General features: G+C 39.7%; 1 protein-coding gene across 1 annotated transcript; it reads right to left on the reverse strand.

The window, feature by feature from the left end:
- Nucleotides 1–42,964: 42,964 nt before the first annotated feature.
- fstl4 (follistatin-like 4) lies at nt 42,965–221,571 on the reverse strand. Its single transcript, XM_070843905.1, has 15 exons — nt 221,422–221,571; nt 207,960–207,993; nt 149,625–149,867; nt 102,350–102,540; nt 98,706–98,826; nt 71,101–71,267; nt 66,289–66,409; nt 63,042–63,203; nt 58,738–58,872; nt 57,442–57,468; nt 55,987–56,105; nt 53,884–54,033; nt 49,244–49,351; nt 43,869–43,978; nt 42,965–43,667 (listed from the first exon to the last, which is right to left on the reverse strand). Exons 1-15 carry the CDS (start codon nt 221,569–221,571, stop codon nt 42,965–42,967), a joined length of 2,541 nt encoding a protein of 846 aa, XP_070700006.1.
- Between the last annotated feature and the right edge of the window lie 56,789 nt (nt 221,572–278,360).

The following is a 278,360-nucleotide window of genomic DNA, read 5'->3' on the forward strand; positions in this document are numbered from 1 at the left end:
CTTGGTTAGAGGTAAACTTATCACAGAAAATACATTATAAGGTCATAGATCATTAATCACACAATAAGTACAGTATAAAGAGTACATACACCCAATGGTCCAACATGGGCATTTGGGGAATAGATTAAAAAAAACTTGTTTATAATTGTTTGGTCACAGATTTGATAAAAATGACTGACTGGGAACTTTCCCTGTAGGGGTTACTATTGCAACAGCATGTTCAACTGTAACTAACTGCTGGTGTCATAACAAGAGTTGAGTTTTACAAGCAACAATCTCTGTTTGGGAAGTGGTAGCAGTACTGGGATTTGGTGAGGTTTTTAAAGGATGATTTTAAGTGTTTAGCCTCAAACATAAAAGCAGTCAGTTCTACAAGTTTGAATTGAGCTGTCATTCTCAGCTGCTGGTCCTAATCCAGTAACTTTACCAGACCTACATATATTTTCATCTCAAACTGACTTTTTAAATCTCCTACATCTGTGTGTCTCTCTCCATCTTTCTCCCAACTCTCTGTCCATCTGTCTCCAGTCTCTCTTCATCATCTGGATCATGGGGTTGTGCAGCCTTATGTACCCTTCAAATAATTGGTGTCAGTGTCTCTTGATGTAATATGAATGGATGGCATTGTGTCTGGAGGATACAAAGCACCCTGAGAGTCTGTGAAACTGCACACAGTAATAGAGGGACAGAGGTGGGGCAGAGGGAAAAATCAAAGTACAAAGCTAGAGAAAGATAAAGAGAGGGGAGGAAAGAAATAGAATAAGGGGGAGTGTTCAAATGGAGAGAGAGAATGAGAGAAAGTGCAATAGTGGGAAGCACGTCTGAAAAAGATGCAGTGGTTCAGTGGGAGAAAATTTGAGGAGTCTGTGTGTGAGAGAAAGATGAAGGGAATTCATCTTCCCCTCCAGTTTTTTAAGTAGCCTCTCGAGCCATGTGAGATCTCTTGATGTATGTCTGACTGCCCGTCATTGTCACCATAGAAAAGATATTCAAGCTCAGTGCAAGTTTTAGATTAGATTAGATTAGATATCGTTTATTGATCCCTCAGTGGGGAAAGTTTGCTGTGAGACAACCGAAGTGTGCTACTGACATGTTCATTCAGCCTGACAATAATGGAGTCTCAACATGCGGTATCTGGAGGCATCATTTTGTACTTCTGAAATGAAAAATAATACAGTATGAATTTTTGAAGCTCAATAATATACCTTTTTCCTTTCAAAGCAACTGACATTGACTGAAAGAGATGGCAGGTAATTATTGTTTCCAAGAACTTAATCCTTTGCAGGTGTGAAGGGATTTAGACTATGTGGACATACATTTCTCTGCTGAAACACGTAATACTTACTTATGTGTGTACTTTGTGGCAATGAAGATGAACTGTGATAGATGGAACAGAAAAATAAGTAAAAGAAAGATGATTAAAATAAAGTTTTCCAGACTAGTTGAGATGATGCTGATTGCCAGACTGACCTTAGAAAAGGTTGCACTATTCTTTTTCTGTTCCCATCATGTTTTATTTTACAACAGGCATTCAGAGTGTGTCAGATAACAGCTGTAGAATTGCTTTTCTTAAAGTTTAATCTGAAACGTATGTGGTAATGATGACAGCACATGAGGCTAAATAATATGATCAGTACAATTGAGTATATTTAACAAGCTCAGCTATTGACTTTCAAAACAAAAGCAGACTATTATTGTCTCGTATTCCCGTGCAGAGCATTTGTTTTCTTCTCAACAGTTGGCTAGTTTCTCCTCTGTGTTCACATGAGGACAGTAATTTTCTAGAAAGTGTACATGTTATGCATTAATGCCTCCACAGATGAGCAGTTAGCAGACTGATAGTGAACCTCACCTCTGGTTGCTGAGTCCATTTGAATTTTTCAGAATCTGATGAAGGGTCTGAACTGAAAATCAACAGCACAGGTCAACAACACTAACTAAATACCAAGTTAATACCTCTTTGGTTGGACTCACACTAGTTGCTTTTTAAATAACCTCATACTTTTATAACGACGTCTATCCTTTGATATAAAATGCACTGCTAAAATGTGGTTTCTTTTATATCTCTCCTGTGTTTTTCCTGACCTCTTTCCCAGTCTTTATTGATTGAACAGCATAAATAAACAAATAAATAAACCCTCCATATAATCATCTCCATCACCTTGAGAATACTTCTACCCACAATGATAAAAAAAAACACCCAAGGCAAATCAATAGTCCCATTATGAAATGTTTATTCTGGCATGCCTGTCCGTCTCCACGGTGCTGAGGAGAAAAGTTTTACCTACATGCCTTTGAGACACATCGAAGGAAGAAGGATAGATGGATGGAGGATAGAGGGATGGATGGACAGAGAGATGAGGGGAATACGCCACAGGATGAGCAGAGGAGTGAGGAAGCTGAGGAGAGAGAAAGAAATGCAGATAGAGAGGTCTCCCTGTGGACCGGCTGCTTGTTTTTACTCCAAGTGTCTTGATCTTGGTGTACTCATTAGGGGGAGAAACATTTACCGCCTGTCTTCTCACTGTGAAGTTTGTTTGCAGCTCCTGATTTAAGGTTAGTTTATAATTTTCACTTGCAGCTCACAGTTTAGAATTTCTGCTTTTCCTTGAGGACAGAGGTAGACACTGTTATTTGAATGCTTGTTGGGTACTGATTTCTCAATATGCCGTTAAGACTGCAACACATAAATTGAGACTAAGATTCAACATACATTGGCTAAATCCCATCAGCTGACGTCTGTGCTGATGCACGCCAGCTCGTGGCAAAGCTGATGGTTACTAAGTCATATAGAAGTCATTTAGTGTGGGTGTTCTGACTCAGATCTCTGTCTGCAGTTTTTTTAGACTTGACCTGAAAAGTTGAGACTGAAAAGTTAAGTCTAGACCTCAGTAACCATAGGTGAAAAAAACAACCAATTTCAGCAGCCATCTGGTGAGGAAAATGTGATGCAATCAAAGCTCCAAAACAGCTACTGAATGGACCTTAAATTTGAAACCCAATTTTTAAGCCAATGTGGATGAGAGGTTCTCAAAGTAATCAGAAAAAATAGAAGTTTGAGCACCCATAGTAGTAATCCATGACAACTGGCAAACTCCACCTGTTAGGGAGGTCATTTGGTACAATCAACAGTTGAATAGACCTTCTGGTGACACTGTCGTCTCAACCTTTAAAAAATGTTCAAATGCTGTATAATTTTGATAGCTAGCATTCAGGCATTTGATTATGGGGGCCTGTGACTTCACTGGGACTTGTTTCAAAAGGACTTGAGGCTAGACTTGAACATTCTATATAAAATTCAAAAAATCATATCCTGATCAGGAATGATTAAGGCAACTATCTGATTTGTAAATCTTAGTTATAATCCCAAAGATTTCAGTAATAACTAGTTATTGGCCTTTTTTTTTTTTAGGAGACAACCATTTAATCTCAAAATGGCTCTTCAGCACTGTGCAGAGCAAAGAGAGGACCAAAATCAGATTCCTGTGAAAAGAAAAAGAAAAATTAGGCAGAAAAAAATTAACCAAAGGTTGGATTGTTAGTGGTTATAGTTCTTAATTTATTGGAACATTATGTACATAACAGCGACCCAAAAATACTACATTTCTATCCTCATTTAAACCAACCCCCCTCCATCTTTGTCCCCAGCCCTCTTATTCACTCTCTTGCTTCCTCGACTGGACAAAATAGAGCTCCAAAATGTCCGTGGTATGCCTTTAATAATCCAATATGACATTTTGATAAGAAAGACTTTAGTGAAAAGCTGGATTACTTTCTTATTTCTAAGCTGCCTTGTAGTTTTTCCTTCCATTAGCTGCAGCTCCTTCTTCCTTGTATTCAGAGGAACCCCCCCTGGACTAAACTGTGCACTCTGGGAGAGGGCATTAACATTTATATAGAAACATGAGGCCGTTGTTTGACGGACGATAAATGGGGTATTTTCCTAACTCTGTTTCAAATGGAACAATGGGGACAGAACCCAGCAAAACATTGTCCATTGGCACACAGCAACCCTGGCTAAGAGCTACATGCATCAACACAATTGCCCTTATTAGTCTGCCTCTTAGAACTCATTGTTGGGTTGTTTGTATGTGTGGGTTGGCTTGAGGGGAGCTGGTGGTGGGGGAGTGTTGTTGGGACGTGGTGATGGTGGTGGACGTATATGTCAAGCCTGATTAAGAGGCTCAAAGTCAATGGCAGTGGCAATTTCAAAGTCGCACATGATAAATACAATATGAGAGGAATGTGAGTGGGAACAAACACAAAATCCCAGAGCAGGGCCAGTGCAGTAAATCACATGAATAAATCCACCAGCTGACCACTAGGGAGCACTAATAATCTGAACCCGACATGCCCTCCCTCTCTCTCTCGCTCTTTCTCTCTGTTTTTCTCTGTACCACTCCAACTCTTTTTTTTTTTTATCTCTGCATGCTCTCTCCCTCTCCCTGGTCTGTCCTTTCTGTTGCCATCTTTCCCTCATTCCCTCTTCTGCCCTACTGTTTCTGTCTTTGTCCCCATCCTTGGCTCCATATACACAGCACACACACACACACACACACACACACACACACACACACATACACATACAGTATACTGTGCCTGGCCCTGTAATGAATTAATCACAGCTGGGGCAGCTGTGTATTTGAACAATGCCACCCTGAGAAGTTGGCGGGACTTTTAAGCATCTCTGTGTGTGTGTGTGTGTGTGTGTGTCAGCGGGGGGAGCCCCCCCCCCCACACACACACACTCTTCTCATCCCAAAGTAATATGACAAAAATGCTGTATATGTGTCCGGTGTTCAACACATGCAAAAAAAGATGCTCAAACATTCCTCTCTCTCCATGGCATTCCTCAAAACATGCTTCTGTTTACTCAGTCTACTTTACTTCTAAATCCTCATGACTCTCCACAATATTAAAAATGAACAATTAAAAAAAAAGACCCTTCCATTTACAGTATTATTTCTTCAGTTTGAGCAAAATGGATTACCTTTTCTTCTCAATCAGACTTCCTTATTAATGTACAGACATCAGCCTTTCCTCCTTATGAAAGTAACACCAGCGATTGTCCAGTGAGAATTTGGTCCGACAAGAACTATTTAAAAGTAAAGTTTTTGAATAGTAAAACATCAGGTGCAGTGCATAGCTTGTTCACGATATTAGCAGATATGTTGTCATAGGATTTTGATCACAGCAGTAAATTAGTTTTCAAATTTTATTAAATTGTATTGATAAAGTTTGAGGTGCAGTAACAGCACTACAATGGTGATAATAGAGTATAGGTATCAATACTATGTACTACTGTTCTGATATTAAACAGAACACGGTCTGCTTCCAAATAGACATTCATTGCCAAGACAAATTTGACTATTTGAAAAAGATAACTTGCGGGAAATACACAACAAAATGTCCCCTGATAGCCAGTGTCTGGAACTGAGGTCCATCTGTCAAATATCTCTGAAACAGAGACATCTGCTCAGTGTGAGCACATTGACTTGACTGATTGTGTTTGTTCACACACACTCGGTGAAGAACTTCACCAAAGCTGCTGGCTCCTGTTTACTTTCCTGCTGCTCTGCTGTTTGCTGTTTAACATTACGCATCTTGTAACTGATGCTCAGCTGCAGAATGTCACTACTGGGTGGTTTTTTGGTCATACGAAAATATATGGTGTCCATAAACTGGAGGAGGGGGATTGGGCAAATGATGGAAGAATGATAAAATATGTTCTCTTGCCCTTTGTAGTCGTCTCTGCTTTTGACTTACAAGGATACTAAAACAAGGAATAAGGAAAGGATGCCTGTATATCAAGTCATAGTGGCTACCATGGCTTTTTCTCACTTGCCTCTTTTCTGTCCTGCTTTGACCCGAGCCTCCCAACCTGAGCGGTATATCAGGCTCATGTATCTGATCTTTTCCCCTTGCTGAGGTTTCTTTGTCAATGGCTGTTCTTTCCCGCATTTTATTGAACTAAACTCCAGGCAAGTGAGGAGGATTCCACAGATAAGCTATCAGGACCAGGCATCACACAGAGAAACTATCAAGCCATGAAATATGTGTCTGGCTGTGAGTTAGGGTGGCAGCACTGCATGAGGAGTGGGAACTAGTGCACATGCACGCACACGCACATGCACACACACAAAGCATGTTAAGCACCAGCACCAGCATATGCACACACACATACGCACACACACGCTGGACACAAATGCTGCAAAATGATAAGTGTTTCATATAAGAGCATTAGCAGATACATTCATGCAAAGCGTTAAGGTGACAGAACTAGTGCAAATCAGTGTTAAGATTTATTAACCCAAATTATTTTTGTATGTCAGACACAGTCAAATATCTCAACAAGTATTCAAAAGATTGTGATGTTTTTTTTTTTGCCAATTTCCAATTGCATTATAATCACTTTGGTGACTTCCTAAGTGACTGCCATCATCAGGTCAAAAGTAAAAAAAATTTTTTTAGTGTAGTTTTCACGAAGGGAATGGAGAACTAGTCCTTTAGCACACCTACCGAGGGCACCTTTCATCATTAAGGGAGCCATGAATGTAGCATGTTTGCTGCCTGGTACATTACAAACAAAGCAGTAAGCCTCCTGGAGCATACTGACAGGTGCTGTCAGAAAGAGCCGCAAGCGTCATGACTTAGCAACAGCCTTGACAATGACGCACTGGTTGACTGATTCCCATACGAACCAATCAGTGATGAATTCAGACACATGGTGCATTTATTTATGTTGTGACAGAACATGATAAACGTCTAAGCGCTGAAAACCTGAATAATATTATAATCATTATGCTATCTGTTGGGAAAACAGACAATTTGAATGTTGAAAACTGGGACATTTGATAGGACTCAGGACACCCAGCTTGAAACAGGACAGTCCCTGATAAACAGGAACATCTGGTCACCATATTCATAATCAAATACCTAATGACATCCACAGCTTTACTTGTGTTTGATGTTAATTAGTAAATGTTTGCCACTAGTATGGCCTCTGTGTACTCTGTCTTATTTGTATACAATTTTTAAAATTAACAAACTGTTCAAACTATGTAATGAATTCAACCATCAATTTATGGATCTAACTCCGGGAACACACTTCCTACCTGAGCAGTGCGTATGGTTCGTGGAATAGAGTCTCGCCTATTTTTTCCGCGACACGGGCGCGGTGGACAGCAGAAACAGAAAAAAAAAGATCTGTGGCTGTCATATTGACATCATCCCAGCAACACTATACACCTCTCATTATTGTGTCAATGCCCATACCTGTAGAATATGACATAGACATGGGGAAAAATGACAGTGCAGTAAGTTTCGCATTTCAGCAAGTCTAACTGAAATACAACATACCCATTTCTGCTACTACATGTATGTCACTTTCTTGTGTGTACTAAACTCAGTTATCCTATCTTTGACAGCAATGTATTGTAGTTTTGTTTTCATTTGTAGTTTTAGTAGGTTTGCTGCCACACAGCATGTTTATTTAGTAAGTATGATATAATGATTAGTATGGCAACAAGGGACAAAGACCATTTTACCAAACAAACACTGGCAGTGGCAGAGACATTAACTACCGCATCAGCATGGTGGGATGCAGTTTTGGAGCTTGCAGGTTCGTCTGCTAATGATGGTAAATAAATAATGAATCATCACGATGTTAAATAATGTATTTGTATTGTTTTTGTAATTACTTTTCATACCCTTTAATAAACCTCTCTTGGCTCATTGCCGGGCTATAGGTCAGTCAACCAGAAAAACACCTTGTTTCCCCAGATGGCCAATCTGCCCGTTATAAACATATGACATGAATACTGTATGTCTTACACTTAGAGCCAGGTGCACAAAGACAAGAGACACACTTTATACACAGACACACACACACACACACACAAACAATGCAAAGAGTTGGGTGTCAAAAGTCCAATATTTTTTTTCTAAAATAATAATATAGTCGATATTAGATAAAAGCATTACTGGTTACTGTGCTCAGGCTGCAGTGAGGCTTCAGCAGTCAGAGTTTGTTAAATCAGCGCTGTGGTTAGTTCGTGTTTTTGTGTTTCAAAGCTGAGCCATGGCATTTTGGTGTTATTGCCACTTTTACAAGCCTACAGTACATGTGACTACCAGGGATTATTCCTCCATGAAATTCTACCCTGATTTCTAATCCTAACCCAGTCCCTTTGTAGAAGCGGGAACTGCCCAGAAATGCCTTCATCTTTGAAGGATTTAATTCCTTGTTCCCATCTTGTGAGTGCATTTGGTCCTGATAAGTATAGAAACACAATAAAATACACATTGCACACTCTCTTCTCCACATCTTGCCCTCACTTCATCACCAACTCCTCTTTTTATCTGCCTCTCTTCTTCCAGGACATGTGTGAAAATTTTGAAAGCAGGCCCACCAGGCCTTTAGGATTGAGAAAAACAAATAGCATAATTCAGGAGAAAGCCCCTCAACTCCAGGCTGTTGGACCAAGATTTTTTTTTTTCTGTAAATTGGATAGATTTTAAAGTGAAGCCACAGAGCAGTGTGGAGAAAGGGAGAGACAGACAGATGGAGAAAGAGAAGGTGAGAAAGACAGAAGATATGCTGGCAGGAAGATGGAGAGAGAAGCAATATAAGGGAAGAAGAAAAAACAAATAGACATTGGTATGATTGAATGAGGTTTAGCATGGCTGTTGGACCAACAGCAGTTTCTTTTCTCTCTGTCTGTAAATTCCCTTCAAGGCTCTTCATGATCAATGAAAGACTGCTGATGAAGGGCTGTTGCTTATTCTTTTTTTCCTGGTTCATACTGAAGTGTGAGTCTTTTATTCAGGTCAGCATTAAAGAATGAAATGGTACGCCCCTGCCCATTGACTGCTTTATTTGGGGTGGTCTCGGTGGATGCTCCCTTAAGCAGACATCAAACTAGCATGATTGCTTTTTGCTCATTGTTAGCCCGAAGACTAATATTGTATAAATGGAAAGATCCATGTCCTCCAACATATGGTCATTGAGTGAAAGAAGTTATGGGTCATATACATTTGGAAAAAATAAGATATACACTGAAAGGATCTGTTGGGAAATTTTATGAACAGTGGCTACCATTTTTATCTTACTTTGAAAGTGTGTCTGCTCACAAACTTTCTTAATTTGCATAAGCTCTGTACTCTGTATACAAATCAGTGCCACATAAAATATGTTGCCTAACTCTCTGATCCGGTATAGCCTGGGTGGGGGGTGGGTTTTGTTCTGTTTGTGTTTAATGTTTAACATTGTCAAAAATAAATAAAAAGACGTCGATCAAAAAAAAAAAAAAGAATGAAATGGAAACATGATGTTATATTGTAATAAAGGCATTACTACTAGTGAGAGAGAAGAAACAAAAGGTGAAACATCTTGGTATTATAGTTCTGTAGTAATCTTATCTATCATAACATTTGCACACCTTGAAGTCTGCAAGTGAAGCGCAAGCATATAAAAAATAGCTGAAATGTTTTGCAGAATTTTCCAAATTAGGGTGTACATATATTCTCTGTGTTCCTCTTATTTCTGTTTACTTTTCTGCAGTGCATCCTGCATTGGTCTTCTCAATGGTTTGTGAGTTTAGTTTGTTGACACTTTATTGGCGATTGTTGAACTATATATGTGCGGACGGGCATTTAAGTGTTTTAAATCACTTCAGTTCCGACAGCCAAGCAGTTAACCGCCCGCTCATTTGCCAACACCACTACTGGATCTCTGAAAGAAAGCCTGCTAATATTAGCAAGAGACCTCTCCTTTAACGTACAGTAGGACGGACACAGCACTGTGTGTGCAGGTGCTTGACAATGGTGTTTGAATACTGAAAATTAAAGAATTTGTATATTAGGAATCAACTTCCTGATTTTAGAAAGCTTCCACTTTCCAAGTGGAATACAAATACCCAAGAAGCATCAACATTGTTTCCTTAAATATGTTCAAAAATGGAAAAATATGCGCAATTGCTACAGCTCAGATTTTCTTCGTAAATGGATTACAAAGGGATATATTCTCACAAACATACATATTACAGTTGGCTTTTTAAAAATGGATGTAGCTAATAATTGTAGGAAGTTTAGAGGTGGCCTCACTACGGGACACCAGTAATAATGTAGCAATATATATACCCTCTCACTGGGGCACCAGAATAATGTAGCAAGTTGACTACCATTTAATTAATTCATTAAAAGCTCTCGTATCAATAGGGGCACCACCCGTCATTGGACGGGAAATTCAACTTATTATTTTATTAGCACAGATGGCTTCAGGTCTTTAACCTTAAGAATTAAGCATTAAACATTAAACAGTCTCAGTTCTAAATGTTTAAGTTCTCAGTGGCATTGATCCTCTTAGACCTTGTTATGAAGAAATATCCAGGCAGCGAAGTGGCGGTTAATACACCTTTTTAATTAATAAATGCTAAATATCAACATAAAACACTAATGACTATAAAGGCGGATAAGACAGAAATGACACTAGACAGACAACAATCAAGACAGAAGACTAACATTGCTAATAAACCTTTGGATTGGTGATAGTGAAATGAAACTGAATATGGATTTTACCGGAGGACGGGGGAAACCCGTCTGACTTTAAGAATGTTGTAGTTGTAGAACCACAGAGGATCCACTGACTACTCTCCCTGCAGATTTAGATAGATCTCAGAGCTACACTGACACCAACTTGTGAACTAACACCAGCTGTTATACTTCACGTGGGCCCTTGGTCCAGCAGCGATGCGTCCAGTGGTGGTCCGCAGTCACACAGGCAGGGTCAGCTGTCAGCGTCCCTGGCAGGTTTCCAGGGGAGGAGGAGAGAGAGGACCTCTCTCCGGAGGCTGAGACAGGAGGCTGGAGGGCCTTGGCGATGTCGGCTCAGTTCCCCCCCCCCCCCCCCCCCCCCCCCCCCCCCTTTCCTCTGTCACAGGACAGTCCAGGAGGTCACAGGGCAAGTGAGGCAGCCACACTACTGGTTCGACGGGCTACATAATATACAGCTTGCACTGTCAGTGATTCATTTCATTGTTTTTCTTTTCATTGTTTCATTGTACATAAGAAAAATTCTATTCAGTCATTATTTTTCTATGCATAACATTTCGTCCACTGACGTCAAATCATTCAACTTTTTTTCTTGTATAGTCACCATGTTATCCGAAATTTCCTTGGTGACATTTTCTTAATACTAGCAGAATGATTTATAATGTTTCCAGCTATTGTCTCCTCTTTCAAAAAACAATTCTAAAAATCAATACCAAACTAAATGACGATGGAGATTTTTGTGTGAACTACCAGGTGCACTTTTTTTTTTTCTTTGTGAAGTGATGGCCAATCAACTGCTTTCATCCTGACCTTATCCTACGTGCCAATTTGACATTTCCTCTTAAAAGGCCACAGATAGATCATGTATTTGTTGACTGGATGCAGGAAGACTCTGCTATACAAAGAGTAATGAGCCTTGCAATACTGGGAGGCAAGCTGCTGCAGATCTGTTTGTGTTATAGTTTAGGATTAAGCTAATTTTATGTGGCAGTGCTAAATATTACTTGTGATATCGCACAACTGCACAAGATAACACTTCACCAAAAGAAAAAAAAAAGGTCAGGCAAATACAGATAAGACATTACAATGGCCTCTGCTACTGCATTAGGGAATATGCCATTTAGTGCCAATGCTCAGAAAATGTAAACATTTTTACTAATTCTTTTGATATAAATTTTCTTATTTAGAGATGTTTTGTATTTAAAATAGAAGCACATTAACTTAATGCTCTATAAGAGTAATTACATGATTTCATAGATTACGTTTCTACCAGAGACCAAAAAAATAAAATTGATTTTGTAAAACTCTATGCAGTAACAACCATCAGTAATCATTAAAGAACTGCATTTTAAAGATAACCTGCGCCACTCTGGGAAACACTGAGTGTTTTTATGCACCGTGGGGAAGATGTATAAACTTATGAGGCCCACAGAGATTTCATTCAATTTTCTCAATTATGTCAGCATGAATCAAACTGACTGCAATCTTTTCTCTAATAAGCATCTGGGCCCCAAAGTAACAAAACGCCAAGACAAAGCTCTGTATAAGATCAAAGCAAAGATTAACCATTGCAAGCTTTGTTGTTTTTTATACCAGCAACTTCAAATCCTCCTGTCTAGGTAATTTCCATTTGGTTTCCACATCACCCACCATCTACAGATGCAGATCAGTGTATTGACCTTGGCTCCTCTGGAGTGTGTTTGCACTTGTGGATGAGTGTGTGAGTACAAGTGTGAGAGAGTGGAGAAGTAATGAGGGAGAAAGTGTAACTGTAAGAGAATGGTGAAGCAGAATGTAACACAGCAGATATATAGCTAAGCAGCCTCACTCACTAACCAAAAATCAATTGAGTGTTAGTGGTCTGATTCTCAGTCTTTGGAGATTTGGAGATCTGTTAAGTTGCACTGTAAGCTTGGAACTCTCCAAGATTAGTTTCACAAAAAAGACCATACATTGTATGGGCAGCAAACAGAGAATGTTTTTCAGTCATTAAAGTATACAAAAGTCATGAATTTTGTCGGGCATGTGTAAATCCTTATAAATCCTGCAGAGGGAAATGTTTACAGTCAGGAAGCTCAAGTCCACTTAAGTTCATTAGTGGAAATCCCTCAGCAATGTGATTTTTCAGCAGTGTGTATCAGAATCATATCTGTTGCCATTTAAAACCGATGTGTCAATAAGCACTGGAACACTGTGTTGTTACCTGCCTTGCTGCTTGCTACAGGCAGCAGTTGTAATTGCTGGTGTCTGAGTCTGCATACTTTAAAGTGACAAACTTTGTGGTGTGTCTACTGTCTCTGTTAGTGCAGGTCAGCGCAGTCCTCCTCTCTCTTGTCTATTAAATCCACTTTTGATACCAAAGCAATAACCTGTGATGTGTTTAGCAAACTCAATCATCACTTTTGTGAAGTAGGCTGTCTGTTCTTATAAGACTGCTATGTGATCAGTGTAAAAATATGGCATACATTTTTTTTGGCTGTGATTTAGTTGTTGTTTTGTTAAATCAATTTTATTAAACATACTGTTAGAATGTCTTTTTTATGTAACATGCTGTAGGGACATGTGTCCTAGATAACATACACGTTCCTCTCAAGTCAGCATTCTATCTTCCTTACTCCACTTCGTCTGGACGATGGTCAGCACATGTAAAGGTTAAGTCCATCTTTGGGGTACCCCCTCACATACCTGAAACCAGATCTTGCTTGTGGAATCCTATATATATGTGAAAGCTTTGCTCTGTATTCTTTAGTCTCATTCATGCCTGTGATGTTAGACTCCGAGCTCGTAAACCTACATATACTTCTTGAATGAACCTTGGACTACTCTCTTCATTACTACAACCACAGAAAAGCATCCCTACACATACATACAAATGTTATCTACTTCATACATTATTTCTATTCTCATAAGACTTTTATATGAAGCATTTTCTTGTAGTGTTTATCTTTGTTTTACATTATTTTAGGCTTTTATTCGCAATGTGGTCTGTCATCTGTGTGATGTTAGGCACTTTGTAAATGTGCTGAATGAATAATCACTGTTGTTATTTTTACAGTACGTTACAAGAGCAACAAAAAGGGCAGAAGAAATAGACGGCACCCAAACCAGTGTTGATGTGTGCAGTCTTTTAAAAATTCAGCATTGTGGTAATTTCTTGACATCAATGTCGGCTCACCTGCCAAAAAAGGTTGGGAACCCCTAAAGAGACCCATGCAGGGGTCTGCACAGAGGCAGACTTGGCCCTGCGGCTTAGAATGACTGCCAAGGCTGTCTCTCTCACTCATACACACACACACACACACACACACACACACACACACACCCACAGCCTGGCACACTGCAAAGCCCTGGCACTAAGTGAGGCATGCTGTCTGCCTGTGAGTTCAGATCAGTCCCCTTCCTCCCACCCCCTCATTCTCTCGTCATCCTCTCCAGATCTCTGCTCTCTTGGCTATAGCGCTACGCCACCTTGAAGCAAAGAGGGATAAAGTGGAAATGACAAAAAACAATATTGGAGGAAAAGTGAAAGCTAAAGTGCAGATTGATAGAAAAATGAGAAAAAAATGAAAAGGAAAAAAAAGTGCATGGTAAAGTAGAAAATGACTGACGATTGAGACAAAGTGGCAGAAGTAGATGGAAACCTTTCTGTTTGCTTGGCTTCATTTGAGGGGATGAGTGATTTAGAGTTTTGGGCATGTATAGGGGATTTAGATGCAGACCATAGATGGCCCTGTACAGATCTCTCAAGCATGCTGCTGCTGACAGATTTCAACTGACACCTCTATTTAGTAAATAAACCAACCCAGAAACTGTGCTAGGATTTGATTTTCACCTGCTCGCGACACATACTTAAAATGCATGGAGGAAGTAGCTCTGCGCCTTGCATGCCTCAAGAGACCCGTGACTTTAGATTGGTATCTAAATTTATACTGTGTAAATTTTGTCTGTTATAGCAGTATGCCAATTAAGGTCGAGCCTGTGAGGATGTCAGTGATAACAATAAGGAAAACAGCTTCTTTAAACCTCTGGTGTGCTATTGCAAAAGATCAGCCCTCAAGGCCACACAGAGGAATCTTGTGATAGAGGGAAAAAAAAAAAACATCTCAATCAATTCCTCTTGTTCTTTTACTTGAGTGCATTGTTACTTTCTGTCTTTGACTCTTAAACATTGTTTGCCTAATTGATGAAATGTGTTATTCATTACTATTGTTAGCCCTCACAGTATTCACCATTGTCATTGTTGTAGGCTGATTGTAATTGCAACCTTTCTGAGGGCTCTCCAAAGGAAAGAATAGTCAGTTTCAGCTTTAAATGAACTTGAACTGAGTGACTGTGTAGCTCATATATAACTCACGATAAGCCGGTGAATTCTTGTGCGTGTGTATTAAACATAGAAATACAGAATAAGAATACAGCAAATTAAATGATTCTGATCATTCTCACTATCAAGCAAAAGTATTGCTTTACATAATTTTAGATTAAATATCTGCTGGGCGGATTTAGCACGCCATCTTAAAGATGTCAGCATTTTTCTTTTTATGTTTTGTTATGTTTTTTATGTCTTTATGCTGACAGTTTATAGACTAAACCATAAATGTATTAATTAAAAAGAAAATTGATTGAAGGTGGTCATTCACTGCAGGCCTTTACTGTGTGCAGATAAAATCCAGGTACACTTGAATACTGTAAGATAGACTTAAGGGGCTAAATATAGTCTATGCATCTCCATTAGAAGTTTTCAAGAGCTTGATGCAAATCTCTGCTTATACACACTCCAGTCCGGTAAACCTAAAGCTGTTTTCCAACTGCAAAAAAGAGGAACAAGAAGGTGAATGATCTGCAAGGTGGAGGGTGCTTTTCATTAAGCTAACTAATGCTTCCTTACTTTATCTCTCCTCCTGTATCCCCCTCCGCCATCATGGAGGATCTTCCAATCAATTAAATGCACCAGGAGGAGGAAGGAGGCTCCTGGCGGAGCGCAGAGTGCGAGAACACAGGTGCCTCCTTTGGTTTCTTTGTGCTCGCATCTCTCTCTCTCACATCCTCGCTGAGAGGAACTAAGGCGCGAGGAAAAGATGCCCATGAGAGAAGCGAGGAGACACTTTAGCATAATGAAAAGCACCCACAGTCGATTGAGAGGCATCCTTAAATTATTTTTGGGTGACCTTCTGCTTTCTGTCTACTTCTACTGCGGAAGGTAATCAGTGACAAAGAAGTGCATAACACAATTTCTCTTGAAAAAGTCCTGCAAAGGGAAAAGCACAAAAATCTTACGAATCAACCTGTCATGAGTCTTTGTTCTTTCACCTCTATTTACATTAAATACTTGTCACAAGCCAAACGTGGCATTACACCCTTCATGAATATTGGTGCTAATCAGATTTTGAAAACCACATTTAAGATTATGATTTCGGTATAAGCTACTGTCCATTTTCTGTTTGACAGATCTGTCATCATATCATTTCCACTGAATTTCTCTCATGTTGGGATCTGTTTTCCAACAAAGAATTTGACTAAAGTGACTGAATGGAGAAATGTCAGATAATTAAGAGGGCTACGCTCAAAGCCTGAAGTAAAATGAAGTAAAAGAACTGAAAATATAAAAAACAGCAGCAAACTTGTCCATTGTAAGATTATTCCTATAAAAGCACATAAAACAACATTTTCAAGCCCACAGTTGGTGAGGTCTTTAACATAACCTTATAATAACAGCTCACACAGCCAGTAGTGGGCTGCACATGCTAGTAGATGAGGCTGCTGCCACTAGAGCTTGGCCACCCCTGTCACAATGCTCTTGCCTTTGCAGGTCGTAGTATTCCCTCGAGAGTCTCTTGTCCATTAAGTTGTGCTAAACACATTGCAGCTAGGCAGCTAACAACAAAACTGTCAAGGTAAAATTTTAGTATGCACTGCGGCACGATGCCCCGTCATTACTGTCTGGGATTATCGCATTGACAGACCAGTGGAATTGGCTGCTTCCTCATGACACGTGCTGACATAGTTCTCTCTGGGGAAAGTAAAGTATGTGGCCATCATGTATATGATGACCTCAGATACTGATGCAGTTACATCCTTATAATTTTGTGGAATGTGTCTTACACCACTGTTTGGGACACTTTAGAAATCCAAACGCTTTCCATCCCTATAGCTTCTAGGTTGAATTTCCACTTTTTGATGTCAATAGGTATCCGACCCCTAAGACATCTCCCCAAGTTTAAATGGCTGGTCAAATTAAAGATACAATAAGTAATTTCATTGACTTTACATGATCACCAGCTAAACTTTTGATCGGTGTCATTTTTAATGACAACGAATAATAATAATTCATTGTGTAATACATGCACTGGCACAGTTACATTCATCCGTTTGTGTGTTTTACAATATTGACTACTTCATATCTGGTGTGCCGTGAATTGTTTCTTCCCCATTGTCTTTGCCTTTTGATAACTGGATTGCTCTCTCTTAGTTCTCACAGCATTAGATTATCTTGAAAACAGCAGTCATGACATGCATCATTCTGTAAAAGAAGCCATCAGGGGAGAGAAATCGGATAACAAGCACAGAACTGCATTCATCATTCACCCTCCGTACAAGACAGGCGACACCTGTATTCATTCTCTGATGTGAGGAGGTTTTTTTCATTTATGGTATGATTTTCTAGCCATTTGCTTTAAAGATATCAAAGAAGAAGAGATTTAGACAGACAGGAGTAGTCAGTTGGCATTACGCCGTGAGATAAAATCTTTCCTTCTAGCTAAGTAAAGCAGTGATTTGAGGTAATATGATGATCTTTGTGTGTAAAGGACAGAAACACAAAGACCTTAAACAAAGCATAACTCAGCACTTTCAATGGAAATAAATGTATTTTGAAATTGAATTTATTTTTTAGTAAGATGAAACCATGTTTGATACATCAAAAGACATGTCGGACTCTTTATTAGATTGTTTGTTCGCTTACACTTGTTTATTTCAGTGAACTTTGTAAAGCACTATGAGACACTCTGTTGTGATATTGGGCTATACAAATAAAATTGAATTGAAATTGAATTGAATGTCTGGTAGTGCTCTAAACCTCCATTACTGTCCAAAACACATTGTTGCACCTGCTGACATCATTACCATGATAATGAATAATGTAATTTATTTTTTAGGCAATCCTACATACGCCATCCTGCTGCCATAAATACTAATACACATTATGGACTTTAATGAAGAAACATTCCTACACTGTCTTCACTACATATACTATATGAGTCTGGAGTGACATGGATGTAAACTGCAACGTGACTTGTTGAGGGAGCCATACAATCGCTCAGTGGTAACTCTAGTCAATTTTATGTCACATACATCCTGCAAGACTAAGAAAAATACAAATTAAATGTAATGTAGACCCCTGCTGGCATTTTTACTTCAAATCCTGGCAATCTTTCTATTTTATTTCAAATAAAACACTGTGTTACATTTTGTGATTATCACCTTGTGTAGTGTTCTCTGTCAGTTTCACCTTGAATGAAATAAATTCAGTGTTCAATTACATTGTTTTCACTGTGAGATGAACATCTTGGCTGCTTAAATGGTGTGAATGTGTTTGCATGATTTTTATTTGTTCTTGTTCTTTGTTAAAGGTGTAGTGTGAAGGATTTAGTGGCATCTAGCAGTGAGATTACGGATTGCACCCCTGCCTTCAGAGAGGCTACGGTGGCTGAAGAGAATGCACCCTTCCTTGTTTTTTCTTGTGCTAGATCATTATTCATCAGAATCAGCTTTTATTGGCCAAATATGCGAACGCATACATGGAATTTGACTTTGGTTTTTCCGCTGCTCTCAAGACAAGAACAACAAAGCTGAACAAAGCTTTGTTACTCTTTCTTCATTTTCCAACGGGTGCATTTGCGCCACCAAATTCAAGCTGCGGCTTCCACATGAAAATACAAAAATCTCTCTTGTTTGTCCATTCTCGGCTATTGTAGAAGTGCAGTGCAACATGGTGGACTTGTTGATGAGGACTCACTCTGTAAGTAGATATAAAGGGCTCAGTCTAAGCTAAAGAAAGTCTTAATTTTAGGTGATTAAACACTACTGAAGACATGATTATGAATCCAATAATACATTTCTGCCAATGGATCCCCGTACTGAAGCTTTAAGACAGTTCTCTGAGTTATTTTTCATGAATCTGTCGAAAGATGATATGCTGTCTTTTTCTTCCATCTGAGTGCTAATTACACTCTCTAACAGCAATTTCCTTTTAATGTCCGTAATTTTGATTCACATCTGATTCTGCTGTTGAGTTTTATGTTAATTGTACAGGGTAAAAGGTCAACTAATTGCCCACTGTGTTAAATGTAAATTTAAAACCATTCATCATTATGTCCTGGCACATGAATCGCAGTGAAAACCTCTGAAGATCCAAATGCTGAACACTTCTGCAGAATGTCAATAGACTAATCAATGACAGTGATATATAAACGACTGTGTGATACTGACAAGCAGCCACACAAAAGGTGATTATGACAAGAGGTCCACTAAAATCCACAAAAGTTGTAATAGTTGTTGTACTTTTTTTCTTCCTCAGTAATATATGACTCACATATGAAATATGCAGTCTAAAACCATAATAAAATAAAGCTCCCAGTTACGAAAAACAGGTAACATTTTGTTCTACAATGTGTTTAAATCTCCATAATAGAAGCTTTTACCCACATCAGCTCTGCAGTGCCAGACTCAGTCACTGCGTTCTCCACTGGTTATGTTTGAAAAGGATCATCTCTCAGGAAAGCTACGAGGGCTAACTGTGTCCCTGCCTGACTGTTCTGTTGTCAGACAGGACAAAGAGACCTTTTAAAGGAGGGTTTAGCTGTTTGGGAAGATTTGGAGCTGAGGGAGTTTTAGTCAGCAGAGTTTTCGTCCCTTACTTCCCAGAGATGTCTTCCAATCACTTTGGATTAACACGGGAAGATTATGAATTTCAGTTTGACTGCATTACGTTGTGTTTTCTAGTATCCAGTTTGTGGAGGCTAATCTAAACTTTTATGTATGTAGCTCAAAATTAAGAAGGCGTGTGAAGTGTGAGGAAACAGCACAGAAAGTAAGGAAATGTCGCATTTTTTCTTCTGTAAATACAGAACAAATGTAAGACATCCAACCTGTTCTCCAGCACTGAGGTGAGTCATAGTTTCATAAGTAAATGTCTGGCTTTTGTTTTCAGCTCTTGTGTTTGTAGACAGATTTAGGGCTTCTATTTACTCATTTAATCCAGTAAAAAAAATCCAGCATAGATCAGTATATTTGAGGTTTTTCAGTAGCATTAAGTGTATCCTGTTGCTGTAGTCAATCTTTCACCTTTTTTAAGAATGTGAGGATGCTACCTAAGAGGGTTCTAAACTCCAGGCAAACTTTGCAGACACGCATTTGCCAGTGTTTGGATTTTCTCTGTAAACTCCTGTGAGGATCATTCGGTTTTCTCGGATCATGTGGCCACTGTTTGTTTTGGCGTCTCTGTTATGTGCTGTCAAACATTTGCTGAATTCTGGGATTTCACAATTTACTCATGTCTCTGTGTGTGTGTGTGTGTATTTTCTGTGTACACACGGTAGTGGTGTTCATGTGGTTGCATATATGTGGCCATGCCTGTATTGTGTATTGTGTGTGTGCGAGATGATGTGTAATGGTTATAGGAGTTGAGGTGTGTATGAAAGGATGTCCAGCTGTGCTACTGTTCACAGATGACTGCCTGTTTGTATTTGTGCTCTGTCATTGCTGATGAGTTATTGACTGCTGTATTCAAACCCGTATAAGCTGACACATCCGCTTTCTGGAGAGCTTCCAGGATCATAAGCCCTTGTAATTACAAGGCAGGCCGGACAACATGGATTGTCTTTGCTCTAATTAAATTAAAGAGGTGAAATCTGAAGAAAAGGGGCTGTAAACACGGCTGACACTCCTTTGTAGTCAGCTCAATGTATTTTGATCTGAGTGCTCCTGTTCTATTGAGGGACATTGTCTTTTTTTTTTTCGCAGCCTTTTTGACTGCCTGTCTCCAAATCAATAAACCAATAAGAGCAATTTCTTTTTTTTTGGTTTTACGCAAGCTTTCCCATTTCCTCTCTGGGCTTCGAAAGAGGTGACAGATGGGCAGCTGATTCAAAGCCAGCAAGGATGGATATAAACATTAGGTAGTCAGACAGACACTATGGACATATTTGCAGTAACAATGCATCGCAACATAAATTGTTTACATGGCTATGACTTGGCAGACATTTAGGCCAAACAACTAATGGATAAAAACAATAAAATAACATCAAAGTAACTGTCCTTGACTGTAAAAGAAATAAAATATAATATGATTTGAACAGTCAATGAAATTAGAAGCATCCTGATGGGCAAACGAGTCTATAGCCCTGGTACCAGCTCTGTGAGGCTGTACTAAAGCACAGCAGTGCGTTGAGTTAAAGCAAATGTCTGGTGTGCCTAAGCACTTGTCTGTATTTCCCAGATGTGCCGTTCATTTTTGTGTGCCACTGATGTCTGTCAAAACAAAACCACATGGAAACCAAGTGGCACCGTTAAGGGTTAATGCTTCACACAGTCAGTGAGGGTTCTTGACTGAGCTCTTACAGCACATTGGCACAGTTGTCTCCTCAGACTCCCTGCCTGAGCACCTTGGCTAGTGACATATTAAATCTGTCCTTACATTGCGCTGTCCTGGCACACTGGTACTTTTGCTTGCTATTTATCTTGTCAGCACACATTTTTCACCTTTCTCTCATCTCTAACTGGTCTGGTAAATGGCTCTGTCATCCCTGCTCCCTGGTACCTTCTTCTTAGGTTTCTTCTTAGGAGATCGGCATCTCCCTCTTGTTGTCCCACTTTGTTGTGCCCAACTTGGCCAGTGTCTTTGTTGCGCTACATGGGTGTGGCACTCCGCTGTTAGACCTATGATATTTGCTTTACTGTCCTTTCCCACTTCTTTCAGCTTTCTGTCTGTTCAACACACAGGTTGTCAGTCATGTATAGGAGGGTAATTACCATTGTTTGGTTAGTGGGAGTGGGCTTAATTCCTAATTGAGGGCAGGTGTACTGAAACAAAAGAAAAAAAGAGTAAAAAAGAAAATAAATAACCATATCTAACCATCTATCTAACCATATCTAAACAAGACAAAGAACATGAATGACAAAGGTTAAGATGAGCTAAATAAGAGCTACATGCAAAGCAAATTAAGCTAATTATAAATCCACCGAATTTACAGAGAAACACAAAATCAGGTCTTCATATTGTTCAAGATACTTACAAAATGCATTCAAAATAAACCATGCATGTTCTACACATACAGAATATGAAATCAGTTTTAACAGTCTAATCCTATCAGAAACCTCTAAGTGAATCTCGACAATATTCTCTGAGGTCATTTCAGGCAGATATGATGAGTTGCCTCTCAGCTGAGGAAAAACCTGCAGTGAAAAGTAACCATTAATTCTGAATTTGACGTATCCATATTTAAAGTGGAAACACGATACAACTGTCCAACGTGTTAAACAGTTTGATTTTCACAGGTAATCTGCCAACACTGTTTTTCTTTCTTCAACACACCTGTCAAGCAAATCGGCTCATGACTAATTGATTGTCAGTGGCACTGAATAGACAAGATAAGATTTTAATGAATGAACAACAGCTTGCAGTGATAGCTCATGTATGCAGGACAAACCTAACCCTGCGCAACGAGAAAATGAGACTGTCAATATCATAACTGTTGCACTTCCAATTTGGTTTGTGCAAACATGAAATACCTGCCAATCTTCGGTTAATAATAATACACTTAGCAGCGACGTAACTCAAGAAGGATGCACTTGTCTGCCCCTGTCAATTAGTTTCTGATGCCAGTAAACTGTTTAGCAGCCGTAGATTATTAGATTCTGCATTGTGACAAATGCAATCGCTGTTCACACCTACAAAATGTAAGGTGTGTATCTATTACAAGGTGATAACATTATTCTTCCTGAGCAACTTTCAAGTCTTTAAATACCCGTCTGAGCTGTTTGCAGGCGAGGGCTTCGCTATCTAGCAGATGAAGCGATGTCCAATCAAACCATGTCTGTTTGCCCACACACTGTATGTGTTCAGCCACTGAGGCGTGTAAGATTCACAAAGTTGAATAAACTAACTTGTAAATCATCTGCCCTGTGTGATACTGATGCTTTATACCTTCATGGTAAAGAGCTATGAATGTTCAGTTGCTGAAAATATACTCTTTAAGCCTCACAGAACGCTTTAGCCAGTGCTGAAAGTCATACTTTTTCACTTTCTTTTCCTGAGGTGAGAAAAAAAGGGGTGCAATTGTAGCGGGATTCACTTTGAAGATTACACCTGCTTATGCTGAGTTGTCTGAACAGAAACATGTGGATGAGTCGATCTTGACAGGGAGACACGCCATAGCTTTTCTTGGCTGCTACACAGCTATCAAGCTAGTAGTCAAATTCTGCCAGGGAGATGGAACAAGATTTTTCTTTTTGGCAGCTTTCAGTGCTGTTGTTGGAGAGCTTCTGATAAATTCAGGGGTACTTAAGTACCGCTTCAACCAGCTGCTGTGCAGAGTTCCTGTCTAGAGACGACATCATCAATTAGCTACCGTTTTTTTTCACTGTAACTCTTTGAGAACTCCTCATGTCCTAAAAAGATGAAAAGAAGTGCAGGAAAGTCTTAGAGTACTTGACACTTTATTTTCTCATTTAACTTTATTACAGGTAGAAACTATATCTGTAATCCACACCATATCCCTTTGAGCATCTTGAAAGAAGAAATGAGGGGAAAAATATCAAGTACCTCATTAGGTACTTTGTTTGTAATTCAAATTTTTGCTTTTCACACATATTCCATAAAAATGGCTGAATTTCAAATTACACAAAACATTTAACACAAGAGGTTTTCCTGTCTTGACAATGCTCACGCATGCCTCAAATCCTGCAGCTGTACAATATTAGAAAGCACGAGTAGGTCGAGGTTTTCAATTTTTGTGCAGACCTTCTGAGCTTACCTGTATCACCCTGCTCAAGTGAACTCTTTGGGGATATCTAAGTGCTTCACCTCAGTGGGCCCAAAATGCAATTCTTTTCACAAAATCCATTAGAGGACACCGCTCGCCCCTGTCTCCCTCTCCTCAGCTGTCCACTCTTTTGCTGTTGTGCCTTGTTCCTCTGTCAGAACTGGTGAGATTAGATTTGAAAATGCATTTTATGATTTCTTTAACCCTCAACTGGTGCTTGACAACCAGTGTGACACTGATTTCTTCTGGCATGTTCAGCTTATTTCTACTTGCCCCTTATTCAGCTTTCTTACACTGTGTATCCCACCCCCTCTGAAGTGTTCTTATTTTTCTTATTTTATATCTGCTTCTTCTACTGTACATCTATCTTAGATCTATTTTTATTTCAAATTGTATCATCGCTTTAGTGCTTCCTTGCATGCTTTAGAGGCTGTACAGGTGTATCACTAAGCAGATACATCTAATGCCATCACAGAGATACAATAGAAAGATGTATGTGTGCTAAATACTGTATATAACAGCCACATTAGACTCATGGAGTGTAGTTACTGGTCAGATTACTAATGCAAAGTCTGATTAAAGTCTTTAAATTACATACTGGTAGTCCGTTAGTATACATGTTTAAGAACCAACAACAATTGATTTTTAGAGACCATGGTTCACAGGAAAGAATCTACAGCCATGTTAGAGGATCTGTTGGGAAGCGCAGCAGTGCTTTGAGCTTTGAGTCATTAGAATTCATCCTCAGGGAACCATCAATATCTGTACAAAATTGGCAATTGAAAAAACAGTCGTAGCGATATGTCAGCCTAGACAAAAGTCGTAGACAGACAGACTGCCTAACTGACCAACTGACTGATGGAGCAGACAGAGGAGCATTGCCATCCCTAAAGCCAAGGAGGAGGCTGAGGTGAATGCTCGAGTGTACAAAGCAGCTGACTTTGCCTTCCAACAGTCAACATCGTTTTCTCTTAGCCAATACTACGATCTTTCTGTAACTTTATTCAGGTAGAAATAATTGCCTAAACTAAATTATCTCTCCCCGTTGGACAAAGGCTGTTTTTGTGCAATTTATATACCTCCATTGGTCTATGTCTTCATATCTCATCGCCTTCTGTTTTCTCTTTTACTTATCTCATGAGGCTAAGACGGGGGTAGGGCTGGGAGAATGCCATGCTGTCAGCGTAAACATTACTTTCATTAGGCCCCATTATATCACCACAGACATCCTTGTTAAAATGTCATTTGCTAATTCCTTTCAATACTCATTTCCACCCAGCTGTCCCAGCAGGATTAACATGTCATTTATTGGGATGGGGAGGAAAACAAGCTCAAAGTTGATTAGCAAAAGTAAACAGAGAGAGAGGGGGAAGGAATGATTGGAGAGGGAGGGAGGAAGAGGGAGGTACAGTTTCTCCATCAATTGCATATCCATGGCAGCCATATCTAGTTAAGATGCCAATACAGGAGACACTTAAATGCCAATTCCTCTGTTTTTGGTGTATTCATATACATGTTTTGTTTTAATGGTCACTAAATAACTAATTTTTTCCCCTCCAACATGATGCATTGTTTCAGTAATAGTTCTGCAGAAAAGTAATCACACCATGATGGAAATATAATCAAAATAAGTTTAATTTGATCATGTATTAGAGTTTATTTACTGTGGAGGCATATTGACAAGCAAGGATAAACTGAGCTTGTCAAAAGTGTTTCTCATTCCCTCTGGTTGACAAAAGTTGTTTTATGCTTGGATATGTGAGTATAGGTGGGTAGTGCTCAGTTATGATAATTTTCTATGGCACTCACCAGGAGCTATATACTAATATGGGCTAAGAGACTTCTACTAACTAAAGAGGTTTGAAAGTGTCAGTTAAAAAAGACACCATAGCATCTTCAAATTTATGATTTTCTGCTCCAAAAATAATTTCTCCCTGATGTTCACTTCCCACTGCAAGTCAAGGAACAGACAGAGAAATCCTCAGAAATCAAAAAAGACTGAAAGTCTACAGACACGATGTTGCGGGAAAACTCAGAAGCTCGTTGCAGTCTTTGGGATTCATCCACAGAGCACCATAAATATCTCTATCCAAATTTTATGGCCACCCACGCTGATGTTGTCGAAATATGTCAGTCTGGACCAAAGTGGTGGACCCAGAGCCATGCTGCTTGCCTGGCTAAGAAAAGTAGTGAGACACAGGTCAGCAGTTTGTCTAATAAAAGCCCACTCTGATTTCAGACTTTGAAAAGAATCAAATGAAATGAAAGACCACTGATGAAAGTGCAGTACAAAAGGAATATTGCTCACTGCTGTCTCTCGGATAACCAATAAGGATCAATGCACAGAATTTGTCTTCATGTTGTTGCTTTGATACCAAAGAAGTGTTACAGGAGAACATTTGTGTGTTTCAACACGGTGCTGTTCTGTAAAACTGCACCCAAGAATCTGTGATGGTGGATTTGACTGAAAAATACATTATCAAACTTGAGTGCTGTATTGAAAAAAATGGCAACCGTTGTAAATTCAAAACCTCATGAGCATGAATCCCTTCTTTAAAACTATATAGAGGACTAGATTTGTCTATTCTGGGTTTTAGGATGCTTCTTGTGGATCTATCAGTAGCTCAGTGTGTGTGTAGTAAACCAAACGTCTCTTCTCTTCCCGCCTACGGAGCACACAGTGGACTGCTGTGTATAAAGAAGCTATCTCTCTGGATGGTTGCCTATTGAAGTGGGATAAGCCAGAAGCCTCAGCAGTTCCAAATAGGTTTGGGCCAGTGCCACAGTAAGGCGCATTTCTGTGTTACTGCTATTCTTGAGTTTTACCATAAACTGAAAGATACTCTTTAAATGGAACGGTTTTGCACCATCTGCAGAAAACACAAGACATCATAAAACATCTTTTTGCCTCAGAAAATATAAAATTGGAGACAGTGAAATAAATAAAGTGCATTGGTTTGATTATTACATTTTAGTCCGAGTAAGAACAGTCATACGGAATGATTATAATACTTAAGATCAAAAGCATAAATAGCTCAAATAATTTTGCATATTGAAATGCAAATGAATGTACGGGGGCCCTGGTGACAACACTAGCTGACTAATTATATACTCTACAAGAAGGCTGAATCATGTCAGTCATCCAGTAGTGTCTGGACACATAGATGAACACCCTCTAAAACAGGCCTTATTGATGCCATTAAAAGAAAAAATTCAATCATTTGGCCTCCAAAAAACGTCTGATTTCTGGGTGTTTTATGTCTCCCCCGGCCTAGAAGGCCAGTAATCTCGACTGCAGACCTTGGTCCCATGCCATACATTCTCTTTCTGCACTGCATGCTATCTAATAAAGGCAGGTAAAGAAAATAAAACTTTAAAAAGCAGTGTAATGAGTAGTGATTGTAACAGCTCTTCCTTTACTTCAGGAAGGGTCTTGTGACAGAAACTGGATACAATCATGACACTTCTAATACAGCTGATCTTAATCTCTAAACCCCAGAGAAATGGTAACAGTCAAAGTGAACTTCTCTGTTGAGACCTCTCTAATTAATTGAGTGTGATTGAGTGAGACTGGCTTTGCACCAACAGACTGCATTATTATGCACCTCAGACAGTGACAATAAATAGTGTAACAATTTGTTGTGGCACAATATAAAAACCACAAATTCTTATATTGAACATTTCTATGGGCACGCATTTTAGCTTTTAGTAAAAGATCTTTAAAATAAAGTGAATGCACTGTGAGCCCTTATTGGTGTACTGTGCTGAACTGTGGGTTTCCAGGATTGTTCCACCCGAACAACATTAAAAAGTACAACAAGCATAAGTGTCAGTAGAACCTCTCATATGTCGTGAACAAATCTTTTACACGGAATCCTGAATATACTCAATGATCATCGTCACTGGCTGAATCATGACTGAGATCACAGCTGTGTGCTCAGCTGTTTGATAAAGTAGATTGTTTCTGTGGCTCTCAAAGTCTTTTCAGAAGCTTTAACTGTATATGCAGTACTTTTTAACCAATATGAATGTAACCTCTTGAATCAGCAACCAACTCAACTTGTACTGAACCGAAGACAGTCATAATGCTTTATGAACGGTGACACATTTACTTACTGTTGTATGCGCTGAAGACTATTTGAATGCTGTTGTGGTAGCTTATTAGTTTAGAAAAAAAGCAGACAAACTGCAAAGTCAGTGTCTGTCTTTGAACTGAATAAAGCAAAACTATTCAAGTCAGTAAAGTAATTCATAATTTCCACCTCTAGTCTACTCCTCTTTATCATCACGTTTCCATATGTGCGCAGGTATGCAGATTATATTCATAGAAATGTTAACTACAGTTTATTATTGTATACATGTAGTTTTTGAGAGTAAAGCCTTTTTTCCACTGTCTTGAAATGCTTCCCACTAGCTGTCGCTAAAATGAAAAATCCTTGTTGTATGCGTGAGGCTGTGAGGGATAATAGATCCACGCTTGTTTGCAATTATTGTAAATGGCTCTTGACAGGAACATTAGGCATATGCCTAAAAGTAAATGCAATGCTTTCATCATAACCCCACATCAGTACGGAAATACACTGTTTAATTGTCTGTGCCATTGTGAAACAGAATCAAGTGCTGGATTTGACAAACAGCCCCTGTGCCTCTACTGCTAAAAGGAAATAAAAGCTCACTGTTTTCCTGAGATTTAACAGCTATTACTTATCCTCGCCTCTGAAGACAGACTCAAAGATAAACATAACACAGCATTCCAGTGGTCTATAAACTGGTGTTATCATGTAGGGAAGAGGGATTGCAATCTCAGTGGTCGAGCAGGTTCATTGGTGGAAATTTCATCCATATTCCCTTCAGTCGGCTCGTGGGCCCAGCATGAGGACGTTGGTCCCTACCTGCTGCCGAATGATTTCTAACTGAAATGAAGTGCTGCATGTCTTCACATGGAGACTCACACAATGGCACAAGGCAACATATCAATTATCCCTGGCCAGCTCTGGAGTATCAGACTCAGGAGATCAAAAAATCTTAAAGGAGGTGTTTGTGTGTTTAGTTGGTGTACAGCTGAGGGATAAACCTGAAAACCTGGATGTTTGATTGAGACGAAAGTTAAATCTTCCCCCCCGTTCTTACTTGTGAAGTTGACCTAAAATTAAAAATCTTTTATGAAAGAGTGTCTGTAATCCATATTTCAGTTAGACTGACTTCAGCCAAGTTACAAGTTGTAGGACTACACCTTGATTTATATTTGTATTTATCAGTGATTTTTTTTTTCTCCTTCCACTTCCATGAATGATGTATATATAACACATTAGTGAGTGAGCACACCTTGATTTCTGACAACTCTCTTCATCATAACCATCGTCACATTTAGCACCAATACCTGTCATTATAACTTGCATCTGTAATGAGAGTGATTTGGTCTCTCAGTGTCATATCAGCCATAAACAGACACCGACCACACTGTAGACTTACCTGTGACATTTTATATTTATGTCTGTTGTTTTTTTTTACTTCAGCTCTAATGGCTGACACATTCTTGACAAATTCCTGTCAGAAGATACCTGATTTTCCTTTACTTTCTACATCAACGCCAGTCTCTGTGATGAAGGCATCACTGCTGTGTCTCTTATTAATGATTTGGCCACATGTCACATCAGTAACCAACATAAAAATCACTCTACCAACCTGATGTGTTGGAAGTTACTTTTCCACTATAATGAAATAGATATTCATCACAGACTCCTGAGAGAATCTGTCAGAATTTCTGATTCAGTCTTGACTGTACCAGAGCTAAAAGCCCTCTGACTTTGGTTTTGTTTATGGCAGAAACCTAAACACAGGACAGTGTATCAAACTCTGTACTTTTTTAAGTGCTGACTGAAAAGCATCTCAAATGTTGAACATAAAAAGCTGTTCAGTATTGCCTAGATTGTCACAGAGCCGTGAGCGTGGCTGCAGACTGTAGAGCTGTCATTTGGTGTAGTCAGTTGTGCCAGGCTAAGACTTAATACTGCAGAGAGAGGGCAGTCACCGGGCTTACTACAGGCACACTTGGTCTGAGCTGCTGCCCTCTTTCTCCAGTTTATCTATTTGACTTCAAAAGCACCTTGTATTCACCCGGAGTTTACTGCTTTACAACTGTGAGCACACAATATCACTCCTTTCTTTAAGAGTTAATACTGTTTCCATTCCACTTGTAACTAAAGCCTCTATTTGGTTTTGGCCCCAGTGCACCTGGGAGGAGAGTCAGTTTCTGTCAGTGCTAAACCTTGTCCTGACAAGAGACCACCCTCTCCAGGAAAAAGGCTGCTTGGCTGCTTGTTCAAACATCTTTAAGTGACCTCCAGTGTTGCTGCAAAAAAAAAAGGCCTATAGTTTTAAAACTCTTTATGGTTGTGTCTAACTTCCACGATGGAGACCAGGATTTCTCTTGTAGCAATAGTCAATGTAGATCTCTGTATAACTAGATATTCCTAGACATGGTAGAAAAAACTGATACTGCTGCTGGCTTTAAAGGTCCCATATTGTGAAAAATGCATTTTTTAATGTCTTTTCAACACATTTATGTCTGCGGACTGCTAACAGACCACCAAACTATCAGAAAAGACAGTCTCTCGCTTATTGTCTTGCCCCATCTATTAATAAATGTGTGAAAACGTGGTATTTAGATTTGGCTCCCTTTATGATGTCATAAGGTGACCTGCTGATCTTGTTTTTCCTCAGTAATGACTAATAAGACTGAAAACAGCGAGGAACTTGAAAATAAGCAGAATATGGGACCTTTAAGTCCTACTGGTGGAGGCCACGTCCTTGTGGGTCGTTTAGAAATGCAAACCACCAGAAAACAAAGTTTCTCTGGTTTATTTACAATTACAATGCAGGAATGTAGCTCCACCAATTTCACATTAATCTTAAAGCATCAGCGTTTTCAACCTTCAATGTGTTCATGTCTCACTATATGGATCTATATTAGTGGATTATTTTAAGGCTTGACGTACAATATGTACATGACAAGATCCTTCGAAGGCTATTGGTGTGAATGAACAGCACAGACGTATTTGTATCAAGAGTATTTACTTTGACCTTGGTGGCAATAAACAATAAGCTGATTCACAATTCTCGTTATGTTGCCATGTAGCTCTTGCTGGTTGTGATTGGTTGAGTGTGCTTTATTGTGAAAACACTTGAAAATCTAATTTAAAGCAAATAAAAGAAGACAATTTTTCTAAGACTATAAATATGCACTGTAGTTGTTTGACATTTTTGTAGCCTGATTGTTTTTTTAATATATTCATGGCAGGCTATGAATAGAACATACTGTTCCTGGATATTTGACACTTGAATCCATACAAGTACATCAATACCCTCTGATGTTGACATCTCTTGTTGCCTCTGTGCTCTAATCACTGTGGTTTGCTCTATCAACCATGAGCAGAAGTGGTGCTGTAGGTTTCTACGGATCTTTTAATATTCAGCATTGTTGTTTGTTTGTTTTTTTTTTTAGTTGCAATGAATGATGCATTGATGACAGATTCCTGGCAGAACACACCTGGATATCTGGTTGTCTGCACTATGAAACGCAGCTCTAATGATGAAGACATCACTCTTGATTCCCCTTCTGACGGTCTCAAACGTATCCACATACCACAGCAAAGATGCACAGAAAAACTGACTGTAACACAGCTTTCTATATCTTTAATTGTTTCTGTTTCCGTTAGGCTTTTTTGGATGATGTGAATGATACATGAGTTGTTGTTGCTGAGATCACATCCTGCATCTCACCGCGTTCATCCAGACTGAAATATCTCAACTGCTGCTGGAAGGAGATACATTTACAGATGTGAACATCTGGTATATTTCTTTAAGTCCATCAGTCTTTAGTTTATCTGTAAACACAGCAGACAGTCTTGATAAAATGAAGGCATTCTCTGTGCAGTAAGAGAGCTGCTGTCACACTACAACCAAACAAGCAGTAGTCTGATGATGATCAGCATTTTGAATGGACTGTATGTCTCAGTGGTTTGATTCTTAGCTAATTTCTGCTCTGGGGGATATAAGCATCCTAGAGCTTCCTTATTTAACCAAGACCAGAGCCTTTGCATATTAGTTGCCCAACTCTAATCCTAACATTAATCCTGCTTAAACCAAAAATGTTTACTCGCCTAAACTTTACTGAAATTTAATCTTTTTATGTGCCAAACAAGTGACATTGGCATGTCCAGTCCTAGCTGTTATCACATTAAAACATGGAGTAATTTCATTATCACTTAATCCACAACACATAATCCCTCTCAGAGTCTGTGTTTATTTAATAGTATTTCATTACAGTTGTGGTAACAATTTATAGCGTGTGGTTTACAGTGTAATTTGGTTCTATGAATCAGATACCAATGAAATACACAACGGCTACTTAAATGTACACTGGAAAAAACAATGTAATTCAAAGAATCACAGCGTCATTACTTGGTAGCTCATTAAATTAAAGATTAGCCATGCTTGATCCACCTACATCAATTTGTTATCATATAATATGTAGCTTTATTATGTTGTAGCTTATCCTGCCCGGTTGACAATGGAACACTTGTTTTAGATATATAATACCTCCCCAAGCCCATTTCCTTACATCACTGTACCCCCGCCATTTTGGTTAATAAGACCTTGAAAGTGTTTGAATGAAAAAAAAATCAGGACCTTGATGGTGCTTGAATTTACAGAGTAATGAAGGGGTCCTTCAGTGTGCTTACGTTTATCCTAGCAGCATCTGCGCTGTCATCTCAAAATTCAGTATATACAATACTATGCAGTTGTTTTTTACATACGGAGAGCTGGACCAAGCTTCATATTCTTTCTTCCTGCCTTGCTCTCCATGCATTGTATTCTGTGTAATGTTATTTTTGTCTCTCTGCTTTGGGGCTTTACTGCTGGAAAGTATTTGGCATGTGATGCGACGCACAGACTTTCAATTGTTCCTCCCTGGTAGTTAATGAACCATACCTGTCCAGTATCTACCTGAGACCACGTGTAGCTTATTAACTTCCCGGTAGGATGAAAGCCCTACAGGCTTCAGGACTGGAATGAAACCACCCTGCTGTAAATCAATACCAATATGTATCACTGAAATGGACAGATAGGACACACCTCTTCATATTGGATTTTAGCGCTCCTTGTATTTTACATTAATATTATATTAAATTCATTTTTAGTTTTCAGTAGCTTCCACGTAATGTAATAAAGTGACTCCAAATCAATACCAGAAATGATTACCACACAGGTCACATAGGAAACGCCTCTTCACACTAGATTTCACTGCTTCCTCCACTTTTTACAAATATTTATACAGAAAATATTTTTTGATAGTGTTTTGATAATGTAATGTTTGGCAGTGGCTGCAAATCAATACCAAAACGTATTACTACACAGTCCACATAGAAAGTACTACTTGATATTGGATTTTAGTGCTGTTTGTATTTTTTACAAATATTTTAATGGACAATTCATGATTTTTCTTCTTCAATATCTTCCATGTGATGTGACATAGATACTCTAATAGTTTCAAAAAGTATCTTTAAACTGCATGAATTGGATTTTAGTACTTCTTTTTTTTGTTAAATTGGGGAAAAAAAAGCGGTGGTTATCCTACATTATACTGTATACTGTACCTACATTGAAGTACCGGTCGACAGTGGTAGAAAGTCATTAAGTACATAACTAAAGCACTGTCCTTTTACTTGTACTGAATTAAAATTATGAGGTCCTTGTAATTTGCTTGAGCATTTTTATTTCATTCTACCTTACACTTCTGCTCCACTACAATTCAGAGGCAAGCATTGTACTGATTCAGATGAGTAATACATGGTATCATCAACAAATAAATTGATGTATTATTTTATTATTATTTTAGGTCAAGATAAAACATTATTGATCCCCTGGTGAAATTCACAGGCTACCTGTTACTATATTAAGTAATTAAAATGAGCCCTTTACTACCTGCAACATGAGCAACATGAGCTGCAACACGCAGTACACACAAGATCTATGCAGATCTATATCCAATAACGTAATGTACATTATTCAAAAATTCAAATTCTGCAAAATGAGCACTTTTGGTACTTTAATTATATTTTATTGTCAAATTTTGAATCAATGACTTTCACTTGTAACAGAGTATTTCTACACTGTGGTGTTGCTACTTTTATTTTTTCCTCCACCACTGCCAGTAGGAACTCGTAAGTCATTTATTTGTGTCTGATTCATACAGAACATTACACTGCAAATCTTGGGCTGTAATAGAAAGTGTTGCCACAGTTGTTTGTATTTAATAATAACATATTAGAGCTAAAACTAGCCCCAATGATGAAAACATCACAGGTGTGTCTCAGCTTAAACTAGGCTGGTTTAGCTCCAGTCACGCTTCCACATGGATCTGGTCCATTAGGAGCATAAAGCAGTGTTACGGCTTGTGGCCTTTTCTGTATGTAGTGTTTTGCCCTGTCTCCCCTGTTTATTCTGGAGCACCGCCTGTGGACTGGAGGTGTGTCTTCCTGGACTGCGGCATGCCCACAACCGGTTCTCCCTCCCTCCACCGGATGCCATTGGATGATCGACCGTCCAGTGAGGGAGCTCCCAAACACCACGGGCTCCTTTAAAAGAGACCTGAACCAGCAGTCGAGGCAGCTGTTGTTCTCGGGTGGATGTAGTTTTTTGGTGTGTTAGTCACTTCGTTAAGTAAAGCAGCTTGCCTGAAGGGACTGTGATCCTGTTACCTACCCGACTGTTAGGTGATAAAAGGACTGGGCTTAGGATAGCTACCATTTTGTGTTCGGTAGCTTTGGGAAACGCTGTGTAGCGTCAAGGGTGCTGCTCCCCTGTATTTTGGTTTTGTTAGCATAGAGTAGGAAGTCTTTTGTTTCCTTTATTTTTGAGTGGGGTCGGTAATTAGTTTAGATTAACAAACTCAGGTTGAGTTCTCTTTTGGTTCTGATTTGTTTTTTCTTTGGAGTAGCAGCCAACCGCCCTCCATTTCCTCCTGACTTTCTTTGTTTCCCTTTAGGCACAATGTATCCCCGCCATTTGTAATAAAGACAACTATGAGCCGACCTTTTTGTTTCAACTGGTCATTTAGTTTGCGCCCCTTTCCCCCTAGCGAGCCGGGACGTAACAAGCAGCAAACACACAGCTGTACTCACAGTGCGATTGTCAACTTAGCTCTTGTCTTTGTCTGATTCCCCAGAAGACCAGATAGTAGGTATCTGTAGATGTCTGTTTGCAAACATTACTAGAGTGTCAGAGCTTTGTTGGTTGTTACTAATAAAATATTCATCCAAATAATTCTTGGATTCCTGTGACTTTCTAACAAGTATTGTCAAGAAGAAATTTACCAAACCCCACACATAAACCCCTCTGTTCCATCAGAGTAAGAGAAAAACACATTTGCCAGTAATATTTGACCCATGTCTGCTTTCCAGCAGGTTCGGTGCTGGAGGTTACAACCTTGTTAGTCAGAGTGAGATTCACCCAAATGAGCCCGCTGAGGCAATTTAAACCTCACTGGCCCTAACATGCAGGCATGTTGCAAACTCTCCCACAAAACCAGGCTTCCACTGCTAATAAATAACCTAGTAGCAGTCTCTATATCCGCATGGGATTGGCAGGGTTGATGCCGCTAATAATTTATTTCATTACTCACTTTCCAGTCTGATGTGTTTGTTTTTGCTATTAACTATAAACTCTCTCTGTATGAGTAATAACTCATTTTCTAGCACTATAATTATCCTGTTTTTATACTGAAGAGGGAAGTGCTATTTTAAGGCTGATTTAGTTCAAATTACAGCCTTTTGGCTGTAGAATAAAAGTGAATAGAATAAAAATGATTTAATTATTGTTTTTCCCAGTTAGAGCGTGGCAAAATAAACTGTGATTTTTCCTGAGACCCATACTAGACAATGAAACCTGATAGTAACAGATGCAGCCCTTAAGCTTTGCGGACACAACGTGCCCAGATTATTCCAGTCGATCAGCACAGCTCTCCATCTTTTTCTTGTTCCCCGCTGTGATTACAAAGGCCTTCAAGCAAATAGTCAAAATTGATTTCAGGTTTTATATCTGGGATCAATTTGGGCCATTTGCCTGAAGGCATTACGTTGTTATATTGTTTAAGGTACATGCGACCGATGTGTAAACTGTGTACATGCAGTACAGTTAGCCTTGGGGGAGCTAATGAGGGTTTATATCATGGGCCTGGAAAATAGTCTTTTCTTAACCACCTTTCTAGTTTTCCTCAGAAGCTTTGGACACATCTATTTCTAGGTTGTTTGATGACCATGTAAGATGTCGTCAGTAGTGTTAGTCACTAAAATAATCATGCACATTAATAACCTCATCACTGCGTATTCATGTTATGCATCGGGTGAATCCATAGACTCCATATAAGAAATGGACGTAGCCACAGTGACACCATCATGATGTCACCCACATCTGATCTGATCTAGTTAAATTTAGGTATGACCCAGCTCTGATTGGCTAGTCACAAGATAGCCCACCTTAAAACATACCTTCCTTTATGGTCTATTTTAAATGGGACCAAATTTGCCAAAGGGAATATCATTCTTTGTTGAAGAAGACATACAACTTGTAATTGACACCATAAAATCATCAAGAAAATGTTTACTGAGGTAATAAATCAAGTGAGAGGTACGTTAATTTTCTTAGAGACTTCCATAAAATGTGACCTCTTTTTAGAGTCAGTAAAGTCGACCGCTACTGGTCATTGCAGAAAAATGCAGGTTTAGGGAACTTCAGCATTGGTTTCACTTTTCAGACCCGGAAGCTACGTCCACTTATTTTCTACACTGTATGGGCGAATCGAATAGCTCTCAGACATCAAAATAGCCAAGTATAATCCATCCAGGAAGCATCCTTTTAGATTTGGACTGCAGGACGTTTACTTGTAACAGAGTATTTATAAGCTGTAGTGTTGCTACTTTTATTCAAGTAAAATATCTGAACACTTTTTCCACTGGTATTTGCTTTTAAGTTTGAGCTTTGTCACATTGAAATAGCCTTATGAATGAACTGTCATCATCACAACAATGCAAAGAAAAGCAATAATCAACTTGATTTGTATTTGAGGAGGCACATTCAGTCAATCGCAACTCATATTTTAATACCATAATTTAAATGTGGCTGAAATGAATGGTACAGAAACGGTAATGAAGGCATCTTTTCAACACTGTAGTCTGCGGATATTGGTATCAGATTGTGGAAAAAAATTAGTCTATTTGCAGCAATTAAGAAGTGGGCATGTTGACTTGAAGTGTGATCATGTTGTGGTCTCAATATTTCAGTTAGCTATGAAGGCTAGTGTGTGGGCGTCTTCCTAATGTAGGTGTGAACAGGATGTTAATTGTCTGTGTGATCAAATACCTCACTGATGTTTGGCCCAGGAAGTCTTTTATTCCCTCTTTGACCCGTTCTGTCACTGTGACACTGATGGAGACCGTATTGACAGCGTCCCTCAGTACAGCAGTGTTGTAAGTAATGGTCATGGATTGTTGGGAGCGTGTTGAGCACAGAAAGACAATAGATTACATTACCGTATGTCGCAGCGAAGGCCAGCTCATCAGTGGACTAAGACCATAAATGACAGTGGCTGCAGCGTGGGCAGGGACGGGGCATGAATGTCACATCGCAGACGAGGACTTGTAGCAAATATCCAGTAATTTTCTAGATGCTAAAATTGTCACTCTGTCTAACCTTGTCAGCTATAACACTCCCAAGGTGGAGTGACAAGTGGTAGGTGTGTGTTTTTGAGGTCTTGTTTGAACGATAAGATTAAATGCCAGTAACTTCTCAAGTAGCGCCACAACAAACCCTTATTTTCCAGAATTCAACTAGTTGTTCCTAACATCATAGGTGTAATATCTTCACATACAGTGGGGCAAAAAAGTATTTAGTCAGCCACCAATTGTGCAAGTTCTCCCACTTAAAAAGATGAGAGGCCTGTAATTTTCATCATAGGTATACCTCAACTATGAGAGACAAAATGAGAAAAAAAAATCCAGAAAATCACATTGTCTGATTTTTAAAGAATTTATTTGCAAATTATGGTGGAAAATAAGTATTTGGTCAATAACAAGAGTTCATCTCAATACTTTGTTATATACCCTTTGTTGGCAATGACAGAGGTCAAACGTTTTCTGTAAGTCTTCACAAGGTTTTCACACACTGTTGCTGGTATTTTGGCCCATTCCTCCATGCAGATCTCCTCTAGAGCAGTGATGTTTTGGGGCTGTCGCTGGGCAACACGGACTTTCAACTCCCTCCAAAGATTTTCTATGGGGTTGAGATCTGGAGACTGGCTAGGCCACTCCAGGACCTTGAAATGCTTCTTACGAAGCCACTCCTTCGTTGCCCGGGCAGTGTGTTTGGGATCATTGTCATGCTGAAAGACCCAGCCACGTTTCATCTTCAATGCCCTTGCTGATGGAAGGAGGTTTTCACTCAAAATCTCAGGATACATGGCCCCATTCATTCTTTCCTTTACACAGATCAGTCGTCCTGGTCCCTTTGCAGAAAAACAGCCCCAAAGCATGATGTTTCCACCCCTATGCTTCACAGTAGGTATGGTGTTCTTTGGATGCAACTCAGCATTCTTTCTCCTCCAAACACGACAAGTTGAGTTTTTACCAAAAAGTTCTATTTTGGTTTCATCTGACCATATGACATTCTCCCAATCCTCTTCTGGATCATCCAAATGCTCTCTAGCAAACTTCAGACGGGCCTGGACATGTACTGGCTTAAGCAGGGGGACACGTCTGGCACTGCAGGATTTGAGTCCCTGGCGGCGTAGTGTGTTACTGATGGTAGCCTTTGTTACTTTGGTCCCAGCTCTCTGCAGGTCATTCACTAGGTCCCCCCGTGTGGTTCTGGGATTTTTGCTCACCGTTCTTGTGATCATTTTGACCCCACGGGTTGAGATCTTGCGTGGAGCCCTAGATCGAGGGAGATTATCAGTGGTCTTGTATGTCTTCCATTTTCTAATAATTGCTCCCACAGTTGATTTCTTCACACCAAGCTGCTTACCTATTGCAGATTCAGTCTTCCCAGCCTGGTGCAGGTCTACAATTTTGTTTCTGGTGTCCTTTGACAGCGCTTTGGTCTTGGCCATAGTGGAGTTTGGAGTGTGACTGTTTGAGGTTGTGGACAGGTGTCTTTTATACTGATAACGAGTTCAAACAGGTGCCATTAATACAGGTAACGAGTGGAGGACAGAGGAGCCTCTTAAAGAAGAAGTTACAGGTCTGTGAGAGCCAGAAATCTTGCTTGTTTGTAGGTGACCAAATACTTATTTTACTGAGGAATTTACCAATTAATTCATTAAAAATCCTACAATGTGATTTCCTGGATTCTTTCCCCTCATTCTGTCTCTCATAGTTGAAGTGTACCTATGATGAAAATTACAGGCCTCTCTCATCTTTTTAAGTGGGAGAACTTGCACAATTGGTGGCTGACTAAATACTTTTTTGCCCCACTGTATATTTTTTTTGTAAAATCTAAAGACATTCAAGAATAAGAATCAATATTGTTGAGAATACAACTTGTTGAGAAGCTGGAACCAGATATTTTTGCTGTTCTTTCTTAAAAACATCATTAATTGATAATCAGACAGTTAATTAATTTTCTGTTGATCGACCAAATATGTAATTGTTGCAGCTGTAATTAGAAGAGACCTGGCGTACATCAGAAAAATGTTCAGTATATAATTTGTTGTAACTTGACAGATGCTCTGCATAATTTATATATAATCTTATACTTTGAGATGATTACTCCATACATTACTGAGAGCATTCAGATGTGTTTTTGTAAGGCGAGAGCTCACTTTTCTCAGAATTGACACCACAGTTTACGTAGTTCACTCTTTCCAGAATATTTTTCATACTAATGACATGATCACTATTATTTAAGTATGTCCATAAAATGTCATAAAATGGATAAAGATAATTATTCAAGATAAGATAAGCAAAATAAAGTTAATCACTCGATTTGTAGATTGAAAGAAAATTGATCTGCAGCTGCTTTGATAATCAATGCATCATTTAATTTTTCAAGCCAAACTGGCAATTATTGTTTCCAGTTTCTCAAATATGAGGATGCTTGTATACTTTCTTTTTACATTTAAATATTCAACTGTTAATCCAAAATGTAATATGCAGGCTTATTGTGAAAACAATCATTTCACTGTTACAATCAATGACGCTGAAAAGTGGCTGATTTTTACAATATATTTAATTCGATTTTTTTCTTACAAAACAATTCCCTCATAAACCAGAACACACAAAATGCATAAAGAAAACTGTACAGTCAATTTTGTCATGTCTGAACGTGTTCTAAACATGAACAATGTTATCTACAACAGTGGTTGCTATCAATGTCTATCACACCAAGCGGTTCAGCTCTGCAGCCCCTTACTTGAGGGTTAAAGGAGAGGTACGGAAATAGTCATGTGACACTGAAGGTAGATCCAAACAAACAACATGAGCTAGCCAACAGTGTACTTATTATCAGCAAGCGCAGGTGCAGTCTCTTTGTTCTTGCACTCCTTGGCTCTAGTAGCGATGTCATACTGCTGAATCGACCTTAAGAGATAAGCTGACAGAAGTGACAATGAGAGGGCAGAAAAGTGACTTTTTCACAAGCAACTGTAAACCGTATGTGAGTGTGAGAAATCACTGAGAGGTCAATGATAATCATATTGAAGGTCTATTTTCATTACATGCACTTCTCTGATAGATTACTCATTTAGGGCCATGGGGGAGTGACTTTAGATGGGATCGTGACTTTAGGAAGCATCAGAGCCTGAATTTCACTAACAGTACGATTTTTTTCATTGATACGGTGCGAAAACTGGGCTACCAATTAGACAAGTATCCATCCAATAAACAAATATATGTCAGGTATTATATTTTCTCTCCTCAGTGCAACAGTGGTCTAGGAAACATCATCATCATCAAGTCATTGCCTTCAAAAGGTTCATCGAACAGGCTTTCATGCCAGAATGGGTTTTTCATGGCAGGTTAGCAGCAAATACCTACATCACAAACAAGAACGACAAATCTGCTTCTGTCCTGTGTTTACTTTTTTTTCTTACACAGCTTGGTTTCTAGCCTACACATTGCTTTGCATTGGAGAATTACAGGCACAACTACCTATTAGGAAAGGATGATTTCTATTTATTTTTGTGTTTGTGTTTGTTTCAGGGGGAAAAAACAACTAAAACACATGAGCAGATATACTCCATTCGCACGACTCCAGCTGGATTTACAGTGGTTCACTTTTCTTCCAGGACATCGTGGTCTGTGGATCGCCTTGGCCTTAATCTTACTTCCTTTGAACATGTTTGACATGCCAAAAAAACAAAAAAAGGTCAACAACTGCAAAATCCCAAAGGCTGTGAGTATTTGTGCAGTCATTACATGCAGTATACACAAGGGAGCTTCCAATCACATTTGAGTGTAAGAGAATATTTCCATGCAGGGTTGAGCATTATTGCTATTGTTTCTATAGTCCACTACTTTTAGTTGATTTCATTTCAAAGCAAGTTTGTTCTGAAATATATCTTGGTTTTATGTTTTTCATTCTAGCTGTTTTGTGCTGGCTAGAACTATTTGTAGAAGCTAGCAAATTCTAGAAATAAAGTTTTTGGAAGTTGCTAATTTGGTAAGTTTGAAATTTCTTAATTCTCAACCAGGCGATGTCAAGTAGCTTTAAAAATTATCAGCAAGCTTCTATAAATGGGAATTATTCAAATGTGTACATAGGGAGTATGCACATTTTGGCTGCTAATGGAATCAGCTTATTGAAAAACAGCTCCTGATTTATTATAAAATAAATCGGGAGCTGTGCTAATGAGCAAACATCTATGGCAGATGGTTAAGGATATTGATATTATTAGAGGACATTCATTTTTTTAGCTGCAGTTTGAGGCTGGGAGGCACAGAGAGCTAAAAGAGAAGGAAAGAAAAAGCCATTGCCAAGACTGGCACCCATTTTAGCCCAGTAACAGTGTGTTGTCCATGCTAAGTGTCCACGTCAAGACCTCAGCACTACTGTCAGGAGGCAGGAATGTTTAAGAGACACTATGGATCCAGTAATTTCTGATCACATTATTACATCTGCTGCTAATGGATCATCATTATAATGATTAGTGCAAATGGCACGAGCAAATTACACAGAAGATGATGCAGTTCAACCACAGAGAGAAAATATCTGCTATCTTGGTAGACAAAGAGTTGCTGGTGTTTATTTGGTTACTGCCTCGAGACAGATGATGCCAGGTAGTTCAAAAGTAGGTATACAGTTAGTGTACAACAAGTTTCTACCTGCCTTAGAGTTTGATCTTGACGCACGGCTCTCTGGGAGGAAGTACAAATGCTCACAGCCAGTCAGATAACGGAGTTGATGCCACTTTGGCACGGCCTCAGCATGTGGGTCAGCGTAAACCGTAGTCATTACCCTGAGGGAATCTGCTAAGTGGCATTTTCAGGCTCCACAGCACAGAGTTGTGCTGCAGGTACAGAATAAATGTGAGAGACAGCAGGGGACAGATTAAACCATTGCAAGAGACCATAAGATGTACTGCCCATTTCTGGTTAGGCTTCCTCTGCGAGCTAAACATCCATTGTCGACGGCTAATGGACCAATCGGGCTCTTTGGATAGACAATGTAAATAGAGGGTATTACATATGTGCATAAAGCCAACCTCTGCCGGCATGAGGAGAATGAAAGCTTTCAGAGGGAGGATACAGTACAATACCATGACAAAGGCGAATAAACAGATGGGCCGGTAGCTTTTAGAAGGACTCAGAACACACATACACTAAAGGCAGACAGGACGGACAGACAGTTTGTGGTGATTATATGCAGCACTGGTGAAAACGACAAACATCGTTGAGATAAACAAAATCGGAAAGCTTTTTACTCTAAAAAAAGTGAGCATTGTGCATAGTTCATAGTTTGTTAATAAACCCTCTTCAGGTACCTATTTGCTGTGATAACATGGAAGGAAGTGCAATAATGTACAATTCTGTATAGTTAAGTGCACATAGATCACTGTTGCACTGAACGGCATTGACACTTTCTCCCAATAGAAATATCACAACAGGGTTTCTTAATGTTTTCTCAATTACTCTATTTTTAAGTGTACTTTTGTTACAATAAACCCAGGCATGTATCCCTCTTGCTCAGTCCCAGGGTTGAGTCCACAACTTATGTTCACATAAATCTTTATTATAGGTAATTTGGCCTGATCTTTCCTTTTTTTTCTCATTTACGTCTGTCCCTAATCCTACGTCTCCTGCTTTCTTGTTTTCCTTTTTTACTCATACCTCGCCGACCCAGACAACTGTGTTCCCTCTTTTGATGTCTGACACCTCGCAGTGCGGCGTTCTCTGTTTGCCGTTCAGGACAAAGAGGGACTCGGCTGACGGCGTCACCAGGTACTGTCCAAACAACCCGCTGGAGACCACCACTCTGTTGGGGCCTCCCCAGGGCCAGGCTTGGGGGCCCAGGGGCTCCTTGAGGCTCTGGAGAACCTCAGTGTGGCCCGAGGACAGATCAGCAAATAGCAGGTCCGTGCCTGAGCCTGAGGTGGCTACAACCACATGCTGGTTGGACTCCGTGAAGGAAGGCTGGAAAGCCATATCAGAGACATCTACGGGCTCGTCCAGTTCCTGGTTCAGACCCAGCTCCCCCTGGAACGACACTGTCTGTACTATCAGCTTTGAGCTCTGCGGGTCTGGTGTCACAATGTAGCGGCCGTCCGGTGACACAAAAGGCTGCCCTGTGATGTTCAGGTTTGGACCAATCACTGTGTCCGTCACGCTGTCGATGAGGAGCTGGGGCGGGGCTTGCAGGTGGCTCTTGCTCTGGCACTGGATGAAGTAGAAGCCACTCAGATGTGTGTAAGCCATGCTGAGTGGGATGCAGCTGTAGTTCTTCAGGCTGATGGTCTTGACGCGGTGGAAGGTCTCCAGGTCAATCTTGTGTATTGCAGGCTCATTTTTGAGGAAGACAAAGGCAAACCTAAATCGACAAAGTTCAAAGGAAAGGTTAATAGCCTTTCTAGCTTTTGGGGGGCAGTGATTACCACACATAGAGAATTCTCATTAGAATTCTCATTTGCACTTTTCTCCTTTACTTCAGAAGGACGGCGGTGACGAGCGAACAATGAGGTCGACTGTGTTTTAAGGTCAGAGGTGGCTGAATGCGTGTGTGCTCTTTTACCTCACGTGAGTGATGATGAGGTTGGTTGGAGGAATGAAGAAGTCGTTAACCCTCTGGAACGTTGTGCGGATGGCACGATGTACTTCTCCCACACTGGCTTGAGGAATTACCTGTTGACAGCGACATAGAACAGTGTGAATATTCAACTTCAATACAAAGATATGGAAGGATTACAACCATGATATATACGGAGGAGTTTTCCATTTAGCAAAGAAGAGGCTGCTGGGAACGTGTCCGACAAAAATGATTTTTTTCCTCCATTGACCAATTTTTATAAAATAATTGAAGATGAATTTGAAAATAGTGGCTGGAATCTCTTATTGAGCTATGGTATAAACTTTAAGTCTCAGTTACAATGTTGTTTTGTCAGTCTGAGATGTCATCGCCCTGCATAGAGAACAGAAAAATTTCTGCACATATGACATATGGATTAAGGTTTAATGTAGAACCAGACACATTAGCCAGGCAGATGTTTATCCTGGATGACGCAGCTTTGCTGAGTATGCCAGTAAATAAAAAGAAGTTACAGTGCAGAAATGTTAAGTAAGTGTTACACAGACAATATACAGAGAACTCTGACAAGTTTCAAGTGTAACAATTGTTAAACAAATTATGTGGATACTTATATTATCAAATATGTTTCTGTTAATGTAAAGGAAAAAAAACCCACACAATTCTCATTCATCAATATCATTCTCAGCCAAACTCCAGTATCTGTTGGACTTTGAGTGTCCTCCTCAAAGATGCGCTGCAAACCTGACTGATGTGATCATTAAACCTATGACCTTTCCGCTTCATCAGAATGCTGCTAGATTCAGTAAATTAAATAAAAGCTCGTATCTCAGCTCTTAACCACCAGAGCTTGTCCAGGAGACACATCCATATATCCTAGAGGAGATAAACGTCTACAGTATATGACTTGAGCTGATGAAACACAGCCCCACCGCAGTTCTCTGATAAAGCATCTTATTCCGTGATGTTGTCTTTGGGGCGCACACCACAATAAAAGCCCCATCTCTCATGTCATACACCTGGCACTGAATCAGCATGTTTGTAAAGTGCAAACACTTTTGATGAGCTCCTGATGCACTGCCTTGTCCGTGACACACACTCCATCATGCATGCCTGCATGATCAGGTCACAGTCAAGGACGAGCGAGGTTGTTTATGGAACCTATACATGTGAGGCTATGCATTTATTACAAACAGCCTGTCAACTTCTGCTCTTTAATGTTACCTTAAGAGTAAAACCAGCTCTTTTCCTTCAGATCTTACAGTCTCTACTTTATATTCTTGGAGAAACTTGGCTCATTGAAGTGGTTCTTGGTTTAGATGCCTAGGCAAATGTTGCTAGAGAGGATATAGGGTATTGTTTCTAAAGGAAAGAACTAAGTGTAAAATGTATTTTGATGTCTACGCCTACGCCACTAAAGCTGAACCTCTACTTGATGCCCAGTGGGGGGCCAGACTCCACACTTCTTCCCCAGAACTATCAAATGCAAGGAAATAAAAATAGCACTTTAAGTTGCTACTTTACCACAATGCTGCGATACTGCTTCAAGGCCCCCACTCGTTCTCGTTCCTCCTCACCATCTCATCCATTTTAAAAAAAAAAAAAATAGCTCTGACTGTTTCTCACAGCTTGCAAGACATGAAAAGAATCCTCATTAAAAAAAGTCATTACAACAGTTGCAGAATACAATGACAGGTTTTAATGAGGTTCAATGTAGTATCGCTCATGTATTATTAGGCAGCTGCTGTGGTCTCCAGGGCTGCAGGTGCACTCAACTTAATGCCACTGGCTTCCCTTTGTCATCGCTCATCCTTGGATTTCATATCCACACACTCAGCAACAAGGCCCAATTGAGTTTTACTGTGCCCCTGCCTCGCCGGCTGCCCTAATACCTGAGGGGGATTTGGTTCTGACTGAGGAGCTTTTGCATTTCCACAACATTCACTCTTACAGAAGCCTTGAGAAGCTTTTTTTTTTTCACCTTTCCATCTAAGTACAGAACATCCAAATGAGATGCAGTTCCTCAAACGCTCCCGTGTATTTATGTCATTTAGGGAATTCAATAAATCTTACACGGCACATCAGTACAACCCTTCATATTACACATGATGACAGAAGTTTTTATATACCGTCAGAATTACTCATCTTGTTGCTCCTCGGGAGCAGTAAAGCACATTATTGATCCTCTAGAAGACTCGGAGGCTTGTTGCTTAAGATCAATGCTCAATTTAGAATTTAAAACTTCAATTAATACTTTTAGTGTTTTACTCCCCGAGGCAAATTTCTAAATTTTCTAAATGCATGTATACAAGAGAACAGATACTCAGCTAAAATACTGTGAGAAAATTAATGTAAATCATTTTGATGTCAAACATTCATCTGCATTCCAGTGGTGAAAGTAATTTGTTCTTCCATCAGATCCTTATTGATCTTAGGCTTAAGATGTTTGGACATTTCTAATGATAAAATTTGGATATCTTAGAGTTTAAATGCAATAAAAGATAATGGCCAGAACCAAAGCAGGGAGATTGCAGTTGTACGGTATGTGTGTGTGTGTGTGTGTGTGTGTGTCTGCACCACTATGCCAGCAGATGCTCTTGATTTAAATGATAAATTTGTCATTTAGTTGAGATATTCATTGTATCACCATTCAGCCATCCACCAAACATTTTAAGCAATACTTGGCCCTCCCAGCAATGACAAATGTATTGGGTTGATAAACTGAAATCTATTTTATAAAAATTAATCTGTTCTTTTATGGCAGAACAAAGTTAGAATGACTTTAACAAAAGAGAAATGAGACTGATGAGGGTGAGGTCAATAAGATAGAAAAGCTGGTATAAACCACATAAAATCCAAAACTTAAAAAGTAAATTTTCTGAAAATATTTAAAAGATAAAACTATAAAACATGCCAGCACATACTTGGAGTTCCCGCTGATTAATTCATGAAATCGTAATAATGACTTAATTTATAATAATAATAAGTCTTAAGCATATATTTGGCAAACCTCATAGAGAGATAAATGAGGAGAAAACAGATGGGAAATACACAAATTATCCAAGTGTGTGTCTGTGTGTGTCTGCACGCAAACAGGGAAAACAAAGAGTCAGGAGTTAAATGTCTTCTTGGCACGTAGACGCAGACAGAACTGACGGTTTGAAAGGCCATGCCTCTCTCCGCCCGGCACACATTCCACCATTTGTCTTCTCTAATGAATTGACAATCACACTCCCTCTGATGTTTACACAAATACCTTGAGCCATCCTAAAATTTGGCTGCTTAAAAACATCGCACACATAGCTGAACGCACACCTACACACATTCACATTTAGCGAGCGCACAAATTAACATGCACATACACAGACACACACTCGTACACATGTATGATCCGCTGAGGCGAAGCGGTGCCTCTGGTAGTGACAGGCTGCTGCTGAACAGGTCAATTACTTTCAGTCCAAATGATAATGACATTATCAGACCATTTATTTGTGGTGTGATCCATGTGGACTCCAATCCATTATGCAGTTTCCCTGCAATTGCATTTTTGAGTGATTCATGCCCTGCTCTCTAATTATTCATTACTCCTGAACGACTGCAGAGAGATGGGAGATGACTAAAATGAAAAACACAAAAATTTGTTTTTTGCAGTTCAGGCAGCAGCCACAAAAGGAGAAAGGGAGAACTGTTGTGCAAAGCCGCTTTATGTATTCTGGGAGTTTCGAATTATATGAGGAGAAAATTGTTTTGTCTGTGATGAAAAATATGTTTTTGAAGAATTTTCTGCTTCATGAAAGACTATAACCTCTGATAGAAATGTAAAAACAACTGCAGTATAAACACTAAGCACACACAACTGAGTCATCCACCTAAACATCCCCAGCTACTACACCTACAAAAGGTGCAAAAGAACAGGGAGAGGTATGCACACACACGTACGACACGCTACTTGGCCACGTAGACTGTAAATCAGTAGAAAACAGTTAAAACCCCACACACAGGTGGTTTTCTTTTAACTACTTTGTGTTGCTAGACCATAGTGATTTAGATCCAAAACAATCTAGCATTACAGCAAAAGTTTCTTTTAAAAACTCTGTATGCAAAATGGATATATTACAATATTGTAAAGAAGCACTATTTACAGGGCCATTTGACAAATGACTGCACAACCATTTACAGCTCCACAATTAACTATTAAAAATGTATTTTAAACCACTAATGTTCAAAACCAACAATGCAAACAGCAGAGAAAAAAAATCATTTATGCATTCAAGTGATTTTCTGAATATAAAATACGTCGTTTCGCTCCAAAGGTCCTCTGAAGCATCATACATTTGAGAGAGTATCATCTCTCTGCACTCATCATAATGAATAGCACATCCCCAAACAGTAAAGGCCAAACACAACACCTCACATGATTATAATGGGATCCTGTCTTCCAATGGGACAAAGCAGAACAATAAACATGTTTGTGTCTATTACAGAGATTACAATGGGATCCCTTGGTGGCTTTACTTGTGGCAGCGTCCTCAGGCACAGGCAAACACACACATATTCACACACATAAATACTGGCCCTATAAAAACAGCATCATATCTCTCCCATGGGCACCAGCTCTGTTCCCTTTCCCCTCCCCAACACCTTGTCGACCCTGCATCCTCCTCTCTCTTCCCTCGCCTCACCCAATCCCCCGAGGTGGATTAAATACAACCACACCTGTGATCATTTCTCATTTGTGAAGCCTCCAACACCACTGGTCCAAAGGGACGCCAGGCACAAGCCAGCAGCGCCGCAGCTGTGAATTGTTGTTTTGCTGGCTTGGTAAATGCTCTTAAACATACATAGATTAGATGTTGTCATGCAAATACTTATCACATAAACAGGGACGCAGGCACACGACTAAGCTCAATTAGTTATGAGGCGCTGTTTTCCTCGCTTGGTAAACTTTCTACAGCTTATATAGATTATATTCTTCTGGAAGATAATCGCTCATCAGAGTTCACAAACACACATACACACCAAAAATCTGTGCAGGGTGGCGTTGAAAAAAGACTATAATAAAGAGGGCCTATTTTGTACTTTTAAAGCTGCACTTGGCTGTAGAGAGTTGTTTTTCAAAAGAAATTCTAGTGTTGGAAATGTACAATAACACAATGTTTTGCATACAGGAAGGGACAAACAAAACTGTGTCAACTTAACAGTAACAAATAAGAACCTTATTCCAATTTCCAGCTATTTAGCTGTCTAGTGCAGCTTTAAGGTTTACTATTTGGCTTGTCTTTGTTGAGAAACCACTGCAAAGAACTACAGCGAAACTAAACAGCTTTTACCTCTATAGTATAAAACGTACAAAACACACTCACCTGAAGTGTCGGGTGTGTTCTGTCCATATTCCCCCATGTTAGGAGCCACACCTGGTCATGTGACTTGTCGTAGAGCATCTTCACTGGAAAAGGATCTGTTGTTACTGCCTAGAAGAGATGGAGAGAGTGGGGAAAAGATTAAATGAAATGTTTCGTGAGCTAAGAGTTAAAGCTCTGTCCATGGTGCTCCACAAAAGCCCAGCTGGTAATTGTGTAAAAACAAGGGAAACATGTCTTTTACTTGCACATACAATGAACAGTCAAACAAACTACAGTATGACTGACTAGGTGGCTGTTATTATACGGCGTCAGCACAGATACTACATTGTACTGGTATCCCTGATAACAGGAAAACTGCAGATGTGAAAGAAACTAGTGGTCAGTTCCACAAAATGGGACATATGGGGCTTGTTTTGATTAGATAAACCGATAAGATATAATGTGAGAGGAAATCATCTCAAGTTGAAAGTTGAAAGCTTGCTTGTTGCACATGTGGTGAAAAGGAACCCCAGCATACTAACCAGCTATCCTTTACACACCTAAGAAACACACTCAAGAGCAAGCAGTTATCACATCTCAAAAGTGGACAGCGTGTGCACTTTTAAGATGTTATTGCTAGAGAGGTTTTAGTCGGGATATCTGACACATATGACGTGAAAGAACAGACCGAATAGAGAATAACTTGCACAAAAAGGGAGAAGGGAATCAAGAGAGCAGGCAGACAGGAAAAAGAGCGAGATGTGGGGGTGGAGTAAACTCAACCTCAGGCCTGCTGCAATGTCAACAACAAAGAATAACACAATCCATTACCCTGCTTCTGGCTGGGTGGACAGGGAGTTGCTGACACCCTCACCAGTGGAGCGAGACCACAAGCTCTGTGTTCAGTAATGGGAGGTCCAGCCCTCTGCTATGCACTGGTCAGCCAAGTGTCAACTCAGCATGTGTGCATGTACAGTATGTGGACATTGTGGACGTGTAAATTTGCCTTTGCAAGCGTTTATCGTCCTACATGATGGGAGCGGAGGTAAAGCTGAGGTCAAGCCACAGTGCAGCTGACTGGGAGGCAATGGGCAGGAGTTCGTGTCCACCACAAAGCATCCTGTAAGTTGGAATTAATGGCAAAGTTTATGTGATATGAAACATTATGAGAAAATGTTTGGGTTCATTAAGGTTTGCTGTTTCAGGAATGCTCGTCTTGAGTTGTGTGTTTGCTTGTTTGCCATAAACGGAGAGAGATTTTAGATTTGCTAAGCTCTGACACAAACAAATATCCAACCAAACCCCTTTTATTATCAAAGATCAACTGGTACTGACTGTTGCCTTGCCCGTTACAATGACAAACCTCATCATTGTTAGGTGATATCAGTAGTAGTTAATTGATGCTGTAAAGGCTCAAGTGTAACTTCAGGCTATAATTTGCAAGCAGTCAGAGGTGTCTGTCTTCAACCCAAGATCATTTGTGAGGGTAAGGAAACATGTTTCTGTTACATCACTCTATAACCACGTGTTTTTTTAATTTTTTTATTTTAGACAAAAAAAAAGGAAAGGAAAAATACTGTATTACTCGAGAACTGCAAATGACTGATTTGGAATACTTGAAATGCTTCCGATTTGCCAAAATGTAAACAAATACAGGCCAAAAAAAACAGGGCTCAAGTTCTAGTCTAAAGCATTATAATTCATGTTGACATCCCTTAAAGCATTATAGAAACTGTACTTATAAAAGTACAAAGAAAGAAATAATAATAATGATAAATACCATCTCCGAGAAAGCCAGCTTATTCTGAAAATAACATACAGCATGCCAAGCTTAGAGTAGTTACAGACAAGTCTGTAACTAAAGACAGAAAAACATCAGAAGAGAATAAAAACCTAGAAATAAAACGGTGTCAACTCCTTTCTAGAGAAATGGTCTAGTTGCTGCTGTGTCACATTTTCAGGGGAATCTCCCAGTTAAGCTTTTATACTATCAAATCAATAATTTAAGCCTGTCAACCTCGGATTCAGGACCTTGTGTACTTGCTGCAAGTAGCTAATGAAAAATATGCTGTAAAAGTAGCAATACAGCTGTTATTTCAATGTGTCAGATACATATTCTATCACCATTTTACATTTCTGCTGTTACCACTGGAAACTCCACATAAAATCCAAAGGGATAGATGTTACAGCACTGAATACAGAGTTTGACTGTCAGGAGGTCCAATGCAGAAACATAGGATTTATTCCCAAAATAGAAGTAAAAATACACATGGCTGCCACGGATTACCAATGTCATTCTTCAGGAAACCAGAACATCTTCTGACCTGAAAGAACATTAAGTATTTTTGAAAACAAGATGCTTTTATAGGCGGCTTGAGAAAACAAAAAGCACAGCAGAAACCTAAATGACAGCTGCATGCTGCCTCCTGCAGATTACTGCAACACAGAAGAAACCACTGTAGTAGGTTAAAGTGACTACATAACCAGAGGTCTTTGCCAGCTGGCTCTCTTTTTAATTAACCAATGTGCTGTTTGTTTTCCTACCCAGTGGGAAGCTTGGCTCACACAGGTCTGACACATCAGAGTCAAGGTTAGATCCCTTTGTTGAAAAAGATAACAAAGGTGCAATTTCCTTGTGTGTAACAGCATGAAAAACCATGAAAGCCGTTGTTAGTGCAGCTTCTCCACATTTTTACAGCCTTCGCCCTGTGTATTCTGGAAATCGAAAGTTTCGCAAAAATGAAACCTTCGATGAACCATTTCAAAAAGGTGCACAAGACAGCTGTTCACTATAGTGAGCAAAAAGAATGTGTTGATAAATTACCCAAATATACAAAATCAGCAATCTGTGCTGCTCCAGAATCAAAATGTATAAATCAATCTTTTGTAAATTTCTGCTTTTCTCCATCTGCTGTTAAGGACATATCTATTGTGTGATCCAAGTATGATCCAAGTATTCCCAATACTATACCAGAGGGTAGCAGCTTTGTTACAGTCCAAGTTTGTGCTTAAATCTCATACTTGTTAATAAAAGTGTTGTTTTTTTATTATTTATTTACCGTTATTTAACCAGGAGGTCCCATTGAGATTAGAAATCTCTTTTACAAGGGAGACCTGGCCAAGGTAGCAGCTGTCTTTTCTTTGAATGGCAATCTAGTAACTGTAATCATGTCTTCCTGATCATTGTATTTGGTCACCTATGTGAGGATAATAAGTATAAAAAAGTCTTTACAATTTAAAAAAAAAAACAAAAAAAAACTAAAGCTATTTCGTTGTTCATCCATTCATTCTGTCAGTGTATCCACTGTTAATCCAAAGTTAATTCACTGTAGTCTGCCAAGTTCTTTCTTCTTGTAAAGGCCATTGTTGAGAGGAAGCTACAGATGTGCTTTGTGGCAAAAAGTGCTTTGAGATAACAAAGAAAAAAGGGAGGATGCATTAACTTCCTGCACCCAGAGGCCAGGGAGGGTCTTACAAGAAAGAGAGGGGGGGAGAGGCACCAGAGGGATAGAGTGATCAAGAGAAGGAAAGCGGTTTTACAGTGTTGGATAGGAGAAAATGAGAAAAAGGGGCAGCTGGTGGGCTGGAAGAAACCAGAGGTCACAACCTGAACTTTAAATGTTGTGAGAAAATCTTTGATGTCAGAACACGCTTCCTTTCATGATATCACTTCACATTCTTTTAGTTTTCTTGTGATTATATTTTTGACCGGGAAAAAAAGATACATTAGACCAATTAAGACTTTTTTTAAAAACTAATTTAGTATTTTGGAGTCAAATGTGGCATTGATAGAAGTGGGTTGGTAAATAATTTCACTGGTTTTCAGGTCTCAGCATAAATGTGTAAACCTTTGGTTGCTGGTTCCTTTAAGCTGATAACAAGGGCAAGTTACAGGTTTATAATGACATTTTTGCACTGCTACCTGCTCAGTTTGCCATGTCTCTGATTCTCTCTACTCAGACTTTCACTTATCTCCCCCTTCCTCTCCCGCCTCCTTCTCCTTGAGTTAGGCCTATTTCCTCTCATCCTGTACCTCAGTATAAATGATGTTGACCCTGAGAAGAACCCCTGAGGGATTCAGTCTCTAAACAGCCGTTACAGGCAAGATGAATGGCGAGGCAGCCAGCACCCACCTGGGCACCATATTGTTTCAAGTGCTTGAGGTGCATTTGATTTATTTTGCCTTGCATGTGGTCTTCTTACTTCGGTGGCAGTTCAATCGCATGGCAAGTTGAAATGAATGCACCTCACGCTGTTTGACATGCAGCCAAATATTGACTGCATGGACGTATGTAGTTTAAATTTTTAATGTATCAAATTCTTGAGCTGACAGTCAATTAAGCCTTAGATATTGGCCTAAAGCTGCACTTGTAAAATGATCTGTTTTAATATCCTAAATTAATAATTCTCATTAGGTGAAAATGTTACACCCCACCTGCCTTAGTTATACATGAAGTCCAGAGTAACCTTGAAGCAACTTTTAAAGTTTACTTTTCTCATTTGAGTGGTAAACTTTTGTAAACACTTAACTTTGCCAAGATGCAATGTTTTCTACAAAAGCTTTGTAATGTCTGTACCTAACTCCTAGATGAATAATTTCTACGACGTTCCGAGATGAAACTTTGATGTGTTGCAACAGGCCTGACACCTGCTCCACCCACCTGCACCACCTTCTGTGCTTGAATATCGACAACCAGCAGTCGGCTCAGGAGGGGCTGGGTCACGTAGATGTACTTATCCCTGATGTTGACTGCTGAGGACCACACGCAGTGCTGAGGAGACACTCCCTCACCTTTAGGGCACATCTCCTCCTGGGAAGAACCAACAGAGAACAGAGAGGATGATGGGAGGAGGACGACGGCAGGTTGGCAGGATTTCCTGGTGTATCATTTTTATCAGCAGCGTGGTGAATTTCTCATCCCTCACCAGGATCACGTGGTCTTAAACTACTGTGACGACCTGTTTGATGCATTAATAACCAGCGGCAAGCAGCAAGATCTTTTTTTTTTTTAGAACTGCATCTATAGGCTCTTTTCATTGTTGATTTATCTGTTGACTATTGTATTTTTTTCAATAATTAATGAATTGTTAAATTCATCAAATGTCAGAAAACAATGAAAAACAATGAGTTTCCAAGGCCCAAGGTGACCTGATTGGATTTCTTATAGAAGACACACAAAGCCTCACTTTTGAGGAGCTAAAGCTGTCAATCAAATCATTTGATTACTAAATGCAGAACTTATTGTGACACAGCGAATGGTTATACCGGCAAAATAGTCTTGTTAAGATGGGGCAAGGCAATATACGTTGATTTGTATGGCACCTACAAAAAGGCTGCTCAAATGCAATTTAGACAAGATATACAAGAAACACAAGACACATAAATGCGATTTAAAAACAGCAGAATCAAATAGAACCTAAAAATAAGATGAAATGCAGTAAGACAGATCAAACAGGAGAATAAAAATAAAAGTGCAGTACAAGATATGAACACACTCAAATTTAATCTAATGAAAGGCATTGGCAAACAGAAAAGATTAAGCATTGATTTAAGAGTCCTGAACTATTAGTACCATAATGTTAATTTCAACCATATAGCCAAGCCCAAAGGGACACACTAATGGCTTCACCACTGCGTACTTTATTCCCATCATACTTATCACTCATGCTATCATTATGACTGTTTCCCTTAGCAACAGTGTTTTCACTCTCAAGTTAGAAATCAGATTTTTCAGTTGCAGTTTGAAGAAAACAAGGAACTCATATACCACTACTGACTTTTAGCCTCTGCAGCCCGCTGTCTTTGCTGACAAGACATTTGTGTCCAAACCCCTTAACACACATGCGTATACTGTTATGTGATCAGTAATACACACACAACCACACGCAAGGTTGTGTTTCAAGAGTTTCCACCTCCTCTCCACCTCACCAAAGTGGAGAAACTGCTGTTTACAGCAGGAACTGGCTAACACATGGCTTATTGAGTTTGTATTGATCTCTAATACAATTACAGGGTGCTGTAAAACCCAAATCCTTCAGAGGAACAAGCTACTTTTACCATCTAAAGCCCATTGCTCTGGGAGAGGGATGTTCTCCAGTGGATTAAAAGCTTCAGGGTCTGTAGTACAGACTCTATACAGTCTACTGATTCGAGCTGTTGACTAATGGACACAAGTAATCCAATTACATTTAGTGAGGTGAGGAGCCCACTCTGACAACAGGAACGGGCAAAAAGGAGGGATGGCCTTCATTTTGGTGGCAATTTCTATTCACACTGAAATTCTACTGAATAATTATGGTATAGAATAAGATTGAGAGGGCTCATTTATTTCTTGTGTTTACACTGTGTCAGTGAGCTGAGCAGGGATATTATGGACTAAACCTCAAGATTCTAACAGATAATTATGGAGCACAACATCTGGTACCTTGCAGCGCTTGTTTGAATTATGGTACAACAACCTAATTAAAACCCATTACTGAAGGGGAGTAAGATGCTCTTAGTGTCATACCTGATGTGTCATGAGTGCATTTCTTTCTTAATATAAAAGCAAACACTAAGTGACATCTTTCTGCCTGGCAGATAATTTGATTTTAAATGGCAACAGCTCAGCATTTGCAAGCGCCACCATCCTGAAACCTATTTAGTGACGTATGAAAAAAAAACAGCTCATTACCTGACATGGCCATATTTAATTGACTTTAATCTTATTGAATCTATTGCATCAGTCAATCTGTAGATGAAAGAAATAATATTATGCACTTACGTAGGTAGCAACAATCCTTTCTGTTCGCTTCATGTGTCTGCGTATCTCACATTCACTGGGCTGAAGAACAGTGATGCCCTCATCAGAAAACACATAGAACATATTCCCCACACTCAAACCTGGTAAAGGTGACAGAAGGACAGAAAAATGTTGATAAACAGCGTTTTCTTTTTTTTTTTTTTTTTAAAAAGCAACAAATACATAAACAGTCCTCCCATTTTATCTGACATGTGTGATGGGCATTTCAATTTCCTTGCTGGAGGAGACACAGGAAGACTCGTGTTAGCATGTTATCATGTTAGCGGGGATGGACAGTGTGTGGCTGCCAGCCATTTTGACAATGCCTACAAAGGGCCCTGTCAGCAACATGTCCATAGCAACCTGGAGCAAGAGGCATCAAATTAAAGGCACTGTCTGTAAGAGGATATATTTTACATCTCGTCTGCTCTGTGTAAGCAGCTGCTGATGAGTTAGCAATGATCACAGTCTGATGTTAAGGCATTTGGATGAGCAACTATTACTCCTGTCAGGAGTAGATCACACGTGCGGAGATGATAAGCAAAAGCACAAACATACACTCTCAGCATGCATAAACATTTAGAGGATGCATGCTAAGACAGACACTATGATGATGATTGATTTGTCAGGCTCTTTTTTTTTTTTTTTTTGCACTATAACGCTGTGAGATAAAACACAGCGCACCAGAGAATGAGCACTGCATTACAGTATGAAACACACTGCCAGAAAAACGCAAAAAAATATCTGAAATCTGTAACAAAAACTGGCAAGTGTATGAACACAGACACAGCAACAATCACTTACTCACACAGACACACACTGTGTTAATGAGGATAAATCAACTCCTTGAGCTCCAAATGCTTACGCTGTATTCTAAACCACACTGGTTTCTTTTCGGTCTGTGGTGAACCTGATGTCTTGATGATGTATATAAAACAGATTGTATTTGTATTGTACTCCACAGTGGGGTTTCTAAAGCTGTACTTGTGGCCATGCTGATGTGGTAATAATATATATATATACACACACACACACACACACACACACACACACACACACACACACACACAGACATACATATACAGAAAACCACAAAGTTGTTTTTCTTGTAGCCACCATATTGGGTCTGTGGCATTATTTGCAAAAGCATAAAATCCTTGGTGTATAAATGTTTCTTCCCTGGGTGATCTGCAAAACAGATTATTAAAGCACACCCAACAAAAGAATGAAACATGTTCGGCATGCATGGAAAGAAGCACGATTTGAAGTAAAGTTTTGCTGGAGAGAAAACAACTTTGCGATTCTTTTGGACAGTAAGGCAAGCATCTTGGAAAGTGTAGATATCTAGCTGCAGGCCCTGAAGAGCTACAAAACATGCCCATCATATTTTCCTATTCACAAAGATACAAAAGCACTTTGAGGACTGTAATGTATTACCTTCTTCTCGCCACAGAATGTTTGCAACTGCCGAGTCAGCCACCGAGCAATAGAAAGGAAAAGGGAGAGAAAACATTAAATCACCTTACGAAAAAGAGAGACAGATCCTCCAAGAAAAAGAGGAGGTGATTTCTCTCATGCCACGCCAAGACAAAACACATTTGACAGCTACAAACTGTTCCTCACTGCTGATGACAGGGCCATATTTCCTCCTAAATCAAGAGATCACTCTTGTCTTGAGAGAAGACAAGTCATCGATTATTCTGTTTAATTTCAACTGGCCCAATAAGCTCTTTCTAGGAACAGATGGTTAACTCCCTAAAATGACGTAATCTAATGAAAGACCAAATATCAGAGAAACCAATAAAATAAAATATATGATTTGATTGTCTGAAGCTTTGTATTTCAATGAGATCACTACAGCAATTTGAGAGCATCCTCTTGTAGTTGGAATACAGGATAGGAGTGAATATCCACTGATCCTCTGGCAGTATGAAAGCACAGTCCAACTTCTAGTCTTGTCAAATTGTGTTTTTTTTGTTCACACCACATCATGGATATGGAAATTCCTACAATAAACAGTCTTATCTGGTTTCTGATGTTTTGCATTTGTATCTAACCTTTTGCTTTGCATGTAAGATATTGGAACTTTGATAAATCTTAATAAACATGACGTCCATTCATCATTGTTATTTGTGTCTGTCGCTGACATGATCGGTTTCATGGTCTGTAGAGTTTTAGAGCAATATCTTTAATACAAGGATCAGACCACACATTTGAGTTAGTCACTGTGTCACAGATTAGGTGATAATAACTGTTATTGGCCAAGAGAAATGGCAGATTAGTGGCCAATCACAGTTTGCTGTCTTTCATGCATAGACCTCCATACAGCACCAACAACAAATGTTTGCATATGACATAGAAGTAAAAGCCATTGTTTAATTGGACAGAGTGCTGCAAAAATGCAGTTATTCTGTAATGTGCCTGGATGCATCTTGTGTCGACCTAAACAAGGTCCTGAAGCTGCCGCCGCTGTTTTGCTTACATGCTGTTTTCACGCAGCCTGTGTGTATGACAGCTACTACTATGTGACATCTGAGCAGTGACGCACACCAACGCTAATCTACTCCTATAGATTTGTATCTTTGTGTAACTTGTGTTACTTTAACACGACTTACAATCATGTGTAACACGCAGTCATAGCAGTTGGATTTAAGTCAACATGCAAAATCACAAAGTCTTTCTGCATTTTTTTTTTTTTTTTACTTTCCGCAGGAAAAGGCAATTTTGACTCACGGGTCTTCTTGGCTGAATCTTCAACAAACAGAGAGGAGATATCCTCGTCCACTCCCACCTCGTTCTTGGCGATGCAGGTATAGGCTCCGGTGTCCTCGTACCGAACGCTGCCAATAAACAGTTCACTTCCATTTGCTACAAGAAGAGAGGAAACAAATGGAAAAAAAAAACATGTTACTGTAACATTTTGGTGTTGCTGCATTATTTCATATTTTCATTATTTCAAATAATTACATTACACATTCATGGAGATGGTTAACTGGCAGTCTTAGGCAATGAAATAAATGCATTAATAATCAGACTCTTCAGAACAACCACTTATGGCGCGGTTTATTCCAGACTCTATTACTGATAACTCCTTCAGTTCAGTGTGGAATAGGGAGACTAATTATCAGCCTTAGATGTATACCAAATATCTGGACCAGCTTAGCTGAAAATTATATTGCTATTTTTAATATGAAATGTTGCTTTGTAGTTACTTACTGCCTATTTTTGACGTACATTCATGGGGTAACCTTATCAGTGATATGGTGTTACCCGTACCCCTGTCACCAGTTTGATATTAATTATCATGAAAATGTCACAAAGAAAGAAGAGTTTGGGTGAATTACAGACAACAATGTTTACATATAAACTGCTGCTACTTTGTTTGTTGTCCATTGTTAGTGGTTGTCTGTCCTGTCTTCATAGTAGAAGGGACCCTTCGATGGGTTAAATGCATACAAACTGTGGGACTGACTGACTGCCTCACAGCTCACGGTCCCTGATTGGTCTCACATGAATAAAAGCTAGCTATATCTACCTGGTTTTTGCAAGCGATAGGAGAACGTGCAGGAGATTTCACTTCTCTTGCTTTTGGGCATTTTCTCCTACACGCCTGTCTACAAGAAACTGAAGGTGTGCGTGAACCTTTTAGTCATGATATGAAATATAAAAGAAATAGAAAAACTCCAGGATTCAGAGTTGCAGTTGTTTGAATTATACTCTTTTGATGTGCTGTCCTTAAGTTATTTATTATATTCGTTAAAAAGCTAAACTCACAAAAGTTCAATTCACAGAGCAGATTCAATACTGGATCTGTGGTCCCAATGTGAGAGGGAGTAACCTGACAGGAACCACAGAAATAAGCCAAAATGTGTTCGGGCATCCATATGGATGCCATGACTTCATATCCAGCAGTCACTCATGCTCCAGTACAGAATAAAAATGCTTCCTTAAAACTAACTGAGGAATTTTGTTATAAACATCTGAGACAAAACACTGGTATGTCATGCTTTGCTTAAGGCACAGATCAGATTTGTCTGGGTTGGTAGAGAAAAAATAAAAAGTAATGGTGCAAATATTGCTTAATCTTGTGTCATTAAGTATCAACATTCCCTTAAAATTAGAGAAATCTGAAATGTCGTCATCGTGTCGGATATATCAGACTCTTTCTGTCTTGGTTTCTATCCAACAGATGTCTTTGAGATGTGATAAGAGCAAAATGTACCTTTTAAAAGGTATGAGACAAGCTACATCATTTGTCTGTGTGAGTGTTGGTGTTCTTTTAAGACTGAGTATATTTGAATGTTAAGACACACCAGTAAAGTAACCTTGATACAATATTATTATATAATTTCAACTCTCAGTAACTTCACACAGCTGATGAACACTTTGCTGCCCAGTAAAACATTGATCTAAGTCTTCTTTTCCTCCAGCATGAAAATGAATACTTTGCATTTCTTACATTCTACTTCCATTAGCCTTTGTGTCTTTCAGAACATTAGTCTAGTTTCACTTGTATTTTCTCCCACACGCTGTACAAAGCTGCGCTCTTAGCTTCAAGTTGTGGCTGTGATATTAGATGGAGGTGACGGGTCATGTTAAGACACAGAGGTCATCATCAGAGGCAGACTCTCTGATGTTTGCTGCAGCATCGAACTCTGTGATGTGCAGCTACACTCCGGTCCTCCCTGTACTATATGTAGCACCACATTAAACACAACACCACACACTTTACTGCAAAAGGGGAGTGAATGCTGTGTGTCTGTGTCACAGTGGTGCTCTTACAGGCCGTGTTGTATAAGACCATAAAAGAAAGCTTCAGTTTTCATCTCTTTCTGTACATCTCTTCTTCTCGCACTCACTTTCTAACTGGTAGAACTTAAAGCTGGCATCCTGTAAGTGTTTGTCGTCCTGCGGAGCTAAATATTTACCAAACAGTAATAAAACATGCACTTGCAAAAAACAAGTTGTTGCCATCTTTAACATAGAAAATGATCTCTGTCTTCTAATTTGTGCCCACTGGGTGGTAAATTAACAAGACATTACAGAAGTTGATGCAAAGCGTTTCACATTAGTGAAATGTCTCTTGGATTCTGATAATAATTCTCTTTTATCAGGGAGAAAAGTGTGTAATGCTTTGAAGTGAAAACTGCCTTGAAGCAGGCCTTCACAGAACGAGACACCACTTTAATTACTTCTAATTCATAATTATGTTCTGATCAATTCTTATTGAGACCACTGAATCAACCAGTCATTAAATTAGTCTTTATATCCTTATTTTGCAAGGTTGTAGCAATGCATAATGACAGGGAGTGGTTTGGTCGTCAATTATGACTTTTACTCTTCTTTACTCTTACTCATGGGAGCATTACTGCAAGGGCAAATGGGGCATGTACCCAGGACCCAGCAGTCAGTAGGGGCCCCTGGCCTAAACGTGGCTATAATCTAAAATGATTTTTATATTAACAGTGGATGGCATGACTACTTGTATGTGAAAGGGGTCACTAGCGCAGCAAACTCACAGATAATTAGCACCTGACTCTGCATTTCCCAGCAGCTCTGTGAGGGCTTATTTGAGAGGCTGCGCACTGCACCCTGGGTCCATGTTCATGATAATCTATGCCCCTGCTTGACGTGTTGTCAGCTGCATTCATGATACTTAGTTGATGTTCTCTGCAGCCTTATAATCACCACTGAACAAGTCAAAGAAATTTAGCTCACAGTCTTCGTTCAACAGCCACAAATGCAACCTGTTAATCCTTGATTAAGGATGTGATTACAGTGACCTTTTTTTTTTTATTTACCCAAACTGGTCTGAGAAAAAGAAAAGAAAAAAACGTGTTGTGTTTTCTTGCCACAATGCATCTGGGTGAGAAAAATGATCTTTAGTGTCAGGTGTCAGGGTGTCCCTGTAGCTGCATGAAGAGGGTCCCACTGTAACAAAGTAAATGACAGGGAATATCGGGTGAAGATCTGCAGCAGACGCCAGTGGTTTCAGCACCGCGGACAGCTCCAGAACATGGTTTCATTCACTCAGCAGCACAAAGCGGTCGCTCTCTTTCCTGTTCAACTGCGGCTTACAATCGATACTCCTCACTACCAACTGTCAGTGTGTGGTTAAGCTTTAACAGAGGCCAAATACAGTATGAGGATAGAGGCAACGCTTTTACAGTTTCTTTATTACACTGACATTATATGTGATATGCGGAAATTAAATAACAAATCAAACCTCCCCTGTGGTTTGATCTTTTTTTGAAGCACTGTTAAATAAAAATGATAATCTAAACTACTTAATCTACTTTCCTAAATGTTTCTAATAAAATAAGCACAAATTATCACTGTAAGTGGGACTCCTGCCCCTTGCCATTGCCCGCGATAGTTGGCAGGTCTGAAATGGTAGCCACTGCAGTGTTTATGTGTTGGTGAACCTTGCAGAGCCTCCCATGTTTGAGTGTCTGAGGGCTGATAACAGGCTATTACCACAGGTAATGACCCACACACAGCCAATAAACTCTCCCTTAATGAGAACTGGGCCATAAAAAGAAAAGTCGTGCTCCATTCTGCTCCTTCTCTCTGATATTGAGAGTGTGTCTTTAAAAGCACCCTTCTAGCCTAGATAAGTAGCTGACATCTCCTGACACAGTACATTTCATTTTATTTTCTCGCTCGTAATCTCCCTTTAAATTCACTTCTGAAGGATGCGTATGTTTATTTTGTCAAAGGAGCAAAAAAGACGGTTGAAGAGAGTGACCGCAATCTTGGTTTCACCACTTTGGTACTGAATGCATCTATATGGAAAACACAACAAAAATATTATGGCTGACAGAGGACATCGAGTTTTCAATAAAAAAGGAGTTAGTTTGACAGAACGCTAGCTTAATTCTCAAGCTTTACTTTTCTGTCTACATGCATTGTCTTGATTTGTAAAGATTTCTACAGTGTTAGCAGTGGGTATGAAACACTGTAATTCAAAAAACACTGCACCAGTGTGAAGAAACACGATTCGCTTAAAGGAATAATAGCACTTAAACACTCCTCACCTATGAGAGAGAGCTGTTTGGAGGATCTGGGCTGCAGGTCCATGCCGTTCTTCAGCCAGAGGAGTTTGGGATTTGGGATGCCATCAGCGTGGCAGTGGAGGCTGGCAGATACGCCGGGCTCCTGGGCCTGCGTCTCTGGATACACCAGGATCACTGGAGGGACTGGACGCACAAACACAAACAAAACCGAAGACGCAAACAGGGAGAGACAAGAGGGGTGAGTGAAAACATAATTACACACTGTTTCATGGAAGACCGTAACTCCTGGGGGAATATAACACAAACACCCACACATGCAGTGGGCAGAGAGGAATTTGTCTCAGCCCAGCATGGAATATATTCACACATAACAAGAATCCAAGAGCTCTGGGGGTGCTTTATTACAGCTCGGGTCCTGCATGAAATAGATGTTGGACATATCTACCGCTTACCACCTCCTCTGGGGAGAAGACCGTAAATGAATGTGAAGGAATTGAAGAGGAAAATGAAATATGAGGTAATAGTTGACATGAACAGGTAAGATGTCATTTTCTGGTTATGACGCTAGGTCCCCTCTCAAGCTAGAGGCCGCTGCCAAATCCTGACAGCCCAGGAGTTCAGTCACTTTGCCCATTAACCCTAATGTAATATTAAAATCTTCTGTTGCTCGCTACTTACTCAGGTTTTATTATCGATCTTTCCTTAAGTTTTATTTTCATTTTGTAAGATATTATTATTTACTATCAATAGTGGATTGTAACTAAGTGTCTTTATTCAAGTGCTGTACTTAAATACAATTTTGAGCTATTGTACTTTACTTGAGTATTATTATTTTATACTTTAGAGTTTATACTTCTACTCCATTACATTTTACAGGGATGCATGATTTTGTATTTTTTACTCCACTACATTTGTCTGACAGCTATTGTTATGGGTTACTTTTCTTTTAAACATTTAACACTACAAATATGATAATCTTACAGAATATTGCTTGTCCCCTAACAAAAAGCAGGCTCCTTGTCATGTTTCAGTCGTCTATGAGTCGCTGGCAGTTCCTCCAAAGATGCATTTCCCCTCTCAGATGGTTTCTTAACTCCAGAAGCAAAAATGATCCAGTATTTCAAACAAAAGCGAAAATCAGAGAAAAGTCTGAAATATGAAAACACATTTTTTCTCCTTTTGTTGTATCACCTTTTCTGTTTTGCTATCACGACAGTACTTCAGAGTACAGCTCTTCCGTCTACTAGTTTTGAAATGATCCATATATACTAGAAAATGGTGAAGAAGAACTGTTGAAGAATTGAACATTCTTCAACAGTATTGATACATACTGCTACTATAATGCCACAGAAAAATGACTAACCTCTGATTATTGGTACTTCAGAGATACTATAGCTGAAGTGTTATCATTCCTCTTATAACAGTAAAGCAGAAAGCAGAGTGCTCTTGCTTTAATGCAACACAATGCAAACTGTCCACTTAGTTTAATGTGGCACTTGGCTCCCTTCCTTTTCACCGTGTCTTTGTTAAAATACCTTAAATCCCCCACATAAACATATTGTAATGGCTCTCTGCTGATAACTCGTCCCTAATAAATCTAGTCCGTTTCCATGACTCCCTTTCAATCACCTCCTCTCCCTCTTTAGTTCAAGGTCTAACATCTAGCTGCATTGCTTTTCAATTAGCATTTGAGAAAAACAAAACAATCTCACAATTCTCTCTTGTAATGCTTAATTGAATACAGTTTCCCTCTCCTTTGCCACCCTGAGACAAAAGCGCTCTATCTTTGATTTGTTATGTTACAGGTAGGGGAGTTTTTAAATTTCTTCCTCCCAGGATTTCTTTGGAGAGATGCCTAGTAATAAATCTCAAGTCAAAAGGCAAGGGAGAGGAAGACCCTTATGCAGATGATTAATATGAGCAAGACAGTGCTTTGGTTAGTTCAGCCTGCCAAAATCAGTGTTAGTGTGCTGTGTCTGCTGGTTTTCATATGTTTTGTAGCTAAAGTAGCTTTTACCGCCTACACATAATAAAGTGAATATGCCGCATGCTCACACAATTAGTTTTCAGCCTTGCATATGCAATGATGTTTTTTTTTAATGGCAAGACAGTCACTTCGATGCAAAGCTTGACAGTTGTGATCCTGTGAAATAGATGTATGAACAACAGCTTCATGGATACTTTTGATTTGTAGGAAAACTAACAGTTCTGTCAACAACCACTTGTACCCGTTTGTCATTATGAAACAACATTTCTTTGATTCACTTTCCATGTAAATTATGCATGCAGTGCATTAATACTGCAGCTTATTTGACAACCTCAGTATTTCCTTTCACTGCATTAGAAGTAACAAATCAAATTAGTCATGGTAACAGTTGATTGCTGAAAAGCTGTAGTGGTGCAGGAACCTTCAATCTACCATTCAGTCTCCCAGAGAGTCAAAGTGAGCCAAATGTATTCTTTGTTTTGTTGGCCTTGTTTTTGTCTTCTTTTTCTCCCTGTAAACTACTTTGTAACTGCAGTACAATGAAGTCCTTTATCTTACCTAACTTTGTATTTGTTCTCATATGATCAGTGGTTCCCAAAGAGGAGTACGTGTATTCTGAGGGATACTTCTGCAGGGAGTGTGTACAAAGGTTGCTGAGTCGCCAAGCTTATTTGAATAAAGAAATTATGATTGATGATTATGATTATTATGATTATGATATATAACATATTTATCTTTAGGAGGACAAAAGGCAAGTATATTAACAGATAAATGGTTAAAATGTCTAACCTTTGTCACTCCAAGTAGTAGTAACAGAGAAAAAGAGAGACCAAATGTAGACAGTTACCAGTTGCAGGATAAATATGTCTTGTGTGGCTTCACATGTCAAGAATCCACCACAGCCACTGTGTTTTCATTGCTGTTGAAACCAATCAAACAATGCCTCTAAGCCATCTTATATACAGAATGGCACACTGAGAGGTACTTGAACCCTTCTGAAAGGGCTGTGGAAGTACGCCCAACAGAAAAGGCTGAGAACTGCTGTAAATATGGTGGTACGCACTAAGTGTATCCACGCTATCCTTTGCTTCCAGACATTTCAATCAACTGCATGTTGGCTTAATTGCCTTGGAGAATGTTCTTTAACTGCTCTTCACTGTAAGCAGGGGAAGCAAAGAGAAATATCCCCTCACTGGGGAACCGCAGATTAGCACAAGCAAACTAAAGCATTTTGTCCACACTTCTCTCGCCACTGTAAGTAAGAAATGAGCCACTACTGACCATTCACCTGCAGCACATGTGTCTGATAGAGGTCTTCATAGCCGTAGGCATGGCAACTGTAGTTCCCCATGTGGATAGTTGTCACCTTGGTGATGTAGAGGGAACCATCGTCCCCAAAGTCCTATAATACAAGGAAGAGATGGAAGAGGAAAATTAAGCGAAGAAACGAGAGGCGGGGGTGGTGGTGGTGGTGGTGAGAGAGCGCAAGAAAAGGAAGGGGAGGAAGAACGTGAGAGAAGAACAGGAGGTAAAGAAGAGGGAATAGTGGTGAGGAATGGATGGGAGGAGGGGGGGGGCAAGGAAGAGCCATGGGGAGTGAGGGAGAAATGAAGGTAGCTTGATAGAATACATAAGGATGCTTGGAGGGAGCGGGGAGAGGAGAGATGAGGCACACAACAGCAGGGAGTGATGGGAAAAGACAAGAGAGAAAAAGAGTGATGTAAAAAGGAAGAGAGACCATGAATCAATGGTTTCCCTGTTGAGCTGAAGCGGGCGTTGGGGAATTTGATCCTCCTCTCTCCCCTCATCACAGTGCCTCAGCCTGATAAATGGCAAGGGTTAAAAATATAAAGCCCATTAGGTTGATGAATGGAGCTGGTTGTTGTTGGTGCAGCGTGCGGCAGTCACCAGGGGGTTCCAGCCACAGCTTAGGGCGGATTAAGGCATTAAATAGTTTGCTGTCCCACCAAGTGGCAGAGCAGATGTCCTGATGCAGCTCTGTCATGACATGGAAACCACAAATGGCTGCTTTAGTTCTGAAGGCTCTAGAAATTAATGTGAGCTGACAGAGGGTCGCTTTGTGACAGGAAAATGTGAAATGATTTTCTTGTAAGAAAGACGAGGGAGTTGAGGCAGACTTTAAAGTTCAGAATTTCCAATTAAGGTGAGATGTACAACTTTACCAGTGAGGGCAATTAAAACCGAAAGGACCATTTGTGATAAAAAGTGTAAGAGTGTAATAAATGTGGCAGGTTATGCCAAATATATTTTAGTTTAAAATCTTAACTATCAGTTGTGGCTCCTGCCCAAAAAAGGCTATACTATGTGTGTTGATTATTTGAACCATCAACCAAGGTGCCCACAGATATAAACTCATACAGTCAGTTCAGTCATCAAAACTATTTTCGGCAGGCTATAAACAAACCAAACTGTCACTGAAATGGAGAAAGCTGAGAATGGTTTTATTTCTTTGAGTGCGAATCTGATGTTTTCATATGACAGATCAAAAACAGTGGAGGGCTAGTCTTACAGTTAAACATAAAAGACTTGATATGAAGGCTGTTATTGGTGTTAAGTGTGGCGTGGCTAACTGCTGTACTGAATGTAGTGAACAGGGCAGGGCACATGAATGATATAGTACATTCATGTATACTATACAGTATACATGAAGAAACATCAGTAATGACTTTCAGTGTTTCCTTAACAGAAAATGTTCTAAACTGCAACTCAAAATCAATTTGGAAAATGATGATTCGGATACAGCTGTAGTATCAAAAAAAAAGCAAAAACAAAGTTGGCAAAAATGTATTTGATGAATTTGCAAATTTGACCAACTGGTCAGCCTGCACTGTGTGTGGTTGACTGGCATCATAAGTGACTGAGAGGACATGAAAGTCAATGGGAGATTTCAGGCTGCAAAGCTCCTAATAACATAATGGGAATAGTTGTTAACTTGAGTTCACGAAATGTACTAATGGTGCACAGACAAAGTGACTGAAAAAACACATGCTTTTAATTTTAGTTCAATTCTATACCCGTGTAATGGAAAAAGCAGTGGAAAAATTATAAACAAAGATGGCCAGTGGTCACAATGAAATGACTAAAATTTAAGTCACTAATTGAAGTTTTTCTTTGCTGATGCAAAACTACATCAATGTCTACTCACACCTATTCTCCTATACGAATCATCATTGCTTTTTCACAACAGTGCTTGTGCAATAGACATCAGCTTGCATACACTTGAGAGCCACATTCATTTTATTTTTACCAAGTGGTGTTAGTAGCTTGCAATGTACAAGCAAATAAAAGTAGCTGTATCATAATTGTTTTTAATACAAGAAATATGCATTTTTCATTTAATTGCTGAATTAATCAGCTTCCAGTCTCACTTTGTCTGATGCACAGCAGTAGCTACAGTAAGCAGGTTATATTGCTGTTCTGTCTGCACCTGTCTGTAGTTCTGCCTGTGTCTTTTTGCAATCAAACCTGGTGAACTGTTACTTTCTGAAGAAAACAGCTCTACTTAAGATTTAAAATACCCAGATTTGATTGATGGTTAAAGGCACAGAGAAAGAAATGCAATGAAAGCAGTACACTGGAGAAGAACAAGAATGGAGAGAGACGGAAGAACAAAGACCAGAAAAAGAGCAGACAAATGAGGCTGATTGTAATTGGGGCTCAGCTCCCAGGTTGAGGGGTTATATGCCACAGTGCAGAAAGATTTCAATCATTGTCGAATGAAACTTCTGAAAACAAGCCTGCTTTTATTCACCACAAGTCAGCAGAGTAAAAAGGTGTGCTGAAAGGACTTTGACAGGAAAGTGATGTGACTGAGTGGGGAGCTGTCCAAACTACAGCCCGCCTTTTGCTTTGCAGTTTTACTATTCTAACAGATGAGATTTCAAAGATTCATAGATTCTGTAAAATGGTTGTCGACTAGTCACCTTCTCTGTTCAGCTACTGTACATACAGCCATTGGAATCTCTTGCGCTATAGATCCAGTGGTTCGTAGTAACACATATAATGTTACTACTGTGCTCAATGGACAAACTATTAAAGTACTGTATATATGGCATGTAGATGTACACATTTCTACTATAAAACATGCAGTGCATCTACATGAAATACTAATCTAAGCACCAACTTTGACACTTATCTCCTGCCTTTTATGGTAATTTATTTGGATTTCTGCAATCTGATTACTAAATGGCCTACTTATCCTTTATCCAGCCAGGAAGTCTCAAATGTGGTACACAAGTTTAAAATAGTATGCTTTTTGTTTCCCTCCTTCCTTCCTGTGTTCATCTTACACAGAAGTTACTCACATTTTAAGGAAATTCCATACACAACAAAACATTGAGGTTATATCTAAATTTAAGGGCATTTTAGTTTGCTCCTTGATTGGACTGAAGAGGAAGTCAAACACAGACAGAGCTCTTCTGTCCCTCCTCCTCTCAGATCATTATGCTCGATGGAAATTCATTAAGCACGGTCGAGAGCTGGAGGGACCTCTGTTACCATCACCTCTTCTCCACCTCAACATTTGACATTGTTTATCGGCTCATCATCACAGCTGACCAACAAGGCCGCTCATTAACATGCAATTAGTGAATTGTGATCCGGTGGTGGGTAAAGCAAGGCCGGCGCTGCACTGTCACCTGAGCAGATGTGTCTAAACAGGAGCATGGCCACATAGTTCACTGGGCACTCAGCAAGCTATAAGTGGACTGTTTCATGGAGAGGACTGGGGAGTAAAACTTTTCTTGGCGCTTGATCCTGGATTTTTCTTGCCACTGTTTTCCTGCCAACCTTCTTTCTTCGTGTACTCTTTGCTTAAGGTCATTTTATGGATTTGGCATCTATGTGGCTGCACTGTATGTATGTGCTGTGTTCCCCCTCTATATGCAAGTCTGTGTCCACATCTGCACTGGAGTATGATCAAGGCTTTAGTTGGTTGGTTGGTGATTAACAGGGTGCACACATGGTAGAAGGTTTTTTGTTTTTGTTTTGTTTTTAAATCACAAAAAGTAGGACTCTGGGCACACGTCCCAAGATCTCAGATTACTGAGCAGTGAAAACTGGAGTGGAAATATAGAAGAGAAAATATGTGCTCATGATTAGAAATTAACTGAAAAACTCCCAGCGCCCTTGATGCTTTTAACACAGCGATGTGATTTTCTAATTTTGAAGAGGTGTTTATAGATTATTTGTTTTCAAGCGATGTGAAGAGCCCCCGACTGTGCCCTCTTGCTATTGAAGACTATAAATATCAATAATAACAAATATTAGTCAGGTAGTCTAATTATATTTCTAGAAAGAATTTTGAAAACAAACAAACCCACATACACACACATTTGAAGGTGGTAAGCATACACACTGTCAGGATTTATGGGTTTTCATGCACTTTAAGGAGGTCAGATGAATTTACATTAGTAGACATGTCTTGTAATAATATTTTGTAATACTGACTCAGTGATTTGTGTAATGTTAAAGGGGCCGTTCTTAATGACAAACTCAGTGAAAAATGTCACCAGCCACTTTTTAGCTCACTGTTTTGGGTTTTGCATTAAATTTACTTGTATGGTTTAGTCACATCACTGTCATCATCCTCATTTCCAGAAGCAGCTGTTTTCAACAAACAACCCCTAAAAAAAAAAAAAACCCACTCTACACTAACTGCTCAGCACCAAAAAACAGACAGAGAGCTAGCAATTAGTTGTAAATCTAGCAGCTTAAGAATAACTTAAAATTTTCTCAAGAGTTAATAGAAACAAAACATAAGATATGAGGAGAGTCAAAACTAGATTGACTTTATCAGAGGAATACAAAAGCAAAATGTCTATGACACCCTATATATACAGTACCATCAACAAAAACAATAATAAACTAGTTTTTTTTTTTTGCTTTTTGAAAAACTCAGTGCTTTTAAACAAGCAACAACCAACATAAATTATTCATTTGGCATAGTTGTGAAATGGTTGTGAAATAAGAAACAAAATCAAATTCTGCAAAAATTAACTCCAGCACCACCACCATCACCAAGAGCAACAAACTGCAGCATCAATCATGACAAAGAAAACAACATGCACTCACGTTGATGTCCTCCAGGTCCAAGAAGTTAAGTATGATGCCGTTCCTCTTCCAAATGATTGGTGGGCGCAGCGTTCCCTGGATAGCACAGGTAAGGACGGCACTGAGGCCCACTGTCACCGTGGAGATGCTGATCTGCTGGTCCTCTTCCAGGCTCAGCTGCACAACCTCTGTGAGAATGAGAGCATGAAGGGAAATGATGGTGTTGAAGAGACAGAATAGATAACGAAGAGGCAAATAAAAGAAGATAGTAAGGAAAAGATTTAGAAAAATGAGAAGATGGAGAATGAAGGAGAAAAAAAGGCGGCAGAGAAAATCACAAATCAGAACGAGTACGCTGATGTAGTGGAACTGTAGCCAAGCTTAATACATTTCTAAGCAGCCATCTCATTACTAGTGGACCGGCGAGGATAAACAGCTGTCCGGGAGTGAAGGATATCCAATATGAAAAAAGACCACGTGTCAGAGGACACACAGCTAGCCAAATATCATTCTTCTCATTAAGGGAAATTTATGTTCATTGAAATGGCCATCCAATTCAATTCACCTTTACGGCAAATTAAGAATTATTCTTCACTGGTTCCCCTTGGCACCATAAATAGTAACTGTCGCCAAGCTGTGTGCCCAGGCACAAAATCTACAGTCACAGTTACAGTCTGGAAACTTTGTCATCTACTGAACCTTTTTCTTGTTACAAATTTGAGCTTCCACTGAGCCCAGTGTTTAAAGTAGACATAAAACGGTGCCTTTGCAGCTAATTGGGATATGTCGCATACAAAATTACAACACCATCTAATTATTTGTCTTTCTTCCATTTTTCTTTTCAGTTTCTCTGCACACACTCTATGCTAATAAAAAAGATGACAAAATTAACAAGAATTTTTACTGTTTTAAAATTTTGTAAAAAAAACAAAAGTGTATGAAATGTTTATGAGAGGCGCATAAGTATGTTCAGGCATGCCAGCACTGACATGATATGTGTCGATGTGTGGCCCCCGATCAATATTGGTTGGGAACAGAAAACATCTGGTTCAATAAGTAAACAGACAGACACCTGATGGAAATCTCAATGGACCCACCCAAGTATAACACTGAACAAATCACAAATATACACACACAGTCATTTACTGGGCTTATACAGTACTTCTAACTACACTTGCTTCATGACTTTTCATTGCTGATACATTATGATAATAGATAGCACATCATTATGGATGAAATTACAGCAAAAAAAAGAGGAAAGGAGGGAAATTGAAATCTGTCACGCTTAGAAATTGAATATCCAAATGCTGTGATTTACAAAGTAAATGCTAATAGAATGATCCAAACCAAAAAGTAATGCGGAGTAATTACTATTCAGTGAGAAACCTGAATATGCAGAACACACAGTACAGCAGAGAAATGTTATGAAATCAATGTCAAATCAATAACAGTCCACTATTTACTTAAGCATCATTACTATAAATATTCTGATGCTCTTGCTGATAATCAGGTTTTTCCAAAGAAAGTCATTTCAGTCAAAATATAATTTACTTCTACTTAACAACATACAATCAGTATGAAACATGTTAATTGTGATGGCATCATTTTACTGAGGTGGTTTCAGAAAAGAAAATAAGTTTAGTGGGAATGAATTCAATAATTCTGCACTTAAACTTAATCAGTTGATTTGGGTCTTCCTGCTATTCACTGAAAATGTTATTTTATCACAAACTACGTTAAGCAATCATTTTCCTACTAAGAACCGTCTTTCCACAGCAGGTGTTGTTTATTTCTTTCAGCTCCTATAATTAGCAAGGCAGTGTAAACTTGAAAGCATATGCCAAGCATGTCATATGTCCGACACGGAGCTGCTCTCAGATCACACAGTTGTTTCAGAATAAACTACACTGACATTGTCGGTATATCTTTCTTCTCATTGTGCTTCATCTCTCGGCACCACATCTCTTATCAAATCTATCACACCCTACTGCATAATGGCACACAAATCTATATGAAGAAAAATATCTAAACATGAACACAGGCTGACTGTGGACCTGCAGCTGACTGAACAACGGTGATAAGGCCAGTATCACAAAAACCTTTCATTTCAACACCCACGTGGGACAATATTTCATTGTCAAAACAGACTTCGAGTAGATGGCAAACAGTCTTTTAGATGTTTGTGGGGAACTTCCTGTCCGCATCCAGAATTTGACAAACGCTGTTGTAAAAGACCCCTGGATATTAGCTGTCTGTTTCACATAGTTCTCCAGGTGACAGATACATCCGGACTGACAGCTCGGTCTGTCAGTGATATTTCAGAATGCCTTGGGTACAGTACGCTGCCAGATCCAACAAAGTTATAATTCAACAGAGCAGTAATTTGGGTGGCAGAACAGGCTTTGAGTGCCATGTGCACAGATGAAGGATGAAGTGCATTGATCTGACTTGGTTTGGAGGGGTGGTTTCAGGGTGGTTCTGTGAATTTCAACCAGACCACTGCTCACATTAAACTCGATACAGTGCACGGAACTACGACCCGTGAGGTTTTCTGTCTTCCGGTTGACTGTTCAAACAGACATTTAAAGTGACTTAATATTGATTATTTTCCAAATGTGTTGGTGGTGATGACCGTCTTTTCAAAGTTCAGTCATAGCAGAAGTACAAACTGTAATTAATGGCAGATAAAACAGTGGCTACTGTGAAAGATGGGAACCACAGTAATCTTGAGACATGCGTAGAAAGGAACTGGAGGTTTTTCATTATAATTATAGAGTAAAATAACTGCCCGTGAAAGGAGCAAAATAAATTACTATTAAAGTTATGAGTCATCGGGAGACCTTTGTGTACCTAATAGTTATTTTTCTGAGGACTGACTAAGGTATGGTTTTGAAATATCGATGGTGAGTTTCAGATAGCACTGTGCTTATCTGCTTATCTGCTTTTTTGGAATAATACCTTCATTTCTTCATTTTATTTGGTTGTGAAGCAGCACTGGCTGGTGAAAAGACAACCTTCAGCTCAAAGCCCCTAATTCAGGGCTGTAACGCTGCTGTCTACATACCAAATCAAATTAGAAATGTTCAGTTGATTCAAAATGGGCAGCTGCCTTTAAATATTAGAGTAATAAATATAGAGTAGTCTGCCAACCTTTCATATGAGGTCAGTCAAAACTTTTAACTTTCTGCCTGTGTGTTGGTTCTAAATACCGTCTGGCAGAAAGCCTATGGTTTTCAAAAAGCGCCTGATGTTATGAAAGATGGACCTGTTGTAAAATGAATCTTGACACCATGAAATTAATCATGATGCCACCCAAACTCAACCCACTGAGATTACAGTCATGAGCCGTGTAATATTAGATGATTTGTTGATTGCTGTTGATGCTAATGTTTTCTAGGGAAACTGGCTATGGGAGATTTTCCTGTTGTACGATTAGTAACAGCCATCAATTGATTGCAGGTTGATCTCTTAAGTGTTAAAGCCACCAAACACTTTTAATGAGTGCAAGATAATGATAGTAACACACTGCAACTTTAATTTTATGTTCTCAGACAGAACCCACTTTTCAACACTCAAACACAAAAAAAAAAAAAAAAAAAAGAACATTTCCTCCTCCACTAAATCTTTAGAGACTAGACCTACACTCTGTAACTACAGGTCTATTTCAAAAAGGCTTTGCCCTGCAGCAGGGGTTTGTTAAGGGGCAGCTCAACTAATTTAACCCTAACCTGACACCTATATCATAGGATCCCGGACTAATTCATCATCTGACAGGGGGTCTTGTCTCTCAATAGGTGTGACAGGGGCTAAAATATCTTATTTAAGCCTAGATAAGTTAACTGAGCTTTGGTAGCACACAATGTTTTTAGACTGAGTTTCATGCTTAACGTTTTGTAGAGTTACCATAGAGGTCATCCATGTTATAGCATCACCATTGACAAACAAAAGCTTGGGCTAACTTAAGGTTTTTACCTGTTGTTTATTAGGGTAGATGCATGTGAAGTCAGATGGGCACATGCATGCTTTCAAATATATGTTTTAGAATCTTTATTGTTTCAACAGTAAGTAAATGTGCAAATGTGTCTTCATCTATTAAGTGTGATTTCATTGGGACAAGTCTCTCTTTTGTGTTGCCTTTTTTTTTTCTTTTAAAGAGACAATAATGTAACTGTGACCTCGACTTAAATGAGAATAATAAATGAGCCCAAGTTTTTAAACGAATCAGTGTTTAATCTTGTCTTAACACAAACAAACCGAATGAGAACTACGTAACTTTTGCAGTCAAAGTTATGATTTACATCTTGATATACTGCATCTGATGATTGAATAAATAAAGAAGACACTTGCTTTTGATGTTTGAATCCATTTTGGAAGAAAAAGTGCTGGCAGCTACAACCATGTTTAATTCAACCACAAAGATTACTTCTACTTTAAGAACAACTCTATAATAATCTGTTCAAATATCCTCCAATGTTCTGGCCCATTCTCAAATGACCCAGACAAATTGCATATCCACAAGCAGTGCCTGCTCTGCTCTGGCTTGCTGGGGAAGGTTGTCATGACATTATCTAGCTAATGATTCCTACAGTCTCACCCCTTTTCCCAAAATAGCTCCTATGTGTAAGTCAGTAATTGACTTTCAGGGGAATTCAGGAGCTCCTCTGATCGATCAGCCCTGCTAACTGAGCTATGAACGGACTGACAGGGCCAGGGGAGGTTTCTGTATCCAGGTCTGGATAAAGTTATATACAGTACAGTGTGAATAAAGAGAAGAAAAAGAGAGGAAGATAGAGAAACCAGAGGAGGCAAGACCAAGCACTGGGAAAAAGATGTAAAGAAAGAGACTAGGAGACTTAAACAACAGAAAATCAAGGTGAATAACACAAGTGTGAGGAGAAAGAAACGCTAAAAAGGAATAAAATATCAGAGTTGGGTAAAAAGTGAGTTCAAATGTGGAAAAAAAAGACAGGAAGAGAGAAGAAAGAAATGCTTAAAGATGGACGGAGACAACACAGAGGCGTAAGAGAGGGTGTAAAATGTGTGTGCATGTCAAACAGGAAGTGAGACAAATTTGATGCAGAGCACGTAGAAGATCTCCCGGGGAATAACTAATGTGGTGAGCTCAAGACTGCAGCTCAGAGAGTTGTCCCCTTCCACTTTTATGAGACCAGCCTCTCATGAGCTGAAGTAAGACATCAAGTCACAAAGCAGAGGAGCAGAACACCATGACTTTTTTTTTTTAGAGGGTTAGACAGATAACATCCTGACTCTGGACTAGAAGAGGGAATGAGAGAGGTAGTGAGGGGAGCGAGGAGGTGACAGAGAAAGAACGACAGATGGAAAGAGTGTTAAAGGTGAGGGAGTAGCGCGTGAGGAATCATGTGAGCGGGGTCAGGAAGCAAGAAAACAAGCTGACAGGCGCCCGGTAAGATTGATGATTTATGGGTCAAACATCTAGTTTAAAACTGGGTTACATTTGGGTCAAAGTATTCTAGATGAATACGTTTCATACTGCATTGGTTCAAAAGCATTAAAATAATTAAAATGACTGTGTTAGAATGGGCTGCAGGCTCTAAATAAGAAAAAGAGAAAAGAATATCATTGGACTTTTTGACTGACTTTCCATGTATAGGGACTTTAAATTTTTCTTTTTGAAACAACATGAAAATCTTGTGATCCCAAGCATACTAGGAAATTCTGCTTCCTCACCAATGAATAATAAACTCACCTTTACATTTGACCAGAAATACAAGGAAGGAAAATATAAGAAATATAGATGGGGTAGAGAGTTTTCTTCTCCAGTCATTTAGTGGGCATGTTTTTTCAGAGCAAAACAATTACATTTCTCATCAATGGCACCAATAATGCGTTCTAGGTCCAACACAAACAGTTCTTTATGAATAAAAAGAATTTCTATCAACTCTTACTGAATAAATATCTTCAGGAAAATATTCTCTATATTTAGCTTAATATTTTATTGGTCTTCTTAGATCAATGTCTCTCTTAAGTTAATGCATGTGAAACCTACTAAATATGGTAAATGTGCCTGTAGAAATAGACCCATAAAGGCGCATAAAACAGTACTATAAGGCAACATAGCACTTTCCATGTCAGGAAACATCCCGTCCTTTGCTCAACTCAGATAACCCTCTCTCTGTGACTTTATCCACCAGCTGATTTATGTGTCGCGCTCTCTAGTGACACCACCATTACTGTGACGGCATCGTCGCACTGAAGTCAGTTTGACTGACAGTGGAACCACACGTTTGAATTAATCAGGACTAGCATTTCCCACTCTGAAGCCAATGAGAAGATGGAAGTTATTGAATCATAGGCGTCCAGCGTCATAAATTGCTTCTGACATAAACTTTGGAAGAAAAATACTAACGTTAACACTACCACTTTTGACCACACAATTAATGTGAAAGTGCTGTGGACTAACGTATCAGCTGTTATACTAATTTCCAGTCTTATCCAATTCATAAAGCCTCTTTAAAAACACTAACCGCTGCCTGAAGTACTGCACAATCAAAATAACGACAACGAAACAACATAATGAAAACATGAAGAGCAGTTTAAAAGATGAGAAAATAATGAACATAAGATAATAAGAAAATGAAAAGCATCTCTCATACTGGGATGAAAAGAAAAAAGTGTAAAATGTGTGTGATTTCATATGAGATTTAACCTTGCCTAACATGCAGTAACTCATTCCAGAGTTTGGGGGCCATAACTGAAAAGGCGCAAACTTCCCTGTGCTTCAACCTTGATCGTGGGTCAACCAGAATAATTTGATAGAATATGATTGTTAATCCACAAACAGATGAAAACCACAATGGAATACAAATCTGAAACATAAAATTGTAAAACCCCCTCTTCTTTGTGCCTAAGAAAACTGTGCAGAGCGTAATTTCAGTCAGAACACGAGAACTGCATTGAGTCAAGGCTTGTGCATTTTGCATACCCTTTGCTGTGTTTCACAAGTTCAAGTTTGCCACTGATTGCAGCAGCAGACAACTGGCATACCAAAAGCTGTTTCAACACTGTTTCAATAGCATTTCAGTGACTACATATGAAAAACAACAGGTTCTACAGGAAAGCTGGGGCATATTTCCAAGCAGTGAAAAAGCAAAATGCACACAGGTTTACAGGCGAGAGGGCGCCACAGTAATGACTATTCACTTCCACCGTCTTCTCTGGATTAGTCTGTGGATTCATCATTCATCTAATGCCTCTTTCTAAAACTAAGAGGATATGTCACAATACACAAACACGTAAGAACACACACAAGAGCAACAGCAGTGCTCTCCTGGTGAATAAAATCTTCACGGCTTTGGGCTCGTGACAGTGACACCTCAGACACATCACAATGCAAAACCAGAGTGCACACACACACACTCTCTCTCTCTCTCTAATATGAGCCTAACTAGGGGATAATGTGTCACTCACTCGACAACTACATCCTCCTTCCTTCATGTGTCATGTATGCAAATATATGCACGACACATTAGATTATTCATATTTGACCCTCATGAAAAAAATATCCTCATTCGGTCTCATTTGGAAAATTAAGATTCAGGCATTAATCATTAATCTCATCACTAAATGAAAAGCAGCTGCTACAGTAAGTGGGCTTGATTTGCCAGTCGTCACACTTCCAACATGTCCCCGCAAAGCTGCCATGGTACTAAGCAACGGAGATTTGTATGATTCAAAGTAACCTCACGCTGGCGCCATGCTTGCACTTGGGTTAGCCTTTAACAAGTCACATTTTGAGAAGCAACAAAATGGATTTTCTTATTGATTGCTGCTATACAACCACCAAAACGTTGTGACAACTGGCAATCTTAGACCACCAGGCTGCAGTTAAACATGGGTTACTCTCGACAGAGTGCACTTCCAATCACAGGGACACATGCTGGCACCCCTCATCATCTTTCACTGTGTTGTAAGATTAGGAAAAATGCTTGGAAGCCATTAGCAATAAAGGTGTGCTCATTGTGCACACGTGTCTTTGAAATGTGCAGCATAGAAAGAAAGATGAGGTACACAGATAGATAAAGATGAAGTACAGATTAAGTAACATACTGTTGTTATCTACTGTGTTTTAATACCTTCTGGGAAGCTTTATGTCCAACAAGACTTTCAGGTTGAGTAATAATGGTATTTAGGCAGTGTTTATGTGGTGCTTTTCTATATTGGCAGGTGAAATGTTTAACAATTTGCCTCTCATTTATCCACTCACACACACATACACAGACCACTGGCAGTGGAGAAGCAATGCAAGGCGATGGGCCTGCACATCGGTTTTAACTTTGGACTTCGCGTCTTGCCCGGGGACTTAATGGAATTAATGGAAGACCTGCTCTTCCTCCTGAGAAACAGCCTCCCATACTGTATCAAAGTGTACAGATAGTGATTTTATAATGTGACAGGAATATATTGTGATATACAGTAGTACATTTTTTGGGAAATATAATTGAGACACAACCAGATGGGCACATCAGTTTCTAGCTAATCCAGTAAATTAAATACCTGAAAAATGCTTTCCACTGATTTGTGACAGTGCCCAAATTGGCCTCATACAGTCAGAGATGTTAAAATGATCCCTACTTCAATATAAACTGTGAAACAAAGTCTCTGCTGGTTGACACATTTTTATCATCTCAAGTACTGTATATACAGTCATATCCCCCAGTCCCAGGCTGAGGCAGTTACGCACTGTTTTACTTTAAAAATAACAGATTCATACTGAGAATATAATCTCTCTTTGAAATCAGAAGAAACAAACTGTATATACCACTACAGGATTGCTTGTGAAAATGTTCTCTGTGAGCACACTTCCACTGGTGGTTTGTACGGTACATGTAGGAAGACAGGAGTCCCTCTGGCAGCCCACAGTGTGTGCAAATGTTCCCTCGGTGTCGCCGTGCATTCAGTATGAGGGCTGCTCTCTGCAGGTGGGCTGCAGCTATTAGTAAATATATCATCCGTGTTACAAGAACACTGACACGCTGAATTAATGTCATGTTGTATATCATACTGTACATCCACCCATTTTCTTAGTCAATCAATAACTATGCACTCGCTGGCGGTTAATTCTATGCATATACCGTATATCACAGCTTCCTCACGTATTGTACATACATACTGTTCATTTACTGTCTCATACACACTCACTCCTATCTTTTATGTACACACAAGCACTTATTCTCTCACTCTCTTTCTCTCTCACTCTCTCTCTCACACACACACACAGAGACACACACTTTGAGAGTGCTGGGGTGGTGATTATTCATGGGAGGGAGATGGGGATGAGCAATCAGCGGCTAGCTCATTAATCACAGTGGATGCAGACCCTTAATCTCTTCCACAGGTACAGAGGAATCCTCCGCTGCTCTTCCTCATTGCTTGTCCAACTTCACCTTCCTCTCTCACTCTGCCTGCTTCTCTTTTCCACCCACTGCCTCATTTTCTCTCTGATGCTTTGTTTGCATCCCAGGCTATTTCTTTCTGCCTTTGTCCTTTTCAGAGTTTCTCACCCTCCTGATATCTCCATGTATATCTGACTGCCTGTCAGTCTTCCTTTCCGTCTCACTCTTTCTGGTCTTAATCTGGCTTTCTTTCTTCCCTGTCATTTTACTTGAAGCACCTCTTTGCCTGCCCGTCTCTCAACTTGCAAGCAGATACACGATGGGGCTTCTTCACCAGTAGGGCCCCTTAACTAGGCAGCGAACAAGCCTTGTTACGATCACAAAGAGAAGACCGAGAGAGAGCCAGTGGAGGAAGCATATAGTAGGAGTGTGTGTGCAGGTATTTTAAAACAATCTGTTCCATGCTGTATTAACAAGCTAGGAGCAGCAATTTGGCAGGAGACGTGACTGTTCGCTCTCCTTCAGCAGCTGCATAAGCATTTAAAAGTAAAGTAGAGAATACTTCACAGTAGCTGGACGTGAAACAGTGGATGTTTTTTTTGTTGAACAGAAGTTGATAAGAACTGCTTGTGCTGTTCTACAACTGAATTAAAACAAAACGATAAGAGGTTAATTTGTAATAAGGGTGTGATAGTTTGACAAATTTGCAAACCCTTGCTTTATGAAAAACAACTTCAAGTAATTCCCAGAACAGAAACACACAGTGCTATATGATGGACTGTTAAATAATACACCTGGCTTTTGTAAAACTTCAGGTTTGAAGAGCCAACATAAATTAAAACCTTTGTCAGAATATAATAAGATACTTCTCCAGTACACCAAATGATGTGAGAGACACTTGTGGAGTTGATTTTTTACAAAAAAAACCCCACTAAAAATAACCCTGCTGTCAACAATATGCATTACCCAAGATATCAACCACAATCCTCCTGGAACCGCACGCTTCCCAGGCCATTTACAGCGAACAATTGTCTCCCCCGCATTACTTAATGACCAATTTTGCAGGAACAGGCTGCCAACAACAGAGCCCATTTCTGAGGTGGGTGTTGCTGCTAAGCACCTAAGCGCACTGCAAGGAGACAGTGGACAGAGGACGAGGCTCAATAATGAACCAGCATCAGTTGGGTAATGATAGAGCAGAACACTCTTTACTGTGTCATTCAATCCCTAAGGGTGGGAGTAACCTGTTGGGAAAATGAACAGATTAATTGCCTGTCTGGAGGGTTCACAGAACTCCAAAGATACTAACTTTCATCTCACAGCTATACATACAGAGCTATTTTGTTGCTTATAGCTGTGTCCATCATTTGAAAGAGAAACACTAACCTTTGCTGCAAACTCCATTTAATGCCAATCTTGTAAATTGCTAAAATAGTTAAAAGGGAAGGTACACCAGTATTGGCTTTTAAGCTCGTCACACTGCAAGTCATTTCTCCACAGCTTTTCCAATATTTCTCGTGTTGTGACTCCTGAAGGTCAAAGATACGATGACCCTCTGGCATTATCAAATTGCACTGACGGAGATGAAAAGAGAGCTTGTAGGCCGTCATGTTTTTCATGACATTTTTCTTTTAATAAAGCTACAGAACGAGTCTGTGCATTTCTTTCGGTCTTTTTCAAAGAAAATGGCTTTGCTTTGCCAAATGATTCAATGATGGATTCCAATTTATACAATAAAATTGAGCCAATTTGTTTTGACTTTCTTTTTAAACTATATGACCTTGTGGTGCCAAGCTAAAAAAAACAAACAAACAAATTCAACAACAAATCAATCAATCACACTGGTCTAAAGCTTATATTCAAAAGATTCAAAAAGAAAAAATCATATATGCTCCAAATTCATGAATATCATGATTTTGCATGCAGATTTTACTGTATGTGGTTTTGTACAGTTCAAAGGTCTGCTGTAACATTACGAATAAAGCAAAAGTAAATTTTTTTATATGCTTGCAGGCAAAGCATAAAGTGCCTCATATAACTTCATTGACTGTTTCACGATCCATTTAAAAATATGCTAAAGAAGAGTAGATATGCAGCATTTTCAAAAATCAAGTTCAAGACACAGCTTGGAAAAAAATGTTATCTTTACACCATTTGGTTTGATAAAACTGACATTTTAAGTCTCAAAAGGCCAAAAAAGTCATCCTGCTCTGAGAGGCTTAATGGAAACAAGCCGACAGCCTGAAGCTAATCTCCCATACTTCATTTGGCCGGATGAGACCCAATTCATTAAAGCGATACTCTCATCTGATAGCAGCATAAGATCCCTGACAATCTGGATAATCTTTCATCTTTATGGAAACAAAGAAAGACCCCTCACCCTCCCCGCTCTCTCTCGAGCTATTCCTCCTACTGTAAACTGTGAAGGCATTTCCTGACAGGGTTGGCTAAGTGGTCTTTCTCGTTTTAAAGCCCTTTCAGCCTTAGGGAGGAGGAGGGTAAGAGAGATTAGTGGCCTGCAGCAGAACTCTGCACTGCAGGAGCCACAGCTTGACCTGACCTGAGGGTCCGCCTTGATAGAGACAGAATACACAATGAGATGTACTGAGAACTGTTTTGTGTGTGTGTGTCTGTGTCTGCCTGTCTGTCTGGATGCATCCACACAAGACTGTATGTGTTTGAGCGTATATGCATGCACCTCGACTTATTGGCAGGGAAAAAGAAATGTAAATTTTTTGGATGTAGACACGTGCATGTGTTGATAGTCTAATAAGAGCTGCAGGATAGGCAGGATAGGAAAGACTGATAATCTTTGTTTCTCATGAGAGTGTTTTTTTTTTTTCCGGTGAACCCACTCCAATGGTTAAAAAGCTTAATGCACCCTTGAGTTCAGACTGGTGAAGTGGAGCAAAACACTAGGGTTTGTATTATTTTTACATTATTTGTAACTGTACAAGTTAGACACATTTGTTTTTCTTCTGAGAGAAAGAGAGCGGTCAATGTTTGACAGAGCTAAAAGTCAGAAATTAGATATAATGAGGCTACTATACGAAGACGAAGGAAACAGAAAAGACATTTCTTCTTTTATGTAGCCTCAAATTAAGTACTGGAATGAAGTTATATGCTCTTACTTTGCGCTGATAAAATACCATAGCATTCTGTCAGAACTAATGAGTGCTGTTTTCCAGTGTGACGAATGAAAAGATAATGGATCCTGCAAATACAAACAAGATAACTGAGCAAGTTTTCACTATTTCAGCAGTATAGAAACCAGACAGACCAGGTGAAGCTCATATGTGTTTTAATCTGATCCATTTTCCACATTCTCCACATCTATCCTGCTTTAGTACCACTGATTATTATAATCAAGCCAAATGAAGTGTATGAGTTGATATGTTTGGACATCAGAAGAGGTGTCAGACAAAGTTTATTCAGACAAAAAGGTAGCAGGCATATATAAAGATATATACATATATAAAGAAAAAACATCCTTTAATAAACTGTTGTTAACAGTTTTTTTAAGAACTATTTTTTACTTAACTTTGATATGTATATAGATATATTGTTAGTAAAACACATGGCAAGGTTATGCTTCTCAATAACCTGGTGAAAATCACAGATTCAGCAGTTAAACTGAAAATAAAAAGTTGTTATGAAAATACACAAATAAAGGCTGGTAATTTTTAGATGACATAAAGTTTGACTTTCATGGTCTATATATTTCAAATATTGATCCAAGGAAGGTTTGCTAGGCATAAATATTATTTATCAACAGTGCTAAATATCACATTTATATACTGTAGTTGTGCATGTTCACACCTGGGAGCTGTCCAGTAAAACCACCATCTTTCTTCGAGCTACTGAGCTGCAGTGCTCCGTTGGGTTTAGATGCCTTGCTGAATGGCATCTTGCCAAATTCAGGTATCTCACTAGACTTTTAGTTGTAGGAATTTTCCAGGAGTTTTGGTTCATTGTATTACATAAAGAAAAATGGAAAATGCATTTATAGATCAAATAATTACAGCTGACTCATGTTAAAACACACATCAGTATGTTTGATCTAAAACATGATCAATGCTGCCGAGTTCTTGGCTTTGAACGCTGGCCTGTCTTACATATGTTGATAAAGTCCGTGCCTCTGTCTGTGACTTGACAACACTAATTCCTCCATAACATAATACTTCATTAAATCCTGAAAGACATTTTATCTGATAAACATCAGTCTAATGAAACACCCTGATTTTCAGCAATACATATTCTTTGGTTGCTTTGAAACCCAAACTCGTACATTTTTGATAAGTAGTATAAAATGTTACAGAATCTCTTTTCTTCTTTCTTTTGCACCTTGGTAAAATATGGGCTGATTAATTAGCAGAAAAATGAACTAAACAGGCATTGTAACATAGCAACATTATAACCACTAACAGGGTTTTTAAAAAGCTACTGATGAGCTGATGAAGTTGATTAATTGCTCCATATTTTCCCCTGAAGAACTCTCTTTCTCTCTCTCTCTCTCTCTCTCTCTCTCTCCATTTCTCTCTCTACTGTGCAATGAATTATGGGCGAAAAAAAGTTTGTCTACACCATGCACACTAAATTATTATGGATCCTCCACGGATGACAGGAATTTTGAAAATAATAAAGTTTCAGGCAAAATTCCTGCATGCTTACTGATTAAACTTGGGTAGAACTGTGGGCTGTCAGGTGAGAGGGATGTGGGCCTGATCCCCAATTGGACCCTTTCCATACAGATCTGACCTCAAGTAACAAGTGACCTGTCTGTTTACAAATGATAGTAAATGCTAATGTCTCTCGCATAGTGCCTGTCACATTAAAGATTTAGCTGCAAACAATCTGACCAAAGGCTTATTTTCTGTTCAACAACTCTGAAAGCTGCCAAAACACGACAACATAGAAGCTCAACCATGGCTCCTTCAGATCTGTCTGTAATCCCAGTCCATTAGGAGATGTAAATCATCCCCCAATTTTAGTTTAATACACAGCATGTTCTCTTGTCCCACTTTTTTGTGTTCATAGTCTGACCAGACAATTACAAATATATCCCCTTTTATTTGTCTGATTCTCAGTGTGTTCATTGTTCCTGCCTGTAGCTTAATTTTGTAGTAAGATGTTTCTTTTCTGCCAAGATGTGATCACAGTCAGATACAGTGTGTGGTTTCTGCTCAGCCATAGACAGGCAGCTGGTTTTGCCTCTTTTTTTGCCTCCCTACCAGTGCAGTCTACCAGTCCACAGCCCACTGCAATTTCAGTTGTCAAAGCTGCATTCATGACAACAAGGCATCAAACTCAAAAGCTTCTGAACTTCTTTCTGGATTTCTGATTTTCTGTAGTACAACATGACATCAAGGGGTTCCACATGCCTGTTGCATGTAACTGGGATTTATGCTGGCAAAAAAGCCTCTGAGCTTTAACCCTCATGCCAGCTCAGTGCATGTTGTTTTAGAAGAGTGGGTTAAATAGGAGCGTGTTGCCACAGGAGATACTGAGCGCGAACAATCTGCTAGGAATGTGCAACATTGAGCTGAGCTGCAGAATCAAGCCGCACTCCTGAGAATAAATGCTTTGGAGATTTGGAATTACCTGCTCCTCTCCTCATACTCGCTTGCACTTCAAAACGTTTGACTATTTCAGCTTTCTAAAGCTGTCAAAGCTGCACTTTCAAGGTCTACTGAACGAAAAAATACTTTGACTTTGGAAATTCTTTGAAAGCGGCTAAATGATATTGGCTGCTAGTGTGAGGGGTAATGTCATTCTAACAGATTAGGATGGCTCAGGCTCAGTGTGAAAACTAAGAAAACTAATCAAAACATCTCTCTAAAATGATAAACTAATCTGTCAGATTTTATTTAGTTAGCTTTTCCATCAAATCAACAACAGCAGCAATATTGATGCTAACCTATGTATTATTTATTAATGTTTGTATATATTGTATGGATTGCAATTTTTGTAATCATTGTTGTACTTAACATATACAACTATTGTCTGCTGTTTGTAGGCCAAATTTCCCCTCTGGGACATCAGGCACAAGCTTCACTCTACTCCACTGTAATACTGTTTTTTTTCACTGTCATTACTGTAATTAAACTGTTTTTGTTGGAAATTTTGCATGATAAACAAAAAATCTATAATTTATTTGTCAAAGACATCCTGGCATGCACATGTAATCATAGACTGACCCTTTCAAAAAGCTGGTAATTTGTGATCTGTACCTCAGTCAGGATCATTCCTTATGTTTTTTTATCCAATACACCTAAGATTCAATTATAAGAAACATATTCTTCACAGCCTTGAACCAGTTTTGGTATAGTCCAGCACCTGTCAACAGTCACTCCACAATAAACTCAATAAACAATAAACATGCAGTCTAATTTCAACTGTAAGGTTTTAATGCATTTGGTATAAAATCCTAGTGCACCATGGTGGAAGAGTCAACCACAGAGGACGCTGTTCTGTGTCATGCTGTGTCACTTCCTCTGCTTCACCCTCTTTGTCTCAATCACAGTTTTGTAGTAAGGTAATGTTGATACAAGACTCCGTTTGTACAAGTTTACAGCCTGCCTGCAACCCTTTGTTACTCTGTGTACAATGACGAAGCTAAAACAAAAAGCAAAAATGAATTGACTGACAAAGTGCAAGTTTTGGACTGATAATTCAAGTCATTGTTTGGAGGCCAGCCTTTGTCTTGTCTGTCAGACTGCCTTGCCTGATTTAGAGCATCAACAGAAAATACAAGAAGTTTTTTTGTAGATTTCTTTCACCTCAAATTATGCATATGGATACCTGCTGTGGCCACAGATACAAATATATTGCATACACATATGTTGCCTTCATTGCATCAGGATCCCTAGTCATTAAGATTGAAACTTGACAAAGGCCTGCTGCCTGTTGTAGTGCAAAATGTATTTAATTCCACAAAACTGCAAACAGCCCACTGCTGCCAAACTCTTCTACTGTGTTATTAAGTGTAACTGAAGCACATCGTGACGCTTATTATTCAGGGAGTTGAGAGCGAATGTGACAAGGTGTGTATGCGATCTTCCGTGTCCGTCCCAACTTCCCTTCATCCCTCCCCTTCCAGTCCCAGCTTTGTGCTCCTGCCTCAGCCACTCATCTCTTAATCATCACTTCTACTTTCCTCTGTTCTCCTCCCACTTTCTTGAACTTGCCATCTCTCATCCCTCACAGCCCCCACATCTTCTCCCACAGTCTATACTGCAGCCCAAGACTCTTGTAAACATGCAATTGTGTATTACCCACTCTTGTTTCCCCCCTCTCTTTTCGCTCCATCCCCCTTTTCCACATAGTCCCTGATTACTCCTTACCCCGCCGCCTCACCCCATCTCTGTACTCCTCTTGACCTTGACAGACACATGGAAACATATAATTACGCATCACCTGCTCCTCTGAGTACTCTCTCTTTTCTGTCCTTCTCCTTTCTCAACTTCCCCTAAATCCAATTCTCTCTGTCCTCCCTGGTAAACACATCATCACTAGGTGAGTATTTGCATCCTCTTGCAGCTCCTTCACATTTGTAGGTCTTACTCTGATCAAAACACAGTGTCATCCTTTAGAATATGGGAGAACTAAAATTAATATCCCCTTGAGGGGGTTGGGTTTTGGAGGAGTTCGATTTGGCTGTTTACGAAATAAGCAATTCAGCTCAAAGCCAGCACATCGACTCACTTGTACACTCATTCTTTCCCTCCTTTACCCCCGTTCCACTGTCTTTTATCCCTTTGTAAGATCTGAGTGTCTGTTGTCTTGTTTGTGGAGTTCAGCTTGGTGACGTCAGAGCTGGCTTCCGTTCAGTTCCATCGTACAAACAGAGAAGAAAACAGCTCTTACAAAAATATAACCTTATCACTATAACCATGCCATCTGGACCAACTCGCTGATGATTTACACGGAACAGATGTTTGCCCGAAGAAAACAACACTACCTCTGAGTGCATCTATGGGAAATAATTCATACTTTTTCCACACAGACACGTTGTAACAACAGAGTACCCGAAAGCTGAGGTTATCCAGCCATGACGGATTATGTGGTTGTGCTCTAACCTTGTTGGGCTGTTTTGTGTTCTATGAATCTGCAACTCTAATTTTTTTCTTCTCAGCAAAAAGTCCCTTTTTCCTTTTTCTTTGCTCGTTTCTTCTGTGTTTATCTCCTTTGTTCTGAGAGAACATTTTCAAAGCTGATGAAGGTGGATGCTAGAGGGGATTTCGTTGAGGAGATGAGAGGAGAAAAAGAAAGAGGAGTACTGCTCCCATGCAAACACACACATATGGAGACACACTTGTTTGAAATTGCAGAGGGGTGTTAAAATAAGAAAAAGAGAGGGAGAAAGGGGGGGATTGTTCCACCAAAGAGGCAAGAGAAAGAGCAAATCAATGGAGGCATGATAATGAATTATTTCCTCGCCAGAGAGGGAGTTAGAGGAGAGAGATAAAAGCAGACCACATGCTGCGCCACTAACAGCCTGGGGGCTGCTGCCTGTGAATTATGGTGCGTTGGAACACACTTGCCGCCCTCGAGACCCGTTGCTCGCAAAGGAAACAAAAAGGGGAAAAAATAGAAATAAGAAAGCTGCAAAGAGATGGGGGACCAGAAATGAAATGTCGGAAAGGGTAATAGGTCAAAGCAAAGCCTCTCGAGTCGCTGCAAAGCATGGATTTACATCTCAATGGCTAATTAGAGACGTAAAGATGAAATTACAGTGGTGGAAATGAAAGAAGGATAGATAGATGGGGGGAAATGGAGACACGGAGTGGGGGGCAGTGTTAGATGGGATTATTCAGCATGTGTAATTATGAGAGATATTAGATGTCTGGTAGAACAGTAAGTGTGTCACCAATGATAAGTCATGTCATAATGATCCTGATATGATGTTCCAGATGTACCGTGAGACTTCTGTAAGCGTGTTTCCCCCCTTTAACAACATGATCTGCACTTAGAGGGGCCACTACTCAACTACTGCGAGTTGTAGAGTCAAATAAATTACAAGTACAATTTGTACTTCATCGCACCATGTTTAACATACCCACGGCAGACATTTGTCTTATTCCTCTCTTTGTTCTTCCTCAACAGAGACATCCTGCTGTGACTGTGCCAATTTAAGCGCTTGATTTAGATTAAGCCCTTACAACTAAAACAGACTTGTGGGCGGTATATCAATATATATATACATGAAATACACAAATATCCTGTTGGTGACTACATAACGGTTAAAATGTGAATTGTGGGATAGATTAACACCCTATTTGTGGCGGCAATCTGCTTGCGGCTGATTATTTTAATGTTACCTTATTGCAAAAGCAATACAATTGTAACCTCAACTGAACTTCTTATTTAATTTATGTGCTTTTTTTTTAAAAAGAGAAAAAATATCTGCAACTCTTACAGTTTTATACATCATTCATCTGTGATGTTTAACACTTTTTGCTTTACTCACTGTTGAAATTTAGATTTTTTGGTGTACTGGCTTTCCCTCAACTTGCCTCATCTACTTCATTCATTAATTTACTATGTTTCCTAAAATTAGTTTCAGTACCCTCAGAGAACACGTCTGAATTTTATACAGCTGATGTTTTTAAATCTAGCATTTGCGCAGTAAGACCAAGAGAGAGAGAACAAAGCAAGAAGCACGACCAAAATCTATTTGTGTCTTACAAAGATTAACTGTTTAGGGTGTATTTTAAATTTAATCAGCACCTTCGGTTTTTGTGGCCACTGGGTAAAAGAGCATCTCTCTATTTGTCTGTATTTAAGGCTAATTTACAGATCCATATTAGGCCCTGCATAGACAAAGTTAAATGAGAAGATTGATATCACTATCCGCTACCAGCAAGGGTGGAGCTGGAGCCAGAGGAGATCAGACCAACTCTGCTGGATGCACTGCAACCTCATGCTGATGAAAAAACTCCAGTTAGTCATAGCACCCAAACATTTCTGTTTGTGTATGAATTATGTAATTGTGTACAAAATAGTCATCAACTAGTAACTGAGTGCCAGGCTAGCCGTCCCCCGCCCCCCCCGTTTCCAGTCTTTAGCCTGCTTCCAGACTCCATTTAAGGCGCACGTCTTCTCTGCTCTCTGAAAGCAAGCAAGTAAGCCTTTCCCAAACTTTCAAACATCATCAACAAAATCATGGTATTCACCTGTTGTATTAGTATTTTTTGAGGTGTTCTGGTGCTTCATGTTGATAGCAGACAAAAGATATGAGATAGGAAATGAGACATCCCCAAATGGATGTTGTGATAGACCCCCTGGAGGCCCTATAATCTGGAGCTATTCAGAACTGTGAAGTATTCCTTTTCTGCGTGTCAAGTAGGTTGGAAGACCAGAGAAGGTGAACTATGACACAGAGTACAGACAAGCCAATCATGCTTCACTAACATAAAAGCACAAGGATCAAATTTAATTCCAGTCTCAAATAATGACTGCAACAAAGTCAGCCTTTTCACCGTGGTTTGTGTGATTTCACACTGAAGCATTGCACTTAGTTTTTCTATCACCCATTGCACACACAGTATATTTGCCTAGTCTGGCTGAAGTTTAGAAAGCACGGATGTGTCATGGTTTCACTGGAGAGTACTAAACAGTGCCTCTGATGCTGTGCAGAGTAAGCGTTGTTGTACCATCATAAAACAAATTGACGGCCAACTGTCTCTAGATGTCCTTTGAGGACCACACTTGTGTTTTTTTTCTATTTTAGATGCACACAGTAAATTATTGCTCTCTATTATATTAAAGCTCTCAACAGACGCTGTCCGAATGTCCTCTTATGTTTTTCCATTTCATTTTTTTCTTTCTCTCTGCACTCCTCTCCTCATGTTTCCCCACCGTGTGTAATACACCTTTCAACATGAATGTAATGTGTACACTCTGAGATAATATAGTCCTACATCTTACACCAGGCAAGTCACATTGTCGATTGTGCTCAGGGTTCATGTCGCTTGCTTTGCCGTACTTTTTCTTTACTACCACTGCTTTGTATCTCCTCTCCTCTCCTGTAGGGAATTAGCAGCATCAGCTAAGTGTTGTTATAAATAAATGATATGGACATTAATCAGACAGCTACAGTTGCCATGACGACTCATCTCTCAGCATCGTATTCAGAACGGACTGCTGGATGACCATTGGCTACGAGGTGTTATACGTAGTATGTGTGTGTGACTGCGTGAAGTGAGTATGAGTGAGGTAATTTCACAAAGCCAACATTTAATTGACTGCTGGCCATTTAGTTATATGTTTCAAGATATGTTTAAGAGTAAGTCACTAAAAATAACTGATGAAAGCTAAACGGCGAAGATGTGGCAGTTTTATTATAACACATCTGTCCACTTTAAAGTAATAATCCACTATGTCTACACACTATATCTAATTGAGGGAATATTTGCTGTTTTCAACAGATGCTGTCGGCAAAGTCTTTGGCCAAACACTGTTTTCACTTTTAAAATAAAACATTAATGGAAACAATGCTGCCCCTCTGACCCAACCAATTAAAAACTCCCCAAATTGGTACACCATTGGTTTTCGGTTTAGACCTCTCCCTCTCTGCTTCATGTGCCTTCTCATTTCCACGGGAAATGGACCTATTCATTTGCTGTGCAACTGTGATGACCAAATACATACAGTATATTTACAACAATCTTACTCCAGAAGCAAACCAACCATACATCAAAGAAGCATGGATTACTTAAACAACAACAAACAGCAACACACCTTTCCACATGGTAGACAGAAAACCAACCTAACTCTCAGTGCTGCATGGAAGGAGTATGGCTAAAGCCTCAGCAGTCCCTTACCTGTTAGTGCAGCTACCTGACACTGGATAATTACAGAGGAATGGAGACGACACTTGGAAGGTGCCAAAAAGCCCCTTATACACATACCGGCAATTAGCTGTAAAGGTCCAGTGAGCAGTAATGAGGCATCAGAAACTAGCTAGGGGACAGTGGGAAGGAGGGAGGAGAGGAAAGGAAAAGAGGACAAGAAAGGAAAGGAAAAGACAAAGGAGCAGCGAAGAGAGATAAATGCAAAAAGGTGGGAGAAAAATGGGAAAAAAGGTGGGAGGATGCAGATATGACAGGAAACAATAGAAAGCAGAGGAGAGGAAATGTTATTGTGTGGGTACTGAAGGAACCTCCAAGACCTCCAGTTCAAAGTCACTTTGTTGTTAAGAGCTTAGCTGGAGGTCTCTCACCCACTTGGCTGTCAGAGAACAACAGGCTCATGTTGTTAAAGTGATATCTGATCTCAGCAAGATCATTTGTGGAGATTAAGGGCAAACTTGAGAAACATGAAAGATCAGACCTTGACGGGAGCTGCCAGGCAGCAACAAAAAGATATTATCTTGCTGCAGAGGCATCAGGGATCTCTTAGAGCTTCATTGGATACATGCACGATGTATAATGGAGACAGAGCCCAGCAGGCAAAACATTTTGTCCTCTTGCACCACCTGCATTTCCGTATTGTATGTGACCTACACTGTTATATGATTCAGAAGAAATATTTCAGTATTGCTAATGTGACTTGAGTTTGGTGTGTGGCACTTAATTGAAAACACTGTCAGAATTAGCAGTAAAAAACATTTTCTTTTCTTTTATATCTATCCATATAGTGTGGAAACACTGTTAATCAATATACCTAGTAAGGCGGAGATGTTGATATTGACCAAAATGCTCACTGATAATGTATTTTATTTGTTCCAATTAGCAACAGCAGATATGTTTGTTTTGTATTTTTTAATCAATACCTGCTTGGGGTACTTACAGTGTTGGTTAAGGTTAGGGACAAATCCTGTTTTAGGTTTAAAAACAGGAAAAACTCTGACTTCAAGCATGAGAAATAATGAAATGAAATGATGAAACTTTACTCTACAACATTTAACCAACATTTCAAGGTTTAATCAAAACCATTATCTTTCCCTGACCTTAACCAAAGCGCTATTGCGCACATGTGGGATTCAGTACATGAACCTCGATTATTCTCCACTCACTTCCATACAACTTCTGTGTGGTACTTAATGTAGCACTCCAAATGAAGATAACTGAGGCAGCAGCTATGTTTATTCCCAGAATGTCATTAGTAAAATAAAACGGCCGTATATCATTTCTGGGAGACAGGGTTGGAAATGATTAGTTGATTAAGTGATTCAATGAAACAAAGCTACTCTAAAAGGGAAAACTAAAATAGAAAGGACATATATTAATATAACTTTCATCCCCTCTGCCACGGCAACTGTGAATACTCTGCTGATATGACCTTCTACCTTCTATTGTATGTATACTGTGTATGTACGGATGCCCATTCGATGTTCCAGGAGCATGGGCATTATGGTGGCAAAGTTCACCTTTGAAGATAATATACTTTTATCTAGGAGTATCAGGCTTCTAATTTCCAGCTACATGTGAGATTTTCAGATGATTAATTATTCACAAGCGACAATTTCACCTAAAACCCCTATGTGGTTTAAAAGAAACACATTTTACATGCACACACATGATCAGCTAGACACCTTTTAGAAATACAGGCAAACTCTTCAAGGGAAATGCACACACACACACACACTTTGGTAAACAATTGCAGTACAAATATATGAACATTCTCGTTCTCTAAGTCTACTCTGTCTTTCACCAGCTATCACGCATGTACATTTTTTTCCTATATTTCCACTTTCTCTTATTTCTCCTGCTGGTCATTTCCCCTCCAGGGAGCCAGGAGAGGCTCTTTCCCCCTCTTCCACCACTGGCCCTTATCTTCCCTCCGCCACCCTTCTTAGGATCTTCACATGACACTCTCCTCTCTCTTCTTCCTCCATTTCATTCACTGTCGGCCTCCTCATGCCGTTCTTCTCTTCCCTCTCATCTCTGCTACTTCACGCTCTTGATTAACAAGTCAGTCCTGCTGAGTGGCCCCACCAGTGAGGCCGAGCATCTCCATATAATTCCACTATTAACAGGAGTCATGGAAAACAAATAGACTCACAGTGGAGGAAGAATGTTAAGAAAACCAGAGAGCTTGGAGGGGAAGAACCGCATGTGGGAGAAAAATAAGGGAACAATGAGAACAAGAGAAAACCAGCCTGGTCTTAATTAGACGCTCACCAGCTGTGTGATTTTGCAAATAAATAAAAAACCAGACCACTGACTCATTGTGCTGCACCTTAACAACTGATGGACCTGTTAACTAACAAGGTTTACGACTGTATAGTTATATGCTCAAGTAAATCTGGGAAACAAAAAAAAAAAATCTTTCAGTGAACATGCATACATGTTTGATTGCTGCTCCGACATCATTAACTTCCAGAAACAATATACCAGCTAGAACCACAAACTTTACAATAATAATAACAATATAATACAATAATAATTTTCTAGTCTAAAAATCTTGCCAACATAACCACATGATAATGGCATGCAAACAGAGAATTAAATTTTGAGGAAAAAATCTTAAATCTTAAAAAAATCTCTTCTTCATTTCATTTAAACATCCCACAATCTTTCTGCAGTCTTGCTGCTGCTGCTGGTCTGCTTTCTTCTCACATATCCTCTTTCTTCTAGTGTTTTCGTCCTGTTGCTCTCCCAGTTTGCTAGCTTGATGACAGAGTGAATGATGAAGACTTAGTGACATAAACAAGCCAGTGGGCCGACATTGAGATGAGGCATTAGTTCGAATTCACGACCATCGCTGTTTATTTTTCATCTGCTGGTCTCTGCAGGATCTGGAAGGTCTCCAACAGTCCCAGAGTGTCTGGATCCAAGACACCTTCTGACGTTTTTTGACGATGATTGCACACGGACACCTCTGGCTTCATGGTGGTAAATTGAATAGCCAATAATGCTGCAGCGACGTGTCGATCTTGTCATCGGTTTCTAATGAATCCTACAACACACTGTAGAACTGGGCTGTAGCGCATGTGGGTGTGGTACACTTGGGCGTATGGCATGTGAATGAAATTGTCGTACTTTCTACCCTTCATAAGATGAAACTCTTTGAATGTGTATTACAAAAACCTTCTATAAGACACTATTCTAGTTTGTCATTACATCAGTCTTGGAATCATTTCATTTGAACAGCTGAATTTCAGAAATTGACAGGAGCATAGCTTTGCAATGTAAAATTACAGGTAGTCAGTGAATGCTATTGAATTTTCAACCTTCTCCATGTTCAATGTCCTCCCTCCAGTGTTGCCTGTGCCCTTTATCATGAAGCCATCGGGACAAATGGTCTACTAAACGTTTATTCAATGAATACCGTACAGTTCGGGCTCTTTACTCCAGAAACGGTGTAAAAGCCAATATTATGAAGTGCAGGTCAGTTATTGTGGACCGGGCCTATACAAAATATTACTCACTACATAATACACATGCAGCCCTAGTATCACTGCAGGGCAGCTACATACACCACACATGTATTCACAAAGGAGCTCTGACCTTGTGTGACAGGCTTCAGATATCTCTCAACAAGCCTGCTCACCTTTCAGCTTCAATGCTAATGCACTGTTGTCTTTTACCGAACAGTTAGAGTGAATCATTTCAGCTCCGGCATCAGTGCCAACGTTCGCGAGGTAAATTCCTGCACATTTATTATTGTTTAATTATAGTGGCTCGAATTTGGATTCAAAGGGCACGTGTACAAGCCATCCACTCCTACACAATGTTGACACTATAATAAATGTTAGGAAAGAAAACCCTGTGAAACCATACACCATTAGGAAGGACACTACAGCCCTGATTTAAAGTCATTAAGCTTTTATTGCTGTACTGCAATATGCTCGATGGCAAAGAGAAGGCTGATTACACATTCCTGCTGTTGCACAGAACAAGAATTTCCTTTTTTGGCTTTACTGATTCAAAACCCTAAATTATTGGCGTGATTTGCAATATGTGCAACAGTAAGGACATAGATTAATTGAATAGTTAACAGAAAAATGTGCTAATCAATTTAAAACATTTAGGAATCAAAAATGCCAAATGTTCTGCATCTCGCTCCTCATACATGAGGGCTGGATTGCTGTTTCTTTAATCACTCGAAACTGAAAAACCTACCATTGAACAAGCAATCTGAAGATGTCACATTAGGTTCTGGGGACTCCTGAGAGAAAAAAAAATCACTACAAACATATAAATCAAAAACTAATATGATCACTAACAGTCAATCAATGTAACTGATGCAATATGTATTTTCTTTAGTGAATAAAGATTGAGGCTGGATCTGATACTGCTAATAGCCATTAAATATTGAATAGTTTTGGATAGAGGCTGAGCAGAGTTATTCCCCAACACTGAGTCCCCAGTCAGACTTCCTGTAGAAGGAAATGATCCCATAATTTTGTAATTATAACACTGCATTAATGCTGGTAAGTTATCATACTCATAATTTAGGAATTAAAGATTATTCTGTGATGTAGTAATGGGATTAGAAAAAGTGCCACAAAACAACCTGCTGGGCTTGTAAAAGGTTTGAATAAGGGAAAAATCAATAAGAATGCAATCATCTCAGGAGTTTGCCTCTATTACATCTGTAGAAAAAAGAAAAAATAGATTTGTGTGGCAACAGATGAGGACTTTGTAGAGTGGTGTGCTTGTCAAGGTTTATACATTAGATAAAGCAAAGATGACAAAGGGGCCAAAACACAATTAGCATTTCTGTGGGAGCAACAATGAAGCTGGAGTCTTTTTGGAAAATGGCCAGAGGGTTTTTGATTCTTTCATCAGAGCTGCAGAAATAAAGTATCATGAATGAAAGGAAGATAGCAGAGCACATTTTCTAACCCTGTGCATCGAGTTATGGTATCTCCTAAACAAGAATAAAGTTTGTATTTCAAATGTTTGCCTGAGATCAGATAATTGGCTTGACAGTAGAATATCAACCAAGGTAAAATGGCTTCTCACATCATTTCCATCTATTATCTGTATTCTATTTTCCAAGCTTATGACCATTTTGTAAATTTCCACCCTGCTACCAACACCTGTGATTCCTGGCTGCTCTGCTTCAAAGACCTCTCACGGGAGAGCACTGAGTGTATCCCAGGAAAACACACACAAATACGCACAGACAGACTTACCTGCAGTTATACACACACTAACACACACACTTACAAGAAAACCTACACAATTCAAGACCATCAACATTATCCAGAACCGCAGATGAGCCACTCAAAAATAACGACTCCCCCTTGGTGTTGGCTTTCTGCAGCCCAACAGTTAACCTTGAGCATCATCTGATCAATAGCTTGTTTTATTGGTCCCAGCCCATTCCTTCAACTGCTTGTCAAACATAAAATGCATTGAGAAACACAGTCTAGAACCCTGCAGGAAGGCTTATAGGTAGATAAATACCATGCCATGTGAACTCACTGCCCATCAGGAAAGTTAGGGGAGTGTAACAGAGTAACAGCAGGATGGTTCCCACTAAAACCAGTCATTAGGATGCTAAATTAGTGGTGAGGCTTAATGGACCTGCACAAGCTGAAGGTAGAGCCATAGAAATGGCCACCTGCCACAGCTAACTGCTGGATTCATCAACTTTATCCAATTTTATCGCTACTTTGGATCCAGGTCTAAGTTATTTCACAGTTTGAACTGAGATATGAAGGAGAAAAAGACAAATAGAAGAGAAGCTGCAGCAGGTTTCCATGGCGTCTAGCAATTTTGGTACTGGTGCTACGGTAACATTAATGGCAGGATTGTGATTACTGGTCTTAATAAGGTGGAACTGGCCTCTCAGCTGCCACTCAGCCTAAACCCCAAAGGCCATTATGGCTGGTCCAGATGCCATAATCATGGCTGGATCTGGGCACATGGGCGAGTGTGCAATTATCAATTTATCTGTGGCTGAAACACTTTTATCCTGATGGCCGCTGAGGAGAGGCTGACTGGACGGAAGGTCACCAGGTTCTAAATGGCGGTGACTCTAAGCGGTATGTTTTTAGTTTTTAACAGCATGGCTGACAGCGTGTCAACTAAAGCAAACTAATTAAACAAAGCAAGTATAAATTGGGTTTGTGGATTTAGAAAATAATGTGGATACAGTATGGAGATAGGATTTAAGCATCTACAATTATGAAGACAGTTATTGGCAAAGTGAACTATTTTGTATTCTAAAAGACGACTTTTAAGTATGATCTATAGTTATACTTGGTGTGTTTGTTTTTCTTTAACAAAAAATAGACAAAAAGAAAAAGGGAGGCTGGTAGAAGGGGAAAACACGGACAGACTGAAGACTCACGGAAAGCTGTGTAGAACTCATGCAGGCTGAGGTGTCCATCGTTGTTGTAGTCATCGTAACGCAGCAAGTCCTGCATGGTGCACTCCAGCAGGCTGTCCTCCAGGTGCTCCTTCATGGAGATCTAACACACACACACAAACACAAGCGTTCAATCATACAGCAGAACAAAGATGAAAATCTGCACAGAGAACTTGTGGGAAAAGCAGGCGATGAAGGCAACTATCCTACACAGCAACAACATTTTCACACCTTATCAAAGCCTTCACTTATTGTTTCTCTCTTGCTGTCATCTTTTTTATTCCAAGCTATCTGTGAGATACATCCACGTACTGCGCATTCAGTATAACTGCAAATCTGACATTTCTTTAAGCAGAGATACCACACATATTTAATGTTTCAGTATTCTTTTATTATTCCTCTAACATACGTGTAATTAAAACTGGACTTTTGCCCACATTCTGTATTTTATATATTTAATTATTGGACATCAACTAAAATGGACTTTTGCTGCTCTCTTTTCTAAAAAGATACAGCATACTAGTGATTGAATCCACAGTACAGCCTTCTCATGAAAATGTGCTACAATAAGTGATCATTTGGGACTCCTGCAGATTTGAAAAAAATTACATATGCAATATACTTGTTATTATACTGCGTTCAGAAGTGTTTAGAATGAGCTTTTTAGTCAACCAATAATTAGAATACGATTTCCATCAAAAGAAAATGCCTCATATACATAAACACAGGAATCATAGAAACTCGTCCTGTGAGTAATTTCATTCAGTATAAAAGAAATGGGTTGAATATATGATCTGTCATGGTAAGTGCTTTTGCTGATTGCTTGCCATTTTAGTAGTATGTCGACTCTTACTGCCTACGTTTATGCATATTGCACTGGAGTTCATTCAAAGATGTTCTCCAGGGAACATGCACCACTCTCTTCTACATTGTTTGTCATTTACAAGCCCTCTCTTCCACTTAACAGATGCATCTTTCTCAGGGGAAACGTCTTTGAATAGGTGATGTTAAGAAGTAGTAAGGTGATAAACAGACTAAGCTTGTGCTCAATAACTCCAGTTGCACTGTAGCTGCTGCTTCTGTACAAATGTATAGCAGTAACTAAGAAAAGTGCCAAACAGTCAGTGCAGGTCTCTCTTTATTCTTTATTTCTGGGGACGGGGAAATTTTGTGAATTTCCCAGTCGTGGGACTAATAAAAAAATATCTTATCTTTATCCAAAGATGCTGGAAAGTTGAACTCTGAGTTGTAGCATGCAAACAGGACACCTCACCTAATTCGTTTGTAGTAACTGTTGATCAAACTCATTACATTTTCAGGAAGACACCCTGGCAAACGTAAAACATGAAAAAATAACAGACAAGATCACTGTAAGGTAAATAAACGTGTTTGTATCTGTGCAGCAAAGATACAGATTACAGTTTACTGTAGGGAAGGTTACAACAATGAATGTGTGTGGTCTTTACCGAAGGAAATTTGGGGCATACGATCCTGAGCAACAATCGTTTAGAGATTTCCAGGTCAAAACACTTAGTCATCTAAAAACGAGCTTCGTTTGCTCTAACAGTGAAAGTGTTTTTAGATGTCTATTTTAAATATAATTGCTGTTTCAAAGCAATTAACTTTTTTCAAGGTGAAGAGGGTCTTGACTACACTGAAAAATATGCAGTATACAGTTATCGGTGCAAACCGTTCACTTTTCAACCATATTTAGCCTGTTTTTAAAGGCATACACACTCAGGCTCAGACTAATTAGAACTCTTGTCAGGTTGAAGCTGGGTGGAGCCATGTAGGGGATTATATGGTGTCACTAAACTCTATTAAGTAAAGATTTTAATGATAAGGATGTAAAATGTCCCACTCTAACAAATGAAACAAAGCTAACAAGAGAGTGAGGGGGCTGTTTGCATTCACTTCAATTCGTAAATTGAGCAGCATGTGATGAACAAACCTAAACCTGAGCTTGACTTTAGGAAAACCGTTATTTTTCCAATGTAATGTTAATCTTTCTAATATTTATTTATTAAGATGCTTTTATTTCTGACATTTTTCCATTTGTTTTCAAAGTCTGTTTTTAGGCCAAAACACTAGCTAGACCATGACGAGGTACTGTAAGTTCAGCTATGATTTCCAAGCCTAAAAATATAGCCCCTGTGCTTGTTCATCTCCTCCAATTGATTCTATATGGAGCTGCACATGTGACATGGCAGATTAAGGGATGCGACAAACTTTCTTCTCTTGTTGCTGCCTACAGCAGACTGGAACCATGAGCTCACTGACACAGACAGATAGGTCCTTGGGCATTTCAATGAAATATTTCAAACCCTAAATGCAAGACTTTACCCTCTTAGACCATCCGTGACAATAGATGCACCCCAAACTGGAGAAAGCCTGGATGGATGAGTCCAGACTTCATTTTTGAATTCCTTGAACTTCTTAAAACCATCATCTCTGTGAAACTGAGTTTATGAATTCCTACAGGATGAGAATGACTTATCTGAAGTTTTCCTGGCAACATGTCAACATTAGTAATTTCCAGCTGTGATTGATCAAAATATTGTGTTGGATCTTTTAGTGTAGCTCTGCCAGAAATGGATTTTATTGTTTATTTTTGCTGCTAGAACTGGGACAAAAAGCACTTGATGTTTGTGATCTTGAAAGGGGACAAAGCGTGTTGTCATTTACAACCACGGTGAGATGACAAAAGATGAATTACTGTGGCGTTTTTGTGACTATATTTAGTTGCACTTATCAATTTTCACCTTCTATTAAGCTTGCTTTTCTATGGCATCACACAGCCACTTTCAATTTTAGACTTTAAGGCTGTAAAACATTTGACCCTTCCTGTTGCAATATGCAGTGAGAAGTGACTCCAGCATGATTCACCGTATTCTGGCAGAAGTCACTGGTATCATACTGTAGCATTCGTTGGGAGGAGTCTAATTAACACCCATTTCCTGGCCATTTCCTGCTGACAGATGATGCCCACAATAATTTAATTTCCTTCCTGCAAATGTCAATGCCAGTCCTTTCTACAGTTCCTCCACTGTTTCCCATAAGACCCTGGTGGGAAGATAACTTCAATAAACATGTTTCATCATTAAAAAAGATAATTACATATTCTAGCCACATGCCACTCACTCAATAACAACTGTGGTGGGAAGACACACAAAGAAGAAAACATACAGTTGATTATCAGTCAATGTGAGATGGAATAGGCTCACATTCTAAATGTGAAGGATCTCATTAAACAAGTGAGATTTTGCTTTATTTGTTTTTCATGGCGGCAGCAGTATGCTTTCCCTAAATTAGCTCATTGATATTAATACCACTAAACAGCACCAAACGTCTTGAATGAGGGTAATGTCAAACAGGGTCTCTTCACACTCACATAATCAAACAAAGGTAATAAATGCTTTAAAGTTCAGGAAAAAAAAACTGTTCTACACATTGATGGTATACAGCAAAGGCATTTCACAGTCTGACCTCTTGCAGAACCTTCCCTGGCATTTATTTTCCAGGCATATCCCCCCTTTAAATGTCTTGTTTTTTTAATCAGTCTTAACCATTCATCTGTCCATCCATACAGCTCTCTCATTATTCAGGCCATCTCAGCTGAAACCCACCTTTTCCAGCTCATCACTGACCAGCCGGCTGTCCTGGTCCACATCCAGGTATTTGAACATGGTGTCCACTAATGCTCTCTTCTCCTCCATGTCTCTCTGCTGGTTCTGCTCTCCACTCTTCAGCACTTTAGGCTGCATATCCAGCAACATGGTCTTCAGCCTGTTGTACTCTGACATGGTGCACGCATTTCCTACAAGAGCAAACACACAAGAACACACATGGAAAATTTTATTAACCTCAATTACATAATGCAAGGCCTTTGGATTGTAACTGTGAGCTGGATTTATTGTGTTTGTGTGTTTTATAGAGGGGAAAAGAGGGTAAGTGGGGTAGATAGTGTGTGTATTTGTCTATGCATGTGTATGTCCTTGAGTGTTTACTCATTTAAAAATGTTAGTTTTTTGTTTGCATAATTTGTCTGACAGCTTTTCGGTGCAGGGGTTCCAATTAATTACAAGTAATCCTTGAATCCACATGAAAACAAAAGGTAAACATCCTCATTTAGACCCTCTCAAGCTTCTTGTCCTCTTTTGCTGTGGGATTAGAGCTCATGTTTCAAACCAGACTGGGCATCTAGCGCCTGATTCTCTGCAAGGCTCAGCCTGATGAGTATGTGCAGAGCAGATGAGAGACCACAAATTAATCATGGACAGCACTCTGCATTTTTTTTTGCCCATCACACTTGAAATCAATAATTATGCAAAACACGTCTTTCCCATGCTGTGAGGGGCTTGATACAAATGGAGAGCAGGCAAATAAGTGCCAGAGAGAGGGACAAGACAAAATTTCCTTTTCTTTTCTTGTGTGTCCCTCCCTTGCTCTAGTATTACCTGGGCCTGATGACAGCATGCAAGACGCGAACAGGAGGGCGGGAAGGAGCAAGGCCTACATGCAAGTCAGAAGCATGGTGGTGACAGAGCAAAATATGAAAAAAATGCATATGAATAAATCATCAGGTGCCGTCCCTGCCCGACTGCTGCAGAGCAGAAGCCCCCTTCTGGGAGTAAATGGGAATGGATTTTATTGCCTAATGCACTCCGACAACTCAAAAACCATCAAAGTTAACAAATGCAAAATGAGGGGACATGATGAACCTAAAAGAAAGACTCTAGAAATTTAGTCCCAGCATCTCCTTTTGGCTCCAAACTTGTAGCAGTGGGGAGTGCAGCCAAAGCTTATCTACAGTTATTAGCACAACTGTCACTGCAGCAAAGTCAACAAGGGTTCAGCTGGGCAACAGTACAAAGACAATGACTCCTGCTGTGCTTCTCTATGTTAAAGTGCATATTAAAGATGCAGATATATTAATGCTTATGCACATGCACACACACACAAACAAACAAAGGGTTTCCTGGTGTGCAAAAAATATGTCCTCATCTCAAAGAATAGCTCATGGTGGCCAATGATCAAGTCCCAAACAACCTCTAAGACTCTACAGGTTGAATGGTTTTTTAAAACAGTTGGACATTGTAGTTTTTAGGGAAATGTCACTAAATCGAGAGTAAATGATGACTTTGTTGGGGGATGTGTGAGCTGTGGACTAAGACATTTGGTGCTCTAGTTTACAACAAGCTATACATTGCTTCTGAAAAGGGTCAAAGGACAATTGTCCAAAGGACAAGGGTTGGAACAACAATTTTCAGGCCATTCCTGCTTTGATGAAGTGCAGAAGAGCGCGTGACAGCATATATGAAATCCTGAGAATGGAGCTCCTGGAGCTTAGGTTAAGTGGGTCTCTAATTTGCTTTGAAGGGAAGTCATCAGTCAAGAAAATCTCAGTTATCTCCTTTTCATTTCTGGGAAGACTGCATGACATCTGACATGAACTCACAATCATCTTCTTCTTCAGCAAGGAAGAAGCCAAACAAACAAACAATGACATACACGTACACGTCTCAACACTGCCGACCCTTGTACAACACGAAGACGTACACACACACCCACATGACAAAGACAATGTGCTCTCTGCTCTACAAGCAGGCAGTTAAGTCAAGGTCTTGGCTAAATCCCTGTTCAATGTTATTCCTGCGAGGGGAATGAGGCGTGAGATGGATCAGACATGAGGAATCATCACCTAGCTGTCATCCCTGTCCCTGCTCTGGAAGGACAGAAACAAATTAACACCCCCACGCTGATCTTGTCATATATGGAGAGAACAATCCTCTCTTTGCTCAGACTTACTCTGCCTCCACGAATATCTATACAGAGGGAAAAATATTAGCAAAAGATATTATTGAAAAGAAAATTCTACTGAAAGAAATTGATAGTGTCAGAGTAAGAAGAGGTGTGCTCTGTCAATGTTGCTGCACTGACAGAGGTTGATTAAGGTCATAAATTACTTTTAATGCCCTTATGACCTCCTTACTTTTCCAGGTGCACCTTCAATTCTTCGGCCATGGTGAGAAAACGACTGTTACACTTGGATGTTACAGTGAATCACCTTCTCTTTCTTTGCTGGAGTGAATGTCCTTTGATTCAGTCTCTCTCATTGTGCTGAGCGCAGCAGATGCAGCAGTGGCAGAGAAATATCTGTCTGTATTACAGTGCATCCACCCCTGACTCTAACACTGTTTTATTGTTCTAGAGGGACTAAGAGTCCCTTTATTGCCCGTTTGAAATGTTAGCTGCTTAAGTGAGTGATCCGAAGCTGCTCGCACCATGGACGCCCAATGTCCCGGAGACAGAGCTCCTCTCCACCGCTCAGAGCATCCTGAGCTCACACTTTATAAATGTCAGCCGGGGGAAAACAAAGCAGAAAAGAACAAACAGAGAAGAAAGTCCCTGTCATGCTAAAGGGAATGGTTTGTATCATGGGACATTTAAAGGGATGAAATACCCCAAAGGTTAAAATGAATAAATAATACATTTATTAAAAAAAAAACATAAAGCAAAGATGTGGTGGAAACATTTTTTTCACCAGATCAATTCTGCTTCAGAAAATCTGTAACTTTTTACATTTTGCCACCCTCTCTAGTGATGAGCGGTAAGCTACTGTGGTGCTATTGAACATCAACTACCAAGGCTGGATTTGTGTGAGAGCCACCCAGAAGTTTACTGATGTCATTTTCAAGCAACAACCACAAATGGTTTTCCAGAGTGAGGAACATAAAAACACTTATTTGCATTTCCTCCATACGTTTCTGGTAACTTTTCATTACCAGAAGCAGTTTTATACTTATGCAATGCATTGCACTAATGTTTTCTTTGTTGCACAATGTGAGCACGAAATACTACAAAATAAAAATCTGGGTGAATACCAGTTTAAAGCAATCTGCTTCTTTAAAAAAAAAAAAAGATATTATTTTGGTTCAAATCTGTTGTCTGTTATTTTAAACCTCGCAAGAGTTTTATTTCAATGCATGTTCACATCAATGCATGAAAAATCGAACATGGTGTGAAAAGATTTTCCTCACTAGGAATCAGCCGGGTCTGACTAGACAAGAAGGCATTCCTTAATAGTGGAGCATGACCCACTGCTAGTAGGGCATCAAAACTGATTTGTTGCTGGTCTGTTGTTAGGCGTTGCTCGCCAGAATAATATGTTCAGAAATCCAACTGAGAGATAAAGAGTGTATAAAGAAGTCATGCAACAAATGCATGCAATTCAGACATGTACAAATCAAGAAAGTTAAAACTTTCTCTGGTACTTTTATTGTCTTTTGTGTAGCTAAAACAGGAAGGGAAGGGAAATCCAAGGCATCAATCCTTCAGATGATGAAACCTCCCCACAATGCCTTCCAGGATGGAAAAGTGTTCTGTGTTAAATTTATGTCTGCCTGACCTCCCCTGGCTGAAATGATGGGATTATTTACTGCCATGCCGTCTGTGTGCCACTAATATGCGATGGTGATGGACCTCTCTTCCTGATAATTATGAATATGATGGACACTCTTTGCTCCTGAGGGCAGCAAGGTCTAAGAGAGCTGAGCCAATCTTGGAAGGGTGACACAAGTCACAGGAGAGCCCCGTATTGCATAATCACTGTTGGCAGCTGTTTAAATCGGCTTACTATCAGCTTCATAGTCTATCCAACATTTCTGAAAACCTGTATTTTCAGTATGTTTAACTTATAAGCACATTTAGTGAGTGAGAAAGACAAGTCACTAGGCACTCCATAATCTTTCTGTAGATCATAACTTAAAGTCAATTTTAATAACTTAAAGTCATTAACTTAAAATTACATATCATGTTAAAATGGAGCTTAATATCTATTCTGTTTGTTCATGAATTAGTATCACATTCCTGAACAAACAAACAAAGCATCATACACAAACGCTGCCCTCCCTCGTTGCACTCACAGAGCAGCCACCAAGCTGGTCAGGCTCTCAGCGGTGTGAAGAGAAATGCCAGCGGCAACATTCCTGGGGGTGTCAGCTCATTTAATTGTCTGTACATGCATAAACATTTTGTTCTTTGTATGTGTAGCATGAAGAGGCCAAACCCTGTGTTGTAAAATGACCTTGATACCTGATTTGAGGCTGCAGCAGTAGTTTAGCAGCAGCAGGAAGTTAACACATCTGACTGTAGCACAGCTTAACAGAAAAGCCTTTATAAATTAGATGGAATTGCACATTGGACTGCTGAACATACATACATACATACATAATTTCCCGTTGATTAAATGTGAGTGTGTAGGTATTTTGAATCAAGTGTAGGATAGGCGGAACCCGCCAGTAACAATTAAACATACTTTATAGAAAACTAATAACTGAACATCAATACAATCAATGGCTTTTGCAGAAAAAATGCCGACAATAAATACTGTTAAAAATGGGATCTGAAATAATAAAAATCGTAAGAACTATAACTTTAAATTAATGCTTAGTTGCATCCGGAAATTCAGTTAGAGATACGTCAAATAATCTAGTGGCAATTTATACAACAAATTATGGTTGTATTCAACACCGAGGATTCTGCACCTGAGGACTCTACCTAGATGAATCCAAGGAGCATGAGAAACATGCTGCGGGAGGAGCAATAAAAAAAAAAAAACCCTGTAGACATATATTTCCATAAATATGAAACCATGGCACAAAATCAGCCATTATTCAGAAACAGCTTGCACAGCATCCATCTACAAAGAACAGCAGGGGGGGAGGCTGAGGAGGTGGAGGGAATTTGCAGCAACCTGGGTCAACAGCAGCAGCAGTATGAATGATCAGCAGAGAAAGAGTACGAGCTGTCCTGTTATAAAGACTTCACTGAATGTCTGAATGTGATTGGGTGTTGGAGGAGTCAGCTGATAGGATCAGCTGTGCGCTGTCAACACTGACCATGAATGAAATACTGTGGTCAGAGTGATGGATTAAATAGCATTTTTGCTTTCTAAATTAATATCCCATAAGGGAGGGTTCTTGCGTGCTTGTTAGTGATAGTGTGGGCAATAATCCCATATCAAAAGCAGCAAAAAGTGATGATTCATAGTTTAAAGTGACTCCCACATTTCTCAGCTAATACATAACTACCACTGATTTAAAACAACGCCTCTAGATTTCCTGCATAAAGGCAAGCTGTCTGCCAGTTTGCCTCGCCATACATTCGGCAGAGTGGATCAGTGTGTGCTCGGGAAGTCTTATCAGAGTCTGTGCAGCTTGGCACTGACTAAATGAGAAACCCATTGCAACACCAAAGTTATTGGCAAAGCAGTGAAGGAGAAATAGTACAGTAGCATTCATTGCCGGCCTGCCTGTCTGTCTACGAGCCTATCGTCTAGAACTGGCTTCTCAAACTGCACATCAGCACTATACCCATCAGCCCTATATCTCTTCCTCTCCCCTCTCTCTCTGGATCTGACTATCTTTCACTCTTACTTACTCACTCTCACAGAGAATCCTGTCAGTCTGAGGTAGCGTATAACTTACAGGGGCAGAGTTTAGCAGATACACAGGCAGCTGCCTTCTTTGAGGTACTGATGAGGTACTTTTCCGAACCAAGCAGATACCTCCTATTATAAAAATATACCATTATTATTGTTGTTATTTTTGACAACGCTGCTACTGTTCTTTTCACAATTAGTGTTGTGAAAAAGCCCACTGAGCTCTTGCTGTTTACGCATTTCTTGTTTTTCCTTTGAGCTTTAATGATCGCAATGTGAAGTGGTTCTTCATCACACTGTAGCTGATTTGCTCAGCAGGTATGGCTGTTTTGAAAATGCTCCCTGGAAATAAGGTTGTTCAACTGTTTTCATGTTTTTAATCAGTTCTAATTAATCACTTAATGAGCACACTGTGTGCTGCATGGAGGCTGCATTGGGTTTGGTTAAATGTTAAATGAGTGGTTACTGTTGAGTTTTGAAGAATTTTAGTGATTACTTCAATCATAGCGCTCCTGCCCACACGATGTAAATTCTTTATTACTGGTTTTAAACTTCTACTAGACATCTTAGAGCTCATAAATAAGGCTTCATACTGGGTTTTCATAGAGACAGTGGCCTCTAAAGAGAGGTGACAGAGGCGGAGGCAGAAAGAGCTGAGAGACTTTTTCTTCAACTATTTAGTGTCCTCGCGTTGGTTCTTTCCCTCGGTTAAGATTGGAGAATGCACATCTCATTGGGTGTTCTTTCTTTTTTTTTTTTTAAACACATCACTTCCTGTCAAAAAAAGCCGACTGACAGAGTGAAACTCAAGTTTGAAGTCAAAAGTGTTCATCTAACGCACAGTTTGTTCTCTTTCAAACAGAAGTGTATATCTATCTATGAACAATACGATTGGACTCAAAGGAGTCTGTCAAACCGAACAGATTTATTTATATTCTATCATGCAAGTAATTTTGGTGATGTGTGTGTGTGGTGACATCTCTATGAAGCCAGACGGGACATGAAATGTGAGACGTCAAACGGTCGTAAGGCTTCAAAACAAACAAACAACACAGCCAACACTGATTTGGACACACAAAAAAAATCTCAATCTGTGCAATTGTTTGATTTACACACTGAGTTCCTGATCAACTTGAAACAATTGTGCTGATAGAAACAGCGGCCAAAGCTACAAAAAATAAGATGAGACAAAAGATGATAAGATAATGTGAGGAGGAGAATGCACATGCATCTTTGGAGTATTTGCATCGTTGGTTATCACTCAAATGAACAATTTATATATTTGATTAATGAAACCAATATAAAGGAGTTCAAACACTTCAAACATGCTCTGTGCAAATGTACTTTCAGTCAAGCAAATTACATTTATATGGTCCCATTTCACAAATCAGAAATATCTCACAAGGGGCTTTACAGCATGTTTAGCATGCAACACCCTCTATCCTTAGACTCTCCTTAACAAAACAGAGATTTCTTCTCATTTCCACTGAGCTATTTAGATGTGCTGGATAACGAGGACCATATCAGTCTCATCCAACTGCTTCCATTAACTTAATTGTCCCTTGACATTTTTCTAGCTATTTTCTGTAGAAATATACCATACCATAATCACAGTCAATTACATTTTTTATTTTCTGCTCTACATTTTTCATGCCCAGTAACACAATATGTGGTTTCTCAGAAGTTGCAGCCGAGTCAAACCGCCTCCTACTTGCGTGTGGTTTTTGCTGTAATTGCAGCAGAGCTCTGACAAATGGAAACTCAAGTGGTTTTCATTTCCATAAACTATATGATGACCTGTAGGACCCATAAAGCCATAAAAATTAAGTTTTTTCAATACAGGGTCAACAACAACAACAGAATGAATAATCACTTCCTCAATGCCATGGAGAGAATATAAATACAGTTGCACTTGCACACTCAGCCCTGGTGAAGCGGATTTAGCGAAAGAAAATAATTACCAAGCTCCTGCTACCACTAATAGATTGAGACTGGGAACAAGCTCAGGCGTTGATTACATTTTTAGCATCCATCCTCCTCTCTCCCTTACACCTGCAGTGTAAGTTACAGTAATCTCAAGACCTTTCACAGCCCTTGCTGAGGCCTGCAAGCTGCTGCCTGATGATCCCACGAGTATACAGCTTTTAAATTGCCTGGATGTGGCGACTGAAGGAGATGGCGGCCTCAGGCTGTATGTAGCCTAACTGAACCCTGCTGACGACAGAGCGCTGGACTAACATTCAGCATTAGCCTGCCCAAATACTGCAGTGACCTTGCAGCGAAAGTTTGAGAGGCACACAAATAATGAAAGATTTTAAGTCACTCAAAGCAGGACTTTCCTGGTGTATCATAATAGTTGTCGTTTTAAGATTGAGCTTTGGTTTTAGGGGAGGGAAGTGTAAATATAGCTTCTCAATTAAAGTTTCAAATCAATCACCTCTATTGCACCTGTAACCACACCCAACAGTGATGTCACTGGGTCCTGAAGTACACTTGTACATCACGGCAGCAAGGCGAGAAAAAACTCATATTTTTCAGGGGGTGTTCAGTAATTCTTTAAGTTGAATTTACCAGGGCCTTGTGAGTTCACCTTGAAGTTTTATCATTTACCACTTAAATGTTTTTTGCTGAGATTGCAAACAAGTCCTCTGAGTGTCACTTGTTTTTCCCTTCCAAAATGACACACATAAGGTCTTTTTGACTGGTCAATGCTGTTACCAGGACGAGATCATTTGTTAGTATTGGTGTTTACATGGACCCTGATATATTCCAGTAATAATCAGAATAATAGCCCAATCACAACAAAATAAAACTTCATGTACCCACATTGGAAAAGACCAGCCCCATCTGGCCTGAAAGGAGGTGTTTTCCAATTGGGTTGAGAGTGTTGGTGTAAACCTTTAATAATTTGTGCCTAATAACCATGTGAACACTGATTCTGATTATTTCTCTCTGGTTGGAATACGTTTTCGGGACTAGAACTGGTAGATGCATATATACTTAACTTATATGTGTATGTATGTTAATCAACCATGATGGAGGGTAAGGATTCTTGTAATGGGATTCTACTTTATAGTCTGCTTCAAGTATTTGTGAATGAGACCAGTTTAACAAGACATTGCTTCAAGGCTCTGCCACTGGCAGCTGACTGAGTCAAATTTGATACAAAATGTAGTCGACAAAATCAAAGATCTCAAACATATCCTAGACAATTAATGAAATGAATGCATAGCCCTTAAATGCAGTTAAGAGATAAGCATGTACCATATAAAGTACAGTATGTGCATACAGATGAAACTACAGGAAATTTTCCACTTCCACAGAATTCTGAGAATAACTGAGGATCAAAAAGTTGCAGCAAGAATAAAGTAGAAACTCTTTAAATGACAATCACCATGGGTAAAATAATGATGGCACATCGTGTCCTTGCAGTTGCACTGAGCATTATCAAGTAATTGGCAGGAGTATTTTTTCCCCCCACATATGTATGTGCAGATCAATGCTATGGCATACTGACACTTGAAAAACAACGAAAAAGGAACAAGAGGAAGACAGGGATGTACGCCAAGAACGCAGCTTTTATTCTTTCTTCTCTGTCAAAGAAAAAATGGTTCATCCTTTTTATCTGAGTGTTTTATCTTTCATCTAAATTCTGTCTGTGAACGTATGCCTTCAGAAGACTCTTCATCTTCCATTCTTGAGTTTTTCCTCTATAGGTCACAACTTTATTTCAGTAGTACCTTGCATGGGAGGCTCTTTTGACAGATTCAGTTTTTTTCCCCACATAAATGCAGTTTCAACATCTACAGCAACTTCACATCAACTGATAGTTCTAGTGTACCAAGCCTAACACACACACACACACACACACACAGAATAAGCCTCAACTTCCTGCTTAAAATCATTTTAATTAAAATCGCTATAATGCAGTTTATTAAAATACGAGTTCTGAATAACTGAAAAGTTGCAGTTCACACACGAATCAGCTGTGTTATTTTTATTCTATTTGTACTGTATGTTTTAGTAGATATTACTGCATTATCATTACTATTATTTTTACTATTATTGTTATTATTATCATCATCATCATTAAAATCATACGTATGTAGTACGATGCAGTAAAGAACTGAATAATGTTATCAATTATATAATATGAATATATGTAAGTATATACCATATATAATATCAGGAAGAAAAGGTGCTTCATACAGGAAGTGTGTGACCTTTATTTCATTATAATTATATTAGAAATCATTCCATGTGTGAACCCATTGCATAAAAACAAAATTAATTTAGTCTCTGATGGTTTCCCAAGAGGCAAGAGAAATTGGAAATATTTGAGTTTCTACAATCACGCAATAGCAGTGGTGTTTTCATTACCATCAGATGAAGTAAACATCGGGAGCTAATTTCAATTCTGATGACATCCCTCAATTATAATGAGTATGTTTCCCTCTGAGCTAATGAGAGATAATGCAATCAGTTGATAATGTGGTCATTTATTTCCTTCCCAATAATTACAGTACAGTCATTTGGTTGTTGGTACATAAAGGTTAAGATATTTTGTCTCCTCTTTTCATTCTTTAAATTCATTACTAGGTCATTGGAGACAGCTGACTGCACCTGCAACTGAGAAGCAAATGTTAGAGTTAGACACTGTTCAGCTTTTCTGTCAGTGCTACAAAATAAAAAAAGAAACTTCTGAAAATGTTGGTGTGTTAAATTTTATTTTTTTATATTTTATCATATTATACTGTAAAATGTTCCATTTTCATAGAAAACTCTTTAATGTATTATTCAAGTTTACCCTAACCACTCTTTTTTGCCTCTAAAGCAGGTCTTCTTCAACAACCAACACTAATATAAGTCACATTCATAAACAGCCAATTTGCATTTGCAACTGCTTTTTCTAGGAAATGTAACATCTCCCACATTACCTTGTCGTTAATTAAATGAAACAACGTTCACATTGGATATGCTGTTTCTGCAAATTGTTCCTAATGAACATTTCTCCAAAACGTTAATGATTCTGAAAACATTTTTATGATCCTATTCAGGAAAAGGACTGAAAGGACTACGTTAAGGTTAAGGAAAGCCTGTGGTCTTTCTGTCAAAGACAGTTCAGAAACGATGTGTGAGACAGGACGCGCTAACTTTTTGAATACAAAACCAAAACCATGAACTTTCCTTAACCTTAACCGCGGTTTTAATGGCTGAAACCAAACAACACACGGGGTGTGTGAACTCATCCTGTTTTCGTTGTGTGTTTTATATACCTGTGACTTCTGTGCTGGTTAGGATGTCACAGATGTGAGTGTAAAAAATGTTGCCAATTAATGTTATCCAGGCAACATTTAGATTCTCTTGAAAACTAGGCAAAGTAGCAGTAGTATATACATTTATTAGTGGGAGATATGCCTGATAGAAAGACTGTAAAATAGAAGAAAACGTTTCTGTCTTGTAATTCTACCCACAATTGTTGAATAAGTGTTGTGATGAGTTATTTTAGATTTTCAAAATCACAAACTAAATTCCCTTTTTTCAGGGAGAAAGAAATGAATAAATCAAACAATAAATCAATCTATGTGTCAGAGTGGTTTTGACTGCACTGCATACCAAATTGTTTCCCCCAAGCTACACTGGCAGTGGACTGATATTGACTCATTAGAGGTTTACAACTGGAGTCCTTCTGTCTGCCAGCAGGTAGAAATAGTAGCAGAGCAGGCCATTAACCAGAAAACAGAACTAATGAAGGGGGAAATTAACAAAACACAAACAAATAACACATGTATTTCTAAATTCCCTGTCTGGCTTCTGTTGATATGCTTCTTCGTCGCCTCCTGAGTTCATTATGTTAAGCTATCTGGGTCACACACATCTGCCACTGTTGGGGAAAGTTGTCAAACCAAAAGAAAAAACATAAAAGAAATGTGTTTACCATTAGTAATGAGGTGACCTGGATGGACCATGAGTTATTCAGACCTTTCTGCTTCCAGTCTATTTATAGAAATGACCACAGTGCAAAGGTAGAACAGGTAAATTTATCATTGGGGCCGGGCAGTTAAAAAAAACATATACCCCATTTCAACTCTGTGTCCCTTCAGAGAATTGCATCTAAAAAGAATTGGTGACTTTTAGTCTGGTTCTTTTTTTCCCCTTATTCAACCCTTTCCTAACTGTGCTCTTCAGAATTCATAGTGTACCTTATCAGGGATGAAGGGCCTCCAACATAGCAATTTTACAATAGTGGGAGCCAGACCTTCAGCCAGCAGCTTGACAGCTCGAATGACATGTTTCAAAGCTCGGGATCTACAGATACTTAAACACCCAATTGGCGTACTGGCCTCTCAGGATCCTAGGCCAAGCCTTTATACCCCCCCCCTCCTCATGCCAAAGACTCACTCGCCACACACAAATCCGAGGCGACGTGTCTCTAAGCTGGGATGTATTGATATATTTTAAGCCATGTCATGCCATACAATTCTCAAATAAATGCTACTCTAGTCCAGTGATGTAGTGTTTTTTTTTTTCTGGTACATTTCATAGGAGGGCATGATACGATATTTGAGACAGAGCAAAGTGAAAGAAAGAAAGAGAGTTAAGCTTTGGTCATACTGTGGGACTTCATGTTTACCGCTACTGCGAGTTACTGCTCATATCACACAGAAAAAAATGTGTATGTGCCGTGAGAGAAAAAGATCGGTTTGAGAAACAATGATTGTTTTGAAGTTCGGGTGCAGTAGTGAGTGAGTGACATGCTCTTAATGGCCACAATACAACAAAAGACTCAACGATCACTGTGCGAATGACTGAATGAATAAATCAAAGTTTATGTATGTGAGTGAGTTCTTTTCAGAATCATAATCATAATTCATGTCTGCATTAGTTTTGCATGTTCTGATACATTTTGAACAAACAGCTAAAGAGACTAAAAATGAACCAGGAGAATGAGGCGGCAGAGAATATTAAAATATGGGGAAGCAGTGGAGCAGATTTAGGCCAGTCGGTCACATGTACAGTACAGTATGGTGTAACACAGTGCACCCTGGAGTACTCCTGCTTGTAGCAGTGACTAATTTGAGAGCATTAGGGAAACACAGTTCATCACTGTACTTTCTTTAATTACCAAAGCCCTTGTGCATGATGAGTTATGGCGAGTAAGCTCAATTTCACTGGAATAATGTCAGAGCAACAGCGATGTTAAATAGAAAAACTCAGTCATATCAAGACCCTTGTGATTTAATATTTGTAAATGATTTGTACCATCTGTCTTAATGGAAAATATGCAGGGATCCCTTAAACATTGGATAGTGCAGGGATGCACATCAAAGGAGGACCTTTTTTTTTTTTTAATGCCATTCACAAATAAGTGATGAGCAACACTTCTTCATAATGAGTACTACTATTATTACTTTGGATACCTTACATACATTTTGATGTTTTTTATGTACTTTTTGTTTACTTTTGCTTAATTCAAATTTTGAATGTAGGACCTTTTCTTGTAATGGAGTGTTCCCACATCATGGTGTCCATCCTTGAGTAAAGGATGTGAGTATTTCCTCTATCACTGTGTGCAGGATTTCAAGGATGGAGTTAATTCAGTGTCTCTTTTAGGATATTATACCACCAGACACACTAAGAGTATTTATACCTACAGTATGACTACAGGCAGAGAAAAACTATGAAAAGAGGTCTCATTAAAAATGGTTAGTGGCACACTGGCACTTATAGTGGCTCACACTGCAGCAGCAGGGAGCTGTCTTTGTTTGGGGGCTGCTTTGGTGTCAGTATACAGAGGTATGGTGTGCATTAATAGCAAACAGTATTTACAGTGTCTCTGGAGCTTTTTCATCAGCTGGAATAATTAATCGACAGGGAGCAATTAATGAATAATGAAGAAAGAAAATGAGAGCAATTACTACCCCAAACAGTGGAGTAAATGCCATCGTCTCTAAGGGTGGAAGACAGAAGTACATATCAATAATTATCTGTTCAATAAGACTATCATCTGCTATTTTAAGGCTCTGCACTTTTGAATAGTAATGTTCAAGTTAAATTTATTAGTTTACTGAATCATCTACTGCAGGCTATTGTGCATCACATCACATACAGTATGATTTATCATAGTGGGATTTTTCCAGCAGTTACTATGGGAATACACTTCTACGGGGTCATTATTCCATAAAATATAGAAAGCGCTACTACATTTTGCTCCATGCTACATTTTGTTTCCCTTCTAATTAATGCACAGTTTGGGTCTGTGTCAGCTTTCCTTTCTCAGCGGCATCCATCTTGATATTGCTTTAATTAAGTACCCAAAATTGCATTAAACCACTGCTCCAAATTTGATTTTATTTCCACTGTTTCCTTCACAGACAGACATTTATAGATTATGGTAATCTAACGCTCATTGCCGATACTTGGGTGTTCTCAGCGGCTCTAATCAAATTAGTCTTAATCAGAGGAGCTTTAGTTGCAGGTGCCAATAAAAATTAAAAGTCTACTTATCTCAGAGTATTTATACTGTGCTTGTTCAAAACAAATGCTATTCATTTATTCATGCACTTAATTGAATGAACTGATGAGCTCAATGATACCATTAAGACATAATGCATTTTTCTACTCTGTATCCAATCTTTGTTTAATTACATTAATATTTTACTATGCTAAATAAATCAAAGAACAGAAGTACACGGTTGGACAAATTTAATATTTTAAGATTAGCGACAGAGATGAGGCAAAAGATGATGTTAGATGAGGCAAAGGATGTAAGGAAAAAAGAGCTCAACAAAGTGAGCAAATCTCATTTCAAAAAAAATCTTGCTGACACCAGTTAAAACCTAATTGGCAGTACCCTGCCTCCTGAACCATATTTAACATGAGACATGAAGTCAAATATGCAATTTAGTTGCATATCAATTCAGCTTCCTGCAGAGAAGAGTCTCTTCCTAATAAATGAGCGGGTTTGCTAACAGTGGTAGCTAAGAGAAAGAACACTGCAGATGATGCACTGTAGTCTCAGCTGATTAGAAATGACAGAACACACACTCACTCTCTCTCTTTCTCTCTCTCTCTTTCTCACGCACACACGCACACAAACATACACACTGCCAGAGTTGAGATCAATAGGAGGTAATATTGTCAGTGCCAGGAAACAGGTCTTTGAGAACAGGTATGTTTAGAGGGTTGTCTCCGACTAGGTGACCACATGGGATTAATGCACAAACTAGGCCTCTCAAAATAACTGCAACATTTTTGTGTCAATAAACATGAGGTTCCCTGCCTGCCTGGTGTCCTTGAAGTGTAATGGAGAAGTACAGTACATGTAATTAATACTAATCTCAATCACCCTCTGACACAAGAGTTATTCAGCCTCCCCTCAGCCCTCACATACTTTGCAGTTGTTTCTGTGCGCTCTTTCAGGTAGAATCATATGCCCCAGGAACTGATTTATTTGACTGCATTTTCTGCAGAGCTTTGTTTGGAATGAATGCAAGACCTGGTTGTTAGTAGGAGCAGAGAGAGCCATCATGGGTAGGATGATTAGGACTGAGCGAAATAACCTCCACGTACAGAAAAAAGTTGAATACACCAGTTTGCTGCCATCTGAAATTAATCAGATTATTCACGCAAAGCTACAGGAGTTGAAACGGTCTTCTGCATCTTCTGAGTTTAATAGGACAAAATGTTTTACATGAAGTGGGCAGACAAAAGCTCCTTCAAAAAACAGATGGGACTGATGTTTGTGGTTCGCAGGGTAAGACCTGCATGTCAACTTCTGGGGTAGCAGCTTGTAAAAGATGCAGTATAACCTGCTCCCAGAATTGCTTGAAAATTGGTGAAATCTTGATCTTTTTTTTCCTACCTTCCAGGCAGCTATTGGTTTCAGCTCATTACAGTACAGCACTGCATGAAAATCAACTTGCAGAGACTCTGTTTCATTGCATTTATTCTACTTGTCAGTACCATAATCACTGGGTATTAACGCTGCAGCAAGAGGGGACTGTTTGAAAACTCACTATTGATGCATTCATGGACACAGAAGATGACTCTTCTGAAGCACACTCCCAAGCCTCTGGTGCCAGTGTCCTTGATTGCACAAAGAAGGACAGTTTCCATAGAACAGAATCAAGGACTGGACCTTTAATAACCTGTTGCAATTTTCATCACCTCATTCATATTACAGCTCCTTCCTTATAACCAGAAGCAGGATAAACATACAGTGAGGTCAAAACATCTGACACCTCATTGAAAATCTCTCAATCTCTCTCAGAAAGGATTCATAAATATATGACACAAGGTGTCATGACATGTAAAATGGAAAAAGATTCTGCACTATTTCTAGCAATCAAAGCAAAGTAGTGGCATTGACCAGCTTAACTCCTTCGAAGAAAGGAGTGTGAGTACAATAGAGTATAATGTGGTCTCCCCACTGTATGTCTGGTTACTATGTGTTACAAGTAGCAGCCATATGCTGTATTCATAGATTGTATAAAAGAGGTGGACATAGCTTCTGGAACTGAAAAGTGAAGCCAGTACAGAAGCGTTTTAAACCTGCATGCTTTGTTATTGCCAGTAGGGGGCGACTCCAACTGGTTGCAAGAAGCAGTCCAACTGTATAGAAGCCTAGAACAAAATGACCATAGTTCTGTTTGATTTATTAACTCAATAAACATCTTTTTCAATACAACATGATGTTCTCTTTGTAAATTATGATCCCATTTAAAGCAAAATAGACAATAAAGCAGGGTATGGTTTAGAGTGGGGCTACCTTGTAACCAACCAATCAGAGGCAGATCATGCTTACACCTAACCAATCAGAGGCAGGTCTATGTGGGATGCAGTTGGAAAAAAAATGAATTAACAAATAAACTCAAGGTTTTTTGAGGCCAAGATTTTTGGCTTCAAAAAACCAAGATGGTGACACACAAAATGCCAAAGTCGAGGCAATAGTCACAGGAGTACACAAACCAATGTGGCGACGTGGATTGATGTACAGTGGCTACATCCACTTCTTATTTACAGTCTATGGATGTATTGCTGTGATGATAAGCAGCATTGGTGGAGTGGAGTTACAGTGACTCGGCATGACAATTCTTAGTTTTTACAAACATAGTGACACATGGTCCAAGTGGCAGGAGAGTTATGATTATAGAAATAAGGCTACTGCTGCAAATCGCCAGCCTGGTTAGGAAAATCTAGACAGGAGACGCTATGAGGAACAAGATTATGACGAGAATGTTTTTCAGTTTAAATTCCCTGGACGGGGGAGGAAAAATTGGTTGGTTGCAGGACATAATGAGTTATACTCCCCCCTTTTCTTCAAACAGCGCTGTCAAGGTGTCCTTGTGCAAGGCGCTTAACCACCCACCTGTTCCACTGGAGCTGTTCAGTGGATTCGACTGAGATTGTAGCGAGTACTTCCCGGGGGGATTGTAATGATAAATAAAGGTTAAAAAGAAAAATGGTCCATGTTTAAATGGCTACAAAGTCCAAGGATGTGAGCTATTAAAGATGCAGACATTACATTAACAGTGCATCTACCATATTTTGTGCATGTATAATCCCTCAAAATCAATTTCAGCTATACCAATTTGTTTGTGAAATGTTTGACTAAAATGTCATATCCACTGTGTTAAGTCAATCTGACACAATATTAGAGATCCCACTGAATAATACAATAGGTACACAGACTTTTAAACTACACCAAGATTCAATTATCTCCACAAAAAGTAAAAGTGTCCTTCAACGAAATCAATGGAGGTCAGAATAAAACAAAATCAAACTGACTTTTAATAAATATGTAGTCAAAATGGAAATGTACAACAGTGTTCACAGGGTTTGGGACGCGTGTGAGATGAGATAGATAATAAATCAGCTTTTGTTTGTTTGCTTTTGATGGAGTGCCACTTAAACAGATGAGAGACTGGAGATGGTAGAAATCAGACCAATGAAAACACACATGCACACACGCATAGATTCCTTTCACAGCATCTCTCTATTTATCCATCTCCCTCCCACCTCTAATTTCCATTGCTAAAGCATGTGTGATTTCTTTCTCGTCTGAGTGCTGCAGTGCTCATCCATGATTGGGCATATGCCTGAGGCTGCTGCTTCTACTGCAGCCACTTCATAATTTAATCAGGATGAGACACAATTTGACATTTTCGTTGTTTCACTGTGTGAGCCTCTCCTGCTGCTTTTCTTCTTCTTCCCTCTTCTTCACTTTTTTTTTTTCATCCTGTTGCCCCTTCCCCAAATTTCATTTGTGTGCTTGTGACAAGGCTGCTGTTAGGACCGTTCTCAGTGGCTTCTTGTAAATATTGCAAGTCACTCACATACACACATTTGCAAATTTTTATGCATGTGCACCATGCATACAGTAAACACACACATACACACACACGCGCGCATGCACACACCGCTCTAACCCTTAAGGGAATCACACAGATGTCTGAGCACCTGGTGATCTATCCTAAATGCTGCCAGTTGTCATGCCCAAGATCTGATTTACAGCCCAGGTAAACAGTTTCAGTCCGACTTTGTTGAGAAACCTGACATCAATCCTGGGTTAATTGTTTGCGTCCAGCGACATCTTTAGTCACCGTCTGTGTTCTGGGCTCAAAAACAACACTGTGTCTGTGGAGGCACGAAACATCCCTCAGCTTACAATGCTAACACTCTAACAACCACACAGTAAAAGGTTATTCACTAAGAATGATTTAGATCCATTTGAAAGTAACTGACAAAGTCTACGATAGGATCTGTAAAATGTTTTTGGCAGTGGACAAAATACCTTTGTCTCTCCTAGCCCGGGCTCAGGCTTCTGAATCACTGTTTGCCTCTAAGGTTCAAATAGGTCTGGTTTTTGTTTTCCTATGTTTCCATGCGTTCTTTTTAATTAATTGATCTTTAACAACCTTTTCAGGGAGCAAAGACCTGTAAAATGGCACCTACTGTATAAAATATAACTTTAAAATGATAGGAAAGAGACAGCAACCAGTGCAAGTGATGAGTTGAAATCCCCAAAATGAGTGTGTCTTTATTTTAATAAACTCTGTATACCTTCTATTACTTACAAAGTGCAGGGATATCCACAAAAGCATGGATTAAACTGGTGTAAGTAGGCCATCTGCATCATATGCTCTTCTACAGTGCAAGAATCTGAATTTTAAATGTGGCATTGTGATTGATGAGCAGTATTCATGAATGCAAGGCTTCCCTCTTAAATTACCATATAATTGCCATGAATATATGCAGATTGATCTGTCCGAGAATCACAGATCTAACGTCTTCCAAGGAAACATTAATACTAAATGTCATCAAATGGTTCTTTCAAGCTCATTTTCCATGCACAATTCAGGCTCAAGATTGTCAGCTATTAAAGGTACCTTTTGGCCCAGCAGGCACTTACATATATTGGTAACTGAGAGCATGGCAGTGATCATGATCCCACAAGAAATATTTCTTTATGGATTAATGGATTTTTTTTAAACAGCGGTCTGTAAACATGATCAATGTCCACTCATGGTCAGAGTCATAATTGAGAACATTTCAGGCGTCCAGGAGTTGATGAAGAACTTGAAGAGTGGAATACTGGAAAGTAACGCTGCTGTATTACAGTATTTTGCAGTTGCTATGTATTATTTCATGTTGTTTTCATCTTATTGTGGAGTTTTTTTTTAATTTCTATGTTTTACATACTAGGACATAGTATCTGACTACTGCAGCTTACTCTGAAAGCAACAAGAGAAATGTGTATCACTAGTTTACCAAATAACTAGTTGATGAACTAATAAAGAGGCAAAAAAAAGGATCTGATGTAGTTTGCGGCTGGTGACGGGGATGTGAGATGCTTTTTGAAAACTTTTCAGGATGGAGGATGGGGTGTGACTCTGCAGTTTTACTTGAGTTGGAAGGTCGTTTCACTGTTGGAGACTGAGTGGCATGACAGCAGGCCTTTGTACTGATGGGAGGGCTAAGCTGCCAGTGGCGACAGAACTAAAATTAGAGGGTGGCAACACATTACCCATAACCATTATCAAGCAAGGCTATTTACTTTTACAGCCCGACTTAGAGGGCACACTTTGGGCCAATATGAACTCCAGGATGCTTATTCTGTTATCCTGGTTCATTGAGGTAGGTGAAAACAATGCCATTTGAACTTGGTTGACAACAAATCATTATACTGAGTCAATGGAAACTGCAGGTTTTTGTTTTGTTGTAATTGAACCAACTAGAGGAAACAATGCAACAGCACAGTGGCTGAGAGGATTCACGTAATTACATAAACTGAGGAAACATTTCAAGTTAAGATAAAGTGCCTATTAACAAATATAAAGTAGTCAAACTATCCAGAAATTCAGCTTCTGTGTTTCAGTCATTACAGCAGAAACACTAGTTCATCATGCTGTACTTTGCTTTACCATATGTCTTACCCTGCATCTGGGAAAAATAAATACATGCGCTTTGAAAAGGACAAAGTGAATTGGAATCGTCACAGCTGCTATCCTTCTTTGAATTCAGCCAACATTTGATGAGTAAGAATACATTTTTCTAAAGTAGCTTTGCTTCTAAAATATCACACTCCAGAAGAAATATGACTCTGAAAGTAACATTAACAGAATACTATTACTGTACCCTGTCACTGCATAATGACTTTCCTCAAACAGTAATAATAATGAAAGGCTTTCAAATGTCATATACTCTAAATGCTGGGAATCAAAACCGCAGGAAGAGGAGCTGAGGAAAAGTTAAGTGCATGTTCGACTTTAAAAGAAAATGCCTGCAATATAATAGAGAGTATTTCTTTCGTTAATAAAAAAAAGAAATGTGATCACAACCGAGGCAAAACAGGCACAATAGCAATAAAATATGACATGGTGGTGGAATAACTGGTGAACACACAAACACGCCTGCACACACCTGAACCACACAAAAGCTTGGAACATCAAAGTCAAGTCTCTGTGTTTTCATCATGTGGAGAGCCAGCTGCTATTCTATAACACCACCACTGTTCTTTGTTCATTGAAAGCACAGAATTGAGATGGGGAAGAAACTGGGAGGAATATTAACACAACAGTACCCTTCAAAAAATATCCATCTGAACAAGTCATTTTTGATGTTATACCCAGAGAGCGTTGAATGGTTAAGAGCCCTTCCTTAGGAAAAAAAAAAAAAATTTCCCTGCTGACCTCGAATTTAATCCTCCCACAGCTTTGTCTTCTTCCTACTTCCCCACTGTCTGAATGAATAATATCTAACAGAAACACTAAGGGACTGACCTCAACTATAAAACACACACAATCACCCTTGAAATTCACATAAAACTGTATTGTGAGAAAAATTTAAAAAACAAATCTAATAAAATAAGTCTGGCAGACTTTGAAATTTATTTCTCAAGAGACTTAATGGTGGAATATTGAAACAAGTGATTTGTTCTGATAGACATGTTAGAGTTTACAGAGCAACGACCTCAAGCACCCCTTATGCAGAGAGCCAGCTCCTGTGCCAACATAAAACCACTGAGAATATATAGAGGGGAAAAAAGACAGCAGACCCAGATGGATGATAGTTTCCTCCAAGATATTGGTCTAACCTGGTTTTTAATTTGGTAAATCTGAATTATTAATTCATTATTTCAATTATACGTTGAATGAATACATTTTATTAAACTTAAGTTTGTAATGCCTATCCAATTTTTGGCTAATTCTATCCTATTATTAATGATCCAATTTTCCGAAAAGCTACATCCAGGAGGACAAGAAAGAAGGTGAGCAGAAATGTATGTAATTCAAACCATGATCTTTGCCCGATATGAGATTAATGTGACATGGTGGATGGCATTTTGCAACTGCTGTCTGGGATTGACTGAAATGATGACTTTAATTGGTTGAGTCTGTGCTGTAGATGTAACTACTAATACAATTAGTTCATCTTTAGAAAGTTTTATTATTGTAAAGATCTCCATTAAATCAAACTTATTTTATCTCAACAGCCCGAAGATATTAAGTACAACTACACAAATACATGATTTGACTTATTCGAGAAAAAAAAAATCTCAAAAAGGAGTAGTAATTAATCTAAAAAAAAAAAATCAATGGGAAAATTATTATGTTTCACCTCCTGCCATAATCTTTGTTGGGAACTTAGCCTAAAGCATTTAAACATGGTTAATGATTTTTGACCTAGTAGATTAGTTCAGCAGCATCAGTGTAAAAAGTGGGACCTACGGATCTACAATGCACTAACCTTTATATACATCTCATCTGTTCATCACATTGTAAATATGAATTCAGAAAAGTTGAGAATTGTTGCACCACTGACATCAAGAAGCGGAATATAAAACTACTGCTGTATCTTTTCCACTGGGCATGAGCTATCAACAGCATAGCAACACAAATCACACCAACGCATACAGCAACCCACAAGGACACAAACACACACACACACACACACACAAACATATAATAGGAAAAAAGAAGCAGCCTTTTGGAAAATATGCATACACAAACAAGCACTCTCTCACACATACATCCAAAGCACAGACTAACACTTTCCAAATATTGTCCCAGTGCTCTATCAGCTTGACAGAGCGTGTATCATGATGAACGGTGTTTGCCTAGTTGAAGGCCATCATGAGCTACCTGGGGAAGTGCTCAGAGCTCTGAGAGGCTTTGTCCTGGAGTCCCACCTGCTCTTTGGGAAAGAACATCCTCGGGCGGAAACCACCACTGCCTCCTCTTCCATCCAAGCGGAAATCTATTCATCAGCTACTTTAATGAGCTCAAAGTATTGCCTTGCATACTGTACATGCGGATCAGCACACGCAGGTGTGAGTAGGTACGAGTACAAACCAACAAGCACTGGAGAGACAGTAAGATGCAGGACATGGTCAAATTCACACTGTTAGGCTGCATTCAAGCTAAACTCATTCATTTCCTATACAGCGAGCAACTGGGAATAAAAGTGGCCACAGCTGGACTTTTTGCATTCAGCAGCCGTGCTGCCTTTTTTCCTTAAAAGATTTTGTTATAAGGCAAGGGAAAATTGAATAAGATGTTTTCAAGGTCTGGACAAGCATTGCTATTCTGGGCTATTTGTGCATTGCAAGAACTGTATATCTAATTTAAATATTGAGGTTCAAAAAACATGTGCAGCGAGTGTTTTTTGGCCTCTCAATGCTAGACAGACAGATGAACCCTCAATGACACAATGAAAAATACTGGTTTGATTGAGAGATCAAAGAAATGTCACCAGAGATACTTGTTTTTATGACTGGGCTGTCTCGATAGAGTTGCAGTAGAGATAAAGACTAAAGACAAGGCAGTTTATTTTGCAAAAGAAAACTAAATTTGGAATGTCAATTCATCTTTTATAATACTGGTCGGTAGATTAAGTGGGACAACTTGAGAAAGGCAGATCACAAGCAGTCAAATGAACAGATAGATAAGGAATCACTGAAAAATAAAAAAATAAACACAGAAAAGATGATTTAGCTTTGGCAAAGAGAAACCGCCAAAGCAGTCTCAAAAAGGAAAATAAGGATCAAACCACATGAGAAAGTTGTAAAGATGACACTAATCAACTAGAGACTTCACATTATTCAGTCTAGACATTGATGTTCAAAGAGTGTGACCTCAGCTCGCCTTTCTCTCATAGGTTTCTTGTGTCAAGTGAGGCTCCACATGAGGTGCTGAGGGCTTCTGTGGAGTGGGTCACATCCCACTCTGCAATGGGACTCCTCTGTCCCATTCCCAGGCATGGGAAAGGCAGATACAGCAGTCCAGCATGGCTGATGGTGAGAGGTTAGAGGTTATTCTGTGTATGGAGCTGTAATAGAACACCCGGGGGCCCTGACATTATTGACGGGAAATGCTGCCAATACTGTTGCAATATTAAAGGTAGGGGTTTCCTTCTGATCTCCTCTGTGAACTGGATTCAGTTTTTTTAAAGTGTATTCCCAAAGATAAAGATCTAAAATAATAAAGGACTGCTAAGCTTAGAGGGTTGTTGCCCATTTCTTTCTTTTTTTTGGCACTCATTGTAAACCCTCCATAAAGGTGTTCAACCACAGGCTGCTCAGACGCTGACTTGGCCTAACATGGGCCTCCTGCAGAGCTATATTGAACAAGATTACGCTGTTGTCACATATAAAAATGACCTAATTTAAGACCCATAAAGTTTGCTAAAAACTAAGCACGGCAAAGTGCATAGAAGTCAAGTTAATTTGATCAGTTCTTCATTACTCTTTCAACCAGGAGCATTTTTTCTTTTCTATTTCTAATTCTAAGTGCCTCTGGAAATTCCTTACATTGCAAAGCTTAAATGCAATCTATTTTATCTACACTGCAGAAATAGGTTACACTTCTTTGGCACGTCTTAAATCGTCTGCACAGATAGTCTTACTCTTTCTCCTTCTCTTGTGGCCTTGATAAATCAGCATTTTAAGTCCAGTGCTACGTACAATAATTTGCAATTTCAGAGGGAAAATTAACATTCCTTACATAATGACAAGCTTGGTCTTTTGCAGTAATTGAGGCTTTAGGGAGGGTAATGGAGGAGTAAAGAAATGTGGCAGAGTCCCCATAGACGTTCAGTGAAAGCATCTAGATTTGTCTCATCTCTGTAAAAATTTAAAAAAACATGAATATTGGCATGAAATACATAAAATGAGTCATTTTCTAAAGTAGTAATATGGAACTATAACTTGCATCTTGTCTCAAACTCAATTCAATACACATATGAATATATTCCTAGAACTGGAAAGGGTGACTAAGGACTAACATGGGTATACAGGTTATGCTACAGTTTCAGTATTAAGTGAAGTGGAAATTGACATCTTGTATTATAAACAAGTAGAAAAGCTACAGATTGTACTCATTATACTCACGTTTTTGTGGACTATCATTCCATGATGTCATGATACTGACTGTAAGTAAATATAAATTATAGTGACCTCTAAACAATAGATGATATATCTTTCCTTCTGATTAGAAAAAACAAAAAATCAATTAAGTACACTAAAGGCTTTAAGAATTCTCTACACTTTATGCAAGTTTTCACTTTATACTCATTCAAGGGGGCGTTCTGCATCGCAGATGATAAGAAAACTCCAAAGGGCACTTTTAAAAGTTCAGATCTTAAATTTGAATGTTCACTGTACAGCAAACTAGTTTTTTTTTTTGAAACAGTGAAAGGAATGCTTAATTTTTTTAAAAAGTTCAAAAAAGTTTTTACTTCTGTGTCTACAATTTACAAGATTACTTGTGAGTTCTAAATAGTACAGCCAATTACACATAAAGACAACGCCAAATCAGCAAAACACATTTCTCCCAAGACTAATGCAAAAATTTATCCTTGTATATATTTACATATTTATGTGAGTGAAAAGACAGCCACACTTGCTGTTCCCACACAGGTGAATTCAGTACATACTGTATGGTGTGCATGTTCTCTATTTTGCTTCCCCCATGCACCAGGTATGCATGAATAGCTACAGTATTGGTGAAGTGCTTTAAAGAAAATGCAAGGTGTTCCTTCCTTTCTTCCATTTGCATCTGTTCCCATGGCAACAAACCCATAGTTGGAAAGCAGCATGTTGGCTGTTTGATATTTTCCCAAGTAGAAGAGCATTTTATTATTGTCCTTAAACTCTGTGTCTACATGCATAACACGAGTAGTCATTTTACATAATTACTGTCATGACAGCTGTGACTTCAGGTTAATGAGCAGTGAAGCAGAATGCAGTGTCGGTGATGATTTGAAGGATGCAAACAGTGAGCGGCTGCTATGTGTTTTTTATGTGCTCTCCATTCATACATTTTCTGCCCACTTGTCACAGTCCAGGACATGGAGGTGGCAGGCTGAGCTCAAATGTCACCCTTCTCAACAATGTCCTCCAACTCCTTCTGGAGGATTCCACGGCATTCCCAGACTAGTTAGGGCATGTGATCCCACCAGCTTTTTCTTGGTCCTCCGTGTGTCACATTTGGATATGCCCAAAATACCTCCACAAGACAATATGTGGGATTCATCCTGATCAGTTGCCTGAACAACCTGAACTGGCTGCTTTAAATGCAAAGGAGCAGTGTTTTCCAGCCCTGTCTCTAAAGGTGAGCCCACATATGCAATGAAGGAAGCTCATTTTGCCAGCTTATATCTACAATCCCATTCTTTTGGTTACTACCTAGAATTCATGACCAGAGGGGATGGATGGGTGGATCATAGATCAACTGGCAAATCGTCAGGCATCCAGGCTCGGTTCCTACTTCAACAGTCTAGTACGATACCTACTTCAGATTCTGTGTGTCCAATTCACACTTCAGCAACAACCCTCTCTCTAGAGAACCCCTAAACTATGGTAGGACTGTAGTCAACCAAAGAAAATCTTGATGAATTGAAATTCTGTCTACACTTCAATCAATTGGTAGATTGGATGTTTTTCATGTTGCACTCTCATATCCGTCACTCCCTTCGGTCCAGTGTCAGCCCTACACTAGTGGTGAATTACAGTATTGCAGCATAAAAAATACATGAAAATAATGGATTGAGAGGACATTTCTTCTCATGAAAGTACCACCAGCGCTGGTCTAACCAAGAGCATATCAACTAACCAATCGACCGACTGACCTTTGGGCATCACTTTGCTTTCGAGCCAAAGTGCCCCCTTTGACTTGAAAGCTCCCTGTGTGTACATGTGGTAGAAAAGGAACACATCCATACGGTATGAAAACCAACACAATGCTGTGATGCTTGACAACTACTAATTATCATAATATTGTATTACAACTATATTTTAACAATGAGCTACAGCCCAGTGGATGGGCATGGAGTCTCTGTAGTTTAACTGTTCAATATGAACTTTTTTTTAAGTGTATGCCATCCCTTATTATATACTGTAGTTCTTTCACAGAGCTGTCTCTCTAGCAAGCCTTTCCCCTAAACTGCATCTTTATCTCAATTAAGGGTTGAATGCAGCACATTTCTGCCTAAAGGGCAAGAGTCCAGTTGCCGCCTGTGTAGTCCACATGGTGTGTTCCTGGATATGGACAGTGTGCGTTTTTAATAATTGTCTCCAGTGAGTCTGTAACCTTGTGGAGTCTGATCATGATGCAGACAGACCAATGAGGTCACAAACACACAACCCCATTCCTTACATAACGACAAGCTGGGTCTTTTGCAGTTGCAGCACTCTTCAAATTGGGAAAAGTATGCGTTGTTTTGAAAAATATATGAAACTCACGTGCCAAGACTCCACATTAATATCCGCTTTTATCCTATGAGGTGAGAGCTCTGGCTCTGCCAGATAGCAGATCTATGGTTCACACCAGCAGGGGAGCCTCATCATGAGGCAAGGCTTCTCCATAAGGGGGTCCAACAGCAGTCAAAGGAAGGGATCTTGGCTTGAATGATCAAAGATCTGGAGCTAAAGGGGCTCTGCAGGTCCTCTGCAAGGGGTGATGTGTTACGAGATTGAATTTTTAGGGGGGGCTTCGAGGTCTTAATCAGTGAGGAATCAGGTTGTCTTTAAATCTACAACAAACGCAGAGCATTTTCTCATGAAATTGCTTTTTGAGCATCGGTCCTGATAAGATTAAAATCTTGAATTTTCAGGAATGTTTTTATTTGGGTTGCCTAAGTAATTCAATTGATTGATCTATGAAAGGACTGACGTTTTTCTCCTAATGTCCCAAGAGTTTATATTGGACAAATCCAAATGTATCACTGAAATACTGAATGTTGTCCAGATTGCATGGAAGATTTACTGGTGACTAACAAAGTGAACATCTACATTTCAATGATAACTGAGCAATCTCCAGTCTGCTGATGAAAATCATATGATATGGTCAAGACAGTTAGAACAAATACAAATGTACCTTGAGGCGAGGCTATTCTATCATCTGCACTTTACAAGGTTAATAATTAATCCATATAATTTGCAGTTATTTTACTCACAATAGCTGAAAATAGTTGCATTACCTACAGTATAATAATAATAGATAAAATCGGATAATCAAACATACACACCATAACAATCCAGGTAAAAGCTCAAAACACTCACACCACCAAGTCATTTACTGCAAATTCCAAACACAATGTCTGTAGACAATGGGAGGAACCGTGAGAAAACAAAGAGGATGCTACTGTTCAGACACATGAGTTAGCCAAGAACAGCTCTATCCACTGATCCACCCTACCGTCCCACAGTGTATCATATTGAATAGTTAACCCGATATGGAGCCTGGAGAGCACTTAGCTTTTGCCTCTATTAGTTGTTTAGCCTAAGAAAGACAGACTACAGGCTGTCAAGCAGAGCTGCCTTTCCCACACACATAAATCTGACAAATGTCAGCACCAGTTTATTGCAACCATGCTGCCATGTGGCTAGGCTTACCAGAATGTCTGTGTATCTGGGTTTTATTTTGGTTTGAGATTTCATGGAGAAAAAGGTTGTTCAAAGGTTGTTTCTGTATTTTATCTCCTTCCAGAGTAATTGGTTTAGAAAATTAGTTTGTCCACAGCCCAGGTTTAATTGGAATTAAACACAAATATATGGAATGGTGCACCGCTCTTGCTGTTAGATTAACTAGGTCTATAAATGTCTGCCGAGGTAATCGCATTAGAAAAATGTGTGTATTTGTGCGAGCGTGTGCAAGCATTGATATGTAGATGCATGTGCAAGTGTGTCTGCTGACTGTGGGTTGCTGTGTGCGCACATCAGTTTAAGTTAACCCATTCCACACAAGGTCAATGGAAACATGTAATTAGCTTTAGGACAGAGGACATCATCACCTCATTTTTCTATGTACCTGCTAATGTCTAGTCATGTCTATCATGTGTGCGCTCTCTCGAGAGCCATGAAATATATTACCTGTTAATGTGATATGAATAGCTCATTTAAGCCTCAGCCACAGACTAGTAAGTGAGAGAGAAGCGTATGGAGTCGTTGTTCAGAGACTACGTGATAAATTAATCACACCAGATGCTCACATTTATTTCTGATGCCCCTACCTTCTTGTAAATCTCTAATTAACACTGTTGATCCTTGTGTGTTGCTAAATTAAATCAGAGAAGATCTAAGGGATGATTCATAGCCTGTTATTGACAATGGGCCTCAATTAATTGAGTGCTCTTGAAGCATCAATCCTGCTTCTGTGGCAAGCACCTGTTTAAGTAATTAAGCATCTTGAGCATTCAGTAGCACAGCTCTGCTACTGACTGCATCCAAGATGAGCAGTGCAGGTCACATTACTGCCTTTTGAGTCAATACAACTGCATGCAAGTACAGCCCTAAAAATGTCAATGCAATTTAAAAAAAACAACAAAGAAAAACCCATAACGCAGCTAAACGGGGTTTAGAGTAGGATGTGTTAATGCTCTGGAAAACAGACAGACGGACAGACTATGGCCAGACATCCACTTGAATGTATACTAACCCAGAGATCCGATCCAAATTTCATATGCAGGTCGCAGTGGAGGATAGGTGTAAGCAACCTGGCCCTTTCTAACTAGCTTGCTGTGCTCACCAATGATATAATATATAATTAAAAAATTGATAATAATTAATAATCAAATTGAGTGTTGAACTGCAGCATATTGTATCACAACAAATGTATCTGTATGGTGTAGTTCCCTCACAGAAGCGAATAAACCTCTGATGTATAATAAATACACCACATTCCAAAACGCTTTTGAGTTCGAAAAGAGGGCTGTTCTGCCGGTTCACAGTCATCTTCACATGCAGTACAATAACTAAATACGTGACATGAAAGGGAGGTATTTGAGGTTAACGTCAATACACTGCACTCTGCAGGTGTGAACCATTTGGGGAAGCAGCGCAGTGGCCTGAATCACCATCACAAAGCTCAGGAGACGGAAAGTGTCTCTTTGTGTTAGATTATTGCAGGCTCGTTGGAGGATGGATTGGATATAACACAGGGACAGTCATATTAAGCTGGGTTGGAACATAGGGGAAGGAGGGAGCACTCAATGCACAGACTGACTACTGAGGGATTGCCTTCAGGGTGTCCGAAAAAACTAGAAAAAAAAAAAGGGAAGGTGAGGGAAAGAGAGCAATAAAGTGAAGGAAGAGGAGGAGAAGAGAAAAGTATTACAAGCATGAAAGTGAGCTGAAATAATGTAGGATAAGAATAAAGATGTGTGAGAGGGTTGACAGAGGCAGGGACCTACGGGAGAGAGTGGATGCAAAAGAGGAAAGGGAAAAATCAAAGGAAGAGAGATTTCTTCAGGCAGGTTGAAAATTTAGTAATACAAACATTTCTTGGAGGCAGAGCTGCTCTGAAGGCAGAAACAATCTCAAAGGGTGTAAGTAAAATTCATTTTTTTCTGGATAAGTAATGTTAGACTGAAGTCTGATTAAAAAGACACGAGAGGAAAGCAAGCCCTGAATAAATGAAAAAAAAACAAGTTGCTGGCATTTGACCATAGTTCTTACTTTACTTTTCCTACTGGCCAGCAAGGTTTAAGTCTGACTAATAAAACAAAAAGCACAGAGAGAAGGATTAAGGTGGGATGACTGGATAAAGAGGAGAGAAGAAGAGGAAAAAGGGAGAACATGGACAAGCAGGATGGGGCCTCAGGAGTGGAGAGTGAAGTGGATGAGTGAATAAATAGTGAGGACAGACGGAGGGAGGAGTGGGGCAAAGAGGAGGATAAAGGAAAGAAGCAGAGTGGAAAGGATAGGAGAGAGTAGAGGGCTTGGAGAGCTAGGTTGGGGCTCCAGGGACACACGAGCGAGGAGGCTGAGAGAGACACGGGTGTAGCTGGAGGGATGGTTGCTCCATTGCTCTGTTTGCACTAGAAAGACAGCAGAGATGGAAGTCACCGCGTGAGCTCAGGGGCCTACACTCCAGCGCGAGTGTGTGTGTGTGTGTGTGTGTGTGTGTGTCAGTCACGAGAGGAAGAGTGTATTTGCCCTGTCATTGAAGCTCCCAGGCCAACCACCAGTGCAGCGTTCCATGGCAAATGACCCTGCAGGAAAGAGCTGCGTTTGGGATTTTTTTTTCATGTGTGTTTGGTGTGTGTTCGCATTTTTTACCGGACTACTGCTGTAGCCGCTCTTCAAAAGCAATTACTGAAGCTGAAGCATGCAGTGTTTGTTGACTATGAAAGTGACCTGCCACTCAGGATTTCAATTATCATTCTCTCTGCCTGTGAACCCGCACTTCCACAGAGAGCACAAGACAGACACCGAGAAGAAAAACATCCTGCGCATCGCACAGATAAGGTAGCAGACACCAGCTCTGACCAAAATGGATATAACTACATCTAAGTAGATAACAGGCCCATTAAAACATTCGAAGATTCTGGTAGAATTGCCCTTATCATCTGCCAGGGGTGTTGCCATCATTGTCTGAGGTAACAGTAGACAACGGAAGATGTTAAACATACACACAAGACGACGAATAGTTTGATAGGGTGGTAGAGGGTACGAGACAAATACTGCACTATGCTGCATACCAGTCCCAGTAATACTACTACTACATTAACTATTATGAATATTTTCAATATTCAGTAGAATATCTGTCGATTCGGAAAGAGAGATTTTCCCACTTCAGGTTCTCTTTTCTTCATTCAGAATTTTACTCACTCAAAACAAGGATCTAAGGGGAGAATGTCCCACATGCTGTTAAGATTGAATCACTCATTTTGGGCTTGTTTAATTAAACTGACAATGACAAGTCCAACACTGGACCGCTAACAACAATCACAGGGAGATGCACGTGCATAGAAAGACACATAGTTGGGGAAGAAATGAATGGGCAGGACAAATGTCATCTTAAAAAAACAGATCACCGCTGATGACAGAGACACAAAGAGAATTAAATGTTAGTGTAAATTGTGTTAAGAATTTCTATAAAAGTAAGAAATGAAGCAGAACCTGTACAAAGATGCTGCTGCTTTATTTTTATTTTACTAGACATTCCTGACTTATGGGCTGAAAGGAAAGTTCCTTGACATGGTTTGTGAACACTACATGCATTCCTCATTAAAACTAGGGATTACAACTGGCTGCCTTATTGCAATAAAAGTAGGCCATGTTTTCAAGAAATGGTAATGATGCCAATTAGCAGTTAGCTATTAATTAGACACACACACACACACATACTAGGATAAGCAAGTGGATCTATGTTAAGTCTTAACTAAGGGTCTGCTTTTAACAAATTGTTTTGAGTAAACTGTCTGGAACAGCAGTAGTTGTTTAGTGATTAAGAGTCATTTGTCACAATAAGGTCACGGGTTTGACCACTTGAGCAGACAAATGTTCTATAAAGTGGCCTTTAGTGAGACATGGAGCCACTAATCATTTGCTCAGACAAATGCTTAAAATGTAGAAAATGAATGCAGATGAGTGAGCAGTGAAAGGGGTGAAGCAAACAAACTGCAGCATTAGTATCATGAGTAATAAGCAACCCTTGCCTTCCACCCAGCTGTAAGTAATTCACTTGAAGTGCAGTGACTAATTCATATGAAATAGTATCCATCACTGAAAAGATCTCACATCGTCATGCAGAGTACTTGAATAATGCAACTGTTTAGCATGATAATAAGCGGGGCCAGGGATCACACTTCAATCCCCCGGAAACTAAATATCTAATGTTACATAAAGAATGTACAAGGTTTCGACTGTGTGGGGTGAATGTAATTACAGCAGTGGAGTCAAGACTCCAGCCTTCCCTCTTAACAAAATAACATGTTTTTATTCCACTCCCACTTTATGTAGTACAAACAGTATTTTAATACATTCTTTTTATTTTAAAATGTATTCTTTCTGTTGCCATAATTGATTCAACTTGGATGATAAACTGTCTCTATGTCTAACACTTTAAATGACAGGCTGCTGTTGTTGTTAACACTCTGTTTAAAAAAAAAAAACAGCTGTGAACCGTGCTGAATACAAAATGAGCGAGGACATTTGGAGATTTGGATGTGCTCTGAGAAATTCAATGAATGTATCTTTTATTTATACGACCGTTTGGAAGGCATACCGTAAGTTTGGAACATCAAAGAAAAAGGTTAATAACGTATTGGGGGTTTACATACAGCAACATATATAGAAATACACTCACCTGGCATCTGGACGTGGAGAAAACATTGTTTTTTAAAATGCTTGTTTCCACAGTATTTTCAGGAAGCTAATACCTATTAATGTTTAAAACTTCTAGAGAACTGGTTCTGTGGTGAAATGCCAAACCATCTTCTGCATGTTATACAAGTGTAAACCTTGACAAGAACAACATTAACCTTCTACGAAATTCTAAGAAAAGCTGTCACCATTTTTTACAGTCAGTTAATACACGTTGTACAATGGATGAATTCTTACAGCAACCACTTTTGGTCAAATGTGAGCATGTCTTTTATACCATGATCGGCCGTATCTGCCAACAGGAACAAGTCATCAAGGTCATCAAGGTCACAGGTGCTCTACATATTACCGTGTATGGTCAAACATTTGTAATATATCAGATGCAGATCTAGGAGTACAAACATTAATAATAAAATAATTTGCCAGAGGAAAAAAAAACAAGCAGGATTAGTACTCTTGGAGGAATTAATTATGTTATTGCCAGCCTCCATAATTATGAACTGCTGGATGAATCCAAAAATAAAACAAGAAATTGATTATTTTACTTTTTCTTCATTGCAAGAGACATAGAATATAAAGAATCAATGGAATAATGTAACAACCAGGAACAATAAAATACAGCCCTCAGGTACAAACAATCTAATTAAATATAAATGTAAATTACAGTAGCTGAATTGGCCGCATTGTTGTGTATCATGCCAGCAGGTATGGGAACAGCAATGGGACTGTGACCAGATGGAGTCTCACCTCAGGAGAAAGCTACGAGTCGCTGCTAGCATCAGAGACACCTGTAGCATAGGTGCTAAAACAGAAAGGTCAGCAGCATCCATCCATACTGCTCCTGTTCTCTGAGGAAACTATGTGGGATGAGCTTGAAAACAATAACACGGCCTGATAACTTCCCTGAGGCAGCTGTTGGGGTTGTTACTCCCTTTGGGTCTTAGAATTACAGCACTCTCCATAGTCAGCGACTTATGGTAGAATGGTGACTCCATGATGCAAATAGGCCCTGTGGTACTAAGATGCTGTACTTGCTAATAATGAGTGCCAAGGGCACAGTGTCACTCAGTGTATTCGAGCTATTGTAGCATCGCGTTGATGCTATGAAATGACCGTGAAATATGTGAAAAAAAGAACACAGAAAATGTTTCTCCCACAGGAGAATATCATGTGAATGCCATTGTGCTTCTCTTAACAGTATGTATATTTTTACACTATGAATGTAAAACTCAGCTAAGTTCATACACACAAGCACCATGTCAGCAATTCAGGGCCGTTGTTTATTGGACACAGCAAAAGCCACATAAAGCCTTTCTCATTAGAGACGGCCTCTGATGTTGCTCCACGGTAGCTTACTGAAGCCAGTAGTATGGAAACATGACAGCTTGTTGTGTTTAAAAGTTGAGAAATAAGAAAGGAATCTTCTTTGAAAAGACCTTTAAAAAAATAATCGCAGTTTTGGATAATGTTATCATGACTCAAGATGTGATTTGAGGCACTTTTGAATGAGATTCTCATCGATACTGGAAATGAATCCAATGTGGTGTGAATTTTATTTAAAGGATTTCCAGTCGAAATAAGGATATGTAATAAAGAGATGAAAATAAGGAATGTATTTTCTATGATATGTTTGGTGAGGAGCACATTTTTGAAATTTCGGAGGTTCACATTGGTTGGTGAAAATAGTGTTAGTAGATCAAGTGCCTTGGCCATATGAGGGGCTATGTGAGAAACCGGGCAGTCACTGAATTGATCATTCAGTCAGCAAGAGAGTTGGCAAATCAGTTGGTACAGCACAATGAGCTGCACTAGTTGTCAATCTGGGCTCGTTCTTTGCCCTCTGGTCAAACTGTTCAGCTGGCAGAGTGGAAATATATAATCTGACAGCTCACATTACACAGGACAGTGGAGGGACTGTTGAGCTTCAAGAACAGGGGGGAAATGAGCAGCCGGGAGAAAAAGAAGGGAAAAGTGACTGTGTGAGCTCAGCAAGGAAACATAAAAAATGTACACGGTTTAGACAAACTTCACGAAGTATCATTTCACTTCCTGTGTCATAACCTCCACCCATGCACAAAGGCATGAGTGCAAATGACTCAGACTGTGCAACTGTGATTTCTAGTTATTATAATTTAAATTAACTAATGATTAGTAAGTGCATAAATAGCTGTAAGGCTGGCTGAAGTCTTTGGCAAATTTCTGATTACAAAAATGATGTGCTGATTATATGGGACTCAATTATATGCTATCATAATTTTTCTTGGGCTCTTGTTGCTAAGAGCAGTCCTTTTAAAAGTCCAATTCAACGGAGTGAAGTGAAGTTTTTCAGGCAATCTCCCATAATAAAACTTCTTTGTCTTAGTTCTGTGTACAGGTACTATTTAACATTTTAAAGGGGTTAGATATGAACTACTGTAATGTAAGATGTGGCGCTGTACGGCGAGGTGACCACATTCATTTCTACTTTATTAATTACTGTAGCTCATGGGGTGAAAAATGGTGAGGTAGGCCACAGTCACACTAAATCTGGCATTTCTACTGCATTGCTATAATTGAATTAAATTAAATTAGAATAATCTTCGTAATATTTCTGAAATTCTGCTTCACAAGCACACTTTGACAGTGATGAAAGGTGCACATTGAACTGCATTTTGGAACTAATTCCTAGATGTAATTTAGGATGGGAACATCATTTTTTGTGCGTTGTACATCTATAGTTATTATGGGCCTTCTTATTTGGTAGTTGCCTACGTTGCCTAACGGTAAAATCTGTCCTTTTCATGTGTATCATTTCCGTCTCCAGTCTTGCTGTGTGTGTGTTCCATTGTATTATATTCACATTAAAGTTATAGTCAAATGTGAAGGTCCAAGTTTGCTAAAGAATATATTGCACAAGGTGGTGAGAACACACTGCAAACAAAGCAGCACATTTACAATAAAAATGTAAGTATTGTTGAAATGAAAAACTGCAGCTGCTATACTTGTGTCAATGTGAAAGCAGAGATCTTTAAAGGTGCTGCGACGGATTAGGAGTGAACACAGCCTCTGTACGTGTGTTTCCTTGTGTGTATATGTGTGAGTGTTAGTGTATGTCAGTAGCATACAGGGTGTATGATTTTTTTTTTTTCTACCCAGGGTCACTTTGCCTCGAGGTGATGCTTGTATTTTTTATTTATTTATTTTTATTTTTCCAGGCTCACACTCTACTTAAGCTCTGAACCAATTTAACACAGGCCGGGGAATGTAGAGAGAAGCTTGACAGAGTCACTCAAATCCCTGTCTGCACCATATTGGGAGCATAGTGAGAGAAAAATGAGGGCGAAAGATAGAGGAAAGTGGTCTATAAGGGGGGAGAGGAGGGAGGGGAGGTAGAGGGAAAGAAATAGATCTGCATGGAGACAGAGAGAGCAATATGTTTCCATCTTCCCGTTACTACTTAGCAAGAGCTGACTGGAAAACAGTAAATGCATAACTTGATTGCCGTCTAAAAAAATCTACTTCAGTGAGAGAAGTTAACAATCTAATTTTCTGGTGACTTGGAACCCTGCTTTGACAACAACACATCTGATAAGCCATGTTTTCAAAGTTGGGTCCAGAGGCACTGGCAGCCATATGTGTTTTCCTTTTATACAGCCATTAAACTGATGAAAAGAATGGTGAAATAAAGGGGATGGGCCAAATGAATTCATTTGTCACTTTCTAATCCCTCAGTTGTTCAGAGGCATTTGCCAACACCTTTTAAAAAGTGGTGTTATGAACAGTAATAAAAACAGACCATGTGGATGAAGAGCTCAAAAAATTATGCAGAGCCACCTGTTAATTCAACAAGGGGCGAGACGAAATGCCAAAATAGCTTTCCCCAAACAAAGTTAACATTAGGGATCTGTTAATTACTTACAACAGGGACTCGAGAGTGTGTGATAGAGATATTTTGGAATTTTAATTCCAAATGGCAGAGCAATTTCAATTTATTCACTCGTATCTCACATTTCAATTGTCAATAAAGCCGTATGCACCAAGCTGGGCAGCGTGCATCAACAGCTAAAGCCATGCAGCTGATCCAAGGGGCCCCATTGTGGTGCAGCGGAGTACACCTCACCACTGAAAAGGCAAAGTGATAGGCAGTGCCAGTGTTGTGACAAGCATGTCAAAATCTCTTAGGCATGAATAAACATTTTCTTTGAGAGGAGATTATTTTGTTTGTGTCATGACAGAAGTGGCGCATCTTCATTCCTGCGAGTGTGTGTATGTCTGTGTGTGTAATTTGCTCTCTGTGCTTGTGTGTTAGTGTGTGTGCACGGTCCAAGGAAGGAATAAGTAGGCTGTGTGAGAGAGGCGAAGAATAACAAAAAGCAGAGTGTGCAATAAGAGAAGAAAGCTACTGGGATGTGAATAAGGTTCAAGACAAGACAAGCTGAAAGTTAAAGCAATTTCAATTATATGATACATTAAACAGGCAGCTTCAACAATTTTAAATGCCTTTAGAAAAGAGTTTATGATCAGAGGGGATTTCCAAAGCTCTTCTACAAATACTGTTATTATAGAAACTTACAAAATCTGCCGTCAGTATCTGCTATATTGGTTGAAAAACACACATAACTATAAAAGGCTTCTTCATCTCGCTAAGCATAGCTAACTAATTGCAGTAATCAGTGATTTGGCCATGTTTGTTCAGCCAAAAGATGACAAAGGCTGCCAAATGAGATTTGATTGTTTTCTTTCTTCTGTTGTCATTGGGATTCATTCTTATTATTTTGTCAGGAAGCCAAAGTGGGAGCAAACCAATTAAAATGATACACTTACCAGTATTTTTATGTGAAGATTAATTAAGCAGTGGAAATTCCCAAGTTGGGCTTTTATTATGAATTTCAGAGCCGTTTTCCTTAATAAAATGCACAACAACAAAAATACTCATCTATAAGCCAAAAGAATATTTGGAGTTTATGTATGTTATTGTACTATAGTGAACCCCTGCATGTGGACATTTAAACAAGATGGACTGATGATCCTGAAAGATCAAACATAAAACAAAAATAACAGAAAATAACTAGTCAAGAGTCCGACTTCGTAATTAATCAAAAAAAAAAAAAAAAAACATCACTGAAACCCTAACAAACATTTTTTAATTTTATTAAAAGTGGCAGCATTTTACTTTGCTTTGGGCTTGTTAATCAATTATTTGCCTGTGACAGAGGACAAAAAAACCCAAATATAGCTCCTGAGTACAAGGACTGATTCACAGTCAGTCAGACTGTTCTCTCACACACCAAGGTCCGACTCGAGCCAACAATGGTGGACACACTGCAAAAGCCACAGGAGATGGAGCACCACTTCTGCACAAATCTTATTTGCCAATAGGCTCCAATAAAGAAGTGATTCCACCCCCGCCCCCCCACGATAAAATCCTGGTGTCAAGGTTGTGAGAAAACTTCCCCACAACAAGTAACCTGTTTCTTACCATCAGAGAGTAAACACTATTCAGAGAAGGACTGACCTAAATATTGGACCTCTTCCTGTCATTAAGTGGTGCCAATAAGTTAATAACTTTTGCTAATTTACAAAAAACACTCACTCTGTGTGAGAGAAAGATTGAAAGATTTCTCAATAGCATTACACCATTATACCATGTGATCAATACAGTACAGCGCATAAATGAAGGACTTATTTCAATACTGTTTTGTTATATATTGCTTCAATCATTTCCTTGGAGAAAAAAAAACAATTGTTATTTTTTTTCCTTTTAACCCATACAGAACCACTCTTTACTTTGCTGAAATACCTGTTCAACATGCGGCACAGGCTACTGCCTTATCCATGGCTAATAAGAAAACATTGCTCTTTTGGTGCAGTATCCTTGACGATGTCCCACAACCACAACAGCGGGGAACATCAGTGGCCAAAGAGAGCTTTCTATTTTCATAGGGGAGAGTGATGTTTATGAGGCAGGGGACCAGAGCCCGAACAGGGGACATCTCTATCTGGGACAGGGCATCCATTTCATACAGCAAATACTTCCTCCATAATGAATCTGTGGGGAGGAAATCAACTTAATGAGTTTAAGACCCACGTGACCGTTGAAGAGAGAAAATGAGGAGAAAGGTGTTTTGGAAAAAAAAAAAAACATGAAAAGAAAGATGGGGATAGTTGGACTGCTCGTTAATAAGCCCACTGTAACAAATAAAGGCCTGTCAGGGGAGGCCTGGAGGGTGTGAGGTGTGTGTTTGTGTGCGAGTGCAGGATGTGTTACACCTGGTAGCCCCGCCTGACTTTAGTCCTTATTAACCTAACAGAGAGTTGGATGGCAACTTCTGATCCAATGCTGCGTTACGTGACCTGGACAACTTTACACTCCTGCTGAAACTGTTAAAGTTAAATTGTGAGCATTTATAAAACGTGTCATTGTGATATAGCGCTGTCGCTTAATAGGGCGAATGAATGAGGGTAATTTTATATGAACTGGAAAGTCTGCATAAACGAAGCAGGCCATGCTCTAATCACGCAACACACACATGTGAACCAGTGTAATCAGTCATTTTACACCAAAGCTCTAAAAGACTTGAGAAAGTCACCATTTTCATAAAGTTAGTTATCTCAATGAGTAAAAAAAGTGTTATTTTCTTAAAACAAATATTTTTAGTACTTGGGTATAAAATACAAATGATCTGTTTTCAAGAATTGTGAGTGTCCGTTTCTTCAAGAAGAAAATTACTTATTGGTTATCGTTGTTGATTGATTGTAATTACAATCACACATCAGCATTTCTTTGCAACAAATAAGAGATATAGCAGAACTGCACCTGACTTTTGTGATATAGTGTGTAATAAAAAGTATATTTTATAGCAGCTTTCACATCACAGTTTCACAATTGGCATGTTTATGAAAGCAAACTAAATATTTGAGTGTTTTAAATCCTATGAAGTACTGGCACAGAAGAGAAGTACCCACACATGCTTGGTATACGTGTGTTGTTGTGACTCTGTCCAGCCTGTGGACACAACTAAAGCTGCAGGGCTAGAGCTCACGCCAAAGTTGACCCTCCTTATGATCGTTGTGTGTTTGTGTGACCGAGTTAATGGTCTTAGTCACAGGAGGGAGGCAAAGGGTTAGCCAACAATGAGATGGACGGTGGAAGCAGAGTGCTACAACGGGCTGCAGAGAGGTTGAAGACAGAAAGACGAGGGGGGAAGCTTTGATGGCTGTTGCAATAACCACAGCTGACGCCGAACATGATGGGTTGCTTAAGAGTAATCAGAATGGTTGAGGTGGCTCTTAAAGTGAGAAACACGGCAAAGAGTGATAGATGATGGAAGGCTAAAAGGGAGGGGTATATAGTGGAAAGAAGAGAGCTTATACTCTTGACGACATGGTACCTGTCGTGTTTGTTGAAATTTGGCCACACTTTTGGACCAACGATGACAAAAACATAATTCAGTCAGGATCCTTGTACAGATCCTTACATAAAGGCTGGTTAATCAACTGCGGTTGTAATTTTTATTTTTATTATCAATGAATCTGGTGATAACTTCAACCATCTTATCTATCAACAGTAAAAAAACAAGTTCCCTTTAGTGTGAAACGTAACGTGATATCTGCAAATTCCTTGTTTGATCCGATCCAGAATCCAAAAATAATTGTAATCAGAGATGATTAACAGCATAGAGAAGCAGAAAAAACACACATCTGTAAAAATGATTCTTGGTTGAACTTGTCAGACCGGTAGACATATGCCAAAGGTGGGGTCACATGTAAACATTGCTTTGTTTTAAGGAAATACAAGACAAAATGGTTGAAAATAGTGGGCTGAATGGATAGATGGCCAGATGGATGGATGAATGGATCAGCGCCCTATTCTAACTGAGGCGCAGCTCATTGTGGCCCTGGGGACACTCATGACTAATTTCTGTCTGGCTGATGGCAACACATCACCCGTCTGTTCTGGGAGTCAGTAGCATCACGACTAAGTATCACCAGTGCGACACTTGTCCCTAATGAAGTGACCATGGCGGGATACATTAAAGACACCCCTGCTGAGTGCCTTAAATGACCCAATGGAAACAGATGTCTCTTTGGTCTGCCTTCATTGGAGCTGCCTACTCATCAGGAAGATGAAAGCGATTAATCAACAGCGTTAGTTCCATTTCAAATGGTTTCAGAGGGATGAGGCTGTAATCAAAGCCAGGGTCAGAAGTGGGTTGAGGAGGGAAAGAAAGCATCAATGCTTGTGATGCTAATTTCATGAATTAACGGAGTGATTGGTTGATGACCTTCCATAACCTGCAAGTTAGTCAACTGTTTGCAAAAAGCCAGTGTCTCAATGCGTGTTTGTGTTTCTGTGTTACTATACTACATTTCAGTGTGAATTGAACTTAACATAGAGACCAAACACACACATTTGAAAAAAAATCAGAGGATGAAAATGTAATTTAGTAACTGGACAGCGAGTACAGACTTTTCTTGAAAACATTCTCTAAATGTTAGCTAACATATCAAACATGCTCTGATACCCAGCGCAAAGAGACTGATCTAGTCTCTATATGTGTAATCATAGGTTTTACAAAGTCTGTCAAGAGGTCGGTCTCATTTTAACCAATCCATTCACGCTATCACACGTTTCAACATGTTTCTGTTGCCAAGCAATCTCCTTTGTTCCGATTATTGAGGAATATACAAATAAGGAAAAATATAACACACAGATTATCATGCGTGGTTAAATCTGAAATGCCAAGGGGTGGCACTGTCTCTCTATTAAAAAGTGCTATCATTTTACTGCATCAATTATTTGGTGAGGTGGGGTGTCATTTTTCACATGGTTAAAAAAAACAGATGACATCCTCAAGGAAAACCCATTTTATGACTTTTGGCAATTATAATCTAAATGGGTTATTAGGTTTCAGAGCAGCTGGCATATCTGTCTTTTTTATTGACAATGTGCCCCTTCTGAAGCCATTTGGGGTCAAATAAGTTTAAGTGCCATTCTTGTAAAGACGTGGTGACTTTCACTTTCATTGTACTATGAATAGGGATGGAAAGTTATGAACTTTTATTGATAGCAAGGTCATCACGGATTCAGTAGGCCTACATTCATAACAACTTTCGTTATCAATGAGTCTGTCTGACCACAATGTCTGCCCAATCACATTTAAACATGTACTGCTATGCTACTTTTCTCAAAAGGACATAACTTGGACAATAAATATAAACCTGGCTAATGAAATCAAGTATTAATTTTTAGAAAAATGGAAAAGTTTAACATTTGAATAAATCACAATACTCATTTTCAAAAGGGAATAAGGCTGAATCAAATATAAAACTGGAACATAAAGTCAACAATTCTTCTGCAGAAAAATGAGCACGTCTGCTTTCTTTGGGAGGATCCTAGATCTCTCTGGGCCAAAGGAGTCTCCAGCTGTGGAGAACATCCTCTTAGATGGGGTGGAGGAAAAAAATCTGCTAAGCTTGCCTGCATGGCATTCATGTTATTATAACCTTGGATATTTACTCCGGTAACAGATGTGTTGCTCCACTGGGAAGCAGTGGCACTCCTGGGTAAAGTGTCTCACGCATGGCATTCCTGAATTTTAAGCACATGTTGCATAGAGGGATGTTTGACCCTATTAATGGCATCGCCGCCCATACTTGGAATTATCAGACATTACAACCAGAGCGGTTATTATGTTTCTTTGTGAAATAAAGTCCTTGTTGAAAGTTTCCAGCTGCGTAGACGCATTTAGTGTGACGTCATAATTTTGCAATGCTCAACACATGGTGATAGAAAAATGTCTATTGTTTCACATTATGCTCTATTATTTATTTTGTTATGTAGCTGATCATGACGTGGGGGAGGGAGAGTGGAAGAACCATAGTTGACCCCTGTAGCCAAAAAGTCCATCACTTGTAGTTTTACCCTTCAACAAATTCATTCTCCACTCCGTAAAGTCACCAGCAAACTTCTCCCCACTGCTGCAGACAACTGCAGCACACTGGCCATGTTATGGAGGCAAGTCTGGTGTTCCCGGAGCTTCATTAACCCTTCGGAGTCTAGGGCCGCCACACAGCGTCAAAGTCACATGTCGCACGTTTGAAAACGTAAAGCTGTGACACAAGCACGCAGGTGCTCAATTCAAAGACTGTTGGAAAGCGGACACTTCAAACTTTTCACAGGTGTTTGAATTTTCTTGTTCGGCCTATTAACACTAAAGTTATGAAGAGCCAAAGTCGCGCACTACAGCAGCTCTTCTACGAGTTAGAAGATACTGAATCTGGGGAAGAAAGTTCTGATCCTGAGGAAGAAAGTGACTCCAGTGGAGAGGATGAAGTGGATGCTGCACGTGAAGACGAACGAGAGGAGGTGTCCGCGCAGACCCTCGCTCCTCCAAAGATCCAACTAGTTCCTACTCGGATTGTGTGTTTCTTTTGCACTTTTACATACAGTGTGTCCATATATTATGTCAAAATAAATAAATACTTCACATAGGTGAGGTTGTGCTGAAAAGAAAGACACAAAGAAAGGCAAGAAAAAGGTAAGCTTAATGGGAAACACAAAGGTAAAATGAAAAGTAGTAAAAAACGCCATTTTACCCCAGACTCTGAAGGGTTAAGTTCGTCTATTACTTGCAACACTAAGTAACATCAGTGTTTTGTTTTCATTGGGCAAGTTTTGTACTAGGTCTTAAACTACTTTTATAGAAGTACCATAGTGTGAATTGGATAAACAGTTTTCAAAGAAAAGTGAAGGACAGACAGACAAAGACTTCTTCCATTTTAGTTAAATGATTGACATTTGTAGTTTGTGCCAGTTCCTTAATCTTGAAAGTGCTGCAATGAAAACAGAATTCAACTTATTGAAAGATGCAATAAAGAACCCCCATTATCCTGTTTTGGTTCTTAAAACTGTTGTGTCCTTTTTCCTAGTGTATAATGAGTAAACTATTAACTTTTATATGCCATTTTTCTTCATACATTGTTATTCTAATGTGATATATAATGCGCACTCATTGTAAAGTCAATATGGATTAAAGTACCAGCTAAACAGACTGTGTGTAAATACAAAAAAGCCAGTGACAGGGCAGAACAAAGAGCCCCGTCCTGAGGTTTATAGTCTTCCTTTTCACCCTTTATGCAAACACCTCTTTTGCCTGTCATAAACCACAAATCCATTTCCAAATACTTAGAGTACACCAGCACTATTAGGTCAGAAGCAGACTACAAACCTCCTTAAAGCTGCATCAGCGTGAATATCTACGCACCCACAGATAGACCAGTGGTAAATGCTTTCGCCTCTGCTTTTCGACCTTATTTTATAGCCTGCCTGAAGAATAACTGTCCGCTATATTCTAGGCGACCTGGTGGTGGAACACTGACAGAAAACGTGGTTATGTACCAAGCTATTCAAAGCTTTATGCATAAACAAATCAAATCAGCTCTGTAAGTGGGAGCCAGAGGAGGTAGGTCAAAACAACAGAAATGTGGTCCCTCTTTCTTTTTCCGAATTGGAGAGTTTTGGACTGGCTGCACATGCTGAATCACAATAATCCAGATATGATGAGACGAAAGCCTGCGTAAGTACTCGCCAAATTCCAAGTACTGCGACTTTGACCATAGCCCTGAGCTGAGGGAAATTGGCTTTCACAGCAGAGCTTTTAGGTTTATCAAATTTGAAAGCAAAATTACCAAAAAGGCCCAAAAGACTTTTGCCATGTGACCGAATGCTACTGGCTGTAGGTACCAAGAGATCCATTTCAGCCTGTGAGAGGATGTTCTCAGTCTCAGTCAGAGAGCAAGAACAAACTGTAGGCTATCAAAAAATGGGCCCCCAAATCAAAACAAACAGACAACAAAAGAGCTATAGAAAGAAGTAGAGAAAAAAAAAATCAATGTGCTCAAAAGGAGGGAGAAAAAAATAGGTTCATCTACCCTTTACTCAGTCTGTTTCAAAGAGAAACACAACACTACGAGGAAACAATAGTGGGCCACCCAAAGACTACCTGAATGTCCGTTTGTCTGTACAATATCGTTGTGTTTTACAAGTACATTTACTTTGGCAGACAGATTTTCTCGTCATTTTATGCTGACTAATTTGATAATGACATATCTGAGGAGTGGAGCACCTGAAACAAACTCCATAAATATGGCTCTGAGGAAAAGGAGTCATGATGGCTCATTCAACCAGTGTTTGAAAGAGTCGCACAAGCTTCAAATTGGTCAGGCAAACAAAGTGGAATAAGGCCAACAACAGGCCAGCAGGGATGCCAGAGACAACTTAACCACTGCAGCACGTTTCCAGTTTGTCTGCTGTTTATACAAAAGAACAATAATTGTGAATAATGATTCTAGCACAACACTGTGAGACATGCTTTGCAGTGATGTCTTTGTACGTCAGGTGCAATAATTACTTCCCAATTACATAGACACACACACATACACATGATTCCCGTGACATCTGACTGATTTCCAACATTTTCTATCTCCTGCTGGTTTGCATTCAGACATCTCGAGTTTAAGCCTAATGTGCCGACTGAACATCCCTAATGTGGATTAGCTATGCATGGTGGTGTCTGCCAGGAGTCCTTCCCTCCCTAATGTGATATGACTAAAAGTGCTGCCATGTTTTTGTGCGTGTGTGTGTGTGTGTGTGTGTGTTTCTGCACTGCGTTGACATGAAACCATGCACTCTAAATAACTATAGCATTACGTCCTATTTTAACATTCACGCGCAGAGGGATTATGAAAGACTTTTAATACTAGTCTGACCTGGAAAGCTAAATTTAAAGAGGGGAAGATGCCAACAGGTACACTGTACATAGGCATGCATGCTTGCAGTATTTGAAAGTGTCTGCCAACCACTCTGTTAAACTTTAAAATGTTTGCATGTGTGAATATTTAAAGTTAGTATAGGCCCAGCCTAACCCTGTTACCTTGAAATCGAAGGCATGATGAAGTGTGGGCTGTTTATTGGATAATGATGCTGACTGTTCATGCTGAGAGTGCACTTTTGTTAATGAGTGACGATTGTAATGATTTACTATAGATAGCTGGTGATCCACAGTAACCCACTAGTGATTTGTGAGTGCCAGGATATTGATCTAGTAGAGGTAGTAGAGGGGAGGAGCATCTAAGAGGGTAGATGTTTATGGGGACGCACTATGACTTTATATGTGCAAATGTTTGCATTAGCACTGACTGAAGATCTGGTTTATGACAGAGGAGGATTTCATTCTTGGATGAAATCACAGCATGAAAAACCTGTTAATGACATCTATGACACCTCTGAGATTGTTCACCATCGCAATGAAAACTCACCATAAAAATTCCACAATTAAGATTGATCATAAAATTTATTTATGTGTTTGTGATTAGGGCCAACAACCAAGTATGTTGACTGTAATTGAAATAAGCATGATTACAGCAGCAGGGGAGGAGATGAATACAACATCTGATAGATATACTTACTTGAGTTTCAATATCAGTGCTTTGCTACCGTGTCCCAGACAAACTTGACCCTGAGCCGCAGCCTTCAGCACCAGCCAAACTCGAAATGATTTCATTTTTCCATCTCGATTGAACAAGTGGCTGACAGCATTATCTCCACAGTGATTGATGCTTGTGACAAGCGCTTGGCGTGTCACAAAACGATTGTTTTGCTTGTTTGTACATCTCTATTTCTGGTTAAATGTTGCAGCTTCAAACTAAAGGCAAAGCCCCACTGCAGCCTTCAAATTGCTCAAAAGTATGCCTCGCAGGTATGAGAACATCATTTGAGGGCAATTTTCACTCACAACAAGCATCAAACGTGTTAGCCTGTACCATACTCAGTGATGCAGTCAGACATCAAAGACAAACAGCCCCTGTGCAGCATCGCTGAGTGCCTGCGTTACAGCAGCAGTTGCACCGCAAAAATGTGAAAATCTTAACCTAAATGATGTTTACTAAAACTCCTAACAAGTGTTTTTTCACCAGGGAAGTTAATCAAGAAAAACTGTTGCAGAGTCATGTAAAAGTTCAACTTGGTGTCAGTTCATCAGTTCAACGCATATACAATCATTTTCTTAAATCATATGCAACAGCAAGCCTTATTTCATCTCAAGATACATGTATTGGTGTCAAATAAATACTGTATTGCTGTGTGCAACATTTTAACTTCAATCATCCCCACAATAATTTGTGGCATAACTACAGTAAACAAACAAACATCGCAAACACAAATTTTGCCTTTTCACTGGGTCAGCTTTGGAAAGACATAAATGGACCACTGTTCTTTAAATACAAAGAATGCATCAAAGTTTTAAGGAACATAAAATGGTGGAATAAATTAAAGACAGACTGAAAAAAAGATGTAACAGTTAAGTGGCACCTTTGAAGAAGCAGTCCTTGCTGTGCACCACATAGATCCGTCTCCTCTCCAAGCAGGCAGTGCGGTAAACTTCGCAGTGGTTCTCGTAGAACCTGCCGTCTGAACCACACACTGGCACAAAGGAGGGCCGGCATTTTTCCTGGCAAACACACTCAGCACGACCGGTTTCCGCCATCAGCACACACTGCCGGCCCCGTCCACAGTAGGTCCTCCGACAGGGACCTCCGTCTGGGTCAGAAAGGGCTGCAAGAGGAGAGAGAAAAAGGGTTCATATGGAAAAGGAGCAAGATTAAAGAAACAAGTTCATAAAATGGAAACAAACTTTATTATGTTCACATTTTTACTTGTCTCTATTATTCTCTGAAACAGTCACAGAGATTAGTACAAGATAGAGGTCAGCTGAAGTTGCACAATGTAAAAATAAAATCAGCTTGTCTCATCAGCACAGATCACATTTATTGGGCTGAGACAGGCAAAAGTAGTGCATCCTTGCTGATCCATATCCAACACACTCATCCCATTTGAAAACAAAAGTAATGCTGCCTAGTACTGTATAGTCACTGGCAAGATTTCTTTTATTATCAATATTATTTGTACAAATATAAATACCATATTTACTTTACAGTTAAAATAACGGACATATCTCCTACTTATTGGAATATCAAAACAAAGCTTAAGTTCATCCCGATTCAAATAGATACTGAATTATATATGGGTACAATAAAACAAGGGAAACGCATCATTTACAACACGGAAGCAAGACTGAGTTCTAATACAGTATTCGCCAGAAATAGAAACAGACAAACACCTGGAGTCTTCACTGCAGTTAAGAGATGGTGCTAACAAGGATAAAACCTTTTTTTAAAAATACAACCTAACTTCCTCCAAATCAAACAGCCAGGTGGCCTCATTAACACGTCTCAGCACTGATTCACACATATGCGTACAGCCGTATACAAACACTCAAAGATATGCCTACCTGAGCGTGTAGGTGCACTCAAAACCCAGATACAGATCACACCTTCTGCCTTTTCAACTCTAGCCCATCAACACACACACACACACGCACAAATGCACACGCCAGCATCCACATCATCACCACTGACTGCCCAGGACACCTCACTTCTTCCCTGTGATTTAATCTATTTGCACTTAACGCAAGTCAAAAATCTGCTGAACCAGCCAGACGCTCCACCTTGATTTTGATCTGTCCTGACTCCGTGAGCATGACTGGGACCCCCCCCCCTCTTGTTGCGATCTGAGCGTTGGATTTATGGGCGGATTTATGCCTTGGCATTACACTACATGTTCACGCAGGTACAAGCAGGGCATTGGGTGCCTCTGGTGCCTCCTCCTATCTGGCAAATGTCAGTGGTAATGAATTAGACATAATAATTGAGTAGAAAGCCTTGCCTGAGTTTACCTATTATTCATATGATCGTGAGAAAGCAAGAGAAAGCATCAATAATAGCTAACACTAACACCTCCTACACAGGCACCCACGTAGTACTGAATCCATTGGCACTTCAGTTTATTTGATTAAAGATTAAAAATAGATGAGCATTTTTATGGGCAAACACATCTAATTTTCACATGCAAAGAAACTAATAAAAGTATACTTAAAGTTAATGACTACTTGAGACATTCATTTACTGTTTCCTTCTTCTTAGTTTTCTTTTCTTTTTCTTTTCCTGCAGCTGTAGGGAGAGCAGCAAATTCACCATTTGAGTTGTCACCCTTCTTAGCCTCTGAACTCCCACACATTACTGCCCATGCTGTTACAGAATGTACAAATGTTAAAAAAATCTTTGAGGACTGCACCGGCACAGACCTGTAGGGTAGTTGTTTATCTTTTATAATGCACTGTTTTGAGATCCACTTTTTTTTAAAGTTGTGGTGTGAAAGCAGAGTGTCACCCTTAATTGACCCAGATAAGTTTTAGCACTTTTTCTTCTTTAAAAGTTTCAAGTATTCTGTCTCTCTTCTATTACCTTTGATGTTGACAAGCTCTGTTTTTGCCATGGAATCCAGGGCAAATATAAAAGGAGGTGACTGTTGGCTGCAGCAATGTGAGAAACAAATTGCACCACATGAATGAAGGGAAAATAACTCTATAAAATGAAATCATAATTCTGGCAGCTAAAGAAATAAGCGCGTAAAACTAAATCTGAAGTTGCTGCTCATAATGTTACATTTCAGTTATGAGACACTTTGAAGGCCATTTTACCATTACAAAAGACTCAATACACATCCCAAAGGGACTTGGCTGCCATTGTGTTGATGCTGTTTTGAGGTTGAGTCGGTTAAGATGCTGAGAAGGGGTCACTTCTATTGTCCCTCTGTGGAATAAGGCTAAAAAAAAAAAAAACATACTGGCTTCACTTAAAAGAGCCCAGCGCAGGCTTTTATAATCAAACTGCTGAAAACAGAAATTGAATTTGCCTCGAGTATAATCATATCTCAACTCTCAGCATATACAATAATAGAGGTAATGCGCTGTTGTTGGAGGACAAAAGTCCCTTAATTATATAAAGGCAATTCCAGGGCAGGCGCACTCCAGCTCAACACACACACACACACACACATACACACACACGAAAACACACATTACACTAGCACACTCCTACTCACTTTGAGGTGTCATTATGCAGGCAAGCATACACTCTTGTGTTCAGTCTGTAATACACAACAACTTTGGCATATTGTCACACATACAGATACTGCAGAAACAACTGGTCATGTATCATTAAGTCAGTCAATCAAATGATTAATTGATACCAGCGTTATGAACGTTTTAAGTCATTTATCCAGCAAAAATGTCAAACATCCCCTGGGTTCACCTTCTTATATTTGCTTCTTTACTTTATTTTATTATATAACTGTAAATTGAATATATTTGGGTTTTGGGGCTGCTGGCTGGACAAAACAAGCAATCTGAAGTCATTTTTAACTAAAGTAACACACATTTAATGGACTAACTGTTAAATGAATGAATAAAAAACAGATCAATATCAAAACAATCAATACTTGTAGCCCTACATTTAGAAAAACTGGCACAGGCCACAGGTATGTGTTGTCTAGCCTGACTTGGTAGCACTGACTACCTCTTTATCATAATTAAGTATTAGGAATCTGCTAGAGGAAGCCGTGGGGTTGGTGGTGTGCCAGGTAACGACCCCAAGGGGAGCGTGGGGGGGACGGATGAGGAGTGAAGTAAGACAGACTCAATTCCTTTTTATCCAGTTTACTAATTGTTCTGCGTGTCTCGGCAAAGTATCTGTGGGAAATGCAAAATAGCCAGGCTCCCTTGCGACCTTGCTGTTCATGTCAAGGTCGGGGACGATTACAAGATCGTTTGTATTCTCCAAGCGTCGGAGATTAAACGCTTAGCAACAACCGTCCAGCCGCAGTTACAGACTGGTGGCTGTTCTTCCTTCTTCCTCCTCACTTTCTCCCTCCTCCCCTCTCCTTTCACTCCGTCAGCCCCTGTCGCCCTTTCCCATTTTGCTCAGAGAAAAGAATACATGAACAGCTGCCACTCAAACAACAGAAACAATAGCGCATAAAAGTTACATCTACAATACACAAGCTGTCTGACATTTAGCTAAATCCTAGTGCTTGCGTTCCTCGCTGTAAGTCCTTTGTCTCACGTTCTCTTGGACCGTGTTGGCTGCAATTGTGGCTTGCTTAAGAGGCTAAAAGTGTTGTTTGATAATCCTCCCTGTCTAAGCTGCAAGCACAGTGCTTATGAATGGCTCTTACAAGTTCAGACACTCTGCGGTGCCAAGACAATGCCAGACTGACCATCCAGTGTCATTCTAATCCGTTCTTTTTTTTATTCTTTATTGGGTCCTCTGTCTTTTTTCCCTGTATTTTGTTGTGCATTTGTGTAGTCTCTGTCTCTTTCCTCTGTCTCTTTGTCAATTCCCATTTGGTGCTGAGCTCTGCTGGGCTTCAGGGAGACTGGGCATTGTCCACTATAATCAGAGACTTCCAGGACATGTTTTGCAAAGAACATTGTCGATAATTGCACGGGAACATGAGGCATTTGTTCAAATTGTTGAAACCATTTTTGCCTTATCTTTCTGACATTTTTTCGACAGACAATGATAAGTTTCTCCTTTCATTTCTATCTATGCAAGCCTAAGTGGATGAGAGCATAACTGGAGGCACAGCACGACTGTCTGCCTGACTGACTGCCTTTTCATTTGTCTGGAGAAGCTACAATCTTGTCAGTCTCAGCTCTCGCAGTATCACTGTGATGAAGACATTGGTAATATGAATCCAGAGCACAGTATACCTATCTGCATGCGTGCAATCACATATGCATTGTACAGCACGCTTGCATAAAAGAACACAGCGCACGCACACGCACACACACACACACACAAGTGGAGAAAAAGACAGTGAATATATGTCACTTCTCTCTGGAAGCAATGCACTTGTATCCAAAACGCCACTCTATTTAGCAAATAAAATACGTGTCAATATATTCATACCTAAGGCTCGACTCTCAAGTTCTTTAAACCCATGTAACATTTAAAGACAAACAACAACAAACTTCATTTATTTTGTATATAATCCAGCTCCACTGAGGGGTAGTTTGTTGTTTTTGATACGTTCTCCTCAGAGAGACAGAGGGACATTGCTGAGCTTCTTACTAATTAGACTGGAAGAACATTTGCCCTGCTGATGTGGGACTCGCTGCCTGCAGCACTACCATGTTATAAACTGCCCTGATCTATGGAAACTCAAAAGCTGCAGTCACATACCCTTCAGGATATCAGTGCGTGACATTTACTGAAAAAGAAAGCGGACATTTTTTGCCAGCAGACAGCTTTAGTTAGATGTAGTTCATCCCCAAAAGTCTCCTTGTGTCGTCTTTTCATTTCACTTGTGTGATTATAGTTGTGTAGCATGATTGTGCATGCATAGTGTGCATGAAGTACTTGTGGTTTATGTGTTTTGCAAACCAAGAAAAGCTCCGTCACATCTGCTGATCCTACAGATCACTCTATTTGCTCTGAAGCAGCTGTAGATAATTAAATTCAGAGATGCGCCGTCAAACACTGTCTCCCCTGTGCCGCGCAGTCGGACAAAGCGCTTCTGACATGCACACTGAGCTGGAATATCAATGGACGACGGCAGCCTTTGGTGCTAGGTGAGTTATGCTGTGGCATACACACAGATAAGAACAAAATGTTCATTTTGCTGCATTTTACCCAAATTCATGTTACTTTCCAGAGCAAGCAAACTGGAATACAAATAACCAGACATTCAAGATTCAAGATTCAAGAAAACTATTTGTCCCCAGGGGGCAATTTACGGCACGTGAGCAGCAAAGAGGCATGTAAAAACAAGGCACATAGAATGTACTGCAAGGGCATGTTCAAGCTAAATCAGTGTTTCATTGCTCTTTAAAATAATCTTATTGAGAAATACAAGGTAAATGGTAAGTCCTTTACCAGTAACACTACACTTACTATTACTTTATTTTAACATATACTGATCCTGTGTGGAAGAGAGTTGAAAGGATTAAGATCAGTTGTGATACCAAAATCATATTCATAGTCAGCCAAACTTTCTTAACTTCAGAGGTCAATACCCTGGCTGGATTAAAATCCCCCTAAAAGGAAGCAATAATAAAGGAGTCTAAAATACAAATTACAGCAGAGGCTGGAGGGAATGTCATTAATTTTGCAAGTGAGGTGAAAATGTATGTGATCATGAGAGTTACTACAATTCACTCTAAGGGTGACAAGAAAGTCTGTACCAAATCTCATGGTAATTCATCCAGTAGTTGTCAAGATATGTCACTGAAAGCCACGAATGTAAACCTCATGATGGTGCTACAGGAAAAGTCACCGAAGACTTTTAGGGCAGTCTTTGGTGAAAGAAATTTTAATCAATCAATCCAATTGCTGAAATAGTCCGGTCAGGACTGAAGTGGTGGACAGATAGACCAACAAACAAAGGACCAAGACAAGAAATGCACCTGTCTTTGAAACATCCCATCTCTTCCCGACTCATTCTGGACACTGGAGACTACTACAGCAACATCAGTGCATTAAGAAACTTGAGAAGATAATTACATTTAATATAAACTTCGTACTAGAGCCATTTTTCTCCATTAAGTGCTGCAAATTACCTATTACCTTCATGACCTCTTTCTTAATGGCAGGTTAGCCAGTACCTTGGTGTTCACTAGATGTGATTGAATAGATGGACATTGAAGCCATTTCACTCAGCCAACTCGTAGAGCAGTTTTACTGACATGAATACAGAAAATGTACTGTTAATGACTTGCTTCTAGGCTCTGACATAGTCTGACACACACAGATACACACCACATACAAACTAAAGCCCTGAACAGACAGTGTATTTTTTTGCGTTAAGGATGGCCTTTTGGTAATTGTCTTCAGTGAGAGTGAAGATTTGTGCTCAATGCTTTTGCATTTCCGCTCTATGTGCTTTGTGTTTTTGCAGTAGCCATAATGTGCTGTAACAACACTAACATTATCTCTCTAGCTTAAAACAAAGGAATTTCTCGCTATTAGCCACAATTGCCACATATCACCTTAGAATCAGTGTGATTAGCAAGCTAGCTAGCTCAAACCATCATTAATCAGAGATGTCATAATCATCATAATCACGCTAACAGCATTTTAAAAACAATGTATGTAACTGTAAATATAAGGCATGTATATAGCATGCTAATCACTGCACTGATTCTGGTCATTTTTGCCATTCTGAAGTGAGGTGGTTGCTTGGCAATAACAATAAAAAAAAAAGCTCAAGGCCGAAGAAAACTAGAGGCAGAGCCAAATGCTGGAGGCTGAAATCATGACTTTAATGTGCTACTAAAGCACTATCTTGTAACTGCTATTTCACTGCTGAAAACATCAATGTTTATCTATCCATCCATCCATCCTTAATTTTCTGCTTATCCACAGTCAGGTTGCGGTGGCAACAGGTCAAGCTGCGCACTCCAGACATCCCTCTCCTGAGCAACGCTTTCCAGCTCCTCCTGTGGGCCAGATGAAATATATAATCCCTCCAGCAAGTTCTGGGTCTGCCCTGGGGCCTCCTCCCAGTGGGAAGTGCCCGGTAAACCCCCAAAGGGAGGAGCCGAGGAGGCATCCTAACCAGATGCCCGAACTACATCAACTGGCTGCTTTCGATGTGCAGGGGCAGCGGCTCTAGTCCGAGTCCCTCCCGGATGTCCGAGCTACTCACCCTATCTCTGAGGCTGAGCCCACACACCCTATGGAGGAAGCTCATTTTGGCCGCTTATATCCACGATCTTGTTCTTTCGGTCATCACCCAGGAGCTCATGACCATAGGTGAGGGTTGGAACGTACATCGACTGGTAAATTGAGAGCATTGCTTTCCGGCTCAGCTTCACCACAATGGACTGGTGCAGCGCCTGTATTATTGCTGATGCCGCACCAATCCATCTGTCCGCATCACACTCCATTTTACCTTCACTCGTGAACAAGAACCCAAGATACTTAAACGCCCCCACTTGGGGCAGCAACTTGCTCCCAACCTGGAGGGGGCAATCGACCGTTTTCCAGCAGAGACCCATAGGCTCAGACTTAGAGGTGCTGACTCTCATCCAGACTGCTTCACACTCAGCTGCAAACCGCTGCTGAAGGTCAGGTCTGAGGAAGCCGACAGAACCACATCGTCTGCAAAAAGCAGAGATGCAATTCTGAGGTCTCCAAACTGGACAGTCTTCTCACCTCAGCTGTCAAGACCATGAATATCACAAACAGGATCAGTGACAAGGGGCAGCTTTGGCAGAGTCCAACACCCACTGAGAAAGTGCTTGACCTTGTGCCGAGAATGCGGACACAGCTCTCACTTTGGTTATACAGGGACTGGATGGCTCGTAGCAACAAACCTGGTATCCCCCAAAGGTTTTGCTGAGGGACATGGTCATAGCCCTTCTATAAGTCCACAAAGCACATGTAAACTGGATAGGCAAACTTCCATGACTCCTCCAATAACCCAGCAAGGGTAAAGAGCTTCTTAATGTTTAGAGGAAAAAATCTATGAAGTTCAAAAAGAAGCGTAGTCAAACAGAAAATGATTGCTTTAAGGACTAGTTCAAATAAATGTTCATAAACTGAGTTAATACCACAGCTCATCTCAACATGCTTCTAACTATACTCCCATAGAAGGCATAGCTCACAATTATCTGATTTTTGCAGATTTACTGACAATGAAAAGTCAATTTACATTTTTCTTTTCATGACCTAGCGCCAGAAAACACCGTCCTTCCTTTTAGACTCATTATTTTCACAAAGTGTATGATGAACTCACATGACAGATTTAAAACTGGACCTCAATGATTTCTGAAGAGGCATGGCTGATGGAAAGACTAAAGCAAGACATCATAGCTGATTAAATGTACATGTCAAGTCCCTTATTAACACATGCTGACTCAGTTTTCCTCCCATGTCTTGATGTTTCACTTGCTCACCCTCACCCCTCCAGATTTTTGATTGTGAAGGGTGCAAAGAGGAGAAGTAATCAAGTGAAATGACGAGTTGGTCGCTGCTGCTGTTTATGGGGTCTTACTGTGTGTGGAGTTACATGTAATGTTGGCTTTCTCCTGAAATGACGAAAGTAAGATGGAATTTACTTTGCATAGATGTTACCTCCATGAAAATGTACCCCATAATCAGATTTTCATTAATTTCTTTAGCAGTCATGAATGAAAGTGCTCATGAGAATTTGTTTAAAAAAGGCAGGGTATAGCTTTTTTTAGAAGCATTTCAGTCATTCATGTTCAAATTCTCATAATAGCCTGACAGAAATCAATAAATGAAATGGGTTGACAAAAAAAAGGAAAAAATCCAGTATCTGACATGTGTCTAAGAAGTAAAATTTAGTAAGGTAGAGGGTGGTCAGCTGAATAAGAGAAATCAGAGAACAATAAACTGAAAACACACAAATGAGTTGACAGCAAGCAAACTGACACAAAATATAAAAATCTAATGACAGGGATTTCTTTGAGACAGTAGTGGAGCAGGACAGACAGAAAGTCTGACCTGGCCTCTGCTGAGCAGAAACATTCGGCCTGTGCCTCAGCCTAAATGTCACTGGGCTCATCTGGCTGGTTCAGATGATAGGCCTGTATTGATCTTCTGATCCCCATGTATCTGCCTCCACCAGGAGGCTCAGATCTTTTGAAAGAGCAAAGTAGGAGAGCTGGCCCACTGCTGCTATTACTGTTACCAGGGGCTCCCATACCATCTACTGCCAGATAGTTGGAGATTTCTTTAGGGGATTATGGGCAATGTTTTTGTTTGTGATTGGCAAGGGGTTATGTCACAAACTAGGGCAGGCCGAGAAGATAAAATGTTATAATAAGACTGTATATTGCTTTTTTGAGGCAAAAAAATCAGATAGATCTGTGTCTTGGTATCTGTCGACACAGATCTATCTAGTTTGATACTTCCATTCTCAGCACATATTGTGTGGTTGTACATAAGAAAGAAAAAAATCTAATTCCACTATGTGACCCTTCTCAGCCCCTCCCTCCAACTTGTCTGTTTTCTTTCTTCCTGGACATGTTTTCGCCCTACAACTGAAGTGACAGGTGTGCTTTTGCAATGACTCATGCTGGCCATGAGCTAAGCCTCATTTTACACAAATATTAATTCATTCATTTCTGTCTGCTGAGTTTCAGGGTCACTATTGGGGCTACAGCCAAACCAAGAACTTGCTGAGCAGGATGTACAAAAAAGATGTTTAAAAATGTATTTCGAAACTAACACAGTCAGATTAATCATATTAATGAATTTTGAGTGTTTTAAGTGTTTATGCAAGAAAATGTTTCAATGTTGAGATGACACAACATGTTTTCTCTGGGAGTGCCACTGCCCACAGCATATCAAAATGAGAGCAGAAAAATAAGGGCAAAGCAAAATCAAAGGAAGCATAGAGGCAAAAGGAGCAGGTGAACCATCTGGGTGCACAAGGCTTTGATAGCACATAAGTAGTACTGTGAGACTAGAGTAAGCTGGGATTCACACTCGGCAGCCGTCAGTCACATGGTCGAATTGTTTATGGTATGACAGGTATCCGTTTCTTACTCTGTGGGCTGCCCTCCCCAGGGGACACAGAAAATGATTTGGAAGGGTAGCAGGGCTTCCTCTTGTGAAATAATGAATATGGGATACAGCCCCATGGCTTTCCCCAATAATTAAGTATGAAGACAAGCTGGAAATAATGAGTGTTTGGTATAACAGTTTGAAAAACTGGGTGAGCTCAAGTCAGGCGTGCAGGCAAGTTTGGTAAATTTGCAATTATTTTTATTCTGCCACTGGAAGTCACAAGGGCGTGTGTGTTTGTTTCTGTGTCTATTTTTTCAGGTGGGTGAACTGAAGTGTTAGCACCACACTACAGATTGAGTTATACACAATCAACTGTAAGTAAAAATATCTTTAAAAAAGGTACATAACTTCACTGGAATCAAGCTCATTTTACTTGCATTGTGAAACAGTACTTCTATTTCATCCCACTGTTTCCCCTGTTTTAATGAAAAGACTTATTTGGAAGCAAAGCTTTGGCTAATTACATTACATGCTCCTATGCGTGTATGATATTTTTTGCATCCATATTCATAGATCCAAACATTCAAACAACAGCAATCCACACTCGCACTGAATACAAACTAATCAGAGTGTCATGCTTTGCTCATGAAAACAACTCACAATTTTACACACATGCTAGTTGCAGACCATCTGCTCCAACTCCGAAGGGATGAAAGTTCTAAATCGTACTTTGTTTTTTGCCTGACTTTGTGTAGGTGTGTATGCAAGAGTATCTAAGTGTTTACATGTCCTGTAGTAGAAAAGTACACACACACATACCAGCTTGTGATTGATCTCTAAGACACAGAAAGGGTTCTCACCGTCTGCTATATTATTTACTGTACTTTTACCGGTGCTGCAGCTACAGCTAAGACTACAGCAATATAGGGCTGGAGCATCAGACCTCCTCAGCTGCCACACTCATATTTTCACATTAATACCAGCACAACCAAGGATGAAATAAGCTCTCAAATGTATTTTTCTGCAGTAGGTGTGAGCAAGCATGTGAGCGTGGGGAAATATACTGTAATCTCTCCTGGTAAAAAATTCCTTCACATCTCAGGAGTCTGTCGTGTACAAATAGAGAGTGAATGAAAGAAGAAATGTCTCTTCAGTGTCCTAGACGCGAGCCGTTGGAACTATATAACGACAATCTTCAAGCCTAAATTGAAAATTTCATCTGCGTTTGTGTGTCTGCAAACGTGCATATCATGCACCAGTCAGTATAAAAAAGTGCTCGTTTTCCCTTATTAAAGAATACGTTTTTCCATAGCTGTAAATCCTTCGCATGTTATGGCCCCGCTACACTCAATCCCTGTTTATTATCAACAACATCTAATCCCTTCGATCCATCTTCAGCCTCGTCTTGCTCTCACCTCTCGCTATTTATCTCTCTATTTATACATCTCCCTACAGTATAAGCCGTTTCTGCTGACACCACACCTGCACCACCCTCCCCGAAAGGGCTCAGGGAGAACAGAGACCAAGCGCCCCCAATGGCCTTGCTCCCACAGCCAAGATGACTAATAGCCCCCACAGGGCAAGAGGCTACATAGGTGAGGCGCAAAGGTGAGAGAGAAGATCAAGGGGCTACATCGTCTCACACAGCTTGTAAAAGATCCTCTGTTGGGTGGGCCAAAGCTGCTTTATGCTCTATTCACACAGAGACAGTGTGGTGAATTAAATCCTTTGTGTCCATTTAAAGGGGCAGAATATTACTGGCCACAACAGGATTCTTATCAAAGAGCCCCAAGTCATCAGATTAACAAAACTATTCTCTTTACTCAGTCTACCATACAATAGAACCATGTTTTGACCTATGGTTCTGTTCTTTTTAGAGATGTGTTGATTGGCTCTACAGTTTAGTGATTCAATTCTGCATTTTACACAGCAATTATTGACAGTAGATGTAAATGTAATACAGCACATTGTTGAATAAACAAGCCTGGTGTTCTTTAAGTCAACAAATCCAATGAAAATCTAGAACCAACCTAACTGTCTGTGTCTGTTGGTGGCACTTAGCGCTTACTTCCTACTGCATGTGTGAAAACAGGTTACAAATATAGTTTTTGTTTTGTTTTTTGGGTTTTTTTTTAAGGCTCATAAGTGAACTTACTTCTTGTATCTGCCAATGGCAATTACAAAAGAAAGGAATGATGAAATTTGTTGTAATCACAAGCACAAGTCAGCGAATTGTCAAACACAATGTTGATAATGGAGAATTCTGCAAAGCCCCCAGATTGCACTGATGTTTTACATGATTGTGTAATCTAATTCTAAAATATCTCTACAATATCTGCACATTGCAGCCACAATCAAGTGTTGGTCACACACAGCAAGGCATCAAGGTAGAAAACTTTACATGCTTTATGGGTGGGATTCGCGGCAAAACCCACTAGGAGACCTTTGTTGCATGTCATAGCCCTTTTTATTCACATATTTCCTGTCCCTCTACAATATAGTGGCTCCCAAATGAAGACGAAAAGCAGCAAAAATAATCATTAATAGGGTTGTGGAATCCTGACAGCGCAGTGCAGCACATCAACCTGTTATGACACACATCACTACTGCCAACATGCTGCTTGACGTAGGAGGCCGCATTAAGGGCAGCTGTCAGGATGCACATCATACACTGCTAGCATACATTCTCATACGTAAATATCATACTATCTGCTGACATAAATCATGAACTGCAGAATTGCCAATATGAATAGATTTTTCAGGAACACTGGACTGGGAGTTTGCACTGAAGGTGTTTTAAAAGCCTCTATGACAGTAAAAAAAAGAATACATTTCGCATTCACAAGATGAAAAAGATTAAGAATCGGTGGCTTTTCTACCAACATTTGAAAAGAAAAATCATTTTCATACATCATGTTTGAGACCGCTATTTGCATAAGTTTAGTATTATCAAAGGGACTTCTGTCTTGGCCGACACTGAAGATTCATACAAGATTAAAATCCCAGATGATCTGCACCATTATTACAAATCACCGGGCGTCCCCTCGGTAATATTCGTCCTGCGTGAATGGAGCTTTTCACTTCACCTCATCTCAAGCTTTGCACTTACACAGAGTGTTGAAGGAGTGGAGGATATTCGCATGCTGAATTAGTGTATGAAAAATGTGTGCAAATATAGATGCAGTACATCCCATATAGATTTTAATGCCTTTGTATTCACATAAATATATGATGAATATCTCCAACTACAGCTGCCATCTGCCTGCTGTAATCTTCTTTCTTTTTTTTTTTTTTTTTTTACATATTTGTTTATTTATTCTTCAGCAAAAATCTTTGCAATGCAAACAAACAGACAACATTCTTCAAGTTGTTGCTGTTTTGTCATTGAGGCTTAGGATACGTGTATACATTCTAGTACAATAAGATTGTAACACAATGAAGAATTTCATTTTGCAGCTGAAGTGTTTACACTTGAACACCTTGCCTCAGCACTAAGGAGAGGCAATAAAATAAAAACAACTACAGAATGAGCAGCTAAAAAATCTTGCTAATGTTTATACACAATTACTGAGGCAGTGTTATTCTGATGGTAATGGTATTGGACTGCAGTCACATATAAACAAGTGAGACTTGATTGTTTGCACTTACCTTGCTAGATTGAGTCCTGTTACAATTATGTTTACTGAGTTGTGACTCAGAACATTCAATCGCCTGTGCCTTTAAACTTTTAAGGACTCAAGGACACTTAAATAGAAACAGCTTGTATGGCCTTATATAAATCTCTATCAGCAACAATGTTACCTTCAATTTTCCAATCATGTAATGTTGAAACATAAACACTGTAAGGGTGTGCGAAAGGATACCATAGTGATGTGCACACAGTAATATGATAACTTTGCATATTCGGCTGATTTTGCTGTAGTCGCACAAATTGTTCCATATCCGTCTCCTCATTACTGTGTGTCTGTTTTAATGGCACATGTAGAATAAAGAGGGAAAAAATCCAATTAGACTTAATATCACAAGAGGCAATCAGACTGATCCAATTAGGCAGAGATGAATTTGGCTCTGTAAAACTGAGTTGCAGATGTAAACCTTTACAAGTGTTGTAAAGAAACAACAATGACTAACTTTGGGGTAGGAAGGGGAAGGTAACTTTCCATCGCCTTTGCACAGAACCAAAAAAATCAATTATTATGAATTTTATTAGATTCAGTTGGATTATGAAAGAGCTTACGGAGAGGGTTTCCTCAGAAATAAGAGATAAGCTTTTGAAGTCTGGATGGCACTGGAGATGGTACACAGGCTATATCCAGTGAGAAGAATAAGAATAAGAGACAGATTGCAGAACATACATAGATGGGGAGATACAGACAGAGAAATATGATAAAAACAAAACCACAGGATGAGACAGAGTGAGGATTCAACTTGGAAATAAAAGCCCTTTAGAAAGCTGGGGGGAAATCTGGAAGCCTTTATAGAGTGTCTCTGTGAAATATGAAATAAGGTTAAAAAAAAAATAAAAAAAAACACAGAGACCTACAGTGCTAAAAGCTAAAAACTGGACTAAAAACTGCCACAAAGCTTTCAGTTTTAAAGCAGTGTTCCTGAAGCCTTTCAACACTGAGGGTTAGGAGAGGACACTGACTTCTTCTGCTCACTGCATTATGGTGTTTGTTATGGAAAAACTCATCACATTATGGATGAGTGTGGGCAGACCGGGAAAAATAAGGCCAAATTAATGACAATAGATGAATAACTGAAACTGAAAAGCATGTCAGAAGTCTATGTAAATTAAATCTATGCTACAATTGGTGCCTGAAAATTGGATATTTCAACACCACTTGTGAAGTCAGCCTAAAAAAAAAAAGGCTATTGGTGAAAACTGTTTGCAGTACAAAGGGCAAAGCTGGATAAATAGGTGGATAAACCATAACAAACGCAGATTCTTCCATACAGGGCAGAAAGGCTTAATGGGCATTAATAAATGATGTGACACATATGCTGTGGCCTTAACAGTCACCAGATCTCAAGAACGCTCAACTGAACACATTTGGGAGATGAGCAACGTGTTTGACAGCACTCTCCACCACCAAATGATGGAATATCTCTGGTGCTCATCCCGCCAGTGTGGTTCGGAGGACTGAAGTGTCTCTGGTGGACACATCATGTGGCTTTTTCCTTTAATTAGTAATTTTATTAGTCAGTGTCCGTACACGTTTAATTACCGTCTGTCTTATTGTCACCTAGTCACCTATTTTTTGCTTTCCTTATAAAAACAAGTGGTCAGGTGTCTTTGAACCAAATGATCCCAAATAGGCAGAGCACACAATATACTTTAAACTTCACCATCACTGCTATGACAGCTTATTCTATTCACACCTGATGCTTTTCAGGTGAATAGTCATGACCGGCAGTAGCCCCAGCAGACACCTGATGAAGACAACGCCAAACCAGACAGGTAAGGACAGGGCCACGAACGGAACAGCCCAGAATTAGAAATACTGAATAATACATTAACACTTTTTTTCCTCTTATACAACGGACAGGTCTAATGTTTAAATGATGATTTGCCTCAAGGTACCCAAAAGGCATCATGGAGAAAAGTAGTCAGATATATATTTTTCTTTTTGGATTCAAATCATCAGGAGAAATAGAAATAAGCGATGGAGGAGTAAATGCACAAAAAACAAAACAAAACACCAGACCAGGATAAAAAAAAAAAAAAGAAAAAAAAGAAGCTGATGAATAAATAAAACGGAACAACCACCAACTAAAATAGCTCTGACCGAGCCCTGCCCAGAGAGAGACGTTCAGTGAGCGATCTCATCAGTGCTGCTGTCGGGTATGCTCAGTGGTCAGGAGAGCCGGCGTGGTGTTGACAGCAGGCTGTCATTACTCCAGAAGTGCGGACCGACAGCAGGACAGGAGGAAGAAAAGATGCAGCAAACGCAGGGAGGTGGGAGGAGAGGGATGGGATGGGATGAGCGGCCTGAGGATAAACAAGTGAAGAAAAAGAGGTGGAGGGGGACAATGAAGAAAAGTAACGTGACCTCTTGACCTTGATGGATTTGGGCCAGTAGCCCTATTTACTGTTGCTTGGATTGGGTTGGGTTCATTTTTCTTTGCTACTTTAACGTTTTATTTCTCCCTGCGTTAAAAGAAGTGAGACACCTGTGTGCCTTGTCCAATACTGCTCCTAATTTAGGCCTTCCATTGTAAGGTCACTGGATATCTCAGAACTTTACATATTTTAATAAAATTGAATTTTTCAGGTGCAGATGATGAATCATTTCTTAACATTGTCTGATATAGTATTTTGCACATATTCTCTGTTTAATGAGTGCTGGAATATAAAAAAAACATAACCTATTATTGTCTCTGATCACTGTAGGCTATGTGTTATGATGTAGATCTAGATTGAGATGGAAAGCTATGATAATATGAGTATATATAGTATACAGAGTGCTCTCTCGTTAACACCTTTCATATGCGCCTCAAACTGCTTTACATTTCATTGTCTGAATGTTACATTTTACACTTTTGTGGCACCTGTTTTCATCTCACGTGAACCAATTTGTATGCAAATTAGTTTTAGTGACTTGTGAATAAAGTTATAGGTCCTGCATCTTAAGTTGCAAAATAAACACTTTAAATAAAAGGCTCTTGTATGACCTTGTAACAAAAATGACTGCAGCCCTATGAGGAGAGCAATCAATATGTCAATACATTTTATTCTTAATGAATCAAACGAAATAAACAAGCAATGACACTGGACTCGCAATGAACAGTGCTGGAAAAATTGGCCAATGGTTTAACCTACTTGCTGTCCTCTACTCAAGTAAGTATTTTACTCAATAACCTGAACACTAAGATAGCATATAAAACATCTACACAGAATATTAATTAGATAAAGTGGCTTCAACACTGTTAAAATGTTGTAGTCATCAGGGTCTCTCATTTCCAGATGGCATACTACAACCTGATTTTGACTTCTGAAGACGACAGCAGCATGCTGAATTCGCCACATTACCGAAAGAGAAGAAGAAAATAAACTGAAGGGGGTGCAGAGACGAGACAGAGCTGGAATGTAAGAGGAGTGACACAGGTGAGAGGTGGGAGAAAGGGGGATGAAAATCAGAGGCAGAGGGGAGAGCGAGATGAATTACAAAGCAGCTGGAAGAGTAAGAGACAAAGAGATAAGGACGGAGGGAGAAACAGATAAGACTAGAGGCTGAGGGTGACAGACAGGAAGAAGGGAGGTGTGAGAGATGAGAGGAGGTTGGAGGACGAAAAGAGAAATGAGGAGAGAGAGCGGAGGAAATCAGACGGGGAGAAAGTAAGATGGGGGAGGGGTGACTGGAGGGCAGCTGGTGAAATGAATGGAGGCCAAGCATCTGAGGGACCACCACTGAGCGGTCAGTGTGTGCGTGTTTGTGTGGGTGTTTTGACCATGTTTGTGAGTATATTGAGGCATAATGCGGTGACAGAAAGAGATAGTGAGTGGGGATGAGAGACTTTGAGAGCGAGAGAGAGGGAGAGAGAAAAAAAAAAGGGAAATTTTGAAAGGAGAGAGAGGTGAACAGAGACACACAGAGAGGTGGATCTGGCCCAATGTGTTGAGGATTAGGGATTTAGGGCTTGTTGGAACAGCCAGTATGCCTACATGAGGCCAGAAATATGCCTCTTGCCTGGAGATGTGGATATTCGGTGAATCCAAGTTGGATTTAGATTTTGCAGTTGAATTTAAAAGGAAGGAATATGGTAAATACAAGCAGCAAACTCCACATGACTTGTTGTTGGTGGAAATGCCAAGGGCATTGTTTGTGCTGACTTAAAAGTCTGCGTAGAAGAGTTACTGAGCTCCCGTATTCTGTCCCATAAAATAAAGGATACAATAGTTGTTTTGAGGTTGTTTTTGTTTTTTTCCCCAAGTTGTGCAGACATTTACCCATATTCACTAATGGAGAAAACAGGTCAAATGCAACAGGATGCACTAAAGAACATAGAGATTTAGAGGACAGTATGAAACGGCGTAGCCTCCACTTATGCTTGAGCTTGCTTTGGAGAGCGAAATGAGGCTGAATCCGGTTTCTTTTAAAACCTGGTGCCTGTGCAGTGAGTTCACAGAGGGGGCATGGTGGGAACACTCAGCTTCAATCAGATCACAATCTATTATAGATGGCCATGTAAATATCTTATGAAGGAGAGCCATGGAGAAAATGACTCTGTACTCAGGGACACACACATACACAGGGACACACAAAACAACCACACACGCAGACAACAGAGCCACAAAGAGCAGACATCCCTCACTGTCCTGCAAGAAAAAAAGTGTAATAGAGTGTATTTATCTAATATTCATGCACTATCTTAATGGATCTTTTGTGTGAATTCTGTCTTGTTTTTGCTGTTGTCTGTGTGCGTGCTCAACAAAAACAGGACTGCTTGTAAAAAAACTGAGTTCGCTTCTGAACGAGACTTTCCTGTTAAGATGACTATCTGGAAGAACAACCATTTAAAACTTTAAAGTTAGAAAACCTGGCAGTGAATTCACAACTAGAAAAACCTTTACATACTAGAAATATTAATAAAAAATCCCTTAAAACCAAAAGTACTTGAATATCCCTTTGATAAGTGTTGCAATGGGGTTTTTTTTTTCAAAAACTGTGTCAGTGTGGGTATTGACTGAGCTGTTACAGTATATTATACATTCCAGTATTATATGTTAAAGCTGCACATTCTGTACAACATTTCCAGGAACTTTTATTACCAAGAATTTATTTACCTGGATAAAAGAATTCCTGGTAATCGGTGTGGTTTGCGTTTCCACCGCACCTCAAAGTTCCGGTACATTTATTCAAATCAGGCTGATGACGTATGGGGGAGGTATAGTACGGTGGTCGGACCCACTGAGACTGTTGTGGTCCTTCAGTTTATATTCTTGCATAAATTTCTTCAACTTTTCACGAATTTGTTTCGGCGTGTGCCCTACATTTAGCTCCGCCGTTTGTTGGCTATTCTTCCATAAACTCGGTCGTTTCGAGTCGCAGACTCAGAGGTCCTGCTGAATTTCTTCCTTGGCAAATACGCTCAAAAGAGCCAGGACCTCGCCGTCCGTCCACTTAAAAAAGTAAAGGCACAATAAAAGATAAAGTAGTAAAGGACTAAATAAAAGTTAAGGCATGAACCCACATTGACATGCAGCTATACATAAGTTCAAATGCATATAATAATAGGTCTTGTTTAATAATCTGATGGCTTATAGGATATTGGTTAGATCTATTTTACCTTGCAAGAAAGTAGCAACTATAGGAGGGCAGAAGTGGGATTTCATCTCAGAGTGGATGGTCAAAGTCATAAAGAACATTTTTTGCAGAGCTCTGACAGACATGTTACTGCCATGCCCCTGTGGTTTTACTGGCAGTCATTGATACGGTTTAGGAACTATGTGTTTGATATTCAAGTTGCAGAGAGGTGAGGCAGCTTGATTCATAAAAGACATAATGATTGAAATATCATTATTATATTGTCAATAATGAAGGACCTTAGCTTGGACATGAATGAAAAGAGCAAGGCCTCCTTTGATATGTAATAAAGATGTACACACACACACACAAGTTTTTTTGAGCATGTACATTGGGTGGAAATGACCCGGCCGGTAGCGCAGTGGATAATTAATAATCGGCCTGGGGAACCCGGGTTCGACTCCCTCCCAGTCCTCCCAGTTGCGTCAGGAAGGGCATCCGGTGTAAAAAACTAACGGCAAAATCTGCAAGTGGATCATCCGCTGTGGCGACCCCGGAAGGGAGCAGCCAGAAAACGGTGGAAATGAATATCTAGGGGGTTTGTGAAACCATTTTTGATCTGGTGATTGCTTCAAAAGATAATTTGCCAATTAGACACAGCAGTCTAAATCAACTGATTTCCTCGACACAGTAGGAGATATCATTATGATTAATTGTTTATAAAGATTAGGGGAAAGAGTAGAAATGGTTAGCAGAAAAATGTGTCATTTTTTCCCTCCGCTCTGTTTGTATTTTCTCTTTTCTCATTCATATCTATCTTTATGCATTTCTTTTTCAAAAATCCTGGAGCTAAAGATAAAACATTTACAGTCACATGCCATATGGAAAATTGCAGTAAAAAAGTTTTTTAAAAAATGTCGACTTTACATGTAGAGCTTAAATATACACACATGCACGCACTGTTCACCCATTCAGCCACAGACACTTTACTTTCTAACATGGAAGTTTGGCTGCTTTGGGAGTCTGTTCTGTGCTGTCTGGGTGGTGATGATATTATGAATGCAGATGCAGCATGAGGCCCTACAACGCCCCACAGGGGAGCACTAAAAGCAAACCCTGACCCTGTTGATCATCAATAATTCAGCATAAATCAGGGTTAAAATAAGTGCAGCGCCGAACGACACATCATTTCTACAGCGTGAAGAAGAGAAGACGGTCTCCGCCATCATAAAGTTTGCATAAGGCCCAAGCCTGCCTGTTAGCTGCCCACAAGGCTGAACATTAGCTCCATTACGATGAAAAAAGGGAGGCTGATGAGAGGAGAATGGGGGAGAAAGTGGTGGTGAGTCATCGAGCCATTCTGAGTCTCTTCTGAGACCCACCTGGCATATAGAAAATGGAGCTGGACTATTGTGGGTATAGGAGGCCATCAGTGGCTGGCAGCCCAGCTGGCTGACTGGCCTGCAGGACCACTGAGAACACGGCCAGCCATGTCTGTGTGAAGCCAAACTTTAGACTCGGCAAGACAAGGAAAGCGTTGGGGACAGATGACTCTGAGAATGATGGACAGATGACAAAGGGAAGAAAAAGTGATGAAGAAAAGGCCAAGAAAATGACCAAGAAGAACAAATACCAAGCAGGGAAGCATCTACTGTGTGTCCTGATGATCTACTGTACCTGTTACATTCGAAGAGCTATTTTTGCTGTTTGTGCATGGCTATAAAAAGACACAAGTGGCACGAAAACAAAAGGTTTATAGCTACACATAAGGCTTATGACTACACACTAAATGCGATTGTAGGGAACAGACTAGGTCTTTTGAGGATTACTCCTCTGATCAGCTTACTAATCAAGTGATGAGTACATATACCAAAATCGTCCAGACCAAGGAGATCATTAAGAGATCATCTCAGTAAACACTATAATAAATAACAAGCATCTGGGCTGAGAGTCTGAGAAGCTGCAGCCCACTCTCCTTAAGATCTAGTTATTGCATTAATTGTTCATATCAAACACAACAGCTGACTCTTCAAAAAAAATCTACTTCAAACAAACAAGAACTGACACGCAATTCAAATTTATTCAAATGTAACCTCGGCTGCCTAATCCAAACCCATGCTGTAGAAGTGAGGTTGTCTAAGTGCCTGCTGTCTCATTTGAACAGCAAGCTGATGGTTGAGGTCAGATTTGTGGCCGTGGTAACATCATAAGGCTCTAGCATTTAAAAAATAAATACAACAGCCAATTTAACCAACACTTTTCCATCGATGCTTGTTGTGAATTGTTTTGGTTTAAAGTCACAAATGATGTGGTGGTAGTAACTTTACAGAAGAAATGTTAAAACATACTATATATGTTATTTACAGTGAATCTGTGAAAAATGTTTGAACCTCTTAATGGCAATGATTCAATATTACAACTGATAGTGTTGACAAGAAATGCTTCTATTTTGAAGTGCAGTGTTTCTGCCACTAGTTTTAGTGATGTTAGCAATAGTAAGTGGACTGTAGTTGTCTAGTGCTTTTCTCGTCTTTTCGACCGCTCTTTAATACTACATAATACTACAATTTGGGGATCAGCATGTTCCCCTAAGACGGCTACATGCCGCTCTTCAGATTAATGGACGACACACTCCATGTCTGAACAATTTACATTTCCTTGACCTTGGCTTAGCTTGGTGGCTTGTGGTTCAGTTTCAGTGGCACATGACATCACCAGTAAACACGAACTTACCAGGATAAACATAGTGGTGTCCAATAGTCAGGAAACAGGAGAACGGACACTAGAAGTGCGCTACGCTTCGCTGATAGTTCCAGTCCACTACCATGAGTTGGGACAAAGTTATCAACAAATGTCCCCGCTGGCATGTCGCTCAGTGAACATGTTGAAATTGCAACAAGGGAGGACAGCATGCCCCAGCGCCGTAGCGAAGTTTAAATCTCCATGTTACAACAGTAGAGGCTCAGTGGTCGATGACTGTGATCTGCAATTGACAATGGCATCATCCAACTCTGGTGTAATGATTATCTTTTTTGCACAGCTGGCTAGTTAAGTCCATTCTGTGCTACAGAACAGAGCAACAATAGTCTAATTTACTGACAACAAGACATGCAATAGATCAGAGTAACAGTGCATTTTATGAACACAACCCCTCTGGAACAGAAGGAACACCCTGTTGCTCTTATTCACTGTGACTTGTGAACATGGAGCTGGTTTTGACTGTGTTCTGCATTTTTAGCTCCAAAAAAGTTAGAAAGTGAGCCTTTGATCTTGATAATGCTTACAGAGCATATGCTAATATGTTAGCATTAAGCAGTTGAGCGAGCATACAGTAAACGGTTTACAGCGTTTACAGCATTAAAAAATACACATATACCATATCGGTGAAAGATTTGGAGCCTTTGTCTGTCTGGGTTTGTCAACTATGTGACTAAACAAGGCAAACTATAGCAAGTAAAATTTTGATGAGGAAGTTTAAATCAAACCGGATTTAAGCTGACCTCTTTGGTGATTTGCATTAAACAGGTGACTGAGATTTGCATTTTTATGGAGTTCCCATGGCCTTCTTTTGCCCTTAACTCTCTTTGAACAGGCGAGGCAGGAGATAGGGATGTTAATTATGAACCACAAGGACCACAATGGGAATGATCTCAATGGCTTTATTGTGTTATCCCAGATAGGTTTTAATTGAATTATGGACATGATGGTGGGAGCTAGTGTGGAGGGGAATGCTGAACACGGTGTTCCCTTTTTTAAACTATTAAATTAACCCAATTAATTACACTAACAAGGTTTACTTTCTCTTTTGAACAATACAATTCTTTCTGATTTCTTGTACAGTATGAAACAGTATGCTTGGCAAAGATGGATACAATGAGGTCACCATTCAAGGTCGTGGGTGTTTCTTGGATAATGGATAAATGTTGGGTTAAATGTTGGGTTAATAATGTTTGGTAGATGGAACATTATTCAAATTTACACCCTACTACTATTTACAACCCTAACCCCAACCCTATAACTGTTATAACTACAGAGGAACACCATTTCTATTCCTAAAATATAAATGAATATATTCATGGTTTATGAAGTAGAACAAAATACAGCCCTAATTTGCATGCAGTGAAAGCCTTTTACATGTGTAAGACAATTTCTCTAAATTAGGTGCTTTGATGATGAACACATCCAAAAAAAAAAAAAACAATGGTGTATAAATTCTTCGATCATACAGAAAAGCATTTGCGGCTTCGAGCCACCCAAAGTATTCGGTCATATTGTATTTCACTGACAAATTTGTTCTGATAACCGTTATTAATATTCATTAGTGAAACTTTGTAGTTAGCAAGGCTTCCAAACTGACAGCAGCGAACAGATCAACTTCTCCATTTCAATTTCCTTCAGTGCTTTCATCTGATATTCATTGTCATTTTTGTAGGTCGATGATTTTCTGCTGTTTGGGGAGTAAAAAGGGTCCTCAAAGGAAATCTGGGATAACAATGCAAATGAGTTATAGAATAGACTGAAGGCACCAAATTAAAGCATTCAATTGCCACAAATGCTGTCAGATGATGATTATTCCTATTTTCCCCTGCAACTCTAAAAAGGCAAAAGGGAGTAAAAGGAGGAAATCATTTTTAGTCACTTAGCTGTGGCTGCACTGTACGGCATACAGGGCCTGGGGAATGTACATATGTACTGTATAGGAACGCACATAAATATTTAAACATAGCAAAACAGACACATTAAAGACAAAACAAAACAAAGACACATATTAAGACTACAAAACTCATGACAAGCACGCAAGCGCTCATATACATATAGAAAACACTCACAAAGGTTTTCATTTCTACCACCACAGAGTCCCTAGGCCCCTAGGCAGAGACTGACAGGAGTCCCATAGGACGGCGGTGGGAGGAAAGAAAGAGGATTATAGGAGTAAACAACACGATCGCAACACACTTAATAAAGTCTCTCTCTCATCTCCCTCACAGTGTATAGAATCCCCTTTTTCTCATTCCCAGTCCATGCTGTATGTCCTTATGTCTGCTGTGCTTTCGCGCATCTTTTTCTCTCCACTTGTCACTGCTTTCCCCACTCACCTTGTGTCTTTCAATCTTTTAATTGGCCACACAAAAAAAGACAGCTGCCACAGGAATTCAGCAGAATATACTGGAATGGACTCATAAATACATTAATTGTTTCCCCTCTCTCTTCATTATCAATTGACAACACTAACAGCATGAGAGAGAGATTGTTCATGCAGTTGAGAAATGACTCTTTAAATGAATTCAAAGTGACATGACACTCTGACATGGCCCACTGGAATCAAGAGGTGAAGAGTGATGGCTGCTAATTGATGGTGACAGTTTTACTCACTCTCTTGCAGGCAGTGCAACCAATGAAAACATTCTGGCAAAATCAGACCAAAATCACAATTACCTGCTTACCCATCTACCTTCCTCATCTTATATATACAGTTGTGTATATACTGTAGGTCCTATACTCTCAGGGCACTGCGTAACAATAAGACACTACAGCCTTGATCATACTCCAGTACAGACATCGACGCTTATAGCTGCCAACTTGCACATACGCTTCTGTACATAATACAATCTGGGGTCTGCTTGTACAGGCATGTTCCATACATTCCCACGACAGCAAGAGGAGCTGCTTTGCTTGCTGTATTTGGATGAACATGAGTAGTAAAAAAAAAAAGCTCAGTAAATAGTAAGATAGTGTGTGCAACCACTTAACAACCTAAAACCAAAGAATTGAAATACAGTACATACACACTTTGTATGATACAAGTGGCCAGTTCGCTTTTCTAGTGCATGCACAGTCTGTGTTCTTCCTCTACTCCGTCTTCTTTTTCTTGTGGGGGACGTCAGACGATTAATCCACCGATACGCTAGTTCATTCACTGCATTGCGCACACACATTTTCTTTTGCTCCAAGTTCTTCTTCATGTGCTTCTTGTGCTTCTTCAGTGAATGAAATACTGTAGCGGTGAAATAATCATCCGCCCGCCTGTCCGTCCTGTGCGAGAAAAAGAACACGGAGCAGAAGAAGCAAGCGTGTCTGTTGACAGTGCAGCGAATGAATTAGCATAACGGCAGACTAATCGTCAAGCGGGCTAGAGATGTGTTTCCTTCCTCACCTTTAAAATTCTGAGTAAGAGATGGTGCAGTGTCAAGTGCAGCGGATGACACTTAGAACAACCTTGAGTCACTACTGAGTTCTCCAACAGGTGTATACTGAAGCATTTATCAAAAAGGCACAGTTATAGAAAGGCGTATCCTGTTCTGCAAACTTGCACACTTGACAATTTGGGGATTAAGCGATGTTCTTATTCAGAGCGACTAACAATGGGTGAGTGAGTAGGGCTCATTGTCTTGCTCAAGGACACGTGGCTATTGATAGCTGCTTTTTGGCTACGACAGGGACAAAACCTGTAACCTTTCAGTTATGGGACCTTCTCTGCACAAGGCCACCCTGCCATCCCATTAATCAAAAGGGCACATGGAGAGTGAGACAGACTGGTCCGAGCCTGCCGCTGAAACCACGGACACACATTACAACCATTCACATACCCACATACCCACAAGCAAATCCATAGTGCCTCTGCTCGCTCTCTCAAACTCTGAATCAGTCTACTCAGCAAACCTACGCACATATACAATATAATGTACATAATTTGAATACAGAACTAATTTATAACATTGCTGAAAATTCATAAATTCATAGACACTGTACCCTCATAATGCATTGTTACAACGTTCCGCTTTCTTCGATATTACATAAGGCTCCTCCGTGTACATTCTCGCACACAAAACTTCATTATCTAATTGCATCAGGACACGTACACACAAATATTTCTCTGCCGCTTCATATTAAGCTGCAAAGGCACACACATGCAGTAATATGCAATTGGATGTTAAAGAAGAGAATATGCATTATACACAAATACACACACACTCACACACACAGCCTTCATAATTTCTCTCTTTCCAACATCATCATTTCTTTTGCTGGCTGACTTGTATTTTGTGGTACAATAGCCCAAACATCCATGGAGAGTAATTAAGTGACTCCCAACACTTTTGCTCCTCATAATGGCTAATCTAAAGATCATTAGTAACAGTGTACGCTTGACTTGTATTATTTATTATGCTGTTGTGTTTCCTATTAAAAACTCTGTCTGGATCGTGATTGATGCCGAGGTGCCTCCATGCATGCATGTGTGTGTCCACGCGAGCTTGGTTTTAACAGACGGCCTGTGTGATTTCAGCCAGTCAAGGATCTCGCTCGCGGAGGAAATTGCTTTTAAGTCGTGGTTACCAATCATCATTGGCACATTATGAAACCTCAAGGTTGAGTTTCAGCTATGGGAAGGTAAACAACTTTTCAGTGGGGACATTTATCTACACTGATGGTATAAACATGCTTTATTTTTTGTTGCTACTTTTACAGCCTCTCAATAATTGTCAGAAATATGGTCCCTGTGCTGGCTCTGTTTTCCTCCACTGAATTGCAAACAGCTAACTTTACAGTAGTTCAAGATGATTACTGTGTTATTTTATGTGTTAAGTTGCCAGGTGCTGATTTGACATTTTACTATTTTGTCACACAGGTGACACGTATTTGGGACGTGTTTGGATCCATTGTTGTGTAAAAGAGGCACTAATCTTTGTGTTGTTGTAAATGACATTTCACTCTGCCAATTTACCCTTGAACATCACCTTTTAAAATGTGATTTAAATAGCGTGCGCTTCCAGGGATGTACAGATTGTCCAGTGTTGGCAGCCCACATGATGCTGAGGCTGACTGAATTTCACAATTACTCGAGACTTTTTTTTCCTTCCTTTTTTTTTTTTCCCCATGTAATGACCAAAACTTAAAAAGGCCTAAATACAGTATTACCTGTGGAGCTACACTCTGATAAATCGTATTCTTCTGTGCCACAGAGCTCCATTGTTACCTAAAATCTTATAAACACAAATAAACCACGCTGTGGCACTGGTTAATATGTTCATTCATTATAATGAATCTGGTGCCTTTAGTTCCCACATAAATACGTTTCATTTTTTGATATTACTGCCTACACATTTCCTCTGCGCATTACTGTGCACAAATGTACTGTATGTACTTAGGCCTCAAGAGCCCCTCTGGTGCCGGCAGACACGTAGACACCTCCTGGAAAGGCGTGATTGGTGAGTACACACATGGGTAGGCAAGCATTGCAAGAAACCAGATTATCATTAGCTTGATTGAAAGAAGAAGAAGAAGAAGCAGATGGAGAAGTCAGCTCCAATAGGAAATGGACGTACAAAGGGGTGTTTTTGAAAGATTCATCTTAAAGAAATCCCAACTTGACAATGACCACAGCATCACCAAAACAAAAACTTACAAAGTAGTGTCAAGTTGGATACTATTCCTTATATTTTCAACACAGCTCTTTGCTACAAAGTTGTCCCTGACTACCACATTTTTTCTGTCTGCAGAAAAAGAGAAATTCACCTGTGGTATTTTAACAGTTCCACTGGAGAGGAGGTGGCACTGAGAGAGAAAAACTACAATAACAGCTGCAATTCTCAAAAAAGTAAATGGCCAACCGAATCACCCTGACATTTCATGCTGATACTCTTTTGCCGATCCATAGAGCCGCCTAGTGCATGAAAGCCAATGGAGATGGATGGGTCTGCCTGTCCCTGAACAATATAGGATGCAGTCAACCACACAACTAGTGATAAAAGCTGATGTTATCACCCTCTAGACTTTTCCCCTGGGTGAAGTTTCACAGTGTGGACTTCTCTTTCAAATCCGAGACCACCTCAATCTTCTTTTTATATACCCTAAGAACCTACTACTCTTCCAAACAATTTTGTCTTGAATGATGATGGCATAGGCAAAATGTCAAATTGTAGAGGCACTTTATCAGTTTCAAAATGCCACATACAGTCACTTCACTATAGCCAGAAAAAAGAGCCACATATATGCCTCACATCATTCCAGTCAGGCTACTATGTTAATTTTTTTTAAACTTCGAAATCGACTCTAAAATCACTGCTCAAACCTGCTGATGTGGGCGAAATCATCTACAGTATTTAATAAGTTGTTTATATTGCAGACCTAACGTCATCGGATAAGAAAAAGTCTGGTGCCTAGGTCATTTCTAGTTTCTTTTTCATATGAGAATGTGATGCTATTTGGAAACACAATAACTGTTAGAAAGAGAGATATCACACCAGAAATATTTTGTTACTCCTTACTGGGAGCAAACAATACTTGTTGGGTAGATATATCATATCAGTGACAGACCGACTTCCAACTGGAATGCCTGGTGACCATTTAGTTCCTGTCTTAACCTTTGTGTAATTTTTAATGAATAGAAATTCAAGGAAAGCATATTCCAACATGCTTATTTTCACAAAAAATCCTTGTAATATGTTAAGATACATATCTATATCCTTCATACTGTGACTAAAAAAATAAATTTAAAAAACGTGCTCTCCGCCATGCTCCATGCTGCTTATGTGAAGTGCAGCATCAAGCTAGCCAATGACTGAACAATTAATATTGAAATGAAATAGAAGTGTATTTAGGCATATTTTTACATAAATATGAATGTTTGGAACACACTGAGAATACAAATAAACAACAGAGAGGTGGACTTTGAAGCAGGAGTGGTTTGATAAGTCTACATGGACATTTTGATGCTTTTTTTCCCCCTTGTGAAACTGTGGGCCTCTATTGTAAATTACATGAATACAAGCTGATTTCAGCTGCTGCTCCTCATGCTAGAACGTTTTTAAAGCTACTTTTCAGGTCTACAGGAAGTAAGTTTTTATAATCAAAGACACATTTCTCTTTCATCGAAATGGCTGGAGTATGTTTTGAATGAAATCTAAAGCGTACAAGCGGGGCAACAAATATAGTATGTGGCATTATATGTATGTAGGGCAAGCTTCCGTCTTTGGAGGACTTTCAAATATTGGCAAGTACAAAACCCTCTCTATCTGGATTGCCCCTTGCTGAGCCATATGACAGTGTTTAATAGTCTGCATTATCTGCCATGCTGTACGCTGTTGGTACACATGGTAGTTTGCTTTTTTGTTTGCTTTTTTGAAGTCAGCAAAAATACCATGTGACCTTTTGTGGGCAAAACTTTAAGTCTCCTTAGCTGCTCTAAGTAAAGAGACAGAATGTAATTTGTTCTTTTAAACTCAGAATGTCACTCTGGTCTCTGTCCATGTGAACATAAAGTAGGCCTACCTAGAGTAGCTTTAATTAGCCAAAGTTTAAAAAATGTATTTTTTTACAGGGTTTTTCAATTAGTACAATTCTGGTTTATAAACAAACATTCTTGTACCTACCTTTGTATCAGAATATTGTTTTAACCATTTACTTTAGCTCTGACTTTACCAGATTCTGCATGATACTATCGCCAATGAGAATAGTAGGCGGTTGAATATTATTCAGAGCTACTTTACCAGGAATCTGTGTTATCTCGTTTTGAATAACTCTCACAGATATAATTGAAAACACCATATTGATATGCCGGGTGCAAAGCGCTTGACAGGTGTAGCAACAGTAACCAAGGGGGGCAGGACTTAGCAAAGGGTCAATTGGAAGACAGTTGGAAAACAAAGCATGTGTGTCTTTGCAAATGAGCAGACATTTTGGTGCCATATGTGAGATAAACCCACTGGAGTCAATGGAGTGATCAGAATACAAATTAAATCACGGGAAATAAAAAGATTGCCATATTACACTGAGTGTAATTAGCAGGATCACACGGAATCTGGGCACGCAATCAATTTTCCGCAGATTTTAAACAAATCTTTGTTATCTTACATGAACATTCTCTATCAAATCACAAGGAAAAAAAAAAAAACAGTCCGCAAAATTCTGCAGATTTTCGCTGTGGATCACCACCGAACACCTCTTCCGTTTGGGTCTGGTAATTAGGTTTTCAAAGAGATATCCATCTCTTTGGGAAGCTTCCATTCACATATGTTACTGAGGGGATAAAGGAATCAAGAGCAACCAGGGGCAGTAAGCCTGAGGCATGCAAACTCCAATGTGTTGCTCAAGGACACCTCTATGAGTGATGAAAGCTTTTGGATTTTGGATTTTTTCAATCTGTCTTTGTACTCCTAACTTTTTGTTGTATGAGAATAGAGAAACAAAAAAGAAAAGACAGCATTGGATGTAACTTTCATTTTTTTTTTTTTGTGGCATCTAGGCACCGTTTCCTCTGTACGCATGCTTTACCTCACAGGACATTTTTGTTTATCTTTATGAAAATAAAGAACAAAGGGCAGAACTACAGGAAAAGCCTACTGTATACTGCCCTATATGGCAATAAACCACACCTGCCTAGATCCCAGCTGCACTGCCTTTAGCAAGAACAGAAATATGCACAAACACTTACATAGTGTGAAACTGATGCTAATATCAATTTGACGAGAGGAACAGAAATTGCATATCTTAGCTGAAAAAGAATGTTTAAGCATCCATAAAGTTTGACCACTTATACATAATTTACATGATGATTGGATGGAAAGACTTCCAACTTGTTTTGCAGTGATCTAATAGAGGGCAAGAGAGGGAATGTCTCTTGTGCACTGACTTCAAAAGCCAAGGCCAGTTTTGGCCCCTTGGGTGAAAGCACATCTTTCTATGCAGTATATTTAGCCAATTAAAATGCACAGCACAGTGGGGAGTGTATGTTTGCTATATCGACTGTCTGGGTCCTGCAGCTTTAACCCTCATCCTCCTAACTAATAGTTCTTAATGGTGGGTCATATATTAAAACACTAAAGCTTGTTCTGTAACTGCAGTCGCTTCTCCAGATAAGCATGTCTTGGGATTCTGTGAAAAATTAAAGGTCATCCAATTGGTCATCAAGCAGCTAAGTCTAACATAGAAGCACTGCAGTGTTTGCCACGGGATTTTGTGAACCTCTGTGGTGGACATGTGACCCTCCAGGGGGACCACATGCCTTTTACCTGGAAAAAAGCATTACAGTTCTAGACTTCAGGACTTTTGAAGGTACAAATGTGGGACTTTAAATTTGACATTTTCTGAGTTGATACCTAACATGTTTTATGCTTCCTGTGGATACAATCAAATAACTTCCAAATTTGTATGTTTTAAGGCCCATGTTAACCCATTATTTTGAAGATTTCAAAATAATATTTCAAGACTGACTGGCAGTGAGAAATGGGAGTTTTCTGAAACAACGGCACAAAGCACAGCATTTGATATCTCTTATGTTATTATATGTCTGGACAATTAATGGGAAACACTGTGCTGGAAATGTGCTGTGTAACAGTTTTCATTTCCCATTTCCCTTTCATACCATTAAAACAACTTGGTATATAAAAACATTGAAAAACATATTTTCTCATTTCTATCTTTTTACCCAGGTAATATACCAGCAGGGAATGGTGTCCGTTTAGATAATCAATGCTCAGTAAGGTTGAGCATACACAATAAAAATGCTTCAAGTATTCATACCAAATGTTTGTTATAGCCAAGCCTTCTCCTCTCATTCCCCGCCATGGCTAGCTGCACACCTGATAATGAAACCCAGCAATAAGTAATGCTGTGTAAGCAGATAGAGAAGAGCTGGAAATACAAATAGGATCAGTGCTAAAATTGATTATAAATGGGAAACGGGCCAGTCTCAGGCATCAGTGAAGCCAAACATTGCCAACATTATTAAGCTAAATTATTGACAGAGTTAGAGACTAAGGCTGCGTAAAAAAAATTTTAGTCTATGAACAGTGCATGCAAAATGATGATTAAATGAAAGGCTCACAGGAAAGATTTGAATACTGGAATGCTTTACACCTACTACTACAGGATACTTAAAATGTACAGCATCACTCAGGAGTTAGAAATACAGATACTGTATCTTCATAAACAGTATAATGTGAAGTCAACTTTAATGAAAGTAGGAAATGATTCGTATTTTTCCAAAACAAGACAGATTTACACTGTCAGCCACCAGCATACATGGTTTCAAATGGATCTTTCATTTTTTTTAACAAATTGATTCATCTTTCGTCTGAGAGCACCCCTAATAAATCACAGTGAGATCACACAAGTTTTCCCACTGTCTATCATTTTCCTTTTGACCCTTTCACTTGATGTTGCTCGAACATACAGTTCTGTTTGAAAACCCACACTGTCTTTGGCGTCTAGTTGAATCGGCTGCACTGGAACAAGTAAAAACATTTACAGCCGTTTGGTGCCTCCAGTTATTTCTGGTGATCAAAGGTGAGCCAATGATGCTGCAGCACCGCAGGAACCCCAGCCATTATCATTATTAGACCCTCTGTCATCAGGATTTGACCATCATCACAGGTGATCTATCATCTTCAATCAAGTCTTATGATTGCTTCTGATTAGGGCTGAAGCCAGTCAATCAGTTGCTCTCAGAAATCAAGGTAAAAAGATGGCTTTCTGCCTCCCCTGACCTTAAAAATATTCACCCTCTCAAGTCACAGAAAAGATACCATACTGATGGCATGCATGCTGAAAAACATTTTTTTTTCTTCTAATCTTTTCCACAGAAAGGATCTTTCAGAGGAAAGTGATAACAACAGTCAGCCACATATTTGTCCTTCAAGCCAGAGCTGAGGACAGTAGTTTGTATGAGAGAGAGAGAGAGAGACAGACAGTGTCGCAGAGAGACTCAGAAAGAGTCAGAAAGACAGTGACGACGAAAGCAATTAATGAAAACAAAGCCGCAATACCCTGATGCCTTTGAATTGTCCACTCTCTTGATATGTCCCTGCCTTGCTATGCTGTGCATGCTCTCCCCAGCTGCCATCACGGCTATAAATATCACTTATCACACTAACTGACTTCTCTCTTGAGAGGGAGGGAGAGAGAGAAAGAGAGAATAAAGGGGACCAAAAATATAGGCGCAGGTATGATTGGTTGCCAAGACAAATGGCATCCATCAACTTTAGCCGAGCTCCATATTCATTTGCGATTGGAAGCCAGCCATGCATGCGCAGGGAGGGAGGGGAAGGAAGTCGATGGCTGGTCTGGTTGTGTGCGGTAATGTGTGCTCTGCGAGTCTCCAAACACCATCTCTGATTCTGTAAGACAGCGTCTTTTCCACTATTAGAAAGTGTTGATTTTAATGTCATGATCACTTCTAGCTGACCAGAGTTGAGTGGAAACTTGTCTTCCCCTCGTGGCTCGAAGGCAGATGTTTTTGTGAATGTTGAAACTTCAAAAACATTTAACTAGCTCTGACAGATGTGTAATTACATAAACACTGTCAGGGTGTTGATTTTAACACTCTCAAAAGTTAAATTAACATTGATGATTTCGCTGTGTAGCAGGCACCCTTGCTGTGCTGATCAATGCGAGTGGTGAGAGAGCCAGAGGCATAGTGTGTGTGTGTGTGCGCACACAGGCACACACTGGATGTGTTAATGTGTGTGAGTGAAGTTCTGCCCTTCAAACACACACACACGCAGAGGCAGCATGAGCGCGCCGGCACAAACATTCAGCAAGTGCTGTGCATCTTTTTCAGTGCTGCGCATCACTCCATTAACTGTAGCTACAGAGCAGTGCCTGGTCTGAGGCTCATCTCCCAGTGTGAACAAAGTGTGTCTGCACAGACACCTACGCTGGCCTTCTCAGCATGGCTCAGCATGGCTCAGCCTGGCACAGCATGGCACAGCAGGACCTGGCAGTGCTGCTGGGCCCTAAAGGTAAGCATGCCTCTGCACGAGTCCAGCAATAAACCCAGCTGTAAATCTGGCTTCAGCCTCTGCATTGCAGGTGGCCATCAGTGGGGGCTTGAGCTCCACCCGTGCCCCGTCCATCTCACCTTTGTACTACAAAAAAAAAAGATTCCACAGTGCTGCTCTATCTTGCTCTGCAGCTTCACTGCACTCTGCTGTTTGTATATTTCTACTTTTCCAAGCCTAAATTAATCTGTGCTCATGTCAAAAGTTAGTCAGAAGCAAGAACAAATTATTTATGTGAATGTACTTCCCTGCGGTTTCAACTAATTTCATGCCTTATCCTCAAAGTCAGGAGAGAAAGCAGGAAATGAAATTTTTATTTAATCTTTCTTAAATGAATATATAGAACATTTATTTAATCTTAGTTAGTTAGTTCACAGCACAGGACATTACATAGGAATGTCACGACCTAACAAGGAAAGTCTGCTGTAATAAATGTAGAAGCTAAGTCAGATGTAATATCAGGATTACACCTAAAGACTCAAACATTAAAGCTTGGCCCATACAGGATCTTTGAGGCCAACATCGTCATTACAATTTGGCACTTAAATGATTGATATATTAATCACTCCATCTTCCTGTATTCATATTTTGCTTAACCACATTGACATTTAAGTCTAATTTATTAACCTCAGGTTTGGTTAAAAAAAAAAAAAACAAAGACATACACTGAGACAGAATAATCTACATTTGAGCAATAAACCTGTTCAATATTTATTCATGAATATAAAGTTAAGTTCAATTTGAACAGTAAACTTCAGTGGAAATCAAATCAATGCAAATGGTAGCTATAAAGTTTCCATGATATGCATGATGGGCCTTTGTGAAGACTTTATAGAAGCCCTGTATAATGATTAGAGTGCTGCAGATAGCAGCATTAATGTGTTTGATTACCAGAATGAAGCAGCCAATCACACACACCAGAAACTACCAATGTCACACTAATGTAATTCTATTCTTTTTGCTTTGTTTTGATAGCTGCTTCTCAAACTTAAACCTACCACAGTACCGCTGTTTTTATGAGTTGTACCACATCTAACCCCTCCATAGAAGAAATCTTTTAAAGAGGAATGAAAAAATGAGAGTTAGTATTTTGGAAGTACTGCACTGTGATTTAGCTTGGCTGAAATTACCTTTGGGCACTGAATGAGCCACACCTCATTCATTCTCCTTGCCTGGCAGAGTCACTATGAACTTCAGAGAGTCTTTAAGGTGCCTTTGGGGGTTAAGCTCCGATTTAGGTGAGTGTGTTGTGGACCAAATCCAATAGAGATCAATACAGCTGGGCGATAGAGCTGAAGCAAGCAGTGAGCTGCAGCCAGGCGACCACAATCACCACTGGACCAAGGAAGGGTTTTTCAAGAGCTAACACTGGAGCATTGCATAATCATGAAAAAAAAAATCAGCAATAGTTTTATACTCGTGTCGAATGCTCGCCAGCATTTCAGTTTCAAGTATTTGTGCTCCCCTGATACCTCACTCCACATACTTTTGTGTATGTTTTGTCTGGGCCTGTTTTTCATGGTCTTACTGCTACAGCATACAAAGATTCTTTGGACAACAGATGGTGTTTCATAGAGAGAGCTTTGCAGTGTGCTTCCACCTCTGTGGCATTAGCTTGGGGAGGGCCTTTCATGTTAAAATGACGGTGCCATGTGTACAGAGCCAGAAAGAGCTGAGTTTGGTGTGGAAGAACTTTACTGGCTGGGCAAAGAGCCCTGACCTCAACCTCATCCAACACCTTTGGAATGAAGTGGAACGCTGACTGTGAGCCAGATTGAATCACCCAACAGTGCAGGACCACACTAATGTTCTTGTGGTTGTATTAGAGGAAATTTCTAGATCCAGATTTCAGCTTAGCTTAGAGCCTAGACATATTTCCCACAAGAATGAAGGCAGTTAGAGCAGCATTTATGAAATGTTCAACAGAATGGGGAATGTTCAGGTGTCTGCATACTTTTAGCCATGTAAGGTACAATGAAAACAATATAGTTTATTTCTGATGTGCATACACTAACAAAGGAGCATACAGAGCAGAAAACAAACATCAAAGTGGCTGTAACAAAACATGCAGGCATGCATTATAGGTAAGCAGCGCATTTCAGGTTCTTTTATTGATCCCTGCGCAGCAATAAAATGCTTTTAAAAACTATTTTCATTTTTGCAAGCAACGAGCTTCCAATTTTTTTGTTGTTTTTCCCGAGTCTGTTTGTAAGCCCCTTCCCCCCCCCCCCACTCCATTTGATGTGTATAACATAGAACATGAAACATGTTGAAATACACTGTTCACACTTCAAATGATCATTTTTCCAGTGAGTGCAACACTGTGTTAACTTTTCAACTGTGTGAAAATAGATATGCTGTTTAACTTTATATAACAGTGGGGTATCTTATCAATTATTAAGCTTAGATATTCCTTAAAAATGAGTTATAGAACTAAGAGAAAATGGAAATATTTTACAAGCGGCTTCCTCATTGGCATTCCATAGAAAAGTAATGAAAAGCCACAACAGGGACAGCAGACATGTTTTAGACAGTCTCTACTCCATACTAACGATCACAGGGTACTGCTTCCATAGTGATTTGTAAATCTATGAAAAACTGATACTGGCCAAAAAGCCGCATGAATACTAACCATAAAGACAGCATAGATCTGAATACAGACATATCCCATAATCCCTGATAAGAATGGCTTTGCTAGAATAAATCAGGGTTTACTTTGCCTTAAATGCAAATAAGGGAAGATGACAAATGTTATTCCATTATCCAGAAAGCTTATGATGACATCACTATCTTCATCCTCTGGGCAAATATTTAAAGTACATATAACTTTATTGCAAGATTATGTGTGTAAGTCGTGTGCAATCTATCGGTGAAACACGAGAAGAGCAGGGGGGTGCAAGCCCATAACTCTGTTCCCCATCTAAATAACACTAAGATATGCTATTAATGATACATTAATGTAATTACATCTCTCAGAGCATTTTGCCTAATGTGGCAAATGAACGGGGAAGAAGACTGATGACAACACAGGGGGCGTTAATTAGCCTCATCCACGCGCAAAAGGGCTTCTATTTTACAGAGAGGTAATGTTATTGCTTCAAGTTGATACAAGTTCTGACTGGAGCAAATAAATTACTTCAAATGCATTTGGGCTCCCTGATTTAATAGAGGTCAGAATTGAATGTGCTTTCCCCAATGCAGGACAAAGACGGGGAATCATTAAGTAATTTAACTCTGTGTCCCGGTCTGTGAGGAGAGCAGCCTGAAGATACTAGTGCTTCTTTTGAACTGGAGGGTTTTTTATGAGCCTGTGATGACAGCATGGGGTGATCAGTGAATGTCAAAAACCTGCGATGTACAAGGCTGTTAACTCGTTGCAGGAGGCATAACTGGTACAAAGGTTGGACAAAGGCCAAAACTCTACACTAACAGAGAGGTGTGGCACGTCTGCGAATACAGCATCACTGCCAAAGTGCCCTGGAGCAAAAAGCTCAAGCTCAAACTGCTGATGGAATTGCTCATCTACACATCTTCATGGGGCAATGGTTATCTACAGGGAGCAACGCTTTTAACTTCATATTAAAGTCATCTTCCTCTTCCTTCTGTAATGATGAATTAAACCAGCAAAGTGGAACCTCATTATCCAAATTTCAAACATCTTAATTGAATGGGCATAATGAATCAAATAGGCTTACATTATGTGATAACACTGAAGAACTAGAATATTAACTGGGCACTATGATATTCATTGTAAAGACTTTTCTTGTACCTGCTCCTGGAACCCTCTGAAAATAATCCAGTTTACACCTAGAGCAGGTCCAACAGTGCCAAACACAACCCTGCGTGATGGCACACATATGAGACATTCTTCCAGTAAATACTTAATAAATCATTTGAGAATTGGAATACATTCTATTAAAATTCAAAAAAACACATGAATAATCTTAACCCTTCAGAGTCTGGGGTAAAATGGCGTATTTTACTACTTTTCATTTTACCTTTGTGTTTCCCATTAAGCTTACCTTTTTCTTGCCTTTCTTTGTGTCTTTCTTTTCAGCACAACCTCACCTATGTGATTCTACAAGTATTTATTTATTTTGACAGAATATATGGACACACTGTATGTAAAAATGCAAAAGAAACACACAATCCGAGTAGGAACTAGTTGGATCTTTGGAGGAGCGGGGGTCTGCGCGGACACCTCCTCTCGTTCCTCTTCACGTGCAGCATCCACTTCATCCTCTCCACTGGAGTCACTTTCTTCCTCAGGATCAGAACTTTCTTCCCCAGATTCAGTATCTTCTAACTCGTAGAAGAGCAGCTGTAGTGCGCGACTTTGGCTCTTCATAACTTTAGTGTTAATAGGCCGAACGAGAAAATTCAAACACCTGTGAAAAGTTTGGAGTGTCCGCTTTCCAACAGTCTTTGAATTGAGCACCTGCGTGCTTGTGTCACAGCTTTACGTTTTCAAACGTGCGACATGTGACTTTGACGCCGTGTGGCGGTCCTAGACTCCGAAGGGTTAAAATAGTCAATGCATATGAATGCAATGGGTACTTTTTACCTCAAACGTTAATTATAATACTGCTCCGTCAGTTTTTTTTGTTTTTTTTCTAGGTTTAACAGGATATGTACCGAGTTATTTTCTCTTCCTGATCACAGTCAGCTGAAAGCTTTGTTAAGTGGTGGAGTGCACGTTGGTAGCTCACTCATTTGCTAATGCTGGAGTTGCTCCAGGTGTTCCCTTGGCTAATGTCTCAGGGTGATTTGCATGAGTCATAAATTAGTGGAGCTACTCAACAAATCTCAAGGGATAAAAGGCAGAACGCAGAGTGATGTCAGTCCTCTTGACTCGGCTCTGGGTTTTTCATCGCACCAAAATAGACAATGATGTTATTAATGATGTGCAGAATGTCAGTTTTTGGAATGTATGTATAGATTCAGGATAAGAAATCACACAAGAATGTATTTTTCCCCTAAACCACTGTGATAAACTTGAGAACATCACTGGTGTGAAAAGTTAGCAGACTAGCAACTAGTTTATCAACACAGCAGCAAACTGGTTCAGCTAGCAACTAAACAAGTCTGCCATTGCATGACATGACCTCAATATATTTTTTCAGTTACTGCCAACAAAAAAAGGCCTTCGTAATGCATCCAGTCATATACGTGGGTGTGTTTAGATTAATGCACATTGAGGACAAATGAGAAAAAAGCAGCGCAACATAATTAAATATGTTTTTCGTCAGTCATCTGCTGACATCATTCTTGTTACAGCTTGATGAAAAATATATAAACCCGAGTCCTCCCCTGATGTATGAACCTCTCCTGTCTCATTACATGTGCGCTCACACAAACACACACTCACACTCAGGCACCCGCTGAGAAACACACACACAGATAAGACAGCGACATTTCTATGCATAAATAATTATACCTTCCAAAGACTGCCACAGACTGAGATTAGAAGGCTGCCACCCTAAACCTATTCAGACAGGAGTATAAATACTTAATATTTCCCTTAAAATCTCTTTATTGGCATCAGACTAAACAATGTAACTGTATACAGATTAGCCTCTCAGGAGGCACACAATACAGACAGAATATGAGAAAAAGCCTGGGAAAAACGGAAGAAAAAATTCACAAGGAAAAACTTGAACATGGCCCTGTTGATAAAGCTTTTTGTGTTCACTAGATTGTGCACACATTTCTAAAAAGCTTGGCTTCAGCATCGCTCACATTGGTAGGATGGAAAATGGGTTTTTTGGACTGTACTCATCTATTGTGCTACAGCACAGGCCTCTTTTAAATACGGTGCATTTGTAATTCATATTTGTTTATAATGACATCAGTCAAAATTTTCCGTGGCAACATTCCCTTAAAGCAGACACTTAAAGAAGACAGTGCGTGCAGAATCTCCACCCCCCCTCTGTCTGTAAACACACTTGTATCTCACAGGGTGGAAAGGCTGGACCTTACCAGGAGTAAAACACAGTGTTATCTGACCCTACAACCCATTCTCCCAACAGACATCGCATCACTTTCTGTGGATAAATGCTGGGTGATCTGGGCATCTGTTAAACTCAGCACATTTAAAGCAGTTATTGGCAGTCTCCATGCACAATGTTATCAGCATTTCTTCTAATGATACCTAAAAAACATTCAATTCACTTGTGTGAGATGAAGCTTTATATGCCTGAGAGGGTGAGAGGTGTGAGGTGGATGTGGAGGCAACCTGTGTAGATATAAATACATTCCAAGTATTCCAGGAAGAATTTAGTCAAGTGGGATCTTTATGATTCACTTTCTATTTATTAGTGTTTATTTACACAAGTTATTTTTAAAATAACAGCCCACTGATTTGACTGATTCAACAATCATTAACTAAATGAAATCACATAAATTTCAGTTTTCAGTTTTAATTTACATAACGGATTGTGAAGATAGGTACACCTGGAGTACACAGTTGTCCAAAGAGTGTTTCATAAAGATGGATGCATGAAGTAACGACGTCAGAACTAGAAAGGTGACTTAACTACACAAAGTGAATACCCTGACTGGGATAAAGCATGTAGGCATGATACAAACAGGCAAAAAAATGCAAGAACTAGAAGAAGTAGAAAAATAGCAGCAACAATGGAAAAGTGAGACCGAAAGCTACAGAAAACTATTCAGGGTCTGTTGTTTACTATGAATGCATATGCTATCATCAAAGTCATCTGGAAATGATGGTACACTGTGATTAAGGTCAGGGCTCAGGAACACCTACTCTGAATAATACAAGGCCTGTGTATTAAGGTTTTTTATTTCTAAATCCTTGTCTTGTGTGGGTAGATGACTTCCATTCCTACAGCTGGTCATTACACTATCCATTTATAATAGATGCAAATGACTCTGCCTGTACCACAGTACTGCTTCTAGTCAAATTATTGAAGTAACATAAGGGAGATGAACTGCAGAGTGAACAATGAAGAAAACTGACTGAGTACCTTTTACTTAAGTGCATAATTTAGGACTTCAAAGTGCTAATAATTGTTTTAAACGTCCGGAGTGTCTTTGTACAGCATATACCACATGGTTGCAACCGCTGCCGCTTCAAAAAACAGTACAGAAGTAAGAGCAACAGGTGTATCAGGTTTGGAGTGCCAGAGAGTTGTGTGTGTGTGTGTGTGTGTGTGTGTGTTAATAGGTGAATGTAGAATATTTTTTGAAAAATAAAATAAAATTCTAGATCAGTGAAATAATTAACAATTCAGAAACAGCCAGGCTCTGCATAGTTTGAGCACTGAAATTACTTAGTCTAAGCTATTAAATAAACAGTTCACCCAGTACTTAAAGGAGAATGTTCAGCCTTTTAATTTCAAAACATGAAAAATGTACTACTGACTGGCTTTGCACTTTGAGACTTGACTTGGACCTGCCCCAAAAGCTGAAAAAAAAAAGAAAAAGTTCTGGGTCCAAGTAGTTTTAGGAATTTAAAACAGCACTATAATAAAGAGTTTCCACCTCACAGTTTGAAGCTTTCCTGCCTTGTTTTAAATGGGATTTATCTCCAAACCTGCAGCAGAATATTAATGGGGACACAGCTGCTTTGAGAAACAAGAAAACATGCAAAGAAGTGGCTTGCAGGTGTGAGTCTGATGTCAATGTTTCCTTAATCAGTATTATCAGAAAGCAAAGTTGGGTTGATTACTTTGATCCCTGCCCCTTTTCAACCATCATTGTTATTTATCGCCTCCCCCTCAGAATGACAGCTGAATTATCACTTAGCTCACTGAGAGACAGCTCATTCTGACACGTCAAAATAACCATGCTAGCCCCGGCCAGCTCTATCTGATTTCACGCTATACTTGCTGCTCCTGCTTAGTATGGCAAGTAGCAATTTTATTACAGATCTCCCTCTCCCTTTCTCTCCCTCTCTCTCCCACTCTCTCTCCTTCTTCTCACTGATGTCCTTAACCAATGACACCCTAACTCATTCACTGCCCTAGTTTTGTGGGCCTGGGGTTTCGTTGCCGATGCATTTAGGGTGAAGAGCCTCTCCTCCAGGGCCTGGCCTCACACACCTGGGAGTCTGCCCCACTATTACGCATGCTATTTGCACAAATTGCTCCATTTGTGTTTGAATATGAAATGCATTTCCCGAATATGACTGGAGACCGAATCAATTCCCTGAGAGAGCAGTGGGGATGTGAGGGATATTTTATTCCTCAGTGAGATTGCCTCTTCATCTCCTCTTTGTCATTAGCTGTAAGGGAAGGTTGAGGATTTTTTACATGTGAAATTGTACGGAAACCCAAAAATCTTATTGCTGATGCCAGATTGTTATTGTTAAATGGAATTCACTTGGTCTTGTGCAAGTGATAGGAAAAAAGAAATCTCTAAATACCATAAAAGAGTGCACGGAGCACTCAAGTTAATGACATGACTGGAATACTACAAGTCCTGCATTTCTTTTCTTACATCAACACCGGTAAAGAAGGGGCCTTTAGAATTTCTCTGAACTGTTTGGATCATTGTTCTTTATTTGGCTACTTACATACATGGGCAATTGAGCTGTGCAAATGCACCATACCTGTTTTGAGTCAATGAGATCAGATGATGATAAATATTAATTGTACTGTATCTATTTATATCAGCTTTTACAGTTGTCCAAATGATTGCTCCAAGCAAATAAAGAGTAAAAACAAATAACCAAAGTTATTTACGGAACCCAAGAGGAGTCATTGAGAACAACAATAACAATTTGTGATCTCTATTTAATAATTCATGCACACAGACTACTGAATTCATGTTCTTGATTTAATAGCTTTTTTTTATGCAAGACAGCCACTTTGAAGCTCTGTCTCTCTTGTCACCTGAACAATGCTACATGCCACATCACTGAGTCATCCATTTATTTATATTTACAGCAGCAGGAACGATACGTGCATCTTCAAATTGATATTATACCCCAATAGAGCTGATACAAACAACTCTGTTTACCTGTATCCATTTGCACTTAAAACCAAATCACCTTCTGCATAAAACTTTAGCTTACTGAGCTTAACGGTGGCGAAGTGCGACAGCATGTGCCATAAAGCATAAAACAATTTTTCTCTCCACTGTGAAGCGGTCAGCAGTTATTTTAACTATTAAGTGACTGTGATTAACTTGTGCTTTGATATTTTCAGATGCTCTTTGACCCAACTATCCACGGGGAACAGTTCTGTCTGAGCCTCAAGCTCCTGCTACAAAACATACCTCGCTAATGTGCCTGTATAACCAGGTCATGCAGTGAGAATCATGTAACCTAATTTAATTATTATTGACAGGCAAGTAAGTCAAGGAATTCACTTGGCTGTTGGGTAAGTGGTCAAAACAGAACAGCTGGGCTGACGGAGGAGAATGTGTCTTTGCAGGAAGGAAATCCTCACTCTTACTATGTGCATGCTGCCATGTTGATATTGTAACTGTGTATGAGCACAACTCTTGGGAGTACAACTCATGTTATGATTTTCCATACCATAATTATCTAAGTGAAAGTAAAAAATTTACTTTTGAACGTCATCGTCCTTAACCAGTTCTAATTAACTGATTGATCAACCAAATTTAAATCACCCAGCTCTAAGTGAAATCTCTCCTTTTTAATCTTGATTTTCCTGTGCTTGGTTTGGGCGCAGATAACTCAGGTTCGATGCAAACAATATGTGTGTATAGTTATAAAATGAGTAACAGGGCTATTGTTAATGAAATGGCCAATAACAGAGAAAAATAATAGGGTAAAATTAATGATTTTCCTTGTTGATAGTGACATACAGTAAATTTCACCCTGTAATATCCCAACCTTTGCCCTTTATATTTACTTTAGCACTGCAAGTGCACACTCAAATTTGTCGATAGTGCACTGAAGTGTTCAGGGTTGTTGATTAGGATGTCAGGACACAGGCTTCCATCAGCAGACATCCTCTATGGCCACAGTTTAAAGACAGGACTTAAGGGGAGTAAAAGAAGTCAGCACAGATATATGGTAGAACTGCAGGAGGAGCACACGGGAGACTTCATATACACACATTTGTACATTATTACCATGTGAACAACCTGTGGGTAGATGTATGTTGATACAGTAAATACATGCATGCTTGCTTTTTTGTGGTGCAAACATAGAGGGGGACAACAAATCAACTCTTCAAACAAACAGGCTGACCACAATATCAAAAAAGTGCACTGCTACACAAAACATAAGATTAATTCAAGAAGATTAATAATCCCTCAGGGCTGAAAGACCGGTGAAGTCTTACAGCAGGAGAACAAAACCCTGGACTTTGACATGAAACATTTTGACCGTTAAGGTTGTCTAATTAGAGCTTTTGGAAAGAAAATCATATTGAACACTGAATCATGTAAACCACATCAAAAGTCAATGATAGTTAGTGATACCAGCATCTTCTGTAATACCATGATGAAATATGAGTACAGCGTTTCCCACAGAAATACCCTTGGATCTTGGGTCTGATACAAAAAATGATATGGATATATTTAGTTTATATAATATTACTTCTTAAATTTAGGCCACCACGTCAAGCTAGGCACTAATTCCATAAGTCTAAACAGTGTCAGGGCCCAAAACGTGTGCACAGGGAGAGTCTTAGTCAACGGCTTAATAATGTATTTGCTCATAACAGCATTTATCAGCAAAACAGGAGAACTCAAGACAGACCTTTGAGAAGAAAGTCGACCTCTCCAGCCGGTGGGCGTTTTAATTAGGAAGGAAAACCTGATAATATGAGGTGATTTAACTATTTGACAACATGATTAATCTTGTGATACTGACAATATACCATAAAGGACCTACGACCTATGATCTGTCTTCCATTTAATCAGAACCCATGACCTTTTCGCATTACTATGCATAATTCTGGTCACCTTTTTGGACATCAGCGCAATCTTCTACTAATTACAAGAAAAAGAACTACAAAAAAAAAAAAAACCTTGCTTGGTATATTCGCTATTATTGCAGCTGCTGTACTGCTCCCTCCTTCAGCAGCTGGCTGCCCGAGCCATTTTACATTTAAATTTGTTGAATAATAAATTATTCAGTGATTTAATTCCAAAGAAAGTGGCAAATATTTCTGAGTAGAAGCAACCCACCTGCCTAGCCATGGATGCCATTCCCTCATGGACTTGTTTTTAAATTACATCCACGATAGGATTCTCATTAATCTTCATGCATTTCAAAAGGCTTTGGGGATCAGAGCAAAATGTTAAAATAGATTCCTGTATATATGCTATGACAGTCATCATACAATCCTGCTAGTCTAATAGGTTATTTCTGGAGACTCTTCTCTGTGGGGTATGGGTATACAGCAGTTTGTTGAGATCGCATTGTCTGTCAGAGCAGCTGCAGTGCTTTTATGTGCTGTCTTGTCGCTGACAAAAAAGGACTGAATGTGGACAAAGAGCTTCTGAGAAATCTCAAATTGCATATTGAATTCTAAAAGCACACCCTCAAAGGCAGAATCCTGGCAGAGCATGCTCAGTCTTGCTGCCAAAACCTGGACAATAGTAATTGCTTGTCATATTTAGGAAAATTATGTAGGAAATACAAATGCCATATTAAAACCTTTTTTAAATTATACTCCAAGTCCATTTGATTCATTTTCATCTCACTCTATCCTGGCAAGATGCACTTGTGTGTCTGGGTTCCTTACTGACTCACTGCTTTTAATGTTGTCTCATTTATTTCATCTAAGCCCCAAGCTCTCTTACGTCTGAGCATTACAAATTAAATTTTTGTCATTTGAAGATCTTTCTTTCAAACTGACAAATCATCCATTTCAAAAACAGTAATACTCACTCTTACAAACAGCTGAGAAGCAGAATATGAACATACTCACTGACGGACTCCTGGAAATCAGCCAGCCTTGTTACAAAGCGAGCTTTCTCTGCTAGACTTGCACGTTTTTCTCCTCGCAATCTCTTCCTACGATACGCGCTGGTATTCAAGGCTGTGATCACAATCCTGAGTGTGATCACAATCCTGCAACAGACGCATACTGTAGGCATCGTAGTTTTCAGTGGCACTACATCTAGAATCTTCAGTGTCAAATAGCCTTTCAATTTAGGCTCAAAAGGTGGCTGGCCAGCAGTGGCAGTTCACTCAGTGTGCTTGAAGGTTCATTCTTGACCAAGCAAAAAGCGTGTGGCAGTTTGACAAAACCACAAGATCCACTTACTCTGTGATTGTGAAGTGTTCAGCAACATCTTGTTGCCTTCCTCAGAGTTGTAATGTCAATCAACACCTTAAGATCTCTGCTGATATACACTAAAGCAGTTAACTGTGTGAGTATTGCACAGAATTAGATGGAGGCATAGCGGTGAATTATGTTGCCACTATTAAAGGAAGAAACTGTTTACTCGTAGCAGCTGACTTTCACGTCCAGAGGTGAGTTTTTCCCATTGTAAAACGTGGAGCATCATTAAATTATACACCGACACAAAAAAAAGACTATTTTTGCCTTTACAAGAAAACCACCATATGCATCGGTCACATCCAGCCTGGAGACCATCATCGCACTTGGGTCAAATTAAGTCAACACTACAGACACTGACCAGTTTTCCAGATGGTCAAAGAGGGTGAAGCCACACAGACAGAATGCAAAGACGACACCTGGGCAGATAGAGCTTGCAAGTGGGGACAAGACTGCACAGACAGGGGCAGCACCAGGAGCAGAGAGAGTCTAGCCAAAGAGAGTCTACACACAGCAGCAAACACACTAGGGACTGACTTCAGCGACCCCGCTCAAAAGGTCTGCAAACAAATGTGATTTATGTGAGGCTGTGTGCTGAAATTATTTACCTGTTGGGAGCGAACAGGGTACTAGAAATAAAGGCTCAAGCAAGAAAGAGTTGAATGGGATTTCTGTGATTACTGACTTACTACTAGCTGCACAGCGCTTGAATTTAGCAAAGTGTCAAATGTTCAACAGTAGTAGGCTTGTGCAGGTTGGCATTCAGATTGTATATCGCATGTATCTATTGTTTAGTATATGCAAACAAAAAGTTTTTCCTACACCAATATTAAGAGAATTTTAACTAACTTATTATCAGAACAGGATATGTTTTAAAAACACAATCTACACCCTACTGTGCATTTAGAGTTGCTGGAGACGGAGCGACATTCCTGCCGTCTGAGCCCTCTTAAATCAACACGAGTGATGAGAGAATTTTAAATCCTTAATTACAAACAAGTTTGCAGTCTTTTTTACATAAATCTGACACCCTGCATCTCCATATGCCTGCTCATCAAATCATCAATCATCCAATCCTAAACAGCGCATAACCACATTTTGACTTTTCAGAAGCAACTTCGTCAGTTTTACTCTGACTTTGGATATACTTATTTTGAATATGAGGATGCATTGCTACAAGGACCTCTAAATCAGGTCGGCTGCAAATCGAACAGCTGTTCTGAACAGTGAAAAGCTTATTTGTAGTTACTGTTGCCCTCCCCCTGAGCATCCTGGCTGAACAATCAATCTTTCATTTACTTTCTGCCTGACAGGCCCCTCTGTCCCCTCGATGACCCATTGCCTGAAAATGTAACTGTTCACCACTTGGTGGCCTCAATGACATGAAGTCCTTGCTGAAGCTATCGTAGCACTAATTCATGGCTCAGGTTCATACTCACTGTTGTAAAGCAACAGAGCAGAAAATGTGCTTCTTTTTTGTCACTGAGGGATTTATGCACATCATGTTGTGAATGAATGTTTTTTAGAAGAGAATTTCCAACACAAGTAAAAAGGCTCTTCATCACTGTGTGCAAGTGAAAATTTGGTACATTTGCTTTAAGACTAATTGATCAAGGTGGACATCTTATAACCACTTAGAGATTCTAGGACAGAGGGCCATGTCTGACAGCCATAATTGCGGTCACTCTGAATGGTAAGCTGTTACTTCTCAAAGTCTTTATCCTACCTTTAAAAAGGATCTGATCGATTTCAGGATAGTTAACATTGGACAGGATCCTCGTTTGCATGTCCTTGTGTGTAAATGTTAAATCTGACCACTACAAATTTGTCAATAAAATGACAAAATGTTTGAACCACTCCCCAGCAACCAAAGAATACGACTTGATTAGGAACAAGTCAGGAGCCCTTGACATATGAACTGTATTCTCTCCTAAACAAACATTTTGTAACAGTATAAAGTTAGGAACGTTGATGACATCTGGGTATGCGGAAGTTTAAGAGTGAATGTGTTTACTGAGTCATAGAAATGTGACCTGACAGCAGCTTATTAATATTTCCACTTCCCTGGGGGTATGCTAATACACCTTGTCCTCTGCAAAGTGCTACTGAAGACCTTGCTGGTTGGGATCCGAATCACAATGACTTATCCTCCAGCAGCCAACTCCAGCAGGCATGTATGTACCACGTACACTATAGATGTGCGCGTGCAGTTGTGTGTGTACCCCTGTGTGTTTGGGTCGGGAATATGGCAGGAGCAGAGAGATGGAGCAACAGGAAAAGAGAGAGGAGAGCACACAGGCATATAATCTGAATTCAAAAGCAATCATTTTTGTTCTCAGCTCATAAAGCCGTCTGCTGTTGATGGGTAAGGCAGTAAAAATCAGGGGGATGAAGGTAAAGAATGGATCTGAAGGGTTTGCACTGTTGCTTGCACTCGCGCAGCAGCAGCAGCTGATATCATCCCGGAGTTGACCTCGTGTGAGTTTAAAGTAAAGCAAAAGCAAATAATTCAAGTAATTAGATTACACAAGCACACTTTTTTGAGTTAAAAAGATTTGCCATTAATTGATAAACAGAAAATTAATCAGTTGGACAAAGCAAGTAATTGGGGATGTCACCTTGGGCTGTATTAGACTTAAGGATTAATCAATGAATTAAAAAATAATAGAACGTGGTAATGAAAATAATCATCAGTCGTAGCCCTATCAACATGAGATTAAGATGTTGAGGGTCAGCTGCTGGCGCTACAGGCAAAATCTTATGTATTGTATGTCGACTGTGAAATAAAGCTGTTGCTCAAGAAAGCCATAAAAAATGGTTTAGAATTTGGCGCGAGACATGACACAGTAAACATGTGGAGGAAGGTTTGTAGTCTTGGCCCTAGCACAAAATGGTACGTGTGGAGGAAAACCAACACACTGAGCACAAATCCTCAAAGTGAAACATGGTGGTCACAGCATCAGGCTCTCTGTAGGGATGCTTTTTATCAGCAGGCACTGGGAAACTGGTCAGAATTGAGGGCAAGATGGATGGAGCCACAGCCAGAGCAATACTGCAGGTATTGTTTACTACAATACTGAATGATTGTGCATTCACCGGATGTCTGTTTTTTTCCTCCTTAATTAATGTTTGTGTCACAACAAAATGTATTTTGCACCTTCAAAGCACTATTCATGTTGTTTTAATCAAATGGCAACAAAGCCCAATAAAATCAATTGTAGCAGTGCAAAATGTGGAAAAGTGAAAAGGGGGCTGAATACTTATGCAAGGCACAGTATCTCAAGCTCATTAAAGATCAAAAGGAAGCCATGAGGATGCTCTCATCCCTCTAAATAAATGTCTACCTTCGCTTGCTGATTCTTCCGGTATGCCTCCACATAACCTCTGTCTGTTTTCCATCTCTTAATCTGCACTCCTGTGTGTGTGAGTGTGTGTGTGTTTGTATGTGTCCAAGAGGGCCCACTGGTACTGCTTGCCCCAGTCACAGTAAAGTGTTATTCAGAGTGCCACTCTTAGTCCCTGGAGAGGCCGTGTGCCCTCCTTAAGCCCTTCAGCAATATCTGCAGGCACGCTCAACTTGGAGCTGCCACTACAATCCCCTTTGTCTTTGACTTTCAGACTTTTTGGCAAAAAAAATTATCATGGCGTGAAACTTTGACTGCCTGTGAATTAGATCAGCTGGGAAATGAGCCATAATTCCTATCCCGATCAAATTTAGGCTCATGACGATGTGAAAATCGCGAGATTTATGGCGCGAATCATAACTTTACTTGAAGATATTCTAATTTTGTAGCCACGTCTAGAAAAGGTGGGTCTGATTTAGCAAAGCCTGTTTCATTTTACTATTTTGATTAAGTCCTCAATGAACTTTTCGCTTGGTAATCTTTATTGCTCTACAGCTTAATGAAATCACATTTCATAGAGATTTATGATGTGACTCAGATAGTGACTTATAACTTTCAACTGTGAAAATTTATTCTTTTTGCCCATTCCAATTATGCAGGATGTCTCTGGGACAGTAATCTACATATGACAGTATCTTACATATGAGCGTTTCCTAAACTGGTTGTGGTTTGAGACCTTGTTGTGCATGAAGTACGAATATACAGTAGGGACATGCATAAGCACAAAGCTGTTTGATATAGAGAAACTCATAAAGAATCTCAGACAGAGGAAAAAAAGTGTAAATGAGGAGATTAAAGTTAACATTTAGACCTACAGTAGAGGATAATACATTGCAGTATATTCCAGCGTTGTTCTTATAATTTACAGTGCTTCTGTAAGTGAGAGATCCACGAGTGAGAAAATGTAAATGTGGGTGGGTTTTGTTTCTAACCTAGTGATTTAATGATTTCCTCCTCAACCTTGAATACAGTTAGAGGTGACAGCATTCCACTTCCCCCATGCATTATACAGTATCATCCCTCATTTCTCCAACTATACATTTGCTCTGTAATCGTGTTTTCTCATCATATCTTCCCTGGCACTTTCTAAAATCCTGCAAAGCTAGTAAAAATTATGAAGTACTACCTTGAGAGCGTGGTATGCAAGTTGTTTTTTTTCAGCTCATACATACAGTATGGGCAACAGAGGGAAAAACATAAGAGTATGCAGTGCATTTTGGATTAGCATTGCATTCACTGATATCTGATGCCAAAACGTGCATGTTTTTTGAATAAACGCGCACACTACAGAAAAACGTTTAATGAATTTCTTAGAAACTTGCAGACTAGCAGCCATGAAGTAAACAGACTTTCTTTAGCTTCAACAACCTATATTAGCACAGTCTTAGAATATCTGTGCAATTGCCAACTTGGGAAGAACCCCCATTAACTGTTCTCAAGAGCAACTGGACAAAAATCTATTTCAGTCCAAACAGAACAATATTAATGTGTCTCTTCTCAGCATTTGGCAATAAACTAGTACATCTGCGGTAATTGTATGCTTATGTAGGCTTGTGATGATCTCCCTGCTTCACAACAGAGGTCTACAGCTCAACCCAGGCCTGATGACGCTCTTAGACCAACTTTCCTGAACTTGTTGGGTCGGATCTACTTCAATCTTAGACACTAGGTCGGAACAGGTTTGGGCTTTGACTTTGTGAGCCATTTGTTTGTTTTGATGTGTGTGTGGTTTGTGTGGTGAGGTCAGGTTGCAGACATACATGGATAGATTATGGGGGATTTCGGTCAAGCACTCCAGTGACATTTGGTGGCATGATGTGGATTACACTCCACTGCACTGACTCATCCACACTGACATTATGCATTTCAATAGGATACGCAATTTTCATTGTTAATTGGACGGCATGAAATATATTTTATTGTGATTACAGTGGTGCCACTGGCCGAAAGCAGTGAAAGGATGAGGACATAATGTCTGCATTAATTCTTCGAATTGTTTTTCCAATTTGATAAAGGGTATTGGTCTTTTCTAGGTCTTCTGTAAAGCACTTTGAGTTGCCTTGTGCTTGAAAATGCTATAAATAACTTTGCCTTTCCTACACAACAGCCTTTCATATCTTGTCTTACTATGACTGTCTGGCTGTATCTGTTCCATCAGTTCAACACTGCTAAACACACCACAATCACATTTACACCAACAGCTGTTATACAACAGTTACCTGACTGTTGAAGACATTAGTTGTTTTATTAGTAAATGGCCAACAGCCATCTTTTCCTAATTTAAGAATTTATCAACATCACCAGCTGTCTTCAACACATCAGTGGGAATTTCCCTCAACATTGCTTGACAAGCCATTAATTGCTGGTGGAAAATTTTAACTTCCACAGCAATTTCACAAGGTTGTCTTTCCATGTTTTCTATGTTTATTTGGGATATAGCAAGCAAACATCTGCACAGAGGCAACAAGGGAAACTTTTTAGCACTAAAAGAAAAAAGAAATTAAACATCAAGCCTTTTTGGCAATTCATACCATAAGTGTGATTTTCTCTCTCCCCCTGTGTTAATCCTGCCTCACATCTCTAGAAAACGTTCTGCTATGCACCGTCACCCCTCTGTTCCCCTTCCCTCCTATTCTTCTTCTCTTTTATCATGTGACAGGTTAGCCATCATAAGGCAGTTTGCCTGCAGAAGTGTCAACACAGTTAAAGCGACTCTTATTGATTGGTCAAGGACAAAATAGATACTGTACAGGTGGAAAATGATTATATAATTGTTCCAGGTCATAATGACTTCAGGAAAACAGCCATGTGACATTCCCTTTCGCTTCTGTTTTCCGCCCTCTGCTGTTTTTCCTTTCCTAGTCTTTTATCACCTGTTCCTCTCACCTACTTATTTTGTCATTTAGGAAGGGTCTCTACCGTTTGCTTTCCTTTAGCCGTGTCTCTTTATATCTCAATTTCTTTTATCTCTTTCTCTCAGGTTCACCCTCCGACACAGACGCGTCGGCCATCTGACGGTTTTCAGGATACAACAGAGGTGGAGATGCAACAACCATCTGTTGATTTCAGTTGGCATTATAGAGCTATAAATATTCTCATATTCTTTTGGACTGACGCAGACAAAATATGTAAAAGGTCAACATGGCAATGGATCGCAGCAGGCTACACAAAAGGACAATTAAAGCATCCTCTTTGATGGAGTAATTAGACCAGGAGATGCCTTTCAAGCTAACCCTTGTATTCCTACTTCACTGAGCTTCCTCCTCTCTCTTCTCTCCTTGTCTCTTTCTCTACCCAGCTTCCTCCCCAGTCATTTGCTGCTTATTAGAGAGTCTCTCTGTCAACCTTGTCCCATCTAATTCTCACCCAATTACAATCTAAATGAACCACAGGACTGCTTAACTTGGTTTGCCTTTTCCTATTGTTTAATTTGTGACGGTAACAAACTCTGATTAAGCCTCTGCAAAGGTTCATAAATTAAGCACTCAAGGCCGAATTAATCACCATTCCCTGAGAAGATAATGGGCAATACTCTTTTTTTCCATATGGATCCCACTGACAACAATAACACACTGTGGAAAGAGGAACATCCAATGACTTTTCCACACTATGACATTTTGACCGGAGACGTAGCAGCAAGTAAAATGTCACTTGCAGAGAATTTCTGTCTCAGAAAACATTCGTATGCAATGTTTGCAGTTAAGCGGTTTTTACTAGTAGCATCTGCGTTTCAAAGGTAAAACTGGGCCAGTTTGATTAATGCCATTGTGTCAAAGTAAGGAACGTAGACGCCACAATAAAAGGTTGCAGATGAGTGAAAATAAGAGGGGGTTTAAAAAGAGTGGCTTGAGGAAGAGCAAAAGATTCAGATTTAATATAGGAAGAAAGAAAGAAGGGGGGGAAAAAAGAGAAGGTAAACTGAAATAATGAAAAATCGAAAGTGGGAGAAGCAACCGGCCTATGGGAGTGAAAACAGATAATCCCAAAGAACTACACTAATCATCATCCAAGAAAAAGGAGAGCAAAACTAGAAAATGAAATGCAATTGCCTCATTTTGACAGTGAATCTAGTTTAGCGTACAAATAGGCAGCAGATAATTAGTCTCAAGGGGTAAATCAGCACAGACTGAGTGGGGGGAAAAAAGCTCACAATATTAAAGCGGCTGTCCTCAAATGACAGGCAGACATATTACAGGTCTAACTGTCAGCTGGTCGAGATTTTCGCCCTTTACCACTCCACCACTTTTAACTGTATATGGCCCACTATACATTAAAAAACGCATGAATTATTAAAACCTTCCAGTAGCTGAAAGCAGTATTGGCTGATACTGATCTAAACAGCACTATACATTAAGTATTGAAATTTAAAAATGTAAAAGTATCATAAATTGACTGCTTATGTGTTAGAAGGTAGTAAATGTAGCATATTCCACTCTTTCTCTTAAAGACAATTTAAACCATATCAGTTTATGCTTAGTTACTGGGAGCAGTTTAGAGCTTAACAAATAAGGCAGTCAGTAGCAGTAGCTGTGATGGACTACTGATTAATGTGAGGCACGCAGAATGTGCCATTAGACATGTAGACTGAATATTTTCTTACATCTTTGACCAGTTAAGTTGCTCACAGGAAAACAGTGGAAACCTCTGACTCCAAAAAATAACTCAGACAGTACATGAAGATGAAAAATAGTCACATTGAGGATGGATTCCTGTAAAGGCTAAACGTTAAGCAACAGCCTCCTCTACCTCTCCCACAGTCTGAAGTCAACATAATAACATATACAGATTCCAACTAGTTGGTAAAAACCTTCTCAGGTTATGTGGCGAGGGGAATCTCACACTAAAGCCATTAAATGCCAAGCATTAGTGAGATACAGCGCTGCATTTAGCCAATTCCCTAGTTATGAATAATTTGTCAATAATAGTATGTTCTGTCAGCAGCCCTGCAGAGTCTGTCACTGTGTAATACACCATATCTTGGCACTAATGCTGTCATTCAGACGTACACAAAAGGAGGAAAACACAAATACATTGGCACCCATGACGTGCAGAGAATAAATGATACTGTTCCACTGACAGGCATAATATATTAGCATATGCTATGTAATGTACTGTACAGTACAAGCATATAGTAATACAGAACTACAGCACACACACTGATAGACAGACACATAACATTCATATGATGATAATTTTTTTGACTTAAAGTGGAATGAATTGAGTAATTTCAGTTCCTGTAGATGTTTTTATATAATACTGATCTTTACAATAAGAGGAGATTGCAGTCTTACGACAATACTGGTGTCTGATGAGTATGTGGGCTCTGATATGTGCACATACAAAAATAAATACCATCATATATGTGCAGGATCTTATCTTTTAAACCTGAGAAAAGTTTCAGCAAAACAGTCAAACACACTGCTAATGTAAAGTAGTGACTGTCAGCCTCAATCATGTCCCATTATCACCTTGACCATTGTCATGTCTCACTGAGAAATGACTCATCAGTGAGAAGGAAGTGTCCTGACAGAGATAAAAGAAAAAAAGGCCTGGGAAATTGCTGGTTTAAATACCCACTGAGGTGTTTGGACAGAGGCAGAAAATTAGACCATCTCCTCCACTGACAGCAATCAACGGGTTCTAGAGAAAGGCACCCAAAGGTTTATGTGTGTGATTTTTATTGTTCGACGGTCATCAGTGGATGAAAGGCTGCACAGGGTGGCTTCCACATATGGACAAACCCTCTCATTCACAGCACAAGCCACAGAGCAGGTAGTCTGAATTCAGCTCTACTAAGTTGTACTCCCTTTAGCCACCTTTCCATCTCAGAGTTTACTCATCTTCATTGATGACACTATTCTGCACCAGACTAGCCTGCCTGTTTAGCTTACAAGCTTAATGATGGGCTATTGCCTAGGTTAGGGTGGTTGTATTAAGATGTTTTTACAGTGGTTTGATTTCACAACATTGACAAACAATGCTGTGGCTTAAGGCATTATCGCTACCTGGCTGGCTGTCACCAGCGAAGGCAGGTCAGGGAGACATGGATGCTGCTCTGCAGGCAGCTCATTTGCATGTGTGTGTCTGTGGTGGCTGTGACGATGGAAGTAGAAGCAGGAGGAGCAGGGATTCCTGCAGTCTTGCTGAATTAGGACTCAAATGCAGCCGTCGGGCATTGCAACACACTTTTAATTGATAATTGATGCCATGGGCCAAATTTAAAGTCTAGAGCATGACATTAGAAAAAGATAGTGAAAACATGCCCTGCAAATAGGGTAGTTATCTTATATAAGGCCAAAAGGGCAGATGCTTGAGCACCACCTGGAGTCTATCTGTGCACAAACCTGCTACAAGCACAGAAGGACCACTGGCCTTGTAACTGTACACAAATCCAAGACAAAATTACTTTGGACTGTCAGCTCTGGAGACAAATGTTTAAGTATTATGTGTGTAATCTAAAGTAATGATCTCCAATTTGTTGTTTTCCTCTTAAGGAGTTCTGACAATCTTCATGTGAGTGTATACTAAATACTTTTTCTACCAACACATTAAATGCTACTTCACAGCAAAAGTGGCTGGGCAACTGCAAAAAGCAGCTTACACAGATGTGTTAATTTATTTCCATCGTTTGCCTGGTTCAGAACTACTTTTCTGTTTGTTTGCATGGGCCTACTCCATCAATGCTGGTGTCCATTTGTTTTGCACATGTACATCTGTCTGCATCAACATCTGTGAGGAGAGGTAGAGTATAATGGAAACACCTGTCACATAAACACCTCCCAGTGTGATTCCCCATCAGGATGTGCATTACTGCAGCAGTAAGAATCGGGTGAGGACAGCTCACGTAGCTAGAAAAGCAATTATCACTTAGAAACCCACATTTCCCCACATAATATTATGTTAAAAGGAAGAAAGAACTAAAACATCCAGAGGTAAAAAAAAAAAAAAAAAACCCACACTGCACTAGATGCTGAATAATAAACAGGAACAAAAGAAATCCTCTGGGTCATGTTTAGGTCGAACGGAAGCAGGCACAGAGAACTCTGCACTGCAAGCAAAGAAACAGCTCTTAACTGTGGAGATGAACAACACATCATAATGGGCCTAATGCTTACAGAGGAAGGCACTTGTCAAATAGGGAGCAGTCAGCCGAGGAAATATTGCTGTTACAGTAACTTACACACAAACCGCTCAATCTCACTGTCATGCACTTCAATACAGCGAAGTACACAAAAAAAAACAAGCAGGCTAAGAAAAGCATATCTGAATGCTTAGGCCATTCACAACGTGACGAAAAAAAGACTTCATCTACATGAGCCGTGCCACTGCAGCTACATGACAGCACAACTCAGGCAGCCACTCAAACTGACATAACACAGTTGAATTGCTGGATGGAAAAGCCACCAGGACATGGATACAGCCTAAGGACATAACAAATATTGTTGGTTTCCAGAAACTAAACCGAACAGTTGAGACCATCTTATCTGCAACTGCCGCAGAGCAAAATATAACTCAGTACATTCATATGATCTAAAATCAATAACTTAGGTGGATGAAAATATCCAAAAACACGGCAAGAATGTCATACAACACCAAATTTCAACAACCCTGAGGCCAAGTTGCTGCAAAAATGTCAAGTGCAAACACACTGCTTGATTGGTTGTCTTAATAGCACAACTTGGCAGAATAGTAGTGTCAAAACTTTAGATTCATGAGATTATTAGTACAGGTGTTATAATTCTGGGTGTCCAGATGTAGCTCAGGTGGCACAACGGATTAGCCGTTAATCGCCAGGTTAGTATTGTGATGTCCCGCTCCAACTCTGCATTATAGTCTCAACATATGGCATGCAGAGTCAAGAATGTGAATGATCCTCCTTTAGGGCATCAACTATCTGAGCAATCACCGCAGTGTAAAACATCCCACGAGGCCCAAGCCAAACAAACATCACTTAATCATTGCTGACAGGGAGCTGAAGATGGTTGACAACTGAATAATTATTCACCTGACAAATATATTTTTCAACTTATAGACAGGATGTCACTGGCAATGATTTATTTCAGATGCTTCTGCTGTTTGTCTGTTAGGTTCGGGGATGATGGCAGGACATGTTGGAGTTGAGTTTCACACCATTAATGAAAGAAAAAAAACAAAAAACTTGACTATTATTTTTTTCTCCTGTACTAAGGTAGTGTTAAATGTAGCCTAATTAACAATCTGAGGCCTGCCAGTCCCACAAGTGGTCGGTGCATTGTATCTTGGCATTCACTTACAGCTGAAATTATCTCAACTTTTAAATCTGAAATGCTTTCAAAGCCTTCCTCTGAGGACAGCAGAGCAATAAATGTAATGCAGTAACAAGTGGGATTTTTCAAATTGCCACAGTTACATCATCATCAGAGGTCTTCTCTGTAGCAGACTGCATGGTCCGTTCTATTGGAGCCCTTCAGATATGAATTACTTCCCTGCAGCATTTCCCAGCAATCAGAAAACCAAAGTATATGCCAGAATAACAGCAGAAGAAAAAAATAAAAAAGATTTCATCATGGAGCACAACTTGGCATATTTTGAAAAATGCTGTTTGGTTTGAACACAGTAAGTGTACTCACATTGATCGATGTTCCCGTCTGCTTTCCCCTTCTCCTGCAAACAGAGAGCACACACAAAAGTGGTTATTACAGGCTTGGAGGAGTGAGACAAAAACAGCCCTTTCTGCAGCTTTTCGCGCACCATTCGTTACTGTGCCTTTTCCTCTTTTCTGGGTTCAAAGAAAGAGGACGACGGAAAACAAAGGTGAGCACACGGAAAGAGAATGGCAAAGAGAAGAAAAGAGAGACAGATAGGGAGTGAGAGATTATACTAGGTGAATGACAGTAGAGAAGCGAGAGGACCTTTACAATCAATTCAATCACCCTAATTGGAAAGAGACTTGCCAACAGACTGCAGGACGGTATTGTTATCAAGATGGTACCACAAGGATAAACACTGATTTATTTGTCAGTTCTGGGAGTATGATATTGACAAACAGTTTCAAACCTATCAAAATAAATGTCACTCCCATTAATGACTTTCCAAATGTTAACTAATGTTCAGGTGTATAACTGATACATACCAGACGGTCGGTTTGGATGACGACCATGTCCAGCCATGAGGTACTAAACATAAACATTAAAAATTAAACAAATTGGCTATATTTAAAAAAAAAAAGAAGGTACAACACGGATACTGGGAGTGTCACAATTCTCAAAATCTGTGATTCAATTTGGCTTTTGATTTTAGGGTCATGATTCGATTCAATAGTAAAGTTTTTTTTTGACAGCTATGCCATTGTTAGACTATTGAGTCTTGACTTGTAAAGATCGACAGATGACTTGTTTTACGCCCTCTAAATGTCATTTATGTTTTCAAATTCTTCGTACTCTTCTAAAAACATAAGCTACGTGCTATCAATTGTGATGTAATTTAATTTCCATTCTACAAGAAAGCATATGAAAAAAAATAGTGCCTTTATCGGAGTAGCCCCGCAAAATACTCTTAGTACAGACTTAATATAAAAACAAAACCAAGTAATGCCTCTTGTGACTAAGAGACGAGCTCAGTGAAGCTCCAGAGGGGATGAATGATGCCACACTGTTTGACTAATTTACTTAAAGCCCTTGACGCCTTTTACAATAAACAAACAGTATGTTAAGTTATTCTAATGGTTTCTGCAGCCTATACACGATTGTCAGAAAGGAGATAAGGTCCGGTATTAATTAGTCTACATATTGAAACGTAAGTAAGGTTAATAAGGTTATTATAAACATGTTGACAATAATTAAATGTATTCTTTATTCTAGTGAGGGTTCTCTAAATATTGACGTTGTATTGGGAAAAAGTGAAGGCGGTACTAAATAGATCATTTTCTATATGCAGGCTTTCTATCGGTTATCCTATTGGGATCAGCCATAACAAAACAGATCATTCTTAGTTAAATAGTTTAAATAGCATATCAGGGCATCTCTAAATCTCTGACATTAATTGCACAGCAGAATTGATAATAACCCCAAGCAACATTTTTACAAGATGACATACAGAAAGCGCTAAGAATGTTGTCCTGCATCAATGAGCGGTGATGGGGGCAGATAAAAGTCAGACTGATGACAGTGTGGATATGAAAATAAAAGATGAAAGTGAAAGTAAAGTGATACCACGTTATCCTGTGTTTTTAATAACTAATGACTTGAATGAAAAGCTTTCAGTGGTTGGACATAACAGCTGTGGAGTGGAATTCACTACATCTCAGTGGACATCAAGTTTTACTTTTACTGTTGCCTTTAGTAGGAGACCAGTCGACCTGTGTAGTTATATGTCGTGTGCACAAATTGCAATCATTTTGGTGTGCTCTTTAGTTACTGATCGCTTGCTCTTGTTACAGCAAGGAGAAAGTCACTCTGCATAAATGCATCTAAACCTGAGATGCAATTTAATATACAATGACAAAACAAAGGATCGACATGCAGTTTAAAAATAGAACAGAAGCAGGTCTTCCAATACAACACTGCTTGTGAAGACGCCAATATGCAGCAGTAATTGAAGTGTTGTGGCATTTTGCATTCTTGTCCCTCAGTGTAGATGTCAACGGTAATGAGGCTCAGTGATAAAACATGTGTGTGTCTGCGAGGCCCTCTCAGCTTCCCAAGAGACTGAGAGCCTTTGCGAAAAACACAGCACTTTCAGTGCCTCTTGTCGCTGCCTCCTTCTTTGTGTCTACATCTCTATCCTTCTCTCTTCCTGCCATCTGTCCATCTTAATTGCAGACGTGCTTCCTCATGATGGCAGGATAAAATTGAGTGTGCTCATCAGCACCGCCTTCCATCATCTTGAGTGCCGCTGTTTGATCAATTGATTAGAGAATCAAACCAAGCATAGAGGTGAGAGAAAGGCTATGTGCTTCTTTCTAAAAATACCGTCCTGTCTTTACCGTGATTCTCCACTGTTCCTTTTGTCATCATTCTTTATACATTCAGCTTTGGGGGATTTTTATGGCGTAATAACAGCAATGCAATTTCACTTGATGAGAAAAAGTAGATGATATTATTCACAAACCGTTGATTAAGAGGCAGTTTGTATTTTTCTCCTGCAATAAAACATTTGCATTGTCACTTTCGGTGGGTGGAGAAATGTAAATAACTACCACCAGAATTTCATTTGAGCAAATAGGGCAAACCCACTGGGTTTCAATTAGGAGGAATCTTGTGCTTTTCCCCACTAGATTTCCTCTTTGTGATAGAGACTGATCAGATGGGTGTATTTTCACATGCAACCTAACTGCCCAGTGCAGTTATGATTATGCGCTAAGATAATGAGAACGGCAGGGATGCTGAGAGATATGCACAGGGACAATTGAGATTCAATACCTTCTAAACTCATGAGCCTGAGGCTGTTTTTATTTGGTTTACACTCCCTTTATTTCCCCACTTAAGGCGTAGTGTCCACATTGTTATTTTCAGTACATGGTGTACTTACTCAGAAATGCCCTCAATTGGCTATTAAAGTAAAAGCACTCGAGCATCTCTGAGCAGCAAGTCATGTAAGTTTTGTTTAACGTTGCTTTGACACATAGGTATACAGGTCTGTATATGGTAATCAAGAAGCAGTTGCTATGGTTACCTGTTGTTATACCTTGTGGATTACTTTGTTAAATAATCTGAGGACATCTTTTTATTCACCAATGTTCCAGATATGCCACTTGATCACAAACTGAGAAATGTTATCTGTGGCTTTGGCACAACTTGGCAAGAGTTGATAAACCTAGATTTGTATTTCTACTATACAACATCCAACATATTAAAGAAACAGTCATGGTACTGTGGGTTCAGTTAAAATAAATACACCGTCTAAATGTCATGGTGGAATAGTGTTTTTGTAGTGTAACTGATGACACGGTCTGGTTCAAGTTTGCCTACTTCAGTGGGTTTTGTGGTAGCAACAGAGTTTAAATCTGATTGTTATAGCCACTTGAAGAACTAATACAAACAAATCTCTAAGTGCTACATGCCTCCATCTTCGATGCCGTTTAATCACCCATACAAAGCAAGAATCTGACATTGCTGCCCCAGAGAGTGACATTTTGAGGGAATGCAATTTGAACAGCGGGGCAATTCAAGCCGAGCTGTGTCTGCTACAAAGTCGGCTTGAATATGCCTTTTCCTCGCTCTCTCATATGCATTGCTATGCAGGCACTCACTTCTTTCAAGGACCCATATGTTTGTACGTGCCCACTTGCTCTCTCTCTCCATCTCTCCCTGGCTCTTAATTCCTGTCAACAAAAACACGCTGCTAGAATAAGATGCCTCTTCACCAACACAGCTCTGCTGTTTCAATATGTTAGTTAAGCAGCAGATTAACTTATGGTCCGATATGTGGAGCATAATGATACTTTGACCTTTTTAAGATATTACCTGATTAGGACAAAGGAGCAGCCAGAGGACGGTCGTGGAACAAACGATGAATCTATCAGTGTCTCTTTTCAACAGAGTTCATCCATCTACACTCAATAGTTATTCCCTGATGTCTGTTGCTTAGAAAGAAGGGACCTGTCTTATTCAACAGTGATTCATCAGTGCACCAACAAGATACTTAATGAGCTAAATGAAAAGGAGCCAAAAGGGGGAAAAAAGAAGCATTGGCAGTGTGTGTAAGTGGTTATACCTTTACAGGCATAACTTTGATGAATTGTAAAATTGTATTAAAGCCAAACAAATACAAGCGTTGTTCCCTGCATCATTTAGCTGGCGTGGTTTCATTTTTCCACTGATGCTCACTGGCACGATCTATCCTCAAAACATTTTCATTTATTCAAATCTGTCCCTAGCTTCTACAGACAAAGTTGTAGAAGCGCAGCCTCACTGAGTTTTGCAAGCTTTTAATTTTTTTAATACGCTACCAGATATAGAACTTGTTACTGAATGTGCTTAATCACCTCACATGCAATAACAAGCACTTAATTAAAAATAACCTCCAAAACCTGTTTCTAATAGAGTAAATGTAACTGATAGGCAGATGTAAATATTGATTTTGAAATTAACTAGTCAGAGGGTTTTTGTAACACCATGGATGATGTCTTGGATGTGTAAAAACACTTTGAGGTTAACCTACGGTCTGTAGGCTACAGCACACCAATGTAGTAAATACCTTCAAGAGACACATTTACAACTGACAAAATAAGAAATGCAGCATTTTTGCTCATGTTAGACACACAAAATACGTGGAAAAATAACTAAATCAAAATCGAAAGTCAACTAATCAGCCATGCAAAACGCTCCACTTCTCAAATGTTCCCGGTGGGATATGAAGCCGCATGGAGGACAGAGCAAAGTCGGACCGCAGCTGGAACGTGACACAGATGTGCCTGGTGAGACCTCGGGTTTACCATTTGTTGCCTTCTTGTGAACGTCAGAGAGGAATATCAGACAAGATGGACTGAAAAGACATCTTTCAATTGGGAGCAAAAAAAACTGACCTTGAAGAGCAGAAAATGATCCCAAATGTCAAGACTTGGATGCAATGAGTTAAGGACTAAATCTGCTTTTATTCATCAGGCTTCCTCTTCCCATACCAGTTCCAACCAACGTTAGCATCAAGGGGGGGTTTGTGTCCGGGGGTTTTGTGTCATTGTCTGCCGTCTTAGTGTTTGGGAATGAATTACCACTTTTATTCATTGGCCTCCCCAACATCAATTTGAGTCCTTTCTTCTTTCTATAGAAAGTCCCCATTTATATGTGAAAGTTCATAAGTTGTAGTCTGCCAACCTCTTTTCTTGTCTCTCTGAATGTTCCTTTTCTCTTTTAGAAAGAAAAACCAAGATCAAATAAAGAAAAGAATCTATGTAAAGTCACACAGATTCTATGTAAAGTCGCATAGACTCTTTTCTTACACTTTCTTTTCATTGTCATGTATTTTTAATTTCTTTTTCATCAAAATTCTGTTAGCTTCACTACCTGAAAACAACATGTTTTTAGTGGCTGCTTTATAGCATACCGTTTGGATAACATTTTAGGTGACAGATTTTTTGTATTCCATGATGTAGTTATGAACATCCACCTTGCATTGTACTACCCTGGTTTTTGTGTCTGATTTATGGATACAGCATGTTTTTCATTGTTCAAATCTGGATTTTACAACAGCTCTAGATCATACCCAAACCACCTCGCTATGTGCTGCTTCACTAACAAGTATGCAAAGAAATTATTTAGTAAGCATTACTTTCTCAGTCCACTTTGGTCCCTTCATGCCCCAATGACCGATGCTCCTTTCTGTGTTTATCATATTGCAGCTACCTCAGTACAAGACAGCAGGTGTTGAAGACATAGCAGAGGGTTGTGCTCAGATTGCACAGAAAGTATCACCTACCACTGTAATTACAGCAGAGAAATGTATCATTGCTTCATATCATGGCAACCACTGCACATGTTCTGTCTGCCTGAAACCTTTTCTTCTACTTTGAGAACAAATTCTCTGGAGACAGCCTGAAAAATTGTGAACTAAGCCTTTGGGACTGCAACGCAATAAAAACTAAAGCTTTATGGATACAAGTCATAATCTAAATGTAAATATAGTGAGGGATAGCCCCACTACTGAAAATTAAAAACACACACAAAGAACCTGCTGTCGTGGAGGGAAGGCTATTTTCATTCTTTTCATTTTCATTGTTCCTGCAGTTATTTCTCATTCATCCAATGCATAAAGCTATTACTCCTAAACTTTTCATCCAATGAGCACAATACCCTCTGTCTTTGTGGTTACTGCAAAATCATTTAATTGTCCATTTTTTTCCCCTCTCACACACCAATTACAACCTCACTGTCAAATATACAATAAACAAAAACCCTACATGTTCATCAGTGTTGGCTATCAATTGGATGCAACACAAAGCAAGGATCCAGGACCAGGAGTTTGCCTCAGCATCAGCCACAGTACATCATCCTAGTTACACCTAAATGTTAAAACGGTGTTAACACATATGTCTAAGAAGAGCTGAAGTGTGGACACGGTGACAGGCTGGCAGATATTACATTGATCTGTTGTACTGTTGAGCTCGAAACACTACAACGAACACTTCAACAAAGCTACATCTACTGTTCTGTACTGCACTGGGTTACTTTGTTATCTTGCCCTTCATCCATTGTTGTGATACCGTTCAAAATTACTGTACAGACAGGACTTGTACAGTCTGACCACAGTTTGAGAATTATGGCATCTTTCCATCCGCATCAGGTGAAAGACCTTTTTCACAGCAGACATTCTGACCTATCATAGCAGGAGACATACAAGCGTAAATAATATCATTAATGACAGCTGCATTTCATTTAGGAGTTCCCTGCTTCTGCAGCGCTTCCCTCCTGTGTGTCAGCTGGTGCAGGGTAAACCACAGTAAAACAGAAAATCAATATTCCCGCACATCAGGATACTAGGATTGACACTACTTTAACAAATTACATAAAAAAAAAAAAAAAAAACAGGGCAAACTACATATTCTGCTTCATCAGTCACTCTGTGCTTGATTGTCATAAGGTGTGCCTTTAGATAATCAGGTGCTGATTAGCAGAGAATCCAACAGGTTCACATCTGTATGCTAATGTGCTTCAAAAAGTCAACAATAATAAGCAATAGTAACTAGAATCCTACCATGCAAAATATACATAGATATATAGAATATAAATATTCCCATAAGTATCCACCTCAGCCTGCTTTTATAATTTATCATAATGTAATTTGTTCTAATACATCTTTTTCCTACTAGGTTTTGCTATATGATGTTTTATAACTAGGTTCAGGACCAATGGCCATCATCAAAGTGCAGACCTGAGGTGGGACTCACATCTGTTTCTTCCCCTTTTGACTCAGTTTTCACATCGCTCCCACCCAAACACTCTCGCTCTCTCCTCATCCCCTCTTCCCATCCCTTCATCTCTCCCCCAGACCCTCCATCCATCCTACCTACTTCAACTCACCATTTAATAAACCTTTCGAAATCGCCGACTCTTTTGATGTGGTCTTTGTTAGTGAAGCATCTTATTAAGAGTAAATGTATGTGCTTTATACTTTTTAAATATGTTCTGGATCTACTTCTGCAGTATTGGGATTTAATTGCAAGATTTTGTATTCTGCCATTAACTGTAACTCAGTATCTTATGGCAATGGAAAATGTATCTTTATATCTAATTTTGTGCAGCTGAATTATACTTGCTCATATATTATTATACTATAGTGTCAATCCTAGTATCCTGAGGTGCACTAGAATATTGTTTTTTTGATATGCTGTCAATAATGTTTCTTGCCTTTTCAAGTGTTAATGAGATTTTGGGCTAATGGGTATTTGGGCACACCAGTGCATGGAACTCTAGGTTCTGATACCTGGATTGGTAAGACACACAGATCCTCTGAGCTCTCACGCAAACAAATGAGATTTTTATTTTTTTTTATTTGTCTCTTCTCATTAACAAAGAGCAATATACAAAACATTCGGCTAACAGCTTCTAATTTTAGCTGGAGCTGACAAACATCGCTGGCAGCAGGTCATATCATCTGTCACTAATTAACTTTAATTCCATGGGTAACATGATGACAGACTAAAATTAAACTTGGCTGTTGTTGGGTTTGTTGGTGCTCTTTACAGCCAGCGCTTTGCCAAAGATGGTTTATGAAGTACAGAGGCATTACTCTAGGCGTTTTCTTGGTTCCAACAATACAAACCTGATCTTAAGTAATATCTTAAATCAACTTGTCCCTGCATCCCATGTACTGTTTAATGTTGAGAAATTGATTGACTAATTTCTCAAAAAAACTAATTATGTTTGTAAAAATGAAAGTAAGTAATGAAAGTAAGCGTAGAGCACTGTAAACTGTAATTGTACCATAAATGTTGTGGATTTGTCAGCACGTTGCAGGCATCTTGATTGCTCTGCAGGCATCCATGGTGCCCCCAGGAAGTTAAAAAGACAAAAGAGAAAAAAAATCAATCTTTCATCTGCACTTTTTTTGTTTATTACACCCCTTAGAGAGTCGATTGTTCCTCTGTTTACACATTTTGCATTGTTTTAGGGGGATTTTAGTCATAGAAAAAAAAAGAGAAAATCTGACATTACACATTTATTCCCAAAAGCTTTGAGAATGCATCCTGCATAATCATGTGAATTCACAAATACGTATGATTTCACCCTAGGGTCGACTTAAAATTCTGGTGCCAATTGACAGCTTTTTAAACTTTCAATTCTGGCCAGATAGATGGAGGAAGGAATGCCTGGGAATTTGTTTTTTTGCATCAAGGGATTTCAAAGGACAGAACCACCAGGGCAAAATTACATTCCACAGCCGGCTGCCAACTTGGCAAAGCCCAAAGTGACTCAGACTTAGAACAGACCAAGGGGGGGGACATGCTTCATTTCACAAAGAATAAGGATGACCACGGGGGCTGTGTGGTATGTGTCTGTCTCTGCATATGTCTCTCTGACAACCCGTTAAGGCTTTATGTTTCCGTTATACAGAGAACATTTGTTAAAGGGTTCATTCTTCTTGGCAACAACCCATTTGCTCACAGGGCTAGTCTTTAATCTCTTGTGTGCCATCATGACGGATGCAACCACAAGAGTTAATTCAGGAACTTGAAGAACATGTTTTAGCAATCACTTTAAAACTGTCGTAATTCGACTAACAAACCGGGAGTAAAAATAAAGCACACACAGAAAGGAGTTGGCAGATGTCAGGCTACGTGCCTCTTGTTCATTATGATCATTAACATAAGTGCAATAAAGACCAAATTAAACAGAGCAGAGTTGAATGTAGAGCATTATCTGCACAGTGTACCTCTGCATGCGCTTTCCTTTTCAAATGTCACACTATTTGGGATCAGATTTTAAGAGCTGATGGGTAATAAGTTGTAAATCCTGAGCTTCTCTAAATGACACCCCCTACACACACACACACACGCACACCATTACAACACTGGCACCCACAGACTTCCAAAGGCCAAAGTACCACTGGTCTCCAGCATTCCCAGAGCTCACTGGTGGCGGCTCACAGCGTGTTAGCTCCAACTACCAGCACTGGGGGCAGGCAGGTCGCTGTCCATGCTTGCCCTGACTACAGTCGGTTAGTGTCCATCGAGTGACATCATCACACCATGTAGCCACTTTGTACCTGCTCTGTTGTCTTCAACTTTACTTTCATCTGGTGTTTTTCCACTGAGATTTTCAATTTCATTATTAAAGGGTTCGCTGGTCTCAACCATTAGCTTAACAAGCACATTCACAAAAATAAATTGGAGGAGATATGCACTGAATCAGACATGTTTCAATGAGCCTTTTCATTCTGATTATTTGCATGCCTGATGCAAGAAATCACCAAAACCATGAAACACAGACCCAAAGGGCACCTCGACTTGCAATCAATAGCTGTAAATATCAAATACAACAATTAACAGGAATGGCAATCCATACAATATATTCATATAGTCCATACAAAAATTATAGCGGTGTAACAGTTTGCACCAGAGATTTTTCTACACATTTTTCTGTGTGTGTGCAGAATTTTATATAAGAACATAAGAAATACCAGAGTTTCCCCCTGTACAATATTTCTTTTACAAAAGGGCCGGATGTTATTCGTTCAGCCTTCGCTGTATGTCAGACTTGCTCAGTCATCTGTGAAGACATCATCCAAATGTGAACATCGCTGGTAAAAGAACAAAGCAGAGTGAAGTGCAAACCCAGCTTTACATTGTGAATTCCACCAGATCTCCCCTTTCTACAAACAACACAGACTACAAAATTTTTCAGAAAAAAAAAAAAAGAAATAAAAATATAATAAACCTCAGTACAAGCTGGGACTGGTGGGACCTAATGGGATGAAAGCTGTTAATGTGTATAGTAGAGTTAATTTTCTAAATGCTGCACCTTAATGAATATGTATCTCAGTATATTTGTTTATTTGAGAGAATGTTTATTTTGATTTACTTTTAACAAAATTTTACTTTCTTTTTAGAAGGTTGCAGGAATATTGAGAGACTATTTCTGTTATTTGAGAAATTTAAGCACCATTTCATTCAAGAAACCACTGTTTAATTATAAAAAGAAAAAAAAAACATTTTATGTTTTGTTTCCTTTTTCTTGCTGTACTGAAAATAGACTGAATTTTATCTTTAAAGCCAAGGTACGCACTGCACTGGGTGTGGGACCAATTTGAGCACAATTTGAGCATGGATATACATACAAGCTACGGTGGCTCATACTGACCAAACTGGACAATTGTGCAGCAAAAAGACCTATAAAAATCAAATCAAAGTACATAGAGATGTTAACGGAATGTATTTGGTTTAAATGCAGAAGAGAAGACCGTAATGTCACTGCAATATTATCGACAGATATGTATTAAAAGGACTGAGCTGGTGGTTTAAATTTGCTGCAGATGTCAATGGGCAGTCGCGAACATAAGCATTGTGGGTGCAGGTGGTAATGGTCAAAAATCCAGCAGGAGCAGGCAGAAGTGGGGTTAAAAAAGGGTGCTTGTACATACCAAACCATGGTTCTGTTTACCATTTCACCCCTAGGAACTGCCACTATTTTCACTGTCGCCAAGACCCTCAGGAGGAAGCAGCCAAGGAGGGAAAAAAATGGAACTTGGGGGCAATGTATTACATCCACAGGTAGTATCAGGCCAAAGAAACTAATTTGGAGACACGGTAAAGGCAGGGACAGTTGAATTTCACATACTCATAGATTCGGTCTCAGCTAGCATGACCAAACAATGTCCCTGTGATATTCTGAGAGTAATTGTTAACCTTTTATCCTCACAATGTGCCCACTTGCCCTTCTGTCACTTTCCTCTTCTCCTCAAAGGTGAGAACAGAGACAGAGATGACTCGACAGATAAAGTGACAGAAAAAGGAGTAAAAAGATTTAATCTGCAAGGTAACTCGGCAATCCCGTGCCCTCATTCGCTCAACTGCCTCACATATAGAAAAAAGGTCCGGCTCAAACAATGGCTGCAGGGTTACGTTAAAACCCGTTACGGTAGATGGAACAATACATTTTATCTGATCATTTAAAATCAACAGCATGTTCGAAGGTTTTCCAAGCAGTGGGGTTCAAACTCCTGAAGACCTCTAATCTGCCTACAGCGCTTTCAGATGATTTAGTAACTCCTGCCTTGTTGGGCAAAAGCTGCAGATTGTGCTGCATTACCAAACACAAACTTGACTAAAAAAAAAAAAAAGAATTAGACAGTTTACATGTGCAGCAGATCATTCTCACTGTGATTGTGTCATGTTTTGATGCATTTTGTGTTTAAATAAGATCAGCGTAACCTTGCTCACAGACACAGACACAGCCCTTAATGTATTTAATAACATAATCATTGTATTGTAAAATGAGCGGTTTTGCACATTGGTGAAAAGAAGCATTTTCACCTGGATTTTAATGCCACATTCCCAAACATCAGAGGGATGTTGTGTTGCAAAAAGCACAAGGACCCTCTTGTCTTCTCCACTTAACAGTAATCATGGATCTCTGATGGCGAGCACACGGTTGACATTAAGAGAAAGTCAAGGAAAAAAAATATAATGAGGGCTGTTCATGCTGCTGTTTAATGAAATGAACACTGAATATTTGTGCAGAAATTTCAGGGTTTTTTCAATCAACCTGATAACTAGAATCAAGATAGTTTTTTGTTTTTATACTTTTGAGTTCTCAAAACAAATACTTGGAAGCTTTCAAGCTTCTAGCAATGAGTCAAACACTGGAGCTAATGTGTGATCATATCCTGCAGCAGCTAATATGTAGGTTAATAGTCATATATTAAAACTGGCATGGGGTGTTTTCTAATTGCCTGCTAACCTGCTCTTTGGCTAGTTAGCTTAAACCCCAGCAAACTGAGTTAATATGCAAAGATGAATATGTAATAACATATGAAAATATATAACAGTCAACAAAATATCTGTGTTTGAGAGTCACAGGTTCACCAACGATATTTATGAAACACCGAGCGACTTACCCGCCAACGTCATGGTGTCAGCTCTTAAACTAGCCTTGAAGGCATTTGTAGGTCGAAAAACATCCACTGAGGAGCGCATTTCAATGCACTTCAGCCATTAAATCCAACTGGAATTTGTCCCAACCAAAATAAACATGTCTGAAGTCACGGTGGAAAAGTTTAACGCAATTTTTGCGTGTGCCCATCTAAACAATGTAATTTCAACAGATTGACAGACAACTTGACCAATGACGTTTAGTTTTGTTTATACTGGTAGACAGGAAAATCAAACCAATCAGAAGAGATCGCCACTGAAACGCGTATTATATTGACAGCCAAAGTGATCAAACAGTAAATCTGGAGCTGGAGCTCCGGATTGCAGCCAATTGCAGATTTATACAGATGATTTGGAGAGTTTTTACAGAATAAGCAAAACATTCATGGACAATGTTTGGGGTCATGAAAGTGTTGTTTTTTTTTTACTTTTAGACTAATTTGTCACCATTACTTGGATATTTTAAGACCAAAATTCATTTAAACATATTTGAGCATCTACCTGAAATTTGGTACAGTCATCACAGGCGTGCTGATGATGTGAAATTATTACGACTGATGTTCTGTGTGTGAAAAATGAGATTGGAATAGGAAATGACACAAAAAAGCCTTTGTTTTCCTGTGTTTAAAAACTCAAAGTAACATTTAGAGTGTTTGCTTTGTGGACATGCAGCAGTGCTTCATAGCCAATTATAAACAATTTAAGAAGGTTAAAATACTCAAGCTGGCTTCTCTCATGCCACAAACCACAGCATATAAGATATGAAGACACGGGGGTGCTGCTGCTGTGCTAAACTTGACAGCAAATGTGCATTTATCAAACTGTTTTTATTCACTTCATTTTTCTTTGCAACCCTGATTTGATATATGGCTGGTATGATTAATTTATATCACTGTAAGAGTTTCTCTAGCTTGACAGAGAGTGAAGGTGATGGCATCAGTGGGAAGCAGTACAGCGTGTGTGTGTGTGTGTGTGTGTGTGTGTGTGTGTGCATCAGGGATATTTACCATGTAGTGTGGTTCCTTGGAGGAGGTACGTGACATGCTGGCTGTATCCACGCTGCCTCGCCTGCTGCTCTTGTGCCCTTCAGCCAGCCAGCACCCTGAGGTTCCCAGCAGAGCGGCCACAGCCACAGCCCAAACACCCAGGCTGCCCATGAGTGTCTACCTAAAAGTGAAAACACAATGCACACAGATTCCTTAAACTCACTGAACAGCTGTTTCCACAAATAAAGCAGCTCTTTGGTCTTCATTTTCATCTTTATTGATCTCTATTGTACCTCAGCACCGTAAAACTGAGATATAATCTCATATGTTCTGTTATCAATGTGAATAAATCAACCATGTCCAAGTTGTGTTGTTGTGTATTATTATGAAACTTGTGATTTTAATCTCCTATAATCCTATTTGCATGCAAATGCATTTTATAATTACTTTTGTAACTTCTGTTTTAATTGTGGCTCTAACAGTTCAGTCATTTCCAAGCAGGCAAAAATGACAAACCCTCACCGTGTTCTCCACAGAGGAGATAAACACACATGAGCTGAAATCACATTCAAAAAACTCATTAGGTGTTTAGGAACATGTGTCATGTCAAGGATAAGTGGGACAAAGGAGAGCACATTTTTCCAAATCGGAGAGTTCAGAGAGCCTTAGTTCAATCGTTACTTCCAAGCATGATATGACAAGAGAAGGCGACTATGGCCAGGCTAAGATGCGACACCAATGATTTAAGAGTGCATGCAGCACATGAAAGACTAGCATGTGAAATGATATTTTTGCATGCACACAGTAACACCTCATCCTGCAGATACTGTCCACTCACACGCACTCCTCGTGCACACACACAAACACACACACATCATAATACAGCTATGTAAACATCAAAGCCCACACTGATGGGGATAATTATCTGTCTTACAAAGGACACAGAAAATCTTTTGATGTTAACAAAGAGGCAACCCTCTGAAGTCGCAAATGGTGAAATGTGGCTTGCAAGCTTAATATATAAACTTAGAGCAACTACACTGCTGTGGTGCAGATACACACACATTCACACTCTCACACACACACACACACACACACACACACACACACACACACACTCAAGTCCTCAGGAAAAACACATGCTGTATGTTCCTACTGTGATGATAGGATGGCCTTACATTAAACTGTGATATGAACATCATCAGCTTTACAGACGTAGTATTTATTGCAGCATTATTGTACTGGGTTTGTATTGCATTACATGGGGGGGGGGTTGCGTCCAATGCCCTCCAGAGCAACTTGGCATTTTCGCATTGATGTGAAATATTTATTGGTCTTTCTCAAAGCACTGACTTCTTGTCTGGTCTTATCAGCTGATGGGGGTCTTTATGGTTGCACTGTGTGGCACGGCAGTTTGTTACGCATGTTATTGTACGGTCAGGTAATGTGTTTATTGTTTTTACTGCAGTCTTATACTTTATTATGTAACTTTATTGTGTGTTTTACTACAGAACCCGTCTGAAAACAAATTTGTCTTAGGGGGCCATAAAGTTTGCAGTTGAACTGAAACAAGGGCACAAAAGCACACAATGCATCTCAAACACTGCAGGTGTTTATGGTGTGAAGTGTCTGCAGCAGCCCTTCACTGGAATATTGAATATTACCTGGCTGCTGTGATTCACCTTGACATGTAATGCTCTGGTCCTGTTGGCTGGCATTTTATTTTCCGCTTTGTACAATATATCTATTTTTGATTTTTGCAATAAATAAATAACCAAATCTTTTTATTGATTTTACATTCATGTTTTCACCTGATACAAGGTAACTGTCAATGAGAAAATCATTTATTTCTTGTTTGTCTTGTTCATTGATTTTGAAATTTCTCAACATTTAACTGGGGGCACCTGGCTTGCAGGTAAAGTACAATACAAATTAAATACTAATACTTAATATACGTAAAATATCGAATTTGAGTAAATGTACTTAGTTACTTTCCACCACTGCTAAAAAGAAAATCACATAAGTTCTGTCAGTGGAAACGTCACTCAACAAGGAACCACCATCATCACTCAGCTAGCTAGCCTGGGGCTAATAGGCCCTCACAGATGAGATGCTCACCCTTGTGAAATTAAACACCAAATGAGATCTGTCAGTCACTGTCTTAATGTGCTGCCTGGCCCCCTGGCATTGGCCCACACACAGCTACACACACTCATACAAGAGTACACTTGAACACAAACACACAAACAGAGCTCTGGTGGTATGGATTGAATGGTTCATTTTAAAATTCATCAGGAGGGAGACCGTCTATGAGGAAGCTATTATTTGACCAGCATATTAACAAGCTTAAAGAGACAGACTCTTCAAAACCGGTGCACCCTTTGGCAGCTTTGCTCAGATCAGACTCGTTCAGTGAGGGACTCGCATTATAAACAGACTCAATGTGCTGAAAGTTAAACACCATCTACTCACATCCCCGCTACCTTCTCTCTTTTCTCTCATTTTCTTTCTTGTGAACTTGCAATTTTTGGGACACAAAAGTATTGTCAGGGGCCTGAAGCGTCCCGTAGAGCTGCCTGCAGCCGGCCAGTCTCCTTTCTTAGTCACTTACTTTCGGGAAGGAAATTTCATACTCATTTGTTCGACAATTGGTTCAAAGGCTTTTTAAATTATGAACTGAACCAGCCAGTTATTAGTTGAATTTAGAGCTTGTAATAATAGATTAAAGAAGGTGACAAATTAAAAAAAGGTGAGAATGTAAGACAAGAGGGAATTAAATATTCATCCTCTACAGCATTACAATGCATTTTTGCACAGACCAAGGAATCTTGTTTGACTCTGGAGTCGAAGAGATCACTTTATGCTGATTTACAGCAACCTCAAACTGTCTCACTGGACATACTGTATGGGCATGTGAGTGTTGTATCAAGATAGGCCTGTTGTGTCCAATAAGGAATAATTAACAACAAACCTAACTACTGAACCAGATTTTGAGTTCTATTGGCTTTTTTGAACAGCCTGGGAGCTGAAGCTTTCTTTCTATTACCTCTATAACACTGAAGAGAATCGTCAGCTAAATGCCTTTAATGTGCAGTTCTCAGGTACGGTAAACAGCCATCTGCTACCTGTCACATTTTTAAAATAAGGCAGCATCTCACGTGCCTTTGAGACGCATCAGCTTCATTCAGCCAGGAGCTGCTTTTTTCTAGGTCGAGGTAAAATATTCATTTTCACCCACTGCTGCTTTTTGAATGGCAGTAAAGATTTCTTGATGAATGCATGAATTAACACATGATAAAAAACACATACCAACAGGATCATCGCTCACTGCAAGGAGCAAAGTCTGGTCTTATGAAGCCAGTGTGGTATTGTTAAAGCTGTCACCTTTCATTCAACTGCATGGGAAATATGAAGGATTAAGGTTTAAAATTAGGTTCTTCATATCATTGTGTCTTAATAAGTAGAAATGTATTTGTGGATATTTTTCATTATCAGGACTCAGAGGTGGCTTTTGATTAAATCTGGTCTTAAAAATAGAGATACAGTATTTATGCAAATGTTTCCTAACAGCCCAAAGTTACCTTCAACAGAACAATATACAAAAAAACAATGTTTGAGTTTATTCTAATAAACATTACATTTCTAACCACACTCATACAATAGCAGTCCTCTGTACAGTTTCATCTCACCAACCTTTATCATCCATCCACCCATCCATCCATCCATCCATCCATCCATCCATTGTCTATACTGCTTATCCTTAAGGGTCATGGGGGGGTGCTGGAGCCAATTCCAGCTGACAGTGGGTGAGAAGCGGTGTACACCCTGGACTGGTCACCAGTCAATCACAGGGCCGACACATGGAGACAGATAACCACTCACGCTCACGTTCACACCTAGGGGCAATTTAGAGTCACCAATTAGCCTAACCTGCATGTCTTTGGGATGTGGGAGGAAACCGGAGAAAACCCATGTGAGCATAAGGAGAACATTCAGACTCCACACAGAAAGGTTCAAGGCTCAAGCCACAAACCTGTCGGCCAGCTGATTTGAACCCAGAGCCTTCTTGCTGTGAGCCAACAGTGCAAACTACCACGTTTGTGGTGACCTTTATCAGTCATATGATCTACAAAACTTTTGCATCCTAAATATAGAAAAATACTTTGAAAATTGCTTTGAACTAGGTTGACAGATTACTGAGTGTCAACACACCAGTTGGCGAACTTCAATTTGCAGTTCCTTTCAGGAAAATATGATTACATGTGCAAGATAGACATCAAGAAACCAATTTGGACTAAATTAGAACCAATTCTGACCTTGAGCAAGGGTCTGTCTTTTTGTACAAAATGAAAATTGCATGATTACGTGACTATTTCTGAGTTTCTAAATGTACAACACAAAGCCCTCTCTACGAAACATTTGGCTCTGCTCTGAAGAGCACACACAGACTGTCAAGCTGTGGCTAATGGTGATATGTGTCTGCAATATCATATATGGATTCTTGAAAGCATAATGTTCTATGGTAGAGACGTTGACTAATGTTTCTTGCTTCTCTTGTGGCAAGCATTTTCTCATTTACAATTTTCAGTGTGTTTCTAGGGTGTAGATCAAATTATCTATTGATTAAAGTGATCCTAATCTATGGGCAAGACTCCCCTCAGCCAGCCATTGCGAGAATGTAGGTGGGATTTGGCCTTACGACACAGTCACTGCCTTCAGATAGCATTTATCATGTCCTGAATCCTCACCTCCACTCTTACTATGAAGTAATGCTACAGACCAACCTTTGTAGTGTGCTGCTTTGGTAGTTAGTTGACAAGTAGTGCATTTGGTACTAACAGAAAATGGCAAGAGGGGCAATTCTTCTGTATTCACACCACATCCGACCACTTTCTGCATTTACTTTTATTTTTACCAGCTCTGTAGCCCCTCTTGTTCTTGTGTACAGTAGAATTTACAAGATTCAATTGATGTGACCCAGCAAAGCTTTGACTAAATTAACCTGACTAAAAAGATTTTTTTTTGTCAAGAGACCAGTTTTACCACTTGAAACTGGTATGTAAATGAACACTGCATGCAGCCCCACAGCCTCCCTGTCTCTTTCTGTAATGGCAGCAGTGGAAGGCCTCTAGCTGTGCTCAGAGACAAATTCAAGTGATCAGGCGGAGCTCTCCTTCCTGCTCTCTGTCCCTGCTCTGCACTCCAGGTAGGTTTGCTGTCACAGTTACAAATGACACATGCAGTTCCACTACGACAATCAGTCCCCACTCAGCAGGCTTCCTCCCTGCAAGTTGCTGAGTATTTAAAAAGATTACAAAGGAGGGCGGGAGGGACAGAAGAGATAACATCTGTGAACGATGAGCACCGCATGCTGAAACTGTAAGGTTTGTAGCTCTCCACCCTAAAGTCAAATCTTTATATATGAAGCACTGCATTGAGCTCCTTTTGCTACCATGCTGCAAGCAAATCTAGCATTGAAATCTCTCTACTTTAATATTTTAGAAAATATGTCTCAATTAATGAGAAGAATGCAGTTTTTGAAACAATTATGCATTTTGTCAGTTTCAGTGTGGTGCTATCCTCTAAAAGTAGGAAGTGAAGATTTTCTGCTGTCAATCATTTTGTAAAACTAGGTGTCACTTTTTTTCCCCAAATGGTGCATGGCCCATTTTGGAACAAACCTCTCCACATGCTGTTACTCTGAGTGCTCCTCTTCAGTAAAATCTCTGCTATCATCCAACGTCTGCTGGCCTATCTGCCTGCACTCAGGTTTCAAACAGCCCCATCCTCAGACAGATGTCTATGCAGCATGAAATAGAGCCACCAAGGGGTTTGCCTTTGCCCAAAATGTTTTCATGATGCTTGGATGCAGCAGCGACTCATTCGTCTATATTTCATTCTTGTTCCTGTGTGGTTGGGGGGAGATACTGAAGAGACTGCCGTTGTCATTCTGTCTGTCAGCCATGCATCGGGATCACACGTTCTAACCCTAGTTATCTTCCAGACACTCCAGGTGAACAGGACACGCATCCTTTCAGTTTTTTTTTCACTTTTATTTATTTTTTTATGACAAGAAATGTGATAAATATCAGAATGCTCTGGAGTGGTGTTGCCCAAAGAGGATTTATACAGCACAGTAACCTGGAGAGATAAGGTTATGAACTGTCATTCACTGTAATGTAAAAGGCTCATAAGCACTGAACCTATGAAAAGAGGCAGGGAATTGACAGCACACCAGTTAAAAGCTGACAGCACTTATCAGCTAGGGAACCAGAGATCACAGTTAAAAAGAGCTAATTAAGAAAAAAAAAAAAAGATCTAATTAATAATGACTGATAGCAGTTGAAACTAGAAAGGGAATATCTAGACATTTTTAGCTTTTGAGAATTTTAACTTTATCAGTCTGGTTAGGTTCATTTTAGCAACCCTCTGTTCACTTCCTGAAACTGGTCCACAGTTTTGCTGTGTAAACCAATATTTTTCCACCTGTCCAGCAACCAACCACAGACAGACAAAGAGAGCCACTAATTGGTGGACATTAGCGTTTAGCAGCTGAAGTTTTTCAGGAGTTGGCAGAGGGTGAATATTTGATTCATCAGTCAGATTACAAGAAAACAACCCCACAACAAACGCTAATGTAAAATGAGCAAATGTTTGTTAACTTAGGAAGATGATAATATAGAGGTTGTGTTTTTAACCTGACTCAAATGTCCAAAAACAGATGAATGCAGCATTTTCCTAATTTAGGTAATTTCACTGTTCCAAGCAGCCATTGGTTTCCATTCATTTCTGATATGGAAATCACTTACAGTAAGGGCAATGTGCCCTTTTTTGTGAACACATTTCATGAAAAGAAAAACAAAAAGCATTAAATCTGCATGTCATAAATATATTTCATTCTCATTGATGTGTTCTTGACAGGTTTTGGACGGCAATAGAGTTCTATGGAACAGAGAAATAGGCTATATCGAGATTCATAGGCAAGACTTCAATAAAGTAATTGTTGGTTTGGCTGTTTGACGGGATTGTTCACAATAAGAAAATGATCAAATATCACAAAATCTATTCTCTAAGAAAGTGTCAGGAGTCTGCTAATTGCTCATTTTCGTACCACACTGAAATGAATGGAAACCAATGGCTGCCTGGGGTGACTATGGTTTGCAAAATGGTATTTCTGATTTTTAGTAATTGGGCTAAAACACGCAAAATTCTGGCACGGTCCTTTAATAAAAGGCTAGAAAAATCTAACAATTTGCAGAAGAAAATAGACACAATAAAACTCTCACGCTGGCTGAAGCACAAAGCCAGACGGAAACATACAAAGACTGGGAAACAGCAAACAGCAGAGCAGATAACGTGAGCAACAACAAGGACGTCATTAAAGCAATTAAAACATATGGCAGCAGTGATAGAAAAGTTAATGTATTCATTTTGTAGAGAAACAACTGCACATGTGCCTTTTTAGATTGTGTTAAAAATGCACCTTTAGAGAGAAAAAGAATGCGTTGGTCTCCCAGAAAAAAAGGTGCCGAAACCTCTGAAAGAACACAATGCAGGTTGTGGCGCTTTAGCAAGACCAGAGATCCTTATCAGCTTGGGTTCTTCTGCGTTACCTCAGAATTAATTATTGTCTGACACTCTCTCTTTGCCACTTTCTCTCTGTCTCTATAGAAGAGACAGAGCTTCAGGCTGTTAGGTAATAATAAGACCCCATCTTGAGACTGGAGAGAGAAAGAGAAATAATAAGAGGCTCCTTCTTTCTGTGTCATACTCTATTCTCTTCTTCCCTCTCTTTACCGTCCTTACTCAACACCAATATTGACTTTTGGCTTTTTCTCTGACAAATGTCCGTGACCAGATCGGCAGCCCTTGGGTGTTAGAGCCCATATCCTGCTTGTCAGGTGTGGCTGAAAGACACACAAACAGCAACTTGACTTGTTATTTCCAAAAATCCCCCTCAGGCTGTATGGCATGGCTGTGAGAGCAAAAAGGATATCAGGAGGATCTGCAGTGCCACAACAGGGTGGTCTGTCTGGCTAACAGGGCTGTGTGTACTAATTATAGAGCAGTGGCAACACGTTAGCAAACAACATGAAAGAGGTCTGCATCGGTAACGAGCAGAAAAACACCTTCTAGCGTACAGTATATTACTCTCGAAAGGCACTTTGGGGAAAATATGGTTTGTATATATAATTATCATCGGAAAATGACTAGAACCTGCAAATAGATCCGTGCCGCAAAATCAATGCATGTGAAGAGGCAAAGGATTCATCTCACATTCTGAAATATTAATATACCCAATACAGCATCGTCAAAGTTGTTTCCTTTGCCCTGAATGCTGGTACTACTGGATGCTGGCTAGAAGACAACTTCAACTGTACTCAAATAAATGCAAATTATCCCCCAGAAACCCACAAATTATCTCCACAGATTCAATGTTAAATACAATTTAGACTACTTAGTAGCTAGTTATTAAGATATTAAGGGTCACAGAGGGGGTTCCTTTGTTGCTGTGCTTGCTTCACTTACAGGCCTCTCGCTCGGCCCTGGTGGCAGCTATTTATTTTATCAATTCAGAAATGAGGTTTTTTTTTGGTTCTAAATAACAAATTAGTTAACAAAACAGAGTTAATGCTTGTTTACTTTACTACTTCATTGATTGGAACTTCTGAAAACCTTTGCTCAGTTTTCTCTGAAAGAATAAAGTTGTTTTAATGTGCCCCACTGTGGCACAGAAAAATGTGATGTAGAGACAGAAGTGTGTTTGGTCACTGCAATTACTGATATGATTATTTTTTAAATGATTGCGCCATCGATCGCTGACAGCCATGTGAACAGATTTTTTTTTTTAGCATTGAAAGCATGTTAGAGTCATGTAGAACTTTACCTCTGAAAGGCAAACCGTGGTGAGGTTCATGTGTTTGATGGCGTGTGTGTCTCAAACATGTACACACACACAGGCATACATACACATTTGTGTACGTATGCTGAACGTGATTGCAATGATTCACAGTGAAAAAACTGTTTTATTGACTGTTTCATACCATTGACTACTGACTCAAATGATCAGCACCTGCTTCAGTTTGGACTCACAGAGAAAAAGGCATTTCCGCCAATTGGCAACGCTAATAACAAGTGTTACCTAATCGTTGTGTGCCACATTTTGGCTTTTGTTGTAGCTCAAAAACTGACATTCATTAACAATTTTGGTCACGTTTTGAACATCCAAGCATCTGCAGATTAATTGCATATCTGATACTTTATGATGCACATATGGCATGAATAAATCCACGTTTCTGTTATCTTCGCCGCCATCTTGACTGCAAATGAGCCGGTGTTAACAGCTGTTGTGTCGAACTCTGTTTCCCCATCAGTTTCCTGTAGCAGTGCCCTCTGCAGTTATGGTTATGGCATAACAGAGATTGCTTGGCAGAGATCTGCACTCTACTGAGTGCAGTTTTCTAGATATTGGTTTATACGTTTGGTTAATAAATCTAACAAAGAAGTTCATTCTTGACCTTGGAAAAAGTATTTGTGACCAAACGATATCAACTCATATGTTGTTACAAGGCATTCAATCATTTTTACAGTCTACACAAGAGCTGTTGTTTATTCCTGATTCATTGTCTCACATAGGTATTTCATTCCCTCCTCCTTTTGCCTCAGCAAGAAACCGTTTTCATTATGAAGGAAGCTGATCAGTGGTGACTGCCGCTTAACCTTCTCCACTTGATTTCTTGAATGTTTTCAGTGAAAAGGAGATATGAAACAGTGGGTTATGCACTATACTGGGTGAAGAAACATTTCAAGACAACCTTGAATCATTCCACCTTTCCAAATTCGATACAACAAAACAACTTCAGGCAGAGGAACGACCATTTGGCAGTTTTAAGCAGTGTAATGAGGATGACTGCATAATCGGGACAGGCAGATGGCTGACTAAATTCAATGCAGAAAACACATACACCAGGTGACCTTTCTGTAACCCCTCCACGCATTTCTCCCTCTCTGCTGACTCTTTCGTCAGTTTCCTCCATTCAGGCAGAGGAGGCAACAAGCACTATTTGCTCAGAGCTGCACTACTGATGCTCTGAGCTCAGCTGCTGTGTTCATAGGGGATACAGCGGTAAAGGTCATTTCTAGAAGTTCAACATTAGTGACCGGAATTTCAAGTGAACTGTGTTGCCCACATTTTGTGGCCCTGCACTCTGCTGTGAGTAAAGAGGACGTATTGGGTGAGCTGACGGGCAAAGTAATGTGTCTCTGGAATAAAAAGGGTACATAATCTAATGGTGCAAGTTACCGATCCTCTTCAGTTTCAGCGTCATTCATATTAAGTGCTTCCTATTGTCATAGGCCTCATGTTGCTCATGTTCTATTTCTGTGGTGTGAGTGTTCGTCAGTGTCAGTGTGTCCCCGCTAAACCCATGAGGAAGAGTTTCATCACTTCAATTTAAAACTAATCTTGTCAGCCCCATCACAATGTGAGTGTATGGCGAAAGAGCCGACCCATAAGAATGTGACTCACCATCTGTAATGCATTTCTACTTTTGTTTTGGAGTGCAACTCATTATATTTCTTCGGGAAAATTTGCAAAGCCAAACAAATCAAAGTCATCAGGCGTAAAAGAAGAAGGGAAGAAAGTGGGTTTGGTTTACCCGCGGGGATAACTTTGTTGTTTGGAAATAAATCCTGCTCCTGATTAGACAAGCTCTGCATGGGGTTCAGGCAATGTGGTGCCAGGGATTTAAACTGTGCACGAATGGGGCATTATAATTGATATCAAAAGTTTAATTTATTCTACTCAAATGTTATATGGAATTGTCATCGAGGGCTCATTATATGTTGATTGTTTAGCCTGCAACACTTATCTCGAATTTATAAAAAGGGACTGGGTCACGGTTTATGTATTGATAAAAAAAGAACCGGTGTTGCACACACGATTGAGTATTTGCATGTGCATCCTCCACATGAAACTGTTTGCAAGTGTTTACCACAATAACAATAACTTATGTGTTTTGGATGTTTAAAATAAACCTGGTTCTACCCTTTCTTGCATTATAGATTTTCAGTAACAGTTATTTGTGTTGAGCATCTATTAACAGCAGTCAAGTGGGTAGAGCACTCGGTCAGCTAAAATCCCCAACACACTGAACTCCTACCTGCTGCTCAGTTGCTGATTCTGACATCCGACCTTTCATAAACCGTGTAAAAGAATTTCTCCACTACAGTGGGATCAATTAAGTATCACATTCATATTATCTTTGCCTGGCTAGTTACGGCGAAATCTCTGTCTGTCGACGCGTCAAGCATCAACACTGCACACTGCAAGCAACTATAAGAAACTCAAAATCCAATCATCACCTCTGAACTTAACCACAAAACAGCAGCAATATTGACACTGATTAACAGATCACTACAGAGGGAAAGCTGACTACAGTTAATACTTTATTTTGCTGGTGTCAGCCAAAAAGTCAATTACATGCTTATGTTGATATGTGTGAATCCAGTCTGGAGACATGCTTTAATAGACTGCTGCACTAAAAATCGTTGCAAGACCTGTGGAAGCGCATGAAAACTCTTCCTCAGCCTGGAAACACAACAGAGGATTAGACCTTGTTGAATTTTTTTTTGCTGTACCCAACTAAAATGCATGACACGGTGCACACATACGATGCTTCAAGCTGGTTCTGGTTTTTGCAGGATTTAAGCTCTTAGCCGAGCGAAAGCACTCCCAAAGTCTTATTCAACTCTAATGACTCAAATGTTGCAGTGAATATTTCGCTGTGTGCATATGCGTGTGGGGGTGCGTGCATTCACCAATGTGTCTATACGTTAGTGGGTGAGTCATCCAACTATTAGGCTGTCTCTGAAGCACAACAAGCAGCCATAATCTGCTGGACGCCGCGCTGTAATGGCTGTCTGTGAGACAGCTAATAAGTTACACACCAGATTGCAAACTGCAATAAGCTCAACTGAGTCACTATTCTGGGCTACATCATTATTTCTCAACCCGTTGAGTGTGACCCCAGGGTGCGCTGCCGAACTGCTCTGACATGGTTCAGGACATGATGTGGCGCCCAAAAAGCCTGGTAATGGTCTTCTCTCTTTTTTTTTTAACTGTGTTTCAATTATGGTCAAGTACACTCAGTGGCTTCACTTCTGTTGTGGCACTTTTTTTGAATGGAATTATTTTCTTTTGCAGCTTCACTGAGTCAGCTATGAAAAACACAATGAATCCAACTGTTGAATCCAAGGACGATGAATCCACTTTCTCAGCTAGAGATCATGTCACATTCGATGACTGCATGCTCGCTTGTTTATTTCCCCAGTGAAGCATGACTAGGCTAATGTCAAAAGGTGGTTTGTTACTGTAAATTCAGAGTTCAGACTGCAGTGCAAACAGATGCAGCCGAGAACCGCTGCAGTTAATATTCTCATTCAGGAGAGAGGGCAAGATATTGATCCACTTCCCTACATGTGCTTGCATGTGTGCCTGCTGTATGTGTGTGTGTGTGTGTGTGTGTGTGTGTGTGTTTGTGTGCAGGACTATGTCCCTAAGTTGAGAGTTGGAGGGGCTATTGGCCGGCATAAGGCGGAGGATTTACAACCAGGTTTTCACAGATAGCTGCAGTGATGAATGGCCATAATTCAGTTGCTGGATGTTGGCTCCATATCTGGTTCCAGGTATGGAGGGAATCCAACAAAACCCAGAAAGAGGCTGGAGCGCGAGGGGAAGGCAAGCAGTGGAGTAGGGCAGCAAGAGGCTGGAGCGTTTTCAGCACCGTGGAGAGCTCCGGCGCAATATACGCTGTATCACAGCAGCGTGCGCGCCGACCAATCCTCATTTCCCACTCCGCTGGCCGTCACGGAGTCTTTACTGCCGCTGTGCCAGCTCTCTGGTGACACTGATAGGATTTTCCCATGAGAGAGCGCCGAAGCAGCTCATTTAACACAATCAGACGTGAAAATCTCGTCCTGTTTAGGAATCTCTCCCCACAATTCTTGAGAGTTTCTGCGTGCTGCGTGGTGAGCAGGTGAGGGCTGTACTGTGCTTTATGAGACGCTGGTCGTTAAAAGATTAAGTCTTCCCAGCGTCCTGCCAAATAAATTGGCTGACGGCGTATGGACCGGGCGAGGAAGGGTGGGAGGTGGGAGGTGGGTGGGTGGAGAGGGGAGGGTGGGGGGGGGGGGGGGGAGACCGGGAATCCATGCCAGAGAGCCCAGCGAGGGATGTGCGTGTCTCACTATGTTATCATCTCAGTCCCTCTGCTGCTTGAGCAAACCTGGCGCATCCGGGCAGAGGAGTCCTACTGAAGCCATTTATCAAACACTGCCCTGTTGTTTTCGAGCAGGTAGAGCCGCCGCACGGTCATATTAGGTTACCAAAGCTGGCATCTGGTCATATTGAATGATTAATCGCACCCCGTGTTGCGCCAGACAATAGGCGACATACCAGGCAGTGTAGTTTAACACTGTCACAGATTGTCATTGACATCGCCCTGCGCTATGAGGCTGCAACTCACACACATCCTCCCGGCTGTAAATTCTGGAGATCCCTCTCTCTATTATTGATGCGTTTCTCCCCAGCTACTCACAAACTAATTCAAAATTAAAGCACGCCACTGCATTTCTCTCCTCATTCACTCACACTCCTGATGCAATTAGTGACGGCTGAAGCGGCGTCATGCACCCAAAACAACCAAACTTGTACAAAAAACAAAAAATACGCCTCGAAGCGACGTTGGAGCCCTCATCCCGCATTAGTAAATACAGCATCCTCCTTACCTGTGGTATTCCGTGGCAAGAGGACAGAAAGAAAAAGGAAATTCGTGCAAATATGCCACAGATCTCCTCGCAGCGACGCGTCCAAACTGCGCTCTTTTAGTTCCACTCCTCTCCTCCCGCTCTTCAGGGCTTAAAGGGGTTCAGATTAATTACGGGCTGGCGGATCAGTCGCAGCAGCGTTTGTAGCGACGGGGTAGCGCGTCCCAACTCTCAGCAGCGGCTTGCCATTCTCCGGCTCCTCCGGCTGGTTTTCCTCTCAGCGCTCCGCTCCTGCTCTGCCCTATTTCAACTCCTCTCGCTCCGCTCTCCTCCTGACGTCAGCCGCTGCACGCCAAATGCGGTGAGGCTGCATCTGCAGATTCATCGCGCTGGAAAGCGACACCTGTGTGTGTGTGTGTGTGTGTGTGTGTGTGTGTGTTTGCGTGTGGGAGTGCGTGCGTGCGTGTGTGCGTGTGTGTGTGTGTGTGTGTGTTTGGGCATCAGAGAGGAGCAGGTGCCCTGGCGGAGAAGTGGAACGGTGGAGAATCAAAAATCTTGACATTGGCTGCAGATGTTTAACTTCATTTTTTTATGTTAATTTCAGGGCTGAGGGTCAAAGTTAGGCATGAATTCGAGATGGGGTTTTTTTTGAGTGTACAGGAGCGGTAACGTACTTACAAGACTATAAATACAAAAACTAAAGCCCAAAAAATGTTACTGTATATGAAAATCAGCTTGTTACAACAGTAAAATCAACCAGAATCGTCTTTCATCTAGCACACTGAATTACATTGCATGAGATACAGGTACTTTGACATTAAATTAAAAGCAATTATTTGTCACAACTCAGCTGTTGAAAACATGATTTTAAATACTGCCAATTGTAATATATGGAATACTGTTTACCTACGTGTTTCTGGTCGCGTTTTACAATGTGTTTTGTACAACAAAAGTCAAGATGATGATGAAAGTCGAGGTAAAAATCACACATGGTGACAGATGCTGTGGATGATGCTCATCCAGAGAGAACCTCAAACAGCCAAATGCAGTCTCAAGTATCATAATGCGCACTTGGTTTTGTCTTCCACTGATTGTTTTCCTCTGTGACCCTGCAGGGCCGCTGTGTGCAGAGGCTGTCGGCTATAAGACAAACACTTAAAGCATCGCTGACTAATCAACAAGGCAGTAATGATGTTCACAGAGGCATTAGACATGCAGAGGACGGGCAGGTAGTGTCCGAATCACTTTCACAGATGAGCGCCTTTACAGCGGATTACTTGGATGTATTTAGATTGGTTTCAAACGCTGATACGCACACGTACGTGGGCACAATCATGGAGAACACCAGTGGCGGTGTAGCACTGTGCTTTTGTAGTGCGTTTACTGGAAATATACACGTAGCAGTGACTCCAGCTTCTTACAACCCCCTCCTTTATCCCCCTCTTTATCCCTTCCTATTAAAGTGAAAAGAGGGATAACTGCGCATGGCACAATTAGGCCTACATACTGTATCCTAAAAAGACACGAGAATGGTGGCTTCGCCATCAAAATTGCATGTGGCACTAAAACATTTATGCTCGATGTAACATTTATCAAGACAATGGAAAAAAAAAAAAAAAGAAAGATGGTTGGAAAAAATAAAAAGAAGCAAAGAAAAAGAAACGAGAAGAGGAGGGGGGAGGAAAGGGGAAGAGGAGAAAAGTAAAGAGAGGAACTTTTGTCATGAAGTTGCAATACTTGATTACAATGCTGTAGGCTTGGAAAGAAAGAAAGAACATGTAAGCAGGGTATCTCATACATTTCAGTCTACCAGATAATGTGTGTAGAGCAGCACAACCTGCAGTAACAGGTCAAGTAATAAGATGGAAAATGACCTTGTAGCAAAACGCTGCACAATCTGTGGTCTGTTACAGTTTATATATCTTTGATATGAGCCAACTTAAATCAATATAAATCTTGTTACACAGTAAAAAACCAGCCATACCCCCCCCCCTTTCTTTTCATGTCTTCCTTTAATTTAAGTAAAACATCTGTTTATTTTCCGATAAAAGGAAGTGGTGGGTGAAGGTTAGTGGCGATGATGTGTGGAAGTGGAAGAGGAAGTGGCTGCTTGATGGAAGTTGCAGCATCTCACATGTGCATCCAAAGAGACAAACCAATCAAAAGAAATTTAATAGGTGTACAACATGAAACAGAAAGTCTATTAAGTTCTCAGCCAAAGAAAAGAGTTTGTCTGTCTTGTCTTTCTCACTTTCCAGAGATTAAGTGAGCCAATGAAAAGGACGATGCAGACATATATATCTTGGATATCGGCTTCAGTATTCCCATAAAACTCAAGCAATATTAACAAAGACCTCTGAGAGCAAGCTCAAATTTGATGTTGTCGAGCTTTTCTTTTCTTCTTAAAAGGAGAATGAGTAGGATTTTGCCCTCTGCCAAGTTTTTCTTATTTTGATTTGTTCAGGCTGTTTCTAGGCGTCAACCTTTGGGGCAGAAGTTGTGTAGCGCCCAGCCAATAACAGCTGGCAGGGTGTGAGGAGGGCGATCTCCAAAACTTAGTCAGCAGGTGCCAGATTGTAAGCAAGCGTCCATGAGGAAGCTATGAAAATGATGGGCACAGCACCGAAAAAACACACACATGTAGTGAGTCAAAATGCCAAACAGACAAAACTCATCCCAAAACAAGCTTGAATCTGGGGTTGGCTTTTACCTGCGGGTGAGAGCTGCTGGAGTGAGGATGAGGATGAAGAGGGACATCTGTTGGAGCCAACTTTGAATTTTGTGTCTACATAACCACAACCAACGAATCCTACGCATGATGAACAAAAGTAGAAATGTGAATTTGCTGTTCTTCTGTTTCCAAACATAGATTGGTGGTCCTTTAAATAAAAGATCAACTGAATTAAGCACTTAACTGTAAGTATGACAATGTCGCAGGCATTAAAAAAAAAAAAGAAGAAGAGTTTGAACATTATTCCTTCCAATCCTTTCAAATTATTTTCCACAAGTCCAAACAATTGGAAAAAACCTGTGTTCTGTTTCTGCCAAGAGTTATAATAAACTAATACAGATTGATCCGAATGTTATGATGTGTTATTTTCTACTTTTTTGTACCACACAAGTGCAAAAAAGTGTCATGGAAGTGGAATAATGCAAGATGACAGACTTGCGCTGCCAAGCAAGCACACCAACAAGCTGGCCACTTTTGCAAGAACAAAAGTTTTGCAAAAACACAGAAATGTTGTTAGTGTAGACAAAGTAAATCTTTTGCTAAACTCTTAGAATTAGTCATATACTTACAGAAAGCTTAATCAAATGTACAAGGTCGATCTTTGAAACACTACATTTCTATACCCTAACAGTTTTTCCCCCTAAATGCTTTTCAGTGTAGTTGTGGTCATTTGTGACCTTTGACTGTCTGACACAAGCTTCTATCCGCTGAAGCACTCAACCTTGTTTGCGCAACCTTCTCATATAATTTCATTGTTCATTTCATTGTTAGCAGCATCCTGAAAAGTAACATACAGGAACAGAAACAGAAACAAATCACTCTAATATATAACATTTCGTCAGTATACCTTTTCGGTCCATTTTTCCCCAAGTGCACTGAAGGCCCAGACTCATCTCAACATTTTAAAATGATGCTTTATTCTGTACGTACAGTAACCTGTCATCACTATGATGTACTACAGTACGTCTATAGTGGAAACAGCATGTCGGTGTTGATCTAATGAGCTCTTTAAATGTGTTTACTCCTCCAGCCTGTCATTTTCTTGCCTTTTATGCTGAAGGACAACTTTACAATAAACTCATTTAACGTTTTAACACGTTTATCATAAGAACATCATATATTAACTTCTTACATACATATATCATATATCCCATAACCTGTCTCTGGGCCATTACAGTGGAAATGTTCAGATCCATGTTATTGACAAATGCTTATCAGATCTGTTCATAAAACCAACTGCTCTCTGGACAATGCAGAGACGATATCAAACCGCTGTAGGCGGCAAATCAATCACACCTAAATGGTGCAAATATGAATCAACCCCCAAGGGGCTCATATAGATGACAGCCCCGTGCATGGCATTGCAAGAGGAACATCGTGTGCGTTTTACCCACAGCTACACCCATGGCTGGCCAAACTGAGTTTCAGACCAGCATGTGGGGATTGAGCAGCTACAGCAGTCATCATTATCTCCACCATCATTTGCTCAGGAGTGTTTGTACAAGGAGTCATACATCAGAAACATAGCATCTTCTTCCCTCAACCTTCGAGGCACTCAGGCATGTGTCAGCACTAAAAGGTCTCTCTTACATAGCTGCTCACTCTCAGACAAAAACACCAGGAGATAGAGCCATAACTCTTCTTTATGTCCTTTTGCTCCAGCTCACCTCCAAGTATTGATGTGATTCACAAACATACATGTCTACATCATTTACAGTAGTGGGGACTCTCATGCTCCACCTATTCTGTTATGTTCCGTGCTGCAGATTCTCAGAATCACATCAAGTATTAATATAGTTCATACAAATCTATTGCCAGACAAGAACGTTGATATTGGACAATTGTGCAAAAAACCTGCAATAACCTGTAATATCTGTGCATGGCAAATGCTATGGTTACAGTTGGGGAAACATTGTGTTTATAGTAAATAACCTGTGATTAAAGTATGGTCAGAGTTAGCCCACTAAAACATCTGGGAAATATTGTGTTTATAGCTGATAAAAAGCTCAATTGCAGGTCTGTAACAGGATGTGAACTCCATTCTCCTGCGTGAAAGCCCCCTGCATTTGGCTGCCCTGGCGCTCGAGGGATTAAGACACCCAAACACCACAAATCTTGTAGTTTTGGCTAGATTTGTGCTTGAAGGCATTTTCAGTACACCAGAGAGTGTGATAAATTTGATTTATTATCAGCATCATTACTGGCAGCCCAGCATACATGAACCAAAACTGCACATATTCAACAAGACGTCATTGGGACTTGACTGAGTGCAAGAAATGGTATTGTCTGTCTGTAACCAATGCCTTCAATCTGGGCACATGTGGCTGCCAGGCAGAAGCAAGCAGCTGCAGTATTACCACATAAGTTTTGTGCTGGTCTGCAGAAGAATGAATGTGCACTTCTCCACCCACCTGACATTCTTTCTTTTCTTTGCAAACTTTGAGGACAGCATCTCGAAGCATTACGGCAGTTTCAGACCTAATGTGCAAGCGCAAATAGTTTACACAAGGTAGTACATGAAATAAAGAGCGACATTAAAAAATGTTTTGCATTAGATTCGCTTTTCCAACATTTTTCTCTACATTAAAATTTTAGTTGCCAAAAACTTCCGCCTGCTGTCAAGGTGTGATTCCCATCGGGCAGTTATTGTGGAGGTCAGCACATTTGAGGTCAAAGGTCACTTTCTTTCACTGCACGGGAAATCAGTGCAGTACGTGGTGCTATGGCTCATGCAGCTGAAGAAGTAAGACCAGCAGCTCCCTCATTTGAAATCATGGTACTTTCTCAAGCCCCTACCCTACACCACTTTAGTTTCTGAAACTTGAAAATGAAAGCAGTCTCACAAACACAAACAAGCAGCCGCACACTGCCGAGCAACTTTTATGCACCCACATACTGCATCCCGCCACCACTGGCACAAGCGCACCCACACAAACAAGTCTCTTCTCATACGAATTGGCTCACGTACACACATGCTCTAACACAAACGCACAAAGATATAAATAACAGTTGCTTCATTCTGTACTTTATTGAAGAGCGCTGTTGGAGAAGCCTGTACTGTATCAGCTGCTGTACTGTTGTTCAGTGAAACGACCTGCCACCAGAGAGAGAGAGAGGCAGTGCAGACAAAGTGTTGCGCTAGATTCTCTTTGTAGCCTCCAGCCACAAGGCTTCTTATGGACAAACCATGGCTTTTGATTTGTTATGCAGCCTCTCTCTCTCTGTCTCCCTCTCTCTCTCTGTGTGCGTCTCGCTCTCTCTCTGTCAGTCTTGTAATGCACACACAAGGGCGCACACACATGAACTGCATGTCTGCACCCTTTTACGCAGAAACATGCTAAGGCACTTGCACAGAACTGCATTTCTCACTCTTGGTCACGCACCCATTTCCACACACGCACACGCACGCACGCACACACACACACACACACACACACACACACGCACACACACGCACACGCACACACACATGCACACACACATGCACACACCTTGTATAATGGTCTTTGTTTCCTCCTCCTGCCCAGCTCCAATTTGATGGCAGCATGGCCGCCAGGTTCCCCAGATGACCATTGAGATAGAGCTAACAGATGAAAGCAGCAGTAAGACGCTGGCGGTAATGGTGCTACAGCTCCGGCTTACAGCCCATATTTCTCCCTGATGGCTCTGCTGCTCTGCCTCCCTCTGACACCTGCAGGAGTGAGCTGCATGGAGGAGTTGTTAGTATTAGAGAAGCAAGGGATACATACAGAGAAAGAGGAGCTTGCATTCAGCATGTACACTCATGCTCACATGCTTTCAGTGACTTAAAGTTTAATAAGTTGATCCACCTTCACTTCATGCGGCTTCAAGTCAAATCATGACGGAATGCAAGTTCACGATCACATGTTCCTCGTTTGTTCTATAACGAAATAACAAAAAAAAAAACTCAACAAATTGGCCATGATAGTTTTGAATGTTAAATGTACATACATGTTCTCCACAGATGATGTGAACACAAAAGGTTTATCATCTGTTATTCAGTTAACCAAAGGCAAGTCTTTCCCCAACATTAACCCACCTTTGTGCCTAAACCTGACAAAACCGTAACTGATCGTTAAGGTTTGGTTTGCATTAGCAGTGTCTGAACATTGTCTTTTTTCATATTTGTGCAGCGATGAATTATAGCAGCTCTGACAAATGATGTTTTTTAAGTCTTACTGACTCAGTTGTCAGATCAGAAAAGTCTTATTCTCTTATTACCGGTGTACTACTCGCAAGGGTAATTACAAGTAATGTATTTTGCCATTTAACCCGAGGGACATGCTGCTCTTGGTCATTGTTCAGTAGTGGACTTTAATCATTTATTGAATGTGACTGAGTTGTGTTTTGAATTCAACTGTGCACTGTGCCAGGAGGAAACTGTTCTTAATTGGTTTAGGAATAGAAAGTTTCAGGAATCTTCAAGAAATGTAGTGTTTTTATATATGCCATACGTTTGGCATTGCAAATGTCAAAATGATTGTCCAACCACATATTACGTTTTAAAAAAAGGTCCACCATGTTAAACTATTTATGCACTTTTAGTTTTTAGTTGTCCGTCCCACACAAAAAAAGAAAAAAAAATTGTTAGAGTGTCTCTTCTGCTCTTTTAAAACACTCACCATCCTCAGTAACATACAGCCCTTTAATTCAGCTTGAAATGTGCAGCTGTTGACTGACTCTCAGAATAATGTGATCTTGCAAGCCTGAATATGAACCCCAAACATATTTATGGATCACCTGGACAGCTTTGCAGTAACAACATCTCAAACACAATCCTCATCTGAGGTGATTTATGATCTCCCTGTCTTTCTCTGTCATTATGCACCATCATGTGTCACTTTTGTTTCCAAGCATTTCTTCAGTTTTCCTCAGTTTCAGCTTGCAAATGGCCACCTCAGCCGTCTTCCTGCCCGGTATGACAGAGCATACATCCAGAGAGACGGTAAAGTTTTTGAGTAGCAATGTGTGTGTGTGGGCGTGTGTGTATGCCCAGCATTAAATACCAATCTATTAATGCATTAAACAGAGAGAGGGGTTCTATATTTCAAAGCAGTGATGGTGAGTTGAGCATCATGAGTGCAGTCAGTCCCTCCTTTCATCAGACAGCTGACACGCTCTTACCATCACAGTCCATGCACATTATCCTATTTGAGCGTTTCGCTGTGTACAGCCGTCATTAACCCAGAAAGGTTGTAAATCCTGTATAATAATCTTTCCTCTTTTTTCTTGTTGATTTCAGGTTATTTTCTCTCTGTCTAAAGCAGAAAAGCAGATTTTGCTCATTTTCATCTGCTGTACCTGGACAGGTTGAGTAAAAAGGGGTGTCTCACCATGTAACCACAGTGTCCCTGTAACAGAAATTCATTACACCTCAGACTTGCTTTTTACTTGCCTTTTTTCTAATATGAGAATAAACAGTTGCCTGGCTTTAATGCATCATCATCATCATCACAGCAATCAAACAGAACTCACAGTTTATTCTATTTTCATTTTGCCCATTGCTATTTTTAGATTAGTTACTGGAATATGATTACAGACCTGCAAGTCACTGCACCATTTGTTCGTGGAAAAAGCAATGTCATCGCAGTAAGAAATCACCACCCATTGACTAATAAAATGGATCTCCCAGTAAAATATATTTCCAAAAGAAGCACCACAGTCCTTGTGGACAGCTGCAGTAACAGGGTCACTATTAAGACTATGGGTCTCAGTGGCGCCTGACTGTGTTCCCGTCATTTAGCAGCATAATTCCCAGACAGGGACGATCTGCCTGAGGTGATTTTGCGCATGAAAAAAAGTTAGATCATAATCCCAGACAGTGGGGGCAGAACATGGCAGAGGAGGATGAAAAAACAAAAAATAGACATACAGTGGTGAGGAAGTGCAGGGGAAATCCATGAACAGTGTTTAAGGTGTTTTTTTTATTACAGAAGATTAAATTAAATGTGTATCAAACTGTCTGTCAACACATGCAGTCAACATCAACACATGATCACTTCCTAACCCTTTTCAAAGTAAAAAAACAAACTGTAAGCCTAATTTCATGAGTAGTGGATGCACAAACCCTCATGTGGTGTTTGGATATTTTACATGTCAACTACGATATATATATATATATTCAATGTATGTCGTATGTCTGTGTTGTAAGCTTGCAGTATTGATGCTATAATGCGAGTTTCTGTGTGCAAATTGTGGCTTGTGCTTTGGAGTGAACGTACAGGATGTATTGTTAAAGGGGACATATTATGCAAGATGCATTTTTAATGCAAAAAATATGTACCCCTGGTGTGTCTAGAAACCCTTAAACTGTGAGAAAACACCATCCTCTCTCTTTTTCCCCTGCTCCATCTACAGTAAATGAATGTGAACACACTTTAGATTTGGGCCCATTTGTGACATCATAGGCAAAGATCTGTTGAACATGTTTATTCTAGATTAACTTGTGAACGACTTTAAAAAACGACTTTTGTGGGTTTGTGCAACATCATTTTACTTGGGAATGCTTTTCTAATGATGGCCAGTAACGGTCCAAGCTCAAGCATGGGTCCATACTGGCTACCTCTGACCCAACTTCAGACTTGGAAGCTTCAAGTTTTGCCACATTTTATGCTATTTTATTGTTTATTAGTCAGATTAGTCTGTTAAACTTCATTTTAATGTGATTCCCCCTTGGAGATGGCAGAGCTGTTGCGGAGGTTAGTGGGCGGTGTCTGCTCAGGCTTGTGGGAGCTGATCAATTAGAGTAGACTGGACTTTTCCAGGAGGAGGGCCTTAAAGAGTATTCAAAAGGAGGAGAGCAGTATGCAATATGTACAGTATGTGAAAAGCAATGTGTTTGTTGAACATTACAGCATGTAACATATTCTAGTAGGACCCCCAAATATAAGCATGGACCTGAAAATGAACATAATACGCCTCCTTTAAGTTATTTCATCCAGTTTGTCAGTTACATGGGTCAGTGTTTTACAACTGGCAGGTTTACCATAACAAAAACCTCTGTAGATATTCTTATATAACAACACTCCAGCCATTTTAAATGCATTTGTTGAATTAAAACTCTGTTTTTAAGATGAGAAGCAGGAGATGAAAAACGGGCCCTGGTGGCCTCATCGTCTCTCAGTCAGTGACTTTTTGTCAGATCAAGATCAGTCCTAATGAGATCTGACCAAAACACACGGCACACTGCTGGCTAGGTCAAACAAAATACTCACAATGCCTGATTTGTCCACGTAACCGACTGTGAGCTGTGATCTCTTAATTATTTCACTTATCAAATCTGCTGCACTCATTATGGCAGCATGAAATGAAAGGGAGGAGAGAGGCCATGGGAGGGTTTTTAAGCCTTAAGATAACTAATTTGTGAATTGCAAAGAGGGTTGTAGCTTCCAAAATTAAGGAGTCAGTGGGGAAAATAAAACTGAACTAATGATCAATGCAGTAAAAGAGTTATGAAAGAGTAAATGAACAATTCCTGCCAGAGGCTAAAACAAACAGAATAAAGAACCGACGATACAACAAGGATTAAAATTAGGAAAGGCCAAGAGTCAACACAGCCGAGTAAGCCCACGAGGGATCAAAAGTTCTGACAAATAACTAGACGCCAGGGCATGTAAAGCTTTGAAAAAAATCAATAAAATGCTAAAATCAATTCTCAAACTGACAGGCTAACAGTTTTGCATGCTCTGTAGTACTTCTGCTGACTCTTTTTTTTAGAGTGTTTAGGGAGCTTATTTGACAGGTGATGAATGGTACCAAAAGCTGTTCCTGTTTCTAAAATAATGATGTTTAATATAACTTTAATATAATAACCTATTCCCTTTACTGCAGAGAATGCCAGAGATCAGGGTCAGCTCAAAGCCAGAAAATTCTTGCCAACATCAGGCTTAAAGCCAGGCGCTCCAGCTGCAGCGTATACAAGTGTCAACATTGGCATTGAAGCTTTTGAGAACTGAGAGGAAACCCAGCTCATTTATATATGCCTTAGATGTTTCAAGTATTAAAATGCTTAAAACCTTAATTTTCCCTTTAAAGGCTACAAATAAAGACTGAACTGCTAATTCATTTACAGTAGCAGATTGCAGCAACAGCTTTGATTTAATATTTTACAACTTCTGGCGTGTGAAAGAAAAGTTATTGTGAAAAATGGGCTGTGTTAAATATTATCTTTAAATAATTCTTTTGGAAGAACCAAGCACAAAGAAATGTGAAGTTCGAGAGAGATAAACACAAATATCTGTCCCTCTGGCTGTCTCGCACACACAAAAAGATGATGCATAATGATAAATTATCCTGAAATCCATAAATCCTGTGTGAAATATTAACATGCTGCCTAATCCCTGACCAAAGCAGCCCCCCAAATCTTGCTAGTTTTTACTCACCAGCACTGAGCTTTTATTCTACTCCTGTGTAGCATTTTAAGTAGATACTGCTGCCGATGCTCTTACACAGGGCAAATTTACAGTAAGAGCAAATAGCACAGTAAGTGAAATGCAAATGTTTTCATCTACAAAAGAATTCTGGTGATAATTAAAGACACAACAAAGATAGGTTGGTGTTAGGAAGAGTGTGATTTATGTGTAATGTGCGAATAATTGCGGTCTGTATTTTGTCCAAATAGGCAGCCAAGGCTGGGCACAAAGTGGAAGTTTTGTTCTTTCACTCCAAGAAACAGAAAGACTACTTGGGTTTTTATTATCTTGTATTCCCTCCATGATCCACTGGTGAATGTAGCGGTTCAACTCTGTCAGATTTTCTTTTGTAACAAATATGCAAATCAAACCCTTTTACCTGCAGTCACAGTGGTATACTATTTACAGTGTGGGTATACGAAGCTGTCTTTTCCCTCAGATTTTGGAGAGACACAAACGATTAAACGAGATCCGGAGCAGCGGCAGGGAGAGATTATAAACGACTGGTGTCCTTGCTAAAGCCAAAGCCCGATCAATACTGTAGATGTGAATCTTAGTTATTATGGTTGACTGAGAGCCATCTTGGCAAAGAGGAATTGGGTTCAGTCACTCCCTCGGTGTAATTAATATGCTAAAATGAAAAGCAAGTCTTCCGCTTTCACTTGTTATTCTGATATCATTTGCGAGATCCAATCAAAAAGGCCAAATTACATTAGATTTCTTTGGTGTGGTGCCACAAATACCTCTGTTATGCATCAGTGGTGTGTTTTATTTAACTCAAATCAATGAGATGGATTTAGCATTTGTCAATCATGAGACAGGGTTTAAACACTTGGAGGTTTTGAAGGTTGACTGAAAGTTGAAAAGAGCAAAGTGGACACTATAAGTGATGCATGAAAACAATGTGGTGTCATCACGACAGCACAGACACTTTCTGTCTAATGTTTTCATTTTAAAAGAAATGGCGGCACCTGTACCTGTACCTGCACTAGTCAATGCAAATTGGTGAGGCTAATGGGCGCTAACAAATTACCAGTAGGCTGTAGTGGAATTAAAGAGGTTGTAAAGGCCAAAATAACAGGCAGCAAATTAAAATTTATGTAAAGGAACATTGAAATTAGGGATTAAACAATTGAGCTAAATAGTAAGCAAACAGGCTTTCAAACTAAGTAGTTAGGGACCAGTTCCCAGGACACATTTATCAAGTGACTTACTCTTACTTACAGCAACGTGTAATGTTGAAAAGCAACTCTCAAGTTATCACATCATCATTTCAAATTTAGTTTTATTTGTGTAAAATCCTAAATCTCCAGTGGAATAAACAATAAAGTACCATAAATTAGATTAACAGGAAATATAACAAAAAGAAATTTAAACTGGCACAGGAAAGAAAGAGGATGAAGCACATCGGAGAAATCATATCATTAGGAAAATTGAGCACAACTAAATTAAACATGCTGTGTGTTGAATGCATTTTTCATCATCACTGATGATGATCATATGAAAAGACAGTACTGTAGTCATCTAGATTATACCAATAACCACATTAAGAGACCTCAGTGTAGTGTTAATTTCTAATTTTTGCAAGTAAAAGAGAAGACGTGAAGGATATTTACTTTCATCTTGCAACACTAGTGGACTTTCAGCCTTTTGATAAATAACATTTACCAACTAAACTTCTTTATTGTAAAATAAGACCTGTAATCTATTTAGGTGGATATAAACTGGTAAAGTGTGCTTAAAAAAGAAGCATAAGGTCCTACACTAATTGGTGCAAAAGCAGGAGAGTGAGATGGAAGATGTCAATCAAGCTCAGTTTGAACACATTAACACGGTCTAAGCAGCAAGATAAAACAACTGTGTGGAGCTTTTGAGATTATAATTATCATAATGTCAGCTACATCTCATTTTGAAAATCTCACATGTCAAAACATCAAAAGATTTTTATTTTCTCAAAGTCCTATTTTCTTTTAACTTTACTTTCATTTTTTTTTTTAGTATTTTACTTAAAAAGTGCTTGGTCACTTTTTAACCGGCTATACTACCATGTTTTTATACTGATTCGAGTGACAGTTGTAACACACTACCTTGTTTGATGTTTCTCAAACTAGTTTTATTTGTTGCTAGAAAGGAATAGATTGTCAAAACCTCATCCACTGCTGAACAAATGTAACCATTAACAGCTGCATGTAAATGCATCATAGATGGAATATGCAAAACTATGACAAGATACTGGGACCTGACACATCGTGTGTTTCTGCCATTATAATATCCTGAATAATGAATAATCTTGTTTTGCATCCCTGCTGTTTGTGATTAGGACAGGAAGATGCACGTAAACAACTGATTTTGAATATCACCTTAACAGATATGCGCTTTTATCTGGAATATTTTGTGCAGGTAAACAAGTCCAATGTCATCATCTGTGTCAGTTTCTCAGATTTCGGTTGCACCACGGTGTCTGTTCTCTGGCGTTATTTTAGGAACAAAGGCAGACCTCCATGAAAGAAGGAGAAGAAGAAGAGACATAGAGAGAGAAAGTGAGAGAGACGGAGAGTATGTGCATATGTACATCACGCCCTTGTGTCCCCATTCACACTAGTACTTATTTATGTTTCTCTTCTTGTCTTGAATTTTTGAGCAAGGTTATGTGTTAGTCACTGCTCTCCCATCCTTGTATGCACAAGCCTGGAAAAGGCCTTCAGCACTTTTCACCCATCACATTTGGGTGTAATGTCACAATGCCTGTCCCATCTCATCACTCATGCCTGTTTGCCGTGATACATTCTTAGTAAGCGGCAACGAAGCATCATGAACCCTGTAACTATTTATGATGATCATTTGACTCTGATTTCTAATAAGCGATAATCTCGCTTGATTCTCTCCATGAGCAACGTTTTAGGAGTGCTCCCTGAGGATTAATGAGCAGTTAAAGAATCCCTCCCATTAACTTTATGTTGACACATTCAGTCCCTGCAGCAATCAGTAAATCTAACCTTACATATCCATCAGCAGCAGGCATCCTGTCAGAAGTGTCCTTGAGCTTCTGAGCCTCAAACAAAATCTAAAAAAAAAAAACAGAAGCAATCCTGCAAATGTAAAACGAAAGAACCGCATCATCTCTTAAAAAAATCAATTTCAGTCATCTCAGCCAAAAAATCCCCTCTTTAATCACTTCTCCCTCTGCTTCATTTACATCCCTCCCTTCATTAATGAAGCACATTTAATAGGTTAATTTAATAAAGGATCAGCACTTTCACTCATATTGAAATGGTCAGTCTATTACAAGGAAGGAACAAGGTGTGCAGTCACTATATTATCCACTATGCTGTAAAATGAAAGATTTCATCAAACAGCAGTGATTGGTCATTCTCTGAAAATGACCCTTTCTCCCTCCATGGGTGGGTAGACTTCTGTCGTTTTTACGGACTGAAAGGCCGGTGACCCCTTCCTCACATACACACTTCCTATTGCTACCAGCATTACTGTTTCCCTGGATTATGTGAAAGCTCTTCCTCTGCTCCGGACAGTATTACAGTTGTATTTCTTAGCTGCACAGATCCCTTGATCATAGGACACATCATACACACAAAGGTACAATATTGCTGCTCAGATTGTCATTCATTATCTGTTTATACACCAGCCCATTACTTTGAACTGCTTCAAGTTGGTAATTTTTTTTCTTCATTGGGTCGTAATTTGTATTTGTCAAATTAATTGAACTATGGTATCCTTTCCACTGGTATCCAAGTATCCACTGGGGTACAAGGACCCCCAGTTGGGAATCATTGCACCAATTATGAGTCCGCACAGGAAGTGTGAGTTGTTGACAAACAACTTATTGTGGCATACAGTAAACTTTTTTCATTTAATATTTCCTAGCAGAAATCTGGAGCATGTTCAATATCTCAATTGTGCTTTCTCCTTTTCTTTCTGTTTTTTTCAAGAACACAGAACACCTGTTTGTTTTTGTCTAAAATTGTCCTCCTCCCTTCCAAAGCTTGGGTATGTATTGATGAAAATTGTAAGGACTATAAACAGTGAGCCTTAAATCTATGCACGCATGCCTACACATAGACCTCCCCACTCCTTCCCACACACAAGCACACACCACTGTCACCCCGAGCAGGAACACACTGCAGTGTATTCACTGTGGGGAGACAGATGTGAAGCCATCCATTGCATCGTGACGCCCTCCATCATTGAAAGTGTACAATCCCATCAAGAGTTGGAGGAGTGGGGGGTGGGGAGGGGCAGGTTTATAACACACAGACGGAATCAGCAGCGCCTGTATTTCAGCCACATGTCTCACTTCTTTCCTGTATCTGGGGAGCAAAGAGGAGCAGAGGGCAACGGAGGCGAGACAGCTCTTTAAATCTAACACAGGTTATTCAGGCTTTATTGGAGATTGGACAAAGGCCCGTGTGAGAGGTTTTTCCACTGACTGTCCTGCCCTGGGCTTAGCGCAGTGTTATAGGTTTACACCATGTGCTGCAGAATGCTGTGGAAAGTGTCATATAAAAGGTGCAGGCTTGAGAGTGCGACAAAATGCAGCCGAGGAGGAAAGTGGTCTTCTGTAACTAGGACTGAAATACTAGCACATTTTGTGGAGGCAGTGATACAAGTATGTGTTATTACTCTCACATTGTCCTGAAAGAATCAGGGAAGGATAATGTGAGGGAACAAAAAAAAGATAATGTGCGGATGCAACCATATTTCCAGCAAGGTACATGACATGATGAGGGACATCGAATGCTACCTGGATTTCACTTTTCCTTAACTTATAATAAAAAAAAGACAGAATTAAGTAACTTTTACCTCATGTGTTCCTATTTCACCTTATTTGGGATCACACTGAATAGTTGTTATGTTCATTTCTGTAAAAATGTACCGTACAGCATCAGAGCTGATGTGATTGATGAGACAAAATCGTACAGAATATGTATGATAGAAAAGAAAACCTAAACAATGGGCTAAATGACGCCAAGAAGCTGTGCAGAGCTGAGCAGAGATGCAGAGTTGGGTAATAATTCTCTGTGAGTTTGTCACAATGACCGACCGCTTTCATATGACACATAGGCAATTAATCACTTGTTCAAATTTTTGAAAAGGCTAATTTGACAAAACAATTCCAACTCAAGGTCAACCAACTATGTCCTCCCACATCACACCAGCCTTTATCTGCAGATTTCTTATTGGCTCAGCTGCCATGGAGTTGGAGAGCTCAGTATTGTTTTAAATCCACGAGGGCTGTGTGATATAGTTTAATGCTCCAATGAAAAACTAGTAAGTGGACCTCTCTATGGTCAAGTGTGAACTTGGAAAAGCAAAAGAAATAATGGTTAAGTAATTTTAATTGGTTACGACTTAAATCACTCATGCATAATAGTAATTTTGAGTTTATGACTAAATGAGGCTGCTGCTAAATGATTTTAATAATGAAAAATAAAAATAATGCTGTTTTTTTGTTCACACTTGGAGATGCAATGTTCTCATGAAGACTTTGGATTTAATTGCTATTTGTTGAAAGTTAAAAAAAAAAAAAAAAAAAAAAAAGAAACCACTTACACCAACCTCTCTTTAAGACAGTCATGAATCATGATTGCTTTATACAAAATTATATGACAGCAATCAATGTCACTTTGCTGATTGATACCCTGAGTGAAAGAGGAAACTCATCTCCAGAAGGCAATAACATTAAAACTAAAGTCGTTAAGTTGTGATAAATGATAAGACAGCATAGAGCACAGGAAGCCGTTCAAGTGCCAGCTCTCCTGCCTCTCACACTGATTCCTCCCAGTAGTTGGGTTTATTTGCAGAATAAAGGAGCCAGCTGGCTCTATCGATACGGCTCTAAACCTGTGTCAGCTGCAGAGTCGACATAAATCTCTGTGGCCTCTCTTTGTGGTAATAAGAACCAGAGACAAGTCCAACAGGTGAAACATTACCAGTGAAAGACTGATCCACAGGGAGTTGTTTTTAGGTAGCAGAAAACAGGGACACACCTTCATGAGAGAAGAGAAGATAACAAAACCACCGTTCATGACCGCAGGCGGGAAAAAGAGGAGGGATGGGTAGAAGGAAGGGAAACAATGCTAGATTGAGAGTGGAGACTAAGGAATGTGAGAAAACGAGGGTGGCCACACAAAAAGGAAGAGAAAAGAGTTGGTGTTTTGTGATGGACATGTCATTTCTTCCTGTTTTGAACCTAAAAAGGTTAGGTAGTGAAGTTTAGGCAAGTAGAACAACTTGGTTATGGTTAAGGTGACCAGCGGTTGTCCAGTTTTCTTTTCCTACATACTGATTGATGCTTTATTTCCCTACATGCAGTCTACTGAAAGGTGAGTTTACCATACGTGCCCAACAGAACACCATTGCTGAAACAAAACACTTTTATACTTCTACAACCTGTAATCTAACTCAGAGGTTAATCAAAGGTTGACACTATGGGCCCCCCTCCACTCCACATCCCTGTTAGGTACATAGTTGAGGGCTTTAGGTTGTATCCTGTTATTTCAGCCTGTATTTTTTCCTTTTTTTACACTTTAGCACCGTGAAGAGCATGCCGAATTATCTATTAGCTGTCCTTGTTTGCAAATGCACACATGGATGGAAAGTTATCATCTGATTAACTTAAAATCATTGTAATTTTCAAGCAAGTTCTGCAGTAATAAGGAGGGTATTTTTCTGTGATTTCCAAGTGGAGTCATGGGAGTTTACTTGTTGTGGGCTGATGCTTGAGGATAATGCTTTTGTTTCAATCAGGTGGTTGTAAAGCAGCCTCCCTTAAGCTCAATGAGCTGTGTGTCATATCCACCACCGCAGCAGCCAAAGCGGTCAGATCAATGGGCCAAACAACAATAACTAACTTCCTGCTGTTTTCAGGACATACATCTGTCCCTTTCACCTCATGCAGGATCGTATCTTTCCCTTTGCAGTTCTTTTATGGTCACCTAATTAAATTTCATTGTGAAAAAAGAAAAAGAAATAAAGAAACACATTATTGCAGTAGAGATGTAAAATATTGCTAAAGACAGAGAGAAAGAAAGAAAGAAAGACAGAAAGGTGCTTTATAGCTTTTCTGATAGACACGATCCAATAAAAGGCAACAGAGGCTTAACGTAAAGAGGACAGATATGACTTCTAGACAGGTTTACTGAAACTGTGATACCTCAAAGCTCACATTAAAATGTACCTCTGGTGTGCACACTGAAATCTGGTTTCTCATTCCCTCGACCGTCATGCACATTACCTCCTCATAATATTTACATCCTTTAAAATTGACAGTAAACATCTCGTCTCGCTTATTCCCCATCTGCCAGCACCATGGTAATCCAGGCAACACGCTGCCTGTTGGAGGCGTGAGATACCTGTTAGATCAACAAAGGGAACTATGTTAATGTCGCTCCTATATGTTGATTGGACATACGTTGCTTTACTCTCCGTTGTTGAATTGGCCCAATGCATCACCCACCACCTCCAGAGATAATTTAGATAATTTGATCTTTACTCTGTCTTGAGTATATTTACATTTGATTTCATGCATGTTTTCACTTTTTTATTACAATCTGTTATCTATGACAAGTGTTCTCAAAGTTTTGATGACTGGGTTCCAATTTAAGGAGCCACCATATGATTATGGGCTGCACAGGAAGAATGTACACATGAATAATTTCAAAACAAATCTTTTATTTATTCAACATTAAAATGTCAGAAAGATTCTCCAGCAGCAGAGAAAAAGACAGATGATCACATTCTATTATTGTTGTTGTTGTTGTCTGTCTCCATCCCATCTGCATTGCAAACTTAAGCTAACAGCAATAGTGATGATATCAAAACACTAGCAGCCATGCAACCACTAGCTTTCTACAAGTTGTCCTTCTCAACCTGACAAATGCTTTTTAGGTGGGTGCAGTTTAACACACAGAAGCAGAGTAGTGATTTATAACGCAGGCTAATGAAGGTGAAAGTACTGAAATGGGTCAATATGATTAAAATATAATGCATGCATTTCATGGCACACTCAGGGGCCACACAAAATATTTCTGGAGGCCTCCACTGGTCCGTGGGCTGCACTTTGAGAGTCACTGATCAATGCTAATGCGAAATACACTGTCTTCGTCTTGGCCAGGGTTGATTAAAGGTGTCACTTATTTGGACTGGCCTGTGATTGACTTTAGAGGAACATAGAGATACAGCATTAACATTTAAGGGTACACACACTGGCATCTTCAAAGTCGTGTTGCCATAGACAGTAATGGCTTATCAGCTTATGTTAAACCTTCCTTTAAATTAGGCAGCATACATTAGTAGTTCTCAAACTGTGGTGAGGATCGTCCTCAGGAGGCATCGAGCTGTTGATGATATTAGGAAGGTAAAAGTGTTTTATCTCTTTACCTGATGATGGTGCTAGGTGAAAAGCCAGATGATCGCCAAAGTTTAGTTTTAGGATGCATTGCATAGGAACCATGAATCTGTACTAAATTTCCATGGCAACCCATCTAATAGTTACAGTCTTAATTAAAGAAGTGGACCTGCTGCTCGCAAGGCTAGAATATTTAATTGGTGTGGGACATGTTTTGCTTCCAAAGGGGGAAAGTAAAAACAGGAAGAAGACCCACTAACAGAATATGCAGAATGGATTCAGATGCAGAATTTAGTGTGGATTTAGTGCATCCCTGCTCTGAGATTGTGTTTGTGCATCTAGAGGAACATTAATCAGCTTTTAGACAAACTTTAGCCTACAGTGTAAGAATCAATTTGTAGACAGGATAAGAGGGGCAGTAGCTGTCTTTAGGCTATGAACTTGTTTGCTGAATTCTGATGATCAATCCCTCATTGATTTTAAGGAGACATGTCACCAAAGGATGTTAGACTGAGGGGGGGATAGAACCAAGTAAAGCATGTACAGTGGAAAAACTAAGGGATGCAGTTCAGTGCACGAGCAGACACTGATAAAAAAAAAGGAACACACAGGAGCTGAGTTCAGGTAGAAAGTAATTTACCTTGAAAGTAATTTAACAGTGCAATGAGTGATTCTCCAACAGCCAAACATATTACCACAGATGACTTCCTTCAACCACAAAATGATGGAATTATAGCCCAAGATGGCCACCACTTGGCTCTGAAATCATCCAGCTCTCCAGCTCTCAGTGTAGCGCGGTATTTCTGATGCTGGAAACTGTTTGTGGGAATCACTGTAGCATGGGATGACCTTGGGATGGGAGGTATCGCATCATTTCCTCTGCACCAATGAGATGAGATGGTGCCTACCTAAGCTCAGCTGGTGTCCTTAAGCACTCCCTCATCTACCGTGAGAAACTCCCCCAACCACTTGATATTTGGTGGTCCAAAGTGACCTTACATCCCGTTTGGCAGCACAATATCGTTGTGCTACCAAACACAATCAGTGGGTTCTTTCAGGCTCCAGCTGCTACGATAAACACTCCTTCACCTAAATATTGATGGGCTGGTAGTTAGAGCACTTCCTGCTGGAAGGTCACAGCAGTCAAGACAAAGTGACCTCCGTTTGTGTCTAGGCATAGAAGTTATGTATACATTTTTTAATCTCTGTTAAAGATCAATTTTCTTAGATGTGGAAAACGGCGCTGCCCTAAATGGGTCAAATTCAGAACACCGCTAATACATTTATAAAATAGATTAACTTTGAATGCACTCTGCAGCCAAGTCTTGAGACAAATGATAAGTACTGAGAGATATCACAAAAACTTTTCTGACTGACTCATTTACAAGCACTTCTAAGCATCACAACTGCAGCTCGTTGCTGTATCAGATTTACAGATGGGAAAACAGACACAGAAATACATTCAGACGTGCATAGAAAAGTAATTAAGGCCTTTCCAACCCCAGTTTTTTATCAAATGGTTCTTGCGAATCACATTAATATGACAGCAAACCTTTTGAAAGTCCAACTGAAATTATATGAAGTCATCCTTTTTGTCGTCATTAGTGACAATACGTTTTTACATGTATTACTAATAGTATTTATTGTTAAAAAGATGGGGAAAAAAGAGCTTTGGGGACATATCAGAGGTTCATCTCAGCTAACTGGAGGGGCGTGTTGTTGTTTGTGTTCGATTGACAGAAGCTGGCAGGCTGCCAGTGTGTCTGTAATACATGGTAAGGAAGGAGACAAAGTAAACAAACTTGCTCTGGAGCCCACAGGCCATGGACAGACTGCATGTTGATAGCGGTCTTGAAGGGTAAGAACCACACCAGCATCTAATCAGACCTAAGTTACACATGCAGGTACGAGCACATGCTGTTTAATCTGCTGCGGCTGATTAGTTATCTGGCCTTCAAACTGAAGTTAGCAGTGCACTTTTCCCCACTGGACATTTGTTTTGTCGATCATTCAGCAACATTAGGTGCAGGACAAGACGTGCGTTCGTGTTAATGAATTTGATAAGAGGGTAAGCACAGGATAAGTAAGTTACAGAGCACGTATGTACTGTATGTTGTAGCGAACAAATAAATGCAATTAAACTTTGGTTGGAAGGTAAAAAATACTAGACATCAGTGTTGCTTGGGTTAGGGTTTTTTTTTTGTTGTTTTTTTTCAACACCCATAGCAACCCCACCAATTAAAGAGCCAATCTGTACCACCTACCTGCAAAGATATTCGTTAATCAACCACACAGACCTGACCCAACCCGCAAATGCATAATAGTGGTGTGAAAAAAAGCTACGGATACCACTTAGGGAGAAAAATTGTAGGTGAAGCCTTAACACAATAATGATCAACCCTGTGTGTTTGAGGGAGAAAAGAGAGAGAGAGAGAGAGAGAGAGAGAGAGAGAGAAGGTGGTGGTGGACTATTGCATTCAGTGTTACTGTAAGTTATTAGTATCATACCTGGAAGACTGCATTGTCATTTTTTGCCCCACCTGCCTGAACCTGCAATATGCTCTAGTGACATGACCCAAATCCACCCGACCCACAGGTCAACCCACAGCACCTGCCCATCACTACTAGACATGGTAAGTAATCCCATATATATAAATGTAAAATATGCAAATATATTATGCTCATAAAGCCAATTTACAGGGAGAAGTGTAAGCATTATGAGATCACAGTACGTAATCTGTGTTTGCATTTAAATGGTTGTATTCACATTAACAGAACTACTGGGTGACAGCTCATACAGTATAAGCACGCGTCATGTGTTGAGAGTGTAGACACTTAACAGCTACATGTACTAACGTGTGCATTGGCAGATGGAGGAATACTGAGTACATAACAAACCCCAGGCAGATTATTCATGTGCATCCTTGAAGCAACACTGAATGGGTTTGAGTCTTTTTACACTGTTTGTAAGAGCACACTTCCATCAATTACAGTCCCAGGGGTTAGCTAAGATTAAGCAACTCACTGGCTGATCCTCTAATGCAGAACTTTGAACAAAACAGCTACACTTGTAGCCCCTACAAAAAAGGATCAATATCTGAATCAGATGAAGAATCACTTCATTCGCAGAGTGCAGGAAAGCAGGATGGATTTGTGTTTGGAGCATCAGTGCAGGAATACTTTGACAACTTGTGAGGGAAGATAAATACGCACAGACAAAGCAGGTATGAGAGCACATGCTCATATTGATCTCAAGGGTGCGAAACATACATATAAAGGAGTATGCCAATATACAGCTATAAAATATGTATTACATTCAATATTACCATGAGCATTTGAGCAGCATTGTAGTATATTATATGACTGCAATAGTGGAAGAAGTTCCAATAGTTCAGCTCTTACACTGGATAAAAACTGAGTTAACAACAAATTTCATAAACCAAACAACGCTTGGAAAATGTCAAGATGAATGAAGCCTGAGGTCACGCAGGCTTGCACAGACGTTGAGAGACTGACTCTTCCCTGCAGTGAGCTTTCTTATTACCCCAGTCTAGTCTCACGGCCGCTTAGCTCTAATTACTGCACCCTAATGGCAGGGCCAATCACTAGCAGGTTAATTGTTTGATCTCTGCCATATGTACAGCCGGCCGTCATGTTAATCCACCTCTCCACACATACGTGAGCCCGCCACGCAGCATCCCACACGGCCAAGCTGTACCTACACAGGTAGAAGTGTGTCAAGGTTTTCATTGTGTTAAACAGAAAAAGTATCAAACAGAGAAATAAAGAAATGATCTCCTTCATAATGAATGAGTGGCATCTTTTTACATCCCTTCACTGTTATCATTCCTGAGTCATGTGGGAACTGTAAAGCGTGTAAACCTTGTCAACCACCATTAGCAGTAAAACTACAGTCTGTCAGACTATGTAGCCTAATGAATGTGCAGGTTTTTACGGGCTGCTTGTAGTTGTAAGTCTCTGATAACAATTTATTTACATCACTTTGGAGAATGAATAGATTTGAGTCTTTTGGGCTGTTTTGCGTGGTAGCTGTTAACACAAATTAAGCTCCATCTTATACTTTGTGGACATAACTGATCGATAAAAGGAAAATATCAGAAAACAATAAAGCAGTGAGCATGAACACATAGTTTGAGCAACATGTTGTATAGAACCATGTTTTTCCTTTAATCCTGTATTAGCTGATTTTTTTGGCCAGTTGGTGGAAGTGAAAACTACATGTAAAAACTAATCAAATATCCAGTTCTTTAACTGTTTAATGTTCTAATATGTTCACCGGCTGGTTGATTTTTTCATTAACCTCTAAAGACCTGCTGTGCACATGCGTGGACATCACATTTTGGGTTATATTACCATGGTAGTTAATTCTGCTTAGTTGGGGCTGTATGGACATGTATGTGGGCAAAATTGTTGATATTTCATATAGTTTTTTGCACCGTGATTTTCAAAACATGTTCAAAATATGTTTTGTATGTGTTATAAAGCAGTCAGGAAAGAAAACTGCTATGTTCAGGGTGGAAATAAAGAGTTTTGCACAAAGGTGACTTAATTGTGTTTTCTGGAAATTAAGACCGATTGTCCACATATGTGGACATAATTTTTCTCTAAAACTACACCATGTAAAAAGATGATGCTTAGGTTTTATACTTATCAGGGTCAAATAAGCCCAAATAGCATGGAGAAATAAAAAATGCATATCAAACAAGAGCTCGGGTCTTAAGAGGTTAAAACAGTGACAAAACAGAAATGTTGCGGCCTGTAAAAAGTAACACAGCTGGCTGAAAGATACTAAAACGGTTGTAGAACTGAGAAAAACTGCAGGGTCAGGTGATAGTTTTCTGTGGATTTGTCTCTACAAGCGACCCCTTTCAGGAGCACATTGAGATTTCATTGGTTGTAAATAAACACATATGCATTAGAGCAGCTTTGATAAATTCATTTTAAACCATCAATCCGCCCTGAGAAACACAGAAAATCATTGGCGATACAAAACTCTAGGTACATTCAGAGCAGTTTTTGGCTGAGAGCTAAATTAGCTTCTAACCTGTCTCCCTCCCTTTCATTAGAATCATCCTTATATTATAGAAATAACTTTAATAGAAGAACACAATATCAAAGACCTTGAGGCTTTACTATGAATTCACTTGGCTTCTTAACTTTAAAGAACCAGCTGAGCACATGAATTATTCTACCGACCAATCATGGTGTGTTACAATGTTCACGCCAGCTGTTGCAACATGTTGATGAAAAAGTAAAAATGTGCACAAGCGTGTGAGGATTTTGATTTTCCAAGCAAAGAGATTGCGTCCTTGTGTCCCAAGACTGTGTCGTTTTTAAAAGGGTCATTCGTATCGTTTGAAAAATAGATCACACGCACATACACCCCCCCCCACACACACACACACACACAGCCCACACATAGTATTCCAAATAGCCTTGCCTTGATGGAAAACAGCACATCCGGGGGGAAAGGACAGATATTACACGGATCATTAGCCACAAATATAAAAGGGAGCATCACAGCGGCCTAATGACGCTTTGATAAGCTCTGTTCTGGAAGTAAACATAATCTGTTGACTTTCAATTCTTTTGTCACACCACCAATGATAGCTGAAGCAGAATGAAGCATTCTGCTGTGAATGGGCTTCTGTCGTGCAGAGCAAGGCAATGTGGGCCCCTTTTTATGAAAATACGAGCTGGTGGGGAAGAGAAATTCAACATGTAAATACCATTTTTTTTTTTTTATGTAACATTTTCAAGATGACAAACTCGGCCAAGTGTCTACAGCTGCTTCTCATCTGGCTTGACATAAATGCCTGCTGTCTTCCAGCCTTTCCATTACTGTTGATCACTGAGTCACTGTGACTCTTAATGCCTTCCAGCGGGACCAAAAGTATTTACCAGTCTGAATTCACAGACACCTGTGAACTTATGCTGCTTTTCAGAGACGCTGGCAATAATTCCCCTCTTCCTACGAGGTAAAAAAAAAAAAAAAAAAAAAACACAGAAAAGCCCATTAAAACTAAGATACAAAGTCCAAGTCAGGGCTTCCAGAATGCAGCTATCTGAAAACATGTCAGTATTGCAGAAAAATACCACCCAGCAGCAGTTAACACACATCATCTGTTTGCTTTACATGTCCATAAATTCTCAATTAGTTGAAGGAAGGTATGAGGAGTAAACAGCAGCATTTTTGGTATTTTCGTGGCTGAGGATGTACAGCACATGAGAAGTGGGTGGAATTAATTAGTATCATCTTATATTGGTGTCTGTTAGGGGTTGGCAACGATCATGGCCAATCACATGGCGTGGCTTTCATGGCATACTGGCAGTTTTATAATGGAGTAGAGTCTCCACGAGAGCTCCTCCATAAGGAAAATGTAGTGGGATTGTATACCTGAAGATACTTTTGATTTGTAGGTTGAATAACAAAGGTCCTCACAATAATTAGGCTTTTTCCTTTTAATGAGAAATACACCCAAAATGTTACTCAGCAGACAGTGTTATGGTGCAGTTAGACACGATTTCACTCCTCATTCTCAAAATTACAACGCTGCCAACTGTCCAGCTGACTATGAGAAGAGGGGATGGGACTGACCTCTCATTCAGGATATTTAAAAAAAAAGAACCTTTGTTTTATAACTGCGCAGTGAAATAATACAAGCACCAGAGAAAGAAAAATCCTGCTTGGTTGCAGTAAGTGCAAGGACACTGATAGAAGCTAAAGTAAGTAAATAAGCAAGATATTTGATAAAAGGCTGTATGACTTACAACTTTGTAGATTGCTGTTGTTATCTCACTAGCCATGCGAGGTCCTGCAGATTATATTTATGACATTACCCATGCCATTTCCTGTCCCCTCCTGCTTTTTGCAGCACAAGTAAATATGGCCTGGTGAATTTTGGCCTGACTGCAGCTTTAGCAAGTAGCAAGTAAGGGTAAATGAGTCAAATAGGCTAAGGCAGCAGTAGGACTATAATGTGGCAGATGTGCAGGCAGGTACTTGACGTGATACACAGTCCAACTGTACCAGTGATGTCACACTGTTTTACTGATTAACACGTGGCAGCAATATGCCAAGAAATGCTTCAGTACTCCAACAAAGAAGAAAAGAGGAAGACTGCAACACTGATGTAAACAATAAAAGGTTTAATAAAACGTAAATACTTTAAGTACTTTCAAAAATCAGCTTTGCTTTGGAATGAAGTGCACTCAGCAAGTTTGTTAAGAATCAAAGGCACACAATGAGACATGCAATTCTTCCAGAACCAAACATTCACCCCAGGCTTCTTCTTCTGTGGACTTTTCCACCTTTGCTCCTAACACTAAAACACTGCAGCCATTGTGTCCCTGTCTGGTGTATTTTGTGCTTGACTGAAGGAATGTGAGGCACGGTATTGCCTGGAAGAGCACAACACTTAGTCAGTCCATCCTGAATAAATAAATAAATGGAGATGTGTTATTGGCAAATTACTAGTTTGGTCACAGAGAATTGAGGTCATACAGCACTGACCACATTACCTGTAGGGCTGGTAGTTGTCATCATTTATTCCTCTGTGCTATCACTAAAGTCATAAAAGTCATAAAATAGAAACGTTTGAAGGGGGCTCTCAACGTGAGGCCCAACATTAACTGTTGTGCCTCTCGATCATATTATATATAACTGGATCCCTCTTCGCCTCATTACTCAAAATGCAAATCACCCTCAGAATCATTTAAATTCATCAGCAAAACTACAGCTTGCAATGGGAGAGGGTCAACTAAGGCTCTGGTTAATCTCTGGTTCCTCTATATTCATTTTCTTTATAATCGCTCAAATCCTCAACAGCATTTAGAAAGCAATCCTCGCCCACAGCAGTGTTTACTTTGCACACAATCTGGAAAGTTTGGTGAGCAGACAGGAGGCACAGGAATACTGACGGCCCTGCTTCACATTCAATTCTCTCCTCTGCCTTTCAAGGGGGCCTTATGAATCCTAATGTAGTAGTAAAAAACCTATGCACATGGGGAGTAATCTATGTATTTATCTACGCAACTGCAAACAAAGTCTACATGGTGTAAGTAGCTCGATTAAAATATTTGTCAGTGCTAAGAATTGCATCATTTAAGGCAATTCCATAATGCTGAAATGACACACGAGAATGTGTTAGGAGGTGAGCCATAATCAACATATTCATACTTATATTTACATCATTTTGGCAAGATTTTTGTTTGTACATACATGCAAAACTTTCCACAAATGGCCTTAGTGTGTCAATCTCTGGAAAGGCTTCCCACTGTATGAGTGTCGTGTGACAATGTTAAGAAATAAAAGTCAAATTGAGTTTAATTTAAAGTCATCCCAAAAAGCAGGATCCAAGACAGGTTGGGTCGGGTCAGATCAAATTCATTAAAGTTTTCCCTTATAACATAATCACATTTAATTCTATCTGATATAATCTAACTGACTTTCCGGTGTTTGGTTATTGAAACTCTTTGTGTGAAACAAGGACCTCTACTGTGAACATTTTTCATTGGAATTACTTTATAAAAAAGAAATAGCACCTATCAAAACTGTTGGCATCGTGCCATGGGTCCAGTTTCAGTTTCAGCATTAACTTTTGGGATTAACTTTCACATACTCCACTAAATGATATAAACTTCATGCTCGCAACCGATGCTCAAAGTATATGGGAGCACCACATAATGCACAAATGTATCTGCAATTTTTCAAAGAACAGTTTCTTGTTAAATGTCACAGTACCACCATTTGTGAGTTACATGTAAGTGGTGCTCACAAATCATTTATGTAAAATGGGCCTTAGAGTTACAGAGACATAATTTCTGGGAATACACGTTGTTCTTGGATTTTTTAAAATGTCATGTTCCACTGCCTTGAGCGCTGAAATTGAAACTCCATTCACCTTTATCATTATTGATGCAGAAATCTCAGCGACAGATTCAAAAATCCATGCCAAGGTGAAACCAAAACCACCTGTATGGGTGCCAGATTTAAAAAAACATTGGTGTTCGTAATAAGAATTCTGTTTTAAAGGGCCAGTCTTTAAAACAACATTGTCATCAATAATAGATAATGCATACTTTGTATAACAACTTGTGAATTATCAGTGCATATTGTCTTGTAAAGTAGGATGCCTTTCATTCTCTGTGTCTGTCCAAAGTCAAAGCGGTGGTAGCGCTGTGCCGCCTCCTCGCTCAGTGTATGCCTCAGTTAACCTGGACTGTGTTGTACACGCCCTGAGGCATGCTGTCAAAAAACCTTGCCTGATGACAACCTGACAACTCCATCCATCTTATTTACCCGCTGGACAGTGCAGATCTGCCGTGGCAATCAATAACGCTCACAATTAGTTTCCTCCTGGGGGTGGAGGCGGAGGGAGCTACACGAGGGGGGTACCAGGGTTGGCCAGCAGTCCCCAACACAGCTGGACAGAGTGTACGTGTGGCCCGGGTCCATGCCAGCCACATGTCCTGACATTAGTGAATATCTCTGGGGAGGCAGTGACATTTCCATATGTCCAGTAGAAAAGAGGGAGAGGAGTGGGTGAAACATTTCGTCTGCAAGCATGCATGTCTGCGAGTGTGTGTTTTCCGAGCACTCATGTGCATTGTTTTGTTTTTCACCTTGGCTTGGTGACCTGGAAAATCTCCTCCAAAGGGCAGTGAGACGCTGAGGAGGACTCTCCGGAGGAAGCTGATGGATCTATATCAAGCCGTAAAAATAGATAACTGTCATTCGTCATCGGGGTGTCTGGAAGTTAACCCTGACCAACAGGGCTTAGCCGCGCAGAGCAGCCACAGAGCATACAAGTCCCAGCATGCTTCAGTGTCATTTGGATGCCCTTAGCAACCTGGCATGACTGCAGGCGGATGATTGATTCCAGGTTTCCTCTTTGCGATTATCTTTTTATGTGATAAAATAGATTAGATCTGGAACAATATAAGGAGTAAAATATCAAATAAGGAAGACATATTGCCTGAATTCAAGTGATTCATTAATCTGGCCAGGTGATATATGCTAAATATGACCTGTCATTCAAGAATGATTGAGATGGAATGACTGAAAAACTAGTTTTTTGTCCTTTATTTACCCTTTTTGCCAACGACATGTCATTTGAGCACTGATACAAAGAAAAAAAACATTGAAATAGAGTTAAAAAAAAAGCGTTAAATAATGGTGTTACCTTACTTGAAGAGCGTGACCTAACACAACTAACCTCCTAACCTCCTACAAAGAATTCTTTTGTTTTTCAGTTTTTTAAAGGGCAAATTGCTGTCATTTAAGATTTTTTCCTCTGAATGAAGGTGAAATCTTGGATGGATCCCTGTTGAACATCAACGGATGGGTTTTGCTTTATTGGTAATCAGACACATCTTGGATATCTTCCCTTTTCTGTTGGCTCCGTTTCCAATATCACAAACTTAGCTCAGGAACCCATCATGAAGTCTTCACTGCATGCCAATTACCTTTCCTCAACCTCTTCCAGTGAGCACTCACACTTCTTAACTCATCCAAATGCTTATCTGGCAGAAGTACGACACATCAGAAAGCCACACTTCCTCTTTTATGTTTTTAGAAATTATTAATGTTGCTAAACCCTTTTAAAATCCTAAGAGAATGGCAAATTCATATTCGATTTCCCTAGAGGGCAGGAAAGAAAGTCTGCACAAGCAAGTTGTTCTGCAGGAATACTGCACCACAGTGAAAAATGTATTAACTCAGCAATACAAAACCACTAAACAAATAAGAGATATACCCTCCTTTAATAAATGAGGCTTCAGCAATGAGAAACCTGAAGAAAACTGTTTCTTAAGGCAGAGGCAGTACTTCAGGCAGCAGTAAGAATGTGCTGTTTTGTAGTATTTAAGAAAGAATTCTAATTTATCCATGTTCACCATGAAAAAAATTATCTTGATTGTTATTAAAAAGAACACATTCCTCTTTCAGCGCCCCACTAAAAGACTGCTGAAAAAGTGGAATAATCCATGAAAATAGCTGAAGGATATAACCTAATAACTGAAGCGGTGAAAGTTTAACTGTACAACTTGTATATCTCATCAACCTGGATGTCCTTGAAGGTTAAAGACAGGGGTCTCAGTAGCCTGTGGCGCCATTAAATCACTGTGTGTCAGCGTTAAACTTTGATCATGACAAATAATGGTGTTTTCATGTGAGCCCACACATTGGACATCAATAAAGCCTAATGGCGTGTCAGCCCTATTAATGGATTACTGCACAGAGCTCATAAAAACACAATATCCCATCAAGTCTAAAGGCTCTAATGATCCCACAGTGTCTAGTAAAGTCACTGTGGGTCCCATCCCCTGATGGATATCAGCTCTTAGTCCATTTCATCTTACTGCTGTTTAAGAGAACAGAGAGTGTAAAGGGAGGACAAGTCACTATGATTACCCGGAGCGGTATGCAAGATGGGAGACTCCCAGTGTAGTCTTAAGGTTAGTAAAAAATGGACTGAATATCAAACTGGTAATAAAGGTGAAGAAAAATGTGTTGCTTTATGTGATATGACAGGAAATTGAACGTTTAACACCACAAAATTTTCAAATAATACCCATAGTGGCTTCAGAGAAAATGCTCTACATTCTTGGAGATACACTTACTCTCTGTCTTGCTGGGAGTTATATGAAAAGATTAGCACTTTAAGGTCTGTACCATAAAATATGGAGTTAGAGCCAGCTGGTGAGTCTCATAGGTTACAGTAGATTTAGACTGGAAACTGGAGGAAGCAGCTACTCTGGCTCTTTCCAAAGGTAACAAAATTAGCTTTCTGCTTGTTTCATCAACACACAAACAAATATACAGATAGTATATAAAGAAGTGTGTGTGTGTATGTGGGGGGGCATTGCTCTTAGAAGTCTGATCTGAAATTAGCTCACTTATTCCTTGGACAGCGAATATCTGTATTTGTGGGAAATACTGTTTAAAGTTTTCGTTTTATTTTTATCTGGTGTCCTGTTTGACACCTTCCTCATTATTGCACCTCATTAATGCAATCCTCATTGTTGTTCTTCTGTGAATCTTTGCAGCCCAGAAATTTAATGATGATGATTGTTCATCTGTTCCAGCAGTGATATTTTTGTGTTATAGATTATATCTTATTGAGCTTTTCTATTTCTCAGATACACACTGAGGTGTTTTGAATAGTTTGTGAATGAAAGTAACCAAAGACATCAAAGCGCTGATCATCCATTTCAGACAGACCCCTGGAGAGAGATCTATCTCGTCAGCTACAGCCAATGTATGTCAGTTATACAGTAAAATGGATGGATGCGGCAACAGAGTGACAAACAGAGTGACGGCTGTCTCATACGAAGAGCTCAAATGCTGGTTGAATGGGCATCAGTATCCATGTTATTCTTGTCTGCTGTATGGGATGGCTGTATCCTCACTGCCATAGGCCACATCTTTCCCCCATACTGTCTTACTCTCGCATCCTCTCCTTGTGGTTTTCATGCTTGACTTCAATGTTATTGACTGTGTGGTTGCTGTAGCAGCATCAACATGAATATGTTGGTGGTCAGGTTTGCTGTCTGTTGTAATATAAATTTTCCTGGCCGTACAAAATAATGCAATAACCATGAATGTTGCACAGAATTTAGTATGACACCATTTTATATGACTCATATCATATTAGTCATTTTATATGACTGAATGACTTCCAGCATCCCCTCCTTCATGGGAAAAGTCACGACATTCACTTAATGATATGTACTCAGTGGTTGCAACCACAAGTCCCCTCACTGTGACACAGATGTAAAGGTGGCTATTTATCTACTGCTCTAGAATGCCCACTCTAAACAGGTATCAAAAGACAAGATAATCCACTACTAACATCAATATAAATACAGTTTAAGTAGAAACCATGCATTGACAAGGCTGCTTATTAGCGAGCGGAAACCGGAACAGCACCACTCAATGCCCAGCATAGCTCCGCATCAGCACACTCGTTCCAAGCTGGTGTATTGGTCATCTGAAATGCTCCTTCTCCTTGTCCACGGCTGCTCTGCCACTGCTGTCATTGCCACACATCGTCTCTCTCTCTCTCTCTCTCTCTGCCTCCCCTGTTCAAGTGTAGTGTAATTATGCTCCAGGTGGCTAATACCTTGACATCACTCAGCTTATTATCCACAGGAAATGTAAAATGGAAAGAAATACCAATGCAATCCCTGAATATTCTCAGCCTTGTCCATGCCATTGTCCAGCCACCTTGAAATAGTTCAGTATTTTTACATTCAGAATCATCCACACATCTAAAATTGGATATAAACACTTGTGTTTCTCCTCACTTTTCCTATAGTGCCACCATGAGGTTGACGTTTGTGGTTTTGATTGAGAAGTCTCAGCAAACGTATGGATTGCCATGACATTTGGTGCTGGTTGGTTTCAGGTTGTAACACACACCTGCAGAACTACAACAATGTGACATTGCTGCATTGCCACAATCATGTTTTGTGCTATTTAGCAAATCAGACCACGCTGACACACTAAACCAAGATGGTGAACATGGTAAAAACGTGCCTCTGTACAGCCTGTCTGAGCCGCTAGCATGGACAGGAGACTCTTAGTTTTGTCTCTGTCAGGAAAATCGTAGGCAAACATGTCAATAATTTGACTGTTATGTGGCTATTATTTTCAATTGCTACTTTGCTTTCTGTCATTCTTTTGTTAATGTTTTTTTTGTTGAAAGGGTAGGTGGGCAGGTCTGGTGCTTGATGCACTGGGTTTAAATACTTTGAAAGACCTTTAATCAAATTGTAGAAATTAGCTTTTATCCTCTGCCCATCTGTGTCCATCTACCTGTTTGGTGTAATTGGCATGCTCAGCCTCACTCACCAGAGGTAAAATCCTTTTATCACTCTCTATGATTACAGGCTTATCTGATCATTATTAATTTAGCCAGAAACACCTCCCTGCCCCTCCCCTTCATGTTCCCTCTGGTCTCAGTGCTACTGTTGCTGCCGATACCCTGTTGTTGCATCTCATGTAGCGATCCCGCCCAGGGATTTGAACTAATGTCGGTAAATGTTAGCCTAAATGACAATTAGCTTTGTCCTGATGGCGTCTGTGTAGTCTTCATACACTGGGGCCTCTAGTCAGAGTGGTAAACATGTGTTATGACAACTTCCCGTGTGCTTCTTTCTCGGGGAGCTGCAGAGGAGGCCGTTTCATTCAGCCACCAGTGTCAGCTAATTATTTCTGGCCCCCTGTTGTTCAACACGTTCAGTCTCTCCCCGGCCAGCCCCCCTGTAGCGCTGAACTCCGAGTCTTCCCTGACTCGTTCTCATTAGAGATGGGAGCTGTGCTCCCCGTCTTGTGTATCTCTTCAACTCTCTCTCTTTCTCCCAGTCTTTCTTTATCTCTCTCTCTCTGCTTTCTTAGAGTGCCTCTCCAAACACTCTGTTAAATAAAGATTCCACTCCAGGCAGAACAAACCCAAAATTCAATCAGAGGTGTATACACAAGCCTGACTAATGTCTGCACAGCCACACACTCACACACACGTAATATGTTAACAAAACCTATGCAGGAACACACACATAAGCAGGACCTCATTAACGCGCCCACAAATGCACACACATGCGTGAAGAAGTTCGCATGCGGCATGGACGATTCTTGCTGTATTTCACTGGCATATTCCCCACTGTGGGTTTATTAAAGACAGAGCATGTTTACAATGTTGTTTTTGCTAAATAATCCAGTGATACTTTATGTTTTAACATAAATGATACTCTGAATGCTAATTAAAAACAGCGCATTCACATTTTTGTTGCTAAACTGAAATGCTGCTTATCATTTTCCTTCTCGAAGCTCATTATTCAAAGACATATCTCTAATTTATTAATGAAGATAGCAAATAACCCAGTAATTCATACTCTTTATTTTTAGAATTGCTGGCAATATAAGCAGTCTGTAACACAGAAAGGGATGCATAATAATTAGATGATTAATTAAATATTGTAATGATGCCTATGGCTGAGGTAAATACTTATACATTCCTCTGTTAAACTTTTGCCGTCTCTTGCAAAACGTTTTCATTTCATTTACCTCTGGGTCAGTACGACACCATGGAAACAATCACAGCAATAGAGCACACAGAGACCTGTGGGGAAGGTTCATAGAATTTTCTTTTGATATTGGCTGCAAGTATAAAGACATTACAAGCATCAGTGTTTGGCATGAGGCATGGTTTTCACGTAATTGAGAGACAGCTGAAGAAAATGCTTTGAAAAAGTGTACACTGACCAGGCGGTCTTTGTTGAATCCATGTGCAGTCGACTGCAGTAGCCACCACGGACAGCTTCACATGTTTTGGTGGATGCATGCTAAATGAAGAGAACACGGATTACATGTGAGGAAAGAGGATGTGTGATTGATGTTGAAGAAGCTGGGAGTCATTAGGACAAGCAAGACGTCTCAGATGACGGAGCTTCTTCTCAAAAGGGCCGAACTTCACGTGGCACCTCTCCCACTCTGTGTGTGTGCCCCATTGTTGTGGTTGTTGTTTACACACCAATTTGTGCTTTTTATGTATCAATTCCAACGTCCCCTGCTACTCTCAACAGCAAAGGAAACAGCTTCAAGTGCATTGGGGATTAAAACATGAGATCATAGACATGGGCAAAATAACCCATTAGGTATAATTAGAAGAAACAAGAAGCGATTGATAACCTTGGACAAACGACCTGGTAGACCACAGAGACTCTCCAGCTGGTCCAGAATGCAGCTGCACATGTACAAATGAGAACTAGGAGAAGAAATCCTATTTCTCCATACTAGCTTCTCTCTGCACTGACTCCTGGTAAAATCCAAAATGTAATTTAGAATCCCTCTCCTCACATCATATTTAAAGAGCTCATAATACTCCTCTACCCCACTAGAGCACTGCGCTTTAAGACCTACTTATGGTTCATAAAGTCTCCAAAAGTGGTGTGGGAGGCTGACCCTCTCTCTATGTTCAACAGTAGGCTGGCTCAGGCCTGCCTTGGACCAGCCTTTAGTTATGCTGCTGTAGGCTTAAAATGCCGGGGGACTTCCCATAATGCATTGGACTCCTCTCTCCTCCTCTCTTTCTCCATTTGTATACTTTATGTCCCGTCAATGTGTGTTGCTAACCTATGCGTTGTGTCTTCTCAAACTCTTTTGGTTTTATTATTTCTTATCTTCTTGTCAACATGCCATCCTCGGCACGTGGAAAACTTTGTGTGTGCATCACAGTACGGTGTGCACAGAAAACAGGACAGTTTCAATACAGGATGATACTGTACTATGTGGGTTGGCAAGCCTGCCGAACAGACCTGGAAATACAATGGTCTCAATGAAAAAAGTTTGTGAGAGAATGCAAGAGTTTCTCAGGAGACAGCAAACATTTTTCTTTTCTCAACCATCTCTTTTTTTCTCCCTCATGTCCCACAGGGGCTTCATACTTATCAGCTCAATATTTAAAGATGTTCAATATTTCGGAAAAAACACAAATATTTCTTTTTTTTTTTCTCCCAAGTGTAATGTGCGGAGCTGGAGTCAGTACATAGCCTAGTAAAAAAAGACGAGACAGGTAGAAACAGCTAGGTTTGAAGGTGTATTTTTGAATTTTGGACCTAGCCAAGCTAGCTGTGTTCCCATGCTTCCACTGTTTGAGCTAAGCTAGGCTAAACACTTCCAGACTACAGCTCGATACAGACAGAAGCTTGATATTATCTCATCTCAAAAATGTGAATAAGCATGATTCCAAAAATGTTCTCATACAGATGGATATCTGGAATGCGAATAGGACTTTTTAATTGGATCGCATTTTACACGGTCAAGAGAGCAACATTTAGCCTACAATAGAATATAAACAGACGATGATCTGAAAGGCAGATGACTTGTTCACAGCAACTCACCTGGGATAAATCAGCTGCATCCACTACATCTTTGAACTCGATATGAGTTGTGAGATTTCCTGCAGGCTTTTCCATGGAGAGGTTTCAGAGAAAGTAAAAGCTTTCCTTTTTTTTTCTCACCCATGGTGAACCCTTCAGGAATAGTCAAAAGAAAAACAGATGTATCTTGAGGCTTTAAATGGTTTGTTTTCATTTCTATTGTTTCCTTTATCGGAAGCAAACCAAGGAAAACTGAAAGGTCTTCAGTTTTAATATATCTTTAAATTTTTTTTCCTTATAGTAACTTCGTAGGTGTTGAAATCAAAAATAATTCATCATTTGGCACATGATTATGTTGTTTTTCTCAGAGAAGTATAACCATAAAAAAGATACTACTAAATCACGTTATCTTTAGAAATTCAATTTGTACATTGGTATGGTATTTTTAATTGTTTTCAGAATTTACATTAAGGCTCCACATTGAATGATTTCTGAACATTTAAATAACTATTCAAAGATGAATCGCAGATTTTGATGGAAAGGCTACATGCCAGTCTCAGAGAGTGTGTTTCCAAGGTGATGGTAAATGGAAGGAAGGAATGAGAATTGATAATAGTAAGCAAAATGTCAGCTGTCAGCCTCCATGTTAACCATAAATGTTTGCACTTCATATGGGAGGCCTACACACTCTGAATGATATATAGAGGAAATAGCATGCAACCGCTGACATTATAAATTATCCATATTTGCATTGAACAGGCTGAATGACTCATAAACATCTACATTGGCTTGGAAAGTTTGACTAGAACATTTGCATGCATGACTCTCTACAATGTATAATCCCGCTTTTTCCAAAAGCCTATTTTCACATGAAGACATTAGTTAATAAGATGATACCTTACTTATCTTCAATTTTACAGCTGTGTTGCACCTACAATATCCACTGCTGTAAATAACTCTCAGCCTAACAGGAGCATTTCATCACGGAGATGATGCAACACTTCATCCAAACACATTTATTCCCAGAAGTCTTTTAAGCTATTTTCCAAACATCTCTTTTCTTTGAAAAAAATGAACTTGTCACTATTAATAGATTTTAAAGGTGATTGAAAAATCTCCACAACAAAATTGCATCAACAATGCCATTCCAGCAACAAACAGAAAGAAAACACTGTATACTGTAACTGTTTCAACAAAGTTTTTAAAGAATAACTTACAGTCAAGTTGGCAACAAAGATAACTGAAACGGGGATTTATTCATGTCATATCATGCATAATTGTATTAAATCAAATAAGGTGAAGAATCAATCTGCAGATGCTCCGGTTAAAAACAAGACCAAACTTTTCTATGAATATTAGTTTTTGAGCCACAACAAAGGCTGAAATGTGGCCCAGACAAGGTAAGACTGAGGTATTAGCAGACAATGGCGTGATGAAACAGTCGATAAAATAGGTTCTTAAAACTGTGAAAGGCTTGAATATGCACAAAAATATTGGACTGAAAAATATGAGGTCCAGTATTTTTCGAGATTAGCCACACACAGATGGATACACACACAAATGCACACACATATGACCAAAACCATGATCCCCTCCAGGCTTATGCCTGGTGGAGATAACCAGAAACAGATCCAGTAGGCACGTTACATGAGCTGGTCTCTTTCACTCACAGCTGCATGAAAAAACAGATAAAGTCGCCCCAAACTAAAGCTCATTCCCAAAAGGTTACTTTCACTTCTGTTTTTCCAGAGTTTGTCTTCACAAGCTTTTGTAAATAAATCACACCATAGTAACTTATCTGTAGTATACAGGTACAATATTAATAAAATAACATATAGTGAAAGCCAGGGGCACTGAGATGATATTAGCATCATTATTTATTTATTTGTAAGTAAGATAAGACATCAGTGAAACAAAAAACCTTTTGCCTTAGGGACATTTCTTTGGCTACTCTCTACTCTGTATTCTTCTTTAGCTGGCTTTGTTTACTCTGTTAAACAGTGACACTTATTTTTTATTATCTATAGATGTATTGGATGTTAGGAGTAGAAATGTGTCAGATGCAAGGCAGAAAGTCTCTTCAAAATGAAAGCCATGTGTTGAAGTTTTTACTGGTACTGCCAGGCATACAGATTTTTTTTTTCTCCAGATGAAAAATATATATCTAACTCGTGCAACCATTAGTTCTGTATTTTTCGGTTTGATAGTGGGTCGCTTTGGTTGCCAGTATTTTAAAAGCACGGTATATTACTGCAAGTTAATAATAACTTTTGGGTCAAATAATCTCAGTAAGTTAAATCGCTTCTGGACACTTCTTGAGTAGAAATCCATCCACCCAGTTTTCCGTTATTCTTTCCAGTAACAATATCTGGATCAGGGTTGTGCAAGTACAGCAGATTTGCTCATGGCACTCACATGCCACCTGGGAGATGTAGTCCTGTCAGTGTGTCCTGGTTCTGCCCCGAGGACTCCTTCTAGTTGGTCATGCTTGGATAGCTGACTTAGTTGGGACCCTTTATGAGGTTCACACACCTGAACTGACTCTGCTCAATGCAGAGCAGCAGCCACCCTGTAGATAAACCCCATTTTAGCATCTTGTATCCCCAAAGTCATTTTTTTAGTCATGACCAGGAGCTTGTGACTTACGGGTGATGAGGTAGAAGCAGGACTTTGATTGACCTGCTCCGTGTGTGCTCTGTGTGTGTGTGTGTGTGTGTGTGTGTGCTTCCTCATGAAGGTGAGGCTGCAGGCACAAAAAGGTCTGGTCTGATTAGCTGTGCTTTGTTCAAAGAGATCGCTTCAGGTATACACCACCTGTAATTCACCGACACACACTCTCGCTCCCTCTCTGTTGTGAGAGCCATAGGGGTCTTTGCCATAATTCATGTGAATAAATGGAATGTTTAAACGGGACGATATTTGATTTAGTGTAAATGGAGGTTTCGGCAGCACAGATAACGTCGTCTGCAAGCATTCTCTTGCTCTCATCATTCATCATTACATGGCCTTTTATGACAGAACTATTCCAGGGGACAAAACAAGATGTGCATTTAGAGATTAGCCAATAGCGTTTGCTCTTATCTTAAAAAAAAAAAAAAAAGATTCTTACAAAGGAAAAGATTGTGATCTTTCTCTGGAGGAAATTATGTGTCTGCAGCTGCCAAACTCTTTTACAGCTGTTGTACCTCTAACAGCAGGTAGACTGTATAATATGATTACCACAAAAAGGTGTTATGAAAAAGGGAAAAGAAAGACTTATGAGAATACATGAAGCCCCTCTCTTAAAGCCCCTGTAAATAACTGATATCTGATGTGGTTTATTTTACACCAACTTAAAGCAACAACATTGTTCACAATTCAGATTCAGGAGGTTCGGGATTATTGAAGGAGACATTTCCAGATTAAATGAACTGTTAAAACCGTGAGCAGACAAAACAAACAGACACAACAACCACATTCACAGAAGACTGATTGCTGTTATGATATTGATCACATTGTGGGACCTCTTGTACTGCTGCTAAATGCTGCTAAATGGATTTCAACCTCATGACTCACCTTTGCGGCGGTGTTTAAACTAGATGATATGCTTTTAAATGCATATGTACTATTTAAGGTATTGCATTAGCTGGTGGCAGAGAGCTTCAGTAAGCCTTTCCTGTCATTTCAGAGAAAGCTGTGCTGCCTCCTGTGCGCTCTGAGTCACAGGTAACGTGCTTCCTTTCCTGTTTTTTTCCCTTCCACATAGCAGTTGGTGCTAACAGATGAAAACAACCAATCACATGCAAACACACAAACTCACTTAGACACCTTGTTTCATCTAGAACATACCAGGCTAACACGGTCAAAATGCTGCCTTATGGTATGGGCACTTAGCAGGATATTTATTCACAGCCACACATAAAAATGTCACTACACACACAGTGTTGCTGATGAAATTATATCTTCTCAGCCAGTTAACTTTTTGTATCGTGGAGATTCATAATGGTGGATTCTGAAATCAGTTCTACATTCTTTTTCCATTCGATTTTTTGAGATTTGTGGGTTTGAACAAAGGTTGGGGAGTTTGCACTCTACAATTAAAAACCTGTCCACTTTTTTCAATGATTACAGTATTTTTCCACCAGCATTTTATTTCTTGCAGCATGGAGCAGGTTTTGAAACAGCATCAGTGACTTTGTGCCATGCTATAGACACTTAACAGGTCTCTAATAGGGTTGTGTAATGTCCTAATCATTTTTTGGAAAGAACTATGTGATATATCACTATTGACAAGATCAATAGGGATGTTATTAAGCAGCGAACTATGAAAATAACTAAATAACCCTGATCCAGCCTCCACTGTATTTGTGGCTGGTCATGAATGGGGAAAACCATGAATCATGAAATCAATCAAACATTTAACAAGTTTATTTATGTCCAGCTTTTCTTTGACAACAAATATAGATATGAGGGAACCAAAAGTGGTGATCAGGCAACTAAAGAGAGAAATGTATCCCCTTACTGCCCGATCACAGAAAACCATACAGCTCAGGAGAGCTGATAAACTGATTTTAATGGAACAATAAAATTCCAACATAGCGAACGAGCACTGTGATATACCTGTTCAACTTTTGAGGAAATCATCTGTGAAATCGCAAAAGTCAGCCAAAGAATGACAAGGTGGCAAAGAATCTGCAAACAGAAATCTAAAACACCTCTTCATCCATTGCAGTTCATTATAGCTCGGCGTGCCTTCTGTTTCTGATAATGAGGCTGCGTAGACTCTTACATACAGCTCTTATTGCTATAGCTTTACTTTCTGAATAGATTTTGTTGTTTAATAGGGCATTTTTTTGTTTTTCAATAGATAACTGCCCAGTGCAGCCTTATTAGGCAGTGCATCTTTTCTGGAGTTTCAATCTTGACATTTTGAAGTTTTGTACAAAATGTAAATAGCAGTTTTTAGAGTTGGAAACAAAATATATGCTGGAAAACACACAGAAACAGCAGAGACAGAAACTGTTCCACTGACAGGAGCCTCAATAGACCAGAAAACAATGCATTCATCTCCATATTTTTTTTACCTTTCTGAGTGTCTCAAAACTCCTGTGTTTTCTATGCTTTTGCTAAGGATCTCCTTATCTACAGTACGCGTAATCATGAATGCAACAGGCCCATTCACGTTCTCTTCCCATCATTCGGCTAAATGCAGCAGATCATGGTGCAAATCAGAAATAGATGCAGCAGTTCAGGGGAATGTAGGTGCCAATATTTCATAGAGTGTAGAATGAATCCCAGAACCCACTGAGCTTCACAGATTGATGGTATGATATTGAACCACAGGGTGGAATATTTCCCTTGCAAGCCCACACTCATATTTTACAAACTGTGCCCTTAAGTATCAGAATCTAAAAGTATAGTTCTGGTGCATAATACATGACATTGCACACAACACATGCATTTTCATCGTTGCATGGTAGGAGGCAAAATCACATAGGGGAAGATGCTGATAGCATAGAACTTGACAGCCAATGTGTGAGATCTAAATGCCTCAGAGCATGTGAGGGAGGGAGTGCAGTGCGTCGCATAAAGTAAGCGCATTATATTCTGGGATGACATGCATCTCTAGCCTTATTCATCCCCTCCATCAGAGATTCTCATACTATAGCGTGAAACACCAGCAGAAACAACAAGGAATGCACACAAACACAGTAACAGATACAGACAGGCTAAAACAAATCACACACATGGAGGCACATTAGGACACAAGTGCACACAAAGGGAAAGACAGTCAGAGACAGTTTTGATCAGACTGCACACACACACTCACTCACACACATACATACACGCACACACACTCTCAAAGTGCTAACTGACTCAGACAGTCTGTGTAACAGCCTGCCTGCTTCCAGCCAGAGCTAATCTCGCCCGAGCTGCTCGCTCACCTCTAAATGAGGGCTGTCAAGCGGAGCCATAGTGACGCCTGCCACCTCTAATTGGCAGTGCATTAACAATCAAATCAGGCTAATTAGCCAGAGCATGGCGAAGAGGAATAATATTCTCACTGTGTGTGATTGTGGCACATGGCTACTCTGCCATTGACATCCTATTTGCATATTCTAATTTCCCCTGAACAATAGAAGCAAATTAGAAGACTAGAGGAGTAAGAGAAGAGATCTAACAGAGAAAGTTACAGGAAATGAGAAAAAGCGAGCTAAGACTGACTATTACAACCAAGGTTTGAGGTTTGTTTACTTCGAATTCACTCAGTTCCACAATTCACTAAAGAACTTCAATAACTTTCTGATGAAAACAGTAAGAAACTTGCAATCATACTGGAATCAAAATTCCACCTTAACATGTGCAATGTAACTCACATGTCAAACCCAACCATGGGCACATCACAATATACTTTTCCCATTGCACTTCAGATACAGAACTCTGTGGCTGAACACAAGGCTCTTTAGTTAAAAAATTAGCACAATAGCAAACATTAGTAGGCGTCATAATGTAACTAGAGACAAGGCAGCTAGCCACACATTCAGCAGCTACCTACTTATTTGTACAGCCCATTTCAACAACAAGGCAATTCAAAGTGCATTACGTAAAACAAAATGGAATTAACTGTGACAAAATGCAAAAGAAAAACATTATAAAAAGACATTTACATACAATAAAAAATAAAAGCAAGTTAAGAAAGAGTTATATATATAGGATATATGTATTACAAGATTACAAGAATAAAAGTTACAGTGTAGTGCAAGAAATGGATAAAGTATTTGAT

Source organism: Pempheris klunzingeri, chromosome 14, assembly GCF_042242105.1.
Source record: "Pempheris klunzingeri isolate RE-2024b chromosome 14, fPemKlu1.hap1, whole genome shotgun sequence".
NCBI classification, from domain to species: domain Eukaryota; kingdom Metazoa; phylum Chordata; class Actinopteri; order Acropomatiformes; family Pempheridae; genus Pempheris; species Pempheris klunzingeri.

Coding starts and splice junctions, on each gene's coding strand:
- fstl4 (XM_070843905.1), bottom strand. CDS start 221,571: ATGGGCAGCCTGGGTGTTTGGGCTGTGGCTGTGGCCGCTCTGCTGGGA. Junction 102,541..149,624: donor CAAGGACTGCTTCTTCAAAG/GTGCCACTTAAC, acceptor TTGCTCTTGTAG/GAAATGCGTGCACCATGTCA. Junction 63,204..66,288: donor ACATGTGCTGCAGGTGAATG/GTCAGTAGTGGC, acceptor TTGTGCGTCCAG/TCCCTCCAGTGATCCTGGTG.